Source organism: Ursus americanus, chromosome 21, assembly GCF_024610735.1.
Source record: "Ursus americanus isolate L20-20 chromosome 21, mUrsAme1.1.p, whole genome shotgun sequence".
NCBI lineage: Eukaryota > Metazoa > Chordata > Mammalia > Carnivora > Ursidae > Ursus > Ursus americanus.
The window spans coordinates 46,309,260-46,585,550 of NC_142147.1; the positions used below are offsets into that span (position 1 = coordinate 46,309,260).

Here is a 276,291-nt window from a genome sequence, read left to right on the forward strand (position 1 = left end):
GGGGTTACTTTTGTAGCAATTGACCAGATTGGAGTCCTCACACTCTAATTCCCTGCATCCTCCCTCCTGACAGGATCTATGGTGAGAGTGCTATTGTCCTGCGACAGCTTCATCCTCTCCATTAGCTTTAGACTCTGACCATTGAGAACCAGTGGATGGAGACACCAGGATTATGTGTGGAGCAGGTCAGGACCACAGAGTCCTTATGTTCTGTGACTATGGCATTGTTGGCCTGGACAAAGGGCTGAGCCACTGGCTCTGTGGAGAAACACAGGAGGTTATGGAATGAGAATCAGTTTGGAAATGGGGCCACATCCTTCCTCTGAGATGCAAGCCAATCTGAGGGCCCAGCGAGCTCTGTAATGGGGCCTGAAAGGATGGCCTTGCTGTCTGCAGAAGCCCGAGTATCTTTGTTCAGGTGAGATCTGTAAGGAGAGGGCAGTACCTTCCCCTCTGACGCTCAGTCATGTGTCTCTTCTGCCTGGACATCTCTGTAGTATCAGCACCAGGAACCTCTTAGCCCACATGGCTGGCAGCCTTTTTATTATGAGGAATTCTTTCCCATTGAGTTTTGTGTGACTTTCTTGAACTTCTGTGACTTTGAAAGATCAGGCCTCATTCCTTATATACCTTTCCAATATGTTGGGGGAGGAAAACTCACACCCCTTATACCTCCGTGTCCAAGGCAGCTTTATGTAAAGTAGGGAAGCCATTTACACTGTTACAATTAACTACGGAATGAGAGCTGACTGCCCCCTCTTCTTTAACTTAGGAATCAAAATGTTTTCAATCTACAGGATTTCTCACCTCGAAGAAGACTCTTACTTCCAAATCTGTGGATTGACTCTCATGGTGAAAACTCATGTAGAGAAGAGGTTACTGTATACAGAATACTGGCACTCTTACAAATAGAAGGAAACTACTGCAACATAATAAAGGCCCCATAAGAAACACCGAAGGCTACCATCATCTCCATGATGAAACACTGAAAACCTTTCTTTCAACATCAGGTAGAAGTTAAACATGCCACTCTCAACATCCGTATTCAACACAGTACAGAAGTCCAGTCCAAAATAATTAGGAGGAAAAAAACACAGAATATGATTAAATTGGAAAGAATAAGTACAATCATGTCTGCTCATAGACAACATGAAATTTTATGTAGAAAATACTGAAGATTCCACAAAAAACTGCTGAACTAATAAACAATTTCAACAACTTTGCAGGCTACAAAATCAACACAAAAATCACTGTGTTCCTGACACTAACAGTGACGTACCCGAAAAAGAAAATAGGAAAACAATTCTATTTGCAATAACATTAAAAAGAAGAAAATTCTTAGGAAAAAAGAATCAAATACTTAGGATTTAACTTAATTACTGAGTCAATAGACTGTTTATGGAAATCAATAAAACATTGATGAAAGAAATGATAGAGGATGCAAATAAATGGAAAGACATCCCATGTTCATGGATGATGAGACTTAATATTGTTAAGATGACAGTGCTATCCAAAGAGATCCGTGGATTCAATGTAATCTCTATCAAATACTTTTTAAAATGATTTTACTTTTAAGTAATCTCTATACGCAATGTGGGGCTGAAACCCACAACATCAAGATCAAGAGTTGCCATCCACTGACTGAGCCAGCCAGGTGTCTCCCTATGAAATTCAGAAGGAAATATTTTGCAGAAATAGGAATTTCCAAAAATTCACATGGAATCTCAGGGGCCTGAAATAGCCATACTTATTTCGAAAAAGTACAAAAAGAAGGACTCCCACTTCCTGACTGCAAAGCTACAGTAACCAAAATAACCGGGGTCCGGTATAAAGAGAGACATAGCGATGAATGGAATAGAATAGGCACCCCAGAAACAAACCCTGGCATATATGGTCCAACGATTTTCTAGAAGGTTGTCATGACCATTCAATGGAGAAAAAAATCTATTCAACCAATATTGTGGGGAATACTGGATATCCATGCAAATGAATGAAGTTGGACTCCAATTACACCATGTACAAATATTAATGTAAAGTAGATAAAAAATCTAAACATAAGAGTCAAATGTAAAAGTCTTAGAAGAAAACATAAAGCAAGAACTATTTGAAACTGAAGACCCCAATGATTTCATACTTATGACACTCAAAGCAAAGACAATAAAAGAAAAAGTAGATGGATTGGATTGCATCAAAATGGAAAACTTCTGTGCATCACAAGACACAATCCAGAGAATGGTAGCACTAGTTTTGGAATGAACAGGGTATAGGGATGAAATGCACAGCATAGGAAATACAGTCAATGGTATTTTGATGGGGCTGCATGGTGACGGATAGGAGCTATAATGTGTTGAGAAGAGCGTAACACATAGAGTTGTCCAATCACTATGCTGTACAAGTGAAACTATGTTACACTATGTATCAAGTAAAGTTCACTAAAGAAAAAAATAGTGTCGGCAACCCATGGTTTGGAAGGAAATATTTGCAATCATATCTGGTAAGAGGTTAATATCTGGATTATATAAAGGACATCTGCAATTCAACAATAGAAGCAACTTGACCCTGAGGATCCTTCTACTTCCCCATTTGCAAAACCTTCTTCTATACATGGGGCTCTCTGGAGCTGAGAAAACCCGTCCCCACCTTCCAGGCTGATCCAAGCTCTGCCATGACAAATCAGAAGGCAGGGAGGAAAGGTCTGCTGACATGTAATAGGTGCGTGCAGGCACAGATTAGGGATTTGCTTGTGGGAAAAAGCTCTTCTAGGCTCTATTCTGAAAGCCAGACAGACCTTCACCACAGCATCAGTGCAGAAGCTCCAGGGATCCACTTACCAGAGACTGTGATAGTCTTGACTGTGGTCTTACTGAGGCGAGTGCCTGAGTTAGAGGCGACGCAGGTATAGGCTCCACTATCATTCACAGTGACGTTGGGGATAAAGAGCTCCTGTGTGGATGTCTGGGGCCTCCCATTGACAAGCCAAGAGTACCGTGCGGGTGGGTTAGAGGCTGCGTGGCAGGAGAGCCTGAGGCTGGCCCCTGGACGGTAGTGAGAGTCTGAGGGGGAAATGGTGGGGGCGTCCGGGCCATCTGGAGCAAACAGAATAAAGCCACAGGTGATGTAATCTGAAGGAAGGGGAAGCTCCTGGTCTGTATTAGTGCCACACTGCCCCTCTGAGCTGAGTCCCAAACTTGTCTGAGAAAGTCCCAACCAGAAGCCCCCTGTGTTCACTGAGCCTGGGTCTGAGACAGTCACCTGTGTCCCCTCACAGGTTGGTGACCCTCTCAGGGAGGAGCAGCCTGTCCCCTCCTCATCTTGGCTTAGGCTGGGTCTGCCCACGTTTCCCTGGGACAAGAAGCCATGGCCAGGCTGGGGGTCCAGCTGAGAGTCATGGACTCGGACCCCAGAAGGATGGATGTGGCCTGGCCTCTGGCAGTGTGGATTTGGGCTGGCAGCGCGGGCCAGGTAGGAAGGGAAGTTACTCACAGAGAACATTCAGGGTGAATGGGTCACTACGACCGGCACTCACTGGGTTCTGAGTCCCACACTCATAAGGTCCTGTGTCATGTCTTGTGACACGGTGTATAGTGAGAGTCCTGTTGTCCAGGGACAGCTCCAGTGTGGCGCTGGCCGGGAGGCTCTTCCTGTTTACTGACCACAGGTAGCTTGTGCTCTGAGTCTGAGGTTCACACGTTAATACTACAGGATCCGCATTGTCCAAGGGGTCAGAGTTGTTGCTTGTGATGATGGGTTTGGGTAAATCTGCTGTGCAGACAACAGGAGAACATTGCCCTCGGTGGTACCTTTGATTCCCTCGCAAGCACCTTGAATCGAATTCCCAACTCTTAGCCCTCAGCCAACCTGAGTCCTTCAAGCATAAGGCAGGTCTGTGTATCTCAAGACAAATGCATGAGGATCTGAGCCTCAAAGAAAGTAAAGCCCCTGCTCTGTGTGTCTGATAGCACAGGCTTATGCAATGTCAATTACAGAGCAGCATTGGGTCATGGAGACATAAGACAGAGTCACAGACAGCCCCGGACCTCTCCTGGAGCTTCACTGACCTGACAGCCCAGCCTGGGGATGGGGTCTGAGCAGAAAGGACACCCGGGGACACCAGGAACAAGCCCGGAGATCAGTTCAGTACTCAGGCCAGGTCCTGCAGGGGGTGTTCTGCCCGCTGTTTGATAATGAGTGACATAGGCAGAGACCCCATCCATGGCAGACCTGAGTCCAATGACCAAGCAGAGAGCGAGGGGATGAGCAGGAAGCAGGGGTGGTGAGGGACGAATGACCCATCATCTCTTCAGAGAGGCGTCCTGGGTGCAGCGTCCTGGGACTTCTGGCCACACAGGCTCCCTGCCCACAGCTGGAGAGACACCCACACTGCTCACTCCTTCCCTCCTAAACAAAAGCAACTGAGTTTGTTACACGTGGACCCTGGGCTGGTTTCAGGTGCAGAGTCCGGAGGAGAAGGCAAGTGCTTTCCCTGACACCCAGTGGGACCCACAGCAACACATCAGCAATCAATCTGATCTCAAGTGCAGCCCATGGAGGTGAGTGTCCCCACCTGAGGGGCGGCCAGGTCATTCTGCCTCTGATTGTTCACGCAGGTCACATGGTTGTCGAGTAAACACAGAGTGAGCCTCCACTTGCCCTCACTGCCCACACCTGCATCCCTCCCTCTGATGGAGGAGAGGACGGGGCTGTGTCTGCACCCAGAACCCTGGGAACTCTGAAATGCTGTCACCGGTCTGAGTGGCCCTGATTCAGTGACTGTGTCTCCCCGTGCCTCAGTTTCCACTTAATGCGGTAGGAATAATGATAAATGATCTCTGCTTTCCATCCCTGTGAATTAACCCTTAAACGAACCCAAATCCCTGACCTCAATCTTGCTCTGTAGCAGCTGGCCAATCAAATGGCATCGTGTCTGCTCCTCTCCACAAGAGAAGGCCCCCTGGGGGGCCTCTTGCTCTGTTCCTCCCTGGGGGTGCTGACCTTCCTCTGCATTCCCCAAGTCCCCCACAGCACTTGGCTAATGGACTGGGGACTTTTTACGTGTGTGCTGTCCATGCTGAGTCTCAGGTGAAGGACCAGGCTCTGCCCTCCCCAGATGTGACCCTTGAGACTGAGCACTGGCTGCTGAGCAGCTCGGGCAGCCGGGAAATGGTTGCTCCCAGTCAGCTCTGCCCGGGATCCTAACCCCATCCTGGCACAGACCCCCAGGCTCACTAGGATCAGCAGCCCCAAGGCAGTGGTCTGGGCAGGGGCTTTATGGGCTGAGCTCTGGGGAGGAGCCCACGGAACCTCAGGCCTGGTCCTGACTGGGTCCTGTAGGGTCTTTCAGATGATCCCAGAGTCTGGATCCCGAGAAAGGAATTCTGACCTTAGGAAGTTTGTCTCCAGTGTGTGTGTCCTGCACTAATGCTCAAACCCCTACACAGGACATAATGCCGAGGGGGATGGAGGTCCCGTCCAGGCCTGTGAATCCCATGTGTGTGACGTAGAATTCACCCCACCCAACACCAGAGATGAGAGAGAATTACTCACAGAATACGAGGATTTCTCCTGTTCCTTGTTCCACTTGAGCATTTTTCATTACGATTTGTAGGGTGTAGTTTCCTGTGTCATTCAGGGTGACTCTCTGGAACAGCAGGGATCCATTGGGGTATATTGTCTCTCTGCCGCTGTGTGCAGGCCCTGGGGTAGTTACTTGTGTGTCTACTACATATGATAGAATTTGATGGCTGGTATTTGCAGTTTCCCCTCTGAACCAGTTACAGCCTAGAAGATCCCCAGGCAGATTGTGGACTCGCAAAAGAACGTCCTTCCCTTCGGCAGCATTGGGCGGCACCGATTCCACAGTGAGTTGGGCAGTGGTGGGCGGGTTCCAGAAGGTTAAGAGTGAGACTAAGAGGGACGGGAGGAGACATATCAGTGTTTGGAGCAAAGTGTTGGGAAAGAAAGCTGCGGCCCTGGACACGGAACAGGTCCTAATCCCCCATTCATGGTGTGTGTGTGAGTGTGCCCGTGTATCTTTGTCTGTGTGTGTGTGTGTATGTCTCCTGGGGGTCAAGGTCAGCGGCATGACCACACTACATCAGCACCTCTGAACTTAATTTCCTCACTTTCGAACACATTTCCCATCATGTCGTTGCTCATCACTCCCTCCCTGCCCTCGGATACCTGTTCACTCTCAGGGGGTCCTGGGGAGAGGCCTGCCCTGACCACCTCCTCTAAAGACCCTCTGTCTTCACGTTCTGACCTTTCCCTGCTCTGTTCCCTTCCTGGTGCTTGTCACTACCTGACATCACATTCTAGATGTCTCTGCATGTCTGTCTTCCTTCCCATAGAAGTGAGCTCGAGGAGGGCAGGGACTCCTCTAATCTATGCTGTACCCCAGTGGTGGGGCAGGCTGCAAACACCCGGGACTGAATGAATGTGTCCCCAGTATCCTTTGCGGCTAGCATTTATCTGTCAGGATCTCAGGTTGGTGGGAAGGGGCAGGGATTAGGGTCCCTGGTTGTTGTTACCATACATTTCCCAAATTCAGTCCTCAGTGATGAGTAACTTATGAAATAACCCTTCCCTCACCACTTGCAGATCACGGCATTTTCCTGTTGCTGAGCCGGCTCCCCAGTCCTGCCCTGCTCTCCCGTCCCCTCTCAGAGCCCTGTCCTCCACAGGATTCCCAGCCCACCTCTGTCTCCCATCCTCCTGCCCACTCCCAGGGGATCATCCCTCTCACCTGCCAGCAGGAGCTCCTGCCAGGGGACATGTCCTCCTCGGGGAGGGGCTGAGGGGGGCTCCATGGTGCCTGCTGCCCGCTCTGTCCCTCCCGCTGTGAGAAGAGCTTCTGCTCCAGAAATGCTCAGGAGCAGTGCTGTCCCAGTCCTGTCTACTCTGCTGTCCTTCCTCCCTCTGTGCTGAGAGGCCTCTGTGGGCAGGCTTTCTGGGCTGGGTCACGTGGGTCAGGGGGTGGGTCTCTGCCAGTTTCCCCTCCCCCCCTTCCTCACCTGTTCCTCCTGAATCCCTTGTCCTCTTCTTCCCCTTTCATTTCTGTCTACACTTCAGTTCCCTGGGAACTGCTGAGGCCTCTCCCTCTTCAGCTGTGATTTCCCACCATATGCGAGAGCGCGCACACACCCTTGTTTGGACAAGCGCAAGGCTGTGGTGTTGTGGTCCGGTGACCCCCACAGCTAGGGGGCACAGGGCAGGGTCAGTGCCCCCACAGCCCTCTCTCCTCCCCGTGTGGCTTTCCCTTCAGAGCAGGAGCCTGGAGGCTGCCTGAGGAACTCTCGTCACAGGGATGTCACCCCCACTGTGCACTGGAGTCACCTGTGGAACTTTATCAAGACTGTGAACGCCCAGGTGACACCTAGAAATGCTGCTTCAGCAGATGCCCAGCCAGGCTGAGACCCCATGATGTGGGGGTGGGGCCTCCTCTCAGTCTCCTTTGCCCACGGAGGGTCTATGGATCCTGTGAAAATGCAGATTCTGACTCAGCAGGTGTGGTGTGGACCCCAGAGTCAGCCTCTAACAAGCTCCCAGGTGATGCTGGCCATCCCGGCCCCGGGAGCACACTGCGAATAGCCAGACTGAGGGGACCCGGTTCCCTTAGAGGATGGCCCTTCCCCCTACTCCCAGTTGGCCTCTGCTGTGTCCTGGCCTTGAGTCTGTTAGCACCACACAGAATGCCCCAGGGTCCTCCACATCCAGGGGATTATTTCTGTTTGAAACAGAGAAGCCCAGCTGGGCACCAGTCTCCCCAGTGTTCTCACAGGATCTGGGGAGGTTGGATTGCCTCCTGGCAACAAGGTCCCAGAGATGACTCTGGGGTGAGGAAGGGGCCGGCTGAGTGATGACTGGTGAGGGACCCAGTGTCCATCCCTGTGTGTCCCCAGCCCGGCCTCTGGTTCCAGGGACAGAGACCCAACCAGGTGTGTCAAGGGCTCAGTTCCCAGGCGGGAAGGGGGTTTCCTGCATATCCTGGGAAGAGAAGAGATGGTGGGAGGCCAGGTGGCTGGGGCACCAGGAAGGTGTTGAGGAGACCCTCCATCTCCATGTTTGTTGACTGAACTGTGGCCCAGAGACTGTCCATGTGCTCCTGAGTGTCCTGGGCAGCCCGTGTCCTCTGCCTGGGGGACTTTCCTGTGGTCACCCTGCCTCCCCCGTAAGTGGTGCCAGGCAGGGAATGGGGAGCTGAAGAGGGATCCCTGACAGATCAGGATGGTTCTAGGGCCCCAGAAGGAGTGGGCAGGACAGAACAGGCATGTGTGAGGGACCCAGAAGGGTCTGTTAAAGAAAGGAATGGAAACCAGACTCCCCCTCCACCTCCTTAGCCAAAGCCAGCTTCAGGGTTTTATGTCCTGTGTGCTGTCTGTATGTCCCTATGTCCCCCCTGGAGGCGATGCTGAGGGGCTGCCAGGGATGCTGACCAGGCTCCAAAGGATGTGAGGGTCCCTGAAACCTGGGCAGAGGTGAGGGACTGGGCAGCCTGGGTCCTGGTCATTGCGGGACCCTGATCACCCGACTCCATCCTAGGGCAGCATGAGCCCAGGGAGAGGACAGGCCCTGTCCAGAGGATTCCTCATCCTGTGTCAGGAGAACTGTCTTACCAGAGGGATGTGCTCCCTCAGCAGGAGCTCTATGTCCTGGAGATTTCAAAGAATGACCTAGTAGAGGTCTCTTGAGCTTTGGGGAAAAACCCAGCCTGGGGGACTGAGCACCACAATGCCCTGTCTCCCCATCACAGCGGGTGGGGGGGAGGGGGGATGGGCGATTGCACCTAAGTCATCTGTGTCCTTGTCTCTCTTCTGCTCTAGGTCTCCTCACAGGAACCAGGAGCTGGATTGGCTCCACCCAGAGACACAACTGAGGGATCCCAGGGCTGCCTCTGTCAAAGGGAGGAGACCCTCAGCCCCGGGGAAACACAGGCCGATCTGGGTTCTCCTGTCCCATCTGCCGGGAAGTTCCCCTCATTCCCCAGGACTCCTTGGACTGCTTAGAAATCTTCAGGGGGACACTGCAGCTGTCCCCACAGACCAGGGGCCTTCAGGGAGTCACCCACTGATGTCTTTGGAGGTCAGGGTAGGACTCTGAAGTCCCCTGGTCGTAATTGCACCTGGGCTGGTGATCCAGAATTTGTGGCAGGTCAGATCTCTGAGAGAAGAGGAAGGACACAGCTGCCCACCCAGGCCCTCTGGGGACAGAAGATAGTCACAAGACAAAGATGGGAGGGGGTGTCTGTGTTTTGGGAATGAATGGGGGTCTCACCTCTAACTGTAGGAGTCCCTGTCCTCCCTCCTGAATCTAGGAGGTGTAAACGCCTGACAGCCTTACAGGGACAGCCTCGGGCACGTGCTGGCCTCCTCCCATGTTGATGCCAGTGCCCTGGGTCTGCAGGGAAGAGGCTCTGACCCCAGGTGACAGGGGGGTGACATGCTTCCATTGTGTGGTTGCCCTCATCTATTTAATGAGTATTTACTGGGCATCTGTGTTGTGTCAGGTCCTGGGCTGGATCCTGGGAATCCACAGAGAACAGGACAGATGTGGGCCCTGGACTCGTGGGGTTTACCCTGTAACAGGGCCACAGGCACTCAGGAAATCCTGGCACTGAGGAGTCATTATAATCGAGAGCAGGGCCAGGAAGAGAAATTGTCTGGTAGGTCTGGAGCATGTCAGGGGGTCTCAGCTGATGGGGGGTCACATGGAGCCCTTCTAAGAAATTGACCTTATGGTGAGTGGACCTTTGCCCCTCTAGGGACAGAGGATGTGGAGGGACAAACTGCCCACAGAGGGACCAGTCTCAGCGGGCAGATGCCTGTCTGGCCGGAGGGGTTGACGGGGTCCAGTGTGGGGAGCCTGGAGAGCCAGGAGGACTGTGACTGAGTGAGGCTGGGGAGGGTCAGACCCTGCTGGGCTGTGGGCTCCCTGAGGAAGCCTCCAGGGCACGAAGCAGCTCTGCCGCCCTCTGGTGGAAGGTGAAGGAAATGTGGAAGAAAAAGTCTTACCCACCTCGCGTTTTAAAAATTGTCTATTTTTTTTAAGGATTTTATTTATTTCTTTGAGAGAGAGAGAGAGACAGCCAGCGAGAGAGGGAACACAAGCAGGGGTAGTGGGAGGGGAAGAAGCAGGCTCCCAGCAGAGAAGCCTGATGTGGGGCTCGATCTCAGAACGCTGAGATCACGCCCTGAGCAGACACTTAACGACTGCGCCACCCAGGCGCCCCTAAAATTTTGTACTTTAAGTAATATTTCACATATGGACGTATAGTTTTTAACTACTTTATTGAGTTGTAGTTGATATATAAGAAATCCAACATATTGAAAGAATACAATTTAATAATTTTTGGCACACGCATGCAGAGAAGTCATTCATACCTGAAAATAATGAATGTGTCCCTTCTTCTCAAAAATCTCCTCTCATGTCCTCTTTATTCCTCCTGTTCTATGCTTTTTCTTGCCCAACTGCTCTGGCTAAGACTCTCAGTACTATGCTGAATAGAAGTGGTGAGGATGAGCACCCTTGTCTGTTTCTGATCCCAGTAGGGAAGCTTTCAGCCTTTCTCCACCGAGTATGGTGTTAGCTCTGGGCTTTTATTCTGTTGAGGAGCAGCAAGTGGATAGTTTCCTAGGCTTGTAATTTCTGTATATCTGTGTCTTTGCCCACTGCGGAGAAAGGGGAGCACTCCTGCAGTCGGTGGGCATGTAAACCCGTGCAGCCATTCTGGAACACAGTAGGAAGGTTCCTCTGAAAGATTAAAAGTAGATCTACCCTCTGATCCAGCAACTGCCCTCCTGGGTATTTACCCAAAGGATACAAAAATACTAATTCAAAGGGATACACACACCCCGGTGTTTTTAGCAGCATTATTTACAGTAAGCAAACTGTGGAAACAGCCCAAATGTCCATCAGTGGAGGAATGGATAAGGATGATGTAGTTTGGATGGAATATTACTAAGCCACAAAAAAGAATGAACTCTTGTCATTTGTAATGATATGGATGGAGCTCGAGTGTATTATACTAAGTGAAATAAGTCAGAGAAAGAGAAATACCATATGATTTCACTCGCGTGGAATTTAAGAAACAAAGCAAATTAGAATAGTGGAAAAAGAGAGAGAGAGAGGCAAACAAAGAAACAGAGTCTTCACTATAGAGAACACACTGGTGGTTGCCAGGGGAAGTGGGGGGATTTGTGAGATAGGTGATGAGGATTAAGGAAGGCACTTGTGATTAGAACCTGGTACTAAATGGAAGTGTTGAACCATGTGTTGTATACTTAAAACTAATAGTAGAGTGCATGTTAACTAACTGGAATTTATTTTATTTTATTATTCTATTTTTTTAAGGTTTTTTTTTTTTAATTTTGCACAGAGAGAGAGCAAGGAAGTACAAGCAGGATAGAGGGAGAGGGAGAAGCAGATTCACTGATGAGCAGGGAGCCCTTCCCTGGGCTCGATCTCAGGACTATGGAGCAGGACCTGAGTTAAAGGCAGACGCTTAACTGACTAGGCACCCAGGCACTATCTATATGATTTTTTGATTAATCGATTGAAAGTTATGGATATCCTAATGTTTCACCCTAACTACTTCAGCCTGAAACCTCATCAGAACCAGGATTTTCTCCTATATATCCCCAGTACGATGATCAAGCTCCCCCAATTTGATATTAGTACAACAATATAATCTAATACAAAGTCTGTATTCGCTTCCTATTACTGCTGTAACCAATTACCACAAAGACGGCGGCTTAGAAGCAACAGACATTTACCATCTTACAGTTCTGGAGGTCAGAAGTCCAACATGGGATTTACTGACTATAATAGAGATATTGGCGGGGCCACATTCCTTTCTGGAAGTTCTAGGGGTGGATCAATCTTCTTGCCTTCTCCAGTTTCTGGAGTCTGCCCACACTCCTTGATTGTGGTCTCTTGGTGCTCAGAGGGGCGTGTGATTGAGGATTCCATCCCTCCCTCCCCCTCTGCCCCTACCCCCAATTGCAAGTGTGCCCCTTCCCTCTCTCTCATATGAAAAAAACAAATCTTTTCAAAAGGAGGAATCTAACATTAATGCCACTGGATACCAGAAATAGGAAAAAAGTACTGAAGAAATAATGGTCCAAGAAGCTGAGTGAATCCCGAGCAAGATAAGCAGTCACGCTGAGACACATCACAAACTTCTGGAAACTAAAGAGAAGAGAAAAAAAAAAAATCAAGCATGAAGAGCAGCCAGAGAAACAACCCATTGCATATGAAGGAACACTGATTTAGTGTCGGTAGGTCTGTATCTGACAGCACGGAGGCAGAAGGAAGTGGCAGGTTTTTCAAGTCGACTACAAATCCTGTGTCTGGGAGAATGATCTTCAGGAGGAAAGGGGAACTAAGGACATTTTCTGATGAAGGAAGAACATGGAATTTGCTGCCAGCTGACCTACTATGAAAGAATAGCCAAGGGAAAGATGTCCCGTTCATCCTTCTCTGTTGCTTCTGGGTGCTGTCATATCTGAAAGCTAACTGAATTTATTTTTTTTTGAAGAAAACTCTGCCCCCAACATGGGGCTCAAACTCATGAGCCCGAGATCAAGAGTCACACGCTCCACCCACCAAGGCAGAGAGGCGCCCATGACCAAATTTGAAATAATTGAGATCAGGCTATGTTCTCTGAAAATAGTAATCAAACCAGAAATCATCAGTAGGAAGACACCAGAAAAATCTTTGAAACATTGGAAAGCAAGCTCCATATTTCTAAGTAATCTCTGGGTCAAAAAGAAAGTCTCAAGGGAAATTTTAAAAATACAGAGTTAATTTAAATACGCCAAAAAAATGCCTCCACCATTTGTGAGATGGGCTTATGCTGCCCTGAGAGGGGAATTGGTAGCACGAAGTGCTTATATTATAAGAGAGCAATGATCTCAAAGAAATAATGTAAGTTCCTACCACAAGAACTAGAAAAAGAAGAGCAAATAAACCCAACTAAAAGCAGAAAGAAAGACACAGTAAAGATAAGAGCACCCAGGTGACCCTTCTGTTGGCCACTGGGAGTGGACAGAATGGTCCTGAGCCCCCTGGAGAGGCAGGGCTGGTCGGTAGCATCAGAGTTGGCTGTGAGGGTGGATGGGAAAGTGGAAGATGGCGGTGACGGTGAGGTCCCTAGTGTGTTTTCAGGGCATGAATTCTGGGTCTTCCCTACTGGGGTTACTCTGGCAGCCTCTCTCTCTGTCACCCCAGAGGTAAGGACATCCTGAAGGCTGGCTGTGGACACAGAGGAGAAACCTCTGGACAGGTCTCAGTGAGCTGGATCCTGGATTTGGGGACAGGCAAGTTTACTGGTGAAGGCCACCAGTCAGCGCTACCAGGGCTGGGGAGGAGGGCGAAGGACTCAGGACACCGAAAGGGCGTGAAAGGGTCCCACACCGGGATGTGCGCCTGCCCACGGATGCTCCTCCTAGCTCATCTTCGGGTGGTCATCAGAGACCCCATGTTCTGTGCTCCTGACACCCAACCACATTTATAAACACTGGGAGTGTCTATTGCTTTGGTCCCTGAGGGGTGTGAGGACTGCTGAGTGCTCTCACGGTTTGGCCACAGCTCTGGTGTTCTAGTTAGCATGCTTCCAACACGTCCACATCCCTCACCACTTCCTCTATCCTGGGGGACTAGAGTTCAGGCCTTGGTCAACTCATAGGTCACATTTCCCTATGTGACCCAGGAGAGTAAAGATCCAGAGTTTCAGGTGAATTTCTTTTCTCTTTTTCATTTTTTACAATTAATTTTTATTTTTATTTTTAAATTTTTTTTAGTGTAAACTCTACACCACACCTGGGGCTCAAAGTCATGACCTCCAGATCAAGCATTGTGTGCTTGGGGCGCCTGGGTGGCTCAGACACTTAAGTGTCTGTCTGCTGCTCAGGTCGTGTTCCCTGGATCCTCAGATAGATTCCCATGTCCTGTTCCCTGTTCAGTGGGGAGTCAGTTTCCCCCTCTCCCTCTGCCCATCTTCCCCGCTTGTGTTCTCTCTCTCTCACTCTCTCTCTCTCTCTAGTAAATAAATAATATCCTTAAAAAAAACCAACAACAAACCACAAAACAGTTGCATGCTCTATTGACTGAACCAGCCAGGTGCCCCTGGGTGAATTTCTGCTAAGGGAAATGACCATTCACAAAAAAAGGGCCAAGGAGGGGATGAGTTCTCTTTATTCAGATCCTCTCAGATCCTCCCTGGTGGGTCAGGGGTCAGGACACTTCATCTGGGAACCCCCAATTCCTGGGAGATGGGGGCCTTTGTCTTGGGTTCAGGGCAGACTGTAGGGGGTCTCCAGAAATCAGGAGGGACCCGACGCTGGGTCCATGTCCTGAATATTCTCAGGGCTTAGACGCAGTCCTCTGGCTCATGCTGTGGCTCCTGACTCCACCTAGAGTCTGAGGAACAGGAGGGCCCCTTGGAAACTAAGAAGCCATTGCTGCTTTGTGGTTGATCTGGCCATAAATGTTCGTGTTGGGGTGTTGTAATTCCTGTAAAAGAAGAAGAGGACTCTGAGCCCCTGTAAACTTCGTGGAACATATCTGGGTGACTTTCCGGTTCTAGGGCTACCTGGACTGCTCTCTGGAGCCTGGCTGTGTCCCAGGTTTCTGTCTCAGGCCCCTCCTTCCTCAAACTACTCCCTGTTCCCCCTTTGCTCTGCTGTTTCCTGAACCTGAACGCACAGCCAGGGGCAGGCTGGGGGAGATCTTCAGTCCCCATGGGCTTCAGGGACCAGATCAGTCATTGCCCACACTCACCTGGTAGATAGGAACGGCTGTGGTGGGGCTGGGCAAGGAGTCCTAGACAGGAGAGAATGGGTGTTGGTAGACAGAGAGGGAGGGTCATTTGTCTACAGGAGTGACCAGTTCTGCCTCTTGAACTGCCCTCTCCAAGCCCATTGACCCATACCCCAGTCCCAGTCACTGCCCACTGCACCCCCTGCCCCACTCCTGTTAGCCAAGGACCCCTGGCTAATGCTCCCTGTGCCCACCCTGCCTCTGGCTGCACCCAGGGTTCCCCTCACAAGACCCTCTCAGGGAGAAGCAGCCCATCCCCTCCTCATCTTGGCTTAGTCTGGGTCTGCCCACATTTCCCTGGGACAAGAAGCCATGGCAGCCTGGGGACCCAGCTGAGAGTCTTGGACTCGGACCCCAGAAGGATGGATGTGGCCTGGCCTCTGGCAGTGTGGATTTGGGCTGGCAGCCTGGGCCAGGTAGGAAGGGAAGATACTCACAGAGAACATTCAGGGTGAATGGGTCACTACGACCGGCACTCACTGGGTTCCGAGTCTCACACTCATAGTTTCCTGTGTCATTCCTTGTGACACGGTGTATAGTGAGGGTCCTGTTGTCCAGGGACAGCTCCAGCCTGGTGCTGGCCGGGAGGCTCTTCCTGTTTACTGACCACAGGTAGCTTGTGCTCTGAGTCTGAGGTTCACACGTTAATACTACAGAATCCTCATTCTCCACGGGGTCGGAGTTGTTGCTTGTGACGTTGGGTTTGGGTAACTCCGCTGTGCAGACAACAGAAAGAACATTGCCCTGGATGGTACCTGTGATTCCTCTACAGATATCTTTTTGTTGTTGTTGTTAAAGATTCTGTTCCTTTATTTGAGAGTGAGAGAGAGAGAGAGCCCAGGAGCAGGGTAGGTGCAGAGAGAGGGGGAGGAGCAGACTTCCCCCTCAGTGGGGAGCCCCACGTGGAGCTCATCCCAAGACCCTGGGATTATGACCAGAGCCGAAGGCAGACGCTTAACCGACTGAGCCACCCAGGCACACTGTTCCATTGGCATCCTAATCAGAGTTGGCATCTGTCACCTCTCCCCCATGGCCGTTGGTTAATGGACTGGGGTCTTTTTACGTGTGTGCTGTCCATGCTGAGTCTCAGGTGAAGGACCAGGCTCTGCCCTCCCCAGATGTGGCCCTTGAGACTGAGCACTGGCTGCTAGGCAGCTCGGGCAGCTGGGAAATGGTTGCTCCCAGTCAGCTCTGCCCGGGAGCCTAACCCCATCCTGGCACAGACAGACCCCCAGGCTCACTAGGATCAGCAGCCCCACGGCAGTGGTCTGGGCAGGGGCTTTCTGGGCTGAGCTCTGGGGAGGATCCCAGGGCCCCTCAGGCCTGGTCCTGACTGGGTCCTGCAGGGTCTTCCTCAGAGGATCCCAGAGTCTGGATCCTGAGAAAGGAATTCCAACCCTAGGTTGTCTCCACTTTGTGTGTGTCACGCACGAAATGTCAAACCCCCTCTTGGGACATAATGCCGAGGTGGACGGAGGCCCAGTCCAGGCCTGTGAGTTCCATGTGTGTGACGTAGAATTCACCCCACCCAACACCAGAGGTGAGAGAGAGAATTACTCACGGAATACACGCAGCTGTCCAGTTACTTCTTCAACTTGAATGTTTCTCCTCACGGTTTGTAGGGTGTAGTATCCTGTGTGGTTCAGGGTGACTCTCTGGAACAGCAGGGATCCATTGGGGTATATTGTCTCTCTGCCGCTGTGTGCAGGCCCTGGGGTAGTTACTTGTGTGTCTACTACATATGATACAATACGATCAGTGGGTGCCACGCTTTCCCCCCTGAACCAGTGACAGCCTAGAAGATCCCCAGGCAGACTGTGGACTCGCAGAAGAACGTCCTTCCCTTCGGCAGCATTGGGCGGCACTGATTCCACAGTGACTTGGGCAGTGGTGGGCGGGTTCCAGAAGGTTAAAAGAGAGACTAGGAGGGAAGAGTAGAGATGGATCAGTGCTGGGATCAATGTGTTGGGAGGGAAAGCTGGGGCCCTGGAGACGGAGCAGGTGTTAATCCCCCAGGCTCGGGGCGTGTGTGTGTGTGTGTGTGTGTGCGCGGGCGCACACGTGGGTATCTGTGTGTGTGTGTGTGTGTGTGTGTGTGTGTGTGTGTCTCCTGATGGTCAAGGTCAGCAGCATGATCACACTACTTCAGTGCCTCTGAACTTAATTTTCCCTGTTTCGAACACTTTTCCTCACTCCCTCCCTGCCCTCGGATAACTGCTCCCACTCAGGTGGTGCTTGGGAGAGACCTGCCCTGTCCACCTCCTCTAAAGACCCTCTGTCTTCACGTTCTGACCTTTCCCTGCTCTGTTCCCTTCCTGGTGCTTGTCAGTACCTGACATCACATTCTAGATGCCTCTGCATGTCTGTCTTTCCCCCCATAGAATTGAGCTCGAGGAGGGCAGGGACTCTCTGATCTGTGCTGTACCCCAGTGGTGGGGCAGGCTGCAGACACCCGGGGCTGAATGAATGTGTCCCCAGTATCCTCCACGTCTGGCATTTATCTGTCAGAATATCAGGTCTATGGGAAGAGTCAGCAATTAGGGTCCCTGGTAGTTACCGTCAGATTTCCAAATTCAGTCCTACTCTTGAGTAACTTAGGAAACAGACTTTGGCTCACCACTTCCAGATCGTGGGATTTTCCTGTTGCTGAGCCGGCTCTCCTGTCCCCTCTCAGAGCCCTGTCCTCCCGGGAGACCCCAGCCTGCTGCTCTCCCCCATCCTTCCTCCCTCTCCCATGGATCATCCCTCTCACCTGCCAGCAGGAGCTCCTGCCCAGGGAGGCGTCCTCGTCGGGGCGGGGCTGAGGAGAGCTCCATGGTGCCTGCTGCCCACTGTGTCCCTCCCTCCGTGAGAAGAGCTTCTGCTCCAGAAATGCTCAGGAGCACTGCTGGCCGGGTCCTGTCAGCTCCGCTGCCCTTCCTCCCTCTATGCTGAGTGGCCTCTGGGAGCAGGCGTTCTGGGCGGGTCACGTGGGCCAGGGGGCGGGGTCTCTGCCAGCTCCCCTTCCCCCCCATCCCCACCTGTTCCTCCTGAATCCTTTGTCCTCTTCTTCCCCTTTCTTTTCATCTGCATTGCGGGTCCCTGGGACCTGCTGAGGCCTCTCTTCAGCTGTGATTTCCCACCATATGCGAGAGCTAACACGCCCTTGTTTGGACAAGCACAAGCCTGTGGCGTTGGAGTCCAGTGACCCCACAGCTCGGGCCGGCACAGTGCAAGGTCAGCGCCCCCACAGCCCTCTCTCCTCCCCATGTCGCTTTCCCTTCAGAGCAGGAGGCTGCCTCAGGAACTCTTGTCACAGGGATGTTACCCCACTGTGCGCTGGAGTCACCTGTGGAACTTTATCAAGACTGTGAACGCCCAGGTGACACCTAGAAATGCTGCTTCAGCAGATGCCCAGCCAGGCGGAGACCCCATGATGTGGGGGTGGGGCCGCATCTACCTCCCTGTGCCCATGGAGGATCTGCAGATCCTGTGAAAATGCAGATCCTGACTCAGCAGGTATGGTGTGGACCCCAGAACAGGCCTCTAACAAGTTCCCAGGAGGCCCCTACCCAAATTTAAAATAATTTGAATCAGAGTCTGTTCTCTGAAAACAGAAATCAAACTAGAAATCAGCAATGGAAAGACAACAGACATCTCCAAAACATTTTAAAGCAAGCTACATATTTGTAAATAATCTATGGTTCAAAAAGGATATCTTGAAGGATTTAAAAAAAAACAGTGATTTTTAAAAGATTTTTTCATTATTTATTTGAGAGAGATGGGGAGAGAGAGGGAGAGGGAGAGTCCGGGTGAGCCCCAGCAGGTGGAGCAGCGGAGGGAGAGGGAGAAGCAGCCTCCCCCTAGGCAGGGAGCCCAACACAGGGCTCCATCCCAGGACCCTGAGATCATGACCTGAGTTGAAGGCAGACGCTTAACTGACTGAGCCACTCAGGTGCCCCTAAAAATACACAGAATTACATTAAAAACTTTAAAAGAAATCTCCAGCATTGTGGGATGCAGCTTATGCTGTCCTGAGAGGGGAATTTGTAGCATGAAATACTTACACATTATAAAAGAGGAACTATCTCAAAGCAATAATCTAACTTCCTACCACAGAACTAGAAAAATAGGAGCAAAGTGAACCCAACTAAAAGGAGAAGGAAAGAAATAGTAAAGATAAGGGCACCCAGGTGACCCTTCTGTTGGCCACTGTGAGTGGAAGTCAGGGCTGGTCTGTAGCATCAGAGTTGGTTCTGTGGGTGGGTTGTGGATGGGAAAGAGGAAGATGGGGGTGACAGTGAGGGCCCTAATGTTTTCTCTTCCTCGGAGGGGTCACAGGCAGATGCAGGAACCCTCAGATGTTGGATTCTTCCCTGGAAGATCTTCAGGCCCCACTTGTCCCTTGGGTGGAAGGTCTGCTCTGCTGGGAAGGTCAGGCAGATGGCAAAGGACTCTGACTCCAGGCATAGGGCTCAGCAAGGAGGAGCTGGGAGAACTGCCCAGGGTTCTGCTAAACCCAGCTGCCTGGGGGGCTCAGTTGGGGCTTGGGAAACAGGAGGCTGTGCTCAGGGGTGCTCCAGGCTGGGTAATGGGTGTGTTTCCAAGGTCAGGCACCAAGGGTCAGAAGTTAATCATGAAACATGTCTTCCTTATTGTAGACAAGAGAGGGGCCTGACTCTCAGGGGCCAGGATGTTCCCCAGGATGCTGGAGCAGACTCCCAGCATCCTGAGACCACCCTCTGGGGGCAGCAATCAGCCGGGAACTGTAGTTGATGTGCCAAGAAGTAACATCCCGATGTGTGCAGGTTTACAATTGAAGGATTAGAGCAGAATCGGGTTCTCCCTGTGATCGCATTTTGCCTCACTGCATCTTTCTTCTGTAGAATAGAAATGGGCAGCCTCTCCAGCAGTCCCTCATTGCCTCCTCCCTGCTCAACATCTGGGAGGAGCATGCCTGAGACACTGTCCATGGTGCTGATGACCCCAACTATTCCCAGGGCTTGAGAGCTTTGATCTAGTTCTGTCCACATATTATCCATTCTTAACAAGGAGCATTACAAACAAGGAAGAGGTGGACAGGGCTGCAGGGAGTGTGGACTGGCCTCTGTCTCCATCGCTCAGGGCAGGGAGGGTGCTGTGGACATCGGTGCAGGCAGTGACTCCATCATCAGATGACCAAGTCCAGGCTGCCCACCAGCAGTTTGCAGAGAAGGATGATGAACCTGACCCTTGGTCCATGTCCCTGAATATCCTCAGAGTTTAGAGCTGGTTTCTGGCTCAGACTGTGGCTCCTCACCCAACTTAGGGTCCTGGAAATCAAAAGGGCCCCTGGAAGGAGCAGTTCCCAGGGGAAACTAAGAAGTCACTTCTGCTTTGTCGTTAATCTTGCAGTAAATGTTTGTGTCGGGGTGTTGTAATTCTTGTAAAAGAAGAAGAGGCCTCTGAGCCCCTGTCACTTTCTTAGAACATATCTGAGTGACTTTCAGGTTCTAGACTTACCTGGGCTGCTCTCTAGGAGCCTGGCCGTGTCACAGGTTTCTGTCCCAGGCCACTGCTTCCTCAAACTACCTTCTGTTCCCCCTTTGCTCTGCTGTTTTCTGAACCTGAAAGCACATTCTGGGTCAGGCTGGGGGAGATCTTCAGCCCCCATGGGCTTTGGGGACTAGAGCAGTCATTGCCCACAGTCACCTGGTAGATAGAAACAGCTGTTGTGGGGCTGGGCAGGGAGTCCTAAACAGGAGAGAATGGATGTTGGTAGAAGGAGAGGGAGGGTCATTTGTCTATAGGAGTGACCAGTTCTGCCTTTTGAGCAGCCTTTTCCAAGTCTGTTGGCCCATACTCCAGTCCCCAACCACTGCCCACTGCATCCCCTACCCCATTCCTGTTAGCTCAGGACTCCTGGCGATGCTCCCAGCAGCCACCCTGCCCCTGGTGGAGTCCAGGTTCTCCATTGGCCAGCTCAGGGGAGCAGGGACAACTCAGGACATCGTGCGGGGGTGGTCCTGCCTCTGAAGAGAGTCCAGTCCTGGTCAGAACAGGGTTTGCCTTGTCCTGGCTACTCTGGGGGAAGAAGGGTCTAGTCTGTGGGGCTGAATTGGTCTGTTGCCCTGTCTTGAGCTGAGCATCCTGGACCCCAGTGGAAAGAGTGGTGGAGGGGGAGGACTTACCAGAGATATGGAGCTGCTGGCTGGATCATGGCCTGGGAAAGAGATAGGTGTTAGCACCAGGGCTGTGAAGAAGATTGGGCCCATCCTCCCAGGAGGGAACAGGCCCACTGCTCTCAGAGAATCAGGGAAGAAGGAGCACCTCCCAGGGAGAGACTCACTGGCCATTTTTGGGCCAATGAGGTCAAGGTGCTGACCTATGACCTAGATTCCAGACTTCAGTGTGTATAGTCATTTGGGATGCCCTGTACTGAAGCTACAGAGAAAGGTTCAGAGTCTCCAGGGGGTTGACTGCAAGTTGTGGACAATGTGGGGCAGAACTACAGGGCTCCCAGTCCACCCAGGCTGAAAAGATACTCATGGGGGGTGGATGCCGGGTGCCAGAGTACTCTGAGATCACACCAGCCACTGGCCCTAGGAATGATCAGGCTTATGTGTGAGGGGTGCAGGGAGAGGTCACAGCTTTGGTATTAGCACAGGGGATAAGCAGGATCCCCATTCCAGGCAGGGGTTAGAGACCACCTGACTCCACCAGTGCTGTTTAGCAGAGGAAGGGCCCAGGAGAAGGGATAAGGAAAGGCCATTGGAGCCCAGAGGGGAAGACCCTCAGGCTGATGGGCGTCTAGGAGAAAGTGTTCTGAAAAGGGATGGAGGACCCAGGAAAGGAATCAAACATGAGGGGTTGACCGAGTGGAAGGGTCAAGGCTGCAGCTGTGTGTGCAGGACACTTGGGGAGCCCTGGGTATGTTGGATCCCTAAATGTGGTGCCCCTGCTGTGGCCAGACCCTTACCTACTCAGGAAATGCTGAAATGTGACAGTGGCCTGTCCTCTTCTCCATCTGCCTGGACAAGAGGCATAAAGGACATCCCAGAACCTCTACCTGGCCGAACCCAGGTCTCTGGTCTCACACATCAGAGACTGGTTCCTGCAGCTTCCATTTGGGGGATGATGCCACCTGGCCTGTCACGCATTTCCACTCTCCATTGTGTGACTCTGACCAGGACCCCCCTCAGATCCTGAGGCTGCAAATCCCCCTCACAGGGCGTGTGGACTTAAGTACACCATGGGAGGTACCATTTACTGAGTACTTAGTCCTGTTAGCATGGCTGTAGGGTTGCCAAGTGAACCAGGAAAACCTTGAGGAGCTGTTCCTTAATTGTCTCTAATTTATAACTGAGGAACATGTGAAAGAAGCACCTCAGTCAGCAATGGATGAGGAAAGAGCCAGGGGAACGAGAGGGAAAAATCCAGGGACTTTTGGGAGGGCTGAAAAAGCCAGCCCAGAATCCTAGGTCAGGGTCCCGTTCCTGGCTGGCAGGCAGCTGTGGGACAGGATCAGTGTGTACGAAATTCCATCATACCTTCCAGTCCTTATGAGGAGCAGGAGACAGCCCAGGGCCACTGTCAGTGCCTGTCCGACAAGGACCCTGACTGCAATGCCAATGATGGACAACAGAGGGAGACCTGTGGTGCTGCTTCCATCCAAACTAAGAAGAAAAAGGGCAGGGATTGAGTTCCAAGTCAAATCTGGGGAAGCCAGGAAGGGCCGTGGGGGAAGGAACTGGTTAGGGAGGAAGAAAGGCCTTGAGGTCTGCCTGGCATGTGTGTTGTCACCACAGTGACCCATCCCCTCCGCCACTGCACCATTTTATTCCTCACAGTGAAACTCTCCACTTCCTTTAATCTTTACATTGTCCCCTGATTCCCAGGGACAGCGCTGGCATCCTGTTTATTTCCTTTCACTTTATGCCTCTTCCCCTCTGTCTTCTGTTCCATCACCACTGATGGTCTTAGAGGGATGCCCATAACTGTCCACTCTTCACTGATTAAAGAGAATAACACTAGCTGACTGCTTTCAAGGTTGGCTCTGTGCCAGGCATGTGGGAAATACTTTACATCTTATCTGCTGCTTCCCTGCCCGTGAGGGGGCCAGGTGTCATCTCCACTGTGCAAAATGAGCATCCGAGTGTGGCTTCAGGAAATCAGTGAAGGCCACAGAGCTGGAATGTGATCAGATAACACTTCATCCCAATTCCCTGAGACATTACAGCTAGTAACAATAACGTTAATAACAAAAGAACAATAGCTGCTAAGTTTGATTGAGCCCGAATCTGTGTATGACGCTGTCTCAAGATTTCATCTCATGAATTCATAATAACAACTCTCACAACAGCCCTGAGATCCAGCTGTTCTTTCCAGTTTTAGAGATGAGGAAACCAAGGCTCAGGAGTTTGAGCATCTTGCCTGAGGTCCCTCAGCGGGTACATATCAGAACCACGATGCTAACAAGATTCATCTAATTCCAGGGAATATTATCCACACTGACCTAGAGGCTCTGAAGGAGGCTCCCACCTCCTCCAGGCTAGCATCCATTTCACACCCCCTGCCATGAAATATAAGGGAGGAAGCAGGAGAGGTCGAGGGTCACTCACAGCTCACATCCAGCCTGATGGGGTCATTTTTGCTGCAACTGATTGGGTTGGACACCTCACACTGGGATTTCCCTGCATCCTCCCTCCTGACAAGGTCTATGGTGAGGGTGCTGTTGTCCTGGGACAGCTTCATCCTCTCCACGACCTTTGGACTCTGACCATTGAAGAACCAGTGGATGGAGACCCCAGGATTATTTGTGGAGCAGGTAAGGACCACAGAGTCCTTATGTTCTGTGACTATAGTGTTGCTGGCCTGGACAAAGGTCTGAGCCACTGGGTCTGTGGAGAAACACAGGAAGTGATAGAATGAGAATGGGCTTGGGGACTGGGGTCACACCTCTTCCTCTGAGATGCAAGTCACTCCTAGGGCCCAGTGAGCTCTGTAAAGGGGCCTGAGAGGATGAGCTTGTTGTCTGCAGAAGGCTGAGTGTCTTTGTTCAGGTGACGCTCTGTAAGGAGAGGGCTGTACCTCCCCCTCTGACCCTCAGTCATATGTCTGCTCTGCCTGGACATCTCTGTAGTATCAGCACCAGGAACCTCTTAGCCCACGTGGCCAGCAGCCTCATTATCAGGAGGAATTCTTTCCCATGGACTTCTGTGTGATTTTCTTGAACTTTTGTGATTTTGAAAGATCAGGCCTCATTCCTTATATAGCTTTCCAATATGTTGGGGGAGGAAGATTCACAGCCCTTCTATCTCTGTGTCCAAGGCAGCTTCCTGTAAAGTAGGGAGGCCATTTACACTGTAAAAATTTACTAGGGAATGAGAGCCGCCTGTCCTGTCTTCACTACGTTAGGAATCAAAGAGCTTTCACTCTACAGGATTTCTCACTCTGAAGAAGACTCTTACTTCTAAGTCTGTGGATTGACTCTCATGGTGAAAACTCATGTAAAGAAGAGGTTACTGTATAGAGAATACTGACACCTTACAAATAAAAGGAAACTACTGCAAGATAATAAAGGCCCCATAAGAAACACCGAAAGCTACCATCATCTCCATGATGCAACAGTGAAACCTTCCTTCTCAGATCACGTAGAAGATAAACATGCCACTCTCACCAACCTTATTCAACACAGTACAGAAGTCCAGTCCAAAATAATTAGGAGGAAAAAACACAGAATACAATGAAATTGGAAAGAATAAGTACAATCATGTCTGCTTACAGACGACATGAAATTTTATGTACAAAATCCCGAAGATTCCACAAAAAAACTGCTGAACTACTAAACAAACAACTTTCAACAACGTTGCAGGCTACAAAATCAACATACAAAAATCACTGTGTTCCTGACACTAACAGTGAAGTACCCAAAAAAGAAAATAGGAAAACAATTTTATTTGCAATACCATTAAAAAGAAGAAAATACTTAGGAAAAAAGAATCAAATACTTAGGAATTAACTTAATTACTAAGTCAATAGACTGTATATGGAAATCATAAAACATTGATGAAATAAATTACAGAGGACACAAATAAATGGAAAGACATCCCATGTTCATGGATGATGAGACTTAATATTGTTTAGATGACAATGCTACCCATGGAGATCAGCGAATTCAATGTAATCCCTATCAAATACTTTTTTAAAAGATTTTATTTTTAAGTATTCTCTATACCCAATGTGGGTCTGAACCCACATCATTGAGATCAAGAGACGTTTCCCACTGACTGAGCCAGCCAGGTGCCTGCCTATTAAATTCTGAGAGAAATATTTTGCAGAAATTGGAATTCCAAAAATTCACATGGAATCTCAGGGGCCTCAAATAGCCATGCTTATTTTGAAAAAGTACAAAAGGGAGGACTCCCACTTCCTGACTGCAAAGCTACAGTAACCAAAATAACAGGGGTTTGGTATAAAGACATACATAGAGACCAATAGAATAGAATGGGCACCACAGAAACAAACCCTGGCATACAACGTCCAGTGATTTTCTAAAAGGGTGTTATGACCATTCAATGGAGAAAAGAATCTATTCAACCAATGGCGTTGGAAACACTGGATATCCATACAAATGAATGAAGTTGGACTCGAATTACACCATGTACAAATATTAATGTATAATACATAAAAAACCTAACATAAGAGTCAAATGTAAAAGTCTTAGAAGAAAACATAAAGCAAAAACTTTTTGAAACGGAAGATCCCAATGGAGTTTCATACATACGACACCCAAAGCAAAGATAATAAAAGAAAAAGTAGATGTATGGATTGTATGAAAATGGAAAACTTCTGTGCATCACAAGACACAATCCGGAGAGTGGTGGCACTGTTCATTTGGAATGACAGGATATAGGGATGAAATGCACAGCATAGGAAATATAGTCAATGGTATTTTGATGGGGCTGCATGGTGACGGATGGGAGCTATATTGTGTTGAGGAGGGCATAACGCATAGAGTTGTCCAATCATATGTTGTACATGTGAAACTATGTCACACTGTGTGTCAACTAAAGTTCACTAAAGGAAAAAAAAGTGCAGCAACCCATGGATTGGAAGGAAACATTTGCAAATCATATCTGGTAAGAGATTAATATCTGGATTATATAAAGGACATCTGCAATTCAACAACAAAAAGCAACTTGACCCAGATTATCCTTCTTCTTCCCCATTTGCAAAGCCCCCTTCTATGCATGGGGCTCTCTGGAGCTGAGAAAACCCCTCCCCACATTCCAGGCTGAAGCAAAGTTCTTCTTGTTTTTTTTTTTTTTAAGATTTTATTTATTTATTCGACAGAGATAGAGACAGCAGTGAGAGAGGGAACACAAGTAGGGAGAGTGGGAGAGGAAGAAGCAGGCTCATAGTGGAAGAGCCTGATGTGGGGCTCGATCCCAGAACGCCGGGATCACGCCCTGAGCCGAAGGCAGACGCGTAACCGCTGTGCCACCCAGGCGCCCCTGAAGCAAAGTTCTGCCATGACAAATCAGATAGCAAAGGGATGAGGGGTCTGCTGACATGTAATGGGCGCGTGCAGGCACAGATTAGGGATTTGCTTGTGGGTAATAACTTCCTCTAGGCTCTTTTCTGAAAGCCAGACAGACCTTCACCACAGCATCAGTGCAGACACTCCAGGGATCCACTTACCAGAGACTGTGATAGTTTTGACTGTGGTCTTATTGAGGTGAGTGCCAGAGTTAGGGGCGAGGCCGGTATAGGGTCCACTATCATTCGAGTGAGGTTGGAGATAAAGAGCTCCTGTGTGGATGGCTGGGGACTCCCATTGATAAGCCAAGAGTACTGTACGGGTGGGTTAGAGGCTGCGTGGCAGGAGAGCCTGAGGCTGGTCCCTAGAGGGTAATAGGAGTCTAAGGGGGAAATGGTGGGGGCGTCCGGGCCATCTGGAGCAAACAGAATAAAGCCACAGGTGATGTAATCCAAGGGAAGGGGAAGCTCCTGGTCTGTATTAGGGCCACAGTGTCCCTCCGAGCTGGGTCAGGAAAAGCTGGGGCCCTGGAGACAGATGTGGTGTTAATCCATCATTCGGGGTGTGTGTGTGAGTGTGCGTGTGTGTGTGTGTGTGTGTGTGTGTGTGTGTCTCCTGCTGGTCAAGGTCAGCGGCATGACCACACTACCTCAGCGCCTCTGAACTGAATTTCCTCTGTTTCAAACACTCTTCCTCACATGTCTGTCACTCCCTCCCTCCCTGCCCTCGGATACCTGCTCACACTCCGGGGGTCCTGGGGAGAGACCCACACTGACTGCCTCCTCTAAAGACCCTCTGTCTTCACGTTCTGACCTTTCCCTGCTCTGTCCCTTCCTGGTGCTTGTCAGTACCTGACATCACATTCTAGATGTCTCTGCGTGTCTGTCTTCCTCCCCATAGAAGTGAGCTCGGGGAGGACAGGGACTCTATGATCTGTGCTGTACCCCAGTGGTGGGGCAGGCTGCAGACACCTGGGGCTGAATGATTGTGTCCCCAGTATCCTCTGCATCTGGCATTTATCTGTCAGGATCTAAGGTGGGTGGGAAAGGGCAGCCATTAGGGTCCCTGGTTGTTGTTATCATCAGTTCTCGGTGATGAGTAACTTAGGAAACAGACTTTGCCTCACCACCTCCAGATCATTTCATTTTCCTGTTGCTGAGCCGGCTCCCCAGTCCTGCCCTGCTCTCCCGCCCCCTCTCAGAGCCCTGTCCTCCACGGGAGTCCCCAGCCAGCCTCTTTCTCCCATCCTCTGGCCCCCTCCCAGGGATCATCCCTCTCACCTGCCAGCAGGAGCTCCTGCCAGGGGACATGTCTTCCTCTGGGAGGGGCTGAGGGGGGCTCCATGGTGCCTGCTGCCCGCTCTGTCCCTCCCACTGTGAGAAGAGCTTCTGCTCCAGAAAAGCTCAGTGGCACTGCTGTCCTGTCAGCTCTGCTGCCCTTCCTCCCTCTGTGCTGAGTGGCCTCTGGAGGCAGGAGTTCTGGGCGGGGTCACATGGGCCAGGGGCATGGTTTCTGCCAGGTCCCCTCCCCTCCCTTCGCCACCTGTTCCTCCTGAATCCCTTGTCCTCTTCTTCCCCTTTTTTTTCTCTCTATATTTCGGGTCCCTGGGAACTGCTGAGGCCTCTTCCTCTTCAGCTGTGATTTCCCACCATATGGGAGAGCACACACGCCCTTGTTTGGACAAGCACAAGGCTGTGGTTGGGGTCCGGTGACCCTGCAGCTCAGGGGGCACACTGCTTGGTCAGCGCCCCTACAGCTCTCTCTCCTCCCCGTGTGGCTTTCCCTTCAGAGCAGGAGCATGGGGCTGCCTCAGGAACTGTCGTCACAGGGATGTCACCCCTACTGTGCACTGGAGTCACCTGTGGAACTTTATCAAGACTGTGAACGCCCAGGTGACACCTAGAAATGCTGCTTCAGCAGATGCCCGGCCAGGCTGAGACCCCATGATGTGGGGTGGGGCCGCCTCTCCCTCTCCTGTGCCCACGGAGGGTCTATGGATCCTGTGAAAATGCAGATTCTGACTCAGCAGGTGTGGTGTGGACCCCAGAGTCGGCCTCTAACAAGCTCCCAGGTGATGCTGGTCATCCTGGCCCGGGGAGCACACTGGGAATAGCCAGACTGAGGGGACCCGGTTCCCTTAGAGGATGGCCCTTCTCCCTGCTCCCAGTTGGCCTCTGCTGTGTCCTGGCCTTGAGTCTGTGGGCACCACACACAGAGCCCTAGGGTCCCCAAATCCAGGGGATTTGTAACAGAGAAGCCCCACTGGGCATCAGTCTCCCCCGTGTTCTCACAGGCTCTGGGGAGTTGGATGGACTCCTGGCAACAAGGTCCCAGACATGACTCTGGGGGTAAGAAAGGGGCAGGCCAGGTGAGGACTGGTGAGGGACCCACAATCCGTTCCTGGTGTCCCCAGCCTGCCTCTGGTTCCAGAGCCAGAGACCCAGGACCAGGTGACTCAGGAGCTAGTTCTCAGGTAGGAAGTGGTTCCTGTGTATCCTGGGAAGAGTGGAGGTGGTGGGAGGTCAGGAGGCTGGGCTCCCAGGAAGGTTTTGAGGAGACCCTCCGTCTCCGTGTCTTTTGGCTGAACTGTGGCCCAGAGACTGTCCATGTGCTCCTGAGCGTCCTGGGGTGCCCGTGTCCTCTGCCTGGGGGACTTTCCTGTGGTTACCCTGCCTCCCCCATGAGTGGTGCCAGGTAGCAATGGGGGGTACACAGGGACCGTTGACAGATCAGGATGCTGCTAGAGACCTAGAGAGAGAGGTGGGTGGGGGAATGTGTGAAATAGGAGATGGGGATTAAGGAGGACACCGGCTGTGATGAGCACCAGGTGTGTATGGCAGTGTCGAATCAGTATATTGTACTCCTAAAACTACTAATACACTGCATGTCAACTACTTGGAATTTATTTTATTTTTTGATTTTTAAAAAGGATTTTACTTATTTATTTGAGAGAGAAGGAGGGGGAGAGGGTGCAGAAGCAGGGGGAGAAGCAGAGGGAGAAGCAGACTTCCTGCTGAGGAGGGAGCCCGATGGGAGGCTGGATCCCAGGACCCTGGGATCATGACCTGAGCCAAAGCAGACCTTTAACTGATTGAGCCACCCAGGCGCCCCTGTTTCGTTGTATTTTTTGAATTTTAAAGATTTATTTTTTTGAGTGAGAGGGAAGGAGAGAGAGCGGGGGGAGGAGCAGAGGGAGAGGGTCTCCAGCAGATTGCCCCTTAAGCATGGAGCCCCTCGAGGGGCTCAAACCCACGATCCAACTGAAACCAATAATCGGATTAACAACCCACTGAGCCACCCAGGTGTCCCAAGGAACTGGAATTTAAATAAAAACCTAGGGGCACCTGGGTGGCTTAGTTGTTAAACGTCTGCCTTTGGCTCAGGGGTGATCCCGGTGTTCTGGGATCGAGCCCCACATCAGGCTCCTCCACTGGGAGTCTGCTTCTCCCTCTCCTACTCCCCCTACTTGTGTTCCCTCTCTCGCTGGCTGTCTCTCTCTTTGTCAAATAAATAGAGAAATAAAGAAATAAAGAAATAAAAACTTAAACAATTGTCCACTGATCAATTTTTATGTCACCAAAATAGTTACACTGGCATGAAGTCTAGACAACCAATTAGGGTGTTTCTCTTGATATGATGCATATACAACCCAGGAAGCGTTCTTGCCACAAAAAATATAACCTGAATCTATTTAAGCTTTGAGATTCATTTTCCAATCTGTAGGAAATACAGGGTTTAGAGAAGCAAGTGAAATGACAGCATAAGGAAACAAAGGAAGAATGTGGGTGTTCTACGAGACAACATGTCTGATCAAAGAGTGCATATCACGAAACAAATTGAGGGTGTAGGGGGACTGTTGCAGAATGAAGTGTTTTGCTTACTGAATTTTCAAAAATTGAACACACCCATGTATCTAGCAGCTAGATCAGGAAACAGAACATTGCTGGCACCCTAGAAGTGGCTGCCCTCTTCCATTTATACATTTCTTTTTGTTAAAGATTTATTTATTTATTTGACAGAGGGGAGGGGCAGTGGGAGAGGGAGAGAAATCCTCAGGCAGACTCCCCTGTGAGCTCGGGCCCGACATAGGGATCAATCCCAGGACCCTGAGATCATGACCTGATCCGAAAGCAAGAGCCGGCTGCTTAACCGACTGAGCCATCCAGGTGCCCCCCCATTTATAAATTTCTAACGTTGAATCACCTTTGCTTTGCTGGGACAATTAGAACTTAGTCACGGTGTACTGTCTGATTCTATATACTGTTGGATTTGGTTTAAGAATACCTTGTTTAGCACGTTTCCTGTCTTTCATGAGTATGATTTGCCTGTTGTTTTCCTCTTTTTGTACTTTTGTTGTTATTCTTATTTCAAAATTAAGGTTATACTAACCCTGGAATGAGTTGGGGGGATATTCCTTCTCTAATCTGTGGATGAATTTGTATAATTTTGAGATGGTCTGTCTTGAAAATTCTGTGGCACTCTGAAAAAACTTCTGTTTTGGGATTTTTTTCTCTTTCTTTAAAATCTTTTCATATGGAAAAATTTTCAAAGATTTGCAAAGAGAGTTTGCATTCAAACATATACACATGGCTTCTAGTTCGTTATACTAGAGAGAATGGTATTGTGAACCCCCGTGTACCCATCCCCAGCTGCAAAGCATCAACTCATGACGAACCTTGTTGTATCTATCTCCCTTCTATTCCTCCACCCACTGGATCACCGGTTTAAATATTACAAATCATATAATATTGTTTTTAAACACTTTTGTGTGTACTTCTAAAACATAAGGCCCCACCCCTCCAATTAAAAAATATCAAAGTTAGAGAAAAGTTACAAGAGTATGAGATGAACTCCCATTTACCTTTCATGCTTATTTACCGATGCCACATTTGTATTTTATCTGTATAGAGGTAAATATATGCATGTGCCTGCACACACATCTTTTTCATTACATATATATGATTTTTGATGTATCATTTGGATGTAACAGGTATCATAATACTTCACCCTAACTACTTCAGCCTGTATCTCATCAGAACCTGGATTTTTTCCTATATATCCACAGTATGATGATTACGCCTCCCCAGTTTGATATTAGTACAACAATATAATCTAATATGAAGTCTGTCTTCACTTCCTATTACTGCTGTAACCAATTACCACAAAGACGGCGGCTTAGAAGCAACAGACATTTACCATCTTACAGTTCTGAAGTTCAGAAGTCCAAGGCGGGATTTACTGGACTAAAATAAGATATTGGCGGGGCCACATTCCTTTCTGGAGGTTCTAGGGGTGGATCAATTTCTTGCCTTCTCCAGTTTCTGGAGTCTGCCCATACTTCTTGATTCTGGTCTCTTGGTGCTCAGCGGGTAGTCTCTCTCCCTCTCCCTCAGCCCCTCCCCTTGCTCCTGAGTGCTCTCTCTCTCTGGGCCTCCCTTAAATAAATAAATAAATAAATAAATCTTCTTAAAAGGAAGACTCTAACATTGGTGCCACTGGATACCAGAAATAGGATAAAAGAATGGACTGAAAAAAGTACCTGAAGAAATAATGGTCCAAAGAGCTGAGTGAACCCCAAACACAATAAGCAGTCACGCTAAGATACGTTGCAAACTTCTGGAAACTAAAGATAAGAGAAAAAAAGAATCTTTGAGAACAGCCAGAGAAACAACCCATTGCATATGAAGGAACACTGAGTTAGTGGCGGTAGGTCTGTATCTGACAGCACCGAGGCCAGAAGGAAGCGGCAGGTTTTTCAAGTCCACTACAAATCCTGTATCTGGCAGAACGATCTTCAGGAGGAAAGAGGAACTAAGGAAATTTTCCGATGAAGGAAGAACATGGAATTGGCTGCTCGCTGACTTACTATGAAAGAATAGCCAAGGGAAAGATGTCCCGTTTATCCTTCTCTGTGGCTAATGTTTCCTGTCATATCTGAAAGCTAACCGAATTTACTTTGTTTTGAAGAAAACTCTGCCGCCAAGATGGGGCTCAAACTCATGAGCCCGAGATCAAGAGACACACGCTCCACCCACCAAGCCAGAGAGGCGCCCATGACCAAATTTGAAATAACTGAAATCAGGCTATGTTCTCTGAAAATAGTAATCAAACTAGAAATCAGCAATAGAAAGACACCAGAAAAATCTTTGAAACATTGGAAAGCAAGGTACGTATTTGTCAATAATCTGTGGGTCAAAGAGAAAGTCTCAAGGGAAATTTTAAAAATACACAGAGTTAAATTATGTACATTAAAAACAAATCTCCACCATTTGTGGGATACAAATTATGCTGCGCTGAGAGGGGAATTTGTAGCATGAAATGCTTACGTTACAGAAGAGGAAATATCTCAATAATCTAAGCTCTTACCACAATACCTAGGAAAATAAGAGCAAAGTGAATTAAAAGCAGGAAGAAAGAAATTGTCACAGTAAGAGCACCCAGGTGACCCTTCTGTTGGCCACTATGAGTGGACAGAATGGACCCGAGCCCCATGGAAGGGCAGGGCTGGTCTGTAGCATCAGAGTTGGTTCTGTGGGTGGGATGGGAAAGAGAAAGATGGGGGTGACAGTGAGGGCCCAATGTGTTCTCTTCCTCTGAGGGGTCATAGGCAGATGTAGGAACCCTCAGATGTTGAATTCTCCCCAGGGAAATCTTCAAGCCCCACTTGTCCCTTGGGTGGAAGGTCTGCCCTGCTGGGAAGGGCAGGCAGATGGCAAAGGATTCTGACACCAGGCACAGAGCTCAGCAAGGAGGAGCTGGGAGAACAGCCCAGGGTTCTGCTGAGTCCTGCTGCCTAGGGGGTCAGCTGGGGCTTGGTAAACAGGAGGCTGTGCTCAGGGGTGCTCCAGGCTGGGTGATGGGTGTGTTTCCAAGGTCAGGCACCAAGGGTCAGAAGTTAATCATGAGGGGCGCCTGGGTGGCACAGCGGTTAAGCGTCTGCCTTTGGCTCAGGGCGTGATCCCAGCGTTCTGGGATCGAGCCCCACATCAGGCTCCTCCGCTATGAGCCTGCTTCTTTCTCTCCCACTCCCCTGCTTGTGTTCCCTCTCTTGCTGGCTGTCTCTATCTCTGTCAAATAAATAAATAAAATCTTTAAAAAAAAAAAGAAGTTAATCATGAAACATGCCGTCCTTATTGTACACAAGAGAGGGTTCAGACATTCAGGGCCCAGGAGGTTGCCCAAGAGGCTGGAGCACCTCCTAGCATCCTTGAGGCCACCCTCTGGGGCAGCAGTCAGCCACGCAGGAAGCTGTAATCGATGTGCCAAGAAGTAACATCCGGACGTGAGCAAAGGGTTTACGATTCACATGAGAGCAGAATCGGGTTGTCCCTGTGATAGCATTCTGCCTTGCTGCATCTTTCTTCTGTAGAATAGAAATGGGCAGCCTCTCCCCCAGTCCCTCACTGCCTCCTCCCTGCTCCACTCCTGGGGGGAGGGAGGCTGAGATACTGTCCATGGTGCTGACGAACTCCAGCTTTTCCCAGGGCTTTGAACCCTTAATCTCCTCTGTCCACAGACTTTCCATTCTTGACAAGGAGCATTAGGAACCAGGAAGAGGTGGAGAGGGTAGCAGGGAGTGTGGACTGGCCTCTGTCTCCATCACTCAGGGTAGGGAGGGTGTTGTGGCCATCACCTCAGGAAGTGACTCCACAGTCAGATGACCAAGTCCAGGCTGCCCACCAGCAGTTTGTAGAGAAGGCTGGTGATGAACCTGAACCTTGGTCCATGTGCCTGAATATCCTCAGGGCCTAGAGCTGGTTCTCTGGTTCCGACTGCGGCTTCTCACCCCCTTAGAGTCCTGGGTCTCAGGGGGCCCCAGGCATTTGGGAAACTAAGAAGCCACTTCTGCTTTGTGGTTAATCTGGCAGTAAATGTTTGTGTCGCGGTGTTGTAATTCCTATAAAAGAAGAAGAGGACTCTGAGCCACTGCCACCTCCTTAGAACATATCTGGTTTACTTTTCTGTTCTAGACTCATGTGGGCTGCTCTCTGAGAGCCTGGCTGTGTCACAGGTTTCTGACCCAGGCCCCTCCTTCCTCCCAGTACCCCACCATTTCCCATTCGTTCTGCTGTTTCTTGAACCTGAAATCACAGCCAGCATCAGGTTGGGGAAAGATCTTCAGCCCCCTTGGGTTCTGGGACCAGAACATTCATTGCCCACACTCACCTGATAGATAGGAACGCTTGTGGTGGGGCTGGGCAGGGAGTCCTAGACAGAAAAGAATGGGAGTTAGTAGGCAGAGAGGGAGGGTCATTTCTCTACAGCAGTACAGTTCTGCCTCCTGAACTGCCTTCTCCAAGCCTATTGACCATTACCCCTGCCCACTGCGCCCTATGCCCCTATCCTCTTAGCCCAGGACCCCTGGCTGTTGCTCCCATGGCCACCCTGCCCCTTGCTGGACTCCAGGTTCTCTTTTGGCCAATTCAGGGGAGCAGGGACAACTCAGGACATGGTAGGGGGTGGTCCTGCCCCTGAAAAGGGTCTAGTCCTGGCCAGAACAGGCAAGCCCTGTTATGGCTATTCTGTGGGAAGCAGGGTCTGCTCCATGTTGTTGAATTGGTCGGTTGCCCTGCCTTGAGGCTGCACAGCAAGGACCTCAGTGGAAAGAGTGATGGGGGGGGGGAACAGCTTACCGGGGATGTGGAGCTTCCGGGTGGACCATGGCCTGGGAACAGAGACAGGAGTTAGCACCCAGGGCTCTGAAGAAGCTTGGACCCACCTTCCCAGGAGGGGATATTCCACAGCTTTCAATGGACAGGGAAGCAGGAGTACCCTCAGGGAGAGACCATTTTAGGGTCCAGTGAAGGCCAGGTATTGACCTATGAGCCAAATTCCACACACCAGGGAGTATAGCCAGTTGAGATCCCCAGTGTTTCACCCTAGAGAAATGTTCAGAGACTCCAGAGCAATGACTGGCAGGAGTGGACATTGGGCATGACCTCAGGGCTTCCCTTCCCCCCGGGCTGAAGAGATACTCACGGGGGGTGGATGCCGGGCGCCAGAGCTCTCTGAGATCATGCCAGCCACTGACCCTAAAAAAGATCAGGCTTATATGTGAGGGGTGCAGGGAGAGGTCACAGCTTTGGTATTAAACAGGGGATAAGCAGGATCCTCATTCCAGGAAGGGTTAGAGACCTCTTGTCTCTACCAGTGCTGTTTAGCAGAGAAGGGCCCAGAAGAGGGAATAAGGAAAGGCCTTTGGAGAATATCCTCGAACCACAGGGGAAGACCCACAGGCTGATGAGTGACTAGGAGTAAGTGTCCTCAGGAGGGATGGAGGACCCAGGAAAGAAATCAAACATGATGGGTTGACTGAGTAGAAGCTTCAAGGCTATAGCTGCATATAGAGGACACGTGGGGAGCCCTGGGTATGTTGGACCCCTAAATGTGGTGCCCTGCTGTGGCCAGACCCTCCCCACTCAGGCCAGGAGATGCTGAAATGTGACAGTGCCTTGTCCTCTTCTCCATCTGCCTGGACAAGAGGCATAAAAGACATCCCAGGGCCTCAACCTGGCTAACCCAGGTCTCTGGTCTCACACATCAGAGTCTGTGGTTCCTACAGCTGCCATTTGAGGGATGACCCCATCTGGCCTGTCAGGCTCTTCCACTCTTCATTGCGTGACTCTGCCAAGTACCACCCTCAGATCCCGAGGCTGCAAATCCCCCTCACAGGGCATGTGGACTTAATGAAACCATGGGAAGTGCTGTTTACTGAGTACTTAGTCCTGTCAGCACTGCTGTAGCATTGCCAAGTGAACCAGGACAACCCTGAGAGGTTGTTCCTTAATGGTCCCTAATGTATAACTAGGGAACATGTGAAAGAAGCACCCAGGTCAACAGCTGCTGAGGAAGGAGCCAGAGGGAATGAGACGGGAAATTCCAGGGGGTAGTTGGGAGGTCTGGAGTAGCCAGTCCAGAATCCTAGGTCAGTATGGGGTCTCCTCCTGGCCAGGGGTCTGCTGCAGGACAGGATCAGTGTGTGGGAAATCCCATCATACCTTCCAGTCCTTGTGTGGAGCAGAAGACACCCCAGGGCCACTGTCAGTGCCAGTACGACCAGAACCCCCACAGCGATGCCAGTGATGGACCCCACAGGGAGACCTGTGGTATTTCTTCCATCTGAATGAAGAAGAAAAAGGGAGAGGAATGAGTCCCAAGTCAAATCTGGGGAAGCCAGCAGGGGCCATGGCTAAAGGGCCTGGTTAGGGCGGAAGAAAGGCCTTGAGTCTGACTGCTGTGTGTGTTATCACCAGAGGGTCTCATCCCTTTGGCCACTGCAACTTTTCTGTTCCTCAGAGTGAAACCCTGGACTTGCTTTAATCTTCACATTGTCCCCATTCTCCTAGGGACAGTGCTGGCATCCTGTTTATTTTCCTCTCTCATGATGCCTCTTCCCCTGTGTCTTCTGCTCCATCACCATTGATGGTCTTAGAGGGAGGCCCTTACCTGTCCACTCTTCACTGATTAAAGAGAATAACATTAGCTGACTGCTTTCGAGGTCAGCTCTGTGCCAGGTACGTGGGAAATGCATTGCATCTTATCTGATGCTTCCCTGTCCATGAGGGGGCCGTGTGTCATCTCCACTGTGCAAAATGAGCATCTGAGTGTGTAAAGGGCTTCAGCAAATCAGTGAAGGCCTCAGAGCTGGATCGTGATCAGACAACACTTAATTCCAATTCCCTGAGACATTACAGCCAGTAACAAAAACGTTAATAACCAAAGAGCAATACCTGCTAAGTTTGATTGAGCCTGAATCTGTGTATGACGCTGTCTCAATTTTCATCTCATGAATTCATATTAACAACCCTCACAACTGCCCTAAGATCCAGCTGTTCTTTCCAGTTTTAGAGATGAGGAAACTGAGGTTCAGGTGTTTGAGCATCTTGCCTGAGGTCCAACAGCTGGTACATATGAAAACCAAGATGCTAACAAGATTAGTCATTTCGGGGAATATTATCCACACTGACCTAGAGGCTCTGAAGGAGGCTCCCACCTCCTCCAGGCCTGCATACATTTCACACCCCTTACCAGTAAAATATACAGGGAGCATGGGGCAGAGGTCAAGGGTCATTCATAGCTCACATCCAGTCTGATGGGGTCTCTTTTGCTGCAACTGACCAGGTTGGAGTCCTCACACTCTAATTCCCTGCATCCTCCCTCCTCACAGGTCTATGGTGAGGGTGCTGTTTTCCTGTGACAGTTTCATCCTCTACATGAGCTTTAGACACTGGCCATTGAGAACCAGCGGATGGAGACCCCAGGATTATGTGTGGAGCAGGTCAGAACCACAGAACCCTTATGTTCTGTGACTATGGCATTGTTGGCCTGGACAAAGGGTTGAGCCACTGGTTCTTTGGAGAAACACAGGAGATGATGGAATGAGAATCAGTTTGGAACTGGGGCCACATCGTTCCTCTGAGATGCCAGCCAATCCGAGGGCCCAGTGAGCTCTGTAATGGGGCCTGAAAGGGTGGCCTTGCTGTATGCAGAAGGCTGAGTGTCTTTGTTCAGGTGAAGATCTGTAAGGAGAGGGCTGTACCTTCCCCTCTGACCCTCAGTCATTTGTCTCTTCTGGCTGGACATCTCTGTAGTATCAGCACCAGGACCTGTTAGCCCACGTGGCCAGCAGCCTCATTATTATGAGGAATTCTTTCCCATGGAGTTTTGTGTGATTTTCTTGAACTTCTATGACTTTGAAAAATCTGGCCTCATTCCTTATATAGCTTTCCAATATGTTGGGGGAGGAAGACTCACACCCCTTGTACCTCCATGTCCAAGGCAGCTTCATGTAAAATAGGGAAGCTATTTACAATGTTATAATTTACTACGGAATGAGAGCTGCCTGCTCCCTCTTCATTAATTTAGGAATCAAACAGTTTTCAATCTACAGGATTTATCACTTTGAAGAAGACTCTTACTTCCAAATCTGTGGATTGACTCTCATGGTGAAAACTCATGTAGAGAAGAGGTTACTGTATACAGAATACTGGCACTCTTACAAATAGAAGGAAACTACTGCAACATAATAAAGGCCCCATAAGAAACACCCAAAGCTACCATCATCTCCATGATGAAACACTGAAAACCTTTCTTCCAACATCGGGTAGAAGTTAAACATGCCACTCTCAACATCCGTATTCAACACAATACAGAAGTCCAGTCCAAAATAATTAGGAGGAAAAAACACAGAATACAATGAAATTGGAAAGAATAAGTACAATCATGTTTGCTTACAGATGACGTGAAATTATATGTACACAATCCAGAAGATTCCACAAAAGAACTGCTGAAGTAATAAACAATTTCAACAACTTTGCAGGCTACAAAATCAATATACAATAATCAAAGTGTTCCTGACACTAACAGTGAAGTACCCCAAAAAGAAATTAGGAAAACAATTCTATTTGCAATAACAATAAAAAGAAGAAAATACTTGGGAAAAAAGAATAAAATACTTAGGAATTAACTTAGTTACTGAGTCAATAGACTGTATAGGACATCTGTAAAACATTGCTGAAAGATATTACAGAGGACAGAAATAAATGGAAAGACATCCCATGTTCATGGATGATGAGACTTAATATTGTTAAGATGAGTATGCTACCAAAGAGATCCACAGATTCAATGTAATCCCTATGAAATATTTTTTAAAAGATTTTATTTTTAAGTACTCTCTATACCCAGTGTGGGCCTGAAGCCCACAACATCAAGAGTCGCTGCTCACTGACTGAGCCAGCCAGGTGCCTCCCTATGAAATCCTGAAGGAAATATTTTGCAGAAATAGGAATTTCCAAAAATTCACATGGAGTCTCAGGGGCCTCAAATAGCCATACTTATTTTGAAGAAGTACAAAAGGGAGGACTCCCACTTCCTTACTGCAAAGCTACAGTAACCAAGGTAACAGTCTGGTATAAAGACAGATACAGAGACCAATGGAATAGAATAGGCACCCCAGACACAAACCTGGCATATGTGGTCCAATGATTTTCTAGAAGGTTGGCATGACTATTCAATGGAGAAAAAAATCTATTCAACCACTGGTATTGGGAACAATGGATATTCATGCAAATGAATGAAGTTGGAATCGAATTACACCATGTAAAAATATTAATGTAAGATAGATAAAAAATCTAAACCTAGGAGTCAAATATAAAAGTCTTAGAAGAAAACATAAAGCAAAAACGTATTGAAACTGAACATCTCAATGGAGTTTCATACATATGACACCCAAAGCAAAGATAATAAAAGAAAAAGTAGATGTATGGATTGCATCAAAATGGAAAAATCCTGTGCATCACGAAACACAATCCAGAGAGTGGGGGCAGTAGTTTGGAATGAACAGGATATAGGGATGAAATGCACAGCAAAGGAAAAATAGTCAATGATATTTTGATGGGGCTGCATGGTGACGATGGGAGCTATATTGTGTTGAGGAGAGCATAACGCATAGACTTGTCCAATCCTTATGTTGTACATGTGAAACTATGTCACACTGTGTGTCAACTAAAGTTCACTAAAGGAAAAACAAGTGTCAGCAACCCATGCATTGGAAGGAAACATTTGCACTTCATATCTGGTAAGAGATTAATATCTGGATTATATAAAGGACATCTGCAATTCAACAACAAAAAGCAACTTGACCCAGAGGATCCGTCTTCCTCTCCATTTGCAAAGCCCCCTTCTATGCATGGGGCTTTCTGGAGCTGAGAAAACCCCTCCCCAAATTCCAGGCTGAACCCAAGGTCTGCCATGACAAATCAGAGAGCAAGGGGAGGAAAGGTCTGCTGACATGTAGTGGGGGAGTTCAGGCACAGATCAGGGATTTGCTTGTGGGAAATATCTTCTTCTAGGCTCCTTTCTGAAAGCCAGACAGACCTTCACCACAGCATCAGTGCAGATGCTCTAGGGAACCACTTACCAGAGACTGTGATAGTCTTGACTGTGGTCTTACTGAGGCGAGTGCCAGAGTTAGAGGCGATGCAGGTATAGGCTCCACGATGATTCAAAGTTAGGTTGGGGATAAAGAGCTCCTGTGTGAATGGCTGGGGCCTCCCATTGACAAGCCAAGAGTACCGTGCAGGTGGGTTAGAGGCTGCATGGCAGGAGAGCCTGAGGCTGGCCCCTGGACGGTAATAGGAGTCTGAGGGGGAAATGGTGGGGGCGTCCGGGCCATCTGGAGCAAACAGAATAAAACCACAGGTGATGTAATCCGAGGGAAGGGGAAGCTCCTGGTCTGTATTAGGGCCACAGTGTCCCTCTGAGCTGGGTCCCAACCTTGTATGAAAAAGTCCCAACCAGAAGCCTCCTGTGATCACTGAGCTTGGGTCTGAGATAGTCACCTGTGTCCCCTCACAGGCTGGTGACCCTCTCAGGGAGGAACAGCCGGTCCCCTCCTCATCTTGACTTAGGCTGAGTCTGCCCACGTTTGCCTGGGACAATAAGCCATGGCCAGCCTGGGGGTCCGACTGAGAGTCATGGACTCGGACCCCAGAAGGATGGATGTGGCCTGGCCTCTGGCAGTGTGGATTTGGGCTGGCAGCGTGGGCCAGGTAGGAAGGGAAGTTACTCACAGAGAACATTCAGGGTGAATGGGTCACTACGACCGGCACTCGCTGGGTTCCGGGTCTCACACTCATAGGGTCCTGTGTCATGTCTTGTGACACGGTGTATAGTGAGAGTCCTGTTGTCCAGGGACAGCTCCAGTCTGGCACTGGCCGGGAGGCTCTTCCTGTTTACTGACCACAGGTAGCTTGTGCTCTGAGTCTGAGGTTCACACGTTAATACTACAGAATTTGCATTCTCCACGGGGTCAGAGATTTTCCGTGTGATGATGGGTTTGGGTAAATCCTCTGTGCAGGCAAGATAGAGAACATTGCCCTGTAAGGTACCTGTGTTTCCTTCCAAGCATCTTGAACCTGATTTGGCATCTCTCAGCTCTCAGCCAACCTGAGTCCTTCAAAGCATAGGGCAGGTCTGTGTATCTCAAGACAAACGCATAAGGATCTGAGCCTCACAGAAAGTAAAGCCCCTGCTCTATGTGTCTTATGCCACAGACTTTCTCCAATGTCAATTACAGAGCAGCACTGGGTCGTGGAAGACACAGGACAGAGTCACAGAGGGCCCCGGACCTCTCCTGGCTCTTCACTGACCTGACAGTCCAGCCTGGGGATGGGGTCTGAGCAGAAAGGACACCCGGGGACACCAGGAACAAGGCTGGAGGTCAGTTCAGTACTCAGGCCCCAGGTCCTGCAGGGAGCAGCTCTGCCCCACTGTTTGATAATGAGTGCCATGAGGCAGGGACCCCATCCATGGCAGAGCTGAGTCCAGTGACCAAGCAGAGAGCGAGGGGATGAGCAGGAAGCAGGGGTGGTGAGGGACGAATGACCCATCATCTCTTCAGAGAGGCATCCCGGGTGCAGCATCCTGGGAGCTCTGGCCACACAGGCTCCCTGCTCACAGCTGGAGAGACACCCACACTGCTCACTCCTTCCCTCCTAAACAAAAGCAACTGAGTTTGTTACACGTGGACCCTGGGCTGGTTTCAGGTGCAGAGTTGGGAGGAGAAGGCAAGTCCTTTCGCTGACACCCAGTGGGACCGAGAGCAGCACATCAGGAATCGATCCGATCTCAAGTGCAGCCCACGGAGGTGAGGATCGCCACCTGAGGGGTGGCCGGGTCATTCTGCGTCTGATTACTCATGCGGGTCGCATGATTGTCGAGTAAACACGGAGTGAGCCTCCATTTGCCCTCACAGCCCACACCTGCATCCCTCCCTCTGATGGAGGAGAGGAGGGTGCTGTGTCTGCACACAGAATCCGGGGAACTCTGATCTGCTGTCATCAGTCTGTGTGACCCTGATTCAGTGACTGTGTCTCCCTGTGCCTCAGTTTCCACTTAAATCAGTAGGAATAACGATAAATGATCTCTACTTGCCATCCCTGTGAAATTAACCTTTAAATGAACCCAAATCCCTGACCTCAATCTGGTCTGTAGCAGCTGGCCAATCAAATGGCATCGTGTCTGCTCCTCTCCACAAGCGAAGTCCCCTGGGCCTGATTCTTGGTGGAAGAGGAGCCCCCAAGTGCGTCTGTCTGCTGTGTTCCTCTCTGGGGGTGCTGACCTTCCTCTGCAGTCCCCCAAGTCCCCCACAGCACTTGGCTAACGGACTGGGGGCTTTTTACGTGTGTGCTGTCCATGCTGAGTCTCAGGTGAAGGACCAGGCTCTGCCCTCCCCAGATGTGGCCCTTGAGACTGAGCACTGGCTGCTGAGCAGCTCGGGCAGCCGGGAAATGGTTGCTCCCAGTCAGCTCTGCCCAGGAGCCACCCCATCCTGGCACAGACCCCCAGGCTCACTAGGATCTGGAGCCCCAAGGCAGTGGTCTGGGCAGGGGCTTTCTGGGCTGAGCTCTGGGGAGGATCCCAGGGCCCCTCAGGCCTGGTCCTAACTGACCCCTGCAGGGTCTTTCTCAGATGATCCCAGAGTCTGGATCCCGAAAAAGGAATTCCGACCCTGGGAAGTTTGTCTCCAGTGCGTGTGTCCCACACTAATTGTCAAACCTCCTCTCGGGACATAATGCCGAGGGGGATGGAGGTCCCGTCTAGGCCTGTGAGTCCCGTGTGTGTGACGTAGAATTCACCCCACACAACACCAGAGGTGAGAGAGGGCTTACTCACGGAATACGCGGATTTGTCCTGTTCCTTGTTCCACTTGAGCATTTCTCGTCACAGTTTGTAGGGTGTAGTTTCCTGTGTCCTTCAGGGTGACTCTCTGGAACAGCAGGGACCCATTGGGGTATATTGTCTCTCTGCCGCTGTGTGCAGGCCCTGGGGTAGTTACTTGTGTGTCTACTACATATAATAGAATTTGATGGCTGGTGTTTGCAGTTTCCCCTCTGAACCAGTTACAGCCTAGAAGATCCCCAGGCAGACTGTGGGCTCGCAGAAGAACGTCCTTCCCTTCGGCAGCATCGGGCGGCACCGATTCCACAGTGAGTTGGGCAGTGGTGGGCGGGTTCCAGAAGGTTAAGAGTGAGACTAGGAGGGAAGAGGGGAGACGGATCAGTATTTGCACCGATGTGTCAGGAGGGAAAGCTGGAGCCCTGGACTCAGAGCAGGTTTAATCCCCCAGCCTCGGGGTGTGTGTGTTAGTGTGCACGTGTGTGTGTGTGTGTGTGTGTGTGTGTGTGTGTCTCCTGCTGGTCAAGGTCAGCGGCATGACCACACTACTTCAGCGCCTCTGAACTTACGTCTTCAGAGTCCAACACTCTTCCTCACATGTCTGTCGCTCACTCCCTCCCTGCCCTCGGATTCCTGCTCACACTCAGGGGGTCCTGGGGAGAGACCTGCCCTGACAGCATCCTCTAAAGACCCTCTGTCTTCACGTTCTGACCTTTCCCTGCTCTGTCCCTTCCTGGTGCTTGTCAGTACCTGACCTCACATTCTAGATGTCTCTGCATGTCTGTCTCCCCATAGAACTGAGCTCGGGGAGGACAAGGACTCCTCTGATCTGTGCTGTACCCCAGTGGTGGGGCAGGCTGCAAACACCTGGGGCTGCATGAATGTGCCCCAGTATCCTCTGCATCTGGCGTTTATCTGTCAGGATCTAAGGTTGGTGGGAAGGGGCAGCGATTAGGGTCCCTGGTTGTTGTTACCATAAGTTTTCCAAATTCAGTCCTCAGTGATGAGTAACTTAGGAAACAGTCCTTCCCTTACCACTTCCAGATCATGAGATTTTCCCGTTGCTGAGCCGGCTCCCCAGTCCTGCCCTGCTCCCCTGTCCTCTCTCAGAGCCCTGTCCTCTCCAGGAGACCCCAGCCCCCCTCTGTCTCCCATCCTCCTGCTCCCTCCCAGGGATCATCCCTCTCACCTGCCAGCAGGAGCTTCTGCCAGGGGACACGTGTTCCTCGGGAAGGGGCCGAGGGGGGCTCCATGGTGCCTGCTGCCCGCTCTGTCCCTCCCTCTGTGAGAAGAGCTTCTGCTCCAGAAACGCTTAGGAGCACTGCTGTCCTGTCCTGTCAGCTCTGCTGTCCTTCCTCCCTCTGTGCTGAGGGGCCTCTGGGAGCAGGAGTTCTGGGCGGGGTCACGTGGCCAGGGGGCGGGGTCTCTGCCAGGTCCCCTTCCCCCCATTAGCCACCCTTCCCCTGAATCCCTTGTCCCCTTCTTCCCCTTTCATTTCTGTCTACACTGCGGTTCCCTGGGAACTGCTGAGGCCTCTCCCTCTTCACCTGTGATTTCCCACCATATGTGAGAGCGCGCACACGCCCTTGTTTGGACAAACACAAGGCTGTGGCGTTCGGTCTAGTGACCCCCACAGCTCAGAGGCACAGTGCAGGGTCAGTGCCCCCACAGCCCTCTCTCCTCCCCGTGTGGCTTTCCCTTCAGAGCAGGAGCCTGGGGGCTGCCTCAGGAACTCTCGTCACAGGGATGTCACCCCCACTGTGGCGCTGGTCACCTGTGGAACTTTATCAAGACTGAATGCCCAGGTGAAACCTAGAAATGCTGCTTCAGCAGATGCCCAGCCAGGCAGAGACCCCATGATGTGGGGGTGGGGCCGCCTCTCCCTCTCCTGTGCCCACGGAGATTCTGCAGATCCTGTGAAAATACAGATTCTGACTCAGCGGGTGTGGTGTGGACCCCAGAGTGGCCCTCTAACAGGCTCCCAGGTGATGCTGGTCATCCCAGCCCGGGGAGCACACTGTGAATAGCCAGACTGAGGGGGGCCCGGTTCCCTTAGAGGATGGCCCTTCTCCCTACTCCCAGTTGGCCTCAGCTGTGTCCTGGCCTTGAGTCTTGGGCACCACACACAGCCCCAGGGTCCCCAAATCCAGGGGATTATTTCCATTTGTAACAGAGAAGCCCAGCTGGGTACCAGTCTCCCCAGTGTTCTCACAGGCTCTGGGGAGGTTGGATTGACTTCTGGCAGCAAGGTCCCAGAGATGACTCTGGGGGTGAGAAAGGGGCAGGCCGGGTGATGACTGGTGAGGGACCCACGGTCCATCCCTGTGTGTCCCCAGCCCGCCCTCTGGTTCCAGGGCCAGAGACCCAGGACCAGGTGTCTCAGGAGCTAGTTCTCAGGCGGGAAGGGGGTTTACCTGCGTGTCCTGGGAAGAGTGGAGGTGGTGGGAGGTCAGGTGGCTGGGACTCCTAGGAAGATTTTTAGAAGACCCTCTGTCTCCGTGTCTGTTGGCTGAACTGTGGCCTAGAGACTGTCCATGTGCTCCTGAGCGTCCTGGGAAGCCCATGTCCTCTGCCTGGGGGACTTTCCTGTGGTTACCCTGCCTCTCCCATGAGTGATGTCAGGCAGGGAATGGGGAGCTGCACAGGGCCTCTGACAGATCAGGATGGTTCTAGGGCCCTAGAAGGAGCGGGCAGGACAGAACAGACACTTGGGAGGGACCCAGAAGCGTCTCTTGGAGAAAAGGATGGAAACCAGGCTCCCCCTCCACCTTCTTAGCCAAAGCCAGCTTCAGGGTTTATTTTCCTGTGTGTTTGCATGTCCCTATGTCGCCCCCTGGAGGCGATGCTGAGGGGCTGCCCAGGAATGCTGACCAGATTCCAAAGGTCTGAGGGGCCCTGAGTCCTGGGCAGAGGTGAGGGACTGGTCAGCCCAGGCCCTGGTCCTTGTGGGTCCTAGACTGCCTGACTCCATCCCAGAGCAGCATGAGCCCAGGGAGAGGACAGGCACTGTTGAAGATTCCTGATCCTGTGTCAGGAGAACTGTCCACCTAGAAGGATGTGCTCCCTCAGCAGGACCTCTCTGTCCTCGAGATTTCAAGGAATGACCTAGCAGGGGTCTCTTGAGACTTTGGGGAAAAGGCACTGGCCTGGGGGAGTGAGCACCACAATGCCCTGTCTCCCCATCGCAGCGGGCAGGGGGGACACTTGATTACATCCAAGTCATCTCTGTCCCTGTCTCTCCTCTGCTCTAGGTCTCCCCACAGGATCCAGGAGCTGGAGCAGCTCCACCCAGAGACACAGCTGAGGGATCCCAGGGCTGCCTCTGTTAAAGGGAGGAGACCCTCAGCCCCAGGGAAACACAGGCAGATCTGGGTTCTCCTGTCCCGCCTGCCCGGGAAGTTCCCCTCATTCCCCAGGACTCCTTGGGCTGCTGAGAAATCTTCAGGGGGACATAGCAGCTGTCCCCACAGACCAGGGGCCTCAGGATGAAGACTTGCCTCCTGATGTCTTTGGAGGTCAGGGTAGGGCTCTGAGCTCCCCTGGTCATAACTGCACCTGGGCTGGTGATCCAGAATCTGTGCCAGGTTGGATCTCTGAGAGAAGAGGAAGGACACAGGCTGCCCATCCAGGCCCTCCAGGGAGAAAAGTAGGGCACAAGACAGAGATGGGAGGGGGTGTCTGTGTTTTGGGAATGAATGAGGATCTGATCTCTAACTGTAGGAGGCCCCTGTCTTCCCTCCTGAATCTAGGAGGGTGAAAGGCCAGACAGCCTTACAGGGACAGCCTCCGGCACATGCTGGCCTCCTCCCATGTTGATGCCAGTGCCCTGGGTCTGCAGGGAAGAGGCTATGACCCCAGGATCACATGGTGGGGGACATTGTGGGGATTCCCTCATGCATTTAAGGAGTATTTACTGGGAATCTGTTTTGTGTCAGGCCCTGGGCTGGATCCTGGGAATCCAGAGAGAACAGGACAGATGTGGCCCTGGACTCGTGGGGTTTACCCTGTAACAGGGCCACAGGCACTCAGGAAACCGTGGCACTGAGCAGTCATTATAATCGGGAGCAGGGCCAGGAAGGGAAAGTGTCCGGTGGGTCTGGAGCATGTCACGGGGTCTCAGCTGATGGGGGGGGTCACATGGAGCCCTCCTGAGAAAGGGACCTAATGGTGAGTGGACCGTCGCCCCTCGAATGACAGAGGGTGTGGAGGGATGAGCTGCCCACAGAGGGACCAGGGTAGATGCCTGGCTGGCCAGAGGGGCTGACGGGGTCCAGTGTGGGGAGCCTGGAGAGCCAGGAGGACTGTAACTGAGTGAGGCTGGGGAGGGTCAGACCCTGCTGGGCTGTGGGCAGGCGGAGGAAGCCTCCAGGCTGCGGAGCGCTCTGCCGCCCTCTGGTGGACTGTGTAGGATATGTGGAAGAAAAAGTCCTGTTACCCAGTTATTTTTTAAAATTTGTACATTAAGTAATATTTCATATATGTACGTACAATTTTAACAACTTTATTGAGTTATAGTTGACATATAAGAAATCCAACTTATTGAAAGTATACAATTTAATTTAATACGTTTTGCCATGTGCTTGTAGAGAAGTCATTCCTACGTGAATATCATGACTATGTCCCTTCCTCTGGAAATCTCCTCATGTCGTCTTTATTCTGTCCATTTTGCTACCTCTGACCCTCCTTCCCCATATTCCTATGAAACCTTACATTTGCTTTTGTTGTTATAGATTAGTGTACAGTTTTTAGAATTTTGAAAATTGGAATTAAGTACAGTTTGGGACCGGGTTGAATTCTTTACTCAGCATCCTTTTAAAAAATTTAACCCATTGCTACATGTTATTGTATGTAACCACAGTTTTTTCTTTTTTACGCCTTAGTTGTAATACATGGGAAGGATGCAGAAAGGTATTAATTTTTGTTTGTTTTCTCACTTGTTTATGGATATTTCTGTTGTTTTCAACTCTGGGCTGCTACAAGTAGACCTGCCAGGACCTTTTTTTTTTTTTTTAAGATTTAATTTATTTATTTGTCAGGGAAAGAAAGAAGGAGGGAGGGGCTGGCAGAGGGAGATGCCTCTGGACTCGATGCCAGGACCCTGGGATCATGACCCAAGCTGAAGGCAGACGCTTAACCAACTGAGCCACCCAGATGTTCCGAACTGCCAAGAACATTTGTGCGTGAGTCTTTGAAGTGGGCGTGTGCTTTCAATTCTCTGGGGTAGAGTTCCACCCAGGAGTGCAGTGAGGGGATCGCTGAAGAGGCACACCTTTCATCTTTTGAAGAACAGGCTACACTGTTTTCCAAAGGAGTTGCAATTTTACTTCCTCACTAGCGCTGTGGGAGGGTTCCACTTGCCCCCCATCTTCAACAACACGTAGATTGGAAAGTTTTTTTTTTTACTATTTTAGCTGGTCTACCATATGTGAAGTGGCATCTCAGTGTGGTGTTTGTTTTGGCTTTGACTGTGAAAACATTTTCCATTTTCTTTTATCATTCGTTTACTTTATTAAGAGCTCATATGAGATCTAGCCTCTCAATAGTGTCCCTTTATATGTATAGACTGCATGTTCCCCAGCCATTCATCTGTCGATGGACATTCAGGTTGTTTCCATATCTCGGCTACTGGGAATACTGCAATGAGCACAGGTGCTAAACTCCTCAGATCTTGATTTCAGTTCTTCTGGAGAAATACCCAGAAGTGGGGTTGCTGGGTCTTAGTGTAGTTGGATCTAATTATTTGAGGAACCTCCATACAATTTTCAGAGTGGCCGCACCAGTTTGCATTCTCTGCAAAAGGCTGCAAGGGTCTCACTTTCCCAACATCCTCACCAACACTTGTCTTTTTTTTTTCTTTCAATAATAGCACTTGCAACATGTGTGTGGTAATACCTCATGATGGTTTAGATTTGAATTTCCCTTTTTTCGTACATCTATTTGCTATAGAAATAATGTCCACTCAAGACTTCAACCCATTAAAATCAGGTTATTTGTTTGTTGTGTTTTACTATCTGGTTGAAGGAGTTCCTTACATATGTTGGATATTAACCCCTTATCTGATCCATGGTTTGAAAAGATTCTCTCCCATTAGGCTGGTTGCCTTTTCATTGTGTTGATGGTTTCCTTTGCTGTGCAGAAGCTTCTTAGTTTGATAGAGTCAAATTTTGGATTTGTTGATTTTCCTTTCTGTTGCCTGTGCTTTGATATCACATGCATGAAGTCATCGCCAAGACCAATGTCATCAAGCTTTTCCCCTATGTGTTCTTTGAGGAGTTTTATGGTTTGGGGTCTCATATCTAAGTCATACCTCTATTTTGAGTTGATTTGTGTGTATGTGTACAGTGAATGTGTAATTTCATTCTTTTGCATGTGGATATCCACTTTTCCCAACATCGTTTGTCGAAGAGACTATCCTTTCCCACTGTGTATTCTTGACACCTTTGTCAAAGATCCTATGGTCATATATGCAGGAATTTACTGAGGGCTCTCTGTTCTGTTCCATTGTTCTGTCTCTCTGTCAATACTGTTACCTGACTGAGACTGGTTCCAAACTCAGGTTGTTGCTTACACCTCAAAAGTCAACACATGAGGGACAAGTGATGGTAGGTGAGGAAAGGTTGCTTTATTCAGGAAGCCAGCATGCTGGGAAGACAGTGGACCAATGTGTCAAAGATCATGTTCCCCGTCCAGGGGTTTGAGGGTGGAAGCTGGTTAAAAGGGAAAGGCATGAGAAAAGGGAGTGCGGCTGCCTGCAGGAGAAGCAGGTGGGCTGGTAGTATGTGGACATGACCCTGAACAGACTTGCTGGCACCCGGGGCAGCTGTTTTCCAATATAGGCAGGCCTTATTTCCTGGGAAAACTTGGTCCTTCACTCCTCGAGGCCCGTGGTCTGCAAAATCAAAGGAAAGTAAGTTAGTTCTACTACAGAAGTCATGGGACTTAGGTCAGCAAGCAAGGGGTGCACACGCTTGAAGCAAGTGAACCCTTAAACCTGGTAGGGTGCTGTCACAATGCCATACCCCTCTGATTACTGCGGTTTTGAAATGTAATTTGAAATCAGGAAGAGTGATGCCTCCAGCTTCGTTCTTCTTGCCCAAGATTTCTTTGGCTATTTGACATATTTTGTGGTTCCATCCGAATTGTAGAATTGCCCTTTGTCTTTCTCTGAAAAATGCTGGCGGGATTTTGATGGGGATCACCTTGCATCCGTAGGTCATGTTGCGTAGTATGGGTATTTTAACAGTATTAATTCTTCCAACCCATGGACAGGGGAGATCTTTTCATTTATCTGTTTGTGCTTCAATTTCTTTCATCAATGTCTCATGCTCTTCAGTCTGAAGATCTTTCTCCTCCTGGGTTACATTTAGCCCAAATTATTTTATTATTTCTTTGTTTTCTTTCTTTTTTTCAGAGAAGACCGAATTTCTTTACTTAGCTATAAACAAGTTAGTTGCAACATAATTTCTTTTCCACGTGGAGAGCATCTCAATAGGTTCTTTTTTTTTAAGATTTTATTTATTTGAGAGAGAGAGAGAGATAGCAAGAGAGAGAACACAAGCGAGGGGAGTCTGAGAGGGAGAAGCAGGCTTCCTGCCGAGCAGGGAGCCCGATGCGGGGCTCGATCCCAGGACCCTGGGATCACGACCCGAGCCGAAAACAGACGCTTAACGGCTAGGCACCCAGGCGCCTCTCTCAACAGGTTCTTGAACAGTAGGAAAACATTTGCTGTTCAATTTCATTATCTCCCACTGAAAGCATCCCAACAGAGTGAGAGTATCACAATATTTCTGTCCCACTCTAAGTATATTAAAGTACACTTGAAATCTTAAGTGTGTACCAATTCAGAAGCACAAGAAACTTCAAAAGCCATAGATGCAGAGTTGAGGAAGGTGAAGGCTGTGAATCCCCTTTCATTTAATGCATCCTTTATTTTGCATTCTTCACACATAAGCAGCAGTTCCTGCTATTCTCTGGACCGAAAAAGAGCAGATGGTCCAAGGAATGGAGTTTCCTCTGGCATTCTCCTAGGTATGACACCTTTGCAAAGCTAAATGCCAAGAGACCAGCAAGTGCATCTTTGGGCAGGGCTCCAAAACACCATGCTTTGTGTTCTTGGTGGTGGCAAATGGGGACCTTGGTCTTGCTTCCCATGAGTAGACACTGAAGCCATGGTGTCTGTCTTTGCTTCTCTTCTGCTTATTCCTTTACCCATAGTCTGCGGGGGTGGGGGTTGCGTCCCAGGCGGCATCCCTGGTGCCCATGGAGCAGAGCTCCCCTGCCTCTTCCACTATAGTCTGGACCACTCCCTGCCTCCCCAGGTGCCTGCTTCCACCCCTCAGTGTCCCATCAGAACAAAGCATTTCATTATTTCTGATGCCATTGGAAATGGGATGCTTTTATTTACTTTCCAGGTAGTTTGCCAAAGGTTTCTTTGTTAGTGTATAGAAATGCATGATTTCTGTAGACTGATTCTGCATCCTGCAGCGTCCTTAAATTTATTAGTTCTGACAGTTTTTTCATGGAGCCTTTGGAGTTTTCTGTATATAAGATCATGTCATCTACAAACAAAGAGAATTCTGCTTCTTTTCTGGCTCGAATGCCTTTTATTTCTTTTTCTTGCCTAATTGCTCTGGCTAAGACTCTCAGTACTATGCTGAATAGAAGTGGTGAGGATGAGCACCCTTGCCATGTTTCTGATTCTAATAGAGACGCTTTCAGCCTTTCATCACTGAGTATGATGTTAGCTGTGGGCCTGCCATAGACAGCGTTCATTCTGTTGAAATCCCATTTCTGGGTATTTCTCCAGAAGAACAGCAGGCAGAGAGTTTTCTAATCTTGTGATTTCTGTATACAAATTTGTCTTTGCACTAAAATTTCCCCCTGATTAGAAAGGGGAGCACCCCTGCATGTTGGTGGGAATGTAAACTGGTGCAGCCACTCTGGGACACAGCAGAAAGTTCCTCAAAAAGTTAAAAGTAGATCTACCAGTGATCCAGCAAGTGCTCGCCTAGGTATTTACCCAAAGGATACAAAAGTACTGATTCAAAGGGATACACGCACCTGATGCTTATAGCAGCATTATTTACAATAGCCAAGCTATGGACACAGCCCAAATGTCCATCAGTTGATGAATGGATAAAGACAATGTGGTGTGTGTGTGTGTGTGTATAAATTTTATATTTGAATATATTTATATTTATATTATTTTTATAATGTATATTAAATATATTAAATGTTATTAAATATTTAGATATATTTGATAATTAATATATTTTAAATTAAATATTAATTTATATAATTTATATATAATTAAATATATATTATTATTTATAAATACACACACAATGGAATATATATGTATATATAATATCTATAATGGAATGCTACTCAGCCACAAAAAAGAGTGATCTTTCATTTGCAACAATGTGGGTGGAGCTACAGTGTATTATGCTAAGTGAAATAAGTCAGTCAGGGAAAGAGAAATACCATATGATTCAGCCATGTGGAATTTAAGAAACAGCAAATTAGAATAGGGGAAAAAGAGAGAGAGGGAGAGAGGCAGACCAAGAAACAGACAATTATGGAGAACAAGCTGATGGTTGCCAGAGGGAAGGTGGGTGGGGGAATGAGTGAAATAGGGGAGGGCGATTAAGGAGAGCACCGGCTGCGATGAGCACCAGGTGATGTATGGAAGTGTCGAATCAGTATATTGTACTCCTAAAAGTAATAATACACTGTATGTCAACTAACCGGAATTTATTTTATTTTATTTTATTGTATTTTATTGTATTTTATTGTATTTTATTGTATTTTATTTATTTTTTTAAAGATTTTATTTATTTATTTGAGAGAGAAAGGGGGGAGGGAGCAGAAGCAGGGGAGAGGCAGAGGGAGAAGCAGACATCCTCCTGAGGAGGGAGCCCGATAGGAGGCTGGATCCCAAGACCCTGGGATTGTGACCTGAGCCAAAGTAAACCCTTAATTGACTGAGCCACTCAGGCGCCCCTGTTTTGTTGTATTTTTTGAATTTTAAAGATTTATTTTTTTGAGAGAGGGAAAGAGAGAGTGGGGGGTGGGGCAGAGGGAGAGGATCTCCAGCAAATTGCCCCTTAAGCACGGAGCCCCTCAAGGGGCTCAATCCCATGACCCCGAGATCACAACCCAACTGAAACCAGTAATCAGACTGCCAACCCACTGAGCCACCCAGGTGTCCCAACGAACTGGAATTTAAATAAAAACCTAAAACAATTGCCCACTGATCAATTTTTATGTCACCAAAATAGTTACACTAGCATAAGGTCTAGACAACCAATTAGGGTGTTCCTCTTGAAATGATGCATATACAACCCAAGAAGCATTCTTGCCACAAAAAATATAACCTGAATTGATTTAAGCTTTGAGATTTGTTTTCCAATCTGTAGGAAATACAGGGTTTAGAGAAGCAAGTGAAATGACACCATAGGAAACAAAGGAAGAATGTGGGTGTTCTACGAGACAACATGTCTGATCTGGTCTTTTCGAAAAGTCCATATCATGAAAAAAATTGAGACGGTAGGGGGACTGTTACAGAATGAAGTGTTTTGCTTTGAATTTTCAAAAATTGAACACACCCATGTATCTAGCAGCTAGATCAGGAAACAGAACATTGCTGGCACCCTAGAAGTGGCTGCCCTCTTCCATTTATAAATTTCTTTTTGTTAAAGATTTATTTATTTATTTATTTGACAGAGGGAGGGGGCAGTGGGAGAGGGAGAGAAATCCTCAGGCAGACTCCCCTGTGAGCTCGGGCCCAAGATGGGGATCAATCCCAGGACCCTGAGATCATGACCTGAGCTGAAAGCAAGAGCCGGCTCCTTAACCGACTGAGCCATCCAGGTGCCCCCCATTTATAAATTTCTAACATTGAATCACCTTTGCTTTGCTGGGACAATTAGAACTTAGTCACGGTGTACTGTCTGATTCTATATACTGTTGGATTTGGTCTGAGAATACCTTGTTTAGCATTTTTGCCTCTCTGTTCATGAATATGATTGGCCTGATATTTCCTCTTTTAGTACTTTTGTTGTTATTCCTATTTCAATATAAAGGTTATACTAACCTTGGAATGAGTTGGGGGGATATTCCCTCTCTATTCTATGGATGAATTTGTATGTTTTTGTGATGAAAATTCTGTGGAACTCTGAAAAAACTGTGTGGAACAGGAGACATTCCAGGGTGGAATTATAGTGCCAGTCCGACCAGGACCATGACTGTGATGCCAATGATGGACCCCACAGGGAGACCTGTGGTGCTTCTTCCATCTGAAATAAGAAGAGAAAAGGAGGGGAATGAGTCCAAAGTCAAATATGGGGAAACCAGGAAGGGCCGTGGGGGAAGGGCCTGGTTAAGAAGGAAGGAAAAGGCCATTGAGGTCTACTAGTGTGTGTGTGTTGTCACCACAGTGTTCCCACTCCCTCTACCAATGCATTTCTGTTCCTCACAATGAAACTCTAGACTTGCTTTAATCTTCACATTATCTCCCCACTCCCCGGGCCTGCAGTGGCATCCTGTTTGTTGTCCTCTCACATGATGCCTCTTCCCCTGTGTCTTCTGTTCCATCACCACTGATGATCTTACAGGGATGCCCTTAACTGTCCACTCTTTACTGAAGAAAGAGAATAACATTAGCTGTCTGCCTTTGAGTTTGGCTCTGTGTCAGGCATGTGGGAAATACTTTATGTTTATCTCATCTGCTACTTCCCTGCCCATGAGGGGGCTGGGTGTCATCCCCCCTGTGCAAAGTGAGCATCCGAGTGTGTAAAGGGCTTCAGTAAATCAGTGAAGGTCAGAGAGCTGGAACGTGATCAGACAACAGTTAATACCAATTCCCCAAGACATTACAGCTAGTAACAAAAACGTTAATAACAAAAGAACAATAGTTGCTAAGTTTGATTGATCTGTGCATGACTCTGTCTCAAGATTTCATCTCATGAATTCATAATAACAACCCTCACAACAGCCCTGAGATCCAGCTGTTCTTTCCAGTTTTAGAGATGAGGAAACTGAGGCTCAGCAGGTTGAACATCTTGCCCGTGGTCCAACAACTGGTACATATCAAACCAAGATGCTAACAAGATTCGTCTGATATCTGGGAATTTTATCCACATTGCCCTAGAGGCTCTGAAGGAGGCTCCCACCTCCTCCAGGCCTGCATCCATTTCACACCCCCTGCCACAATATATACAGGGAGGAAGGGGGAGAGGTCGAGGGTCACTCACAGCTCCCATCCAGCCTGATGCGGTCACTTTTGCTGTAACTAACCAGGTTGGAGTCCTCACACTGGTAATTCTCAGCATCCTCCCTCCTGACAAGGTCTATGGTGAGGGTGCTGTTGTCTTGAGAGAGAACCATTCTTTCCATGAACTTTAGACTCTGGCCATTGAAGAACCAGTGGATGGAGACCCAAGATTATTTGTGGAGCAGGTCAGGACCACAGAGTCCTTATGTTCTGTGACTATGGCATTGTTGGCCTGGACAAAGGGCTGAACCACTGGCTCTGTGGAGAAACACAGGAGGTGATGGAAAGAGAATGGGCCTGGTGACTGGGGCCACACTACTTCCTCTGAGATGCCAACCACTCCGAGGGTCCCAGCGAGCTCTGTAAAGGTGCCCCAGAGGATATGGCCCTGCTGTCTGCAGAAGGATTAGTGTCTTTGTCAGGTGACAATCTGTAAGGAGAGGGCTGTACCTCCCCCTCTGACCCTCAGTCATGTTTCTGCTCTGCCTGGATGTCTCTGTAGTATCAGCACCAGGAACCTCTTAACTCATGTGGCCAGCAGCCTCATTATTATGAGGAATTATTTCCCATGGACTTCTGTGTGATTTTCTTGAACTTTTGTGACTTTGAAAGATCAGGACTCATTCCTTATATACCTTTCCAATATGTTGGGGGAGGAGGACTCACAGCCCTTTTATCTCCGTGTCCAAGGCAGCTTCATGTAAAGTAGGGAAGCCATTTACACTGTTAAAATTTACTAGGGAATGAGAGCCACCTGCCCCATCTTCATTACCTTAGAAATCAAAGAGTTTTCACTCTACGGGATTTCTCACTCTGAAGAAGACTCTTACTTCCATATCCGTGAATTGACTCTCTCATGGTGAAAAACTCATGTAGAGAAGAGGTTACTGTATACAGAATACTGGCACCCTTACAAATAGAAGGAAACTACTGCAACGTAATAAAGGCCCCATAAGAAACACCCACAGCTAGCATCATCTCCATGATGCAACAGTGAACCTTTCTTCTAAGATCACATAGAAGATAAACATGCCACTTTCACTAACCATATTCAACACAGTACAGAAGTCCAGTCCAAAATAATTAGGAGGAAAAAACACAGAATACAACAAAATTGGAATGAATAAGTACATGTCTGCTTACAGATGACATGAAATTTTATGTACAAAATTCTGAAGGTTCCATAAAAAAACTGCTGAAATAATAAACAATTTCAACAACTTTGCAGGCTACAAAGTTAACATACAAAAATTACTATGTTCCTGACACTAACAGTGAAGTGTCCAAAAAAAGAAATTAGGAAAACAATTCTATTTGCAATAACATTAAAAAGAAGAAAATACTTAGGAAAAATAAATCAAATACTTAGGAATTAACTTAATTACTGAGTCAATAGACTGTATAGGACATCTGTAAGACATTGCTGAAAGAAAATACAGAGGACACAAATAAATGGAAAGACATCCCATGTTCATGGATGGTGAGACTTAATATTGTTAAGATGACAGTGTTACCCAAAGAGATCCACAGATTCAATGTAATCCCTATCAAATACTTTTTAAAAAGATTTTATTTTTAAGTACTCTCTATACCCAAGTGGGGCTGAAACCCACAACATCAAGATGAGGAGTTGCATGCTCCACTGAGCCAGCCAGTTGCCTCCCTATCAAGTTCTGAAGGAAATATTTTGCAGAAACAGGGATTTCCAAAAATTCACACAGAATCTCAGGGGCCTCAAAAAGCCAAACTTATTTTGAAAAAGAACAAATTAGAGGACTCTTACCTCTCGACTGCAAAGCTATAGTAACCAAAATAACAGGGGTCTGGTATAAAGACAGACATACAGACCAATGGAATAGAATAGGCACCCCAGAAACAAACCCTGGCATATGTGGTCCAGTGATTTTCAAAAAGGTTCTCATGACCATTCAATGGAGAAAAAAAATCTATCCAACAAATGGTGTTGGGAACAGTGGATATCCATGCAAATGAATGAAGTTGGACTCGATTTACACCATATACAAATATTAATGTAAAATAGATTTAAAAAATCTAAACATAAGAGTCTTAGAAGAAAACATAAAGCAAAACTTATTGAAACTGGAGTTCCCAATGATTTCATAGAAATGACACCCAAAGCAAAGACAATAAAAGAAAAAGTAATGGATTGGATCACATCAAAATGGAAAACTTCTGTGCATCATAAGACACAATCGAGAGTGGTAGCACTAGTTTTGGAATGAACAGGATATAGGGATGAAATGCACAGCATAGGAAATACAGTCAATGGTATTTTGATGGGGCTACCTGGTGACAGATAGGAGCTATAATGTGTTGAGTGTATCATAACACACAGAGTTGTCCTATCACTAAGTGGTACAACTGAAACTAGTCACATTGTGTGTCAACTAAAGTTCACTAAAGAAAAAAAAGTGTCAGCAACCCAAGGATTGGAAGGAAACATTTGCAAATCATATGTGGTAAGACATTAATATCTGGATTATATAATGGACTTCTGCAATTCAACAACAAAAAGCAACTTGACCCTGAGGATGCTTCTTTCTTCCCCATTTGCAAAGCCTCCTTCTATGCATGGGACTTTCTGGAGCTGAGAAAACCCCGTCCCACATTCCAGGCTGAACCCAAGGTCTGCCTTGAAAAATCAGAGAGCAAGAAGGGGAAGCATCTACAGACATGTAATGGGAGAGTTCAGGGACAGATTAGGGATTTGCTGGTGGGAAATAACTTCTTCTAGGTTCTTTTCTGAAAGCCAGACAGACCTTCACCACAGCATCAGTACAGACACTCTAGGGATCCACCTACCAGAGACTGTGATAGTCTTGACTGTGGTCTTATTGAGGCCAGTGCCAGAGTTAGAGGCGATGCAGGTATAGGCTCCACTATCATTCCCAGTGATATTGGGGGATAAAGAGCTTTTGTGTGGATGGCTGGGGCCTCCCATTGATAAGCCAAGAATAAAGTGTGGGTGGGTTAGAGTCTGCGTGGCTGAGAGCCTGAGGCTGGCCCCTTGATGGTAGTGAGAGTCTGAGGGGGAAACTGTGGGGGAGTCAGGGTCATCTGGAGCAAATAGAATAAAGCCACATGTGATGTAAACTGAGGGAAGGGGAAGATCCTGGTCTGTATTAGGGCCACAGTGTCCCTCTGAACTGGGTCCCAACCTCAATTTAAAAAGTCCCAACGAAAAGCATGCTGTATTCACTGAGCCTGGGTCTGAGACAGTCACCTGTGTCCCCTCACAGGCTGGTGACCCTCTCAGGGAGGAGCAGCCTGTCCCCTCCCTGTCTTGGCTTAGGCTGGGGCGGCCCAGGTTTCCCTGGGGACAAGACTCCATGGCCAGCCTGGGGGTCCAGCTGAGAGGCATGGACTCGGACCCCAGAAGGATGGATGTGGCCTGGCCTCTGGCAGTGTGGATTTGGGCTGGCAGCCCAGGCCAGGTAGGAAGGGAAATTACTCACAGAGAACATTCAGGGTGAATGGGTCACTACGACCGGCACTCACTGGGTTCCGGGTCTCACACTCATAGGGTCCTGTGTCATTTCTTGTGACACGGTGTATAGTGAGAGTCCTGTTGTCCAGGGACAGCTCCAGTCTGGCGCTGGCTGGGAGGCTCTTCCTGTTCACTGACCACAGGTAGCTTGTGCTCTGAGTCTGAGGTTCACATGTTAAAACTACAGAATCCGCATTCTCCACAGGGTGGGAGTTGTTGCTTGTGATGTTGGGTTTGGGTAAATCCGCTGTGCAGAAAAGAGAGAGAACATTGCCCTGGATGGTACCTGTGATTCCTTCACAAGCATCTTGAATCAGAGTTGACATCTCTCAGCTCTCAGCCAACCTGAGTCCTTCAAAGCATAAGGCAGGTCTGTGTATCTCAAGACAAACGCATGAGGATCTGAGCCTCAAAGAATGTAAAGCCCCTGCTCTGTGTGTCTGATGCCACAGACTTTCTCCAATGTCAATTACAGAGCAGCACTGGGTCGTGGAAGACACAGGACACAGTTAGAGATAACCCTGGACCTGTCCTGGCTCTTCACTGACCTGACAGCCCAGGCTGGGGATGGGGTCTGAGCAGAAATGACACCCGGGGACACCAGGAACAAGCCTGGAGGTCAGTTCAGTACTCAGACCCCAGGCCCTGCAGGGGGCAGCTCTGCCTGCTGTTTGATAATGATGACATGAGGCAGGGGCCCCATCCATGGCAGGGCTGAGTTGAATGACCAAGCAGAGAGCGAGGGGATGAGCAGGAAGCAGGGGTGGTGAGGGACGAATGACCCATCATCTCTTCAGAGAGGCGTCCTGGGTGCAGCATCCTGGGACCTCTGGCCACACAGGCTCCCTGCCCACAGCTGGAGAGACACCCACACCGCTCACTCCTTCCCTCCTAAACAAAAGCAACTGAGTTTGTTACACGTGGACCCTGGGCTGGTTTCAGGTGCAGAGTCGGCAGGAGAAGGCAAGTCCTTTCCCTGACACCCAGTGGGACCAACAGCAACACATCAGGAATCAATCGGATCTCAAGTGCAGCCCAGGGAGGTGAGGATCGCCACCCGAGGGGCGGTCGGGTCATTCTGCGTCTGATTGTTCATGCAGGTCACATGGTTGTCGAGTAAACACGGAGTGAGCCTCCATTTGCCCTCACTGCCCACACCTGCATCCCTCCCTCTGATGGAGGAGAGGATGGGGCTGTGTCTGCACACAGAACCCGGGGAACTCTGATCTGTCATCAGTCTGTGTGACCCTGACTCAGTGACTGTGTCTCCCTGTGCCTCAGTTTCCCCTTAATGCAGTAGGAATAACGAATTATGATCTCTACTTGACATGCCTGTGAATTAACCTTTAAACGTACCCAAAACCCTGACCTCAATCTGCTCTGTAGCAGCTGGCCAATCAAATGGCATCGTGTCTGCTCCTCTCCACAAGAGAAGACCCCGGGGCCTGATTCTTGGTGGAGTAGGAGCCCCCAGGAGCGTTTCTCTGCTCTGTTCCTCCCTGGGGGCGCTGACCTTCCTCTGCATTCCCCCAAGTCCCCCACAGCACTTGGCTAACGGACTGAGAACTTCTTAAGTGCGTGCTGTCCATGCTGAATCTCAGGTGAAGGACCAGGCTCTGCCCTCCCCAGATGTGGCCCTTGAGACTGAGCACTGGCTGCTGAGCAGCTCAGGCAACCGGGAAATGGTTGCTCCCAGTCAGCTCTGCCCAGGAGCCTAACCCCATCCTGGCACAGACGCCCCCCCCCCCGCCCCGGCTCATGGATCAGCAGCCCCAAGGCAGTGGTCTGGGCAGGGGCTTTCTGGGCTGAGCTCTGGGGAGGATCCCAGGGCCCCTCAGGCCTGGTCCTGACTGGGTCCTGCAGGGTCTTTCTCAGATGATCCCAGAGTCTGGATCCCGAGAAAGGAATTCTGACCCTAGGAAGTTTGTTTCCACTGTGTGTTTCCCACACTAAATGCTCGAACCTCAACACGGGATATAATGCCAAGGGGGATGGATGCCCTTCCAGGCCTGTGAGTCCCATGTATATGACATAAAATTCACCCCACCCAACACCAGACGTGAGAGAGGAATTACTCACGGAATACGCGCAGCTGTCCAGTTACTTCTTCAATTCGAACATCTCTCCTCACGATTTGTAGGGTGTAGTATCCTGTGTCCTTCACGGTGACTCTCTGGAACAGCAGGGACCCATTGGGGTATATTGTCTCTCTGCCGCTGTATGCAGGCCCTGGGATAGTTACTTGTGTGTCTACTACATATGATAGAATTTGACGGCTGGGCGCTAGACTTGCCCCTCTAAACCAGCTAAGACCTACGAGATCCCCAGGCAGACTGTGGACTCGCAGGAGAACGTCCTTCCCTTCGGCAGCATCAGGCGGCACCGATTCCACAGTGAGTTGGGCAGTGGTGGGCGGGTTCCAGAAGGTTAAGAGTGAGACTAGGAAGGAAGGGAGGAGACAGATCAGTGCTTGGACCTATGTGTTGGGAGGGAAAGATGGGGCCCCGGAGACAGAGCAGGTCCTAATCCCCCAGCCTCGGGGCGTGCGTGTGAGTGTGCACGGGTATCTCTGTGTGTGTGTGTGTGTGTGTGTGTGTGTGTGTGTGTGTGTGTGTGTGTGTCTCCTGCTGGTCAAGGTCAGCGGCATGACCACAGTACTTCAGCGCCTCTGAACTTACTTCCTCTGTTTAGAACACTCGTCCTCACATGTCTGTCGCTCGCTCCCTTCCTGCCCTCAGATACCTGCTCACACTCAGGGGGTCCTGGGGAGAGACCTGCCCTGACCACCTTCTCTAAAGACCTTCTGTCTTCACGTTCTGACCTTTCCCTGCTCTGTTCCCTTCCTGGTGCTTGTCAGTACCTGACATCACATTCTAGATGTCTCGGCGTGTCTGTCTTTCTCCCCAGAGAAGTGAGCTTGGGGAGGGCAGGGACTCGTCTGATCTGTGCTGTACCCCAGTGGTGGGGCAGGCTGCAGACACCCAGGGCTGCATGAATGTGTCCCCGGTATCCTCTGCATCTGGTGTTTATCTGTCAGGATCTCAGGTTGGTGGGAAGGGGCAGAGATTAGGGTCCCTGGTTGTTCTTACCATAAGTTTCTCAAATTCAGTCCTCGGGGTGAGTAACTTGGGAAACAGCCCTTGGCTCACCACTTCCAGATCATGAGATTTTCCTGTTGCTGAGCCGGCTCCCCAGTCCTGCCCTGCTCTCCTGTCCCCTCTCAGAGTCCTGTTCTCCCAGGGAGACCCTACCCTGCCTTTCCTCCCATCCTCTGGCCCACTCCCAGGGATCATCCCTCTCACCTGCCAGCAGGAGCTCCTGCCGAGGGAGATGTCCTCGTCGGGGAGGGGCCGAGGGGGACTCCATAGTGCCTGCTGCCCGCTCTGTCCCTCCCTCTGTGAGAAGAGCTTCTGCTCCAGAAATGCTCAGGAGCACTGCTGTCTGGGTCCTGTCAGCTCTGCTGTCCTTCCTCCCTGTGTGCTGAGTGGCCCTTGGGGGCAGGATTTCTGGGCGGGGTCATGTGGGCCAGGGGGCGGGGTCTCTGCCAGGTCCCCTCCCCCTCTTCCCTACCTGTTTCCCCTGAATCCCTTGTCCTCTTCCTCCCCTTTCATTTCTGTCTACACTGTGGTTCCCTGGGAACTGCTGAGGCCTCTCCCTCTTCAGCTGTGATTTCCCACCATATGCGAGAGCGCGCACACGCCCTTGTTTGGACAAGCACAAGGCTGTGGTGTTGGGGTCCAGTGACCCCACAGCTCATGGGCAGAGTGCAGGGTCAGCGCCCCCACAGCCCTCTCTCCTCCCCCTGTGGCTTTCCCTTCAGAGCAGGAGCCTGGGGGCTGCCTCAGGAACTCTTGTCACAGGGATGTCACCCCCACTGTGCGCTGGAGTCACCTGTGGAACTTTATCAAGACTGTGAACGCCCAGGTGACACATAGAAATGCTGCTTCAGCAGATGCCCAGCCAGGCGGAGACCCCATGATGTGGGGGTGGAGCTGCATCTACCTCCCTGTGCCCACGGAGGGTCTGCAGATCCTGTGAAAATGCAGATTCTGACTCAGCAGGTGTGGTGTGGACCCCAGAGTCGGCCTCTAACAAGCTCCCAGGTGATGCTGGTCATCCCGGCCCGGGGAGGACACTGTGAATAGCCAGACTGAGGGGGACCCGGTTCCCTTAGAGGATGTCCCTTCTCCCTACTCCCAGTTGGCCTCTGCTGTGTCCTGGCCTTGAGTCTATGGGCACCACACACAGAGTCCTAGGGTCCCCAAATCCAGGGGTTATTTCTGTTGGAAACAGAGAAGCCCCGTTGGGCACTGGTCTCCCCAGTGTTCTCACAGGCAATGTTGCAATGAACACTGGTTTGCTAAACTCTCCTCAGATCTTGATTTCAGTTCTTCTGGAGAAATACCCAGAAGTGGGGTTGCTGGGTCTTAGTGTAGTTGGATCTAATTATTTGAGGAACCTCCATACAATTTTCAGAGTGGCCGCACCAGTTTGCATTCTCTGCAACAGGCTGCAAGGGTCCCAATTTCCCAACATCCTCACCAACACTTGTCTTTTTTTTTCTTTCAATAATAGCACTTGCAACATGTGTGTGGTAATACCTCATGGTGGTTTAGATTTGAATTTCCCTTTTTTCGTACATCTATTTGCTATAGAAATAATGTCCACTCAAGACTTCAACCCATTAAAATCAGGTTATTTGTTTGTTGTGTTTTACTATCTGGTTGAAGGAGTTCCTTACATATGTTGGATATTAACCCCTTATCTGATCCATGGTTTGAAAAGATTCTCTCCCATTAGGCTGGTTGCCTTTTCATTGTGTTGATGGTTTCCTTTGCTGTGCAGAAGCTTCTTAGTTTGATAGAGTCAAATTTTGGATTTGTTGATTTTCTTTTCTGTTGCCTGTGCTTTGATATCACATGCATGAAGTCATCGCCAAGACCAATGTCATCAAGCTTTTCCCCTATGTGTTCTTTGAGGAGTTTTATGGTTTGGGGTCTCATATCTAAGTCATACCTCTATTTTGAGTTGATTTGTGTGCATGTGTACAGTAAATGTGTAATTTCATTCTTTTGCATGTGGATATCCACTTTTCCCAACATCGTTTGTCGAAGAGACTATCCTTTCCCACTGTGTATTCTTGACACCTTTGTCAAAGATCCTATGGTCATATATGCAGGAATTTACTGAGGGCTCTCTGTTCTGTTCCATTGTTCTGTCTCTCTGTCAATACTGTTACCTGACTGAGACTGGTTCCAAACTCAGGTTGTTGCTTACACCTCAAAAGTCAACACATGAGGGACAAGTGATGGTAGGTGAGGAAAGGTTGCTTTATTCAGGAAGCCAGCATGCTGGGAAGACAGTGGACCAATGTGTCAAAGATCATGTTCCCCGTCCAGGGGTTTGAGGGTGGAGGCTGGTTAAAAGGGAAAGGCATGAGAAAAGGGAGTGCGGCTGCCTGCAGGTAAAGCAGGTGGGCTGGTAGTATGTGGACATGACCCTGAACAGACTTGCTGGCACCCGGGGCAGCTGTTTTCCAATGTAGGCAGGCCTTATTTCCTGGGAAAACTTGGTCCTTCACTCCTCGAGGCCCGTGGTCTGCAAAATCAAAGGAAAGTAAGTTAGTTCTACTACAGAAGTCATGGGACTTAGGTCAGCAAGCAAGGGGTGCACACGCTTGAAGCAAGTGAACCCTTAAACCTGGTGGGGTGCTGTCACAATGCCATACCCCTCTGATTACTGCGGTTTTGAAATGTAATTTGAAATCAGGAAGAGTGATGCCTCCAGCTTCGTTCTTCTTGCCCAAGATTTCTTTGGCTATTTGACATATTTTGTGGTTCCATCCGAATTGTAGAATTGCCCTTTGTCTTTCTCTGAAAAATGCTGGCGGGATTTTGATGGGGATCACCTTGCATCCATAGGTCATGTTGAGTAGTATGGGTATTTTAACAGTATTAATTCTTCCAACCCATGGACAGGGGAGATCTTTTCATTTATCTGTTTGTGCTTCAATTTCTTTCATCAATGTCTCGTGCTCTTCAGTCTGAAGATCTTTCTCCTCCTGGGTTACATTTAGCCCAAATTATTTTATTATTTCTTTGTTTTCTTTCTTTTTTTCAGAGAAGACAGAATTTCTTTACTTAGCTATAAACAAGTTAGTTGCAACATAATTTCTTTTCCATGTGGAGAGCATCTCAATAGGTTCTTTTTTTTTAAGATTTTATTTATTTGAGAGAGAGAGAGAGATAGCAAGAGAGAGAACACAAGCGAGGGGAGTCTGAGAGGGAGAAGCAGGCTTCCTGCCGAGCAGGGAGCCCGATGCGGGGCTCGATCCCAGGACCCTGGGATCACGACCCGAGCCGAAAACAGACGCTTAACGGCTAGGCACCCAGGCGCCTCTCTCAACAGGTTCTTAAACAGTAGGAAAACATTTGCTGTTCAATTTCATTATCTCCCACTGAAAGCATCCCAACAGAGTGAGAGTATCACAATATTTCTGTCCCACTCTAAGTATATTAAAGTACACTTGAAATCTTAAGTGTGTACCAATTCAGAAGCACAAGAAACTTCAAAAGCCATAGATGCAGAGTTGAGGAAGGTGAAGGCTGTGAATCCCCTTTCATTTAATGCATCCTTTATTTTGCATTCTTCACACATAAGCAGCAGTTCCTGCTATTCTCTGGACCGAAAAAGAGCAGATGGTCCAAGGAATGGAGTTTCCTCTGGCATTCTCCTAGGTATGACACCTTTGCAAAGCTAAATGCCAAGAGACCAGCAAGTGCATCTTTGGGCAGGGCTCCAAAACACCATGCTTTGTGTTCTTGGTGGTGGCAAATGGGGACCTTGGTCTTCCTTCCCGTGAGTAGACACTGAAGCCATGGTGTCTGTCTTTGCTTCTCTTCTGCTTATTCCTTTACCCATAGTCTGCGGGGGTGGGGGTTGCATCCCAGGCAGCATCCCTGGTGCCCATGGAGCAGAGCTCCCCTGCCTCTTCCACTATAGTCTGGACCACTCCCTGCCTCCCCAGGTGCCTGCTTCCACCCCTCAGTGTCCCATCAGAACAAAGCATTTCATTATTTCTGATGCCATTGGAAATGGGATGCTTTTATTTACTTTCCAGGTAGTTTGCCAAAGGTTTCTTTGTTAGTGTATAGAAATGCATGATTTCTGTAGATTGATTTTGCATCCTGCAGCGTCCTTAAATTTGTTTATTAGTTCTGACAGTTTTTTCATGGAGCCTTTGGAGTTTTCTCTATATAAGATCATGTCATCTACAAACAAAGAGAATTCTGCTTCTTTTCTGGCTCGAATGCCTTTTATTTCTTTTTCTTGCCTAATTGCTCTGGCTAAGACTCTCAGTACTATGCTGAATAGAAGTGGTGAGGATGAGCACCCTTGCCACGTTTCTGATTCTAATAGAGACGCTTTCAGCCTTTCATCACTGAGTATGATGTTAGCTGTGGGCCTGCCATAGACAGCGTTCATTCTGTTGAAATCCCATTTCTGGGTATTTCTCCAGAAGAACAGCAGGCAGAGAGTTTTCTAATCTTGTGATTTCTGTATACAAATTTGTCTTTGCACTAAAATTTCCCCCTGATTAGAAAGGGGAGCACTCCTCCATGTTGGTGGGAATGTAAACTGGTGCAGCCACTCTGGGACACAGCAGAAAGTTCCTCAAAATTTAAAAGTAGATCTACCAGTGATCCAGCAAGTGCTCGCCTAGGTATTTACCCAAAGGATACAAAAGTACTGATTCAAAGGATACACGCACCTGACGCTTATAGCAGCATTATTTACAATAGCCAAGCTATGGACACAGCCCAAATGCCTATCAGTTGATGAATGGATAAAGATGATGTGATAGATATATATAGATATCGATATAGATCTATAGATATAGATCTATCTAGATCTATCTAGATATATATAATGGAATATATATGTATATATAATATCTATAATGGAATACTACTCAGCCACTAAAAAGAGTGATCTTTCACTTGCAACAATGTGGGTGGAGCTACAGTGTATTATGCTAAGTGAAATAAGTCAGTCAGGGAAAGAGAAATACCATATGATTTCAGTCATGTGGAATTTAAGAAACAGCAAATTAGAATAGGAGAAAAAGAGAGAGAGGGAGAAAGGCAAACCAAGAAACAGACACTTAACTATCAAGAACAAACTGATGGTTGCCAGAGGGAAGGTAGGTGGGGGAATGAGTGAAATAGGGGAGGGGGATTAAGGAGAGCACCGTCTGTGATGAACACCAGGTGATGTATGGAAGTGTCGAATCAGTATATTGTACTCCTAAAAGTAATAATACACTGTATGTCAACTAACCGGAATTTATTTTATTTTATTTTATTTTATTTTATTTTATTTTATTTATTTTTTTAAAGATTTTATTTATTTATTTGAGAGAGAAAGGGGGGAGGGAGCAGAAGCAGAGGAGAGGCAGAGGGAGAAGCAGACTTCCTCCTGAGGAGGGAGCCTGATAGGAGGCTGGATCCCAAGACCCTGGGATCGTGACCTGAGCCAAAGTAAACCCTTAATTGACTGAGCCACTCAGGCGCCCCTCTTTTGTTGTATTTTTTGAATTTTAAAGATTTATTTTTTTTGAGAGAGAGGGAAAGAGAGAGTGGGGGTGGGGCAGAGGGAGAGGATCTCCAGCAAGTTGCCCCTCAAGCACGGAGCCCCTCAAGGGGCTCAATCCCATGACCCCGAGATCACAACCCAACTGAAACCAGTAATCAGACCGCCAACCCACTGAGCCACCCAGGTGTCCCAACGAACTGGAATTTAAATAAAAACCTAAAACAATTGCCCACTGATCAATTTTTATGTCACCAAAATAGTTACACTAGCATAAGGTCTAGACAACCAATTAGGGTGTTCCTCTTGAAATGATGCATATACAACCCAGGAAGCATTCTTGCCACAAAAAATATAACCTGAATTGATTTAAGCTTTGAGATTTGTTTTCCAATCTGTAGGAAATACAGGGTTTAGAGAAGCAAGTGAAATGACACCATAGGAAACAAAGGAAGAATGTGGGTGTTCTACGAGACAACATGTCTGATCTGGTCTTTTCGAAAAGTCCATATCACGAAAAAAATTGAGACGGTAGGGGGACTGTTACAGAATGAAGTGTTTTGCTTACTGAATTTTCAAAAATTGAACACACCCATGTATCTAGCAGCTAGATCAGGAAACAGAACATTGCTGGCACCCTAGAAGTGGCTGCCCTCTTCCATTTATACATTTCTTTTTGTTAAAGATTTATTTATTTATTTGAGAGAGGGGAGGGGCAGTGGGAGAGGGAGAGAAATCCTCAGGCAGACTCCCCTGTGAGCTCGGGCCCAAGATGGGGATCAATCCCAGGACCCTGAGATCATGACCTGAGCCGAAAGCAAGAGCCGGCTCCTTAACTGACTGAGCCATCCAGGTGCCCCCCATTTATAAATTTCTAACGTTGAATCACCTTTGCTTTGCTGGGACAATTAGAACTTAGTCACGGTGTACTGTCTGATTCTATATACTGTTGGATTTGGTTTGAGAATACCTTGTTTAGCATTTTTGCCTCTCTGTTCATGAATATGATTGGCCTGATATTTCCTCTTTTAGTACTTTTGTTGTTATTCCTATTTCAATATAAAGGTTATACTAACCTTGGAATGAGTTGGGGGGATATTCCCTCTCTATTCTACGGATGAATTTGTATGTTTTTGTGATGACCTATCTTGAAAATTCTGTGGGAACTCTGAAAAAACTGTGTGGAGCAGGAGACATTCCAGGGCGGAATTATAGTGCCTGTCCGACCAGGACCGCGACTGCAATGCCAATGATGGACCCCACAGGGAGACCTGTGGTGCTTCTTCCATCTGAAATAAGAAGAGAAAAGGAGGGGAATGAGTCCAAAGTCAAATATGGGGAAACCAGGAAGGGCCGTGGGGGAAGGGCCTGGTTAAGAAGGAAGGAAAAGGCCACTGAGGTCTACTGGTGTGTGTGTTGTCACCACAGTGTTCCCACTCCCTCTACCAATGCATTTCTGTTCCTCACACTGAAACCCTAGCCTTGCTTTAATCTTCACGTTATCTCCCCACTCCCCGAGCCTGCGGTGGCATCCTGTTTATTTTCCTCTCACATGATGCCTCTTCCCCTGTGTCTTCTGTTCCATCACCATTGGTGGTCTTGGAGGGATGCCCTTAACTGTCCACTCAACAATGATTAAAGAGAATAATATTAGCTGACTGCTTTCGAGGTTGGCTCTGTCTCAGGGATCTGGGAAATGCGTTACATCTTATCTGCTGCTTCCCTGCCCATGAGGGGGCCAGGTTCATCTCCACTGTGCAAAATGAGCATCTGAGTGTTTAAAGCCTCAGTAAACCAAAGAAGGTCAGAGAGCTGGATCGTGATCAGACAACACTTAATCTGAATTCCCTGAGACATTAGAGCTAGTAACAAAAACGTTAATAACAAAAGAACATAGCTGCTAAATTCGATTGAGCCCCAAGATTGTGTATGATGCTGACTCAAGATTTCATCTCATGAAATCATATTAACAACCCTCATAACTGCCCTAAGATTCAGCTGTTCTTTCCAGTTTTAGAGATGAGGAAACTGAGGTTCAAGGGTTTGTGCATCTTGCCCGAGGTCCAACAGCTGGTACATATCAGAACCAAGATGCTAATAAGATTCATCTAATATCTGGGAATTTTACCCACATTGCGCTAGAGGCTCTGAAGGAGGCTCCCACCTCGTCCAGGCCTGCATCCATCTCACCTTCCCTGCCATGAAATATACAGGGAGGAAGGGGGAGAGGTCAAGGGTCACTCACAGTTCACATCCAGCCTGATGGGATCACTTTTGCTGGAACTGACTGGGTTGGAGACCTCACACTCATAATTCCCGGCATCCTCCCTCCTGACAGGGCATATGATGAGGGTGCTGTTGTCCTGCAACAGCTTCAGCCTCTCTGTGAGCTTCAGACTCTGGCCATTGAAGAACCACTGGATGGAGACCCAAGGATTATTTGTGGAGCAGTTCAGGACCACAGAGTCCTTATCTTCTGTGACTGTGGTGTTGCTAGCATGGAGAAAGGGCTTGGATACTGGTTCTGTGGGGAAACACAGGAGGTGAAAGAATGAGAATGGGCCCGGGGCCTGGGCTTCGCTCCTTCCTTTGATATCTCGGCCACTCCAAGGGCTCCAGTGAGCCCTGTAAAGGTGCCCCAGAAGATGGCACTGCTGTCTGCAGAAGGATGACTCTTTGTTCAGGTGACGATCTGTAAGGAGAGGGCTATACATCCACCTCTGACCCTCAGTCATGTGTCTGCTCTGCCTGGAGATCTCTGTAGTATCAGCACCAGGAACATCTTTGCTCATGTGCCCTGCAACCTCATTATCTTTTTTTTTTTTTAAAGATTTTATTTATTTATTTGACAGAGAGAGACAGCCAGCAAGAGAGGGAACACAAGCAGGGGGAGTGGGAGGGGGAGAAGCAGGCTCACAGCAGAGCAGGGAGCCTGATGCAGGGCTTCATCCCACGACCCTGGGATCATGCCCTGAGCCGAAGGCAGACGCTTAATGACTGAGCCACCCAGGCGCCCCCGCAACCTTATTATCATGAGAAACTTTTCCCCATTGGCTTCTGCCTGACTTTCTTGACCTTTTGTCACGTTAAAAGATCAGGCCTTGTTCCTTATATACCTTTCCATGTATGTTGGAGGAGGAAGACTCGGAGCTCTTCTATCTGTGTCCAAGGCAGCTTCATGTAAAATAGGGAAGCCATTTACACTGTTATAATTTACTAGGGAATGAGAGCTGCCTGCCCTGTCTTCATTACCTTAGGAATAAAAGTTTTCAATCTACAGGATTTCTCACTCTGAAGAAGACTCTTACTTCCATATCTGTGTATTGACTCTCATGGTGAACAACCGTAGAGTGGTTACTGTATACAGAATACTAGCACCCTTATAAATAGAAGGAAATTACAGCCTCATAATAAAGCCTTTATATGAAATGCCCACAGTTAGCATCACCCTCCATGATGAAATGCTGAAAGCCTTTCCTCTAAGATCAGGTAGAAGATAAACATGTCACTTTCACCACCTGTATTCAACACAGTACAGAAGTCCAGTTCAAAATAATTAGGAGGAAAAAAACCACAATGCAATCAAACTGGAAAAAAAATAAGTACAATTATCTGTTTACAGGCGACATGAAATTTTATTTACAAAACCCTAAAGATTCCACAAAAAAACCTGTTGAACTAATAAACAATTTCAACAAATTTGCAGGCTACAAAGTGAAGATAGAAAAATCACTGTGTTCCTAACACTAACAGTGAAGTACCCCAAAAAAGAAATTAGGAAAACAATTCGATTTGCAATAACATTAAAAAGAATAAAACACTTAGGAAAAAAGAATCAAATACTTAGGAATTAACTTAATTAATCAGTCAATAGACTGTCTATGGAGATCAATAAAACATTGCTGAAAGAAATAACAGAGGACACAAATAAATGAAAAGACATCCCATGTTCATGGATGATGAGACTTAATATTGTTAAGATGACAGTGTTACCCAAAGAGATCCACAGATTCAATGTAACTCCTACCAAGTTCCTTTTTTAAGGTTTCATTTTTAAGTAATCTCTACACCCAATGTGGAGCTCAAACCTACAACCCCAAGATCAGAAGTCGCATGGTCAACCAGCTGAGCAGCCAGGTACCTCCCAATCAAGTACTTAAAGAAATACTTCACAGAAATAGGAATTTCCAAAAATTCACACAGAAATTCAGGGGCCTAAAATAGCCAAACTTATTTTGAAAAAGAACAAAGTTGGAGGACTCCTAACCTGACTGCAAAGCTACAGTAACTGAGGGGCACCTGGGTGGCGCAGTCCTTAAGCGTCTGCCTTCGGCTCAGGGTGTGATCCCAGTGTTCTGGGATTGAGCCCCACATCAGGCTCCTCTGCTGGAAGCCTGCTTCTTCCTCTCCCACTCCCCCTGCTTGTGTTCCCTCTCTCGCGGCCTGTCTCTATCTCTGTCAAATAAATAAATAAATCTTTAAAAAAAACTGATAATAATGGAGATCTGGCATAAAGAGAGACATATGACCAATGGAATAGAATAGGCACCCCAGAAACAAATACTGGCATACATGGTCCAATGATTTTCTAGAAGGTTGTCAAAACCATTCAACGAAGAAAAATATCTATTCAACCAATGGTGTTGGGAACACTGAATATCCATGCAAATGAATGAAGTTGGACCTGATTTTACATCATGTACAAAAATTAACTTAAATAGGTCAAACAGCTAAAGATAAGAGACAAAAAGTAAAAGTCTAAAAACAAATGTAACGCAAACACTTATTGAAACTGGATTTGCCAATGATTTCGTAGATATGACACCAAAAACAAGGACAATAAAAGAAAAAAAAATAGATGTATTGGATTGCATCAAAATGGAAAACTTCTGTGCATCACAAGACACAATCTGGAGAGTGGTAGCACTGGTTATGTAATGAACAGGTTATAGGGATGAAATATACAGCATAGGAAATATAGTCAATGGTATTGTAATGGGGCTGCATGGGGACAGATGGGAGCTCCATTGTGTTGAATGGAGCATAACATACAGAGTTGTCCAATCTCTATGTTGTACACCTGAAACTATGCCACATTGTGTGTCAACTAAAGTTCACTAATGAAGAAAATATGAGGGCAACCCATGGATTGGAAGGAAACATTTGCAAGCCATATCCGGTAAGAGGTTAATATCCGGATTATTTAAAGGACTTCTGCAATTTAACAACAAAAAGCAACTTGGCCCAGAGGATCCTTCTTCTTCCCCATTTGCAAAGCCCCCTTTTAGGCATGGGGCTTTCTGGAGCTGAGAAACACCCTCTCCACATTCCAGGCTGGATCCAAGCTCTGCCGTGAGAAATTAGAGAGCAAGGGGAGGAAGTGTCTGCAGACATGTAATGGGAGAGTTCAGGGACAGATTTGGGATTTGCTTGTAAGCACACGGGAAACAACTTCTTCTAGGCTCCTTTCTAAAAGTCAGACAGACCTTCACCACAGCATCAGCGCAGACGCTCCAGGAATCCACTTACCAGAGACAGTGATAGTCTTGACTGTGGTCTTATTGAGGCGAGTGCCAGAGTTAGAGGCGATGCAGGTATAGGCTCCACTATTATTCGAAGTGAGGTTGGGGATAAAGAGCTTCTGTGTGGATGGCTGGGGCCTCCCACTGCTAAGCCAAGAATATCGTGCGGGTGGGTTAGAGGCTGCGTGGCAGGAGAGCCTGAGGCTGGCCCCTGGACGGTAATAGGAGTCTGAGGGGGAAATGGTGGGGGCGTCCGGGCCATCTGGAGCAAACAGAATAAAGCCACAGGTGATGTAATCCGAGGGAAGGGGAAACTCCTGGTCTGTACTGGGGCCACAGTGTCCCTCTGAGCTGGGTCCCAACCTCAATTTAAAAAGTCCCAACCAGAAGACCCCTGTGTTCACTGAGCCTGAGTCTGAGACATTCACCTGTGTCCCCTCACAGGCTGGTGACCCTCTCAGCAAGGAGCAGCCTGTCCCCTCCCTGTCCTAGCTTAGGCTGGGTCTGCCCAGGTTTGCCGGGGAAGAGAAGCCATGGCCAGCCTGGGGGTCCAGCTGAGAGGCATGGACTTGGACCAAGAAGGATGGATGTGGCCTGGCCTCTGGCAGTGTGGATTTGGGCTGGCAGCGTGGGCCAGGTAGGAAGGGAAGTTACTCACAGAGAACATTCAGGGTGAATGGGTCACTACGACCGGCACTCACTGGGTTCCGGGTCTCACACTCATAGGGTCCTGTGTCATTTCTTGTGACATGATGTAAAGTGAGAGTCCTGTTGTCCAGGGACAGCTCCAGCCTGGTACTGGCCAGGAGGCTCTTCCTGTTTACTGACCACAGGAAGCTTGTACTCCGAGTCTGAGGTTCACACGTTAATACTACAGAATCCTCATTCTCCACGGGGTCAGAGTTGTTGCTTGTGATGTTGGGTTTGGGTAAATCCACTGTGCAGACAAGAGAGAGAACATTACCCTGGATGGTACCTGTGATTCCTTCACAAGGATCTTGAATCAGAATTGGCATCTCTCAGCTCTCAGCCAAACTGAGTCCTTCAAGCATAAGGCAGGTCTCTGTACCTCAAGACAAATGCATGAACATCTGAGCCTCAGAGAAAGTAAAGCCCCTGCTCTGTGTGTCTGATAGCACAGGCTTCTGCAATGTCAGTTACAGAGCAGCACTGGGTCGTGGAAGACACAGGACAGAGTCACAGAGGGCCCCGGACCTCTCCTGGCTCTTCACTGACCTGACAGTCCAGCCTGGGGATGAGGTCTGAGCAGAAAGGACACCCGGGGACACCAGGAACAAGGCTGGAGGTCAGTTCAGTACTCAGGCCCCAGGTCCTGCAGGGAACAGCTCTGCCCCACTGTTTGATAATGAGTACCATGAGGCAGGGACCCCATCCATGGCAGGGCTGAGTCCAGTGACCAAGCAGAGAGCGAGGGGATGAGCAGGAAGCAGGAGTGGTGAGGGACGAATGACCCATCATCTCTTCAAAGAGGCGTCCTGGGTGCAGCATCCTGGGAGCTCTGGCCACACAGGCTCCCTGCCCACAGCTAGAGAGATACCCACACCACTCACTCCTTCCCTCCTAAACAAAAGCAACTGAGTTTGTTATATGTGGACCCTGGGCTGGTTTCAGGTGCAGAGTCGGGAGGACAAGGCAAGTCCTTTCGCTGACACCCAGTGGGACCAACAGTAACACAGCAGGAATCAATCCGATCTCAAGTGCAGCCTAGGGAGGGGAGGATCGCCACGTGAGGGGTGGTCAGGTCATTCTGCCTCTGATTGCTCATGCAGGTCGCATGGTTGTCTAGTAAACACGGAGTGAGCCTCCATTTGCTCTCACTGCCCACACCTGCATCCCTCCCTCTGATGGAGGAGAGGAGGGTGCTGTGTCTGCACACAGAACCCGGGGAACTCTGATCTGCTGTCATCAGTCTGTGTGACCCTGACTCAGTGACTGTGTCTCCCTGTGCTTCAGTTTCCCCTTAATGCAGTAGGAATAACGACAAATGATCTCTACTTGCCATCCCCGTGAATTAACCTTTAAAGGAACTCAAATCCCTGACCTCAATCTGTCCTGTAGCAGCTGGCAAGCAAATGGCATCGTGACTGCTCCTCTCCACAAGAAAAGGCCCCCTGGGCCTGATTCTTGGTGGAGGAGGAGACCCCAGGAGCACTTCTCTGCTCTGTTCCTCCCTGGGGGCGCTGACCTTCCTGTGCAGTCCTCCAGGTCCCCCACAGCACTTGGCTAATGGACTGGGGACATTTTACATGCGTGCTGTCCATGCTGAGTCTCAGGTGAAGGACCAGGCTCTGCCCTCCCCAGATGTGGCCTTTGGGACTGAGCACTGGCTGCACAACAGCTCGGGCAGCCGGGAAATGGTTGTTCCCAGTCCGCTCTGCCCGGGAGCCTAACCCCATCCTGGCACAGACCCCCAGGCTCACTAGGATCCGGAGCCCCAAGGCAGTGGTCTGGGCAGGAGCTTTCTGGGCTGAGCTCTGGGGAGAATCCCAGGGCCCCTCAGGCCTGGTCCTGACTGCGTCCTGCAGGGTCTTCCTCAGATGATCCCAGAGTCTGGATCCCGAGAAAGGAATTCCGACCCTGGGAAGTTTGTCTCCACTGTGTGTGTTCCACACTAAATGATCGAACCTCAACATGGGACATAATGCCGAGGGGGACGGAGGCCCTGTCCAGGCCTGTGAATCCGTGTGTGTGACGTAGAATTCACCCCACCCAACACCAGAGGTGAGAGAGGAATTACTCACGGAATATGCGGATTTGTCCAGTTACTTCTTCAACTTGACCATCTCTCCTCACGATTAGTAGGGTGTAGTATCCTGTGTCCTTCAGGGTAATGTTCTGGAACAGCAGGGACCCATTGGGGTATATTGTCTCTCTGCCGCTGTGTGCAGGCCCTGGGGTAGCTACTTTTGTGTCTACTGCATATGATACAATTTGACGGCTGGGCGCTACCGTGTTCCCCCTGAACCAGTTATAGCCTAGAGGATCCCCAGGCCGGCTCTGGACTCGCAGAAGAACGTCCTTCCCCTCAGCAGCATTGGGCGGCACCGATTCCACAGTGACTTGGGCAGTGGTGGGCGGGTTCCAGAAGGTTAAGAGTGAGACTAAGAGGGAAGAGAGGAGACAGATCAGTGCCTGGAACTATGTGTTGGGAGGGAAAGATGGGGCCCTGGAGACAGATCGGTGTTAATCCCCCATTCGGGGCTTGTGTGTGAGTGTGCATGGGTGTGTGTGCGTGTGTGTGTGTGCGTGTGTGTGTGTGTGTCTCCTGCTGATCAAGGTCAGCGGCATGACCACACTACTTCAGTGCCTCTAAACTATATTTCCTCTGTTTTGAACACCGTTCCTCATATGTCTGTCGCTCACTCCCTCCCTGCCCTCAGATATCTGCTCACACTCAGGGGGTCCTGGGGAGAGGCCTGCCCTGACCCCCTCCTCTAAAGACCCTCTGTCTTCACCTTCTGACCTTTCACTGCTCTGTTCCCTTCCTGGTGCTTGTCAGTACCCGACCTCACATTCTAGATGTCTCTGCATGTCTGTCTTCCTCCCCATAGATGTGAGCTCAGGGAAGGCAGGGACTCCTCTGATCTGTGCTGTACCCCAGTGGTGGGGCAGGCTGCAGGCACCCGGGGCTGCATGAATGTGTCCCCAGTATCCTCTGCGTCTGGCGTTTGTCTGTCAGGATCTAAGACTGGTGGGAAGGCGCAGCGATTAGGGTCCTTGGTTGTTGGTATCATCAGTTTCACAAATTCAGTCCTCAGTGATGAATAACTTGGGAAACAGCCCTTGGCTCACCACTTCCAGATCATGAGATTTTCCTGTTGCTGAGCCGGCTCCCCAGTCCTGCCCTGCTCTCCTGTCCCCTCTCAGAGCCCTGTCCTCCACGGGAGACCACAGCCCACCTCTGTCTCCCATCCTCCCGTCCCCTCCCAGGAATCATCCCTCTCACCTGCCAGCAGGAGCTCCTGCCAGGGGATGAGTCCTCCTCGGGGAGGGGCCGAGGGGGGCTCCATGGTGCCTGCTGCCCGCTCTCCCTCCCTCTGTGAGAAGAGCTTCTCTTCCAGAAAAGCTCAGGAGCACTGCTGTCCTGTCCTCTCAGCTCTCCTGTCTTTTCTCCCTCTGTGCTGAGTGGCCTCTGGGGGCAGGATTTCTGGGCTGGGTCACGTGGGCCAGGGGGCGGGGTCTCTGCCAGGTCTCCTACCCTCCTTCCCCACCTGTTCCTCCTGAATCCCTTGTCCCCTTCTTCCCCTTTCATTTCTGTCTACATTTCGGTTCTGGGAACTGCTGAGGCCTCTCCCTCTTCAGCTGTGATTTCCCACCATATGCAAGAGCGCGCACACGCCCTTGTTTGGACAAGCACAAGCCTGTGGTGTTGGAGTCCGGTGACCCCCACAGCTCGGGGGCACAGTGCAGGGTCAGTGCCCCCACAGCCCTCTCTCCTCCCGTGTGGCTTTCTCTTCAGAGCAGGAGCCTGGGGGCTGCCTCAGGAACTCTCATCACAGGGATGTCACCCCCACTGTGCACTGGAGTCACCTGTGGAACTTTATGAAGACTGTGAACGCCCAGGTGACACCTAGAAATGCTGCTTCAGCAGATGCCCAGCCAGGCGGAGACCCCATGATGTGGGGGTGGGGCCACCTCTCCCTCTCCTGTGCCCACGGAGGGTCTGCAGATCCTGTGAAAATGCAGATTCTGACTCAGCAGGTGTAGTGTGGACCCCAGAGTCAGCCTCAAACAAGCTCCCAGGTGATTCTGTTCTGGCCCAGGGAGCACACTGTGAATAGCCAGACTGAGGGGGATCCGGTTCCCTCAGAGGATGACCCTTCTCCCTACTCCCAGTTGGCCTCTGCTGTGTCCTGGCCTTGAGTCTGTTAGCACCACACACAATGCCCCAGGGTCCCCAAATACAGGGGATTATTTCAGAGAAGCCCACTTGGGCACCGGCCTCCCCAGTGTTCTCACAGGCTCTGGGGAGTTGGATTGACTCCCCTCAGCAAGGTCTCAGAGATGACTCGGGGGGTGAGAAAGGGGCAGGCTGGGTGACTGGTGAGGGACCTAGTGTCCATCCCTGGGTGTCCCCAGCCGGCTCTCTGCTTCCAGGGACAGAGACCCAGGACCAGGTGTCTCAGGAGCTAGTTCTCAGGTGGGAAGGGGGTTTCCTGGGTGTCCTGGGAAGAGAGGAGGTGGTGGGAGGTCAGGTGGCTGGGGCTCCCAGGAAGGTTTTGAGGTAGACCCTCCCTCCATGTCTGTTGGCTGAACTGTAGCCCAGAGACTGTCCATGTGCTCCTGAGCATCCCGGGCACCCTGTGTCCTCTGCCTGGGGGACTTTCCTGTGGTCACCCTGCCTCCCCCACGGGTGGTGCCAGGCAAGGAATGGGGAGCTGTGCAGGGACCCCGACATATCAGTGTTCTCCTAGGGCCCTAGAAGGAGGGCAGGACAGAACAGACACGTGGGAGGGACCCAGAAGGATCTGTTGGAGAAGGGGATGGAAACCAGGCTTCCCCTCCACCTCCTTAGCCAAAGCCAGCTTCAGGGTTTAATTTCCTGTGTGTTGGCTGCATGTCCCTATGTCGCCCCCTGGAGGCGATGCTGAGGTGCTGTCCAGGGATGCTGACCAGGCTCCAAAGGATGAGTGTCCCTGAGCCCTGGGCAGAGGTGAGGGTCTAGTCAGCCTGGGTCCTGGTCCCTGTGGGTCCTAGACTACCTGACTCCATCCCAGGGCAGAATGAGCCCAGCGAGAGGACAGGCACTGCCGAGAAGATTTCTAATCCTGTGCAGGAAAATTGTCCTCCCAGAAGGATGTGCTCCCTCAGCAGGAGCTCTCTGTCCTCGAGATTTCAAGGAATGACCTAGTAGGGGTCTCTTGAGACTTTGGGGAAAAGGCACTGGCCTGGGAGGCTGGGCACCACAATGCCCTGTCTCCCCATCACAGCAGGGAGGGGAAGGGTGATTGCATCCAAGTCATCTGTGTCTCTGTCTCTCCTCTGCTCTAGGTCTCTCCACAGGAACCAGAAGCTGGAACACCTCCACCCAGAGACTCAGCTGAGGGATCCCAGGGCTGCCTCTGTTAAAGGGGAGGAGACCCTTAGCCCCAGGGAGACAAAGGCAGATCCTAGGTTCTCCTGTCTCATCTGCCCGGGGAAGTTCCCCTTGTTCCCCAGGACTCCTTGGGCTGCTGAGAAGTCTTCAGGGAGACATAGCAGATGTCCCCACAGACCAGGGACCCTCAGGATGTGGAGTCACCTCCTAATGTCTTTTGAGGTCAGGGTAGGGCTCTGAGCTCCTCTGGTCGTAACTGCACCTGGGTTGGTGATTCAGAATTTGTGCCAGGTCGGATCTCTGAGAGAAGAGGAAGGACACAGGCTGCCCACCCAGGCCTTCCAGGGAGAGAAGACAGTCACAAGACAGAGATGGGAGGGGGTGTCCATGTTCTGGGAGTGAATGGGTGTCTGGCCTCTAACTGTAGGAGGTCCCTGTCCTCCCTCCTGAATCTAGGAGTAAAGGCCCAACAGCCTTACAGGGACAGTCTCAGGCATGTGCTGGCCTTGTCCCATGTTGATGCCAGTGCCCTGGGTCTGCAGGGAAGAGGCTCTGACCCCAGGTATCACTTGGCGGGGGGGGGGGGGGAGAGACATCGTTTGGTTTCCCTCATGCATTTAAGCAGTATTTACTGGGCTTCTGTATTGTGTCAGGCCCTGGGCTGGGTCCTTGGACCTCCACAGAGAAGAGGACAGATGGGGTCCGTGGATTCATGGGATTTACCTTGTTACAAGCCCACAGGCACTCAGGAAATCATGGCACCGAGGAGTCAATTTTAATCGAGAGAAGGGCCAGGAAGGGAAAGTGTCTGGTGCGTCTGGAGCATGTCAGGGGGTCTCAGCTGATGGGGGGGTCACATGGAGCACCCCTGAGAAAGTGACCTTTTGGCTGAGGCTGGAAGCTTGTGTGAGTGGACCTTCGCCCCTGGAAGGACAGGGGGTATGGAGGGACGAGCTGCCCACAGAGGGACTAGTCTCAGTGGGCAGATGCCTGGCTAACCAGAGGGGCTGAGTGGGTCCAGTGTGGGGAGACTGGAGAGCCCGGAGGACTGTGACTGAGTGAGGCTGGGGCAGTCAGACCCTGCTGGGCTGGGGGCGCACTGAGGAAGGCTCCAGGCTCTGGATCAGCTCTCCAGCATTGTGGTGTACTAGGAGGGAAATGTGGAAGAAAAAGTCTTGCTATCCAGTTTTGTATTTTAAAAAAATTTGTACTTTAAATAATATTTCATATATGTATATATAATTTTTAACAACTTTTTTGAGTTATACTTGACATATAAAAAACTCAACAGGGGCACCTGTGTGGCTCAGTTGGTAAGAGTCTCCCTTTGGCTCAGATCATGATCTCATGATCCTGGGATGGAGTCCTGTGGTTGGCCCCTGCTCAGCAGGTGGTCAGCTTCTCTCTCTCCCTCTGTCCCACTCGTGTTCTCTCTCTAAAAATAAGTAAATAAATCTTAAAAAAATACTATTAGGAATATTTTGAAGTTTGATAATGGTATTATGGATATGTAGAAGAATTTCATTCTTAGGAGAGGCAGCCAAAGTACTTAAGGATATAGCATCTGGATGTCTGCAACTTACTTTGAAATGGTTAAAAAAAGAATCAGAAAAAAATGGAATAAAAGGAAAAAAAGAAATGGTTCAGAAAAAAACGTAACTGTGGTAAACCGTCGCACTTTGAAACTAAGGACAGGACACAGGTATTCTTTGTATTATTTCCCCAACTTTTCTGGATGTTTGAAAATCACCATAATAGAAAGTTGAAAACACAGGGAGATGTGTAAGAATGTGACTTGTTGCATCAGAGGTCATGGAAGATGGCATCTGGGCAAAGATGTGAAGGATGGCAAGAAGCCAGGCGTACAAAGACTAGAGACTACAGGCAGAGAGAGCAGTAAGTGCAAAGGCCCCAAGGTAGGAAATAGTGAAGCATGTTTAGGAAGCATTATGAAAGCTAGTCTGACTGGGACATATTTAACAAGGAGGAGACTGGTAGGAAATGAATCTGGATGAAGAGTCTGGTTGGAAGAGTTGGGGGAAGAGTCTGGAGTATGCAGGACCCTGTAAGGACTTTAGCCTTTATTCTCCAACTTATTCACTGGAGGGGTTAAAGCCTGACTTTGACATGGTATGTATTTTTAAAGGATCTTTCTGGATTCTGTGCCCAGAAGAGATACACCGCAGAGAGGCTAAAAGGACCAGTAAGGAGACTGTTGCAATTTAATCCAGGTGAGAGGCACAAGTATCTTGGACCAGAGTTGCACTGGTGGAGGTGGTGACAAGTGGTCTGATTCTGGGTATACGTTGAAGATGGAGTCAAATAGGATTTTCTGGCAGATTATATGTAAAATGCAAGAGAAACAGAGGAGTAGGGATGACTCCAAGGCTGTTGGACTGAGTAGCTAGAGGAAGTTGCCATTTATCTTGAAATGAAGAAGACGGCAAGAGGAACAGGCTTGGGGTGGAGGTAGGGGGAAGCGAGGATGAATATTAGGAGCTTAGCTTCGGGTATGTTAAATTTGAGCTTACTGGATATCCAAACAGTGATGACAAATAGGTATTTGGATATATGAAGTTGGAGAGGTCCTGGCTGGAGATAGAAATGTGGAAATCATCAGCATGTGGGTAGTATTGTATTTAAAGCCTTAAGCTGGGATGGCAGCATGAAGGGCAGGTGGGGATGGGTAGTAAAGAACAGAGAGCAGAGAACCGAGCCTCAGGGCACTCCAGGGTCTAGAGGGTGGGAAGATGACAAACATGACAAAACAGTGGAGACTTCAGGGAGCAACTGGAGAGGCAGGAGGAAAGTCAGGTGTGCTGGCAGGTAAACACCTGCAGGTGTAATTCAGGTAAGATGAACGTTGAGAATTAGACATTAGCTTTAGTAACATGGAGGCTACCTATCAAGGAGTTTTGCCAAAAAGGGGTGGAAGGTTTAGGAAGGAGTGGAATCAAGATAGGGTATTTTTTTTTTTAATAGGATGAGAGAATTGGTAGCAAGTTTGCATTCTGATGGGAATGAGTCAGTAGAAAGAAAAACTGAGCTCCAGCTGACAATATCAGTCTCAGTAGCAGGAATCCAAGAAGGAGAACGACCTCTAATGACCCACCCATGTGGGCATACCCTCCCCACCCTTGGGTGTAGGAGATACAGCCCCTGCCTCATCCCTTTCAGGAGCCATGGCATTACAGACTTTGGTCATGTCTGTGCTCCTAAATAATGCATGACAGATTGAATGGAGTCTCACCCAAATAAAGAATCATATTGAGAATGAGCCAAAACCACTATCACACTAGGCAGGAAAGTACTACAGGGACAAAATCCTGTGACAACTGTGATTCCTGAGTAGTCACCTCATCCGGTGTAAACTGGCCTCCAGACTGGTGATAAAAAGGGAAACTGGAACCCCTGAGCGTGAGAGGGAAGCCATCAGGATGGATGGGAGCCTGTGTCCGTTCCTGCTGCCTCCATCTTGGTGGTGTGGGTGTCCTACAGGTGAAGCGGGCGTCCTTTATCACAGAACTAAACACACACCTGGCTTAGGAGTCGGAGGAGCTGAAAGAAGGTGCAGGGCAAGGTGAGCAGGCAGAACAGCAACAACTAGGGAGAGCCGCAGCAGCGCTCACCTATATCTTCGAAGTGAAAATGCAAGATGGCGGCTATTTCCGGCAAAACTGTCTCCTGTGGCCCAGCCTCGCCGGAAACCTCTAGGGAAGGGAATTCTGGGAGATGTAGTTCAGCCCCGCCAAGTCGACCTGCTACCAAGTCACCCCAGCTTTCACAGGCTTGAGCACCCTGCCCTGTCTGTGCGTTCTTGGGACCAGGAGTTCCACGAGGGCAGGGTTGGATGGCTTTCATATTTGGGGCTTGGAACAGAGGAGGGGCCCGGGGGACAATGAGTGAATTAATCAGCGGTTCTTGAAGAGACGTGGAGTTCTAGATTCTACATTTAAATCAGAAACCCATCTAACAGTATCCTAGACTTTTATTACCTCCATGTGTGGGAAAAGATGGACCCCTCCATGGCCTGAAGGGGATCAGGATATGAGACACCCCCAAAAATGCCACTTCAGCACAAAGATTATTTTGAGCTGAGGCCAACTGAGAATCAGCAGATGTGGGAAGAGTTATCCACCCTCCCCTTACCTGCCTTAAAAGCAGGGCATCAGTTTCCCCTGAGAAGGTGTGTCCCCATCCCGTACCAGAAAGAGAAGAGCAACGCGCATTCCACATGAGAGGGGGAATCATGGCTGAGACAAGTCTGCCTAAACACACCTTCCTACAATAACCCCATTCTTTCCCCCCATTTGTTGGTTGCGTCTTCATGACTTATCATCCCTTAAAGCTGAAACCTCCTTTCCTTGGGTAAAATAGTACAGAAGCCCCGAGCCTAACTGCTTCAAATTTCACTTCTTTTCTGTCAACTCCTGTGCACATAAATACAATTGACTCTTACACTGTGCCGATCTACTTATATGTGGATTTTTTTCAATAAATACAGTACACTGCTACAAACGTATTTTCTCTTCCTTATGATTTTCTTAATATCATTTTCTTCTCGGGTCACCCGAGTGGCTCAGTTGCTTAAGTGGCTGGCTCTTAATTTCGGCTCAGGTCATGATCTGAGTGTCAAGGGATGGAGCCCCACAACGGGCGCCGCACTCAGGGAGGAGTCTGCTTGTCCCTCTCAATTAGCATTGGCTGTTTTAAGTAACAGCTCTCCTGATAATGAACAGCGAGTCATCAGAAGTCATGGTTACTGTTAGGATAATTGAGGGAGCACTAAGTGGGAGCACCCACCAAAGCCTCACTAGGACCCTTTGAGGTGAGTGGCTCTGTCCCAGAAGTACAGTGTGGAAACCAAGTCTCATCTGGTCACAAAGGCCAGGGAATGATAGATTGGGATCCAGGCTGTGAGCTCAGCCACTTTCTGCAGGGCAGCTCAGGGCCGTGGGGTGCATACCCTCATTCACAGTCAGACATTCTACCAATTTCTGTATTGTAAATGTTCTGGAATATTTACAATCCAGACCCACATGGCATGATACAGACCCACACAGAGTATATAAGTATATGGAAACCCAGACAAGGGGCAACCAGTCAAGGGTTAATCCAGTCTGGAAACATCTGAGGTGGCTTCCTGGACGAGGTGACATTGGAACTGAATCAGATGATGTTGGCAGAAAGAATTCCATGGGGAAGACCTGGAGGGGAGAGAATGCTTGATTCCTTGGAGGATAGATAAGAATAGGTAAATATGGAAATGCATAAGGAAGAAGGGAGTTCACAGAAAAGGAAATGCAAATGGCTCCTGATGCTTAGCCCCTTGGTTAGAGGCTAGAACTTAATTATTCCAACCACTAAAAAGAAAGGATGATTAATGTGATCAAGGTGCTAAATATCACTACAATGGCAATCATATTATCATTTAAATGAATAAGTTAATAACATTGTACATCTTAAATTTATACAATGTTATAGGTCAAATATAGTCAATAAAAAAGGGGGGAGAATAAACAAAGAAAAACAAAGTCTCCTTTCAACTCAGAAAACCTCTCTACAAGGTGGAAGAGAAAAAAGAAATAAGAGTTTTACTTTTGAATAAGGATTAAACCAGAATGTGATGTGCACCACAGGCAACCCGCTAAGAAATTGCACAGAGAGAAAGCTCACCCCCTTACATAGCCAGGCAGTTACAACTTATTACATACATCTCCATCTGAACACCAACTAGTCCTCAAGTGAGAGGACTTGACAGCACCATTTGTCACACACAGTTCGTCATAAATTAGCCTGGTAATTGGGGATGATCACCTATGTTAGTTAATCGGTTTTATCCAAAGGAAAAATAAACTTCTCATATCTTTTTAAAAAGACTTTATTTATTTATTTGAGAGAGACAGCATGAGCAGGGAGAAGGGCAGAGGGAGAGGGAGAAGCAGACTCCCCACTGAGCAGCGGGCTGATGTGGGACTCCATCCCAGGACCCTGAGATCATGATCTGACCCAAAGTCAGACGCTTAACTGACTGAGCCACCCAGGTGCCCCTAAACTTCTCATTTCTTATGACTAGAGGTAGTTCTGCAAAGTTGGAATGAGGTGCTGCCACCTAAGTTAGGCTCTTACCCTTCCCCAGAAACTGAGAGATAATCTGGGGGTACTATCTTTCTTGCTGATTCTGTTTCAAAGAGATGGACCCCATGTTCTTGAGAAAAACATCCCTGAGTTGTAAAGGGAGCAAGAGGCCTATTTAGATGTTTTCAAGATTTACATACATCTCGAAGGGACAGAGAAAGCATTTACCTACAACTACACATTTCCTAAAGAAAATGCTTCTAAAGAAAGGGGGGGGGGTCTCTTTCCCTTTTTGCATCAGGGAAAACTAATTTTTCTTTCTTTCTCGATTTGTATTTACCCTTTCAGGGGTGATTGCAGGAAAGAAGTGGTGTGTCCTGTCAAATGCTATAAAACTAGCCTGAGGAGCGTCTGGCAGGGTGTGGTGATCTTGGTAAAAGCAACTTTAGCAGAAGGGGAAGATGGAGAGATGGACGGGTGAGTGAAAGGTGAAAAAGTAGAAGAAAAGAAATGTATCCAGAGAGTGGAAGATGCTTGTCTGAGAACAGAACAGGCAGGACAAGGAATGCAAGACTAACGAAGTGATTTTTTTTCAGTGAGTGGCTTCAGAGGATGTGTAAGATGGGGACACAGCCAACACAGATGGGGGAGTGGAAGGCTGGCAGGGCACAGGCTGCTTCAGCCACTGTTACCCCAAGAAGCACCATCTTGGGGGAATCTCTTGGAGGAATGGCCATTTTAGATTCTATAAAGCTCAAGTCTATTGAAAAAATAACAGTGAAGGTTTAGGCTCGGGGTCAGGGCTCAGCCTGGTCAGGGTCAGGAATTAGTTGTGAGAAGATATTTCATGGTCAGAATGTGGGCTAGGGTGGGGTGGGAGCCTGTGATTCTGGGATCAGATTAGAGGTCAATGTCCAGAGGACAGAGGCCGATCTTCAGATACCATAAACCTGAACTTCACCCCGTCTCTTCCTACTATCTATTTCTCCTTCGCCATTCCGTAGCTAAGTTTCTTTTCCTCCTATATTTCATTTTTCTTTCTCCCTCTTCCTCTCTTTCCACCTCTCTCTTCTCCTTAAGGATGAGGGAGACAAGAAAGGGGTTAAGAAGAATGGTCTCCCTCACCCTTACGTTTGCAACTCATGCCCGCAGAATCTTAAACAGCTTCAAAACTTGGTTCTTTGTTGATTGAAAATGACTTCAGACCCAAACTGAATAATTTAGAAATCAAAGGAGCATAATCTGACTCAAATCTCTGCAAATGAGTAAAATCTAAATTCCAATTCCCTTGTCTTCTGGAGTGGCCCACAGTTGATTTTTTTTTTTTTTGCAATGGATCAGTCACTTGTATTCGACTTTTAAAATCTTGTGACACTGGTATTCGATTTTTAAAATCTTGTGACTGGTTTCATAAATACAATTGGGCAAAAAACCTTACTTCCTATAAGGGGAAATCAGGCTTGACTAATGCTCATGCTGGCGCTAAAAGAAGGAATATTGCATGTTTGTAAGTGCAGATATATTTGAATATCAAAATAGCAGGGACAATAAGTGATAGGCCATAGAGGAAATAGCCAAAACTTACAAAAAGGACAAACCATTAAAAACACAAAAGAATTATGCTAGAAATTAACCCTAGCCTTCTCTCACCAAAGTGTTCCAGTTGGAAATATCAAAATCTTCTAAAATCCTGGGTGATTATATTTAGAAATTAATGACAGTAAGAGTGTCTGTTTCAAACCCAGAACACTTTTTATGGAGTATCTTATAATCTCCAATAGGAGAATCACAGTGCAGAACTCCAGGTTTTGGAGAAAATCCATGTCTCCCTCTGCAGATACCAATTTGGAAAGGGGCTCCTGGCTTGTCACTGGGCCCAGGTGGAATCTGGATGCCTGCACTGGACTAAATGCATGTGTCCCACCCCACAATTCGTATGTTGAAACCCTAATCCCAGTGTGAAGGTGTTTGCTGCTTGGCCTTTGGGAGTAACTAGATCATAAGGGTGGAGTTCTCATGAATGGGATTAGTGCCTGTATTAGGGTTCTCCAGAAAAACAGAACCAATAGGATGTATATAGATATATAGAGAGAGATTATGAGGAATTGGTTTGTGCAATTATGGAGGCTAAGAACTCCCATGATCTGCTGTCTGCAAGCTGGAGGCCAGGGGAAAGTGGTTGGTATCATTCATTCATTCATTTATTTCTAGAGTGCATGAGTGAGTGGGGGGGAGGGGCAGAGGGAGAAGGAGAGAGAATCTCAAGCAGGCTCCATGCTCAGCACAGAACCTGACATGGGGCTCAATCTCACAACCCTGAGGTCATGCCCTGAGGTGAAATCAAGGTCAGATGCCTAACCAACTGATCCACCCACATGCCCCGTGGTGGTATCATTCTAAAGAAAACCTCAGGCCTAAAAATCAGGGAGCCAGGGGTATAAATCCCAGTCCAAATCCGAAGGCCAGAGAACGGGAGGGCTGATGTCCGAGGGCAGGAGAAGACAGAGATCCCAGCTCAAGCAGAGAGCAAATCCCTCCTTCCTCCACCTTTTTGTTCTATTTAGGCCCCCAGTGGATTGGAAGAGGCCCATTGATTGGTGTGGGCCATCTTTGCTCAGTCCACCAATTCAAATGCTATTCTCTTCTGGAAACAGCCTTGCAGAAACAACCAGAAATAATGTTTTACTAGCCATGTGGGCATCCCTGAAGATTAAATCAACCATCACAGCCACCTTATAGGAAGCAGCCAGAGCTGCTTAGCTTTCTCTTGGCCACGTGAAGACACAGTGAGAAGTCTGCAGCCCACAAGATGGCATCCTGATCTTGGACTCCCGGCCTCCAAAGCTGTGAGAAGTATACTTCAGCTATTGATAAGCCATGGTATTTTGTTGTAGAAGCCCAGACTAACAAAGTCACCCAGCCACGAACACCAAGGGCGTTGTGACCCAAACTGCAAATCACATACTGGGTGCAAACTACCAAACCTGACACTGGGTGTGCACAGCAGCATCCATCATGCCCGGAAAAGATGTGTGTGGGATCAGACTCAAGTGGGAATGGAAGGCACAGGCGTACACGCCTCAGCAGGTGGCTTGGATGCCCACGGCACCTGCTCCTGAAGCATCTCCCTCCACCTCCACCTACGGGCTCATGGATAGTCCCTGTGATCTGTTTACAGAGAAGGGAAACAACAGACCAGGCTTGTGGATGGATCTGTATGATGGGCTGGTGCCAGGCAGTAGGCAGATGCTGGGTTAGCACTGCACCCATGTGGCCCTGAGTGATGTAGGGAAATCCTTCAGGTGGTGAAACGTCAGGGGTCCACCTTGTGGGAGAGGGGGATGTCCTTAGGTGCACTTATGCATGGATCCATATGAGCCACCTAATCAAGGACTTGGAAAGAATGAAGATATAAAGAAAAAAAAAAGAATAAAAGTATAAGAGGTACTCAGTGCCCAAACCAACAGAGGCAGAGGCCAGTGCTAAGGACTGCACAAGACATGCCCCATCACGGAGAGGACTGAGCTTTATCCTCACAGGGACAGACACATACCATGGGTTCCCATTCGCCCTTCCTTGTACACCCAATGCTTCTGTCAACACTGCCATGTGGGAACTTAGAAAATGTCTTTTCTAGTGCTATGGTATCCCATGAGGTAGTGAGGTCATTAACTCCCAGCCATGGAGCTCACTGATCTTCCCAGGTGCCCCATTTACACAGACACGGTTGGCTTATCAGAGTGATAGAATGGCCCGCGAAGGCTTCCGAGGGCCCTGGGTGAGAGACGGTACCCTGGCATCCATCAGGAATGTACATCTCAGACCAGCGGTCAGTCTGCTGTGCCACGACCCCCACAGCGAGAATGCAGGCATCCATGAGACAAGAGGAGATTAAGGGAGAGCCCCCCCCCCATTATTGCACGCTCCCACCCACAACCCACTTAAAGAATTCTTGCTTCTGGTCTCCGTAGCCTTGGGATTGGTGTGGGTGAGGAACCCATTGCAGTTCTAATCAACTGGAAGCCATGCCCTCAGCCAAGCCATTTTGTGCTTCCCCACGCAGCAAAGAGAAGAGGCTTTCGTGACCGCCAGAGGGAGGCTGGGTCGCTGGGTCAGGGAGGACTGTGTTTGGAAGCCAGGTGACATGTGAGGGGTACATCTTCCTATTTCCGTGGCCAGTGGCCCTGCTCTGTGGAAAACTGCAGACACTCAATAAAGATCATCAAACACCTACACCATCTAAGGATGAAGATTTATGTCACATGACAATCGCTTAAACTAGGTGTCGGCAGGTAGTAAGCCCATATGGAACGGGTGGGGGAAGGAGCACCGTTCCGCACCCAGGACCTTTGCTTTTTACATTATTTCCTGCCCCCGTCTTCCTCTCACTGTGGCATATGAAGAACCGGCTGTCACCGTGGGCGTCCGACTCATTGTTATCAGCACACCATGTTGCTGTGATTACGTGATGGATGGGAATTGTGTGTCTTCTATACTGAGGACTCTGGTTTTCATCTGGACAAGGGGAACGGGTGGATGTGAGGAGGAAGACGGTGGACCGGGCCGGACACTTGGCTTCCTTCTCCCCCGTTCTGCACTCTGGGTAGCAGATCTATGGGACTGCCTGCCGTCCAGCTGGGTTCAGTCAAGAGGAGCCCCAACAGGAGACCAGAGGAAGGACACTGAGTAAAGCCAGGGTGCTAATTCCCCAGCTCCCTCCCTACGGTGTGGGCTGGGTGGCTTTTTCAGCCTGAGATCAGAGCGGGTAGCAGGCAGCCCTCTGAAAACCTCCCCCACGTACCCTTCCCCCTGCAGATTCCAGAATGGTAAAGACTTCTCCTCCCCCTCCTTGGGCCTAGGATGGTTACAGAGACCCAAGGAGATGAGCCTCGGGAAACTGTGCAAACCTTCTATGTCAAGTGTCTGGGGTAGGATGGGTCCCCCTTTGTGCTGGGGCCCCTTCCTAAGTGGGAAGCTTCATCACGTGGTGCAACACCATCTCCCGGGTCATGGTGGTGCCCACATACCTTTGGCCCGAGCACCCTCCAAGCTGGAATGGGGACATGCACCAGAACAGTGAAGGAAGGTCCTGAGATGGTGAATCCCTCCCCGGGCTCTTCCCCTCCCCACGCCAGATCTCTGCATGTCCTGCCCTCCCCCTCACACAGAGAAACCCCAGCATTCAGGGAAAGGACCATGTCTTTATTATCAGACACATGTGGCCACCCTTGACCTCTCCTAGAGGTCAAGTAAGCTTTCCCCAGCTGCTTCCATATGTTGTAATCAGGCCATGAAGTATGTGGGTGTGCCGGGGGATAATGATTCACGGAGAGGACAAGGAAATAATTCAGTGTCCAAGGCTGCTTGGTTATGAGGTCAGAAGGAAGGCTGGTTTAGGGGGTCAGCAAGGAGCTAAGAATCATAGGCATCCCACACCAGAGGGCTAGGGATAGGCCAAGCCCCACCACCCAAGGCAGCAAGGGCATGGGGGCTGCTCCAGCTTGGAGAATAAGGTCTGTCTCGTCCTTAGAGTTCTCAGTCACAGAGAAGACCCCGATTTTCCGGGCATGGTTCAACAAGGAGCTGGAAGCTTGGGTCACGCAGCCCTGAATGTACAATTTAGAGTATATTCCACCTAGAGAGTGAGCCAGAGAGGTTTCAAAGGACAGCACACTTAAAGTCCTAAGACCCAGGAATCCCAGATCCCCCGAACCCCTTTAGACCGGGAGACCCCGCTTAGTCCTCGCCTCCCTCAGACCTAGAAATCTGAGTTCCCAGACCCCCCACCCTCAAACTCTTGAGTCAGGGCCCCCAGTGCCCTCCCACCTCAGAACCAGTGAATCCAGGCCCCTGACCCTACATTCTTGGGACCTGGCCATCAGCACTCACCTTTCTGGATCTTAATGTAACCGCTGTAACAATGAGTCGTGCCACTGGGGCACATAACATTCTCTGGGTTTTCTGGGCAGGATCCAAAGATGTTCACACAGGCGGGACACTGCAAATTTCCTGGGGCAGGGGCAGCTGAAAAGTAGAGAGGAGGTTGGGGTGCACAACTCTGCTCCTAGCTGGAGCCACCCTCCTCGATCCCCGGAGTCTCTGTGTCTTCCTATCTCTCGGTGTCCCCGGTCCCACCCAACCCGCTGGGCTTCCATACCTGGAGGAGGGAGAGAGGTCAACAGGACACTGGTATTGCTGGCCCTGTTGCACCTGTTGGAGGAGCAGAAATGGGCATAGGAGGCCACCAGCACTCCAGGGGGTCCCGAGTGTATGGTGATAGTCGGGGCATCCTGCATCCTGCCCTCGCTGCAGCCTTTGCTCCCCACTACCATCGATTTGAGTCCTGTGGGGCGAGAGAGCAAAAGCTGGGCTGGGGGAGTGGGGCTCTGATGATCGGAGGCAGGAGGCAGAGCTGGGGGCTCCCTGACGCTCAGCGGGCCGGCGGAGGGTGAGTGCAGGCGCCTGACTTCCAGAGCACAGGGCACACGGAGGGTAGCAGGAGGCCTGGGGCCAGAGCCAGCTCTGCCGTCAATCAGTTCTTCCTCAAACGCCACTTGCCCAGGACAGCCTCCCTGGAGCTCCCGATTTCAAAACGGGAACCCTCACCTAACTCTCCCTACCTCCTTTCCCCATGGGGTTGCTCTTCCCTGCACATCTGTAGCTTACTCTGTTTGGTGTGTATTTTTTCTGCCCCCACTGGTGGGTAAAACTGGAGGAAGGTGGATGCAAGGGGTCCATGGTGCCGATGACAGAGCCTGGCCCACGGCAGGTGCTCAATTCATCGCAGATCAAGTCAGTGAGGTTACTCTGTTCCAGCTCTGTTCTTGGCCCCCTCGCAGGGACTATGACAACCGCCCAGCAAGGTAGGTACTATCCTGCTGTCATTACACCCCACTTCCAGAAGGGTGAGCTAAGGCACAGAAGGAGGAGGGCCTGAGCTTAGAACTTCAGGCACGAGGGGAACCCGGCAGGAAATTCAGGGGACAGGACCCAGGGTGGGGACACTCAGGACCCCAAGTGCAGCCCACGTACCTACATCGACGAGCAGAAGTGTCTCCTGACACACCTCCCCAATGTTACAAAGCTCGTAGTGACCTGTGGTCCACTCAATGGGCTTCTGAGACAGGTCTTGATTGCTGTATATCGTGACCCCCCGTTGACAGGTGAGGAAAGCTGGGGAGAAGGCATTGGTGTGTAAGGGTCTGTGTAAGCCAGGGAATCAGCCATGTCTGCCCTCCGGTCCCATGCTTGGGAAGGTGGCCACACTCTTGGGTCATTCTCCAGGTGACCTGGCCACAGAGTCCCTCAATCTCAGATTTAGAAGGGACCTGGAAGTTGGGGTCTCATCCCCATTCTTTACCCTGTTTTTGCCCGAACACCTGTGGGAGCCTTTCTCAGGGGTCCTTGAGGAAGGCCCCTCCTCCCTTTGGGTGTGACAGCCACAATGGCTCTTCCTTGGCCTAAGCCAATCTCTAAGTGCCCTCTCTAGCACTTGGGGCCCTCATCTGGATGGGGAGGGTAGCCTGCCATATATATTTTGTTTGTTTGTTTTAAGATGTATTTATTTGCTTGAGAGAGAGAAAGGGGGCAGGGGCAGAGGGAGAGGGAGAGACAGAAACCCAAGTAGACCCCACAGCTGAGCGTGGAGCCCGATGTGGGGCTGGATCCCACAACCCTGAGATCAGGACCTGAGCCGAAACCAAGAGCTAGATGTTCAACCCACTGCGCCACCCAGGCGCCCCCGCCATATATTTTCTTTTAACTGAGAAACCCTATGTTCCAGACCAAAATACTCAAATGAGCATCTACTATGTGCCAGGCCGTGGCGGCTGCTTTCCGTGGACCAGCTCACGTAAGCCTTCCAGCGGCGAGCTCCCCTCACCCGGATTACCTCAGTTCCTCACAGCAACCCCCAGTGTGGGTGGCTTAATCATCATCACCCCAACATCGAGTTGGGAAACAGAGGCAGAGGACTTGTGCAGGGGCTCGGCCCATGTCCCAACACAGGTGACTGGCAGAGCTGGGCTCAGAACGCAGGTGTTCCGGCTCCTTGTGGGGGTGGGGTGGAGGGGTTCCTGACCACCTTGGCTACCTCGGGCCCCTGAGCCCTCAGGAAAACCACAAGCTTAGACCTTCTCTTTAGCCCTCACGTGGCCCGCAGGCACAGGTCCCTCAATGCAGAAGCACCCGGGCTGGGAGGAGGCACCCACAAGCGTGCAGCCTTCACCACAGCCCCACGGGGGAGGCCTTCTCATCTCCCCGCTACGCAGAGAGATGACAAAACCGCCCTCTGCCGCCTGCTCCAAGCCTTGTCCACCCCCCCCCCAGCCCCGGTTCCCCATCTTGCTCAACGGCACCTCCTCTCTTGCAGCTGCTCCAGGAAAATATTGCTGTCGCTTTGGACAACTGCCTCTCCCTTAGGTTGCGCCCATCAGGAAATCCTGTGGCTTCAGCCGCAAAATAGCGCCAGGACCTTGCGGGCTTCTCACCACCTCCACTGCTTCTCCCCAGGGCCAAGACCACTGGCCCTCACCTGCTTCCCCTTGATTTCCCGGCCCCACGACCAGCGGCCAAGGGGGAATCCTCATAAGGGCTAAGTCCATTCGTGTCTCTCCTCTGCTCGCAAGACTCCAAAAGGTCCCCATCCCTCTCGGCCCAAAATTCCTAGTCCTTAAACTCTGCCGCCAAAGGCCCATGGATCTGGCCTTAACAAACGTTCAGATTGCTCGAAGCTCCTCGCCGCCCCCACCCCCTCGGGTGCTGACACTCACCGCTAGGGCTGCAGTCCTCGTTCATTTCGATGGCCCCGATTTTCCGAGTCCCGTTGAGGAGGTTGCAGCCTGCTTCAGACGCACATCCTTGGACTCTCAGAGTGCTGAAGATAACCCCTGTGGACAGGGCAGGGAGGGAGGGAGGGAGATGCTGCTGGGACCACCCCGCCCCCCAGGGGAAGCTACCCTCCTCAGGTCCCAGCTTCTGTCCCTCACCAGAGAACCAGATCTTGGTCCTCAGACCCCTCCTCCCACTGCTTCAGAGCCCCACGTCCCGTGGCCCATGGGGACCTCCTGTCCTGGCTCACCTCCTGTGAACTGGATTGCCCCACGGTAGCAGTGTGTGCTCCCGGCCGGGCAGGTCAGCTCTGCGGCAGAATCGCAGTCTTCTGTAGACAAGCAGACTGGACACCGCAGGGAGCCTGGGCCTGGGGAGGTGAGGAAAGGGCTCTGGATTTGGATGGGGGCCTGCTCTCCACCACCCCCACCTCCCACTTTGCTGGTCCCAAGAAGCAACCTCTTCAGTCTCCCACAAACGCGCCCTCCTTGGCTCCTCCCTCGCAGGCACACCAGGGAACCAGGGACAGGTGGCAAGGGAGAGCACAAGGAGCAGGGCAAGGAATGGGAGAACCCCGGAGGGACACCTGGGCCTGAGTACAGGAGGGGGTGCAGTGGGGAGGGGTGCCCTGGGTGGAATCAGTGGGTTCACCGGCCAGTTCCATGAAACAGTCCGAGAACACGAGACTCTCGTACAAACTATTCCAAAGAGCAGAGAAACACAGAACATTGTCCCCAACCTGATTTGGGGGCACCAGACAAGGACAGTATAGTCAATGATACTGTAACAGTGCTGTGTGGACAGATGGGAGCTACATGGGTGGGGAGCACAGCACAACACAGAGAGCTGTCCAATCACTTAGTACGCCTGAAACTAATGTCACACTATGTGTCAACTAGACTCAAATAAAAAAAATTTTTTTAAATTACAGGTTAATTTCACTTTGGAGGAGGAACCGCCAAAACCCTACATAAAACATGAGTGAATCAAATTCTAAATAGAAGAAGAAGGAGGAGAAGGAGAAGGAGCAGGAGAAAGGAGCATGCACTAGGTTAGGGCCCTCCCTTAGGTGGCTGAACACCAGGAAGTCAGTGTGGTTTGCTGCCCCAGGACCAACAGAAGAAGGGGTGCTAAGGGAGGGAGCCCCAGAGAGAGTGGACAGGGAGTCGGGAGGGAAGAGGGATCTAGACGGACGCTCCCTCTGTGCTCACTTCCACTCCTCAGCCCTGCTGCTCCCCTGCGCCGCCAGCCCCTTCTCTGCCCCACTGCCCCTCCCCCTCCCCAGCCCCCTCACACCTGTGGTGGAGGGCAGGGTCCAGAGCGGGAGGCTGGTGGACATGCTGTTGCAGTTATCTTTCTGCCGGCACACGTGGGTGTAAGAGACGATGGCGATGCCAGGGCCTGCCCTGTGCTCCCTGATGAGGACATCCTGATCCGCCATGGGGGTGCAGCCCTTGCTGATCAACACGTTCACTTGGGGTCCTGCACCAAAAGAGAATCCGGCCCTGGACTCCTGGGTCTGAGGGAGGAAGAGGGCTGGGGACTTGGACTCCAGGGTCTGAGGGAGAAGAGATGGGGAGGCCCGGGTTCCTGGGTCTGAGGGAGGAGGGGCTGGGGATCAGGACTCCAGGGTCCTCGCGGGAGGGTCTGCAAGGTGGTCTGGGGTGAGAGAGGTGAGTGGGCACCCCAGGGGCTGTTCCTGCTGGGGAGGGGGCAGCTCTTTGGCGGAGGGGGTAGGTCTTCGGAGTCCCTACACAGAGTACAGTAGGACAGGGCAGGGAAGGATGTCTCTCCCGGGAGAGGGTGGGAGTCAGGCTTGGGGCCCACAGGACCCTTCTCACCGTTCTCAATGAGGATCAGCGTGTCTTGGCAACCCCAGCCATCCTCACATGTCTGCTGGCCACTGCTCCACTCAAGGGGCAGTTCTGATACATTCCTCACAGATATATGTGTCCCCCACTGACAGATCAGGGCCTGCACTCCTGAGACAGGAAGAGAAATCCATCTGAGCCCATCCTCCAGGTAAACGCCCTCCCAGCTCGGGGTCCTCACTCACGGGACAGCATGAGGGTTGTGCCCAGGAGAGCTAGCTGCAGGGCAGGGCTCATGGTCAGGCTGGCTGGAACTCTCGCTCCTGCTCTTTCTCCCTGGTACCCTGCCCTTTTATATCTTGCCAGGAGAGGGCGGGAGGCAGAGCCCTGATACAGGAGGTCTGGGCCCACCCTCTGAGTCTCACTGGTAAGGAATCCGGGGCCTCCCCGCTTCCCTGGACCCAGGAGTCCAGGCTCCCTGACCCCCCAGCACCTAGAAACATCCCGGCCCCCCAGGCCCCACTGGTCCAGCTCCCCAGCCCCCTTTCCTCCTGAGCCCCTCTGGGCAGGTGCACACCCCCACGCTGTTTCACGGTAGTTTGGAAAGGGTGATTTCCTCAGGGCAGCCTGGCCACCTTCTGGCCCCAGGTGGGGATATTGGGGATATGGCCCAACCACCTGTGAGGACATTGTGCGGTGGGCACTGGGGGTATTCCCTGCTCCAGCCTCTGCCCACCATGGGTTCTTGCTTCTCACTTCTTTCTTACATTGCTTGCCTTTTTAGTCCCATTTTCCCCCATGTTCCCTCCTGCTTTCTCTTCCTCTGTTCTCCCCACGCCTAGCACAAGACCAGGGCCCAGGGTCTCCACCTCTTGGGTACCCACCAGGGAACTGGGGTTCCATCTGGGAAGGCGAGAAGGGAGGGAGATGGTCATGGAAAGTGAGTCTCTGTCAAAGACAGGATATTCCTTGACAAAGCAAAGTTTCTTCCCCAGGATGTGCTAGAAAACCAGGTATTCAGAAAAACAGCATCAGCCCACCGTGCCTTGTAACGGGGGCCTACTTCCGTGGTGTAAATCCTTCCGCCCCGTCGGACTTCGAGCTACCGATTGTTTAACAATTAGCTCGCAACATACTGAAATATTTAACCATTGGCTTTTGCAAGCCTGTACAAACCAGCTCCAGCATGCCGGGGAGGAGAGGGCCAGGGAGGAGTAAACACCTCGCCAGTGACCACGGAGCCGACAAGTGGGTGTATGAGGAAGAGGAAGGGGAGGGGTTGGGGGGGAGGGCGGGTAAGACAGCAAAGGAGAAAGAGACCAACATGGAACTTACAATTCGAAGTTTCTTCTTGACATCTTTATACATTCTGTTTTATGTTTGCAAGTGTAAATGTTGCCACACAGGCAGAGACACAATTCCCACCGCACCTACATTACTCATGGGGCACAGAACAACTACTCAGTATGTCTTGATTGATTGAACAAACGAATGAAAGATGGGGGAACATGGGAACAGAGCCATCACTAGTACTTCTGTAGGTCATGCACCATGGAAACACCACTTCCTCCCCAAGTCCCCTCGTTGCCTTGGAAATGGTGCCCTCTGGAGATGTGCGGGGCCTGAAGCAGTGTTTCTTTCTTCTCTTTTCTTTTAAGATTTTATTTATTTATTTGACAGAGAGAGACAGCCAGCGAGAGAGGGAACACAAGCAGGGGGAATGGGAGAGGAAGAAGCAGGCTCACAGCGCAGGAGCCTGATGTGGGGCTCGATCCCAGAACACCGGGATCACGCCCTGAGCCGAAGGCAGACGCTTAATGACTGAGCCACCCAGGCGCCCCTGAAGCAGTGTTTCTGGAAGAAGAGGAGAAGGAAGGGTAGGCAAAGACACACAGAGGGTCATAGGTGATCAATGAAACGTCTTGCTTTTAGTCCACGAATAGTCACTGAGGCTGGGCTTTGTGCCAGGCACCATCCCAGTTGCTGGGGGACTCAGGAATACCAACAAGAATGAGGCCCAGCTTTTGTTGAGCTCACACCCGAGTGAGAGAGAGAGACACTGAACAAACACGTGAGCACACACACAAAGCTGCTGGGTGCTGGGCAGGGTGAAGACCAGGTGATGTGAAAGTAAGTGAACTGGATCAGGGCAGGCCTCCCAGAGGAGGTGACCTGTGAGCTGAGAACAGAATGCAAAGAAAGAGCTTGTCACGGAAGGCATGTGGGAAAGGCATTTCAGGCAGAAGGAAGAGCAGGTGCAAAGGCCCTGAGGTGGGACCACTCCTGGCTTATGTGAAGATTAGAAAGAAAGCAGGTGGCTCAGCTGCAGAGAAGGAAGGGGGAAGCGATGGGTGTTGAGAGTGGAGAGGCTGGCAGGGGCTTGGCAATGCAGGGCTGAGTCAGGATATTAAGGCAACCTTCCTGGGAGTTCCGCGTATTTCAAGGGGCAAATGCAAGGCTGGGCGTGGAACTATTTAGCAAAAAGGCTTACAGTTGTAGGTATGTGAAACTCGGCTACCAGGCCGGATCTTGTTGCTCCCTGATTGTGTAGGCTTGGGTCATCCATTTCTCCTCTCCCAACTGCCTCATCGTCTTCTGTAAAGTAAGTGTGATGATTACCAGCCCCTCATGGCTTGCTCACGGACCCGGAAGCTCATGGAGGAGCGGGGAGGCTGCATCCATTTGAGAAGGACCCTGCAATGCAACCACAGGTGTAGACGGTGACTCTTCCCCTATACCAGAAAGACTGGGGGCCATTGATCCGGGGGAGTTGGGCACTGGCCAAAGGCATAAATGCTCAGGCCCTGCAGAGATTCTTCGGATGATGGCTCTGGACGGATGTGAATGGCTGCTGTGAAGGAGGTCAGTGCTCCTGCACTGCCCTATAATATAGTTCAGAGGGACCCGGATCATCTGAGTTTCTACATAACATCACTGCTCCACTTCATTGAGGGATTTACGTTATTTAATCAGACAGTGAACAAGAGGTAGCAAGACCCTTGATGATTCAGGGGTAAGACGTGTGGGTGCCAGAGGGTGGGTGATAAGCCCCCCATCATGTTGGTGTAAATCCTAGGGGCCCATAGGTCTAGGGCATGTCCCCAAACAGGAGCCCCCTATATCGGCGGAGGAGACTTTGCAAAGCCCCCAGTGGATGTCTGAAACAAGCTCCACATGTACTACGGGCCTTTCCTATCCATACATATGTATGATAAAGTTTAATTTATAAATTAGAGGCAGTAAGAGATTAATCACCACGACTGATAACAAAACAGACCAATTATAAGATATGACAGTAAAAGTTACATGCATGCAGTCTCTCTCTCAAAGTATCTTATTGTGCTGGACTCACCCTTCTTTGCATGATGACATGAGATGATAAAATGCCCAGGTGATGGGGTGAAGGGAGGGGAATGATGCAGGCCTGGTGACCAGTGTTCAGTGAGTCCTGACCTTCTGACCAGATGTCCGCAGGGGGATCATCTGCTTCCAGACCACGGCTTACTGCGGGGGGGGGGGGGGGCGCTGTACTCCTCTGAGACAATTTGCTATACCTTTAGGAAACAGGTCCCTTAAGATTTGGGGTGGGGGGGGGAGGATGTAGCACATTTTGACATGCTACTCCTACTCATTTCTGAGCAAACCCACAAGGCCACCAGTTTTGGTTTTTTTTAAGATTTTATTTATTTCACACACACACACACACAGAGAGAGAGAGAGAGAGCACAACAAGCAGGAGGAGTGGGAGAGGGAGAAGCAGGCTCCCTGCTGAGCAGGGAGCCCGATGCAGGGCTCAGTCCCAGGATCCCAGGATCATGACCTGAGCCGAAGGCAGACGCTTAACCGACCGAGCCACCCAGGCGCCCCAAGACTGCCAGTTTTGAGTAGATCCTAGAGTAGGGAGGGACTCAAATGCAAGGCGTGTGACCAACAGACCCAACATCGTCGAAAGCTTCTGTGACATAAAGAGATGATAGGATAATCATAGCGAGAAACACAGGATCTGGAAGCAAAGATCTGTCTCCTTCTGCAAAGAACTATCTTCCATTTAGAAAGCAGCTCCTGGGGCACCTAGGCACTCAGTGGGTTAAGCGTCTGCCTTCGGGTCAGTTCATGATCCCAGGGTCCTGGGATCGAGCCCTGCATTGGGCTCCCTGCTCAGTGTGGAACCTGCTTCTCCCTCTCCCTCCGCCTGCCCCATGCTCATGCTCTCTCTCTTTCTGTCAAATAAATAGATAGATAGATGATAGATAAAATCTTTAAAAAAAAATAAAAGCAAGCAAGCCGCTCTTGGCTTCTTACTGTGTCCCAGGGGAGTCTGCAAACTGGACTCTGGGTCACCAGGGGCATCCTGACCCGAACTGTGCGTCACATACCGGGTGCCGTCTGAGCTGCCCGACCATGACACTGGGCGTGCACAGCAACATCCATCGTCCACGGAAAGGTGTGTGCGGTGTGTATGGGATCAGGCTCTCACAGGTGCGAGGGCACAGCTGAATGCCTCGGTGGGTGGCTCGGGTGCCTCCTTTGCTGCCTCTTCCTCTGCCTGCACCTCTGGGTTCAGGCGGGTACCCTGCGATCTGTTTACAGAGCAGGGACAGAACAGGCCAGGTTCATGCCCAGATCTGTAGGGCGGGCTGGTGCCAGGAGTGAGTAGCTGCTGGGTTAGCACTGCACTGGCGTGGCCCTGAATGACGGACACAGGGAAATCCTTCAGGTGGCTAGACATAGTCACCTGAGGGCCTCACCAAGGGCCTCACTGTGGCGGTGGACTGGCCCGAACCGTGAGGCATGGGTGCAAGTAATCCTGCCGTTTTCAAGAAGGGTCTGCCTGAGAAGGGCTCATCAAGAGGCTGGGATGCAGCAGGGACTGGGCGTGATGACAAGTCTTCCAGGTAGACGGGGTGGGTGTGGGCAACCAAGGGAAGCCCATTCCAAGCAGAAGGAACAACGGTGCAAGGCCAAGGAGGCAGGAAACACCCGGGCATGTCTTGGGAATGGCTGCTGGTGGGGGAGTGGAAAGGTGGGGGTGGGGCTGGTCAAGGACCTGCAAAGCCAGACCCAGGGGTTGGCCTGTGTCCTGAGGGTGGGGAGCCACGGAGGGGAGAGGAGTAGGGAGGGACGCTCTGGCCAGGGAAGCCTTCTGACTGCCCATCCCTTTTCCACTTGGACATTCTCATCTTTCAGTGGCTCCTTCCCCCCATGTTCGCTCTCTGGGATCATCCGAAGGAACCGCCTGACTCCAGCATCAACATATTCACCTCAGCTGCCTCAGTGACCATGCCATCAGCACCTCAGCATCCAATATGGCACTCTCCACCCGCACTGTGGGCCCTGCCACCACCAGCAGTCACTTGGGCAACTATGAAATGATCACAGGACTCCAGCTTCCCCCACCCCCCAACCGCCGTCAAGTTCTCTCTGTGCTGCCCCCATGTGGTGGAAACCTAATCCCAGAATGCAGTTTTGTTTCCTGATCTGAGTTACTGCGTTGGTCATGGCCCCAACAGGAAATGAATGGTACACCCAAATGGGAGAATTTGAGTAGAATTTATGAAAGGAACTGCTGCTCACAAACATTAAGGTTGGATCCAGGGAAACACAAAGGGTGATGGAGGAGTTGGGAGTCGTCCTGTATTTTAAATATATCGTTTGTTGTGACAATATATAATGAAGAGTCAGGACCACTGGGAACCCAGGTCAGGTCGCGCACTGCACAAATGCTCTACACCTAGGGGGTGCCATGTACTTCGCAGATACATAATCTGTAGGAAAAGGCTCTCTACCGAAACAGGGAGAGAAAGCTCCCTTCTACAAAAACCCACGCCTGAACACAAGACGACACACACTTATGATGTGCTGCTAAATGTTTAACCGCTTCCCTGAGGGGAGAAATAAAAGCTCTGATTTGTAGGGTTTGCCAACTTCCATGGTGTAAATATTCCCACCACGGCTGATTTCAAGCTACCACGATGTCTCGGAACATGGAGTTGGCAAGAAACGCCCCACGGCAACTGTTCTAGGATATTGTTACCACACAGAGGCAACAGATATACATAAATAATTTCAAGAACACAGGTAATACTAAAATGCAGTAAGATCATGAGGAAGGGACGATTTTTAAGTTCGTTACCTTTGTCTTAACATGATTTGGCTATAACTTCATATAATTTAATTTTTAATAATGGTTTTATTTAGCCACTGGCTGGCAAACTTCTGGAAAATTTAAACATAGGTCTCGTAAGCCAGGCAGAGTCAGTTCCAGCACACCATGGCCCACACCCCACAGCCAGCCAGTGAGCGTGCAAATAGGGGCTGGGCTGTACCCTGCCCTGAGCACACTCAAGGATTCCCCGGGCTCTCAGTTCTTTTTTTTTTTTTTTAAGTGGGTTCCATGCTAGGCTTGAACTCAGGACTCGAGGAGACTCAAGAGTCGGATGCCTAACCAACAGAGCCACCCAGACACCCAGGCTCTCAATTCTTAAAGAACTGATTCTTGTCCTCCCTTCCGTCTCTGAACCTGTCAGTGTACCCTCACTTCTGGGGGGGGTGGGCAGGGGACCAGGTGTGGCCACCGCCAGAGGCAGGTGCACCCCAATATCCAAGGGGTGTGGTGTGTGAGCACTGGGACCATCAGCACTGTGGGTCTCCCTATTAGGGCTTGAGAAATCACCCAACATGACCAAGGGGCAGCCACGCACAATTCCCAAAATACAAGAAGGCCGGATTCCCCTGGCAGAAGAGCAGTGGGAAAAGGGAAAGCAATGGATACTGGTCCTCACAATGATTACAACAAACGAACAAAAAGAAACCGGAACCAGGTACACAAAAGACAAAATTCTTTCCACGATCTGCAACCAGCCTGTGACCAATCAGATGAGACAACTAGAAAACTCGGTGACCAGAGGCATCCATTTGTCTGACTTTTTGTAACTCTTTTTTTTTTTAAGTTTTATTTATTTAAGTCATTTCTACACCCAGTGTGGGGCTCAAACTCACCACCCCAAGATCAAGAGCTGCACATTCCACTGACTGAGCCAGCCAGGTGCCCCCGACTTCTTGTAACTTCTAAAAATTTTCCAGTTTAAATGATTAATTAGGTTACTCAAATTACAATTAGTAATTTTCAATCCCAAGTAAATTTAGGCTCAAACTAAAGATAAGTTCATATGTGTACTTCCTGTTAAAGTGTTCTATTTGGTTCTAGCCAACCTGTCCCATAGCTATCCCTCGCCGGCAAGAAAAACAGTGGTCACATCTCATATCTGAGATTTCTCTTTAACGCTACTTTCCCCAGGCCCAACAAGAAATAGTCACTTGGGTTTTGCAACAGTGTATTATGTCTGTTATCTATGGACACATACAAAACCATCCCAAATAGTCACCTAAAACAACAGACATTGGGTCCGTTCACAATCCCGTGGGCTACCCATTAGCCTGGGCTTAACTTGGGTTTCTTCCGCTGGTCTCACTGGGAGGTGCTCCCCTGGCTGCATTTGCCTGGTAATTTGATCGAGGCTGGATGGTCTAAGATAACATCACTCACGTGTCTGACAGTTGGTGCTTGGGAGCTGGGCCTCTCTGTCCGTGTGGTTTTTCATGCCCAAGGTTCAGCCAGATTTCTTCAGGTGAGGGCCCCACGCAGCAAAATAGAGGAAGCCCCAAAGTGTAAATGTTCACATTTGCTAAGTTTATTCTAAACGTACTGTCTCATTGGCCAAAACAAATCACACAGCCATGCCCAGCTTTATTTTATTTTTTTTTTAAGATGTTATTATTTTTTAATTGTTTAGGGGGGAATCAGTTTTTTTTAAGATTTTTATTTATTTATTTGACAGAGAGAGAGGGACTGAGAGAGGGAACATAAGCAGGGGGAGTGGGAGAGGGAGAAGCAGGCTTCCTGCTGAGCAGGGAGCCTGATGCGGGGCTTCATGACCTGAGCAGAAGGCTTACGACTGAGCCACCCAAGCTAAAGATGGTATTTTTAAGTAATCTCTTATACCCAATATGGGGCTCAAACTCACAACCTTGAGATCAAGAGTCATGCTGACCGAGCCAGCCAGGCGCCCCCCCCCCCCCCCATGCCTAGCTTTCAGGGATAGAGACACTTACCCGGGCTGTGGTCGGGAAAGGCAGCAAAGACACTGCAGAGGGGTGTGTGAACAGGGATGGGAAGAATCTGTAGCAATTTATCCTGACTATGTAAGAGTTTGAGTTGAAAAGGTGAATGTGTTTTCCTTAGCTGTCACCTGACACAGAGGGCTGGCCGTTTTGTAGAATTCTCTTTGGCAACTCGAGTTTCAGGGATTTGAGAACACTTCAGTCAAAGACTCTCATTGACCACTTTAGGATCTCAATTACCTGAGGGCAAAGGGGAATGAATTCATCAACCCTCCTACCTCTTTGTCGTCTTTACTCTTAAGAATTTCCACTGGGTTTTTTGATGGTTTTTTTAAAAAAAAACTGAACCTGGGGCGCCTGGGTGGCTCGGTCAATTAAGCATCTGACTTCGGCTCACGTCATGATCTTAGGGTCCTGGGATTGAGCCCCGCATCGGGCTCCCTGCCAAGCACAGACTCTGTTTCTCCCTCTCCTTCCCCCTCTACTCCTCCCCCCACCGATGTGCGTGCTCTCAAATAAATAAATAAAATCTTTAGGAAAAAAGCAGACAATCTTATAGATCTAAGGAAGGCTAAATCTAATGTTTTCGTTAGTCTTAAATTTTCTGAACCATGTCAGCTTGTCTCTGCTGGTTTAAAATCAGAGCAATGAGCATCCATTCCCTGTGTTTATCAACAATGATTTATACCTTGTTGTCGGTTTAAAAAATAAATAAGTGTTCTAATCTGGTACGGTGGCCTTTTTAACTTTAAAGACCAAGCGGCCCTCTGAATGTCTCCATAGCCTGTCCCAGGGACAGAATATCCAGCCCACTTCCCTGGAGCTGCACAGCCTCGGGGGGAGTCCTTAAGCCCCTCAAATGACCATGATGGGGGCAGCACACTGAAGCCCCAGAGACTGTCACCATTGGCAAGTCCTCGTGGGAAGGGAAAGGTCTGAGAGGTATGGACACAGGGCTAGAAGAGGTGAAGGCGCTGAAGGGGGACAGACCAAAGGATCCAGGGGAGCTGAAGGGAAAGTCAAGGGCCAAACAGGAGGAAGGGAGAACGGGGAAGGACGGCAGACGAGGAGGCTCAGATATGCCAGGTTGCTGAATTTGGTAATTAGCCACTAACATTCCCGATGGTATCTCAGAAATCCTGGCGATTTCTGAAGCTGCGGACCGAAAGGAGGGCAGTACAGTGAAGCGTGTGGTCGGCGGGGCCGGGGGCAGGACAACGGCAGTAGCCCCTGGGATGAGCAGACTGTGAGGGAATCTTGAAATGGGCCAGGGAAATTGTCCCACTGCAATTCTTCCTCCCATACACAATCCCCGGGTCCTAGAGCAGAGGGAGAACCACTGGCACGTGGGAGAACGGCAAGGTTCCTGTCTACACAACCAGAGCTACTCCTGTCCAGAAGATCGGAGCACCAAGAGCCAAATGGTCAACGTGGGCCCCTTGGGAGCACCTGGTGGCTTAGTTGATTAAGCATCTGCCTTCGGCTCCGGTCTTGATCCCAGCGTCCTGGGATCAAGCCCCACGTGGGGCTCCCTGCTTGGTGGGGAGTCTGCTTCTCCCTCTGCCTGCCGCTCCCGCCCATCTGAGCTCTCTCTCTCTCTCTCTCTCTCTCTCAAATCAATAAATAAAATCTTAAAAACAAACACAAAAAAACGTGGGCCTCTGGGTTACCCCACTGGTAAACAGACTGCAAGGTCACAAAACATGCCTTGTGTTGTGAGAAAGAAAACTATAGTTCTCCTATAGCGCTTCCAAGTCAATAGCTGCTGGGACGCGTGCAACAGCTCATTGGCCAGGACCCCTCCCTGCGTGTGAGAACGTGATGACGGAGAATGACTCATTGCCGGCTTATAACAGGCTGGCGGGAAACAGACAAGTGCACACTTGCTACGTCCAATAACGAGTCAGTCACGTTCCCTATCAAACTTTGGGTCATGGAGTTCATGGTGGAAGCTGTAGCTACCTTTATCCTGGATAAGGTAAGAATATATATCCCAGATTTGTTCATGACATTTCTAGAGAACGAATGGAAGGTCGTGGATTGGTTTAAAGAGATGTGCCAATTTCTGTTGAAGAGAACTCTTATTTATGTCATTCACAAACTTATTTCTGTTTTACACAGTATGATTGACAGAAAATTCTTGATAAATATGCTATATTGTTTTGGACACAAGACGTTTTCTAAGCCGAACGATTTAACTACTCATCTACCCGTGTAATCTGGGCCTTCTGCGAGAATTCTTGTCATCGGAAAACGTATTTCTGTTTACACAATATGATTGACGAAAAAAAATTTATTTAAAGGAAAATTCTTGATACATATGCCATATTATTTTGGACACGAGATATTTTCTAAACCGAACGATTTAACGATTACCCAGATGTGTAATCTGGACTTTCTGCGAGAATTCTTATCATTGGAAAATTTATTTCTGTTGTACACAATATGATTGACGGAAAAAATGGTTTTTTATGTAAAATTCTTGATAAATATGCCGTATTGTTTTGGACACGAGATATTTTCTAAACCGAACAATTTAACGATTACCCAGATGTGTAATCTGGACTTTCTGCGAGAATTCTTATCATCGGAAAACGTATTTCTGTTGTACACAATATGATTGATGGAAAAAAAAAATTTTAAGGAAAATTCTTGATAAATATGCCGTATTGTTTTGAACACGAGATGTTTCTTAAACTAATCACTGAATTCTACATCAAAAACTAATGATGTACTATATGTTGGCTAACTGAACATAATAACAAAACAAAACTGAACATAATAACAAAACAAAACCGAAAACTAAGGAAAGAATAAAGCAGCTTTCTAGCTCATGGGGGAGAATGTAGAGTGGTCCGGGACTAAATTTCTTGCTTTCTGATTCCTATGTGGTTGATGGACACAATGACTTTAATACTGTTAGACACAGTAAAACAGCACCTCTGTTTTGAAAAAAAAAAAAAAAAGTTGTTTTCTAAACCGAATGCTGTGATTGTGGTTTAACCACTCGTATACCTGTGTAATCTGGGCTTTCCGCGGGAATTCTCCAGATGATAATCTGAAGAACGAATTACTTCACTAGTTTATCTAGGGCCAGTGGAGGCCGGGTGTGTGCTCAGCTCTCTCTCCGAGACACCACCTGACATATTGTACCAAACTCACAAGCCTGGCTCACAACTGTGAACGGGAATTTTAAAATTGAATCACTCATGCAACGCAGCACTAACATGGAGCTCAAACCACTGCTGAATTGGTCCTAGGCACCATCACATCTGGGTAGAACATGAAATTCTAGCCTGTGCTGACCACAAACGGTTACATTCTGCCACAGTTCTCGGAAGGAAGTTTATCTGGCCGAGCTCCACCGAGCTACTGCCTCGGTGACCTCTCTCTATAGAATAAAGCTAGTTTTTCATAAAATAACAATCGTAATTCTTTCAGAATTTATATAAATCCACGGGTGTTACCTTCATCAACACTTTCTCCTCCCGCTCAGAGCACATTTCAGATTCCTCCTGAATCTCTGCCTCCCAGATTTCAATAAAGGTTCGGTTTGCTTTGCGGCCTCAGTTTTTTCTTGTTTCACACAACTGAGCAAATAAACTTCGTATCCACAAATGGAGTGTCTGCCGTCTTATTGCCCTATTCTAGCCTGACTTCTTCCTCCTGAATGGCTCCGGGTCTGTGGCCAGGACCCAAAAAAGAGGTAGGGAAAAACCATGATGATGAGAAAGAGAGCTCCATGGGGTGGGGTGGGGGTGGGGGTCTGCAGCCTGGGTGAGATTTGCTGAATGGATGATGGGGGTGGGGGGTGGCTTCCAAGGCTGATCCTCTGGGGCTCAGCATCCCAGGGGGCTTCGGGGATATCTCTTCTTCCCAGGAGAAGCTCAAGGTGAGAGAAGTACAAACCATGAACTGGTGGAAGGCATCTTTACCAGTTGCAGAATTTGGGCGGAGTAGAGCCAGCTGGGTTGAGGACTGAGCTGGGGGAAGGAATAGGGCCCCCAAAACTCATGTTCCAGGGGACCCACGTTGGGGGTGCAGGGGCTGGTGAAACTCAGAAGGCTGACAAGAACGCCCCCCTTGGGTCAGAAGAGACGCCGTGGAGGGGGAGAGGGTGTGGGTGGAACAACCCTCCCCAAGGAACCCCAGAGGTCCCTGGGGCTGACCTGGAAATATGGGGCCTGCACTGCCCTGAAGCTTCAATAGCCTCATTAGAAACTGAGCTTGGAAACGGCAGCCGCGAACTCAGCCTTCACAAGCCCCGGGCCCCCACCAACAAAGAGACTTGGGGGACCCATCTGTCCTCTTGAATCTATCTGCTCCCTGGGAGACCCCCACCCAGTGGTCTGTAAATATGCTTTGTAGCCTGGCGGGCAGCTATGAGAGCCAAAAGGCCAAAAGCCTTTCCCACCACCCCATCTGTGCAGGTGACTTCACACACAGTTGGGGATCCTGCGGCTGGTGTCACATCTGAGCCGCCCTTGGCGGCAAACGCGGGAACTCTGTGGGCCGTCGGCTTGACAGTCTCAAAAGCACCTACTAGTAGAAAGGCCCTTTTATTTAAGAAGAAATAAAACTCGCTGCCAAGTGCCCTGAACCCCACAGAGTTTCCCCCTCCCCTTTCAAGTTGACCCCCAGACACCCAGGGCTCAGCAGATTCTGCCCCTTTTCCTCATTGCACCCGGGCCCTGCCCGCTCGGAGCTCACCCGGCCTCAGTCCCCTTCCCAACGGCCTCCTGTCCTCCCTGTGCCCCGCAAACTAGTCTCCCTGTGCCTTCCAGTGACACCAAAACCCCCTGGAGGATCTTGATAATGAATCCATGAGCTGAAGGGTCCTTGGGGAAGAAATGAGACCTTTGCCTCCTAGAAGAATCCTGAGTGACGCTGAAACTGCCTGACATAGGCGCTGGTTTGGTCTGGACCCTGGGAAACCCTGGCCCTCCCTGCCCAAACCAGGATCCTGCGACCCTGTTGCCTTTCTTTCCCCTTGTGCCCTCCGCCTCCGTTCCTCCAGCCTGGCAACCACACTGCTCCTGACCTGAACGCCCTTCCTCCCCGGAACGGCCTCGGGCCTCTGCGTGATCCCCGCACCCTGCAATCCTTCCTGGCTCTCTGAACTCGGCTCTCCCACTGGACTCCAGCCTCCCCCACCTTCCTCGCCCTGTTCCCCCCATCATCTGGGCCCCTCTGCCAAACCTTAAGCTCCTGTGCCCCCGGAGTCTCTGTCTGCAGTTCTCTGGGCTCCTACCATATAACAACTCCCCACTCGACCAGGAGCTCTCCCAAATCCAGTGGTTTTTTGTTTGTTTGTTTTGTTTTGAAATAGTGACTTTTCTGGGGCACCTGGGTGGCTCAGTCGTTAAGCATCTGCCTTTGGCTCAGGGCGTGATCCCAGCATTCTGGGATTGAGCCCCGCATCAGGCTCCTCTGCTAGGAGCCTGTTTCTTCCTCTCCCACTCCCCCTGCTTGTGTTCCTTCTCTCGCTGGCTGTCTCTCTCCCTCTAATAAATAAATAAATAAATAAATAAATAAATAAATAAATAAATAAAATCTTTAAAAAAAACGTTTGAAATAGTGACTTTTCTGTTACTTTTTTTTTTTTTAAGATTTTATTTACTTATTTGACAGAGATAGTGAGAGAGGGAACACAAGCAAGGGGAGTGTGAGAGGGAGAAGCAGGCTTCCTGCCGAACAGGGAGCCCAATGTGGGGCTCGATCCCAGGACCCTGGGATCATGACCTGAGCCGAAGGCAGATGCTTAACAGCTGAGCCACCCAGGCGTTCCCCAAATCCAGTGTTTTGCCTTTAGTGCCAGGGCCCTCATCTCCATAACCATCTAACCTGTTTATAAACCTCTTCATGGTCCTGGAGCCCGCAATCCCCTGATGGATTTCACTGTGCCCGAACGGAAGTGTCTTGTATGTATGCCCACCCTTCTCAGACTCTGGAAAAATAGGTTTTCTTCTCCTTTCTAGCTTCTGGAAGCTATTCTCATTCTGGGTCCTGGTCCCCCAACACACCCACCTCCGCTCCTCTCACATCTTCTCTTTTCCTTCCTAGACCAACCCTCTTTCTGTCTCTTCTCTCTCTGTCTCTCTTCAGATTACATGGAGGGACCACCCAGACCATCCAGAGTCATCTTTCCATCTCACACACACGTGCAGTGTCTTTGCCAGGAAATGAAACATTCAGGATCCAAGGATAAAACTCAGGGTATCTTTGAGGGCAGTTTTCTGCTATGCCACAGTGCTAAAAAACTCCAGTAATTCTCTCCTCATTAAAAAAAAAAAAAAACTTTAAAAACTACCCAGTAGCAGTCCTGTGTCCATGATCGCGGTAAGACGCTGTCGCTCCCCCTTGTACGTCCTCATGCTCCCCAGGCCTCTAGAAGGGTCCCATTGCTTCCCATCATCAGAAACAACACCCTTGCTCCTTCTGATTTGCTCTTTGGCTGTTGGCAGATTATTGAGAAGAGGAGCACCTTTTCCTTTCACGCCCTCTTATTCAAAGCAGACCAAACATCCAACAAAGTTTTTGTCTTTGTAACAAAGAAAATACCTGGACATCACAACACCTGATACCAAAGGCTCTTGTCAAAAGTTCTTATACATAAGCCCAGGTAATCTCAGCCTGAGGGAACCAGGACGAATAAAATTGCCTGACCCTGAAGCTTCTGCAACTCTCTATGAATGTGCATTCGGGCTCTGTGCTAGGCTCTCAGCTGTCCTGCGCTGGAGCCCACGCCATTTCACACCGGGACAAACCAGTTCTCACCAAACTCGTGCACTATACCTTGCTCCCGAAGTCTTTTTTCTGCTCCCTGATTTCTCCTACCAGACGATCCTTCATGTAGAAGGATGCTTATCTTTCCCACAGAACTTTCTTTTCCTTTTTTTTTTTTTAAGATTTTATTTATTTATTTGAGAAAGAGAGAGAACGAGCACAGGAGCAGGGGAAGGAGGAGAGGCAGAGGGAGAAGCAGACTCCCCGCAGAGCAGGGAGCCCGACTCAGGGCTTGATCCCAGGACCCTGGACCACGACCTGAGCCGAAGGCAGACAATCAACCGACTGAGCCAGTCAGGTGCCCTCCTGTAGAAATTTCTGCTTTGCAGCGATCATTGTGGTGCAGATAACCGAGAACTGTCAAAACCAGGATGAGAGCAGACATTACAGAGAAGCCTCTCCCAACCTTCGATATCCTCGTACGCCCCTATGCTACAACTTCTCAATGTGGCAAACTGGTCCTGTTCAAAAGAGACACATCTTCATAGCAATGCGATTGTGCCTCGTGATGAATATAACAGTTTCATCTCACTTGGAAGTGATTTAGGTATTTATGAATATCTGCACCGACTTAATTTAGCATACAGATAATATTTTAAGTTACCTGAAGATCTTGGAAACTGTCTTCAGGCAAACATAGTACAAGACAAAATTAGCGAAGAAATTAAGTGTTTCAGTGTAAAAGCATTTTCCTTAGTTCATGGGCATTCGTTCCCCACCCTTCCGCCAGGCTGGAATCCCCGTTCTCCCCGGTCTGACAGCCCCCAGCTCACGTGCTTTTCCTCCTTTCAATCTTGTCATGCGCTCAAGTCCGGCCTCCGCCTCCCTGGTGTCCTGACGCTCTCCGATCCCTCCACACGCTCTAGACCCTGAGCCCCTCACTGGCTGGAATCTCTAGTGGCCCGACCCGAGTTCCCAGAGTCCTGTGCTAGCCCACAGGCTGCTATGCCCTCCGAGCTCTGCATGTGCACTCACAATGTCCAACTCCCTCGAGGGATAAAAACACCCCTCCCTCTAGCTTCTGGAGGTTTCTTTTCAACCTTATGACTGCCTACTCCAGGGACGCCTGGGTGGCTCAGTGGGTTAAGTGTCTGCCTTTGGCTCAGGTCATGATCTGGGGGTCCTGGGATAAAGTCCTGCATTGGGCTCCTTGCCCAGCAGGGAGCCTGCTTCTCCCTCTGCCTGCCGCTCCCCCTGCTTGTGCTCTCTCTCTCTCTGACAAATACATAAAATCTTTAAAAAAATAACCATCTACTCCAACATGGGCTCTCTGAATCCAGTGTTTTATCCCCAGTGTCAGGGCGCTTCTCTGAGTCTTTAAGAGTCTTCACAAATCCACCAACCCACTAACCCACCTCTCATGCCCCCCACCAAGTCTGCAAGAACGGCTCCCTCAGGCTCTAGGTGCTCTCCCCACAGCAGGTGGCTCAACCCTCACCTAGACTCCCTAGGCCCCTGGACCCTCCTGCCCTGACAACACCAGGTCTGCTTAATCCTAAATGATGCTTAACACACAGACTCCGTACCATGCTTTACACTTTCTCATTCCCAAATGCCCAAAGGTCAGGAGAAAGTGGAAGGGAAGGCAGATACGACCTAAAGCCGCAGTGACTATAGGGAGTGAGGGGTTCAGAAGGAATGCACGGGTGTGCCAGTTAGGGATAAAGGGGTGGAGGATGTAGGGGTATTAATGGGGGACAATCAAAGGATTCAAGAGAGCTGAAAAAACATCTAAGCTAAAAAAAAAAAAGGATGCATAAGGATCAGGGGATGATGAGAAGGGAGTAGTGTTAGATGAGCGAGGCTGGGGAGGGATTCCATGTTGCTAGAAATGCCCACTGAAGTCCCCCAGTGTCCTTAGCAGATGTTTGCCATTTCTGGAGATACTGAACTGAATTAGGGCCATAGCAGTGAACCACAGTCAGCAACAAAAGAAAAGATGACAAACTACAGAATAAGATACCCATGGATTAATAAATAAACCAGAGAGAAAAAAGCTCGAAAAGAGGGGCGCCTGGGTGGTTCATTCAGTTGAGCGCCTGGCTCTTGATTTCGGCTCAGGTCCTGGGATGGGGCCCCACATCAGGCTCCCTGCTCGGCCAGGACTCTGTTTGTCTCTCTCTCCCTATGCCTCTCACCCGGCTTGTGCTCTCTCTCTCTCTCTCAAATAAATAAAAAATCTTGAAAAGAAAAAAAAAAACTTGAAAAGAGCAGGGAAAGAGTCCAGCTTGCTCAATCCCCTCACACAATCTCCAGGTCTGAAGCTTTGGAATCCCTCTCCTCTCTTCAGCTAAGACAGTCCCTCAGTGTTGCAAGAGAGGTAAGCAAACCCCTTCAGAGCGTTGAGTTCGGGGAGATTGAAGGAAAGGGGACCAGAGGAACTCCTTCTTTGAAAATCCATCCTCTTTAGAACAGAACCACGTCTCGGAAGACTTCATAGTGTTAAAATGTCCAAACCCCCAGAGTGACGTACACGTTCAATGCACTCCACGTTAAAATCCCAATGGCATTTTTGGCGGGAAGGAGAAAAAAAAACCATCCTTTAATTCATAACCCCATGGAGCCAGAACTATCTAGAAAAAGAGGAAGTGGGGGGCTTATATATCCCAATTTCAAAACATATTACTGAGCTACAGGAAATAAAATACACACGCATAGACCCATGGAAGAGAACAGGACCCCCCCAAATAAAGCCTTCCACACTTGCCCAAATGATCTTCCACATGGTGCCATTCCCACTTGAATGAGAAAGGACAGTCTCTTCGATGAAAAGCCTTGGGAAGACAGGGTAGCCACATACAGAGAAGGAAATCAGACCCTTCCTTTCCACCACACACACAAACTAACTGAACACAGATACCGCATCTCAACAGAGAACCTAAGACCATGAAGCTGAGAGAGGAAAGGGGGAGAAAAGCTTCATGACATCGGATTTGGCAATGATGCCTAGCCCACAACGCCAAAAGCACAGGCAACAAAATTTCAAGCTTACAGACTGTTGGCCCTCAGGAGAAACAATCAACTGAGTGGAAAGGAAACCTACAGAGTGGGAAAAGCATTTGCAATTCATATGTCTATTAAGGGATTAATGTCTAGAAGATGTAAAGAAACTCTAAAATTCACAATAACAAGAAAAACAAACTACCCAACTACACGATGGACAAAAGTCTTGATGAGACTTTCTCCAAAGATACAACGGTAGGGGCGTCTGCCTTCGGCTCAGGGCGTGATCCCGGCGTTATGGGATCGAGCCCCACATCGGGCTCTTCCGCTATGAGCCTGCTTCTTCCTCTCCCACTCCCCCTGCTTGTGTTCCCTCTCTCGCTGGCTGTCTCTCTCTCTGTCAAATAAATAAATAAAATCTTTAAAAAAAAAAAAAAAGATACAACGGCCACCAAGCTTCCGAGAACATGTCGGCGCCACTAATCATGACAGGAAGCAAATCAAAGAACTAACACGTATCGTGTCACACCCGTTAGGATGGCCCCTATCGACAGCAATGACCAACAGAACCCAAGAACCCAATCCGTAAAACCAGTCGTGCTGGCGAGGATCTGGAGGAACTGCACCCTGGCACGACGTTGGTGAAAACGTAAAATGGCCCGTCTGCTGTGGAACACAGTGCAGATTCCTCCAAACCAAGAAAGAGACTTACCACGCGATGGAGCCATCTCCCTCCTGAGTTTCCCTCCATGGGAATTGGAAGCAACGTTGCGAAGGGTACTCGCACATCCCGTTCGTTGCGGGGTTATTCTCCAGAGTCAAGAGGTGGAAGCACGCACATGTCCACACACAGAGGAATGGAGAAAGAACGCGTGGCATCTTCACAACGGAACGTTGCTCAATCCTAGAAAAGAAGGTAATTCTGGACCTTCTGCCAAGTGAAATGGGCAAGTCACAGAAAGACAAGAACCCTACGAGTCCTCTTATACGTGGTATCTAAACTAGTCACATTTATAGAAACAGAAAGAACTGTGGGGCCGTGGGGGCAGAGGGGGGAAACACAGAGCTGTGGGTACAGATCTTCAGTCACAAATGAACAGGAGCTGGAGAAGCCTGCACGACAGTGAGAATACGTGCCCGCTGCAGAACTACACGCTGGCACATGCTTAATGGCAGCAAATGTAAGGTTACTGTGTTTTACTGACTATAATTTTTCACAGATTTCTTTAGGGGAGAAATTGGGGTGAAGAGTCCTGGGGCCTTTGAAACCTTCCTGCTTCAGAGAGGAAGCTCTGGGTGTGGCAAACACAAGGGGCTGGTGGGTGACGTTCATTTCCTGTTCCCGAGCAGCCTGTTTCACCCCAGATGGTTGCTTGTGGCGTCTCTGAGCCCCTCAAGAGCCCACCATGGGGAGGAGGCTCAAAGCTCCAGTGGTGATCGGGAGTCGAGGGGCCAAGGTGGGAGGGGAAGGGCCGGGCAGGGACGGAAACAGGGGTAGAGGAGGTAGCAGCATGGAAGGGGGACAGATGAAAGGATTCAAGAGAGCTGAAGAGTCCAAGATGTGACATTAAAAATAAAAAGAAAGAAAGAAAAAGACAGAAGGGGGCGCCTGGCTGGCTCGGTAGGTACAGCATGAGACTCTTGATCTTGGGGTCCTGGGCTCAAGCCCCATGTAGAACTTACCTAGAAAAAAAAATTAAATTAAGTTAAATTTAAAAAGGAAGAATGAAGACAGGGGATGGTGAGGAGGGAGACACCTTAGACGAGCAGGTTGGGAAGCTCCTGAGCCAGGTGCTGTGTGGCCTTTGAAGCTCCCTTGTGTTTAAGAAAACCTTTGCCCTTTCTGAAGATAGTAAACGGAATCAGCACCCTAAAGGGGAAGCGTCTGGCTGGCAGGGCAGAGGAGAGAGGAGGAGAGTGGCTCACGGCGTTAACAGGGGGTTAGGGCAAAGAGGACATTTTGCAAAGGGCACAAAACATGCCACTTGATGACGTTCCTCCCACTCCCGGGCTCCAGGACAGGCATCGAGGGAACCCCTCGGAGCGGGCAGAGCTTCAGCGTCACAGGAAAGGGACCAGAGCGACCGCCTCTTGGAATATCACCCATCCTCACTGAAGACAGCCAGATGTGCCCCGGGGCCGGTCCTCATTCTGGACTCAAGGGTACGTTGGGGTTCACATTAAGAGATGAGATTTCTTACCACATTTTTGACCCCACGCAGTCCTGGGCCATGATAGCCATGCTGGGCTCACCAGCCCTGGGCTTGTTGAACAGACCCTCCCTTTTTCTAGGAGTCTTTGCCACTTGGGTCCATGAAGCCCCAGCCTCCCCGCCTGCGGTGGCCTGAGAAACCTTCCGTGCAGGGGCTTCCCCCCGGGGACACGTGGGCAGGGATAAAGGCACATGATGAATCTGAAGACCCAGAGGAAGGAGCCTGGCTCAAGACAAACCATGGGGGGGAGAGGGTGTACGTGGAACCACCATCCAGTGGGGACATGTCCCCTGGGGCCACCTGGAAATGTGCAGCCTGCCGCATGCTGGCTCTCACACCTCATTATTCAAATGAGGCTAGAACCTCGTGTAAAGAGCTAGATGGAAGGACGTCTTCAGGGAGAAAACGATCCAGAAGTTTGACTCTTCATGACCCCACCACACAATTATAAGAAAAGGGATCTACCCCCAGGAATGAGAGGCCAGGGAGACCCACCCTCTCTACTCACACCCACTTCCCCTCAAACCTGGAGCAGCCAGTGCACCTCAAGCCTGGGGGCCCATCAGGCAGGGCTTTGGGGGCCATGTGAGGGACTCCAGGTCTTATTTGAAGTGCAGTCAGACGTGTCTAAAGGGACTGTTTATTGTTTGATTTGTTTTCCAGAAGTGACACGATCTATTTACATGATGTTATTCTAGTGGTTTTGCTCGGCTTGCCAGGTGGAGAAAGCTCCGGAGAGGAGACAGTGGAAGCTGAGAGTGGTTGGGAGAAGAGTGACCCCCAGGGGTGCTCACACCTTGCTCCCCAGAGCCTGTGAATACGGGGCTGGACAGGGCAACGGGAAATTAAGGTTGTTAACAGGCTGGCCTTTAAATGGGGGACTATCTTGGGCGAGCCGATGGCTCCATCTGTGTCAGGCTTCTGAGCTACAAAACTCTAGGGTTAACAAACCGTGTTGTGTGAAGCCACTGAGGTTGTGGTAACTTGGTACAGCCGCAGTAGGGACCGAACGCCCTGCAAGACTGGTTAGACCAGGTCTACGTAGGAAACCACAGTTTGGACTCGTGGTCATAGTGGAGAAGAAAGAGGGAGAGAAATGGGAGAAAGGTCAGGGCAGGTGGGGGACCTGGAGAGGGTGGGTGACAGATTGCACCTGGGGCAGGCGGGCACCAAAGATTCAATAGTGACTCATGATTCTTGCTGCAGCAACCACATGGCGGGAAAGAGCTTTAATAGAAGGAGATGTGTGCAGGCCGAGCCTGTGTGAGGACCGAAGTGAACGCTGGAGTTCTGTGTGCAGTTCAGGTGCGGAGAGGGGACGCTGGGACGGGTTCGGCTTGGTCCCGGCTTATGCGGGAGGCCAGAGAGGAGAGGTGGGGGCCGTCCATCCAGCGGGACAGGATCCTCACAGTGTCTACCGGGGCCTGGAGGTCCTCACACTCGTGGGGGTGGATGCGGGTGGGCGGTGGGACAGCTGACAGCGCACGGGCTGGAGTGAGGTCCCGCCTGGAGCAGCGCCTTCGTGTCCTGCAGCCCGCAGTGCTGTTCGCAGGCGGCCCTGCTGGTGGCAGGGCAATGCCAGCGCCTAAGGAGCATCGTCATGTGTCTCTCGTGACCAGCAAACCAGAAAACGTGTGGGGCTCACATTTCTAACACAACAGACCTCCAGGGCACCTACCGGACACTGTGAGTCCACGTGTGCAACGTGCTTTCAGATACATGGAATTCGGTAGAGGTTTCTGGGACCCCACTGGCTTGGGTCATACCCAGAGAGTCTGGAAGAGTCATCTGGACAAAAGGGTCACGTTGGCAGTGGGCCGTCAGCTGCTGCTTTCCGACGATGACGCTCAGCTTGTCGCTTCTGAAACAAAGTTTAAAGGTTCGGATTTTCCTGTCAACTAATTCATTTAAACACTGTAAGAGCGTACGAATTGTCCCGTTTCCCCCGTCACAGGTGACTATGAGGAATATCCACTATATGGCTTCACCCAGAACTCTCATTTTTTATCAGAATTATCACTACTCCTGTAGTTTCTTACAGCCCCTGCTATCCTTGAAAGTATCCCCACTGACGGGTTCCTGATAGTCCAGCAATCAGAACTCCCAGGACAAAGTTCACAGGCCACGGAGTGCTGGAAAGGCAGCCATCGAGCCCCACGTGTCCCCCCACACACTTGAAAAGTACATCCAGCGGGGCAGCTGGGGGCTCAGTCAGTTAAGCGTCTGACTCTTGATTTCGGCTCAGGCCATGATCTCAGGGTCCTGGGGATCGAGCCCCACATCAGGCTCCACGCAGTGCAGGAAGGCTGCTTCTCCCTCTCCATCTGCCCCTCCCCCGCCCCGCCAGCCCCCACTGGTACACACTCCGTCTCTCTCTCTCAAATAATAAATACAATCTTTTAAAAAATAAAAATAAAAGGGGCGCCTGGGTAGCGCAGTCGTTAAGCGTCTGCCTTCGGCTCAGGGCGTGATCCCAGCGTTCTGGGATCGAGCCCCACATCAGGCTCCTCTGCTGGGAGCCTGCTTCTTCCTCTCCCACTCCCCCTGCTTGTGTTCCCTCTCTCGCTGGCTGTCTCTCTGTCAAATAAACAAATAAAATCTTTAAAATAAATAAATAAATAAATAAAAATAAAAAATAAAAAACTGAACCTAAAGAAAAATTTATTATTACTTTGTTTACATCAGTGAATACAGTTTTAAACCCACAGGAACTCTGAATGCCTGCTTTTGTGTTACTTTATATAGAAGTGGGTTGGGGCCATCTTACAATGCCAAAAATGAATTAAAAACACACAAATAAAAATGCTATCCTCTCTTCCTGACTACGGTTAAGCAAGCAGATACATACAGGCAATTTACTTTAGAATAGAAGAGGAAAAAAAAAGTGCCTTATCTAAGCTTGTGAATTCTGGTACAAATTTAAAAAAACCTTCCAGGGAGCTATATGCGGAACACTGTCCAAAGCCCACTCAGAAAGGGAAAACATTCAAACTCCGAGAAACCAAGGCAGAGACACCTTGTTGAAGACACAGGACATTCAGCAGAGACCCCAGAAAAATCGTACCTTAGGAGTAGGGCTAAACCAGCCCTAGAGTGAAGTCTATACCCATGCTAATAAAATGTAAATATTCTATATTATTCTATACCGCATATTCTTTAATAATTCCAGATATTGGCAATGAACAACTAGAAAGTGAAATATTTTTTTAAAACACCATTTGAGAGGGGCACCTGGGTGGCTCAGTAGGTTAGGTGTCTGCCTTCAGCTCAAGTGATGATCCCAGGGTTCTGGGATCAAGTCCCGCATCGGTCTCCTTGCTCAGTGGGGAGCCTGCTTTTCCCTCTCCCTCTGCCCCTCCCCCACAGCTCTGCACACGCGCTCTCTCTCACTCTGTCAAATAAATAAATAAAATCTAAAATAAATAAATAAATAAAACCATTTGGGAGTGCTGCCCGGCTGGCTTGGTCAGTGGAGTGTGCAAGTACACTATTCTGTACTCACTACTTCAACTGCAACATGCATCTCTCTCAGTCCGTGATGGCTTGAATTGTGTCCCCCTCTTCCAAATCCACATGTTGAGGTCCTGACCCCCCAGTACCTCAGAAAGTCACCTTATTTAGAGATAAGGTCTCTGCAGAGGTAATCAAATGGAGACGAGGTCATTAGGGTGGGACCCAATCCAGTAGGACCGGTGTCCTTATTCAAAGGGAAAAATCTGCACACAGACATGCATAAAGGGCAGACGAAGTCAAGATGCAGGGAGAAGCCAGCCATCCAAAGCCAAGGAGAGAGAGGTCTGGGGCAGATCCTTCCCTCCCAGCCCTCAGAAGGAACCAACCCTGTCAACACCTTGACTTTGGGCTTCCAGCTTCCAGAATTGTGATGATATGATAATACCCTTCTCTTGCGTAAGCCTCGCCGGCTGTGGTACTTAGTTATGGCAGCCCCGGAAAACAAATCCACAGGCCAAGAGCCAATTTAGGATGGTCTTCACTACAGGAGCTAGAAGTCAGCTGTGGGGTCAGGCCCGGAGGCAGGGCAAGCACTAGTCAGAGAGATGGGAAGGGATGAGGGAGGGTCCCGGGGCCTAAAGGACAGGGTCCTTGGGACCAGAACTACCTCTTCATATTTATGCTAAACTGTCCCTAATGTTTTTGCTAATAATATATTAATAATAATACTTACTATTAATTGTCCCCAAATGAAAGTTTTAAACTATTTTTACATAAAATTAAGAGCTTTTACTAACACCATTCTGACTGAGGCATTTTCTCTATTAAAAATTAATATTCATTTATAGCTTAACTTCCAGGAATAGTACCAATTCTGAAAGTACACAAAGGGTACTTTATGTTTGGATGATGAGAGTTAAGGGGGGTAGTGACTTGGATTTTTGGGTCTAGATGACAGAGGCCTAGGACCTGGACTCCTGAGTCTGAAGGAGGAGGGGGCTGGGGGGGGCCTGGACTCCTGGGTCTGAGGGAGGAGGGGGCTGGGAACAGGGACCCACAGATTCCTGAGATATTAGAGAACTAGGGGCCAGGCATCAGGGACCCAGTATTTGAAGTGAATTTCTTACTATCCTTTCTCTTACTTTGCTCCTGGAGGCAGGATCAAAACTACAGTGAGCACTAAAAACTCCCTATCCCGTAAGTCTGTTCCTTGTTAAAGGGCATCAATCAAGACAGTCCCTTTGGTTATTCTAAGAACCGCCAAAGCTTCCAGAATACGCCAGCCAGACAGTGAGGACACAATCAGCCATGCTCACTACCATCATACACAGAGACCTCCTCCCCTGAAACCTGTGACCACTGCCCTGGTCAGGTTGCTGGGGCAAGGCTGGGATTGGCCATGGCCCTTTTGTAAGGTGCTTCATCCTTTCCTGCCTCCTATGATCCCAAGGCTAGAAATAACTCTGAAGTTTCTCTGTTTCTCTATTCAGCCTTCCAGAAGGCCATGGACGAGGCCAGTGCTGTGACTTGATCAGAGGAAGACGCCCGGGCTGGGCAGGCACTACTGTGGATGAAGGTGATGAGGCCAAGCTGCCTCCCAGTGACTATGGCCACCATGCGGGTGCTGGGGCGGGGCCCTGGCTGGGAACACGGGAGGCGATTTGGGCAGGGAGAGTATGGCCAAGAGTGTAGTCTCCTAGCACGGCTCGCCAAGCAGAGACTCCACTGCCCAATGAGAGAAAATGGTCAGAGAGGCCACTTGGGGATGCACCGCCCGCCTGGCTTTGCTCGCCCTGCGCTGCAAACACCAGCGACCCCCCTCCCCCAACCGCAGCAGGCTCACCACTCGCCATTCTGCGCATGCGTGCCTTCCAAGCCTGCCAGGAGTGGGCTTCTCGAGGGCCAATGGGGATGCGGCGTTCCTTCAGGTTCATCCAATGAGCGCATCAGATGTTTTCACATTGACCAATGGGGCTTCGAGTGACCTGTTTGGCGAAGCTGTCCCCGCCTTCCGCGTCTCTGAGAGACGAAGCCAAGGCCAAGTAGAACAGCAGGGGCGTTCCAGGCCGTTCCTTCAGCGCCGTGAGGTTCTTGTGAGGTTATCTGGAAGCCAGGTGGAATTTGGGTCCCTTAAAGAGAAGAGGAGGGCTCCCCGGATTCCTGGGTCCTGAGGAAAGGGGGTGTAGGACTTCTGGGTCTGAGAGGGGAGGAGGCCGGGGGCCCAGAATCCTGGGTCCTGCGGGAAATGGCGGCTGGAACGCAAAGCCCTGGATCCCTCGGTAGAACAGGACTGGGATCTGAGGATTCCGAGTTCTGCGGGGTCCAGGGCCTGGCGGGCCGAGAATCCCGGGGCGTGGGAGAGCAAAGGCTTGAACCCGGCCTCCTGAGTCTGAGGCCGAAGGGGCGTCTGGGCCGCACCCGGACCCCAAGGTTGGAGGGTCCCGGTCGTTGAACTCCTCTGTCTTTGGGGAATAGGGGTTTGGGTCGGAGGGTTGCAGCTGTGGAAACTGAGGCACAGCGAACGTGTTAATGTGCTCACACTCGCAGGCTAGGCAGGGCCACCGCGACTGGGGAGGTCGCAGTCTTCTGTGGCGCCGGCTGCGCCCCGCCGTGGCAGTACTTGCCAGAAGGTCGATGCAGCCTCGTCGTGTGAGGCCGAACAGCCCGCTCTTCTCTCTCAGATTGCAGGTCCTTAGCTGCTCTTCCAAGTGGCTCTGAGAGACGCCATGGGAGCCCGTCGTGTCCTGAGTTTGCTGTTCCTCCTCCTCCTGGGAACCCCCTCCTTGGCCTGTAAGAATGGGGGACTCCAGGGGGAGAGCTGGCTCACAGAGGATGCACCTCTGGCGTAGGAGGACTGGCCGGAGTCCCCGCAGAGGAGGACACGTGTGCTTACCTTGACCTCATTTCCTCCCCAGCGGAGCAAAATTTGTCCTGTCACAAGGGCATATGGATGAGTGTGGAAAAGGACCCAAGGAGGACGTTTAATTGGACCACAGAGAAAGTTGAGACTTGTGACAGTGGGTCATCCTGCCAGGAATCCCTTCTGATGATTAACGCGGGTAAAGCGAGAAAGGGCAGTTGGGTTGGGTGGGAGGAAGGGTATGTCCTCAGCAGGGCTGTTTCCCCTCCCCTGGGGCCAAGCCATAGGCCCTTTCTTTCCCTCTTGTCTCTGAACAGGGGCCGAGACAGCAGTTTTGGGCACTAAGGGCTGCGTCACGGATGGGACACAGGCGGTAACGTACGTCCAGCACTCCCCACCCCCAGGCATAATCACAGTCTCCTACAGCACCTACTGTGAGGAGTCCTTATGCAACAGCAGGGAGAACTTAATGGAGCTGTGGAGGGAGGAAGAGACCCAAGGTACGCAGGAAGGTGAGACATGGGGACTCAGAGAAACTAGGTAAACCCCTGAAAAGATGGCGGGTCTTCCTTCTCTGTGTTTAGTTGGCTCAGGCCCAATGGGGCCATACACAAAAGAACCTCAGAGCTTTGGCCTGTCTTTTTCTAAATTGTTACCTCGGGGTCTAAACACTGCTCAGAGCACCAGGACATCAATGAAGGCTGAGGTGTTAAGTGGGGTTTTGTGTTTATTAAGCAATAAGGGGTCAGTGGAGGTTTCCAAGTAGGATGGTGTGGTATAAACAGTCTGGCAGTTACTGCTTCCCTGACTTGGCCAGACCCTATGGCAATCTGGCCCTGCCTAACTTTTCAGCTCACTTCCTTCTCTTCTTTCCTTTTTTATTGTGTTCCAGCTGGGGCCATAGTCAAAATACTTAACAACAGATATGGTACTGGCCAATCAGAATGGATGCTGGCCATAAAAAAACCAGTCTAGCCCTATCAGTGCCTACCAACGGAATACCAACACTGCAGTGTCTCACAGTCCCCCAAATCCACCAAGCTGCTCACACCAGCAGGTCTTTGCCCTTGCTGTTTACATTGCTACCCCCCGACCCCCATTTTCACTCAGCTAACCTCTCTTCACCCTCCACCTCAACTCAGGTGTCTGCTCTGTGAAAATAGTTAGCAAATTCTTCCAGATAGTTAGATACCCCTCCATTCCTTTGCCATTATATCTTGGACACAGTGCCTACTGGGATGTACTATAATTACTGGCATGTCCTTCTTCTAGACGGTGATCTCAATGGCAGGAACTGTGTCCTTTTCACCTCTGTTTCCACACCTAAGCACACAGTTTGGAAGTCATGTTGGATGGGTTCTGACAGCAAAGATAATCAGTTGGAGAGGCATGGCAAGGTTGCAGTGATAGGCCTTGACTGTGGCCGTGTCAGTAACAAAGACTTGGGGAAGAGAGGGAAGCAAAAAGAGACAAGTCCAGAGGCAGGACATACACCAATTGCCCTCTGTTTTTCCCTCTAGCTCCCAGTATGACACCATACCTCCATTGCCCAACCTGTGTGGCTCTGGGGACCTGTCTGAATTCTCCTTCTCTTCCCTGTCCCAATGACACAGTTCAGTGCTATCAAGGAAGACTTCAGATCACTGGAGGTAAACTGAACATCTGGTGGGTTCAGAGGCTGGAAAACCAGACATCTGGGTGGACCCCGAGAGGTTCTGACACTCAGGGTTCTAGGAATGAGGAAAGACTGATTCCTTTCTGATTTCCTAAAACATCTGTGTGTCTCCCCATCCCTTCTTGTTCCGTAGGAGGCATCAACTCATTTTTGGAGGTCAAAGGCTGTACATCCATAACTGGTTGCAGGCTGATGTCTGGAATCTTTACAGTAGGGCCCATGTGGGTGGAGGAAATCTGTCCATATAAGTCTCTCCTTCAGCCCCGAAAGGCTGAAAGTGGTGCCGCCTGGCTTCCTGTTTCAGTTTGGCGGATAGAGCTAGTGCTGCTGCTGTTACTGCACTAACTTGTCCGTTGTTCCCGAGGAGGTGCTTTTCAACCTGGACCGCAGGACACCTCTTCTGACTGGGAGCCTTCTGACTGCTGGTCATCAACAAGTTGAGGAGCAAGTGGAGAGCTGAAGAACAGAGAGAGTTCTTGTGGATATATTTTATATTTCTAATAAAGTTTCTGTTGTGATTAGCGTATAACCCAAGACTAGAAGTGGAATTTTGGTGCCGAAAGGGCCCTTAAAATTCATCGTCTCCAACCTACACATTTTGCAGAAAGGGAAGCAGAGATCTGGAAAACTTGAATGTCTCACACTGACAAAGCTATGGGCAGAGCAAGACCAGAACTTTGATACTTGGACCTTAAATCTGGTTTTCCTTTCACTCTAATTGGTCACTTTCTCTTGCTAGCTGGGCAAGAGATTAGCATTAGCCTCCTTCAGAGAACTCCAAGCCCAACCTTAAGGTCACAGTGGCTGTTTTGTTCTAATATTTCCCTGGGAGGTATGGCAGAATTTGAAAAATCAGACTCCAAATTCTTCTGTTATAACAGACCCCATCTCCTATGTCCTGTCTCTTTCCCCTCTACATCATTCCTTCCCTTCTCTGCTGCCTAATTCATGCATCTTGTGTGGACACAGGGAACATCGGAGGCAGCTGGGGCTCAGCAGGGTATGAAAACTGGGGCCTGGGATTCCTGGGGGGAAGATTTGTTTTTGGCTTCTCCTCCTTACTTATTACTCAAGAATAGATAAAACTCATCTTATTATAAAAGACTCCAATGATATAGGAGCCACATAGGGAAAAGTAAAAGGTGGGGAGAGGATGGGGGGAACGGACATTATTTTACTTAAATAGTTTTATTGTGGTTTAAATCATATAGCCAACTGTACCAGGGGTGGAAGGAGACGTAATGCAAATAGTGACCCCTACAAAGGACAAAGGACAGGGGAGTTTGGCCATAGTATAGTTCATCCAAGTTCTTTCTAGAAAGTTCTCTGTTCTAAATAAACTCTTTGAGTTAAAGCCGCACCCCAGCTAACACTTTATCTTTGTCCCTAGGCATCCAGTTTCCCATCATATCAGTTTGCAGGAGAAAGTACAAACAAATCAAATTTGAACTTAATGAGGGGCATGTAAGTTTCTGAAATAAGCATTCAGAACCATGACTGGTAAATGCTATCTAGGGCAAAAACAAAAAAACCAAGTACATGTTTCCCATAGGACAATGGCTTTCTGAGGCACTGAAGAGTTACAGGAGAAATCCCTGAGTGAATAGAAGAATGACACAATTTTCCAAAATTTGGCCTGTGGATTGTTTTGGTATTTTAAAAATTATATGTATCATATGCCAAAGAACTTCAGGCAGCATGGGCAAACTTCTCAGGCCACAAACTCAACTATAATAATGTATTAACATAAATACATATAATATAAAAGTATTTTAATATATTGTTTATTCTTATGATACTTTGGTTATAGCAATCCCTCATCTGACCCAGTGGTAGGAAGAAACTTAACCAGTTTGAATAAACTCAGCCACCTCTGGGCTTTCTCCCTTTCCACTCTTCTTGCCCAGGCCTTGGCTACAGGACTGGTGGGAAGGAGGTGACTGTCTAGTTTTTGCCTCTGCTGCTCATGTCCAAGTTCCTGCTGATGCCTGGTACTTGGCTTCCATTCCTGCTGGCGTCCACTGGGAACCTCCAACCCTGTCTGGGCACTGATGGTCATCCACGTGGGCCCTCTCAGCTCTGCCATCCCTCTCCCAGCTACTTCGGGGCCTCTTCCAACAGCTGTCAAGTCCCACTGCAGTGCTTCAGGACTCGGGCTGTGGAGTCATCCCATATAGCTGATGAAATTCCCCCAAGATCTGGAGAAAAGATCATTGCACAGGGGATTGCTTCCTCCCTAGGTACTAGGAAAGAGATGGGGCCTAGGCTCAGGGATTTATCATCTACCTTACACAGACCATTACCACACATTCTTCTCAAATCTATTGTTTTGCAACAATCATGCCATAAGGCCTTTTAGGGAACTTGAAAATTCCAGGTCTATCAAGTCAAAAGTTGGGCCTTCAGAGTTATTGTCTCTGTCTCACTTTACATAAGTCTACTTTGAAACTTCAAGGCTGAACATTAAGATATTTCTGGCTCTTTGCATTTCTAGGTAATGGCCCTACTAACTGAGGGACAAGGAGCAAGAGAAGTGGTACAAAGAATTGGAGAGTGGGGAGACAACAGTAAAAATGAAATATAATCCTGCATATTCCTATTTGTTCATCTGTCTAGATTAAGCCTCTATCCTCACCCATATTGCTCTCTCCAGGACTCTGGTTTATGTTCTTCCCTCCCTGAAATTCCATCTCCACTTCCCACCTTCACAACAGCACCCATAGATGTGACCAGCAAACTGATGCTATAGTTTCTTCCAGAACTGCTTATTGAAGTGAACCAAATTTCAACACACATTCCTCTCCAACAACTAAACTGACCACCACCAACTACCTTCAGCTTGATGCTAATGTGGAGGGGAAAAAAGCAATGAGTTTCTAGAGGGTAGAGAAGAAGAGAGGCAGAAGTTTAGGAAGGACGGGCACTGAAAAAAGGTAAGAATTTGAAGATTCCTCTCCCTATTTCCTTAATATTGTTATATTGGCCATGTGAACACATCCTGGTTTGGGGCAGTGATGTCAGAATGGGAGGTCAGTTTTGATCAGGAGCTAGGAAACCAGTTGTTTCGGTTATTTTATTATTATTTAATGTTAATTAAAGTAATAATTTATTGGGCACTAAATCTCTTTCTTGCTTTATGTGCAGAACTTTAGGAATACAATTTATATAATCCCACTGTATGTTTCTGGTGAAGAGCTGGAGGAATTTAAATATCCATTACTAAGGGAATGGATAAGCAAAACAGCAGACCTATTCTTTGGATGTGCAACACTTACTAAACCACAGCACTCTGTTAAAAAAAAAATTTCTTTCACAACAAAATCACTTGTGTAAGTTAATACCACAATCAAAATAAAAAAGTTCATTCACCCCAAAACTCCCTCATTCTACTCCTTTGTAGCCCCATCCTCCCCTCATCCCAGCTGTGGACAATCACGGGTCTATTCTCTATCACTATACATTGGCCTTTCTGAAAATGGCATAGAAATGGAACCACACAGTATGGAATCTTTGAGACCAGCTTCTTTCACTCATGATTCGTGCCTCTGAGATTCAGCCATGTTATGTGTATTGATGGTTTACTCCTTTTTATGGACAAATATCATTCCATTGTATGGACATATTCCAGTTCATCCATTAATTTGCTGAAGATGTTTGGGTGGTTTCTAGTTTGGGGCAGTAACGAATTAAACTGCTATAAACATTTATGTACAGTTTTTTGATAAATGTATAATTTTATCTCCAGGATAAATACTTAGGAGTAGGATTGCTGGGTCATAAGGCAAGAGTTTGTTTAACTTTATAAGAAATGGAGAAACTGTTTTCCAGAGGGCTTGTGTCATTTTTTATTACCACCAGCAATGTATGAGAATCCTAGTTTCATAGTCTGCAGGATATAGATACTGTACATACATTATTAGATTCATATTCATTTCACTTTTTTGGAACTATTGTAAATAGTACTTTTAAATTTTCAGTTTTCAATTTTTCATTGCTAGTATATAGAAGAAATGCAATTGATTTTTGCATGTTGACCTATCTCCTACAATTTTATTAAATTCATTTATTAGTTCTAGCAGCTTTTTGGGTAGGTTCTACAGAAATTCCATGGAATTTTTCTAGACAATCATGTCATCTGCAAGTAGGGCCACTTTTATTTTTTCCTTTCCAATATGTAGGCCTTTTATTTATTTTTCTTTTGTTATTGCACCAGTTAGGATTTCTAGTGCAATGAATAAAAGTAGTGAGAGTGGACAGTTTGCTTTGTTCCCAATCTTAGGAAGTTTCTTTAAAACTTAAACATACACTTACCACAGGATTCAACCTTTCCTTTCCAAAGTACTACCACTCCCCACCCAAAAAAACCAAAAGCATATGTCCATACAATGATTTTTATACAAATGTTCATAACAGCTTTATTTATAAGAGCCCCAAACTGGAAACAACTCAAATGCCCATCAACAGTGAAAAAATTGATAATAATATATCTTTATAGTGGAATATTACTCAGCAAAGAAAAAAAGGAATGAATTATTGATACATACAGCAACCCTTGTCCCTCTCCCTACCCCCTGTCCCTCCCCTGACTCACGAGCACTTGCACTCTCTCTCTCTCTCAAATATATAAATAAATAAAATCTTAAAAAACAATAATTGCTCATGTATTTACCTTTATTGAGATCTTTATATCTTCATATGGCTTTGAGTTACTGTCTAGTGTCCTTTCATTTCACCTTGTAAAACTCCCTTGAGCATTTCTTGCGGGGCAAGTCTGGTGGTCACAAACCCCCTCAGCTTTTGTTTATCTGGGACTGTCTTAATTTCTCCCTCACTTTTGAAGAGCAGTTTTTCTGGATATAGGATTCTTGGTGGACAGTTTCTTTCTTTTTAACACTTTGAATATATTGACCCTCTGTCTTCTGGCCTCCGAAGTTTCCAGTGAGAAATCTGCCGATAATCTTATTGAGGCTCCTTTGTATGTGATGATTTGCTTTTGTTGCTGCTGTCAAGATTTTCTCTTTGTCTTTGGCTTCTGAAAGTTTGGTTATAATGTGTCTCAGTGTGGGTCTTTCTGAGTCCATTTTATTTGGAGTTTGTTGAGCTTCTTGGATGTTTATATTCATGTCTTCCATCAAATTTGGAAAGTTTTCAGCCACAACTTGGAAACAACCCAAATGTCCATCAATATTTCTTGAAGTATTCTCACTCTTCCTTTCTCTGTCTCTCCTCCTTTTGGGACTTCCACAACATGAGTATTGGTTCACTTCATGGTATCCCACAGGTCTCTTAGGTTCTGTTTGCTTTTCTTCAACCTTTATTTTCCCTGTCTCAGACTTGAAATTTTCCATTGCCCTATATTCAAGTTCTCTGATTCTTTCTTCTGCCTGCTCAAATCTGTATTTGAATCCCTCTACTGAATTTTTCATTTTGATTATTGTACTTTTCAGCTACAGAATTTCCTTTCGGTATCTTTTTAGGTTTTCTATCTCTTTATTGATATTTCCATTTTGTTCACACACTGTCTTCTTGACTTCCCCCACATCTTCCTTTAATTCCTTGAACATCTTTAAGATAGTTATTTTAAAATCTTTGTCTAACATATCTGTCACTAGGTCTTTTTTGAAGACAGTTTCTGTTGGGTTTTTTTTTTTTCTTCTTCTTCTTCTTTGAATGTCACATTTTCCTGTTTCTTTTTATGCCTTGTGATTCTTCTGTTCAACACTGGACAATTGACTCTAATAATGTAACTCTGGACATCAGATTCTCCTCTTTCTGATGGTTTGTTATTTTTATTGTTTTTATTTATCACTATTATTATTATAATTGTTATTATTTTTTTATTGTTGTACACTATCTCTGTGGTGAGGATCAGCCTGAGGTATAAACTTAAAGTCTTCCCCTTCCCCTTCTCCTTCTTTTTAAAATAGGCTCCACACTCAGCATGAAGTCCAATGAACTCATGATCCTGAGATCAAGACCTGAGCTGAGATCAAGAGTTGGACACTTGGGGCACCTGGGTGGCTCAGTCAGTTAAGCATCTACCTTCAGCTCAGGTCATGATCCCCGGGTCCTGGGATCGAGCCCCACATTGGGCTCCCTGCTCAATGGGGAGCCTGCTTCTCCCTCTCCCTCTGCCTGCTGCTCCCCCTGCCTATGCTCTCTCTCTGTCAAATAAAGAAATAAAATCTTAAAAAAAAAAAAAAGAGTTGGATACTTAACTGACTGAGCCACCCAGGTGCCCCAAACTTAAGGTCTCCTTAGGTCTTTTCTCAGGCTTTCTGTGGGCATGCACAGTCACTTTCTAATACTCCCCATATATGTAGTTAGTTCTTGAATATCCTAGTCTTTAATGTCTAGCTCCCAAAGGTGAAAAAGCAAAAGTGAAGGGAGGAGAAAAGATGCCAGCCCTTTACATCCCCTGGAAGCCACTTCAGCTGGAGAGAAAGGGGCTTGCAACAAAGGGGGAGGTGCAATAACCATGACTGTCCACCTCTTGGCTGCACCTCTGTGATCAGAAGCAGTAATCAGCAATCAGAGCACAGATCCCCAACATCTGGAGAATAGAGTCCTTATTGCCCATACTGGCTCCCACAGCTGCATGCAAGCTGCTCCAGGAATACAAGCATGACAGCCTATCACATGGCTGGGGTGGTGGATGGGTAGCTGCTACTATATCAAGAACCAAAATTAGGGGCACCTGGGTGGCTCAGTTGGCTAAGCGTCTGCCTTCAGCACAGGTCATGATCTCAGGGTCCTGGGATCAAGCACCACATCAGGTTCCCCGCTCAGGAGGGAGTCTGCTTCTCCCTCTCCATCTGCTTCTCCCCCTGTTTGTGTTCTCTCTTTCTCTTTCTCTCCCTCCCTCCCTCTCTCTCTCTCAAAGTAAATAAAATCTTAAAAAAAAAAAAAAAGAACCAAAATTAACTACAATCCACCATCCAAGCCTTCCCCTGGAAACTGAAAGTCTTCAACAGACTCCAGAGTTCCAAAATAGTTGTATCAGACAGATTCTGCCAAAGCAAGTGTAGTCTAGATGGAGGGACAGATTCTTGGTGCTTCTAATTCTTCCATCTTCCCACTGTTTGCCATGGTTTTTAAAGCTTTGATCAACAGTTCTTTTTTTTTTAAGATTTTATTTATTTTTTTGACAGAGAGAGACAGCAAGAGAGGGAACACAAGCAAGGGGAGTGTGAGAGGGAGAAGCAGGCTTCCCGCCGAGCAGGGAGCCCGATGCGGGGCTCGATCCCAGGACCCTGGGATCATGACCTGAGCCAAAGGCAGACGCTTAACAGCTGAGCCACCCAGGCGCCCCTGATCAACAGTTTTAACTACCAAATTAAAGGGAATTCATGGGCAAAGGAACATGTTAAATGACACCACATGTATACAGTCAGCAAAATTCAGGCCGTGGGAACACTGTAAGACAATGACCTGGCTTTGTCAAAAATTACGTTTGGAGAAAAAAGAAAAGAGACGAAGCTATAACTTAAAAGAGACTTAAACACACAAAACGAAGTGCAATGTATGGACCTTGGAAGCTGACTTGAAAAACCAGAAAAAATATTTTTATGAGACAAGAAAGGAAATCTATTAATCAAGTGGCTATTCAACTGTATTAGGTTTTTAAAATTCTATTTGAAGTAAGAACTGAAACCATGTATTTCAACATGGCGATGGTTTGTTCCAAGAAAGCCTTGCCTGGAAGGAAAAATCTGTAAAAGCTCACTTATCAGACAACAGCTTGCTTATCAAGACTGTTTCAAGACCCTCCTTCTCTCACGTTCACCAATCCTAAACTATTGTGTCACAATCCTGGCCTAGTCCTGGCCAGTTTCTTGCTACGAAGAGCCTGCCTCAAATAGCCTTCCTTGATTTTCCCTTTTGTGGTACCACTGAGATTCCGGTGGTCTCTGTTAGACAGTCCACTGTTAACAGGTAAATAATAAATCTTTTTGTGTCATACGTAGTAAGAAAAGGGGAGGCTTATCTCCTTGAAGAAATATACTGCAGGGATATACATAATTTTTTAAGATTTTATTTATTTATTTGAGAAAGAGAGCGCATGAGCAGGGGGGAGTGGGGGAGGGGTAGAGGGAGAGGGAGAAGCAGACTCTCTACTGCACAGGGAGCCCCACCCAGGTGGATCCCAGCACGCGGAGATCAGGACCTGAGCGGAAGGCAGACGCTGAACCAACTGAACCACCCAGGCGCCCCCTGAAGGATTTACATTTTAAATGCAAGTAAGACTGAGATTTGCTTCAATACAGTATGGGGCAGAGAATGGGTGGGGCATAGAAAAAATGAAATTGGCCATTAGGTGATAAGTACTGAAGCCTGTTGGTAGCTACTGGGGTTTCCTACACTATTTTTGTCTACTTATGTACATGTTTGAAATTGCCCATAATAAAGGGGTTTTTTTTTAGTGTGTTACTCAGACCACAACATTGGAGTTATGCTTGATCATCCTGTCTTCCTCTCTTGCGCTATATCCAATTCATTAGCATATCCTACAGATACTCAAAATTCCTCTAGAATCCGACCATTTCTCATTTAGCTCCACTGCCACTTTGTCCAAACACCACGTTTCCCACCTTGATTACTGCAGTAGCCAATGGTTCGATGTTTCAGCCTTTGCCCTCCCTGATCACCATCCTATTCTCAACACAGCAGTCAGCGTGATCCTTTTTTAAAATAAGTCTAAAAGCTCTTCTCAAAACCTTGCACTGGCTCTCCATCACACTCAGAGTCAAAGTGAAAGTTCTTACGATGGCCTACAAGGTCCTACACTCTCTGTCCCACTCTTTGATCTCTCTGACCCCATCTCCTAAAACACATTCTTTGGGTCACTCCAGTCACACGGGCCTCCTTCCTGTTTCACCAATGCATCAGGCACGCTCCCCACCTCAGGACATTTGCACTTACCGTTCCTTCTGCTCTAAGGTGCCCCCTCTTTCAGGTCTTTACACAAACACCCCCTTCTCAATGAAGCCTTCTCTGACTGCCCCATTACAACTGCAGCCATCCCCTCCCCACCCAGGCACTCCCTCTTCCCCACCTTTTTCCTCTCTTTTGTGCTTATCACCATCATATGTCATACTTGTTTATAGTCCTGTCTCCCTCCTTAGAAAATAAGCCCCACAAGAGCAGGGATTTCGGTCTGTTATTCCCTCCTGTAGCCCCAGTGACTTGAACAGTGCCTGGAACAGAACAGGTGCCCAGTAACTATTCATTCTATGACTTTGGTCACTACTGTTTTCCATACAGTGCCCTCAGCCACCGCACTATGCCTCCAGGGTTCAAACGTAGGTGTTAGGTCCAAATGGGACAATTAGGAAAGAAAGTCTTGATCTTTTAAAAATTATCCTAAGGGAAGAGAAGTAGGGTCCTAGCCCAGCAGTCTATGTAAATGACGCACCATGGGGCAGCATCTGCGAAGGGTGCCGCTGGGGTGAACGCCGCCAATGGATACAGGCCCTTGGACAATGTCATTACCCGGAAGTCATCCGGTGTGCTGGGAGACTGGAAATAATGTTCAATTTCTCTTCCTAGGAACCCAAAAATGCAAACTAAACAATAAGTTACTTTGGCAGCTTTACAAACAACGAAAGGAAATAGAAATGAGCAAACTTTGTTCACGACAAACTTTCAATGCAGTGCTTGATTTTCTGCACGTGTCTCAAGACAAATGACTCCAATTTCTGACTTTTTAAAAATACTGAAAATAATTATATCACGGAATCAAAAATACCAGTATGCACTTTGGAAAAAACGTCTGGCAGTACCTGCTAAGACCATACATATGTATCCCTTATGACCTACCACTTCCACATCTGCGTAATTACCCAAGAAAAGTGATTGCATATATCCACATACAAGAATGTTCCTGGCAGCTCTACTCATAAAAGATCAAAACTAGAAACAGCCCAAGTGTCCACCAACAATAGACTTGGGAAATAAATGTGGTATGCTCATAAAATGAAATCTTTACAGCGATTTTTAAAAGTAACGATCCTGCCACATGTAACACTGTGGTGGACTCTTATGACATAATGCCGAGTGAAAGAAGTCAATGACAGAAGAGTACGTAATTGTATGATTCCTTTTCTATAAATATCAGGAACGGGCAAACCTAACTCGTGGTGAGAGAAATCAGAAAGTGGTTAGCTCTGGATGGTAATGACTAGAAGGGGGGGGCAGGAGAGAACCTTCTAGAATGTTAGAATATTCTATATCTTGACCTAAGTGGTTGTTACATATACATACAAATATATAAGTACATATATATATGCACATACAAATTCATTGAGCTGTGCACCTAACTTTTGTGCTCTAAGTTATACCCCAATAAAAAGGTCAAAATTTTTTAAAATTTTAAATCAAATACAATCAATGACTGGTGTGTCAGCACTTTCAAGACCTGAAATACCAGAATGTGGGGCTGGCCCAGTGGAATGTACACATGGAGAATGGGGCCAGGTTTTCGCTCTCCCTCTCTCACCACAAGGTGGCTCTCTCCCCTCTCTCAAGTCTTCCCAGTCCTCTGGGAAAATTCTGGAATGTCCCAGGAAGAGAAGGGTTGTGTGCTCCTGGGCACGGACCGACTTGCCCCCCCCCCCCCCAGCCGACTAAAAATGCTGGGTAATGACGCTGGCCTCACTACAGAAGAGTGTAGCCCTTTTAAGGCAAAGACTTGAATCCCAGTTCTCCATTTCCTAGCTGTGTGACCTTGGGAATGTTCCTTAACTTCTCTATGCCTCAGTTTCCACATCTGTACAGTGGAAATAATAATAGTACACACCTTGTGGCGTGGTTGTTGGTGGTGGTGCTGTGGTTGTTCGTGCAAAATGAGTTCACTCTCAGGAAACTCTCAGAACATCACGTGGCCCAGAAGAAGAACTCAATGTCATTATCTGAGTTAATATTAAGAGAGGAAATGTCAGTGACCAAAAGGGGAACACCTGGCATCTCACTTCTTCGGGAAGCCAAGCAGGTATTGGAAGCCTGATAAGCTGGAGATGAAAAGAGCCTGTTCTGGCTTCTTTATTCTTTTCTAGAATCTTCTATGTTCTTTTCTAGAACCTGATGGCCCAGAGGGTTTCGCCAGTCTTTCTGTAGCTTTCAGAACGCTGTACCACAATGCTGGAGGCAGAATAACGGTCCCCTCTGTCAAAGATTTCTACAGCCTCATCCCCCGGACCCGTGAATATGTTACGTTACATGGCAAAAGTGACCTTGTAGTGACCTCTTAAGTACCTCGAGATGGGAAGATTATTATCCTGGATTACCAGGCAAGATCCAAGGTAATCACTTGGGTCCCTACAGCATGGACGCAGAGGATTAGTCACAGAAGGAGAAACGAGAATAGGAGCAGGTGTCAGAGTAACAAGGCTAAGAGCCAAGGAATGCGGGCAGCCTCTGGACAATAGAAAACTCAAGGAGGGGATTCTCCCCTAGAGCCTCTGTAAGAACCGTAAGGGGCCAACGGCGGGCTGCCCCAAGATGCACCACTTTGGCCTGAAGACTTTTTGAGTTAAAAAGCAATCGAGAGGCGCCTGGAGGGCTCAGTCCTTTGAGTGTCTGACCCTTGGTTTCGGCTCAGGTCATGATCTCAGGGTCGTGGGATCCAGCCCCTCTTCGGACTCCCAAGAGCGAAGAGTCTGCTTGAGATTCTCTCTCTCCTTCTCCCTCTGCCCTTCCCCACCACTTACGCGTGTACTCTCTCTCAAATAAATAAATAAAATCTAAAAAAAAAAAAAAAAAAGCAATAGAAACCCAGCAGATTCAGGAAAAGCTCTGTAACCACCCTCCCCCCCAATTCAATGGACTGAAAAGAACTTAGATAGGGGACCTGCCCCAGAAAGAGCCATTGTTAAGGGAACAGAAGGCAAGCCGAGGACAAAGCAGAAGCTGACACCCTGGGGCTCCTGGGTGGCTCAGCCATCAAGCATCTGCCTTTGGCTCAGATCATGATCCCAGGGTCCTGGGATTGAGTCCCGCATCAGGCTCCCTGCTCGGCCCTGCTTCTTCCTCTCCCACTCCCCTTGCTTGTGTTCCCTCTCTTGCTGTATCTCTCTGTCAAATAAATAAAACCTTTAACAAAAAAAAAAACCAAAAAAAAGAAGCAGCTGACACCCCATAACCCCCCCCCCATGGGATCTATGTGACATTCCTCAGGCACTCCTGGCTGCCCTAAAGCTAAGGAAAGGGAAAACAAACATTTAACTTATAGAGCTCACAATCCTGCAGGACCTGAGTCTCCCTCAGTTTACAAATGTCTTCACGATCTGCAAAAACAAAGCATTTCTATCAATAACCTAGCTTCCAGAAGGAAATGTAGATACGATTAAATGTCCTTATAACCTGCAGCCCATTGACAGATACTTGAACTGGGCAGAGTATAACGTTCCCCCAGGAAGTTCCCAACTATCTTCATGTTACTGTCTTGCTAGAGGGAAATACAACCTCAACTTGACAATGGCAAGGCCTCGGGTATACTTTCTTTAACATAAGAAAATCCTTTCAAAACCTCCCTTTTCCTTGGGGCGCCTGGGTGGCGCAGTGAGTGAAGCGTCTGCCTTCGGCTCAGGTCATGATCTCTGGGTCCTGGGATCAAGTTCCCCATCGGGCTCTCTGCTCAGTGGGGAGCCTGCTTCTCCCTCCGCCCCTCCCCATTGTTCATGCTCTCTCTCAAATAAATAATAAAATAAATGAACAAATAAACAGATAGGACCCCCAGTCTCATGGTTCAACATTCAGTAAGTACACACGACCACGTCAGCAGAACACACGCATACCCTCGGACCCCGCACTGCCACTTCTGCCTACATACTCGACGGAAATACACGGGTATGTCCACGACCTCGACAAGAATGTTCCTAGCAGCACTATCTGTCATTGCCAAACACTGGAAGTGACCCAAATGCCTGTCAGCAGCAGAATGAATAAGTAAGTACACTCATCGTTTCCTGCACAGCCACCTCGGGCGCTGAGTCTGCCCTTCTCAGTGCTCACAGCAGGCAGGAGCGTCTGGAAGACTCCGATCCTTCCCCCCACCCCCCGCCCCGCTGTAAGTACATATAATATAAACAGTCGGTATTTGGGGGTGTCTACGAGCACAGAGGGGTTGAAGCACTGTCCATGTGTCAACTGAGCTCATCCTCACAGCAACACTCTGAGTCAGTGCTTTAATTATCCCCATTGTACAGATGGGGAAACCGAGGCACAGGACATCTAAATAAGACTCCAAGGCATGCTTGCTAGTGCAGACGAGGATTTGAACCCAAGCAGTCTGGCTCTATGATAGGAGTAAGAGACATGGAAAGTCACAAGTGGACATAGCCTGGGAGCAGCAAGCTTGTCCCCCTCACAGCTGGGACATGTGGAACACTCGGGTTCCAAACTGCAAGGGGCCAGCGGCCTCAAGAGCCTGTCTGGAAGCACTTCCTAATCCTTGGGTTGGCCCGACAAAGGGGCAGCCTTCCCAGGAGGTTGATGGGCATAGGCTGAGGGTGTCCCTTCCAGCTCCAAGCTGGGTGGCAGGACACTTATTCCTCATCTTATGGTCAGTGCTGGGGAAGCCCTTAGGGGACACAGTGGAGGGCACGGCGGTGCAGGTGGGGGAGTCAGGAGCAACTTCGACATTGCAAAAGCCCAACACTTGAACCAGGACCTTAGCTGTGGGCCAGAGTATCATCCCTGAGTGGCCAGGATGTACTGGTTGTCTCCCTGTGTTCCCAGACCAAGGACCAGAGAAACTGAGTTCTGATTGGTAAAACACAGGGAAATTAATGAACACTCCAAATGCATCATGAGGAACAATAACATCTTCCAAAGGTGGTAGTCGGAGTTTGGGTTTGCTGGATCGGCTGCAAAAGCTTCGCTGTTATAACAGGCATGAGCCTCTCAAAGGCTGTGAGCCCTGAGGACGGGGAGGCCACTCCAGGAGACCAGGAACCAGGAGCCACCCACACCCAGGGTTACTGTAAGAATGACAGCTCCGGTCTGCGTGCTGCACAGACAGGCCCCCGCGCCAGGACAGCTGTCTCTAATCTGCTGCTGACAGCCCAGCTCGCCTCCCTTTGCCCCCGGAGGTTGTAGAACTATCTGGGTCCAATTATTTTTACAAGCAGCAGAAGTCCTGGGAAACTGGCTTGTGCAAACCACTAAGTTTCTCTTACTTGTAAACTGGAGATAATCGCCGTTCTGGCTGTGACAATTAAGTGGCCTCCTCTTGTCACGTGCAAGAACCAGGCAGGGATACAGGTCTGTGAGGCCTGAAGCTTACATAAGAACTAGGAGGAAATGTGTTGAAATGAACTCAGAAGATCTTGGGGGGGGGGGTGCCTGGCTGACTCAGTCGTGGAGCATGAAACTCTTGATCTTGGGGTTGTGGGTTCGAGCCCCACATTGTCTACACCCCACGATGGGTGTAGAGATGACTCCAAAAAAAAAAAAAACAAAAAAACAAAAAGAGATCTTGGGACGCACAAAACCCTCGCCTGTACCTTTATTTACAAATACTTCATTGAGCTAAAGACAACAATTAAGAAAAACCTAGACTGATGTACATTTGGCAGATCTAAATGAACTAATCTAGGTTAAAAACCCCTGGTGGGGGGGCACCTGGTGGGCTCAGTCAGAAGGGCATGTGACTCTTGATCTCAGGGTTGTGAGTTTGAGCCCCACGTTGGGTGTAGAGATGACTTTAAAAAAATAAAATAATATCTTTAAAAACAAAAAAACAGGTAATGCGGTGACTAATTACAATTAAATAATGTCAAGGCATTCACTCATCAACCAGCAAACATGGATGCTGTCAAAGCTTCCGGCCAGCCTCCTGCAGACAACCACACCCAAATGAGAAAGGCCAACACAAGAGCTTCTCTGCTGAGCCACCCTCTCCTGCTCCGTTCCCTTCCACCACACGAGCCCTGTGCACTCTGGGCCTGAGGGTTCCCTTCGAAGAAGCCCTGCATGGGAGATCCCCGGGGTCCTCTCTCAAAAGGCCCTCTGCCTCTCCTGCCCAGGAGCAGAAGCCAAGAACTGTGAGCTGATGGGAGCTCCAGAGATTGCCTTGTCCTTCCCCATGGAAGCCCTGGCCGTGTGCCTTGCTTTCACCGACAGAATGAGGTGCAGGTAAGAAAGCGTTGGTTTCAAGCCTGGGTCTCGTCTGAGGGTCCTTGCACGTTTCCACTTGTCCTTTTGCACCCGCAGAAGGACGAGCCCAGGCTAGCCTACTGGAAGGCGGCAGACGCTTGCAGAGAAACCAAAGTCTCCCAGCCACCCGGGGCCAACACTGAGCTGGATCGGTGCACAGCTGACCCCCAGACCTAGGAGCAAACACAGCCAAGCCCGGGAGAGCCAGCTGGCCAGCCCTGCTCAAACCGCCCACCGGCAAAATCATCAGCTCAAATAAAAGCCACTGCGTGTGGGGGCGGCTTGTTACACAGCACTTCTGTGGCGGAAGTGCCTGCCACGGGAAACCTGCAGACCCCTGGGCAAATCCAAGCCCGGCTGCTTGGATGCGAAGCCAATCCCCCGCAATTGTCAGCGGAGTTGACTTCAGATTCATCTGTAAAACGGGATGGTGGTGACTCGAACCCAACAGAACTGTCTCACCATTCAGGAGCCGAATGTTTATGGCATTCCTACGGCTCCATGTGAGGAGCAGGAGACAACACCCTCACGGAACCGACATGCAGGTGGGGCAGATGCTTCAAAACCGAGGAGATCTCGTACAGAATGTCAGGTGGAAAGAACAGCAGGGGAGAACAGCCCAGCAGAGTGAAGGGATGGAGGATGGGGGGTGAGGGAGAAGAGAGGATGCTTTTGATCAGGTGGTCAGAGAAGTCCACTGGGAGGAGGTGACCAGCAGATGCAGGAAGAAGAGGGAGAGGGAGCTCGGCACAGCTGCAGAGGGCACAGCCAGCGCAAAGGCCCGGACGCAGGCATGCAGTCGGTGTGCATGAAGAATGGAGGGAAGGAGGCAGGGAGGAGGGTGGCAGGAGGTGGCGTCTGAGCAGCGGGCAGAGATGGGATCACAAGAAACAAGGAGCACACGTGTCATTGTCGTGACAATTAAATGCACTAATATGTGGAAAGAGCTTAGGACAGTGCCCGGGTCATGGTGAGTAGCCAGGAAGTGTCGGCCTTTGCTTTACTGTTGGCACTTTTATCCACAAAATGCAGTGTCCCCTTGTTCGGGGGTCCTAAGAGGAAAATCCCCATGGGATGATTACTGCTTCCTGGAACTAAGGAGAAAGAGGCTCACAGTGGGGGATCTTGACAAGGGAAACTCACTTTTGACTCTACCTGAGTTGGTATTCTTTGAATTCCTACAGCAAGACTGAGTCTGTGTACTACTTATGATATTTAAAAAAAAAAGAACACCAAACAACCCAGATGCCCATCACCAGATGCCTTGATAAGCCAGGCATAGTATCGCTATACCGCGGAATATTATACAGTCATGAAAAAGGAACGCAGTACTGATCCGTGCCATGCTGTGGATGAAAACGTGGTGCTAAGTGAAAGAAACCAGACACAAAAGGTCACATGCTGCTCGATCCCATTTTCATGGAATGCCCAGAACAGATGACCCACACACAGATAGAAAGCAGACTGGTGGTTACCAGGCACTGTGGGAGGGAGAAATGGGTAGTCACTGCCTCAAGGATACGAGTGTGCTTTGGGGTGATGAAAATGTTCTGGAACAAGACAGAGATGGTGACTGCACAACACAGTGAATGTATGAAATGCTACTGAATTGTGCACTTTATTTTTTTTTTAAGATTTTATTTATTTTACTAGAGAGGGGGAGAACACGAGTGGGGGAGGGGCAGAGGCAGAGGAAGAAGCAGACTCCCCGCTGAACAGGGAGCCTGATGCGGGACTCAACCCCAGGACCCTGAGATCATGACCTGAGCTGAAGGCAGACACTTAACCAACTGAGCCACCCAGGCGCCCCTGAATTACACACTTTAAAATGGCTAGTTTTACACTATGAGAATTTCAGTTCAATTTTGTAAAAATACGAAAATAATTGAAAGTCAAGCCTCCTGGGAAGAACTGCTCCTATCCGTTGTATGCTGCCAAGAAATCTCAAACCCAATTTGTTCCCTAAAACCCTCATTTCGAGTTTCATGGTAATTCCTCCCAGAAACCATTGACAGTGAGCAAGGTGAATTTCAACCCACCTCGGAGAGGCTGGGTACTTCCGGGGCACCTGCCACGCGGCCCGCCCTGCCTGTGCATTTGTGGGTTCTGTCCCGTGGCTGAAATACCACCCCCTCCACTGTCCCCTCAACAAGAGCAGTAACATCTAGGTGGTTAAAAACCGTGTTGCTCCCAGAGCCAGATGGCCCCCTGCCACAAGCTGTGCATTCTCAGGAAAGTGACTTCACCTCTCAAAAGCTCCACTTCCCCATCTGTAAAATGGGTCCAATACTAAGACCTTCCACTTCACAGAATTAGACGTGAGGATGAAATGACATGATGCATGGACGGCACTCCAAACTCAAGAACTCCATACATCTGTTCCACAAATATTCACAGAGCGCCAACTGAATGCCCGTCATGGACCCCGGTACTCTGGACACAGCAGCGATCGAGACAGACACAATCTCTGCCCCCGACGAACTTACAAGTTAGTGGGGAGCGGGAGGTACAGGTGACAGACAGGGCAGAGCTAACTATAAGACACTGTAGCTGCACTGTCAAAACATGGTAGGGAAGTGTAAAAAAAACAAATGAAGTAGGGAAGGATAAAAGTGTCAAGGGGTGTGTTGTGCAGGGGTGAGGGGTGTCCAACCAGGATGGTCTGGGAAGACTTCATAGAGAAAGCGGTTCATGGAGTTAATGTGTATAAATTACTTATAATTGTCCTTAGTGCACAGCAAACACTGCAGAAATGCGGGTGACACTGGGAATAGCTGTGGGATGGGCATTCCAGGCAGAGAGAACAGCGAGTGTAAAGGTCCTGAGGAGGGAACGGGTCTCTGTTGGCGTGGATCGCTGAGGGGGCCGGCCTGGCTGGAGAGGAACGGGCAGAGGGCAGCGTGCAAGCAGGTGCAAGGCAGACAGGAAGCAGGAACTGGACCCCGCAGGGCCTGTGGGCCACGGTGAGGCCACGGTGAGGCCACGGGCCTTTCCCCTGAATGAGAAGGGAAGCCACTGCCGTGTTTCAAGAGCTCCCTGTTTTTAGTAATGGTCTCATTTCCGTCATTCACCCCCTTTGTGAAAAGACGTCTTTCTCTTTCTCCTTTTCTTCCACGGCTGAGTCCTCCTGGCCCACGGGGCTTACCCCTGCCCACCCTGCCCCCTCCTCCCACATCTGGGGGCATGACTTAAAGAACCTTCGATCACACAGTTCAGTGTAACACACATGACATTTCTAGGAAACGGGAGTCTTTGGGTCTGGGGACTACGTGACTGGGAGTTTACATTGTTCTGAATTTTTATAACTGTCAGATTGGAGACGAACCTCTGACACAAATATGTTATCAGACCAGGTATCCCAGTGTAAAAGAATGCCTACAGAGTCAATAACACCACGTGGGGGAATAAAAAGAAAAAGGAAAAGTACGGGCTTGGGAGAAACATGACATTCTAGGAAAAGGTAATTTGAACAACACAGAGAAAGGATTAAGAGCTTGAGTCTGCTCAGGATTCAAGTCAGGACTTTGTAACTCACCAACCACTGGGCCTCTGCTGCCGGGCTCAGCGGGGAGGAGGTGGCCAAGGGCTCTACCTGAGAAGGCACCAAAGGAGTGTCCCGACACGTACATGAACGACTGCATGGTCTATTCCAGAATCAGGTATTTCTGCTATGGGATCCCCATCCTAAAGCCCCAGAACATAAGAAATGACCATAAAAGTCAGATGCCTTATTTTTTAACCTAATGCTATAGAGAACGAAGGCTTCTCACTTCACTCCCCTCTGTCTCCAAGTTCACCTGTAACCCCAAGCACCTCGCCCTCGTTCCCAGCACCTCACTTCTACCTTGATCGTGCCCTAGCAAGTGTCTTTAGTTTTTCTGTTTTGTTTTTAAAGATTTTATTTATTTTTTAGCGTGTGCGCAAGACAGCACAAGCGGGCACAAGCAGAGGGTGGGGCAGAGGGAGAAGCAGACTCCCTGCTAAGCAGGGAGCCCTATTTGGGGCTCAATCTCAGGACCCCAGGATCATGACCTGAGCCTAAGGCAGATGTTTAACCGACTGGGCCACGCCAACAAATATCTTTAGTTTTCTTCATTCCTTCCATTAGGGGCTTTCCATGACTCTGGACTCTGAGGATACAACGGTGGACAACACAGACTCAGGCCCTGCCCCAGAACAGTCCTCTCCATAGAAGGTTCTCCATAAAAGCTTTTAAAATGAACAGATACCGTCTCGCTCTCTTTTTGAAAGTCTGTACTGGCAGAAAAAGAAAGTTGACAACCGTGTATGTATGACCCTCCGATTTTGTCTTTGAAATTTGCTGGCTCCCAAGCTCTGAACTGGGTTACAGAACAAAATCCCAAGGCCAAAGTTCTTTCCCAAATGGGCCACAACCTATTTCCCGCAGCATCATCTGTGACTCCCTCCCACGCGAAGCTGCATCCTCTTCCCATTACAAGGCGGGTCCTCTTGCACTTTTGCTACTTGCGGCTTAAAGCCCTGCTCCAACGTCACCTCCTCCAAGGAAACATGCTGACACCCCAGCAGAGTCCACCCATCAGTGTCTCCGCGGCAGGATTTAGCTAAATGCTGTCCCGTCCCCCCACCCCCACCAGCCAGAGAAGCCAGCCAGGAGCGGGCAATGCTCCCCGCAGCCGCCAGAGGGCGCTTTCAAAACACCAATCGGACTTCTTGATTTCAAATCCTCCCCTGTCTCCCAGGTGCTCTTAGAGTAACCAGGTAAGACGCTTGCTGGGTTCAAATCCTGGGCGGGACACTGGTCCTGCAACTCTGAGCTAGTGGCATCACCTGTACAGGCCTCTCCTTCTACACAGTGTCGTCAGGGGATGAAACAGATGGCTTCCTATAAAGCCCCCGGAACAGCGTCACACATGTAGGCCGTTCTCAGTCCACCCTCGCGGCCGCATCGCTAAGCTGCTGCTTCGCAGGAGATCAGCTCTCAGACTGAGTGACTGGGGAGAGTTTAATAAAGAGACTATCACAAGAGCAGAGGCGAGTGATGACACAGCACCCCAGGGCTGGAAAGGAGGACCGATGGACAGCCAGAGGGATGGAAAGATGGGTGGATGTGTTTCAGCAGGTGGAGTAAAAATGATAACCGCAGAATCTAAGTGATGGGTACACAAGTGTCCACTGTAAAATGATTCCAACTTCCCTATACGTTTGAAAATTTTCATTCAAAGTTTGGGAGGGGCCCTGGGGTGACTCAGTCAGTTAAGTGTCTGACTCTTGATCTCTGCTCAGGTCCTGATGTCAGGGTCGTGAGTTCAAGCCCTGCATTGGGCTCCAGGCTGGGCGCGAAGCCCACTTAAAAAAAAAAAAAAAAGAATGCTGGGGAGGGTGTTGAGTCAGCAAAGAAATTTGGATGGAATTGGTTAGAGAAGCCAAGAGAAGAAGAATTTCTCTGGGACTTTCCACAGAAACCACAGCCCCCTCCCTCGCCTTCAGGAATAAATTATGCCAACTATCAAGACTCGGCTCCTGAGGAAGCCTGAGAGCAGAAAAATGAAGAGAAGAAAGAAGCAAAGCCGGGGCTCCCACTTCTCAGGAATCCCGTCATCGCATCCTAAGATGTGCTTAACCTCTGAGCTCATTAATTACTCGATCAACAAACGTTGACTGAAAGCCTCCTCTGTGTCTGGCCCTGAGCTGGGCAGTGCCAAAAACACAGGCCGGCCCTGCCCTCAGGGGACTCAGAGGCCAGGGGCAGAGACACACTGGTTCATCCAACGGAGACCATCTAGAGTGATCAGAACACTTACGGGGGAAGCCCAGGGGCTGTGGGAGCCCCAAAGGAGGCACCTGATCCACATGGAGGCCAGAGGGGGCTTCCTGCTGGAGAGACATCTGAGCTGAGTCTTGAAGGAGTATGTGTCAGCCAGGTAGAGAGAGGGGAGGACAAGGGAAAGTGTTCTGGGCAGAAGGAACCGCATGCAGAAAGGCAGGAGGTGGGCAGAAGAGCATGCTCACAGGGAACCCCGAGTCCAGTGTAACTGGAGGACGAATGTGAAGAAGGGGAGAGGCTGAAGTAAGCGTGCAGCTGTCAGTATGATGCGAAAGGGCGGGTATGGCCTCCTAAGTCACAGTAAAGCATGCGGACCTTATCCTGACAGTGCCGGGGAGTCATGAAAGGGTTACAGACAGTGGGAGGACTTGAGCAGATGTGCAAACAGGTGAATCAGGAAGGGAACGTCAGTCAGGACTGGCTAAGTTATGCTGTGGTAACAAACAGCCCCCCCGAATTCAGCGGCTCAAAACAGACAAGGTTGATTTCCTAGCTCATGTGACATGTGTCATGAATCTGTAAGGACCCTGTTCCACGTCATCTTCATTCTACAGCCCTGGCTGACCAAAGGTCCGCCACTGGAAAGATTGGTGGGCACGTCGGCAGGAGCAGAGAACACGGAGAATCACACATGACCGCTCAAAGGCTTCCAGCTGGGAGCATCTCTCACTGCTTCTTTGGCCACCGCAAGTCACATGGCCACACATTTCTTAAGGCATGGAAAGCGTGGTCCTCCCACAGGCCCAGAAATAGAGGGAGACTGACCACTGAGGACCAGGAGTGATGGCCACCACAGGACGTGAGCGCGGAAGCAGCAAGGACAACAGGGAGCAGGCAAGAAATGAAGAAGGCGGGACTCAGGGGGTACAAATGGTTGGTTTTGCCAGATTTATATAGGTAAAATTGAGGACTAAAACTTGTATGCCTGAGCCAACCAGGCATGTGAAGATCTGAGGGACATTCGGGAATCACACAGGATTCTGTATCTGCTGGCAATCTGTCCCAATTTCTTTTTTTTTTTTTAAGTCACTCTTTTTTTTTTTTTTTTTGAAGATTTCATTTCTTTGACAGAGAGAGAGGGACCAAGTGAGCACAAGCAGGGGGAGCAGCAGAGGGAGAGGGAGAAGCAGGCTCCCCGCAGAGCAAGGAGCCTGATGTGGGGCTTGATCCCCGGACCCTGGGATCATGACCTGAGCCAAAGGCAGACACTTAACCAACTGAGCCACCCAGGTGCCCATGTCCCAATTTCTTATTCTATAAAACCAGCCAACACACAAAAACAATCAGACTAACAATCGGGTGAAATGGGGAGACGTTTGGTCAAAGGGTACAAACTTCCAGTTATAAGGTGAGTAAGTTCTGGGATCTAATGTGCAATATGGTGACTATAGTGAAACACGTCATACTGTATATGTGAAAGTTGCAAAGACAGCAAATCCCTTTTTTCTTTCCTTTTTTAAAGGTTTTATTTATTTAGGGGCGCCTGGGTGGCACAGTGGTTAAGCGTCTGCCTTTGGCTCAGGGCGTGATCCGCCGTTACGGGATTGAGCCCCACGTCAGGCTCCTCCACTATGAGCCTGCTTCTTCCTCTCCCACTCCCCCTGCTTGTGTTCCCTCTCTCGCTGGCTGTCTCTATCTCTGTCAAATAAATAAATAAAATCTTTAAAAAAAAAAAGTTTTATTTATTTAATCTCACCACCCAACGTGGGACTCGAATTCACAACCCTGACACCAAGAGTCACACGCTCTTCTGACTGAGCCAACCAGGCATCCCTTTTTTCTTTTTTTAATTGAAGTATAATTAACATAGACTGCTATATGAGTTTCAGGTGTACAATATAGTGATTCGACACTTCCACACACTTGGTGCTCATGGCCACAAGTGCCCTCCTTCATCCCTGGCTCCTATTTCACCCATCCCCCACCCACATCCCCTCTGGAAACCACCAGTTTGTTCTCTGCATTTAAGAGCCTGTTTTTTGTTTGTCAAAGAGAATAAATCTTTTCTTTTTTTTAGATTTATTTATTTATTTTACGGGGGGGGGGCATGAACATGAGGGAGGGGGAGGGGCCAGAGGGAGAGGGAGAGGAAGACTCTCCGCTGAGTGCAGAGCCCCACAGGGGGCTTAATCCAGTGACCCTGAGATCATGACCTGAGCTGAAATCAAAACTCAGATGCTTAACCAACTGAGCCAGCCAGGCAACCCAGGGACAGAGTAAATCCTAAATGTTCTCACCACACATACAAAAAATGGTTAACTATGTGAGGTGACAGATGTGTTAATTAGCTTGAATGTGCTACATTTCACAACATGCACGTGTGTCAAATCATCATTTTGTGCACCTTAAATACATACAAGTTTTAGTCCTCAATTTTACCTATATAAATCTGGCAAAACCAACCAGAGAGCTGTTGGAACAGAAATGGCTCTTTAGGGGGCGCCTGGGTGGCACAGCGGTTAAGCGTCTGCCTTCGGCTCAGGGCGTGATCCCGGCGATCTGGGATCGAGCCCCACATCAGGCTCTTCCGCTATGAGCCTGCTTCTTCCTCTCCCGCTCCCCCTGCTTGTGTTCCCTCTCTCGCTGGCTGTCTCTATCTCTGTCGAATAAATAAATAAAATCTTTAAAAAAAAATGGCTCTTTAGGACTGCATGTAACAGGAGTGAAAATTCGTGCACCCAGCACACGTCTACACCAGCACCATCCAAGAGAAAGAGCATGCAAGCCACGTGTGTCCTTCTAAACTTTCTAGTAGCCACGTTAGAAAAAGCAAAGAAACAGGTAAGATTAATCCCATCTTAAGGCAACATATCCAAAATATTATCATTGTAGGATGGGACCCATATAGACATTACTAACGAAGTATTTCACATTCTTTTACTTTTCCTGTTAAGTCTTCAAACGCAGCACGTCTCCCTTCAGACCAGCCACATTTTAGGGCTCAGTAGCCCCATCTGTACAGTACTGCACAGCCCAAATCTAGACAAACTAGCTAATTACTATGTGTTCACAACAGCCCTATAAAGCTGGTACTGCTTCTGTTTTACAGATGAAGAAACTGAGGCACAGGAAAATGAAGGGACTTGCCCCAAGTCACAAACTGGGGGAGGAGCTGGGCTGTGGACCCAGGCAATGGAGCTCCTTGCATGCAGAGCCGTGATGGACTCTTATACAGGCCCCATATGAGGCTGGGTGAGCGAGTGGCGGGGGGGGGGGCCTCCCACGCTCACTGGAGGTCTCTGCAGAGGATGGGGATGATTCTGGAGAATCCCGAAGAAACCACACTGGTTCCAGGCATGAGGGTGTGGGTGGACATGAAAAGGCGTGGGAAAGGATGGGATCACTGCCTCTCACTTGCCACAGACAGCCAAGGCCTTAGGAAAATCCCCTGCACAGCTGGCTGCAGGCCGCGGGCTGCGATGCTACTGACTCGGGTGGGATGGAGCAGAAAGTTGGGGGTGAGTCCCTGGGAAGGCCCAGACCCAGGAGGGTTGGGGTGGCCAGGCCTCTCTTCAATGGCCCAGCTGGTGTCCAGCTCTGCACCGAGAACCCCATTCTCGGGAAACCGAGGCTCAGAGAAGTCCTGTGATTTGTCCAAGATCGCATGGGAAGGATGGAAAGGATGCATCAGGCAGGACAAAAGAGTCTCCCCTCACCCGCATCCCGTGGCCACCCAATTCCCTTTCCAGAGGCAAGGGTACTGACTGCCTTGCAGTATTTCCTGAAATATTTTAGGCTATACAAGCATTCGCACCCGGATCTTTTCTTTTTTTTTTTTTTTAAGATTTTATTTATTTGAGAGAGAGAGAATCCGAAGCAGACTCCGAGCGGAACTTAGAGCCCAATGCAGGGCTCGATCCCACGACCCTGAGATCCCAACCTGAGCTGAAACCAAGAGTGGGGGACATTCTACTGACAGAGCCACCCAGGCGCCCCCCGATCTTTTTTTTTTTTTTTACACAGAAGCAACACACTGTCCTGCATCTTATTTTTGTTTTTCCCTTAACAATATTATCTTCATGACCTCTCCAGATTAATATATATGGATGTGCCTCGTTTGGTGTTTTTTCTTTTTTTAATACCAGAGACATCAAACTCTCTGAATGTAGCATAATGAGCTTAACCAGTCTCCCCTTAAGGAACCTCTGGGTTGGGCGCCTGGGTGGCTCAGTTGGTTGAGTGTGCCTTCGGCTCCGGTCACAATCTCAGGGTCCGGGAACGAGTCCCCATGGAGCCCCTGCTCAGCGGGGAGCTTGCTTCTGCCCCAAAATGCCTCCCCCAGAAAACATGTGAATACAAAGGGGAAAAAAAAAGTAACTTTACAGTAGAAAAGCCTGGAAGACACCACCCTACTGAAGTATCAAAGCAAACGTCTCGATGGGATGTAAGAAGACCCCAAAATCACCTCTGTGGGGCTCCTGCCAAAGACGCTTAGTCAGACTCTGGTTGTAAGAAGATACTGGACCAACACATCCACCCCCAGACCGGCCTGTCATGTTTGCAGGAGTCACGAAGCTCAAGAAAGAATGAAGAATGTTTCCAGGCTAAAGGAGGACATAGAGACATGCAAGGTCATGCAATGCAAGAGTCCAGACTGGAACCTTTACTAGGACAGGACAGAAGCCATTACTCGGACAGCCAGCGAAAACCGAGTGGAGTATAAGAACTGGGTGGCAGTAATTTATTGTTGCTAATGCTATTCATCTGTAAGGCTGCAGTTTGGTTCTACGGGAGAAGGTCCTTGTTCATCGGAAACACGCACCAAACATCCCACAGGTGATGGGGCATACTATTGGCAACTCGCTCTTGGACCGTTTCGGAAAAATAATTTCTTTATACCATACCTGCAACTTCTCTATAATCCTGAGATCCTGCCAGTTAAAAAAATATCCAAGCAGTGCTTTTAAAAGTTTGAGCACATGGGAGGGTGGGTGAGAAATATATCTGACATCAAGACCAGCACGAAACACAGTTGCAAAACTGAAATGAAAATGTCACCGGACGAAATATAACCGTGCTTCAAAAGAGATAAGCAAATATGGTTTTATACATTGTGAATATAACACAGGGAAATAACTTCCAAGAGCAACAGTAAAGAAACAAGCCCCAGAAACACTGCTGGAGACTCAGTGGACTCCATGACCTACAATTTTTGTCCAGTCCTTTTGCAAGTCCGTTATAGTAAGGACAAACACACGATTGTAGCACGCCCTGGGTGCTGTTCTAAGGACTGCAGATACTGCTTAATCCTGGCAACAGTCTAATGAGGAAGGTAATCTTAATTCCCAATTTAAAGTTGATGCGTCTGAGGCTGGAGAAAGCTGCAGTAACTTGCCCAAGGTCACCCAGCTAGGAAAAGGCAGAGCTGGCTTAGAACTTTAGCCTGACTTCAAGACATCCTGCAGAAGGGACATCGTGATCCCCCACTTGACAGACTGGGTAACCAAGTTTTAGAGAAACTAAAGGGCCAGCCCATGGCCAGGCTGATTTTGAAAAGCCCAGACTAGTCCCCAAGAACAGTGCAGCACAGTCAGGGAGACGTCATGTCAATGCAGAATCCTGAATTAGGAACCTCGGGGTGTCGACGTAGAGCTCTGCTCTCCAATATGGTAGCCCCTAGCCATATGTGGCTGTTTAATTCAAATTAATTAAAATTAAAACTTTGATGTCTCACCCTTACCACTTTTAGTTTTTTTAGGATTTTTTTTTTAAGTAATCTCTACCCCAACATGCGGCTCAAACTCACAGCCCCAAGATCAAGAGTCACACCCTCTATGTACCCGACCAAGCCAGCTGGGTGCCCCTCACCACTTTTCAGCATGTGCTCCTGGCTACCACACTGCACAGCACAGATTACAGGACATCTCCATCATCATCATCAGAAGTTCTATTAGGGTGGAAACTAGAGATTGCTTTGCAAGGGCTCAATGACCTTTCTTGCTTGCTTGCCTGCATTCCTTCCTTCTCTTTCTTTCTTTTCTTTTCTTTTCTTTTCTTTTCTTTTCTTTTCTTTTCTTTCTTTCTTTCCTTCTTTCTTCCCTTCCTCCCTTCCTCTTTCTTTCTTTCTTTCTTTCTTTCTTTCTTTCTTTCTTTCTTTGAGAGAGAGCAATGCAGGGGGAGCAGCAGAGGGAGAGGGAGAAGCGACTCCCCGCTGAGCAGGGAGCCCAATGAGGGACTCGATCCCAGGACTCTGCGATCACCACCTGAGCTGAAGGCAGACACTTAAATCAACTGAGCCACCCAGGTGGCCCGAATATTCTTTCTAAAGGGGGGACTGGAATATTCCAGATAGTCTTTAATTAAACAACAAATGCATGAGCACCTCCTATCAGACTGTTGGTTCACAAGCACATTTCATTGTTTTCACTGAAGTGGCACGGCCCGATTTTTCACATATACGAGTATATCAGGAAACTAAGCCCATCAGCCCTACAAACCCCAACTGGGTTTCAATCCATGGTCATGACACCTGAGGGTACCTGTACACTCTCACCTTGTAGATTTCTTTTTTTTTTTTTAAATATTTTATTTATTTATTTGACAGAAATAGAGACAGCCAGCGAGAGAGGGAACACAAGCAGGGGGAGTGGGAGAGGAAGAAGCGGGCTCATAGCAGAGGAGCCTGATGTGGGGCTCGATCCCATAACGCCGGGATCACGCCCTGAGCCGAAGGCAGACGCTTAACTGCTGTGCCACCCAGGCGCCCCACCTTGTAGATTTCTAATCCACTAGGTCGAGACCCCAGGTCCTGCATTCTGTATCACGCAAGGTACGTACGGCCTCGAAGAAAGACAAGTGGGAGAAGACAGAAAGCAAACAGAATGTCTGTCAGTAATAGGAGCTACCAACTAAACACTCTTCCCAGCCAGGGCTGCTTTCAGACCTCGTCTTCATCATGCTCCCCCAGCCCCACCCTGGGGGAAGCACACGTGATCACACCCATTTTTACAAATAAGCCACATCAGCTCACAGAAGTGAAGTCACTGACCAGATCCACACAGGTCACCAACACAGGAGTGTGAACGTGCATCTGTCCCACCAGGAACTCCACATCCAGCTTCTTCCCGTGAACGGATTTACCTAAAGCAAGCCCAGCCTCCGAGCAATTCTGACTCAGCCCCACGGGAAAGCTCGTCCACACAATTGTCAAAGCAAATAGGATTAGAGGACACTAACAGCTGAATCCATGCTAATGACAGACAGGTCCTAGGCAGGGTGGAGACAGGACAGAGGCACAGAGGAGAGGTTTAAAAAGATCACAGAGTGAGGGGAGGAAATGTCCAGCTGGCTACACTTCTCCCCCGTCTGCGGCTGTATTCTCTAACCAGGCCCCAACGCTCGCTGCCATCACCCCCCCCCCCACGTGGATTGCAATCATAGGTCTTTTCTATCTCAGCCCCTGGTGTCCAGTGCGATAAGAGAAATTTTGATATCCACACCATCCATCCAGCGGCCCCGTGTGGCTATTTGAGGGCTTGAAAGGGGACTGAGGAACTGAATTTGAAGTTTGATTTCATTTTAATGAACTTAGACTCAAACGCATGGCTAGTGGCTACCACATTGAACAGACCACACTACACGGTGAGCTGCAGAGGTGAGGGCAGGGCCTCCCCGGGTGTGTCCCCCAACGTCCAACAGGGGAACTGGTTGCTCTGGGGGCGACCTCTGGGGTCAGACTCCCTGGGTCCAAGTCCTGGCTCTTAACCTTGAGGAAGTGACGTAATCTTGTTTGTATCTCAGTGTTTGCGTCTGTAAAATGGAGCATTTTAGAGGGAGCGGCAGAGGGAGAGGGAGAAGCAGACTCCCCACTGAGCAGGGGATGCGGGACTCGATCTGGGCCTGAAAAAGGGTCAGAAGTTATTGAATCTAAGTGCACAGCCAATGAATGTGTATTGAGTGATCTTTCCAACTTGTCTGGGTGAGAAATAAAAGTCGGGAAAGCAAATGCTCCTTCTGTTCTACGAGACCGCTCTGGGCATTCAGTGGTACCTGTAAAGTGCTTACCTCAGTGCCTGGCACCTAGAAACAATGGAGGCCTTAAGAAGGTGAGCAAGCATTTACCTGGCAAACATCCCCTCTCTGTCAGTGCCAGAGACATAAAGACAGAAGAAATAATAACATAGAGGGAGCACCTTCCAGATGCCAGGTACCGTCCTAACCATCTACATGTATAAACCCATTTTAATCCCACAACCCTCTGAGGCAGGCACATTATTATTATTTACTTTAGGATAGTAATATTGTTGCCTCTTGATTTTTTATTTTTTAAGTGTTTGGCATTTCTTTGTTTGACACTGACTTTCTCTTCTATAAGCAGAATATATTTATCTAAATCAGGCAATTAACACTGGACATAAATTATCTAATTTGTGGGCTTTCTTGAGGGTTTTTTTTTTTTTTTCCCAGTTGCTTAAAGAAAATTCTGGCTCATGCACTGTATTCTGTGGTCAGGCCTCTTTATTCCCCTTTCATTTGGAACACGGTCTCTGTCATCCTTTGTTTCGTGACATGGATATTTCTGAGGAGCAGGTCAGCCGCTTTGTAGAAGGTCCCCAGTTTGGGCTTGTCAGATGTCCTCCCCCGGTTAGACTCAGAACATTTTGCCCAGTACCACAGAAGCCACACTGTCCTTTCTCGGGGCGTCGTATCAGGAGGCCCAAGATGTGTGGGTCCCATTGCTAGTGATGTTAAATTTGATCACTCGGTTAAAGTGGTGCTTCCAGGTTTTTTCTTTCTTTTCTTTTTTTTTTTATTTTTTTTTAAGGATTTTATTTTTAAGTAATCTCTATGCCCCGCATGGGGCTTGAACTCACTATCCTGAGATCAAGAGTCATATGCTCCTAGGACTGAGCTAGCCAGGCGCTCCGGAGGTTTTTTCTGTTTATGTCAATATTCCTTCCTATGAAATTAAGTACCTCTTGGGGAGATCATTTGTGACCATGTAAATATGTTATTCCTCAAACTTAAGCCCCCTAGTTTCAGCATCTACAGTATGTTTTTTTCAACACCACCCAGCAACTACCTCATTTCTGACACGGTCTACCTGGAGGGTGGCAGATCCCACAGGTGAAGGGCTCAGTGCCACGACCCCCCACATCCCCACTTGGGGGCTTCTCACCAACTGTAGATGGAGGCTCCCACAGGTCCCTCCTTGGGTTCAATTAATTTGCCAGGGCAGCTCACAGGACTCGGAGAAACATTTTACTTACAACATCACCAGTTTATTATAAAAAGTAGAACTCGGAACAGGCAGAAGGAAGAGACGCATAGGGCGAGGTATGGGGGACGCTCCATGCTCTCCGAAGGCACCACTCCCCCCACATCTCCAGGAGATCACTGACCCAGAAGCTCTCCAAACCCCATCCTTTTGGGTTTTTATGCAGGACTTCACTGCATAGGCAAGACTGATTAAATCACTGGCTCCTGGGGACTGATTTTGATCCCCAGCCCCTCTCCCCTCCCAGGAGCTCAGACCCAGTGGGAATGAAAGTTCCAACCCTCTAATCACCTGGTTGATTCCCCAGGCAACCAGCCCCCACCCTTCGGCACTTTCCAGAAGTCACCTTATTAACATGAACTCAAGGGTGAGGGAAAGGGGTTTGTTAGGAATATGAAGACACTTTTATTGCTCTTATTCAGGAAATTCCATAGGTTTTAGGAACTCTGTGCCAGAACCCGGGCCAAAGACCAAATATACATTTCTTATTATAAATCAAAATATCACAGCATCTATTATTGGCTCCTGCCTGAATCAGTCACTTTTTTGAAGGTTCCCAAATGTTCTGATTTTATCACTCCCTCTACATTGACTTGCTGACTTGTGCTTATAAGAAAGAGCTTTCACTTATTTATTTATTGACTTACACCATTTTTAAAAAAGATTTCATTTATTTATTTTGAGAGAGAGAGCGCGCGCGCACGCGCAGGGGGGTAGGGGTGGGTAGCAGAGGGAAAAGCAGACCCTGCACTGAGCACGGATCCTGACTGGGGGCTCGATCTCACGACCCTCAGATCATGACTTGAGCCAAAATCAAGAATCCGACACTTAACCAACTGAGCCACCCAGATGCCCCGACTTCAACTCACACCCTTAATATCACTATGTAGTTATGGATCCCTCTTTATTCAATGGGTTAGAACCCTTTATTATCATTTAACTTGGTGCTCAACTTGCCCCAGATTCGGTGATAGAGAATTTCGATGTGTCCTTTGGACACATTCTTTGACTAGTTTCTTACTTTGTAGGTCACCTCTGTTTTAAAGATGAAGAAACTGAGGCACAGAGGACTTGAATAACTTGCCACGTTATACTGATGGTAGCCACAGGACCAAGATTTGAAGGCAAGCATTGTGGGTCCAGAATCTAAGCTCTTAGCAACTCAACCACAGTGTGTCTTTACCGGGGCCAAAACCATGATTTCTTGTTCACAGCCATATCCCCACCACTCGTCACGATGCTTGACCATGGTACATGTTAAAAATGTATGAAGGGTCGTGTCTGCTTGTCTCCCTCTCCCTAGGCCCCTCCCCCGCCCGCATGGACTCCTGCGTGCGCGCATTCTCTCTCTCTCAAATAAATAAATAAATCTTTTTTAAAAGTGTATGAAATCTGGGGCACCTGGCTGGCTTAGCTGGGAAGAGCGTGCAACTCTTAATCTCAAGGTCATGAGTTCAAGCCCCATGTTGGGTGTAGAGCCTACTTAATTAAAAAAAAGGCATGAAATGAATAAATGAGTACGAAATGAATAAATGAATGAATGACCCATCTGTCATATCCCTCAGGTCCTAACTTCCCTCCTTCCCAACTTTAAATCCATTCTGAATCACGATAGTCTCTCTGTTGGCGTGCACGCTCAAGCCCCCAGCTTTGTCCTATTGACAAGGCAACTTGCCCATGTCCCCCTTTCCACCTGCTCAATGCCTGTACCCACGTAAGTGACAAAGCTGGAGAAAAGTCACACAACCCTGCTGGAAAGTCTTCCTTTAAATTCATGACTCATAACCTCCAGTGGGCCCTTAATTCTGCCTAGAAGTCAGCCTGCACAGTCGAGTCCATTTCCCTTGTCTGCACTCTGATTTCATACCTTCTCAGCTCCCCCACAAAGCGACTCCTGTTACCCCCTTGGACATCAAACAAGCGAGGAACAACTCAACATGATCCGTCTTCAGGGAGATGCACCCCAAAACCACCAGGAGATACTACAACATATCTACAGATGGGCTAACATTTAAAAGACCTCCAGACGGGGCGCCTGGGTGGCACAGCGGTTAGGTGTCTGCCTTCGACTCAGGGCGTGATCCCGGCATTGTGGGATCGAGCCCCACATCAGGCTCCTCCGCTAGGAGCCTGCTTCTTCCTCTCCCACTCCCCCTGCTTGTGTTCCCTCTCTCGCTGGCTGTCTTTATCTCTGTCAAATAAATAAATAAAATCTTTAAAAAATAAATAAATAAAATAAATAAATAAAAGACCTCCAGACGACACCGTATGTTGACGAGAATGTGGAGTTACAAGAATTCTTGTTCATTAGCAGGACTGGGGAACAGTCCAACCGGTTTTGAAGAGAGTCTGGTAGTTTCTTCCTGAGATGAACCCCCGCCAATCCTGACACAGCAGTTCTCCTGCTGAGAATTTTCACATGAGCAATGAAAGCTTATGTCCATAAAAGTAAATGTACAAGAACGTTCATAGCGGGCTTTATCCATAAGAGCCCCAAACTGGAAACAGCACAGGTGTCCACCAAGAAAAGAATAAACAAACCATGATATTCCACATTCTGTGGAGAGAACAAACGAGGACATGCTGTTATGTGTCTATTCATGCAAAGTTCTAAGGCTTTAGAGGTTGAGTACTTGAAACGTCTTAGCGCAAGTTGAAATGTGATATAAGCATAAAATACACAAGGGATTCCAGAGACTGGGTACAAAAACCCCATAAAATATCTCATTAATAATGGTTTTACATGGATTACTTATTTAAATGATAATATCTGTATATAGGAGGTTAACGTCCATTATTGAAATTAACCACACCCATGGGACGCCTGGCTGGCTCAGTTCGCAGAGCATGGAACTCTTGATCTAGGGTTCAAGCCCCATATTGGACATGGAGCCTACTTCATCAAAAAAAAAAAAATTTTTTTTTTTTTACTTTATAAATAAGGCTAAAGCAGAACCACGTATATTTCTAACATTTTACTGGAGCACTAACTTCTAGAACCACTCAAGGATTACCTGGTTCTCGGGGGGGGGGGGAGGGGATGTAGCTTTGTATGTCCTACTACTGATTAGGGCCCTGCCTCTTTAAGGTTTAGATTTAACTATGCAAATGATAAAAAGATTGATAAACTGCAAGCAATTTTGCCCGGTAAGATGCAAATGATTCCAGCTGTGAATGATTTCTGCCCAGTAGATAACGGAACCCCAACACCGCACCTGTCAGGGGTATGGCAGGAGAGGCTCTAGAGAGGCCAGCACTCCGTCTGAACTCAACTCAGCCGAAACAAAGAGCAGTTGAGTTTTTAAAAGGTGGGGTGATCGGAGATCTTAGGTCATCTGTGTTTGCTAATTGGCTTTCCAAAGGAAAAGGAAATTTGCTAGTATCTCCGTGACAGGAGGCAGTTTTACAACTTGGAGGAAGGTGCCCACAGAAGCGAGGCTCTCACCCCACAGGGGAAACTGGGAGGCAGGGGTGCTATCTCCTTTGATACTTATATTTCAAAGAGCTGGCTCCCAGGTCCTAGAGAAAGACATTTTCTGGGCTGTAAAGCTGGCAGGAGGCTTTTAAAGACATTTACATACATCTCAGAGGGCCAGAGAAGGAATTTATAATGACAAGTTTTCTAAAGTGAATGCTCTAAGAAAAGCGAGGTCTGGGGCTTCTGTGGTGAGGCCATCTGGATTCTGGAAGGGCCCGGGGTGAGAGGGAGGTCAGGGGCTTAAAAGCGGAGAGAAGCCTATTTCAAGTTTAGTCAAGCTGAGGGAAAAGTTACGGCCATGGCCACCGTGGTCACGCTCTGTAAAGCCGGTCTGCTTGGGTGCAAATCTGGGTTCCGGTACTTATTAGCTGGGTGACCTGGGGCGAGCTTCTCAACCTCTCTGGGTCTGGTTTCTTCCTCTTGTAAAATGCAGATGATTAATACTTACCTCACAGGGTGGCTGTGTAAATTATGTTAATCCAGGTACAGCACACAAAACAGTACCTGGTACACGGATTACTTGCTGTGGGTAAATTCCTTTACCGTTCTGAGCCTCAGTTTCCCCAATCAACCCATCTGAGAACGTATATGGACAATTAAACGAGACTCTGGATGCAAACACCCTTAGTTCAGGCCTGGCAGTGTGGTAAGACTATTAAAGGTGATTAACATTCCACAACTAGAGTTACTATTACTGTTGGTCATGCTCTTGTTAATTTCCTTTTTTGTTCCTATAATCGTCATTTAGTATTGTGTGGTCATACTCCTCCTCATTAATAGTGATACTGGAAATATGATTATTATTCTGCTGTTGCCCACATCTGGTCACCCTTCCATCAAGCAGTCCCAAAGCCTGCCAGGGCCTCCGTCCCAAGCCAGGCATTCCCTCCCAGGGGCCTCTACGCCTTCATCTGATTAAAAGAGATGGAGGTGGAGCTCAGGCCCCAAGTCCCCAACATGAAGCAGAGATTGACAGCAGCATCCTGGAGACCTCTGGACAAGTGGGATGCAGTGGCTAAGCCCACAGAATAATTTTTTTAAAAGATTTTATTTATTAATTTGACAGAGAGAGACAGCCAGCGAGAGAGGGAACACAAGCAGGGGGAGTGGGAGAGGAAGAGGCAGGCTCATAGCGGAGGAGCCTGATGTGGGGCTCGATCCCAGAACGCCAGGATCACACCCTGAGCCGAAGGCAGACGCTTAACCGCTGTGCCACCCAGGTGCCCCCCCACAGAATAATTCTTAAGAAGCCAAACAGATGGGGACGCCTGGGTGGCTCGGTTGGTTAAGCGTCTGCCTTCGGCTCAGGTCATGATCCCAGGGTCCTGGGATCAAGCCCCGCATCAGGCTCCCTGCTCAATGGGGAACCTGCTTCTCCCTCTCCTCCTCCCCCTGCTTGTGCACTCTCGTGCTCTCTCTGTCAAATAAATAAAACCCTTAAAAATAATAAGTAGCTTTCACAGATTAACCTAGGCCTGTAATGGTAGTCATACCATTAAAAAAAAAAAAAAAGTCAAGCAGATGACAAGGTGGGCGGGAGCTGGGGATGGTGTACCACCCATTAAACAAAGCTCCCCTCTGCTCCCAAACGTTGCTAAAAGCCCCATTCACCCTCGTCACCGCTTAATGGTTCCACGGGGCATCCCCCTCACCAGTGGGATCACCCGCAAGCTGGCTAAACCCCAGGAAATGAAAGTTTAAACCCCAACTCCCCCCTGGGTTGTGGTTCTAGACCTCAGCTTCTCTGTTAAAGGTCTTGGCATTCCCACCCTAGCTCAGCTAAGAGGTTACAATAAGAGGTTAGTGTAAGAAATGAGTCCTTCAAAACACTATACAAAGGAATTAAACTTTTATTGAGACCTTTCTGTGCCAGAAGCTGACAACACAGGGGCATAAGGCACGGTCCCTGCCCTTGAGGAGCTCACAGTCTACTAAGGAAGTCAGATGCCCAAACGATTGCCACAGAGATGGGGGACAGGGGCAGCAGCCAGCAGAGGAAGGCACGATTATCCCGCTCCACCCCCCATATTCCAGATTGGCTATAAGAAGGCGAATAGGAAGCTTATCATTGTTTCTCCCATCTTCCCTGTGACAGCCCTTACTTTTCTCGGTCCTTGGCCCCATGAGGCGAGGAGAGAGAGACAAAGATGAGGGAGATATTTGCTGCCTTCGAAAAGCTGCAACACCCTGGCAGGATATAGACAATAATAACTTTCTTTCCCAAAGCCGCAAACCAGTGCAGCAGAAGCCGGGGAGAGTCGGGGAGATTGGAAGAACAGGGGCTGGGCCAGCCCAGTCCAGTCCGGGAAAGGGAAGGAATGGGAAGAGAGGGTGCCCAGGGCCAGTGAATAGGGCAAGATGGAGGTTTCTAGATGGAAAAACTCATAGTAAGTTGCCAGCAGCCACAGCCAACAGAGGGGCCGCCAACCCAATGGAGAAAGTTGCAGCGCCTTTACTATAGGCCACATCTTTTGTAGAGTACTGCCCCATATTACTACGGTCCTGGTGGCCAGCAGCACCTCCAGCCAAGCTAGACTCCCCTTTCCCGGAGGTCTCAGGATGTACTTCCTGTGGAGAAGTCTGGCTGGCTGGGGCTGAAGTGGGTTTGGTGGTAGAGACAAGAGTGGTTGGGGTGGGGGTAGAAGTAGTAACGGAGGTGGTTGGGGCCACAGTGGTGGGCTTAGGAGCGGGCAGCAGGACAAGGGGTGGGATCCGAGGGGAGAAAAAGGTCTTGTTGTGAAGGTCCGAGTTACAGCGGGACCCCTGGCAGCAGGAGCCACTGAGTGTGAACCCTGGGCCTGTCACCACATCCCGGGTGCAGAACTCGTCCTGAACACAGCCCCGAACAGGCAAGGATACAGTCACATTCGCTGCAGGAGGGAGACACAGGTAGGCCAGTGGTGGGAAGGTTGCAGAGCCAGAATGAAACTTTGGGGCAAGACAAGGGCAAGAACCCCCAAAACGGGGGACAGAAGGGCTCTGCATCCATGAATCCAAAGTCTCAATTCAGGCCCCCCTTTGAGAAACTCTGTCCCACTGTCTCTGACACATGGTGAACCACATTTCCCACTTTTGAGAGGAAAAGTGTGTAGGATGAACTACAAGTCCCACAATGCCTTGGGAGAAAAGTTGGGAAAGTCTGGACAGGGATACACCTCTCACAAGACCAAAGAGCCCCACAAACTATCCCTACATCCCTCTCTTCGTTTTTTCCAACTCTATCCCTTCCACCCCCACCCCTGCCAAAATTTAGTCTTAAGAGTTCAGAACTACAACTCCCGTAATACACCTGGAAAAAGAGGCTTTTGAAGCACTTCCCCCAGGGTTCCCTGAGGCAGAGGCCAGGAGGATGAACTACCTCTCTCCTAAGTGGTTAGGTGGGGGGCCCTAACCCCTTGAGTTTTAAGGGGTCGGAACTAGAGCCCCTGCAATTTAGAAGCTTGGAGGCTTCCATTTCCCATAGCATATCGTCCCATTCTGCACCTGGCAGGCCTCTACGGAATGTATTAAAAAAAAAAAAAATTAGGACGAAAGCACCCGTAGTCCCATGCTACGTTTGGGATAGAGCTGCATTTCCCATGACGTTCTCGGGCAAGACAAGAATATAGGCCTACAGCTTCCAGAACGTGTTGGAGATAGGGGAACTCTTTGGGTAAAGGGCTACCCAACGCCCATGAGGCTCAGAGAGGCTACCACAACTCCTGTCGACCCCCGTGCTCCCGACTCGCTCACCTGCCGTCAGGGTGACGTTACCGTCGAAGCAGCCCTTGTAGACGCGGTCGCTTGCGTTGTAGCAGCTCACGACGGGCGGCGCCGTGCCCTGGCACGCCTCGCGGCTCAGCCCCACGCAGCTGTAGCACTCGGCACCATTGGGCTGGTACGCACTCTCATTGCCTGCGAGCGGAGCGGGTTGGAGGGAAGGGGTCCAGAAGGTTCCGAAAGCACAGCTCCGCCAGACGGTCCCTCCAACCTAGGTCTCCGCCCCTCGACGTACTCCTGGCTCGGCCCCTAGCCCCGCCCAGAGTGTGGCCCGCCCCCACCCAGTGCCCCAATCCCTCCCTATAGCCCCGCCCCAAGCGTCTCGCCGCACAAGGCCTCCAGCGACGAAGCCCCGCCTGCCGTCGCGTGGCCCCGCCCCCAGCCCGTGCCGCGTTCTCCCGCCTCCGGGTTGGGATCACCCTAGTGGCTCAGCCTCGGTGTGGCTCCGCCCCCGAGCCTAGGGCCCCGCCCCCACCGACCTGCGGGGTTGAGCGCTCGCGACGTGAGGTTGAGTTTGGTGTTGCAGCGGTCCTGGGAGCACTGCTGCAGCTGAATGAAGGCCAGAAGCCCGTAAAGGTCCAGGCCGCGGTCATTCTTGCCCGGAAGTCCCGAACCGCAGCCCCGCACTGCCACTGAGAACTGCCCGTGGACTGCGAAGAAGAGGGGCGGGGTCAGGGGCGGAGCCTCGAGTGGACCCCCCCCCTCCGTCCCCCCCCCCCCCCCGGTCCCCAACACAGCCGGGCCAGGGTCGAAGGCAGGGGCCTCAGAAAGCCGATCGGAGGGGAAGGAACGACAGACGGAGGCGCAGAACTTCAAAGAGCTGAGTGCGAGGGAACAGGCAGGCTGACAGACTGGCCACAACCGAAGGGGTAGCGTCAAGAGTGGAGTAGGATGGGGCCGGGCGATAGAGGGACGGAACCGCCGAAAGCATCCTAACAAGGAACTGGGAGCCTGACAGAAAGGGCACAGGAGCAGAGACAGGTGGGGCCTCCCAGGAGCTGTAGCCTTAGATAGGGGCGGGATTCCCCCCGGGGTGGGCCAGCGGGGCGGAACCTCAGTCTAGGGAACCGAGGAGGAGACCTCGAGAGGGGTATGCAGCACCAGGAGCCTACCTGGATAGAGGATTCTGGCAGGGACAGGGTGAGTAGGGAGGTCTCAGGGGTGGGGCGGAAATGGATAGGGTGTGCCCTTGAAGGGGAGCAGGTCCCAAATCCGGGCTCTCCCAGGTCACCCCAGTCAGGTAGCACCTCTCAGCCCCACGCCCTAACGGCGCGGTTGTGTTGAAGGGCTCCAGCCAGGCTGAAAGGGACGCAGGGAGGGCGTTGATTGGATGTGGACAAATTCAGAAGAAGGGGTGGGACAAAAGGAGGCGGGGCCCGGCTGGGGAAGCTTTGTAGGGGGACGAATGGATCAGAAGGTCCCACTCACTGGTCTCCACCGCTCCCACGGCCTCTGTGCAGACGTCCACGCCCGGCGCGCACTTCACCGTCTTGGTCTTCTGCGGAGAGCATCCGTCATCTGCTTTCTGCACGCAGCTGTAGCACTCCAGGGCCTGCGCTCCTGGGGAGGCAGGGCCGAGTAGAACTAAGGGATCCCTACTGAAGCCTCCTCCCGGAAAGGAGAAATACTCCTTCCCATGCCCTCTGTCCCCGGGACGGGACAATGCTGTTGCCCACCGTTTTCCAGGACAGGAGTAAGGAAAACCTCCCCAGAAATCTGGTGCCCCTCTCCTTCAAGCCCCCTATGCCTGCAGTGGGAGCATTCTTCCCACAGCCCCTTATGTTCAAGATGGGGGATCCCTGCTATGGATGGGAGGGACACCTTCCCACAGTTCTCCGTCCGTGATGGCAGAACCCTTCCCACAGTCCAGGCAGCTCAGTGAGAAATCCCTTCCCACTGCCCCTTCTGACCAGGGCAGGGGCTCCTTCCCACAGCCCCCACCTTCTCAGGATGGAAGAACTTGTCCCACAGTCTCCCAGGGCAGGAATCCTCCCCACATTTCATCTGCCCAAAGTGGGGGATCTCTCCCACAGCCCCCTTGACAAGAGCAGATGATCTTTCCCACAGCCCCCTCTGCTCAGGTTGGGAGATTGTCCCCACAGCTCTCCCTGTAGGAGACAGCTCCTTCCTTGGACCCCTTCTGTACCCCCTCCATCCCCTCCTGGCAGCAGACCCACCTCCTCCAAGAAGGAGCAGCAGCAGCAGCCGCCAGCCTGTAGTCCAGATCACTGCCTGGGCACCTGCTTTCCTGGCAGGGTCCATGGCTCCGTCCTGCTCCCTCCGCGTCCCCCCTGGGTGTGCCGCCTCCCAACCTGGGCCCTCTTACCTGAGCCCAGGATGAGTAACCTCCCCCCAGGCAACCCTGGCCTTGCCCAACCAGGCCAAATCAGCGTCCGCCGAGGGGCGGGGCACCCGCCCATGGGTGCGTCACCCACAGCTGCAGAGGAGGGAAAGGGCGGGAGTCAAGTTTCCCTGACTATTCCCAGGAGAAAGTCTGTGTGTTTGGGGGGTAGAGGGAAAAGTACTGAGGCTCAGGTTGGGAAAAGGGTCTGCTTGACACCTGGCACTCCTGAAGTATTTAATGAGTACTTAACCACGTGCAAGCTTTGGTTTGGGCAACTGTTGGAGGTTAAGACAGAACCAGTGCCCATCCTCACGGAGCTCACTGTCTGATGGGGGAGACAGATATTAATTAAGTAATCACACAAACTGTTATATACAACCGAAACAAAGAAGGGAGAAGTGTAGGGAGTTCAAGGAGGTATGGAGTCTAGGGGTGGGAGCTGGTTGGTCAGTGAAGATTGCTGGAAGGTGTCTTGCAAGCTGTGGTTCAATGACGGGGGACAGAGCGCATTACAAAGCAGAGGGAGCTCAGAGGACAAAGAGGAGGAAGGTAGATATTGAGGCTGAAGAGCCAATCCGGGGCTAGACTGACCAGGGCATTACAGGCCCTGTGAAGAGATTGCAGTGAATTCTGGGAAAGGTGGATAAATGTTAAGAGGGTCTAAATCAGCGGCGGCGGGGGGGAAGGGGGGCGGATACAATCAGACTTGCTTTTTAATATGATCAAAATCTGGGAACGAATGCAAATATCCATCAAGAAGGGAACAGAAAAAGAATGAGTGGGTCCCAAACCCCATGGGATATTACACAGCAGTGAAAACAAGCCAACTACTGGTGTCTGCAGCCCCGTGGATGAATCTCGAAAACTTTACATAGAGCTCAGAAGCCTTTCACAAATAAAACATACCGTGTAACTCCATTTACATGAAGTTGTACAACACAACAGGGATTCCATCGTCCCAAAGGAGCGATGGTGATAAGCCCCCACTATCTTCCTCCAGGCAGTAGTTACACATGTGTACGAATCTGTACACATCCCCAGCTGGGGACATCTGGGTGGCTCAGTCAGTTAGGCATCTGCCTTCGGCTCAGGTCTTGATCCCAGGGTCCTGGGATCGAGCCTGGCATCCATCGGGCTTCCGGCTCAGTGGGGATCCCGCTTCTCCCTCTGCCTGCCCCTCCCCCTGCTTGTGCTTTCTCTCTCTCTCTTTGTGTCAAATGAATAAAATCTTAAAAAAAAATAACCCAGCTGTATACTTGCTAAATGTATATTTTATTTTAAAGAAGGAAAGAGAGAGAGAGAGAAACAGGAAGGATGTCACTGTGGCCTCTGTGTAAAAAAGGAAAAGATTTCTGGAAGGAGAGAGAAAGCCAGGAGACCAGTGAGGGAGCTGGGCAGTCTCCCAGGTAGGGAAGAAAGGCAGCCTCTGACATCAGGGAGTTGGCCAGGCACCCACCCTGAGGCCGTGGTGTTCTGTTACACACCAACACCGACGCAGAACACCAACCCCAGACAGGGCCACCCCGTGGCGTGCTGGAGGGGGCCACACTCGACCACTGCTTGACTGAGTTTGAATTCAGAAACAAGAACAGCGTGCAAACCACAAAATGACTAAGCATCCCCATATCCAGGCTCATAGAAGTGACCGCTTATGTTGTGTTATGTTATGTTATATTATAGTATTTATATAGATTGTTTATTATATAATAACATTTATATTATTATACTATATTATATCATTATATAAGCTACATCTCTAACCTTCCTTTGTTTCTCCCGGCTCATAGATAAGATTTATCTATGCCGGGGGAAAAGAGCGACTGTGTTCATAAAGATATTATCTATTCTCCAGACCCCGTTGGGCACCCCTATTCCCAATAATGACTAGCACCTCAGTTAGATAGGTGACGTCACTTGGCATCACGCTGAAGCTCACAGAGAGAAAGTGAATGACTGCTTGTGAAATCATCCAGCACCGGCCCCTGCCTCCCTGCCTTCCAGCCTTCCAGCCTTGAAATCCCAGCCCTGCTTAGGGGTTGCTGTGTGACCCCGAGGAAGGGTCTTCACCTCTCTGAGCCTCCGAGAGATCTGTTTTACAATAAAGGAAGGAGTGGCTGTCATGGTGGAGTGAGCCAGTGGGATTGGACAGACTGAACTCTGGGATTGGACAGACTGAAATTTCAATCTTGCCTGTGCCATCCACTTGCTGTGTGACCTCAAGCAACTGGGATTCCCTCTCTGAACTTCAGCTGCCTCCTTTGCCAAAAGGACCTGAAAACCCCTATCTCCTGAGGAATGGAGTGAGGCAGGGCGATAATACTGTAACTATTGTTACAGGAGCAGAGGCCCTGTTCAGGAGCAGAGGCCCTGCAGGCCCCAGCTGCGTGGGAGAGTTTCAGGGAGGAACCCCAACTAGCCAGACCAGAAGAACTAGCATCTTGGGAGGGAGTGGTACCCAGGGTGGGGAGTCTCCTCTTGCTCAGGCCTGCCTGGATTCTGGGTGCTGACCCCCACCTGGCCCAGGCCCAGAGAGCAGAGGGAGGGTGGAATGTGGGGCCTCTCCTCACACCTGCTCTGTGATTCTTCCCTTCTTCTATTCCCAGAGGTCACTGCGAAGTGATTTCAAACCTGGTTCCCCAGATAGGTGAACAGAGAGGTCAGTGTGGAGGCAGTCCTCAGCTCTGGAGGTCATGCCAGGGCCCCAGACAATCTTGGGGCCATATCCACTATGGTTTCCTGTCCCTTGGGCCAAGACAGGCCTTGAGCCCAGTGACATTCCCGGCTTATCTCAGACCCACTCCCTCTGGGACATGTAATCTGGGATGTGTCAGGGAAAGGGTGGGGTTAGGGGCAGTCCCGGCTACGTAATTTGCGGGGCTCCATGTAAAAGGTAAATATGGGGACCTGGTTCAAAAGGCAGGAAAGAGTGCCATTAAAGATATTAAGATAGAAATACATTTTTCCTTAATTCTGCCATCTTTCTCCAGCACTCCTGGTGTTTAATGTCATATTCCCAAAGGCAAACACCCTGGACGCTTGAGAGCACAGACCTTAGCAGGTATCTACAGACCTTGCCCCACAACCAGAGCAACTGGGTTGCTGGGCTCCCCTTCCGGTGGGCAGCTGCCCACTGCCATGCCCTACTCGAGATGCCATGAGGCACGAGTGCATGACCCTGCTCTTCCCAGCTGCGCCCAGGCCCTGCCAAAGCTGGAAGGTGGCAGTGGTCATGGGGCAGGGGCAGGGAGAGAAAGGCAGACAGAGCCTGTCCCGGGGATGCAGGAGGTGGCGGGAGGCGGTGCCTTGCGTGAACCAAGGCTCCAATCCCCTCCAGCGCATGCTTGACATCCCTTCAGACCTTATGAAATCCAAATTCAAAAAGAAAATGAAGAATTTCCAGATGGCAACCACAGAGCATCATACCTGGAAGGGCTATTGGCACAGGGAGGGACCTGTCAACTACACTGATCACGTGTCTGAGAGGCTGGCCCTCCCCCATGAGCTCTTAGTTTGCTGAGGGGCTGTGGGATGAATTGATCCAAGAATCCAGATGTCTGGCACCAGGAGGTGGAGGCCAAGGGACACAGGGGTCCCCCGGGGGCCCAGGGATGGAGGTGTTTGTATTCCCAGGACTCAGGAGCACGGCATCTGGACCCTTAAGAAATCCTGCAATGGGACATCCCGGCTCTGAGCCAATCGGAACCAGAGGGACTGAGTGCCTCATTCCAGAGAGGTCTTTCCAGTGGGCGAAGACCCGTCTCTACACAGTGAGGGCCTAGAGTGGTCAGGGCAGTAGTGAGCAATCCCAGGGGCCTGAGGAAGCCCAGAATAGGCACCTGATCCAGCCTAGGGATTGAGGAGAGCTTCCTGAAGGAGGGGACACCTTGAGTAAGACTAAAAGAATGAAGAGCCCTTTGTCTGCCTTGTTCTCTGCTGTCCTCGATCCTTAACAGCTCTTTCTCATCAGTTTTTTCAGCCAGCAGACGTTCCTTCAACACCTAATTTGCACTTAGGCCTTTTGCTGTGTGCCAAGGACTCAGTAGTGACCCGAACAGCCCCAATCCCTGCCTCCCGGGGCTCCCATCCAGCACAGGAGACACACTCATCCACAGTGATGACCCAGAGTTGTCAAGGCTGTGACGGGGGAGGCACAGTCTGGTTCAGGGAGGATCGGGGCTGGCTGACACAGAAAGCCTAGAGGAAGCACCTGATGCAGCCAGGAGAATCAGGGAAGGCTTCCTGGAGAAGGAAACATCTGAGCTTTGACCTAAATGATGAGTAGTAGGGTGGAGCGAGGAAAGGTGTCTAAGCAAAAGGAACATTATGTACGAGGACCAAGAGGTGAAAGGGAAGCATTTTTTCCATTTTCATGAAATGTGCCCTATGGTGCTGAGGACATGGCAGTAACCAGGACACCACTGGGTCTGAACTCATGGGACTCCCAGTCCATATGGGACACAGATCCATTACCAGTGATGACCTAGGGTGTTCAGGGAGGAGACAGGGGAGCTCAAAGTGGGGTACTTGAAACAGCTCTGGGGGCAGGAAGGGCTTCCCGAAGGAGGGGACATCCCAAGACCTGAGGAATGAGGAGCTAGCTGCTGAAAGCCAGGGCAGAGGGAAAAATTATGTGCTAAGGCCCCGAGGACAGAAGCCTAGAAGGTCTTAGAAACTGCCAATACTCCAGTCAAGTCAAAAAGGGTGGAAGCAGGGGGGCCCAGAAACTAAAAAAACAAAATTGCCAGAGATGAAGGACGCATGCCTCCCCCCACTCCCTCTCCAAGCCTTGACCTTAATGTTGAAGGCCTCCATTCCTAAAGTGAGGAGAACGGGCTGTGGGACGCTTGGCTCTCGGAGATACCTAGAACTCGGATGTCCTGCCTAGGGGCTAAGGGGCCCCGGACGCCTGTGCTAGAAACACACTGCAGCAACAACTGTCTTCCTCCGTGTTTAATTCGGTATCACAGGAGCACCAATAAATAGTTCCTTCCCGCCCCTGCAATCTTCCTCCTGCCCGGCGCAGGGCCCCAAGGGCTGGCTTCCTGTCGGGGGAAGGCACCTGCAGCCCAAAACACTACAGCTCAGGCCCGCCGAGCCTAGGCACCTGCAGGCTTCCCAGAAGTTCCAAAGGGGCGGGCCCTGGCCCTCCGACATTGGGCGGGGCGGAGAGGTGGGGGCGGAGCCTCGTCGGGACGTCCCCTCAGGGGGCGGGCCCCTCAGGGGGCGTGATTCTCATCAGCAGCGGTCACAATGACGTCCATCCAAATCCGCATGGCCTCCGGGCTGGGCGCCACCATGTAGAATAGACGTTCGTAGGTTTTCACGCAGAACGTCAGGCGAGGGTTGGGGCTCTGGGTTAAGCAGCAGAGTGAAGGTGGTTAAGAGAACCTATAGGTTCGAATCCCTGCCTTGTTACTTCCACGCTGTGTGGCATTGGACAGTTAGACTCTCTGAATCGATTTCCCCATCTGCCTTCCGAAATAATGCTACCTACCTCACTGGGTTATGAAGATTAAATGAATTAACAATTTGGGGCTTAGGATTTGGGAAGCAGGAAGAATTTAGAAGGAAGACTCGTGTCCCCTTTCTGGACTACCTTCTATATTAGAAATATAAGCATTCACATTCGCCCCCCACAAAAATCTAGGTCCCCCTGGTTTGTAACTGAAGCTATTATCTACACCCCATTTATTAAGTAGCTACTTGCCAACCCTGAATTGAGTAAATCCTTTACACCCATTCATTACCCGCTGTTAACTTTCTCAAGTCTGAGGAAATGGGTTCCACCGTGCCCATTTTGCAGGTGAGAAAATGAAGGTTGACTAAGGGAAGTCACTTTCCTGATGTCCCACAGCTGGGATTCCAACCTAAGCTCTAAGAGGCCATAGTCGGTTGCTCCCCAGAGCTTTCTAAATACCGTCCCAGTTGCCAACATTTAGATTTCTGGCACTGCGTTTGTACAAATTTCGAATTTCTGAGTTCCCGAGGGCAAAGGAATATGAAGTGACACCATGTGGCCCATTCCCATTTGGCAACTATGGGCAGAGGCTGAGAAATCATCGCCTCTTCTAGATGCTCCCAGGCTGCCTCCGTCCTCACGCTGACGTCTTCGTCCATTTATTCCCAGCTTGGCATCAGAGCTTGCCAAATTTTTGCTCTAGATCTTTTGCTCCGAGAAAAGTAACAGTGGCTGAGAGCCAGAGACTGAGCTCTTAATTTGTGGTCGCTGCAGTGAAATGACCTGGTGGGCTCCTCCTGGGCTGGATGGAGGACCCTGACGGTGCGGTCTACCCGGGGGCCAAGCTAAGGTCTGACTGCAGGGGCTCTGACCGGGAGGGAAGGGGGGCAACCAAGCGGGGACTTCACCTTGAAGGCACAGCGTAAGTGGTCATAATAGACTTCCTCGATGGCCTGGAAGTAGATGACGCCTTTGAGCTTGGTCTCTTCCTTGTCTGACGGAGGGAAGCGAGGGAGAGACAGCCAGTGAGAGCTGTGTGTCTGTGTATCTGGGCAGGGGTCGCTAGACCAAGTCCTGAGACTGGTGTCGGGGTGAGGGAATGGTGGCAGAGTCTGGAGGTCCCTAAGTACCCTGGTTGAGAGGTGAGTGAATACTGAGGTTGGAAGGGAGACTGGACAAGGCTGGAGAATAGGGTTTGGGGAGCTGGAATCCTAGGTCCCCGAGTGCCTTGGTCCTGGAGAAGAAAAGAGACTCAGGAGAGGTTCAGAATCCCTGACTGCCCCAGAGAAGAGGCGTGAGGGGCCTGGAGCCCTGGGTGTTGAGGGTGGGGGGAGGGCGAGGACAATGCTGGCTCTGACTCCTCCTGGGTATCTCAGGAAAAATATCTCAGGGGTTTGGGGAGCCAGAATTGTACGAAACTGTTACCCATGCTCCAGAGGAGGGCTCAGGATTTGGATTCTGGGTCGCTAACAGGGCTGGGGATCCAGACTCGTGGGCCTAAGCGGAAGGGGGCAGGGGGCCGGGTCTCTTAGGTATCTGGTGGGGAAGGCCTCCGGAGTGGCCACTTCCAGAGTCCAGGGGCCCAAGGTCCCAGACGGCCGAGCCGGGCTTACCGGCGTAGTAGGCCAGACGGCGGGCCTGGCGGTCAAAGCAGAACCACCGCTTCTTCCAGGTCTTAATGCGGCCGCCCATCTTCACCAGGGATCCACGGCAGCAGCCTCCGGACACCCTTAGGTGTGGGCAGCTTTCGGGATTGTGGCCCCAGCGTTCCAGGTGCTGCCGGAGATCCAAGACCCGAGGGCCCGGGGGGCGGGGTGGGGGTGTGGGCGGGGCCTGGGAAGGGAAGAGAGGGGGGCAGCTGACATCAAAGGGTCAGGGAGAGGGTGGTCTGGCAGCCGGGGGTCCTGCTCCCCTGCTCACCTGTAAGGGTGGCCGCAGCCTTTAACCAGCCATATCAACAATGCCCATCATAACAATGATTCTGGCAGCTGCACCCAGTGACTAGGACACCCTGACCGGGGCTTACTAGGCGCAACAACTGGACTCCCCATGATTGTCCTTGGGACTGGGGTACTGGGAGCCCCATTTTACAGATGGGCAAACTGAGGTACAAGAAGATAAAATGATCCACCCGAGGTCACACAGAGCTTCTAGAGGGTAGAGCTGAAACACAAACCCAGGTCTTCCTGCCCCCAGAGCTCACCCGGAAACACAAGAGGTATGGCAGAGAAGTGAGGGAGCCCAGGGGGGCCCTCATATCCTGCAAAACAGGGATCAAGTAAGTGATGGATACAGGAGAGCAGTTTCCACTACCGTTATTGTTATTGTGATGAAATCAGTGGTTATTTCCTGTGCTGAGCACTTTATAGGTATAATCCCTCTGCCCTCTCAAACTCTCTTGGGAGGTAAGTGGAAAAAAAAAATTGGGCGGAAGGGAGGTAAGTACATCATTACCCCCATTTTACAGATGTGGAAACCAAGACTCAGAGAGGTTAAGTCATTAGGCCCAAGTCACACAGCTAGAGCTGACGGAGCTGGGCCTCACCAGGCATAGTGGTCATCTCAGGTGGCCAGAAAGGGGAGAAGCAAGGCAATGAAAGTGTCTAGTGTGTACGAGGCCCAGCCTGATCGCACCTGTTCTTCCCAAAGGATCCCTGCAAAGAATGGTAATGACCCCCACGGTCACACTGAGGCTCGGAGCAGTGTGAGTCAGACTTGAGCGGGCAGGCAGACCCCCTAGGGATGTTGATAAAATGCAGTTTGGGGTTCAGCCAGGGGTGGGGGTGAGGTTCTGCGTATCCAACAAGTTCCCTGGGCACCGATGCTGCTGGTCCACAGACCACACCTCAGGTATTAAGGGCTGAGAAAATGAGGTGAGAAGACAGAGGCGAGGCCAGAGCAAGGAGGATGAGAAACAGATGAGACTCACTGGATGGAGATGGGGAGAGGCAGGTGAAGGGTAGATGCAGAGAAAGGGAAGGAGCAGTTAACAGTTAAAAGGGCACCCACTGGGGCCTGGAATCTTCTCTGGGTCCTGTGGCCAAATCCAGAAAGTTACACTAAGGATCACCAATGTCTGTGAAAGGTCCCACTCCCTGTCGGGCACTGTGCCAAGTAACCACAGTGATCACCTCGTTTTCTCTCCAAAAAAAAAACAAAACAAAAAAACAAAACACCACCAAAAACTGGGGTGCCTGGGTGGCGCAGTCGTTAAGCATCTGCCTTTGGCTCAGGGCGTGATCCCATGTTCTGGGATCGAGCCCCACATCAGGCTCCTCTGCTGGAAGCCTGCTTCTTCCTCTCCCACTCCCCCTGCTTGTGTTCCCTCTCTCGCTGGCTGTCTCTCTCTGTCAAATAATAAATAAAACAAACAAACAAACAAACAAAACCCAAAAAACAAAACCACCAAAACCTAAAATCTATTGTCCCCATTTGCCAGATGAAGCAACAGAGACTTCTGGAGAGGAAGTGACAAACCAGGGTCACCCAGGTAGGAAGTGGCAGAAAGGGGGCCCCAATCCAGAGAGCCGATGGGCTCCAGACTCTCAACTCCACCGCTCCCACCTGCCCCTCTCGGAGCCTCAGTTTCCCCGTGCTGTAATTCGAGGGCTATCACAGTGCCCTCCTCACAGGACTGTTGCAAGGACGAGCTCGAGGTCAGTCTCTCCAGTCCCGCGACTGCGCTTCTAGGTGCGAATCCCCGAGAAACACTTGCGCGCTCGTACAAGAAGGTGGGGCGAACGGGGGCGGGGGCGGGGCGCGACAATGCACGGAGCAGGGGGCTGTTTAATAAATGATGACCCTCCAAGCAGGAGTGCTTCATTTTTAATGAGGCAGAGCTTCCGCCTGGCAGCCCGGAAGGCTCCACTGCCCTGCCTGCTTTATTTCACTCCCTGCCTCTTATCAGCACCTGACAGCTACTTAAAATTTCACTTACTGAAGCTGCTTTTTCTGTCCATCTGCCTCTAAACGCCAGCTTCCACCAGGGCAGGGATGGCCATCTGGGTCACTGCTGTGACCCTGGGCCTGCCCCACAGCAGGCACTCAATAAATAGAAAGGAAATATTTAAAATAACAATAATAGTAATAATAATAAGGAAAGGACAGATGGTTGAGAAAACAAAAGGCAGATTGGGAACAGTGTGCTGGCTTATGGGAAAAATAAATTCACAAAATAGGGTTTCATCAGTGTATGTGGAAAAGTATTCAAAAAGATTCGAAGGGGGTGCCTGGGTGGCTGAGTCCGTTAACCATCTGCCTTCGGCTCAGGTCCTGATCTCAGGGTCTTGGGATCGAGTCGTCCCCACCCCCCCCACCCCCCCCCACCCCCCGCCTTGGGCTCCCTGCTCAGCAGGCAGTCTGCTTCTCCCTCTCCCTCTGCCACTCCCCCTTCTCATGCTCTCTCTCTCATGCTCTGTCTCAAATAAGTAGATAAAATCTTAAAAAAAAAAAAAAGACTCGAAGGCTTCTCGACGAGGAAAACACTTGTGCCTCCGGAGGTACAATGGGGAGACCCTCACTTCCTCAAATTCAATAGCATTCGTTTGTAAGAAAAATGTATTCATGCTATTAGCATGGGTAAAAATAAAATTTTAATAAGGAGCAGTCAGCTAAATCCAGAATGTGCAAAACACTGCAGGATAAATGACTCAATTTTTTCCCACAGATAAATGGCATTTTTTTAAAAAGTAGGGAGGGAGGACTCTTTATCTCGGAGATTTCAGAGACATTTTAAGTGCATTAGGTGTACTTTGTTTGGGTCCAGATTCAAATGACCGACCATAAAAAGACATTTCGGAGACCGTTAGGGAGAGGTGAATGTGGATCAGATATTAGGATGTTACAGAATTGTTAACCATCTCCTAGAGTATGGCAAGGGCATTACACAGTGAGGCGTAGACGAAATGATGCGGTATCTGGAATTTGCTTTAAAATATTCCAGGGCAGCGTGGGAAGTAGGTGAGGGATCAGTGAAACGAAGTTAGCAGGTAGGACAAGACGCAAGACTGATAATCACTGGGGAGCCCAGCTGCTTCGGCTGGTAGAGTGTGGGACTCTGCGGCTCTTGATAATGGGGTCGTGAGTTCGAGCCCCGCAGTGTAGAGATTACTAAAAATAAATAAAAATCTTAGAAAAATAAAAAAAGACTGACAATCACTGAAGCTACACGGTGGGCACACGGGGACTTACCGATCTATTCTACCCCTACGTATGCTTGAATGTTTGTATAATAAAGATTTTTAAAAGAATCAAACAAAATTTTAAACGTTTTAAGTGGTTTTGAAAAGCCCCAGCATATATCGTTGCCCTCATTCTACAGTAAGTGCTGACATTGTCACCCATTTATAGAAGAGGAAACTGAGGCACAGAGAAGTAGAGCACGTTACCCAAGGACATGATGGATACAGAGAACCATAACGGAAACAGAAACCAGGCCTTTTCAGTTCCCTCCCCTTGCCAACCCCCGGACACTTTTGTTTTGGAGAAGAGGAGAAGCTGAGAGAGGAAAAAGGAGAGGCCGGGCAGAAACAGAGCAAGGAGGTAGGGCTGAGGGCAGGGGTGGACTGACCATGATGGCAGGTACAGCAGGGCCTGAGGAACCTTCTTTGCTTCTTTTCATCCCTTCCTGTGGGGTGAGGATGGAGGAGTCAATGAGGTTGCCAACCAATTAGAAGTGGGGGGAAAAACATACTGGGTTCCTGGGTCTGAGGAAGGAGGGGCTGAGGGCAGGATTCCTGGGTCTGAGGGAGGAGGGGCTGGGGGCCTGGACCCCTGGGTCTGAGGGAGGAGGGGCTGGGGGCCTGGACTCCTGGGTCTGAGGGAAGATGGGGCTGGGGATCCAGACTCCTTCCTGGGTCTGAGGGAAGAGGGACTGGGAGTCTGGACTCCTGGGTCTGAGGGAGGAGGGGCTGGGGGCCCGGACCCCTGAGGGGGCTAGAATAGGGTCTCCTGACGCTACAGAGGAGGGCCTGGGGTCTCACCCTGGCCTTGAGCAGCCGCTCCCTCTCTGCCACAGCCTGCTGCAGGAGCAGCTCCATGCGGGCGATGTCTGGGTGGAGGGCCCCACAGCTGGGAGGAGGGAACAGAGAGCGGGGCAGGTTACAGTGGCCCAGCCTCTTCCCATCTCCCCACCTTCTGCCTCCCTGACGTCTCACCTGTTCCCAGGGCCACAGTTCAGCAGCTGATAGAGCGGGTGTCTTCCAGAGTCTCCAGATGCTGGGGGGAGGGCCGAGGCCTCGAGGGGTCCTGGGAAAGAAGGGCTGGGGCTAAGGGCCAGGGTTCTCCCTTGTCCAAGCCCCTCCACTTCCACCCACAGGCATCTAGAGTCCTCCATCCTTGCTGCAGGAAGGGCGGTGATGGGGGAGGAGGGGCCCTCACCAGAATAGTGGAGGGACAGAGGCCGCGGGGATCCCCTCTGGCTCGTTCTCTCTCCCCTCTTCCGCGGCAGGCTTCCAGTCCTCTGGAGGCCGATGGAGCCCTGAAAGCACACAAGGCCCATGCATCACTGGAGAAGGGGCTCAATGTCAACTCCCAGCCAGAGGGCCACCAAGGAATCCAGTAGCTCCTTGGCTCCGGTCAGAAAGCGACTGTGAACGCGATGCTGGGGGGAAGCAGCTAGGCCCACGGGGCGCACAGGGCAATGCGCAGCCTGGGAGATCTAGAGACAGGAAGTAGAGGAGTGGTTGTCAGGGCTTGGGGGCGGGGGGTGAGGGGCGACAGCTGGAGGATGCAGGGTTTCTTCTGGGCATGATAAACATGCTCCAACATGGAGTGCGGGGACGGCTGCGCCACTCTGCGAATGTACGACAAACCCCCGAACCGTATACCTCTGACGGGTGAACTGCAGCGCAGGCGAATTGTATCTCAATAAAACTGTAAAAAAAATGCCTATCACGTGGGTGTGGATGTGGGAAACCCCCACGCTCTCGCACAGTCCTGCGGGGTGGGGGGGTTTCTACTGGAATAACCTTTATAGAGGCCACTTCGGCTGCTTTTATTTTTAAAATGGCAAATGCCTACATGTTTGAGCCCCAAATCCACTTCCAGGGCCATACCCTGTGGACACACTCATCCACGTGCAAAATGACCTGAGTTTGAGATGATTCCCTGCAAAGGCCGGGGAACGACCCAACGCCCATCAGAACGAGGCGGAGCGTATAAACCAGCCACCATCCACACCCCCAGAGAACTCTCCAGCGTATAATCTCCAAGATACAAGAGCAGAGCAGCACGAGGAATATACCAGCTCTGCATAAAAATATGACAAAAGTATATTCACGACAGATTGTATAAACGTTGAATATCTCCGGGAAGACTCGAGAAACCGGTAACCTGGGGCTGCCTCCAGTGGATGGAGACCACGGGGGGAGTCAACTCTCCGAATAGCCCGCCATACCCTCCAATGTTGAACCAGGGGAATGTTGGCTTTAAAAAAATAATAAACGTGACAACCAAATGTAGCCTGTGCTTCCGGGGCCAGAAAAAAACTGGGGGCTTTGTTTTGGTTTTGCTAGAAAAAACAACAGTGGGACAGCTGACAAAATATGAATAAGATCTGGTTATTTCAATAATATTATCCCAACATTAGTTTCCTGAATTTGATCCCTGCGCTGTGGTTATGTAAGAGAGTGGCCTTGACCTTGGGTAATAAATGTAGAAGTATTTAGGAGTAAGGGGAAATCACGGTTCAGAAAAAGAATAATGAAGTGTTTGTGTACATGCGTGTGTGTGCGCGTCTGTGTGTGCGCGTCTGTGTGTGTGTGGGGTGTGTGTACAGAGAGAGAGAATAATAAAGCACATGTCCAATGTGGTAAAATGTTAATTACAGAATCTGAAAGCCAAGTACACATATATTCTTTCTACTGTCTTTGCAGTTTTTCTGTAAGTCTTACACCACTTTAAAATAAAAAGTTACCAAAAGATGAAAATTTGAGAGTAATTTATAATTTATAGTAATACTCTCTTATTTGAGAGGAATAAAGAAAGAAATAAAACTGAATTTTAAAAAGAAAAAAAAACCCCATCTCCGCATGGATAACGAAGAATAATAATAGAAGAGGGGCGCTTGGCCGGCTCACTAGGAAGAGCGTGCAACTCTTTTTTTTTTTTTAAACATTTTATTTATTTATTCGACAGAGATAGAGACAGCCAGCGAGAGAGGGAACACAAGCAGGGGGAGTAGGAGAGGAAGAAGCAGGCACATAGCAGAGGAGCCTGATGTGGGGCTCGATCCCAGAAAGCCGGGATCACGCCCTGAGCCGAAGGCAGACGCTTAACGACTGAGCCACCCAGGCGCCCCAAGTGTGCAACTCTTGATCTTGGGGTTGTGAGTTCAAGTCCCACGCTGGGTGCAGAGATGACTTAAAAATAAAATTTTAAAAAAGAATAATAAAAATAATACGTCGCATAATTTGAGCACCAGTAAGGATACTCACTGCTATAGATCAGAACTCATCAATATATTTAATCCATGAGTTAATAACAGGAGAGGAAAAGCTGAATTGGCCACCTTGGGAAGGATGTAACTAAAGCAACTCTTTATTTTGAAGACACATGAATAAAGCGAAGCCAGCAAGCATGTGTCCTGCATTTTCTACAAAAACCATACCCCTGGGTAACCAAATGTACAGGAAGGCAAGTCTCTCTCTACGGAAGTATTCCAACGAATAGATGAGGAAGAATAATGGAATTTTACTTATTTATTTGAGAGGGAGAGAGCATGAATGGGGTAGAGGGTTAGAGGGACAAGCAGACTCCCTGCAGAGCAGTGAGACCGATGTGGGACTCGATCCCGGAACCCTGGGATCATGCCCTGAGCCGAAGGCACATGCCCAACCAACTGAGCCCCCCAGGTGTCCCAAGAGAAATAACAGATTGGAATTTTACCACTGGAGACCTCTCCTAGACCAAGAGATGAAGGCACCCACGCCAGACAAAGAGAAACAGGCACACACCACCCCCGAGAGACTTGCAAAATGCTGACCCTGCCTCTGCTCAGGCTCCCCGCAGCCCACTTCCTGGGAAATACGAAGAGGCGGAGAGGTGACAATGACCTCCACGACACAATCAGCAAACCCTGCCTGGGAAACTACAGGAACGGCCATCTGGTTTCTTCGGCAAATAAATTGCAAGGGGGACAAAAAAAGTAAAGAGAGGGGAAGTCTATAAAGACTTAAAATATATAGCCACGAAAAAAAAAGTAAGAGTAAACTATTATGTTTCGGGACAGACACTTAATTGACCAAACTTCAAAGAAATGTGAGGAAGAGATTGCTAGAAACGCCAGGCCAGTGGTCCTCCTCTGGGAGGCGGATGGGGTCATCATTCAGGGGCATGTGCTGTGTTTCCGGAGTGGCTGCCAGTGCTGCCTCCTGACACAGCTGGCAGCTCCAGAATGTTCCCATGTAATAATTAAGCTGGGCGTGTGTTCCACGTGATTTTCTATACTCGTGTTATCTTTAATAAAAAAAAAAAAAGTTGGACAAAATAGTAACAGCCAGGATTTGTCAAGTGCTCGTGCCTGCCTAACAGTGTACCTGGTGCCCTGCAGAGCCACAGAAGCTTCTAGAAGCGCAGGGGAGTCAGGAAAGTTTCACTTCCCTCCACAAGGAGGACATCGAGTCCCGAGCCCCTGGGCCTCTTCACTCTTCCCTTGCTTCAACCGCTATCCCCACCATGTCCTAGCTGAGACCTGAGATGCCTGGTAGAGGAAACGAGAGGGTGAGGGGGACCCAAGCCTCATCTGTATGGTGCTCATGTTGTAGGAACTGAATAATCCATCCTACAAATAACCGTATCATCAGAAACAGCTGTGAGCAAAGAGATGAAGGTGTCATAACAGAGGATCAGCTTCCGACTGGAAGACCGGGGACAGCCTTCAGGACACTGACCCTAAGGCCCAAAGAATGAGCGTGGGCCAGGGAAGACTGAGGGGAACAGTGTTGCAGGTAGAAGGATCAGCAAATGCAAAGGCCATGAGGCAGGAGCCAGCAGGGAATGTTGGCAGAGCAGGGCTCCTGCAGCTAAAGCACAGTGTATGTGGGGGGTAGTGGTGAGAGGTGGCCAGGGGCCTGATCATGCAGGGACCGGTCGGCCGAGGTGAGGAGGCTCAGGGGACCACTGACAGCGTTAGGTAGGGGAAGACTCAAGTGGGAGTGGTCGAGATCACTCTGGCTATTGTGTGGGGAAGAGATTGCTGGGAGATAAGAAGTGAGATGGAGACATTCGGTGAAGAGGCTGGTCTAGGGTCACAAGATCAGAGATGAGGATGGAAGTGGGTAGCAGAAAGGCACTAATAACGATAATAATACTAATAATCGTAATGATAATCAGAGTAAGAACGGCACGTTCACTAAACGCCTCCTACGTGCCAGGCACATGCTAAGCACCATAGCCATCAACCAGTGGGTGCTGTTAAGTAAACTGAGGCAAAGAGACGTGTCTGAGTTCAGCCAGCTAGGAAGCAGCAGAACAGGTATTTGAACCCAAGCAGGGTCCCTAATGCCTGGGCAACATGTGATCCTGGAAAGAAGGGGTGGAGTCCGAGACGTAACGGGACTAGGAGGGACAGAGAGGAAGGAGCAAGGAGGAGTCATTTGTTAACTCACACACTCGTCATCCACTTGCGTGTGTTCTCCTGGCTGAGTAAGTAAATACCCCCTGGGCTCTTGGCGGCCCCGCGGTCCCCAGCCGCGCCCTCTGAGCTGGGGCCAGCCACGGTGCCCACAGGGAGTCTGAAGGATTCCCGTGACCCGCCTTGCCTCCTGAAAGGCACCGGTAGTGGAAAACAGGTAGACTTGGCCCAAACCTAGCTCTGCCACTTCCTGGGGCTGTGACTTCAGCAATTCCTGTCTTCTGAGGCTCGAGTTCCCCTCTGTAGAGTGAGTGAGTAGTCCCGCCACCCTGCGTGGCTGGTGCAAAAATTAAATGAGCGACCTGGTGCAAAGCACACAGGAGAGTGTCTGGAGCGGCCCCCCAGGTGGCCCCCCAGGTGGCACCCCGGTGCCAGGTGGGTATGGGCTCCCCGGCCGTGGGCACAGGTCCGTGGGACAGGAGCCAATAACTCAGGTAACAACCCCATAGGAATGGACGCGGCTTGCTAGCAAGGGTGTATAGGTAGGCAAGTCACTTCTAAGGGTCATATTTACGGTAAGTCATGTTGCCTGGCAACGCGGCTGACCCGCCACCTTTATCAGGCTGCCAGGGCAACCGGCTGGAAAGTGAATTTCCCAGGCGGGAAGTCTGCAAACCCTTTACCCAGATAATAATGGGACCTACTTTTGGGGGTTCTTCTGAGCAAAGTGAAATATTTTCATTTTATAGATGGATAGATTTCATGATACGGATAAGAGGCTGAACCATGTCACACTGCCAACATATGGCTGCTTCTCACGTCCAAGTAGTAGCAACTCCGTGCTTCAAATGATCAAATGGGGGGCTCCCGGGTGGCTCAGTCAGTTAAACATCTGCCTTCAGCTCTGGTCATGTTCCCAGGGCCCTGGGATTGAGTCCCACATTGGGCTCCTTGCTCAGCAGGAAGCCTCCTTCTCCTTCTGCCTGCGGCTCCCCCTGCTTGTGCCCTCTGTCTCTCTCTCTCTCTCTGACAAATAAATAAATAGTATCTTAAAAAAAAAAAAAAGATAAAATGGCTTAGAGCCGACCCTGGCCTACCTTAAGCTCTCGAAAATCAAGATCGTTATTAATACTAACGTTAATTAATAAATAAGAAATAATATATAGTACATATTATAGTAATATACATGGTAGATAATGACATCAGACAATAGAATAACATTAATAATAATTCATATTAACTAATGTTATTATTGGGTATATGAAAAAGGACACATGCACACACACGGGTGTTCATAACAGCATTGCTTAAACTACAAAAGCCTCGAATCCCCTTCGGCAGAGGGAGGGCTGGGTCAGTGCCCCCGTGGAGACTTCTATGCCCTTCCCCCAACCCAGAGCCCGGAGAGATTATATACCGAAACCAGTGCCTGGTTCAAACCCCAGCCCCGCTGCATTCCAGCTACTTAAAGACCTTCACCTCTCTGCCTCTTCTTTCTTTACCTAGAAAATGTTCGCAAGAACCTAGCTGGTAGTATCGTTTAAAGACCAAATGAGCGAATCGGGTGAGGCACTTAACACAGTGCCCGGCACACTCTAAGGACTCCACAAATGTCAGCTGTCATTATTCCTCCTGTTGACAGTGTTATCATGAGAGTCATTGAAAATGACGATGCGGCTCTAAATGGATCAATAGGAAACAGTCTCCACGATACAGAGTTAATTAGAAAATCAAAGCCAATGAGTAGCATATATACACATTTTTGGAAAAAAGTTTACATCAGAGCTACCGATTTCGGGGTGGTTAAGCGTCTGCCTTCGGCTCAGGTCATGATCCTAGGGTCCTGGGATCGAGCCCCAAGTCAGGCTCCCTGCTCAGTGGGGAACCTGCTTCTCCCTCTCTTCCCTGCTCCTGTTCTCTCTTACTATCTGTTTCTCTCTCTCAAATAAATAAATAAAATCTTAAAAAAAAAAAACAAACAGCAACCAATTTCTAAGAGCTTACCACACATCCACACAACTGAAACAAAACTTTTCACCTCCTATTCACCCCCTGCCTCCTGCACCGTGTTCTGACACTCTCTACTCTGTTTCAGTTTGAAGAGTGAGTAACAAGGAATGTTGTAACCCATTAATGAGTGGGGACCCCTGGTTTCAAGGAGATCTGGAAGGAGGGTACCCAAGAAACAAGAGGCATACTGGGGATGGGGGCTGTGGACCAGTGGGGTGGAGAGAGGGGGCCCTCTTATCAATAAGCCCTGTTTGGCTGCTTTTAAAATTTACTGCTGGGGGGCGCCTGGGTGGCACAACGGTTAAGCGTCTGCCTTCGGCTCAGGGCGTGATCCCGGCGTTATGGGATCGAGCCCCACGTCAGGCTCCTCCGCTATGAGCCTGCTTCTTCCTCTCCCACTCCCCCTGCTTGTGTTCCCTCTCTCGCTGGCTGTCTCTATCTCTGTCAAATAAATAAACAAAATCTTTAAAAAAAAAAAATTTTTACTGCTGGGTGCACCCGGTCCCGTTCTGCCGCGGGAGCAGTGAGATGTTAGGCAGGAGAAAGAAAATCATTAAGTAAAGTGTGAGCCTAATAAAAATCAAAATACCCCCCGTTCATCCTTCCCTCTCCCCCGGGCCCCCATGGTGGAGAAAGTCACAGGGAAAGTTCTGGAGATGGAAGTGACGGCGAGACAGTGGCGTGGGGAGCCGAGGCAGTGGGGGACGTACCTGCAGGGAGCTGTGAACGGAGAAGAGGCAGGAGGAAGTGGTGGAGGCAGTGCGGGCGGTGGGGTCCTGGAGCACCAGCAGCTGGCGGTCTGTCTTCTGGGTGAACAGGAGCTTCAGGAGAGGGGTTGAAGGTTAACGGCAGCTGGAAGGATCACAGAGGGCCCACCAGGTCCCGGAAGCTCTGGCCCTTGTCTCCAGGGTCAGCCCATTTCTCAGATAGAAAAACAAAGGCTGCAGGTCACAAGAAAGCTGGACTGTGGTCTTAGGGGAGCAAGGACTGTAGGCGAGACCACAGGTTCCCTGAGGAGGAGGGGCTGGGGGCCTGAATTCCTGGGTCCCAAAGGTAAAAGGCTTTAGGGGCTGAGAACAGTGGATCCCAAGGGAGAAGGGGTCTGGGGCCGGGGCGGGGGGGGGGGTTGTCTGGACTCCCAAGGGAGGAGGAAGAGGTTGGGGGATGGACTCCTGGGTCCGAGGCCAGAAGGGCTGACAGGTGCATGAAATCTCCATACCTTAGTGAGGGCCTGGTTGGACTCAGAGAAGTCCCCACCCGGGGTTCCCTGGAGGCAATTAAGCTTGAGCAGTCGGCTCCGTTCCTAAGGGAGAGCAAGTTATCACCGGCTAGCACATCGCAGACTCGGAATGGGCCGCCCAGGCAGCCTTGCCTGGGGCGGGGAGACATCTTGGGGTGCAGAGCGGCAATGGGATGCCTCAGAGGGAAGTGAGGACGGTCGGACAGGTCTCCCAGGAGAACTCACCTGCGTCAGGGCCTGAAGGGCCTCCTCCTTCTTCCGGCTCAGTCCCCTGCTCTCAGCTGCCATTTGCTCCCCCAGTGACTTGAGCTGCTCCTCTAAGACCTGGATCCGGCGCTGCAGGGCACGGCCCAGGGCCCCGGTTACTCAGCTGCCCCAGGCTTCCCAGCTGGCTCCCACAGAGCCAAGTCCTCCTCGAGAGCCTGGGGTTTGCTGCTGCACCCCGTAACAGAGACCCTGGGACCTGGGTACCCAGGAAAGGGGTGGGGGTTGGGGGCTCAGAGTTAAGTTCCCTGGTGCCCTCTTCCCTTTTGGGGGTCCAGAAGAGACCTGGAGTGGGCTGGGGGGGATGGAGGATCTGATGTACAGACAGAGACGGAGAGAGACAGAGACCCAGACAGAGTTGTCGAGAACAGAGAGAGAAAGGGCCAGAGAGACCAACCAGAACAGATACAAAAAAAGAAGGACCAAGACAGTCCCCAAGAGGAAGATGCGAGAAAGGAGGCAAGGCGCAGGCAGAACAGAGACAGCAGGGAAAAGAGAGAGTGACAGGGAGAAGATCCAGAAACGGAGGTGGGGAAAGGAGCCCCGCAGCCGAACTAGGAGGTTCAGATCCCAGCTCCACCCTCTACAAACTGAGCACCCTGACCTTCAGTTTCTTCATTTGTAAAGATGGAAACAAAAGTCAGATTGGCCTCCGCAGATTCTTGTAAAGACCTGATGAGTAAGGACTCATGAAACGTTTAGGACTGTGACTGGCACACAGTAAATGCTCAATAAACATCAATCATGGTTGTTACTCTTCTGAAGACGGTGAGGCAGGTGGGAAATGACAACGGAGGAAGGGCCAGACATGGAAAGGAGGAGTCAGAGGGCAGCGGTGAGGGAGGGAGGGCTAGCCCTGCCCGACTCACCCTGTGCTGCGCCACACTGGCCTGGAGTTCCCGGACCTTGGGGTCCACTGCCCGGGCCCCAGGGCTGTCCCGGTCCTCCTCCTCCCGCCGGCTCTCCTGCTCCAGCTGCTGGAACTCTAGGTCCTCGTACGCACGCTGGGCCACATCCAGCTGTTCCCTCATCTGCGGGTGGGAGCGCAAAAACTGGAGGCCTGGACCCGATCAGGCCCAGGGTGGGTAAGAGGGCTGGGGCCAGGAGTCCTGGGCAAGGAGGGAAGAGGGGCTTGAGGACCTAGATTCCCAAGTCCTGGGGGTTATAATGCTGGGGCCTGAACTCCTAGGTGAGGGAGCAGGGAACTGAGGGCCTAGACCTCCGGGCCCTGAGGAAAGAGCAGCCTGGATAGCAGGTCCCCGAGAGCATCTGGAGGACCCTCACCTCCTGTACTCCCTGCAGGAGCCGCTCGCGCTGGTCCTCTGGCTGGGAGTCGAGCTGTCCCTGGGCCTCCTGCAGTCTCTGGCGAAGACCCTCCACTCGATCCCGCTCCTGGCTCAGCTGCCTCTGCTCCTGTAAGAACATCCAGGCTCTCAGCCTCAGTCTGGACACAGGAAGAGAAACAGAGGCCAGCATGGGCCAGGCTAGCCGGATCTCAGAACTCTGCCTGGGTGCTGGCTCCAAGAGTGCAGGGACCCTGTCTGTTCAGTTCACTTTTTTTTTTTTTTAAGATTTTATTTATTAGAGAAAGAGCATGAGCATGCATGAGTGCATGTGGGGGGGTGGGGTGGCAGAGGGAGAGGGAGCAGCAGGCTCCCCACTGAGCAGGGTGCCCAACGTGGGGCTCCATCCCAGGACCCTGAGATCATGACCTGAGCCAAAGGCAGACGCTTAACCGACGGAGCCACCCAGGCGCCCCCTGTCTAGGTCACTCTTGTGAAGGCTGGGACGATCAGGACAGGAAAACACAGAGACTACGGGAACCAAGAATGGGGAGCACCTTCCTGAATGTGAGGATTTTAAGATAAGCCTCAAAAATCAGGGAACTTTTAGACCCGGGGGGCTACACGGAGCCGGAAGGGCACTTCGGGCTGAGGGAACAACACAGCACAAATGCACAGTAGTTGAAAAACACAGGAAGTTTCAGGGGTAAACTCTGGTCAGAGGGTAGAGATGAGGAGCACAGAGGGAGGTGACAGTGGAAAGTCAGGCTTGGTGCGGCTCCTGTCTGGTTTGGCCAACCAGGTTGAGGAGCCCTTATCCTGGGGCACTGGAAGGACTACAGCGAGAGGTTCAGGAAGCAGAAAGAAAGGGGCATGTTGACTGACCACAGGCTTGGGGGTGAGAGAGAGGGAGGTGTGCAGAGCTCGGCCTCTTTTTAAAAAACACCATCCCTGTATCATTATCACACCTGAAGAATGAATAGGTTCTTAAAGAATTTGCAGACAATATCATGTCTGGGATTGGCTTTTAAAACGGGGGACAGGAAAGCAAACTAGGGGATATGAAACAAGAATGGAAGATTAATTAGTGCTGAAACTGGGGAGCACACCACAGCGCCACCCGTCTGACGGTCGGTTTGACTTTTTTCACAAGATGACATTTTTTTTTAAGTTTTTTTTATTATATTATGTTAGTCACCATACAGTACATCCCTGGTTTCTGATGTAAAGTTCGATGATTCATTAGTTGTGTATAACACCCAGTGCACCATGCAATACATGCCCTCCTTACTACCCATCACCAGTCTAGATGACATTTAAAGAGCGAAGGCCAAGGGAAGAGGCCCCAAAATCGTTGGTCAGGGAGGGAGGAGGAAAACAAGAAGCATCTGCCCACCCCCACACCCCCAGCCCAAGTATCCCCATTTGGGGAACGGGGATAACTCTGGGGCTCAGGTCCCAGGAGCACCATCAGGAATATCGGTGAAGCTCGCGCAGGAGAAACTGACCTGTTCCCGCTGCTCCCGGGAGCCCTGCTCCGTGTCCCCTTGCTGTCCAAGCAGCTCCCGGAGCTGCTCCTCCTCGCGCCGGGCAGCCACCCGCTCCCCAGCCAGCTCGCCCCGCAGAAGGGCCACTTCCACCTCCATCTGTAGGGAGAATGTACGGGCTGGGGCCCAGAGGTCGGGATCTGAGGAAGGAGGAGGCTGGGGACTCGGACGCCTGGGTCCGAGTGGGGTGCGTGGGAGTCTGAGCTCCTGGATTCGGAGGGAGGAGAGGGCTGGAGGCCTAAGAGTGGGATCCCGCTGGAGGAAAGGCCCGGGAGCCTGGCCTGGAGGGCTCTCCTTGAGCTGGGGCCAGACTGCCCACGAGGCCCGCAGCCTCACCTCGATCCTGAGCTCCTTCCTCTGGCGCTGTAGCTCTTTCACTCGCTGCTCCATCAGGGCCACGCGGGTCAGTGCCTCCAGCTGCTGCTCTCGAAGCCGCCGCGCCGCCCCTCGCACCCCCTCCCCAGGCTGGGTGGATGCGGGAGGCGCGGCCGGGGTCTGTGCCGGGGGCGAAGGCTCCCCCTGAGGTTGGAGGCGGCGTGGTCAAGAGGAGAGGTCTCGCCACTGCAGTCACCGGGCAGGTCACCCCCCACCGCAATCCCGGGTCTGCGGCTCTGATCAGCCCCAGTCAGTCGCCATGCACGTTTATTCAAGTGGGGGAGGGTGCAGGTGCGGGAGCCCCCCGGCCCGGGAAGAGGCCCAGGGGCTCGCAGTCGGGGACGGAGGTACGCAGCGGACTCAAGGAAGGTCCCTTTTTCACTACCCAAGTCCCATTCTCTTGGCATCGCGTCCTGGTAGACCTGGATCTCTCTCCCTCTCTCCCCGGGTCGCTCTGAGTCTTTCCCCCGTTTCTCTGGGTTTTGTCTCTCCGGCTCAGTAACCGTCTCTATCTCTGAATCGCTACGTGTCTCTCCCTTTCAGAGTATTTCCCTTCTAAGCGTCCCCGTCCTTTGTTTCTGGGTTTCTGTCTGTGTCTCTATCCCCATCTCCCTGAGTCTCTGCCTCTTTTGGGACCTTGTCTCTCGGTCTCCCTGTGTCCAGGTCTGTATCCGGTCTCTCTGTACCTGTCCCTCTGTGTCTCTGTCACCGGCTAGCGCCTGTCCGTCTCTCTGGACCCCCCCCCCGTGACCCCTCCTTCGCCCTCCAGGTCCCTCACCGCGTCGAGGCTGCTCTCCGTGCTGCTGCCTTCTTCCACTTCTTCCTCTTCCTCAGCCTGCTGCTCAGCTCCTCGGCCGCTCGGAAGCTCCTTCACTCTCTGGGGCTCCTCCGGGACCTCGGGCGCCTCCGGCTCGTGGGGGTCCTCGGGGTGCACCTGGGGCTGCGCAGCCCCTTGGGGCAGGACCTCCGCGTCGCCCTCCGGGCCCGGGGGCGGCTGGCACCCCTCGTCCGGGCCGCTCGGCGTCCCCATGGCCGCTTGGTGCTCCAGCGGAGTGGGCGGGCCCGAGTTCCGGGGGCGTGGCCTGGCAGCGTGGGGCTGCGGCCCAGGAGGCTCCCGACCGCTCCGGCGCTGGGAAAGAGCTCCAGGAGGCGGGGCCTAAGAGATCAAAGACTGGAACTGAGCGCTCCGGGGGCGCGGCCTGGAGTTTCTAGGGGCGGGGCTCGATGGCTCCCAGGGTGCCACACCCCCAAGGCTCGACCCGAATTTGAGTTGGGGGTCTTAGCACGCCCCCTACTGGCCTCTCCTACCCAGGTGTCGAGCCTTGTAACCTCCCAGCAACCCCCGCAATCCCTTGGAGCACCTTAGAGCGACCTCATCTCCTTCTCCCTCCCGGACTCCGGCGTCCGAGATCCCGCACCCTCTTTTTCCGAGCCTGGTAGACTTGGCTACTGTACGGGGGAGCAGCGCCCACGTCATCTCACTCAGAGATCCAGGAGTCGGGGCTCCTACTTTCCCTCCCTGAACAAGCCAAGAGTCTGCGTCCTTGCTCCTCCCAGGGGCTAGATTCCCAAACTCCAGCCTCCCTCCACCCCCGGGAGCCCAGAAGACCGTCTCCAGCTCCCTCCTCCCCCGCGGCCTCGGCCCCCTCACCGTCTCAGGCTTTGGCGTGCTTCCCTGTGCGCTCTGGGCGCTGCCTTTTCTGTCTGCGGGACAGGTGGCTGGGGAAGAGGGAGGAGAGAGAAGCTGCTCTGTCCCCCTCCCCAGCAGCCCGGAAGTGGGGGGGGGGACAACAGGTCCAACAGCTCCCGAGGGAGGAGGGAGAGACCAGTTTGCCCCGCCCGCTGCCGCGGCATCCGGCCATCCCGGCCCCACCGGCCCCACCCTCGCAAAAGCCAGCATCGCGACCCCCCCACTCTGCTTCCAGCGCCCCCCGCCTGCTCCTGCCCCCTGGAGGTCTAGTCGTCTTTGTCACCTATGTATAACCGCCTCCCTAATGCCCAGACCCCGGGAATCCTGAAAGGAAGGGGGGAATGGAGATAGGGGCCTCTCCCCTCTAATGAGCCCTTTAGAAGGGCTCCGACCGGTTTGGGAAGCTGGGCAAGGGGAGGGGGTGCCCTGAGCTGAGTCAGAGACCCGCCCAGAGACAGGGGAAGTATGCCCCCCCCCCCACTCTGCTATGGGGTGGAGGGCAGAGGTTAAAGGTCTCAGCCAGACCCTTTCCTCTCTGGACAAAAACAGGAAAAAACTGGCATGTGAGAAAGGATTATTGGATGTTAGGAGCTGTGCTAAACACTTGATACACGTTAATTTCATCCTTACAGTAGCCTAAAGAGAAAGGGATTGCCATCTCCTTTTTATAGTTGGGGAAACTGAGGCTGAGCCCTATAAATGTGCCTTGAAGTCTAGACTTGTTGTTAACCTCAAGGCTAGACTTGTTCTCTGGAAAGTCCACATTCTTAACCATCGGGCATACGGTCACTCTGGTGCGGCTGGGAAGTGCCTGGAAGATCATTCCAAATGATAGTAACAATAATAGTCACCAGAGTGTGCCAGGCACCTCATACATGTGGACTCATTGGATCATCACAACACCCTATTATTAGTATTATTTCCTTTGCACAGATGAGGAAACTGAGGCGTGGAGAAGTAAACCACCTTATCCTGGGTCTTATGGGTACAACTGGCTCAAACTCAAGATGGTGTTCTAATCCAAGGAGGTGAGAAGCCCTGCCCCAGGTGGGTTTGTTTCTGGTCTTGTGAGTTAGAAAATTTCCTCCTTCCCGGCACCCTGCCAACTTCACCCTGCTCTCTTCTCCCTGGCCTCTTCAGACATCTCAGACCAGAAAACCAACAGCTTTGCGCAGCCCCCACCCCCGCCCAAAATGGACAGAAATAAGATGCAGAGCAAAAAAAAAAAAAAAATTTTTTTTTAATTTATTTAAGAAGCTCAGGGGCTGGTGAGGGAGGGGAAGAAGAGAGGCCTGGCGATGGCACCTCTCTCTGTACCCCACCTAGTGCATTCTTAACGGAAATGAGTGCCTGACAAAGCCGGGTCAGGAAGGGGGAGTCTGGATCCCACAGCGCATGTTAGCTGGAACAGCAAAGTCTGAAAGGCAAAAATCAGGGTTGAAATTAAGGGGCCCCAGCGGACCCCCTCATGCTCCACTGGGGACCCAGAAATCCGAGGAGCCCTTCTTCTTTGGGAAACTTTAATTCTGGCCCTGAGCCCCCTCCTCCCTCAGACCCAGGAGTCCCCGCCCCCAACTGCTCACCTATCTGCTGAGGCTTGGGCAAGTTCAGGTTGTCCATGACCTTGACAAACTCCTCACAGCTGAGGGTAAGCCGTGGGTTCAAAGTCCGCTCCTCCTCCACGGTGGACACTGTGAGCCCTAGTGGCCAAGGGAGGAGAGGAACATCAACCCGGTAAGTGCCTGCGGCCTCCTAGGACTACATTTCCCAGGAGGCTTAGGGTGCATCTCCGGCCTGGGACTAACAGGCTCTTCCCAGAATGTTACCGAGACAGCGCGCTCTCTTCGACTGGCACTATGGGAAATGTAGTTTCCCACATTCCCTAAGCTCTAGAAGGAAGTCCCAGGAAAACGCATGCCCTCCGGAATCCTAGGAGTCTTGTTTCTACATCCACACTCAGCACACCTAAGCACTTGATCTTTTTGGCCAGAGAAATTTCTGGGAATTGTAGTCTCCATGCCCCACAAGGACTACAGCAGCTTGGCACTCCCTCTCAAATGGACAGTAATATTAAGTCCCACACCTCCAGGAAGACCTCACCGTGGTAATCATGAGCAGGGTAGATCAGACAGTCTCCTGGAAGCGTGAAGATCTTTTCGTGGACTGAGTGGTACAAGGTCTTAGCACAGCCTGGGGAAGGAAAGCTCAGAGGTGATTAAATCAACAGGAGAGAAGCCTTCTAGCCCCTTCCCTCAAGAAAGGGTGGGAGGATAAAACCACAGTAGCTAAACCCTCTCCCTCATTTCCTGCCAGTACCCTTTTGCCTAGGCACAGAAAGAGAGGGAAGGGCATTGTAGGCAGATGGAACAACATATGCAAAGAATTGAGGACTGGTGAGAAATTCACCATGGTGGTAAATAAGGTTGGGATGAGATCCTGAAGCACCAGGGAGTTGTGCCCTCAGCCTGGGGATGCCAAGAAAGGGTTCTGGGCAGGGAGGCTGGACTAGAAGGTAAGAAACTGAAGACATGAGGCCAAAGATGAAACCAGGATCATGGTTCCAACAACAAGCTCTGAGTCCTAAATTGGGGCAGGGGAAAACCTCTCTGGACCCTCCTTCTACCTTTCATTTCAGCCCAAATCCTTCAATTGCATAACTGTGTCAGGAGTGGATAAATGGGAGGATTAGGAGCATTGGAGAGAAAAAGATAGAGACTAAGATGGAGAGATAAGGAGAGAGGAAGAGGAAACAAGAGGCGGCCTGGGAATCTGGTCACACACTGCCAGCTCAGGGCTGTTCTGTCTTTCCTCTCATTCAGCCTTGCCCTCTGCCTGCAAGACAGATAAATCCTCCCAATCTAGTGTCAACCCCACATTCACACACACGCTCAAAGGAGAGCTAAACCCCAAGATTCTAAAACTGAACTCCGTTCCCACAGTGAAACTCCTGAATCTAACTGCCCCGTCGCAGCTGAACTCCTGAATCAAACTCCACACCCCTCCCCCCGCCACATCTCCAGCACCTAAACTCCTTATATGTCCACAGTGGGGACGCCTGGGGGGGCTCAGTCAGTTAAGCATCCGACTCTTGATTTTGTCGCAGGTCACAATGTCAGGTCATCGATTGAGCCCCCGCCCCCTAACTCAGGCTCCCTGCTCAGGGCAGTCTGCTTGTCCCTCTCCCTTTGCTCCTGTCCCCACTTGCACGCACGCACACTTTCTCTCCTTCTCTCAAATAATTAAATAAAATATTTTTTTAAAAAAGTGTCCACAGGGCGCCTGGCTGGCTCAGTTAGTAGACCATGCGCCTCTTGATCTCAGGGTTGTAAGTTCGAGCCCCACAATGGGTGCAGAGATTACTTAAAAAAAAAAAAAATATATATATATATATATATATATATATATATATATATAATCTTTTTAAAAAATAATAAAAAGTGCCCGCTTCAGCAGCACATATACTAAAATTAGAACCATACAGAGAACATTAGCATGGCCCCTGCACAAGGATGACCAGCAAATTCGTGAAGCATTCCACATTAAAAATAAATAAATCAAAAATTTTTTAAACTTTTAAAAAATATATATGTCTGCAAACTCACTGACACTTTTCTGTTCAAAATGTGACAAATCTCCTCACCTTGACTTAGTGGTCTGGACTAAGTGACTTGCAACTAATAAATGGGATATTGCAGAAATGACAGTTTAACTTCTAAGACGAGGTCATTCAAAAAAAAAAAAATTAGGGGCACTTGGGAGGCTTAGTCGGTTAAGCATCTGGCTTTAGCTCAGATCATGAACCCCAGGGTCCTGGGATCAAGTTCCTGCTGATCAGGGAGCCTGTTTCCGTCTTTCCCTCTGCCTGCCACTCCCCCTGCTCGTCCTTTCTCTCTCTCAAATAAATAAAAATCTTTAATAAAAAAAAAATTAGGTCTTCTGTCTGCTTGTCTGTGCCTTTCTCATCATTCCCTTTGGGAGAACCCAGCTGCTGTGTTATGAAGACAAAGTAGCCCCATACAGAGGTCCACGTGGTGAGGAACTGAGGCCTCCCGCCAACAATCAGAGCCAGCTTGCCAGCCATGTGAGTGAGGCACCTTGGCAGCAGACCCTCCAGCCCCGGTCAAGCCTTCAGATGACTGCAGCCCAGGATCTAGCTTGACTGCACCCCCATGACAGACGCTGAGCCAGAACCACCTGCCGAAGCTGCTCCCACAGTCCTGACTCTCAGAAACTATGTGAGATAATGTCAATCATTGCTTTAAGTCATTAAGTTCTGGGGTAATTTGTTTCACAGCAATGGATAATGAATACACCCTTGCATGAAACTGCCCCCTAACAAGGTAAACTGCTGAAACTGCCCCCCAATAGCTAACTCATGAATCTAACCCTCCCTCACTCTAGCAGCTAAACTTCTTCAATCCAATCCTGACCCCCTAAAGGTCTACACCTGTTCATTCATTCTGGCAACAGGTACTTAAAACCCTGGTGCACACATAACCGTACTAAGATCTCAGGTTAGGGAAAGGGGTCTGTGACCTTGCTGGAAGTCCGTCCGCCCACACCCTCGGATGAGCAGGGCATCTCCAGTGAAGGCCATGCTGTGGTCATTCAGAACAAAGGTGACACAGCCTGGGGTGTGGCCAGGGCTCGCCCGGGTCTCCAAGGCCTGGTGGGGAAGGAGAATACAGACAGTTACCAATAAGCCAAGGGCTCTGGCCTCATGATGAAACTGGCCCTGGAAGCCCCCATCCCACCCCAGGATCACATCTAGCTAGCAAGGGTTTTTTTTTGTTGTTGTTAAAAAATTAAGTTTGGGGTGCCAGGGTGGCTCAGTTGGTTAAGCATCTGCCTTCGGCTTAGGTCGTGATCCCAGGGTCCCGGGATCCCAGGGAGCCTGCTTCTCCCTCTACCATCTCCCCCTGCTTCTGCTCTCTCTCTGTCAAATAAATAAATAAAATTTAAATTAAAAAATTGAGTTAGATTCCTAGATTCAAACCTCATACCAGGGTAAACTCCCAATGAACTGAACACTTAAAGCAAGAAAATAAAACCATAAAACTGTGACAACAACAAAAATACAAATGAATATATGTGATCTCTGGTTAGGGAAGAACATTCAAATGTGATCCCAAAAGTCATAAATCATTACAAAAAAGATCGATGGTTTGATTCTAAATAAGTCTGAAGTTTCTGAACAGAACAACACCATAAACGAAACTGAAAGGGAACCAACAAGCTGGCAAAATATAGTTATGACATATGTGCACCACACGGTGGTCAGTATACTCCATATACAAACAGATCTGCGAATCAATAAGAAAAACATAAGCACGTTAATATAAATATGGGATACCAAATAGTCATTTAAAAGTATGCTACTGGGCCGCCTGGGTGGCACAGCAGTTAAGCGTCTGCCTTCGGCTCAGGGCGTGATCCCAGCGATCCAGGATCGAGCCCCGCATCAGGCTCTTCCGCTATGAGCCTGCTTCTTCCTCTCCCACTCCCCCTGCCTGTGTTCCCTCTCTCGCTGGCTGTCTCTATCTCTGTCAAATGAATAAATAAAATCTTTAAAAAAATAAAAAATAAAAAAATAAAAGTATGCTACTGAAATGAAACTTTATGAAGCTGTAGACAAATATTTAATGACATGAAAAGATGTTTAATATCTGGTAAGTGCTAAAAGCAGATTACAAAGCAACTTGTGTAGTGTCACCTTTTAAAAAAGTTTCTTCATTCACTAAAATATATTTTTTTCTTCAGGCTTCTTCCCACATTACCCTTTTTTTTAAACAGAAAGCATGTCATCTTATAATTAAAAATAAAACACAAGATTCAGGATAAACTGAAGATCTAAACATTCAAAAACCAGAAGAATTCTAAAAGGAAATCTATAAGGATATATACAATCTTATATAAGGAGGTGTGTGTGTGTGTGTGTGTGTGTGTGTGTGTGTACACATATATATAAAATCTTGAGGTAGGAAAGGTTTTTCCAAACATGATATTAAATTCAGAGGACGTAAGGAAAAACAGTGACAGGGATGACCACCTAGTTTAACTTCATTACAGAAAAGAACAAAATAAGAGTCAAAAGACAAAAAACGGAGAGACAGTATTAGCAGCGTGTATAAGAAAGTACTATAAAGTATGAATAGCCATCACATATAAACATCTCCTAAGCATCAATAAGAACCCCCCCCCAAAAAAACAGGCAATTCATGGAAGAGGAAACAAATACTCAAAAAAACATCTGAAACGATGTTTGATCTCCCTTTTAGGGAGAGAGATTTAAATTTAAAAACCCTATTTTTCACCTACCAGACTGCCAACTGTCAGAGTTGCTCAGGGTGTTTGAGGCAAGCCCTTACCTTTTCTGGGATGTGGGTACAACTCAGTGTAGCCTTTTTAGAGGGCAAGTTTGCAGTATCTACCAACATCTCAAATGTGGACTCTTTCTGACCCTTCAAAGCTACTGCTACGACTCTGCCGAAGGAGGGGGGGTAAACAGAAGGGGGAATGAACCATGAGAGACTGTGGACTCTGAGAAACAAACTGAGGGCTTCAGAGGGGAGAGGGTGGGGGATCGGGATAGACCGGTGATGGGTAGTAAGGAGGGCACGTATTGCATGGAGCACTGGGTGTTATACACAACTAATGAATCATGGAACTTTACATCAAAAACTTGGGATGTACTGTATGGTGACTAACATAACATAATAAAAAATTTTTATAAAAAAAAAAAAAACCAACTTCTGACACATGGGCAAAAATGCCCATCCAGGAAATCCTCATTATGAAATCCCCACACCCAGTTCAGGGAAGCAATTGTCAGCAAGAAAAAAAAAAAAATTGTTACCTTCGTGATCTAACAAGCACTTGTAGGATTAGTCCCCACTCACACAGCGCTCCTCCCACCAATTAGCGTCCTGGTCCAGGTCAGTCATCCGCTGATAACAGAAGGCCAGCATGTGCAGATCCTGTGTCCACACCTAGCATCCATTCTGCCCTTCCCCACTCACGGGTCTCTGGTTTGGTTCAGGACATCAGTGTGCCCAGCCAAGCACTTCCTTACCCTCCATGGTAGCTTGAGTAGCTACTGACGATTCTCTGGCCACTGAGATCTCAGTAGGTCTCCTGAAAATGTCTGGGAAAGATGTTTCCCTTCCCGATAAGAGTTTGGCACCTCCCCTTCCCACTTTATCTGCTTCTGGACAAAGGTGTGATGGCCGCAGCTGCAGCAACCACCTTGCAACCATGAAAAAGAATCCCCCACATGGGGCGCCTGGGTGGCTCAGTCGGTTAAGCATCTGCCTTCTGCTCAGGTCACGATCTCAGTGTCCTGCCATCAAGCCCCACATCCCGGCTCCCTGCTCTGCGGGGTGTCTGCTTCTCCCTCTCCCTCTGCCCCTCTCTCTGCTGCTTCTCTCCCTCTCTCTCTCAAATAAATCAATAAAATATTTTTTAAAAAAGAATCCCCCAAGTGACAGTGCTACTAAATCAAAGAGAATGCCTTCTTCCAGACTCCCTGCTACGGCAGAAAACTGAACGCCCAAATTTTTAAGCCACTGTATGGTTTTTTAGTTACTTCCAGCCTTCCAAACTCATATATCAGGACATACGTGCAATGCAAACCAAATGCAAAGCAAATCACAACCCTCCCCCCTAAAATTAACATAACCTTTTGGTGGTTGAGGGATGATCTTTCACTCTTTATTTTGTCTGTTTCCATACTCTCCGAATTTTTTTTTTTAAACAAAAAGCATGGGTGTCTTTTGAACTAAATATTGTAGATGCATACTCAGGAGTAATGTTCAAAAGGGTTCATCATAGTTGTAGCAATGGGTATTGACCTGTCAGAAGGACATCGGCTACAAACAGCCAGTACAGTTAGACAGTATATATATATATATGGAATACATGGTACGGTTGAAGTATATATATGATACATGTAATTGTGTATGTGTATAAATTGGACAAAATTTTAATATCAATTGAACAAAATCCTGCTTGCCACATGGGCCAAGATTCCCTAGGCTCTTGATGACTGAGTCTGTGTGGCACGTGGCTTTGCTGAAGATCAGCAACCCTGTTTATCCGACCTTTCCCCTCTCTGGAATACCTAGAATCCACCCCCGCTATGTACCTCCCCCAGTCCCGCCCATCTTGGGCCTCAGCCTCTCCTGCTTGGACCAACCACCAGCCTCCTCCTTGGTCTACCAGCCTTCACCCATCTCCCACATGACCCTGAGGAGGGTTTCTACAGCCCAGATTCAAACCTGCTCCTCTCTGGTCAAGACCCTTCCTTGGCTCCCAGAATCCCCAGGGCAGAGTTCTGGCTTCTCAGCCTGACTTTTGAAATGCCCCCGTTTCGGTGCCTACCCATCTTTCCAGCTCAATGTCCAATAACACACCGAGCTACTCTGAAACGCAGGGTCACTTCCAGAAAGCACCAGGTTTTTCCACACCTCTTTGCCCATGCAATTCTCTCGGCTAGGTACACCCTTCCCTCTCCCATCAGTCAGGTCTACTCATTCCCAAGAGCCCTGACATTGACTGACCCCTTCTCCTGTGCCATGCTCTCTTCTAAGTGCTCAAAATGACTGAACTCATCCAGTCCACATTCATCCTTATGAGGCAGGTACCACTCCTGTTCCCATTCTACAGATGAGAAAACTGAGGCACAGAATAAGAATAAGCAAACTATAACTATGTGTGGAAATATGGATGGATGTCACAGATAAAACAGAAGCAAAAAAAAAAAAAGGACGCTAGACACTGAAGAGCAGAGAGGTGTGGAATGGAATAGAATGGAGTGGTGTGGAGAGGAATGGAGGAAGTGGGAAAGCTCAGGGTGCCTGGTACACAGTAAGGGGAAGCAGTATTTCATGTGTGGAGGTTTCGGTTATGAATCCAGATGTGAAATATCTATCTCCTGGAGAGGGCGCGTGGACTGGGAGTTAAGAACAGCCTCTGGAGCCAGGAGACATGGGTTCTAAATTTGGCTCTGCTATTTATCACTGGCTGTGCAGCCTTGGACAAGTCACTTCACCTCTCTGTCTCTGAGTTTCTCTGCTCATGTGTAAAATGGAGATAATAATTGTCCCCAACTCATAGGGCTATTATAAATATTAAGCTCCTGGGACACCTGGGTGGCTCAGTCAGTGAAGCGTCTGCCTTAGGCTCAGGTCATGATCCCAGGGTCCCGGGATCGAGCCCCTCAACGGGCTCCCTTCTCCCTCTCCCTCTGCCCCTCTCCCCTGCTTGTGCTCTCTCTCTCTCATAAATAAAATCTTTAACAAAAACATATGAAGTTACACTGAGTATGTAAAGCACTTAGAAAAATGCCCAGCACACAATAATTACTATATAATCAAAGTAACATAATAATAATAATGTCTTAAAATTTGGGGTTTTTTAAAAGATTTTATTTATTTATTTGACAGAGAGAGAGAGCACAAGCAGGGGGAGCTGTAGAAGGAGAAGCAGGCTCCCCGCTGAGCAGGGAGCCCGGACACAGGGCTCAATCCCAGGACCTGAGATCATGACCCCGAGATCATGACCCCAGGCGAAGGCAGACGCTTAACCGACTGAGTCACCCAGGCGCCCCATTAATGTTCTAAAATTTGTAAAACCACTGATCTAGTGGAACCACAAGACCTCCTGGGTTCAAATCCTGACTTGGTGGGGCACCTGAGTGGCTCAGTAGGTTAAGTGTCTGACTCTTGGTTTTGGCTCAGGTCATGATCTCATGGGTCGTGGGATCAAGCCCTATGTTGGGCACCATGCAGAGTCCGCTCAGGACTTTCTCTCTCTCTCCCTCTCCCTCTGCCCTTCCCCACCCCCAGTCTCTCTCTCTCTCAAATAAATAATTAATTTTTTTAAAAAAAACTCCCAACTTGGCCACTTTCTCAGTGTAACTTTTGGGCAAGTCACTTTTCCTCTCTGTACATCTTTCTTTGTAAAATGAGAAAAATATTTCTGATCTGTGTGGTTATGAAGGTTTAATGAGATCTGTGTGTCAGAAAAGACACAGTGGAGGCCCAAGGGCCAGACTCAGCCAGAGAAATGTTTTGTTTGGCCCACTCAGGAGTTATGAGAAGTCTGCGTTTGTAGTCTGCCCTTAAAAAGTAGAAGATTTCTCAAAAAGATATATTGGAACCTTCTATTTAAAAAAAAAAAAAAAGGCTCGGCAGTAGACAGATTACATTCCTTTTTTTTTTATATATAAAGCTTATTTATTTAAGTAATCTCTACACCCACCATGGGGCTCAAACCAGGACCCCAAGGTCAAGAGTCCCATGCTGCTCCAATTGAGCCAGCCAGGCACCCCAACAGACTACATTCCTAAACATGAATAATCAATTTGAATTGTGCAGTGGGTGTCCTCCGTACACAAACATGCACCCTAACATTCGCCACAGGCCCCACCACTCCCTGCTGCCTGCAGCAATTTTTTTTAAAAAAGATTTTATTTATTTATTCGACAGAGATAGAGGCAGCCAGCGAGAGAGGGAACACAAGCAGGGGGAGTGGGAGAGGAAGAAGCAGGCTCATAGCGGAGGAGCCTGATGTGGGGCTCGATCCCATAACCCCGGGATCACGCCCTGAGCCGAAGGCAGACGCTTAACCACTGTGCCACCCAGGCGTCCCTGCCTGCAGCAATTTTTGATTATGAAAATCCTTCTAGACAAACACTGATAAAAAAAAAAACAACAACAACACAGAGCTCAGCACAATGCCTGGCAAGAAGCAAACCCTCAAAGCATTAACTATTGTTAGATTATCATTATTATTAACCAATTCAAAATACAGACAGTCTACTTCAGTTGATAACAAAGGGAAGAGTAAGTTGAATGACACCACGAGGAAACAACCAGACACTCCCAGAAGTGGGAGGTTCTCTAAGACAATAGACTAGAAACTTCAAAAGTCAATGTCATGGTACAGAAAGAGGATGAAACTGTTCTAGGTTCAGAGACTAAATAGACCTAAGAGTCAAATGGCACACATGAAACTTGATTGGGTCCTGGTTCCTAAAAACCGCCATAAAAAAATGATTCCTGGGCACCTGGGACAATTGGAACTTGGTCTGGATTTAAGAATTATTTCAGAATTATCGTACATATTTTCTGTGATGAAGATTTTGTAGAAGACTTATTCCTCCAAGTGCAGTTGAGGGAAAACCCTGAGGGTCTGCGAGACGAAAACTATTTTCATGATGGTAGGAAGAGCTCCTCTGCCCTTCTTATCAGTGGCGTTTTCCAGAAAGATCCATGACTGGTGATGATGTCATTGCTCTGCCAGCAGATGGAGTACTTGGTTGGATATTCTTGTGTTTCAAAAAGAAAGTCTGGGTTTTTGTTTGTTTTTTAAAGATTTTATTTATTTATTTGACAGAGAGAGAGACAGCCAGCGAGAGAGGGAATACAAGCAGGGGGAGCGGGAGAGGAAGAAGCAGGCTTCCCGCGGAGGAGCCTGATGCGGGGCTCGATCCCAGAGCACCAGGATCACGCCCTGAGCCGAAGGCAGACACTTAATGACTGAGCCACCCAGGCGCCCCAAGAAAGTCTGGGTTTTAACTTCTAATGCAGTAAAATTTTTTGGCATCTCCGAACAGATAGGTTTTATTTCTTTATTTTCATTGAGCTGTAATAGACATACAACTAATAAGTAAATATTGATAGCTGGAACCCACATAAATAAAAGCTTTGAGGGCCCTCCTGTAACTTTTTTTTTTAAGATTTTTAAAATTTATTTATTTGACAGAGAGAGAGACAGCCAGCGAGAGAGGGAACACAAGCAGGGGGAGTGGGAGAGGAAGAAGCAGGCTCATAGCGGAGGAGCCTGATGTGGGGCTCGATCCCGGAACGCCGGGATCACGCCCTGAGCCGAAGGCAGACGCTTAACCGCTGTGCCACCCAGGCGCCCCTCTCCTGTAACTTTTCAGAGGGCAAGGAGTTCTGAGACCAAAAGGTTTGAGTTTGAGAACCCCTGATACAGGAGAACATCCTTACTCTCAGAAGAAGTCATTAGGGTTGACAGTTCTGCAATTTAGCTTTTGAATGGTAAGAGAGGATCATGATATATACACACAGAGAAATAAAGCAAATGTAGCAGAAATGTCAGCAACTGGGGGCGCTTAGTCAGTGAAGCATCTGCCTTCAGCTCCGGTCATGATCCCAGGGTCCTGGGTTAGAGCCGCCACATTTCACGCAGCTCCCTGCTCAGCGGGGAGCCTGCACCTCCCTCTGCCCCTCCCCCCTATTGCCCGCATGCACACACTCTCACTCTCTCTTTCTCTCTCTCTCAAATAAATAAATAAATAAAATCTTTTTAAAAAATATCAGCGGGGCGCCTGGGTGGCTTAGTCGGTTAAACATCTGCCTTTGGCTCAGGTCATGATCCCAGAGTCCTGGGATCGAGTCTGGCACCCGGCATCCATCTCCTTGCTCAGTGGGGAGCCTGCCTCTCCCTCTGCCTGCCACTCCCCCTGCTTGTGCTCTCTCTCTCTCTCTGACAAATAAATAAAATCTTTAATTAATCAACTGATTAATTAATTTAAAAAGGTCAGCAACTGGTGAACTTTAGGTGAAGGGTATGAGGGTGTTCACTGTACTATTATTTCAATTTACTATAGATATTAGAATATCAATAAAAGGTTATGGGGGAGCGCCTAATATCCGGACCTCACGCAGCCACTGGTCCTGAAACTGGCTGAATCATCTCAGCGGCAGAATAGTCGGCAGGGATTCTGCGGAGCCTGGCTAACCTCACATTCTTCCAACAAATTCCTTCCTCCCTTCCAAGGTGCTTCAAATACGTGACACAGCTCAGCAGCTGTCCCTTCACCTGTTTCCAGGGGCCCCAGCACCTTCTCCCACTACTTCCCACCAGCTACAGGCAACTTGAAAGGGATCCCCGCCAGCTCACGCGCCTTTTGGGTCCCTGGGCCCACGCTGCCCCCTGGTGGCAAGCAGACTCTGGCCTTCTATTCCATTTGGTCCCAAGTTCGTTCCTTCACTCCATTATTCAAAAGCACCTAATCTTGGTATAACCAGCCACTGTTTCTATGCACTCTAAATTCAAAACCCGAAGTGTCTTTTTCCATTGTGGCTAAATACTCTGAACCCCCATCAGCTAAACTTTCCTTTCTTTTGTGAAAGAAAACGACATAGTTGTTCTAAGGTTTAGGGGACAGTGTACTAATGTCTATAACTTGAAGATACAAAAAATAAGACAGGTGATGGGTGGGTATGTGTATGCTGTCAAATCTTTTCAACTTTTCTTCATGCTTGTAATTTTTTATAAAATGTTGCGAGGGGGGAAGATCTGTTCCATAATTCAAATAATTAGTTCCAGGGGTGCCTGGGTGACTCAGTCCGTTAAGCATCTGCCTTCGGCTCAGGTCATGGTCCCAGGGTCCTGGGATCGAACCCCACATGGGGCTCCTTGCTCAGTAGGGAGTCCGCTTCTCCCTCTGCCTGCCGCTCCCCCCGCTTGTGCTCTCTCTCTCTCTCTCTCTCTCTCTGACAAATTAAATTAATTAACTAATAATAATTAGTTCCAAATGGAAGGAAACCCTGAAATTCTCACCTGGACCACATGAGAATCACCTATGAACTTTTATTTTATTTTATTTTTTTAAGATTTTATTTTTAAGCTACACCCAAGGTGGGGCTTGAACTTACAACCTCAAGATTGAAGAGTCCCATGCTCCACTGACTGAGCCAGCCAGGTGCCCCACCTGTGAGCTTTTAAAATAGACCAATTCCCTGTGTCTGCCTCAAACAATGAAATCAGAATCTCTAAAGTGGGATCTGGGGACTGAGTATCTGGCAGTGCTCTAAATTAACATATTTAACAAGCAAGACTAACTTTCTGAATCTGCCACCCCTCCTTGGAGCTGAAATGTTCAAATCTCATTGCTCATTAAAACAAAATTCATTCTACAATGAAACCGTCCAAATCCGGCCCACTGTGAGTGTAAAATACAACCAGCTCAAAAAAACTGGCAAGTCCTACTAAAGTTAAGCATAGGTCAGTCTTCTGACCCAGAAAGTCCGTTCCTTGGAATTGAGAGTAATGTCCACCAAGAGACTTGCCTAAGAGCCTTCACAGCAGCCTTGTTCATAACATCCCAAACTGGAACCACCCATCAAAAGGAAAAATGGATAACTTTGTACAAATTCACACAAACAAATGCTCCACAGCTGCATGATTCATAAATAGCCCCAAACTGGCATCAACTATCAAGAGGAAAATAGACAAATTATCATAAATTCACGCAATAAAATGCTCTACATCAGGGGTTGCCGAAACCACGGCTGGTGCACCAAATGTGGCCTGTCGCCTGCTTTTGTAGGGCCCGAGGGCCACGAGTGCTTTTTATGCTTCTTCCCGGTTGGAAAAAAAAAAAAAAGAAAATCAAAATGAGAATGGTATTTCATAACACATGAGAATTATTGAAATTAACATTCCAGAGGCCGGAATTCAAGTTCTGTTGGCGTACAGCCGTGCTTATTCGTTTATGCATTGTCTCTGACTGCTTTCACACCAACAGGGACCCTATGGCCTGCAAAAGCGAAAATATTTACTGTCTGGTCCTTTCCAGAACAAGTTTGCCAATCCCTGCGATAGAGCAACAGAAGGAAAGAAATGCAACTATACCCAACATGATGTGGAACGGAAGAAGCCAGAACACAAAAGAGCCCACATGGTATGAGTCCCATTTATGAGGTCCAGAACACGTAGAACTAATCAATGATTAAATGAGTTGGAAGAGGGGCACCTGGTTGGCTCAGGCAGTAGAGCGTGTGACTCTTGATCTCAGGGTCGTGGGTTCAAGCCCCATGTTGGGCATGGAAGAGGAGAGGAGAGGAGAGGAGAGGAGAGGAAGTAAGTTGCTAAGATTGCCAATCTTAAAGTCCTTATCATAAGGAAAAAGAAAAATTAGGAGAAAAAAAAAAAAGTAAGTCGGAAGCTGGTTTCTTGTTGGGGGTGTCAACGGCCAGAAAGAGGGACAAGGTGATGAGTGTACTCCCGTATCTGGATCTCGGAGGTGGATACTCAAGTGTAAACACATGTAAAAATGTACCGACCTGCACACATTTGATATGCACGCTTTCTACTATATAACACGCATGTTACAAGTCAATTTTCTTAAAGTGGAAGGAAGAAAATGAGGGAGAAGAAACGTGACCACCTCTAAAGGTCTCTAAAGAACTCAGATGAAAACCACATGAAACACCGAACAATCATAAAGACAGATGCTAACAAGTGTTGGCAAAGATGTGGAGAAACTGGGGCTTTCTTTTCTTTTTAAGATGTATTTATTTGAGAGAGAGGGGTGGGGAGGGGCAGAGGGAGAGAGAGAGAATCCTGAAGCAGACTCCCCGCTGAACACAGAGCCTGATGCAGGGCTTGATCCCAGGACCCTGAGATCACAATCTGAGCCTAAATCAAGAGTCCGCTGCTTAACTGACTGAGTCACTCAGGTGCCCGGAAACTAGGACTTTCATACGCTGCCCGTGGGAACATAAAATGGTACAGCCGCTTTGGATAATAGTTGGTCAGTTCCTCCAACTGTTTTTTTTTTTTTTTTTAAGATTTTATTTATTTATTTGAGAGAGAGAGAGAGCATGAGCAGGAGGAGGGGCAGAGGGAGAAGCAGACTCCCCGCTGAGCAGGGAGCCCCACGAAGGGCTCGATCCCAGGACCCCGGGATCATGACCGACTGAGTCACCCAGGCACCCCTTTCCAACTGTTTTTTAAGTAGGCCCCACACCCACCATGGAGCCCAACACGGCGCTTGAAATTACGACTCTGAGATCAAGACCAGAGCTGAAATCAAGAGTTGGACACTTAACCGACTGAGTCACCCAGGCGCCCCAGTTCCTCTAACTGTTGTTTTAAACATAGAGTTATTATTGATCCAGCAACCCCATCCTATATATATATCCAAGAGAAGTGAAAACAGCCACACAAAAACTTGTACGTGAATATTTATACCAGCATTATTCATAATAGCCAAAAAATGGAAGCAACGTAAATGTCTATGGGCTGCTGGATGAATGAATGAATGAGGTGTATTCACACAGTGGGATATTACTCAGTCATAGGAAGGCATGAGGCACTGATACACGCTTCAACAAGGATGAACCTTGAACACTTATGGTCAGTGACAGAAGCCAGTCACAAAAGATCACTTAATACAGGATTCCATTTCTATGAAACACCCGGAATAGGCAAAACCGGTAGAGACAGGAAGTAGATTTGTGGTTGCCTAAGACTGTCGGAGGGAGAAGGGAGGGGGCTGGGGTGACAGCTAGGGAGCGTGGGGTTTCTTTTGGAAGTGACGAAGATATTCTCCGATTACCTGTGGTGATGGAGGGACTCAACTCCAAATATACTAAGCCACTGAATTGTACCCTTCAAATGGATGAACTGGACGGTTTGTGAATGACATCAATTAAGTCGCTTGAAAAAACCCAGACACTGAAGCCGTATCTGCCCCAGCTAAACCCTTCAACATTCATTCATTCAAAACATCGCGCATCCAATCTCACATAGGGCTCATCTTGACACGAAACCCCAACCATTTTTCACTCTTCTAAGCCTGCTCAACTCAAGAAATGCTTGTTAGCACCACACGCTTACCAACAGTGTATACAAGGGTACAATGCACTTTACCTGCTTCCAGAAAACCACTATTGTAGCTCAGCCCTCTGATCCCACATGCAGCTCTCGTTTCCTCTAAATGCTCTGACTCATATAAACTGTCCCCATTCAGCAAAATCCTCTAACCTGGAGGTCAAGTCCCCCCTCTATCACTTGCCCATTCTGTCCCCAAAGTCAGCCAGACTATCTGTAGCTTTAGCAAGTCTGATCAGAGAAAAGCCTGGCCAGCTGTTTCTCCTCCCTCTGAGGGCAACTCCCCCCAGCGCCCTCTCCACCCCAATCTATTGCGCTGGGATTTCAACCCAGCGGAAGTCCCAGCTGGAAATCCGCTGACCTTGGCCTGTGACAAAGACAGGAGAGGAGGTAGGAACCTTCAGACCCTTCCTGTGTGAGGCAACCTGCCCCGCCAAGGGTGAGGCAAGCAGGCACACAAGTGTGAACACTTAAGGAAGCGCTGGCTCCAAGATGCCTAACCTGCCCTTGCTTGACCCTGGGAGTGAGCGCCTCCTTAAATGTTACGCCCTAGGTGCCTTGCTCGCCTCACCCAAGCCCTGGCCCTAGGCGACGGGATGCTTCTTCCTCTAACAGAGGCTCTAGAAGACTGAGCTGGGTCTCTCCCTGGCCTCAGAATTGCAGTCTTCAATCAACTTTTATGGACATGCCAGCCCAAAGGAGCTGCCCCAAGGCTATAGAAAACTCCACAAATGCTGTTGACTTAAGGCGCTTGGCCAGAGACACACCTGCCCGGAGCCTCTTGCCCCAGTGCCCCACCTGGGTTTATGGTGCCCTCCTCCCAGAGACAAACTCAGGGATCAGGAGCTCAGACCAGAGTTCCATCCAACCCCGGGGGCTCAGAAGCCCAAGCCCTCAGCCCCCTCTTCCCTTGAGTCCAAGAAGTCCAGGCCACCACCCTCTCCGGACCCAGCATCCAACTCACGAAGCGCCCGAAGTGGATGGAGTCTCCATCCTCAATGTGCAAGTCAGCCTGGGCCCCACTAAGGCGGGAGATGACAGACTGGCAGCCGGGGAGTAGGGACCGGAGCACCCCTGAGCCGGTAATGTGGTCCGCGTGGCAGTGGGTATTCACTGGGAGAGAAAGGAGGGCCAGGTCCAGGAAGGCACAGAGAGGACGCAGGATTCCCAGCCCCCTCCTCCCTCAGATCTAGGGGTTCGGCCTCCACACTGACCAGCATACAGCAGCCGCAGCCCCAGTTCCTTGACCAGCTGGGCATCCCGAGGCGCTGTCTCCAGAACCGGATCGATCAGAATGGCCTCACGGGACTCTCTGTCACCCAGAAGGTACGTGTAGGTGCAGCTCTTGGGCTCAAACATCTGCGAGGGGGGCGTGGGACAGGTGAGAGCGCAGAACCAGGCTCCCATTCAGTGGGGACCCAAGAGTCCAAGACTCAACTCGATTCTCTTCCTAAGATCCAGAAACAGAAAACCCAGCCCCTTCTTTCCCCTCGGTTCCATCCGAAACAATGAGTCCCAACTTCCAAATACCCCCCTCAAATCAGGGTCTCCAGTAGCCTCTTCCGTAAAGGACTCAGGAGTCCTGCCCCAAGCCCAGGGGATCCTAGATCTCTCTGCTTTCAAGGACCCCGGAGTCCCGCCCCTGCCGCCGCCCAGCGCCCAGGAGTCCCGCTGCGGTCCCGGCCTCCTCGCACCTGCCGTAGGAGGATGGGGACTCCAGAGCCGCTGCGCTGGCTGAGCTGCCGCCCGGCGACCCTCAGTGCGGCCCCCGCCATCGCGCTGGCGGCCCGGTGGGGACTGAGCGGACGCCGAGCGCCGGCGGAAGCCGGGTGCCCCCGGGCTGACCTGGGCGGGGCGGGGGCGGGGCGGGGGCGGGGCCCGCCTTAAAGGGGCCGCGGGCGCTGGGGGCTCAAGGCGGTCTGGAGGAGAGAACAGAGACCGACCGAGTAGACAGTGAGACCCAGAGAAACGGCGAACAGGGAGACACTGAAAAGGCTCAAAAGGCAAGGGAGAGACGCTGGGAGAAGCACAGACAGGGAGAGAAATAAAAAACCAACAAGAGGCCCCAGTACACTGATAGCGGGACTCCTAGTGATTTCTAATGGTTTTTATCAGGAGAAAGACCCAGAGAGCCGCTCAGAGACAAGGGAGATACCAAGAAGAGAGACCTGGAAAGACTTTCAGAGATTCATGGAGAGATACAGAGTTGAAATGAGATGTCCATCGAAGAAATGTGGTCAGAAAGATACACTTGGAAATTCTAGATGATTATGAAAGATGGGAAGAGATGCAAGGAGAAATGAGCAGAAAGAAGGAGAGAATCTCTCAGGGGAGAGACAGGCAGAAAGGGAAGTTCAAAGTCAAACAGAGAATATTGCTCATTTATTCCTCACTTGAGGGCTCCCGTGTGCCTGGCCCAAGCTGGGCGAAGCTGGGGACCCAAAGGTGAGTCCTGTCCAGTTTGGTGGGGGAGAATGGTACAGGCACTGGGGCTGAAATAAGGAAGATTCAGGGATTGCCAGGAGCTCCGGGGAAGAAGGAAACAGGAAAACAGGGATTCTCAGGCACTCTTTACTGTGAGGGTCCCCCAGATAAGACCTCCTCACGCCTGGGGCCCATTCCTATGGTTTTGGCAGGATTGCTAGACCCCTGAAGGCATGCACACCTTCTGGGTCAGCTGTGAGATCTCCTAAGAGGTAGAAACCTGAGCATCACCCTTCCCAGCTGCGTGACCTTGGGCTCAAAACTTATCCTCTTCTGGGCTTCAGTTTACTCCTCTGTAAAATGAGGTTGAAAATAGCTCCTCCCTCATTGGGAAGATCTAATAAGTGCAGACATGTAAAGAGTCCGGGAGAGCAGGTGGCACAGAACAAGCTCTCAGTAGGGGCTGGCTATCATTCTGTCCTCACCAGCCTTGACTCCCTCCTCTGCCATCTCCTCCCCATTCATCACTAGGCCTTGTTAAGTTAACCTCTCCCATTAGGCCACTTCTCCGCCATCACGCCCTCAGCCCCAGTCAAGAGGCTGCAAAGCATACATGCAAATTGCATGGACTCCAGGGCCTGGCTGCAGGAGTTCAAATCCTGACCCTGCTACCTCCAGGCTGTGTGACTCCCCCCTTGTGCCTCATTTTTCTCTTCTGTATAGTGGATAATGGTAGCGCCTCCTCTTAAAAAGTTGCTGTCAGGATGAAATGAAAGAATGTACACAGGGGCGCCTGGGTGGCACAGCGGTTGAGCGTCTGCCTTCGGCTCAGGGCGTGATCCCGGCGTTACGGGATCGAGCCCCACGTCAGGCTCCTCCACTATGAGCCTGCTTCTTCCTCTCCCACTCCCCCTGCTTGTGTTCCCTCTCTCGCTGACTGTCTCTATCTCTGTCAAATAAATAAATAAAATCTTAAAAAAAAAAAAAAAAAAGAAAGAAAGAATGTACACAAAGCACCCAGGACAGTTTCAGGTATATAAAAAGTGCTAAAAAATGCTGGTAATTAATAGTGTAATTATGATACAGCAGCCACTTCACTGGGCTTCTGGCTTCCGCTCTGCCTCCCTATAATCTATTTTATGCAGCAACCAGAGTGAGCCTTTTAAAATGTCAATGACAAAGAGACTTAAGAATCACAGAAAACAAACACAGCGTGTAGATCTTGTTTAGATCCCGAAGCAGATACACCAAGTGTAATAAAAAGATATTTATGGGATGTGATGTCTGGCATAGAGCTTCAAAATCATCTGGGAGGCGTGGGTGGGAGAAATGAAACAACATCAGCCAGGAGTAGAAAATTGTTGATGCTGGCGCCACTTGTATTATTAACGCAGAGAACAATTCTGTTCTCTCACACTTTCTGTATGTTTGAAAGAAAACATTGTTCTGGAAAGGAAAAACAAGATATACATGGGACCATGGGAGAAATGTGATAATGTAAAGAAATGACTCTAAAGTTTAAAAGTTTGGTACTGATACTTTGGGTTGTGTTTAAAAGACTGAAAGAGAGTCCTTATTTTTTAGAGACATACACTGAAGTGTTTCTGGATGAAATGTGTGCAGTTTGCTTCAAGGACCTTAAGGGGCAGGGGGTGGTGGAAGAAGATTGGTCATGATGAACCTGGGTGATGGGCTGGTGAGGGGCTGATTATACTCTTCCTCTCCTTTTGGTTATGTTTGAAATTTTCCATAACCTAAAAAAAGTAAAAAAAGAAAAAAAAAGAGTACATGAAAACCTAAAGTAGTTCATGTCACTTCCCATATTTAAAACCCTCCCTTGGTTTCCCACTCAGCTAGGGCTCTTTCTAACTCATTGACCTCAAGTTCTCCATTGTCCACATAATTCTATCTTCCCATCACAGGGAGTTTCTGGCTGTTAACTCTTTCCAGCATTTATTTGATACAGAGTTATTGGACACCTACTATGTGCTAAGCTCTGTTCTGGACAGAGTGATAAGACAGGTTGTTCATCTTAACAGAGCATATAGTCTAGAGGACAGGTATACTGTGTTACATGCACAAGGGAGATGTGACAACAGAGGGAGGGAAAGGGGCTCCATGAGCTAGGGTGGACAAGGGAGGCCCTCTGCAGTGCTAGCATTTAAAATGAGATCAGACAGGGGAGTCAGACAGCAATTTGATGGAGGAATGACCTTGGGGGACAGAGGGAATCGCTAGTGCAAAGGCCCTGAAGTAGGATGGACCATGGAATATACCAGCACTGGAAGGAAGGTAAGTTTGGACCATTGAGGGTAGGAAAGATCCCCCGAACACAGCATACTCCTTCCCACCTTGAGCTCTCTGCGCTTGCTGTTCTGGGATGACCTTGATCCCATCATGGCCTAGTTCAGTGCACAATAAAAACAAGAAGTAACATTGATAACGTGTACTACTGACCACTGTAGGCACTGTTCTAAACTTTCCATTGATTACTGAATTTCATCCAAACAACCCAGAAAGGTGGAGAGACTTGGCCAAGATTACACAGCTAGAAAGTGGCCTAGCCAATCAGTTACCCAGGCAATCTGGCTCCAGAGCTCGAATAACCCCACCGTCTAACTCCCATCGCTCCCAGTACTCGCCAGACCTTGTGGGTTATCAGACTGAAGACATACCCATGCAGGGCCTTTTTATGGGCACTTCACGGTCACTCCCGTGCTGGGCGGAAAAGTGCACCATCACAGCCCCGGGGAAAGGTGCCAAGCGTGCCACCCTGGGCCTAGCACTAGAAGCTCCCGCCCTCCCAAGAACTCCCGCAGTGATGCTACGGAACTGCCGCCCCATCCCCTCGCGACATCAGAACGGCGGCGTCGAGGTGGGAGGGGCTGAGATTCTTGAATCACCCAATGGCGAAGGGAGCCGGGGCGCTATGCAAATAACATGTTTTTTATTGGGCGTCAGCTTGCTCAAAGCCTGGCGTTCCGCCCCGCCCTCTCACGAATTGGCCTGATTTCTTTGCAAACGCTTTGAGGGCAGAAATGGGCACCCGGCTCTTGAAACTCCTTCCGGAGAGGGAACTCAAGCTCCCAACGGAATTCTCGAAAGGGAGGGGGACATAGAAAAGGAAGGCGCATATGTTGGGCCCTGTCTCAGTGATCTCTAAGCTCAGTTTCCCCGAGTTCGGTCCTGCACGTGCTTGACTCCAGTCAGCCACCGTAGGCCCTGCAACCCGCAGTATACTTTCTTATGGCCCTTCTACCGGTAGCTCCGCGCTTGCTCACCAACTTGCCTGCCTTGCGCATCCACCCCTCCTTCCATTTCTTCTCCCCCGCAGCAGCCTCTGCTGGCCGCGACTGCGCGTGCGTACTGACGCCCCCACCGGCCCCGCGTGGGAGGAGGGGATGGAAATGAGGCTGGGCCGGGCAGCTCACGCGCGCTCCCTCCCCTCCCGTCGCTGGGCACGCGCCGGACCGTGCAGCTTTGCCGCGTCCGAGGGCAGCGCAGCGGCTGCGGCTGCCGCTGCGGGAGGGGCCCGGAGCCCCGCCCCCGGGGAGGGGCCTTCCGCAGGTGAGGCGGGCACGGGTCCGGGCCTGGACGCCTGGGTCTTCGGGAAGTGGACTGGGGGCTAGACGCCAAGATCTCCCGGAAAGGAATCGATTGGCGTCCTGATGCATAGGTTCTGGAGGGACTGCATTGGTGCCTGAGCCTTGGTAAGGTGCATTGGTGCCCGAATGCCAAGATTCCGAGGCGTGCATTGAAGCCCGGACGCTTGGGGCACTGAGGGGAAAATCCGTTAGGGGTCTCTGGATCGCAAGACATACCACTTCTTTCTGCATCTTCCTCTAGGTCTCCCCTACCCTCCACGCTGGGGATGAAATTTAGCAACAAGAAGGAAGCAGTTCACGCTGCGTCAATGGACTGAGACTAAACCAAGACTCGGGTAAAACTACCTATTGGAGGTGAAATCCCGCCCACTGAGCTCAGGCTCCTCCCCTGGGACAGAGTTGTAAAAGACCCGCCCTCTCCTCTCGAAGGCCCCTCCCCTGGGTCTGAGTAGGTCTGGGTCCTGTCTATATAGCCCCGCCCATTCCCGTCTCTGCTTCCACGGCTGGGAGGTTCTGGGGAGGGGGGGAGGTCCCGCCCACTCTGTGTAGAGGCCTAGCCAGCTCTGCGCGCAGGGAAGCCCCTGCGTTTAAGTAGTAGAGGCCCCGCCAACTCTGCTCGCGGGCTCCAACCCTGGGTCCAAGTCGCGAAGGGTCAGGTTTGCATAAACCCCGCCCGTTGTGCTCTTAGGCTCCGCCTTCGCGTAACGCCCGCCTTTGGATTCAAGGCTTAAAAAGACCCTGCTCCTAAACAGTCTGGTCCCTGATTTTAGGCCATACAGCCCTATCCCCGTCAGCCTGGTAATCACCGGCATCGCCTACCTCCCTCTGGGTTCCTGGGCCAGCAAGATGCTGGAACGAGATGCAGAGTCCGCGGCCGGGGACACCGATCCTAGTCCTACTGGCAAGGAACCAGTAACCAAGGGAGGAGGTGAGAGCGGTCCCGCCTGTGGGTAGGGGGGCATTCTACAGGAATTGGGGCTAAGAAAATCATATTTTGAGGGAATCTCAGGGTGCAAGTTTGAAGGCCTAGAGTGATGACCATTTGGGATACTCCACAAATACGTTCTGGGGAATCCTACTATTGGCTTTGGGGAACTTAAGTGATTTTTAGGGCTCAGAAAATTAAGGGTCAGGGAGCTTGATATGCGGAATTTCAGGGTGATCACTTGGGAATATACTAGAAACGGACATCTTAGCTTTGGGTTTCCAGCCAGGTAACCCTTTGGAGCCCCTTAAGACGATGCATGGCAGCAGGTGGGGAATAGAGACATGTCATTTGAGGAATCCCAGATGACTCTTGAGGTGTCAAATTTGGGGAGGGGGAAGGGAAGCCTGGCCTAGATTGAGGGTGTTGGCTGATGCCTGGAGCCCACCAGCCCTCCTGTCCTGTAGCTCCCCACCAGGGCTCGCCGCAGAAGCCCAGCCAGTCGGTTCCAGGGCCTGCCACGTCCGCGGGGGCGCCTTCCCGACCCCGCCGGCGGCCCCCGCCGCAGCGCCCGCACCGCTGCCCTGACTGTGACAAGGCCTTCTCGTACCCGTCCAAGCTGGCCACGCACCGGCTGGCACACGGCGGCGCCCGCCCCCACCCATGCCCTGATTGCCCCAAGGCCTTCTCCTACCCCTCCAAGCTGGCAGCCCACCGCCTCACACACAGTGGTGCCCGCCCACACCCGTGCCCGCACTGCCCAAAGGCCTTTGGCCACCGCTCCAAACTGGCAGCCCACCTCTGGACCCACGCGCCCGCCCGCCCCTACCCGTGCCCCGATTGCCCCAAGTCCTTCTGCTACCCCTCCAAGCTTGCAGCCCACCGCCACACGCACCATGCCACGGATGCCCGCCCCTATCCTTGCCCGCACTGCCCCAAGGCTTTTTCATTCCCCTCCAAACTGGCCGCCCATCGCCTCTGTCATGATCCCCCAACGGCACCAGGCAGCCAGGCCACAGTCCGGCATCGCTGCTCCAGCTGTGACCAGGCCTTTGGCCAAAGACGCCTCCTGCTCCTTCACCAGCGCAGCCACCACCAGTCTGAGAGCCAGGGGGAGCGCGAGTGAATCCTCCGCTTGGCTCACAGCCCCCTCTGCTACCAGCCTGGCTCAGTAAAGAGGTGGCATTTTTAAGCTGGGCTGTATGGACTTGCCTCGACCAGACAGCTGGCAGGGAGACTGGCTCCACACTGGGCTCCAACTTATAAGGCTGAGGAATTCTTTGCTCACCTGTTGGGGGAAGAGAAGGTGTCTCCCACAGAGAGTTAGCGCTAGGCCCCAAACCATGGGCTTGGAGCTGTGGTTTGAAAGCAAGCCCTGGTTCTCGTTTTTCCCTCCTATCCATAGGGCAAAAATAAAAAGTCAGCTAGCATCGTTGGTTGATGAGGAATGTGGGGAAACAGGGTCTCTCCTTATTGTAAGTTAAATTGGTGCCTCCATTTTGGCCATTTGACTGTCCATAAAAAATTTAAAATGCTCACATGCTCGTGTCAACTATTCCACTTCTAGGAACTTATAGATAAACTCAAGCGCTGAAAAAGGCATAAGGATGTTCATATGTTCAAAAAGGCATAAGGATGTTGGGAAACCACCCAAGTGCCCATCAAGAGGGGGCCAGCTAATGAATTACCGTACAGCCATAGAATGGACTATGTTGCTACAGGAAAAAAAAGCTCTATTTGTACAGATGTGGAATGAGTCCCTAAATATACGAAATGATAAAAGCAAGAACAAAGGGCACACTGCTAATAGTATAAACATTTTCCAAAGCTCAAGCTTTGGAGCCAGCCCTGATCCACTACTTATGAGCCAGGAGACCCTGGACAAGCTGTGTCACTTCTCTGGACTCAGATGACTTATCCATAACGTGGGAGTGCTAGGAGGCCTTGTAAGGGCACAAGCACCATCTCTGGCAGTGAGTTTCCTTCTTGGAGCCTGTTTCTCCTGCTGTAAAATAAGAATGAGCTCACAGTAGACTGTGCTTCATTCTTCAGATGTGTATTAAGGCCTATCACGTGCTGGACCCTGCCCAGGGTGGTAGGCACAGACCAGTGAACAAGGTGGGCCTGGTCTAGTGAGGGAAGTGGGCACTAATCAAGTAGTGGCCAAAAAAAGAAAAAAAGAAAAAAGTAAAGCAGCCATCTTCAAGTCTATCTTGAAGAACAAAGTAGGGGAGGGAGCCTTGCCCTCCACCCCCACCCCCAGCCCAGGTACCAGGAATGATTTCAGAATCCTAAGAGTGACATCTGTGGTGTTGGCCTGGGAACAAGCGAGTGGAAGGGAACCGAGGGCTCAGAAACGGCCCTGTGCTCACAGGAGGTCCTGACAAGTGACAATCCCCATGAGTAGATCAGGGGTTGGCACACTTCTTCTAGAAAGGGCCCAATAGTATATATTTTTAGGTTTTGCCGGCCACACTGTCTGCCACAACTACCCAGCTCTGCCCCTGGAGTACAAAAGCAGCCGTACGCATGATGATACACAAATGAATGAGTGTGGCTCTGGTCCAGTAAAACTTTACCAAAATGATAGTGAGCTGGATTTTGCCTATGGGATGTAGTTTGCAGATCTCTGCTGTAGGTGAATGGGGCAAGGACAGGCTCATCTGTGAATGAGCTGAGAGATCTGGAAGAAAATTAAGTGGGATCCTGTGGAGGCAGAATAATGGTCCCCCAAGAAGTCCACATCCTAATCCCCGGAACCTGAGTGTGTTAGTTCACATATGGAAGAAGGGACTTTGCAGATTCATGATTAAGGATCTTGAGATGGGGAGATTATCCTGATTATTCCAGGGGGCCTGATGTAATCACAAGGGTCCTGATATGGGAAAGAGGGAAGCAGGAGAGTCAGAGGGGATATGACAATGAAAACGGACACCAGAGGGACACAGGGCCATGATTCAAGAGATTCAGGCAGCCTCTAGAGACTGGAAGAGGTAAGGAAATGGATCGTCCCCGGAAGGGGCACAGCTTTGCAGACACCATGATTTTAGTGCACTGAGACAGAAGTTGGGACTACTGACCTACAGAACTATAAGCAAATAAATCTGTGTTGTTTAAGGCTACGAAGCTTGGGATAGTGTTACAGCAGCAACAGGAAACGCACAGATCCTGATCTCATACCATACACAAAAATAAGTTCCCAGTGACTTAAGATCTAAATTTGAAAAACAAAATAGATGGAAATGATAAAGGAGTCTATCTTGGCAACCTCAGAGGTACAGAAAGAATCCTTAATATACAAGAAATGTACATCACAGAGGAAGAGACTGGTAGATCTGACCGTGAACAAATCAAGTTACAATTATGACAAGAGATACAACACTGTAAGACTGTACACCAGGCACATACTATTACATAGAGGGTTAGAGAAGAGCTTTTTGAGGAGGTCGAGTTTTACTTGCGATCTGAAATGTGTGGATGCAATGAGAGATGGTTTGTGGAAGTATCCAGCATCAGGGGTGGCAAATGCAAATTAGCAGGCCGCTGGATCAGCCACTAACTAGACCCAGTCCCCTGGGCAGGGCCTTGGGGAAGGGGTGAACGAGGGGGAGGATTAAGTGCCCCCGACACCTGGATTTTGCCTGGAATAGTGCGGTTCCCATCAAGGTTTATATACAGAGCTGTCCTGGAAGATTTCCTCCACAGCAACCATACCACCATCAAAGTTTCAGGGACACAAATGCATTTGAGAGGTGTTGGTCTGGTCCAACTGTTGTCATACAGACGGGGAAACAGGCCAGGAGAGACAGCATTTGCCTGCACCCACACAGTGGGCCAGTGCTGAGCCAGGGTGGATCCTGAGTCTCTGACACCCTGACCGCCCGCTACTCCTTATACAGGTCAAGCCAGTTACTGCCTGGGGGCCTTTGCACCTGCTTCCTTGGCCTGGAATGGTTCTCCCAGACTCTCCCTTACGTCTCCCAAGTCACTGCAGAGGGGTCAGTCCTCTGACACACCTTCCCCGCTGACAACTCTCTGAAGCACGCCACCCTGTCCCATCGCTCTATAACACTGCCCTGCATTCGCGCTCAACGCTGCACAACACACTCACGGTCTCTCCCCCGGCAGAATGTCAGCCCCATGAGAGTGGGGCCTTGTGTCTGCTTCTCACGCCGCGGTCCGTCCCACCATCTCACATACGGTGGGCATGGTAGACAGAATAACAGCCTCCCAAAGATGTCCACGTGCTGATCCCCAGAACCCAGAATCTGCTTTGTGGCAAAGGAGAATTAGGGTGGAAGGAATCAAAGTTGCTAATCAGCTGGCTTTAAAACAGGGAGATTATCCCAGATTATCCAGGTGGGCTTGGTTGTAAACACAAGGATCTTTGAAGGTGGAAGGAGACCGAAGAGTCAGTGTCAGAGTGATGTGGCATGAGGAAGACTCCACTGGCCACTGCTAGCCTTGAATACAGAAGGGGAACTGGGGAAAAGACAAGGAAGCAGATTTCCTCCCAGAGCCTCCAGGAGCACAGCCCTGCCTACACCCTGATTTTTAACCCAGTGAGACCCATTTTGGACTTCAGTCCTCCTGACCTGGAAGGTTATGAATTTCTGTAGGTTTAAGACATAAAGTTGGTGGTAATTTGTTACTGAGCTCTGACTGCCCTTCACTCTGCTCCAACCCCTTCCTGCCCTCCCCGGCTCCAGGATAATGTCCGAGCTTCTCAACCCGGCATTCGCAGCCCTTCGGGACAGCCCTGTTCTTTGCTTCTGCAGTGACGTGAATGTTCCTTATCCGCGCGCTATTACAGCACCCACTGAGCACTTGGAATGTGGCCAGTGTGACCGACACAGTGAACTTTTCCCTTCATGTCACTGTGGTTCATTTAAATAGCAGCCGGGTCCAGGGGCTACTGTCAGCACAGCTGCAAGGACTATGTCCATCCTTCCAGACAGATCTGCCCCTAAAGCCTCTTAAACAACTGACCCTGACAAGCCAGGCTAGTTCCCACTTCCTGGCCTCTGCCCTCGCCACGGCCCCTGCCTAGAACCCCATCCTAGCTTCCGCCCAATTCTCTAACACCCCGCTCAGTTCTCAACTTAAATGTGGTGGAAGCTCGAAGGGGGGTAATTAAAATACCCCTTCACCCTGTTCTGCCACTGCTGCTGACAGTTCTATAGCCACTTCTGAAAGCCCTGGAGAAAGGGAGGTACACGTGGCCCAGGCGAACGGACATGGACTTCATGAGCATCCAGGCCTCCAGCCCAGGACCCACAGAGGGATAAACACCACCCAGCAATGGGCTCAGAGGGCTAGAACCCCAATTCCCTGCCACCTGCCACCACAGGGGTAAGTGGCCAGGAAAAAGTAACAAAGAGCTCTTTCCCTACCAAACCCTTGATGGAGAGCCCCTCATCCTTCCCAGGACCCCATGACAGGGGTCTTGAGGCAGCCAAGACACCTGACCCTCAGAAGGGAAGCAAAAACCAAACATATGACAGAAAGCTGGGAGCCTCGAGGAGGATCAGGAGATTTCCGAGTAAGAGGGGCAGCTGCTCCAAACCAGGTCACCTTTATTAAGCTCATCTTGTGTGTGTGTGTGTGCGTGTGCGTGTGTATGCGTGTGCGTGTGTGTGCGCACGCATGCATACGCGTGCAAGCACATACTTTAGGCCTGGGGCACCACCCCATAAAGCTGGTGGGGAAGTAACTTCTGCTTCTCGTTGCAACTGTAGATCCATCGGGGGCGGACGAACACCAAGGAGGGGTTGTCCATCAGGGCCTGCAAGGCAGAGCAGGGTGCATATGGGAACATGTGAGTGAGGAGAGGATGGAGGTGACGCAAGGGTGGGTTGGGTGTCCCTTTCCCTGCCCTTCTGGAACTCACCTCCTCAAAACTGGGGTCCCACTCCTGTGCTGTGATCACAAACTGGACCCGGTCGCTCATGTAGTCCTCAAGCTCCCTGGCAGGAGAGGAGAGAAGCAGAGAATCGGTGTCCCCTCTCTGGACATCCTGGTCCCCAACCATTCTCCAAAGCTACCTGTGGGCCCCCGTTATTCTCCCCTATGCCAGCCTGGCCATAGCCACAATACCGAGGGCTCCCACTGCTGCTACTCCTTTCAGAGCCTCTTTTAGAGAAGATGAAGAGAGGAAAAGCTACACGTCCAGGGAGGCCGAGCAGAGCGAGCAGGGCCTGTGCCCATCCTGCAGGGCGTGCCCCACCTCCGTCTCCAGATCGCTTTCCTTCCCACAAGCTAGCACCACCCCCTCCTACCCTCGCCCCCACCCCTGCACACTGACCCATTGAAGGCTGTGACATAGCGGCTGAGCTTCCGCCGCTCGTCTCCGGGGAACTCTCCGTACAGGAAGAAGTGTTTGCCCTGGAAGAAGTCTGCAGGGGAGATGGTGGAGGAGCCAAGTGTGAGGCCCCCAGAGTTTCGAAGCCCCAGCCAGGAGCCACAGAACACTTGGAGGCAAGACAGGAAAGAGGCCAGTGCAGCGGCTGGGGAGGGGTGTTCATGCAACCCTGACAGAGACGTCCAGGACAAACGGTGCTTCTCAGCCAGGTCCATCAGAACCTTTCTGGGAGCTAGGTGTCTTGGGCTCTGACCTTCAGGACAGCTCTTTTCTTTGGTCCATTTTAACATGGTTCTCCAAACCATCAAGTTGCTGATGCCACTGCTGATGCCACTTTTGGGGCTTTGGAGGATCAAAGTACTTTCCTGCCCATTACCCACAAGGAACCAGATAGAAACGGCCTCTTCTAATCGCCACTGACCCTCAACTCTGTTCAGACCTCGCTGCCCAGCTTCTCTCTCCATGCTCTTCTGGCCAAGACTCTGACCCGTGCCCCCATCCCATGCCCCCTGCATTCATGTTGGGGTGACAAATAGCAATGCCATCACCAACTAGGTCCCAACAGAGATCAGTGCCCACGTCATCTGGGTGCCTGGGTGACCTCCCACCCCGACAAAACCGAACCTGGGGGGCAGGTGAGGGAGGTGCCTTTCGCACTTGAGTGGAAGGCCAAAGGGGGTCACGCTCAGCACTGCGCTGTGATGGAGGTGGTCACAGTACGAAGTCAGGAGGGGGAACAGAGAGAAGGCATGAGAGGATGCCTGTTTTCTAAGGCAACAAGAAGGCAGCAGAGGCAGGGAGTACGGGGGAAGGTGGTGGGGAGACAAGTCACAAGTCATGGAGAGCAGCCTCGATCCGAGGGCTGCCTGGGGGGGAGTCATGGCTGAGAAGTGACAAATCCCACTTCAGGAGGCAGGGAAGGATTTCCTACCTGGGAGCTCGGGAACTGGCAGGTCAGGAGACTCTGGGGGACCCTCGTTGTCTGTGTTCTCATCTGTGGATCCTGCATACGGGTCCTCGCCATTCTCCCCCTGGTCAGGGGGCTGCTTTTGCTCCCTCTGCTCGGCCACCCTGAGAGAGCCAACAGGGGTGGGGGAAGAACATGCAGACCAGATCCCCCTCCACCCAAGCCTGGGGCCACCTCGACCCCCGAGCCCCACCTTACCTTCTCAGCTCATCCTCGGTATCCCCAGAGTCTTCTGCCCCATTGCCCTGTTCTTCTGCAAGTGGAAGCTTGGTCAATGCAAGGCACATGCTTGGTAACCCTCCCTCCCAGTCTTTCACCCAAGCACAGATGCAGGCATGCCAACCCCCAACCTCAGCTGCCCTCCAGATCCAGTTATCTGGGACCCTCCGCCTTCCCTCCCCCAGATCCACTGTCTGGGATCCAGCCCCACCTCCCTTAGATGCAGCAGTCTGGGTTTCCAGCCTTCTTCTCCCTCAGACCCAGGAGTCCAGGCCCAGACCCTCAGGCTCTGACCTGAATGCTCCCCGTCAGTGTCGGTATCTTCCTGGGGCCCTGGTGAGGCTGGTTTGGTCTCTTCTGGCATTTTGGGTCTCTGAGGTGAGCTGGGTCCTGCTGCCTGAGGGGGCTTGGTTTTGGTCTGGGGGCGCTGAGGAGCCAGGGAGCAGCATGGGTGTGAGCGTGTGTTCTTACAGAAGGCAGGAATGGAGAGTCTGGGGGCCACGACGGACCCATGTCCTCCTCCCGCTGCACCCTCCCCCACACCAGGGCAGGGGGCACAGGACCTTTTGGGGAAGCTTGGGGGCTTCATCCCCGCTGCCGCCGCTATGAGAGCTGCCTTCATCCTCACTGCTGGAGCCTGGCCCTGCCATGAGGTACCTAGGGGAGGAATCCAGCCTCAGACGAACAGCACAGCGTGTCCTCCAGGGGAGATGGGGCAGGGGTTGGGTGCTCAGGAAGCCACAGCAACTGGCATTTACTAATCCCTCAGGATGCCCTGGCTTCCAGCTCTGGAAGGGCCCCACCGAAGCCGTCAGGCATGGCAGCCACGCACAACAGAGACCTGGGCACTCCCTGGTTTCCCCGCCCTCTTGGGAAAGAAATGCCCCATTTCAGAAAGGAAAAAAAAAAAATCAGAAATAATGTTGCCCTTCGAGAATCAAAGGCAGTTTCTCACTAGGAGAATACCTACCAGTTAAGGGAAAATTCTCAGAAGCAAATACATTGTTAAAGACCTTGCCAGTACATTCGTGATTCCATAAGTGGCTGACACGCCAGGAGAAGGGGTCCCCTAGCTCTATCATAACAAGAACGTCGCACACGTACATGGGATTTCGCATATGCCGGGCACATGTGCCTCGTGCGTGCAGTTTCTCCAGCCTGCCATGCTTCTCGTTCTCCCCAAGCAGACTTCACGGAGCCCCGACACCCGGGCCAAGTCCTCCCTCCTCCTCAGCAGCCCTGCAGCCCCTGCTCCTCCTCCCAGGAGCCTGCTGACGCTGGGGAGCCCTCGGCAGGCCCCAGTCTGATTTCTCTCCCAGTCCCTGGCACTGCCCAGCATGGGGACACGGGGCAGGGTCGCACGCATGCGTGTGTGCAGCCCATGAATGCAGGTGGCCTCACCTCCGTGAGGGCAGCCGACGCCGCATTCGGTGACAGTCCAGCACCCACTCTTTCCGCACAATGCGGCCTCCGAGACCTAGGACCTGACTGTACTTGGGGGTGTTGGCAAAGGCACAGCTGGTGAGGGAGCAGAAGGAAGGGTGTGGTCAGTCAGGTGTGGTCTGAGCGGGGAAAGGGAAAGAGAGATGGGGAGGGGGAAGAAAGGGAGATGAGTCAGAGAGAAAGAGATGGATATGAGAGAAACAGAAAAGACATTAGGAGACCAAGGGAAAGATGTAGGAATCAGAAAAAGAGGCAAAGGATACAGAGAACTGAAGAGACAGAGACAGAGGAGTAGACAGGGAGAGAGAGGAAGCAAGATAGAGGAGGCAAAGGGAGACAGAGAAGCAGCGGGGAGCAAGGTAGGGAGGAGGGTACAGGCCTACATGAGGTGGGTGCTGTCTGGAGTCCAGTCTGGCCGATATTTGGCCCCCAGCTCCAGGGCCTTGTCTCGGAGCTCTGAGCGGAAGGGGTTCTGGAAGCCACTCAGCACCACCACCACACCTTGAAGGATCTTCCCCAGCTCCTGCGGGCCAGCTCGGGGTCCCCTGGGTTCAGTGCCTTCTCGGGTCTTTCCTGGCACTGTGCCTCGTGCTGGGGCAGAGACTGGGGTGGTGGCTGGGATGCGGGTGGGAGCTGGCACTGGGAAGCCAAAGGTGGATTCACTCAGTACTACGGGGACTAAACCCAGCTCCTCCTTCCTCAGACCCAGGAGTCCAGGCCCCCAGCCCCTTCTCCCTCATACCCAGGAAGGAGTCCAGCCCCCCAGCCCCTCCTCCCTCAGACCCAGGAAGGAGTCCAGCCCCCCAGTCCCTCCTCCCTCAGACCCAGGAAGGAGTCCAGGCCTCCAGCCCCTCCTCCCTCAGACCCAGGGTCCAGGCCCCCAGCCCCTCCTCTCCCAGGACAGAAAAGCACAGGCCCCTACGAGAACAAGGAAGTCAGCACTCACATTTGGGTCTCTTGATGGCAGGTGGTGAGGACTGGGCTGATGGTTTGCTGGGCGTCTTCCTTTCTTCTTGGTTCAAATCCAACTTTCTCTTCCCTTTGGGGGACTCTTGAGGCTGAGGGATTGGGACGAGTTGAGGCCTCTAGCCTCTCTCTGCCCTCTCCACCCCACCAGGGCCTGACAATCTCACCTTGGAGCTGCCGCCTACTGCCCTGGAGACCGGAGAGGCTGAAGAGGCGGCACTAGAGGCCTGCAGGGTAGCAGCTGCATAGCTGGGTCCTGCCGGATCACTGGCTGCGGCTACCAAGGGAGAAAGTAGAGCCGGGGTGAGAGGGCTGGGCCCTGAGACCCTTCTGCTCCTACCCAGGGGACAGAGTGTTGGTCCCAAAGCCCAGTAATGATCCAGGAGTTCAGGCCCCCAGCCGCCTCCTCCCTCCAACCCAGGAGTCCCTAGGCTCCTCCTCCCTCACACCCACTTTCAGGTTCCAACCCTGGACTCACTGAGGACTCAAGCTTCCATGCTCACCTGGGGGGGTCTTATTAATCCGGCTGAAGAAGAGGGCCCCAGGTCTCAGGGAGCTGGCACCCTCATCCTCCTCCTTCACGCGGAACTGGCCAAGCTTCGTCACCTTCTAAGGTCTCACAAGGTCAGCACAGTGAGTGGCTGTTGGCAGGTGGGGGCGAAGTGGGAGGGAGAAGGCTCGGGGGGTGGGGGTTGGCGGGCAGTGCTTACCTGGGGTGAAGCCTCTGCCTCCTCTTTGTCTGGGGGGCTGTGAAACCGTATAAAACTCAGGCCATAGGGGGAGTCCTGGGAACGGAGGGTGGGGTCAGGAAGTCTGGCCAAGGACAGAGGCCTGGCCCCAAGCCCCTTTCACTTGGGGAGACCACCTTCTGGCTCTTTCCCTCTTATGGACACACATGTCTAGGGAGGTGCCCAGAGGACAATGATGACGATAATAACATCAACCTGCTAGCGAGCCCTAACTCTGGGCTGGGCTCAACTGAAGCCCTCTCTTCATGTGCATCAGTTCCGTTAGCTTTACGGCAAGTGGCAGAGGCTGCTGCGGGTCCGAGCAAATCCTCTCCCGCATGCCCGAATTCCTGACCACAGAATGGGAGGGAGCACTGTGTGCCACTTCTGAAACACAGAAATGCTCCAGGCTCTTTCCCACTCTGCCAGCTGGACACAGAGCCATAAGCTCAAGGAGCGTGGGTCCCTGGATGACCAGCCAAACACCCCCCCAAGACAGGTCCCCGGGTAAGAAGTCTACTTCCACTGGGTGGTGTCATGACACACTTGAGTCTCACTGTCACTACAGTTTAGCATCCCTACCTCACAGCAACCCTATGAGGATCGGGAAACTGAGGCCGGAAAGGTTAAGTCACTTGCCCAAGGTCACACAGCTAAGTGGTGGACCTAGCGTCTGACTCCAGATTCCACGATGGTAACTGCTGGACTACTCCTTTGCCAAGTCAGCTGCCCCTTTCTCCCATTCCCCTCTGAGATCCTGTAGTTTGCCCTTCCCAGACATCCTCTAGGGAATCACCTACGGGAAGGATGACAAACCCACTTCAGAGACCTCTGGCAACCAGCCTCCTCCTAATCCCCTGGGGAGACCAGCTGCCCCATCTTCCCAGCCCTCTGGGACTGAACGCTGGCCCCTCACCTCTCTCCTTGCCCAGGACTGAGGACCCAGCTCCCACCCCAGGTACCTTGCTGTAGGGCTGGCTGCAAACAATTTTGACGCGGTCCCAGCGCTTCTCTGCCGCTGCCCGGACCAACTTGTCAGGCCCAAAAATGCGAACACGATTGGGGTTTGAGCCACTGCGGCTCTCGGAAGGGGACATAAAAGATGAAGTGACCAGCAGGACCTGGGAGAAGGAACATCAAAGGAGAACCAGGGCTGGCTGACTTAAATGACACCTCCCACAGGCTGGGAAGAAAGCAGGGGCCTGAGTAGGACATAGGGAGTGGCCAGATCCAGCCTGCACCTCCAGATGCCTCAACTCCTCTCTCTTCCCTTGCTTCTGGGCTTCCGGTGAGTTCCTCCCTGACACAGGCCCCAAAGGCATCCCTTCACTTCCAGGTCTAAAGGAACCTCCCCCAAATTCTTTCACAGGGTCTTCTCTGTCTAGCCCCAGAGCCCGCCATACAGCTTTAAAGAACCCTCCCAGCGGAGAATAATCACAATGACTGGCATAATGTTCAAAAACCTTTTGGAAATATGCGGCTGAGTTCATGGAAAGCGGAGGAAGTATTGTGGAGGCCAGACATGAGAGCGGAATCCAGAGGGAATCCAGAGGGCTGGGAGAGCTGCACCAGTCATAAGTGATTCTCTTGGGGCTCAGGGCTGGGACACTGGTGGTGGGGGGGGGGGGCATGGCTGCCTCTCCAGCTGCTCATTCTCGGGCCCTGCCAGTAGGGGGCGCTACAGAGAGGCTGAGAGGCAAGAGCAGGGAGGACCACCGTGCTCCCCACTTCTTGCAGCTCCTGTGAGCATCACCCTGGGGAGCTCCTGCTTCTGCACACCTGCACCCGAGGGCAGCAGGGGAATGTGGCTGCAGCGTTTTAACACCTGCAGAGCTGGCGTCATCCGGCCCCTCTCTGGGATTCCGGCGCCTGCTTCCCTCGGGGTCTGAGTTTCAGCTCTGTGGAACCCCACTTCCAAGCTTCTAAACATCAACATTTCAGTAATTCCGACCATGTCCTTTTGTTCCCCCAACCCTGGGGGTGGCGGCTGCTCCCCTCATTACTTCTTTACCACACCTTAGTCTTCTTGCCTCCTGGGTTCAATACGTAGTTGCTAATTCTTTATGTTAAACTCTGTTACAATAACTGGTGTGGTTTCAGTCTCTGGGCGAGACCCTGACTGATAGGGCGGGTGGCACGGAGCTTGGTGTTTGCCTAAGGGGCTGAGAACGTAATTTTAATGGGGGGCAGGGGCGGGGTGGAGGGGACAGAAGACAAAGCCTGGGCTCCAGGCAAGTAAAAAGAGTAGCTCCTCAGAGACCATCACCAACTCACATGGAGCTGAGCCTCCTCACAGGGCAAAACCCTCCGTGAGTAAATTAGGGGAAACCGTGCCTTGTGGAGTCAGTAGGAGGCCTTCGCTCTGGAGCACAACAGAGAAAAAATGAAAACTGCTCTCTGGAGGAATCCTAAACACAAGTGTGTACCCTCAAGGATTTGGAGCAAAAAATTCGTATGAGCTGTTTGCATAGAAAAACCCAAGCTGAGACATTAAGTGGTCCTGATGTCACAAAGGCGAAGAAAAATTATTAAATTTCCTTACTACCTGCAGCCCACTGACAAGTCCTTGAGACAGGCAGAGGGACCTTCCTGTAGGAGCTGCCTCGATGTTAATACTTTGCTAAGGGCAAAAGGCAATCTTAGCCTGACCCCCAGGATCCAATAAGTCTACTTTACATAAAAAATCCCTTGGAAACTTCCTTTGTCTCTACCCACCCCAAGACACATGTTGGCAGTCATCCTCCAAGCATATGACCGACCTACATCCAAAGAGTCTCATGACTGCGTTTTTCTAAACAGTAATAAATGACTTTTTCTTAACAATAGCTAGCCCCCTCAGGGTCCTGGAAACCTTGTTTCCAAAATACCTGGGAAGCTTACGCTATCCCTAACCCCTTCCCAACTTGAAAGTATATAATGGGCCACTCCTCAGGACCTGAGTGCAGCTCTTTCTGCCCACGGGTCCTGTTCCCCATGCTTTAATAAAACCACCATTTTGCACCAAAGACGTCTCAAGAATCCTTTCTTGGCTGTCGGCTTTAAACCCTAACGTCTTTCCTACAGCAGACCCAGGTACACAAGATCACCTGACACTGGCAGATCCTCTTTGGAGGAATGTACTTCAAACCAAGTCCTCAGAGATCTCCCACAGACACATTCCCAAAGAACAGAAGTTAACACACACACACACACACACACACACACACACACACAACCATGAGGCATATGGAAACAAGCAACAGAAACCACAAATGGCAGACTCACACTCACAAAGGCTGCAGGCATTGAAATTCCCAAACACACAATATAAAAGTAAGTATATTTAATAGTTTAAAGAAATAAATGGAGATCCTGACAGTATGATAAGGAGATAAATGAGAATCAAATGGACCTGGCAGTTTTGAAAAAGAGTAGAAGGGCTGTGTGCCCAACACGAAGGGATTAACCATGATTGGTTCAAGCAGTCCAACTCCCTCTGCCAGTGGCTGGTCCAGGTCGGGCACATGACCCAGTTGGCCAATGTGATGGTAAGAGGAAGGCTGCTGGGGGCTTCTGGGAAAGATCTTCCTTCCTCATTACCAAGAAATAGGATGGAAGAGAGCCACTGAACTCCTGCCATTCCACTTCCTCCAAGCCCTGTTTTGGGCGCTACTCAGTGATGGATGGAGCAGCAGCAATGATCTTGTAACCGTGCGGACAAGTCCAAAGAATCAAGAGGTGCCAACCAAGCACCCCAACTGTCAGATCAACTCTGGGTCTGCCTAATGCTAGACTTCCCTCCCAAGGAAACAATAAACATTCCTAGGCAGTGAGCCAATTTGAGTTGGTTATAGTCTGTTTTACTTAGTGTCTTCTCATAGACATGCTGAGAACTTTGGTGAAATCAGAAAACAAAGCCTTTTGCTGAGAAAAACATTGAATCTAACTATCGGCCTCTTTGTACTCAGCTCTGATTAAGAAGAGGAAACAACAAAGACAAAGACAGTTCTACAGAAGGAAAGCCGTTTCCCTGGCCTTGTTTATAAAAGGCCTGATTTTGAGCTGACAGGGGAGCTAAATTGATCATCCAACGATGACAATGAAGGGGCAACACGAACTGTGGGAACTGTGGCTGGCAGCTGCTACCCATACCGCCAGGTAGATGTCCTTGCTCTTCCCACTCGTTGTAAAGAGAAAACAACTCTAGTTATCAGACTTCTATTATCTGACGCTGTATTTAAGGTTCTAGGGCTAAACCTTTATTCTCTAGACCATGTTAACCTCGAAAGTGTATGTATCTCCCTTGTAGAATTTGGAGGGGGAAGAAAAGAACAGGTTGATTTTGTAGGAAATGGTATTAGTTATTACACGAGGTGCCTTACGATTGATTTGTACAGGCAACAGCAATGTGGACCAGCCCTGCTCTGCCCTTCAATTTCTTTTTCTTTCTGGACTCTTATAGCCCTATCTGCTCTCTGGGTGGAAGCCAAATATCACAAGTCCTAGAGGCTTTTTTTTTTTTTTAAGGTTTTATGTATTTATCTGAGAGAAAGAGAGAGAGAGAGCATGAGCAGGAGAGGGAGAAGCAGACTCCCTGCCTGTGCAGGGCTCAATGCCAGGACCCTGGGATCATGACCTGAGCCGAAGGCAGATGCTTAACTGACTGAGCCACCGAGGTGCCCCCCCCCAGAGTCTTTAATTCAGTCTTGGTTAGAAGTTATAATAAAAATGCAGGACTCTAGCAGAAGTTTAATTAAAATTCTTGGAAGAGTAGGAGACTTCTGGACATCGGCGTTTTCAAAATTTGAAAAGATAAAGCCCAACTACCCATTCCACCTTGCTAGACAGATAAAAGGGCAAATAATAAACATTCACCTATAAAGATATGATAAAACTTTAACTAAAAATGTACTTACTCAGTTTTCATCGTTATAAATAGAATTTTGATCCAAATCTGCCAAAACCAAAGAACTTTTTTTAATAGTCCCCAAAACTGCTGACTTTGTTAAAACAGTTAACAAGTAGGGTTTCAGGGACTGGGTGACTCTAAAGACTGGGTGACTCAAGTGCTTGGGGAGCCTCTGTAAACAGACCTAAGTCTAAGCCAGAGTCAGAAAATGAAATGCAAACACAACGAATCAGAAACAGCCAACTAAATTTCTCAAGTCTGAGAAAATGAAATTCAAGAACCACTATTCTAACAGCCAAATAACTAGACTTTCCCAAACGAGGCAACTGTTTAAACTCTAGCCAATCAAATCATGTCTTTGGTTTGCTTCGGCATCTCCTCTATAAAAACCTCTGCCCTAGCCTGCCCACAGAGCACCCCTAATCATTTTCAGTTCGGGCTCCTGATTTGAATTGTTTGCCCAAATAAACCCTTCAAGATTTCATGTACTTCAGTTTACCTTTTCACAACTTATATAACCTTGAGAATGAGAATGTTTGCCAAAGGAAAACCTATTTGTGAAAATGCACCTCACAGATCAGAAAAAGCACTTAAAATTCCACACACGTTCATGAAAAAAGCTCTCAATGAAGTAGTCTAGAGAAGAACGTCCTCAACCTGACAACACACATCTATAAACAAGTCTCCAGCTGACATTGGATTTCATGGTGAAGACTCACTACTTTGCCAGTAAGATCAGGAACAAGACAAGGATGTCTGCCCTCACCACCTCTATTCGACACTGTATTAGAGATACTAATCAGTGTGATAAAATGAGAAAAAGAAAAAAAGAAGCATAAAGATTAGAAAGAAAGAAAACTGTCTTTATTCACATACAGTGTGATTGTCTATGTAAAAAAAAAAAAAATCCCAAGGGAATAACTAAATTTAGCAAGATCACGAGATACAAGGTCGATATATAAATATCAATTTTATTTTTATTATGCTATCAACAACTGGGTAATGAAATTTTTTAAAAAAATATCATTCAGGAGCGCCTGGGTGGGGCAGCTGGTTCAGCCGTCTGACGCTTGGTTTTCAGCTTAGGTTGTGATCTCAGGGTCGGGAGATTGAGCCCCGCGTCTAGCTCCCTGCCCAGTGTGGAGTCTACTTGAGATACTCTCTCCCTCTTCCTCACCACCCCAAATAAATAAATAAATAAATATTTTAAAAAATATGTCACTCAAATAGCACCAACAACTTAGGCAAGAATCAGTAACGGATGCTAAAACTAGTGCATACAGGTTTGTGGAGTAACGAGATTTATAGAGCCTCAAAGTATTTCCCCGCCATACTTACTCATTACAAAGGACAAAACAGTAATTTTACAGTGAACGAGCCCGGCCCTCACCACCTTCACAAAACGACCCCAGTTAGCACCATCAGTAATACAGCAAGCCAGGAGCATGTGCTCCGTGATCTGACGCACCGAGAGGAACACAGCGCCACTTCTGTGGTGTTCCGGCCAAACGTACGTAGAGCCTAAATGAAATCACCGGGAAACATCAGACATTTTGTACAACGAGTTATATTTTACAAAGTCACTGACCTCTACTCTTCCAAAACGTCAATGGCATAGAATACCGAGAAAGTCACAAGAACTGTTCCCAGGGAAAGGAAACCAAGCAGACATGACAAATCAATGCAATGCATGATTCTGAATTTTCTTTTGCTATTAAGAACATTATTGGGATAGGGGCGCCTGGGTGGCACAGCGGTTAAAGCGTCTGCCTTCGGCTCAGGGCGTGATCCCGGCGTTCCGGGGTCGAGCCCCACATCAGGCTCCTCCGCTATGAGCCTGCTTCTTCCTCTCCCACTCCCCCTGCTTGTGTTCCCTCTCTCGCTGGCTGTCTATCTCTGTCAAATAAATAAATAAAATCTTTAAAAAAAAAAAAAAAAGAACATTATTGGGATAATGCAGAAAAGCTGAATAAGGTCTGACATCAGATGACATAGGACCACATCAAGGTCAGTTTCCTATTTTTGATTGACTGTCCTGAGGTTAAGTAGGAGAATGTCTCTCTTTTTAGGAAATAGCCGCTGTAGCGAACAGGGATAAGGCAAAATCACATATGCAACTTACTTTTAGTTCAGTAAAAAATACGTCCCCATGTGTTAACATTTGGGGAATCTGAGTGAAGATTATAAGGGAATCCTTTGTACTACTTTTGCAACTTTTCTGTAAGTCTGGAATAAATGAAGTTATTGACAAGCTTGTTGTATAATTCACATGGAAATAAAAGAGTCAAGAGACTCTTGAAGACCAAAGCTGGAAGTCCAACACAATCTGATTTCAATGTTTACTATTAAGACAGTGTGGTATTGGCACAAAAATAAACATACATATCAATGAAACAGAATAGAGAGTACAGAAATAAACCTACACGTATATGATCAATTAATTTGCAATAAAAGAGCCAAAACAATTCAGTGGAAAAAGGAAAATCTTTTTTTTTTTAGATTTTATTTTTAAGTAATCTCTACCCAACATGGGGCTTGAACCTACAACCCTGAGATCAAGAGCTGCATGCTCCACCGACTGAACCAGCCAGAACCCCAGGAAAATCTTTTTTTAGAGTATTTTCAACAAACATTTAAAAAAAAAAAAAAACAGGAAAAAAAGGACCTTGTCCTCTACTTCACACAATATACAAAAATTCATTTGAGATGTATCAGAGATCTAAATGTAAAATCTAAAATTATAAACCTTCTAGAAGAAAACACAGAAGATGGCGGTAGGCAGAATCACGGCACCCCAAAGAGCTCCATGTGCTACTCCATGACACCTGTGAATATAGCGAAAGGGACTTGGCAGATGTGATTAAGTATCTTGAGAAGGGGAGATAAGCCTGGGTAATCCAGGTGGGCCCAGTATCATCACAAGGGTCTTTATAAGAGCGAGGCTAGAGAGTCAGAGAAGTGAGGATGGAAGCAAATGTTAGAATATTGTCATCGCTGCCTCTGAAGATGGAAGGGACCACAGGCCAAGAAATGCAGTGGCCTCTAGAAGTTGTGGTAGGTAAGGATATGGATCCTCCCCTAGGGCCTCCAGAAGAAACCGAGCCCTGCCAACGCTAAGATTTTAGCCCCCTTGACTGATTTTGGACTTCTGACCTCTAGAACTGTAAGACAATAAGTTTGTGTTACAGTTTTAGGCCACTGAGTTTGTGGTCATTTGTTAGCAGAAATAAGAAATTAATACAGGGAGTGTCATTATGACTTCAAGACAGGAAAATATTCCTTATAGAACACAAGAGGCACTCAGCAGTAAGAAAGAAAAGAGAAAGAAAGAAGAAGAAAAGAAAAGAAAAGAAAAGAAAAGAAAAGAAAAGAAAAAAGAAAAGAGAGAAGAAAAGAAGAAAGGAAGAGAAAGAGAGAGGGAGGGAGGGACTTAAAAAAAAAAAAACCCTTGATTGATCGGACTTCATCAGCTCCATCAAAAGGCACTGTTAAGATAATGAAAAGGTTAAGTACACGGACCATGATGAGCACTGAGGGAGGTAAGAAGTGTTGAATCATTACATTGCACACCTGTAATTAGTATAACACTGTATGGTAATTATGCTTTAATTTAAAAAAATTTTTTTAAGGTAATGAAAAGGCAAGTCACAGACTGGGGAGAAAATCTGAAACACATGTATCTGAAAAAAAAAAGAAACAAACAAACAAACCCATGATTAACATCCAGGACCAAAAAACAAACAACCCAATAAAAAACGAGCAAAAGACCTGAATAGACTCTTAATAAAATAAGATAAATGAATGGCTAGTAAGTACGTGAAAGGTTACCCAATGTCATTACTTGTCAGGAAAATGTAACTTAAAGCCATAATAAAATACCACCACGTGCCATCCGAATGGCTGAAATTTAATGACTGGCAACACCACGGCCAGGTGAGGACACGGAGCAACTAGAACGCTCAGCTTCTGCTGAAGGGAACGTATAGTGGTACAATCACTTTGGAAAACTCAATGTCTGATAAGGTTAAGACATACATCTACCCTAAAACAACGCAACTGCACTCTTAGGTATTTACCCCAAAGAGATCTCCGTGCAGAGGCTCGTACAAAAATGTTCACAGCAGCTGTCTTCATAATTGTCAAAGAGTGGCAAGAGCCCAGGTGCCCATCCACAAGAGAATGAAGAAACAAACTGCAGTCTCTGCCTGAGATGAGCATCTGCCTTCAGCTCAGGTCATGATCCCAGGGTCCTAAGATCGAGCCTGTGTCAGGCTCCCTGCTCAGCGGGAAGTCAGCTTCTCCCTCTCCCTCTGCCCTTCCCCCTACCCCGCTATCTCTCTCTCTCTCAAATAAATAAAACCTTTTAAAAAAACAAATATCTGTAATAGAGCAAAAGGCATTCCTTCTTGTAAACGTTTGTGGCATATAAAGTGACTAACAGAGGCATCCCAAACAATGCGGAATCTCAATTTGCCAGGACATCTGTGAGAACCTCTGGGACCAGAGAAAAGCAGTTTTGCTCTCAAGCAGTGGCTGCCTCTTAGACCAAACGAGTGCGTCTGGTTACTCGTGCTCCCCACCCCGATGCAAACATGGGTCTCTGCCCTGGCGTGCGGTTTATCCCCTGTGCCTCCTCCTCCAGAGGGCAGAGATCAGTGTCACTCAACTCCACCCCAGCCTGGCACCCAGTAGACCCCGGGGGGAAGGGGTGATGGGGGCACCTGGGGCAGGGATCAGCATAGGGCCCATCTTAACGCCCTGCTTACCTCGTAGTCTTGCTCCCCAGCCCCTCCGGCCGAGTTGCCCACCAGCACCTCCACAAAGGCCGAGCCGTCATTGCCGATGTCCACGCTGTGTATCTGTTCCTCCTTCTCCAACTATGGGAGGGGAAAAGCCCACTGTCAGTGCCTGCTCTACCCCTGGGCTCACTGTGCCACCTCGGGAGAGGGATGACCCCCATCTGGGCTGCCGCATCTCCTCGCAGTGTCAGCTCTGTGACAGTAGGCACCAGAGTGAGGGGTGTCACCGTGTCCCCCGCATGTAGCACAAGGCATGGCCCAGAGGTCGGAGCTCTGGGTGAATACATAAGCCCCCACCCTTGTCTTCCGAATGCCTCCAGACGCTGCCAGATCAGGGTGGAACCTGCCACCACGGAGCTCTCCTTGGTAGTACCTGCCAGGGTTCTAACTTCAAATCATCATGCAACACAAATGGCACATCTGTCCCCTCTCCCCCCCCCCCCCCCCGTCACACAGGACTCCAAAGAAGCTCCCTCAGGGTAGGGGGCCTGGTGTGGTTTTGCTCACCACGGATTCCTGGGTTTGAATCCCAGCCTAGCAAAATGGCCTTGTGAGCCGATCTCTTGGAGCCTTGGTAACCTCATCTGTAAAATGGGGATAATCACCAAATCCAGGAGTATGCACATGAATACTATGGCCACACTGACAGCCTTTAGTAGGCACTCTGCCTCAGTCAGTCAGGAGGCACTGTTAGTCAACGCTCCATAATTACTTTTTTTTTAAAAACATTTTATTTATTTATTCGACAGAGATAGAGACAGCCAGCGAGAGAGGGAACACAAGCAGGGGGAGTGGGAGAGGAAGAAGCAGGCTCCCAGAAGAGGAGCCTGATGTGGGGCTCGATCCCATAATGCCGGGATCACGCCCTGAGCCGAAGGCTGTGCCACCCAGGCTTTTCCACCCAGGCGCCCCCATAATTACTTTTTGAAGAAACAAAAGAGCTATCGATGTGGAGGGAGGCTCCCTGCGAAGCTTCTGCCATTCTGGTCTTGACAGTTAAAGGCACAGAAAGCCATGTGGGGGTGGAAGCAGTAGGAATGGCTAATGCAAGTCTGCTCTCCAGTTCGGGGCTCTTCTCTTTGGCTCCCAGAATGACAAGTTATTACAGCACTCAAAGGTCCACCGGCCCCAGGAGCACCCAGCGCCCCCGATAACCCTATCACCAGCCGTCAAGAGGTTGCCCAGACTTCACCTACACGCTGCCACAAACAGGGACAGCCCTACATGGGAGGAAGGAGCCTGGACTTGGGGTGAGGTGAGCCTGGGTTCAAATCCAACCCTGCCATTTGCAAGCTGTGCAAGCCTGGGTGCCGTGCAACCTCTGAGCAATGGTTTCCTTTTGTGTGGAATGGCCAGGCTGTGCTAATAACCCTCCGCCTGGAAGGAGCTCAGATGACTCACAAAAATAATAGCCACCAGAGCACTTGCAGCAAACGTCAAAGCGCTCACGTTGCCCTAGACACCTAATATGTGCATCTCCTCTCCTCACAACGGCTCTGCCAGGCGGGGGCTATTATTACCTCCACTTAACACATGAACAAGCGAACGGAGGCAGGAAGTGGTTATGTAACTTCCCCAAGGTCGCACAGCTGGTGAGTGGCAGAGCTGGGCCTGGAGCCCAGGCAGGCTGGCTTGAGTCCACACGTGCTCCTCCTCCACATCACAGGCACGCTGGAGAAAGAGGCGGTGCTGAGGAAGGGGCTCCCCCTTGCCTCCACAGCTCCAAACCCTGGGACGGTGTGTGGTGCTGCCCGGGTACACAAGTCCTAGTCTGACTTCTCAGCTTCCTGCCACACTTGATGTCTCTCCTCCAGTCATGCCAGCCTTTTGCCCCAAGAACAGAATGGCTCCTTGCCACCACAGGGCCTTTGCACCTGCCATTCCCCCTGCCTAAACCACTCTTATTTTTCTTCAGTTATCACTACTTAATATTATGTAACTACCCTTTTTATTTGCATTTGTCTAGCATCTGTTTCCCCCACCAGACTTTTAAGCTCCAAGAGGGCAGAGATAATATCTAAGTCATTCCCCACTGTATCCTGAATGCTGAGCACAGTGTCTAGTCCTTCCCAGCTCTGCATACTTAGTCTGTGTGACCCTGGAGCAGAGTCTCATTGCACCCCTGTGCCTCAGTTTCCTAACCTGTAAAATGGACACTGACAACTTCTAACTCAGAGAGTCGTTGTGAAGATTCAAATGAGGGATACGTATGAAGCCCCTTGAATAGTGCCTGCCACAGAGTAAACGCTCCATAAATGTCAGCTGATACTATGTCCATAGAAGGCCTTCAGTACGTTCCTGACGGACAGATGGACAGATGGATGGGAAGCACCTAGTAGCCATTTGCTGAAGGAACAAATGCCCCCTGAGCTGTAACTCGGGCTCTGCCCTTCCTGACCAAGTGGCTTTGGTGAGGCACTGGCCTCAGTGTCCCCTTCTGTCATAAAGGAATCATCGTGGCCAACACTTTCAGATTCTCACCGTGTGCCAGGGGCCTGGGGTATTCGTATCCTGCTGCTGCTGTAACAGGTGACCGCAAATTCCCTGGCTAACGACAAACCTCTTACAGATCTGGGGGTCGGAAGCCTGACATTTAGTCTCACCGGGCTTCAATCGAGGTGTCAGCAGGGCTGCATTCCTTCTGGAGGTTCTAGTGGAGAATCTGTTTCCTTGCCTTATTTCCAGCTTCTAGAAGCCACATGCATTCCTCAGCTGGTGGCCCGTTCCTCCACCTCCAAAGCCAGCGACAGCATCACTCTGGCCTCTGTTTCCCTCTTCACGTCTCCTTCTCTGGTTCTTCTGCCTCCCCCTCTTTCCCTTATAAGGACCCCTGTGAGGACGCTATCCCCAGATAACCCAAACTAATCTCACTACCTCAAGATCCTTTACTTCATCACATCCATAGGGTCCCCTCTGCCGTGTAAAGTGACATATTCCCAGGTTCTAGGGATCAGGACATGGACATCTTTTAGAGGCTATGACTCTGTCTACCATGATTGGCCAAGCTCTTTGTGGGTCGGGCATCACTGAATCCTCACCTCACAACTACCTTAGAAGGAAGGGTCTGTTACTCTCCCAGTGTTACAGATGGGCAAACAGGCTCAGGCAGGTTCAAGAAATAGCTCACATGTCACACGCGGCTAGTGACGGAGAGAAATTTGATCCACCTGCCTGCCTACAGCTCCACACTCCTTCTCAACACCCCTATTTCAACCCTCGAGGTAAAAGGTCAACATCTTTACCTCTCCCACATGACAAAGCACAAGGCTCAATCTGTATTTTGAGTGAATGACCTTTTTTGCATATATTAACTACTTCTAGTTTAAACATGTACTCCCTTGTATTTCTTCTTTGTGATAATGTATTTCCGACCACAGTGTTCACACATGGAGACAACCCAAATGTCCATTAATTTATGAGTGGACATATATACATCATACGGTGTATCCAGTGATGGACAGAAAAGGCTGACACACGTGACAACACATAGGAACCTCGAGTGTGTGCTCGGTGAGAGAAACCAGACACCAAGGTCATAGCGTATGATCTTGTTTACGTGAAAGGTCCAGAATAGACAAATCTACAGAGACGAAAAGTGGATCAGTGGTTGCGGGGGCAGCTTAGGGAGCAAGGGAATATGGAGTGACTGTTGAATGGTGATGGGGTCTCTTTGGGCTATGAAAATGTTCCGATTAGTGGCAGCGACCGCAGAACACTGTCAAGATGCCAAAACCCACTGAATTGTATGTTTTAAATGGGTGAGATGGTGAATTTCATGTTCTGTGAATTTTATCTCAAAAAAAAAAAAAAGGTGGGGCGACTGGCCTCAGTTGGTTAAGCATCTGACTCTTGATCTCAGCTCAGGTCTTGATCTTAGGGTTGTGACTTCAAGCCCCACATTGGGCTCCATGCCTAATTAGAAAAAAAAGTGAGCGTTCAGCATCCGCAGTTAGGAGCGGGTTCAGGCATAAGATGCCAGTCATTGGGGCCAGGCTCACGTGCACCTTTCCCAGGAAGACATAACTCACAACAGGAAAACAAATGGGGCTGGGAAGGCTCGCAAAATTCCTGAGAGACATTGTGTTAAAAAACTGTTCCACGTCCAGGAAAGGCAGGGTTATGCACCATTTAAAGGAATAAGGTAGAACTTTACCCAGTGCCAGTGGATCTCCAAGATCTATTGTTATTTGAAAGAAAGCAAGGCGGGGGGGGAGAACGGTGTACTTGGTGGAAGAGGGGGGAGAAACGTGTTTATGGGTGTTCAGCGACCCAGGAGTTCAGTGACCCATGTGAGAAACTGCCAACAGTGGCTGCCTATGGAGGGAGCAGGAGGGGGTGGAAGCCAGTGGGGAGAGGGGGGTGTAAACCCTTTTGTGCCTTTTAAATTTGCACCATATACATACAATACTCATTCAAAAAGTTAACAGAACTGGGGCATCTGGGTGGCTCAGTCGGTTAAGTGTCTGCCTTTGGCTCAGGTCATGATCCCAGGGTCCTGGGATCGAGCCCCGAGTCAGGCTCCCCGCTCAGCGAAGAGTCTGTTTCCCCCTCTCTTTCTGCCCCTCCCCCTGCTCCTTCTCTCTCTCTCTAATAAATAAAAAAATCTTTTTTTTTAAAGTGTATAAAACTGCAATGGTATTCTCCAGCTATGGAGTATATACAGAAATGAGAACAAGCCATCCACAGCTACACCCACCAATGTGGATGAAAATAACAAACAACACGCTGAGTGACAGCAGCCACAGACGTCTATACTGCATGCTTCCATCGATATAAAATTCAAAACGAGGCAAAACGAATTGATGCTACTAAAAATCAGGATGGTGGCTACCCTGCGGGGGGGCAGTGAGAGGAAGGAGCGCAGGGGGCCTGGGGGCCTGGGCCTGTTCTGTGACACGGATGTGGGTGGGGAGTACATAGACTGTGAGGATTCACTGAACCGTGCGCTTCGATGTACACCTGTTACATACTCAATAAGTGAAAAACAATTTAAAACGCCACGAGGGCAAACTGAGTGGTTAGAAAGCCAGTGAAAGACAACCACAAAACGTGCGGCACCTTGCTGTTAAGCATTTCTTCTAAAGAGCGCACGTCAGCGGGGCACCAGAGCTACCTGGACCTCCTCCCAGCCATGCCCTCTGGCCCAGAAGCGGTTACCCAAGAGGCTGGAACTCCCCTCCTGGGAGCAGCTGATGGGTTATCCGTGGAGCCTCCGTCAGCTACCGCAAACAAAAAAAGGTGTGTGTGGCCGTCACGAGCAGAGGGTTGAACCCTGTGTGGCAATCCAGATGTTGCGTAACATAGTTGGGAGGAAAACAATACAGGGCAGAACACGCCACAGATTAGTCCGCATGCATCGGTGTCCGGAAATGTCTGCCCTTCCACTCGCTTGACAAGAACCAGAATTAGCATTAGGTGAATTTGGAGTTACCCTGCATATTGGCAATGGCCAAATGCAATCAGATTGCCCGAAGTGTCTCTCACAGGGGATAAACTAACAGCTGCCTTGATGCCGCTTGCCCCCTGTGCTTTATTCTTAACACAGAAAGCAGGATTCTGTGAGAAGCTAAGGCTGCTTCTGGTCCTCCTTCGCTCAGAGCCCTTCTGTGGCTCCCGACTCATCCAGAATAAAAGCTCAAGTGCTTACAGTGACTTTCAGGCCTTCAGCGTGTTGGGGGCCCTCCACCCCTGTCCCATTAGCTCATCTCCCGCCTCCCCCTCCCCTGGCTAAGTCCACTGCACCCACACTGGCCTCCTTACTGTTCCTCCAGCACGCCAGGAGCCAGGCCGCCTCAGAGTCTGCGTTTCCTCCCCAGATCTTTACAGAGGTCACTGTGCTTAATGTCACCTGCTCAGGGAGGCCTCCCAGGATCCCTATTAAAAGATAAACCTCTTGGGATGCCTGGATGGCTCAGTTGAAGCGTCTGCCTTTGACTCAGGTTGTGATCCCAGGGTCCTGGGATTGAGCCCCAAGTTGGGCTCCCTGCTCAGCGGAGAGTCTGCTTGTCCTTCTCCCCCTGCCTCTCTCCCCACTTGTGCACACTCGCTCTCTCTCAAATAAATAAATAAAATCTTTTAGGGGCGCCTGTGTGGCACAGCAGTTAAGCGTCTGCCTTCGGCTCAGGGCGTGATCCTGGCGTTGTGGGATCGAGCCCCACATCAGGCTCCTCCACTATGAGCCTGCTTCTTCCTCTCCCACTCCCCCTGCTTGTGTTCCCTCTCTCGCTGGCTGTCTCTATCTCTGTCGAATAAATAAAAATAAAATCTTAAAATAAATAAATAAAATCTTTTAAAAAAATAAAGAAAAACCTCTTGCCAGTGCCTCCTCCCCTAGCTGCAGCATTCCCCTTTCCTCTTAAGGGTTTAATTTTCCTCCACAGCACTCATCATCCCTCGACATGCTTTACATATTACTTTGTCAGTCCTTCCCTCCTAACATGAAAGCTCCACAGGACTGACATATTTTGGTCTCGTGCTCTCTGCTGCTGTATAGCCCCAGGACCTAAAACAGTGCTTGACCTATAGAAGGTGCTTCATAAATAATTACTCAGTGAACGAATGAACATAAGAATCCATTCACTCCTGAGTCTACAGGTCCTGCCCCCGTGCTGACAACTTCCACACCTCTGACTCCATCCAGGTTCGGTTCCGATTGTTAACTGCCGCCTGGACTTCAGATGTCCCAAAGTCACGGCCCACCTGGACATCCCAACTGAAGGTATCACCTTCTCAAGCTGTCCCTTCTCTGGGTTTCCCATTTCAGTGACAGCTGCAATATCTCCCTCAGTCGCCCAGGCCAGAGAACCCTGTGCTTTGCTCTGGCCCCTCAGGTTCCCACATCTCCGTGTCGTGTCTCTCCTGCCTCCAGTCTCTCTGCTCCCACTGCAACTGGGGTACAGAATGGATGTGATTCTCCCGGGGTCACCTGATCCTAAGAGAGCCCAACAGAATCATCACCCAGTAATAAAAACATGAATCCCTCCCTTTATATAAACACCTGCCTATTGACAGCACTTTTGCAGACATTATGTCACCACATTTTCACAATGACGCTAGGCTTAGATTTCATTATTCCCAATGGACAGGTGAGAAAACAGGTTCAGAGAAATGAAAAAATGTGCCTGAGGTCACAGAACGAGTAAGAGGGAGAGATGGGGACTTGAACCCAGGTCCCAAGACTAAATCGTGAACAACCTGTACCTCCCTCAGTTTACATATTTATTTATTTGTTTGTACCTCCCTCCGTTTAAAACACTGGCTCTTAGACAAGCGGCATAACCTCCCTGGTACTCAGTTTCCTCATCTCTCAAATGGAGATAATACTAGACTCTAGGTCATGGGGTTTTTACAGATTCAATGAGTTGATCAATGTGAGGTGTTCAAAACCATAACTGGCAGCTGCAACGTTGAATCAATGTCAGCTCTCATTATTATTACTCTGTTAGGGACTGAGGAGATATTTAAACTTCTAAAATCAGAAAGTCTTATAGGTCTGCATATTTTTCCTGGGGAGAGAATCCTCAGCTTCTCTCTAATTCTAAAAAGGCTCCGTGAGCCCAAACTATTTCGGAACCACTGGGTGAGAGACTGAGAAAACGTTTGACACAATCATGTAAGCCTTGCTCCGCACATCCCTCCCCAAACACCCTTCCGCTCAGAAGGAGTAGGGCCAAGCTCAAGAAAGCCAGTGTGTGAACACAAAGCTGTGACAAAGTGTTCAGAGCACCAATGTGGGTTTGCGTCTTAGCATGCCTTGACTGATGGTGGTAACGGCCCCTGCGTCACACCACGTTTGTGAAAAGCAAGATCATCCAGGCCAGTACCCAGCACAGAGCAGATGCTTCAAACACGCTTAGCTCTCTCCTCCCACCAGTTTCTTATCCGTGACAGGAACATTTGGAATTCTGTAACCATCTGGGGTCAAACCACGCTTTCCTGCGTGCCTCTCCCCAACTTCACAGCCCTGGGGTGAGGAGTGGGTGAGAGCACGCAGAAGAACCTGGCAAGCATTCCAGAATGGCACTTAGCCTGGCCACGTCACACCTCCCCCCCTCCTGCTTCAGTTTCCCCATCTTTAAAATGGGGTTGATTGGTTTCCGTGATCTTCCAAGACACCTTCCAGCCCTGAGCCCACTGACTTCAGAAGGCAGGAGAGTGAAAATGATTCACTCTGGTCCAGCTGAGGAAACTGAGGCCCAGAAAGTAAAAGCAACCTACCCGGGCCACACATTGATTCCTATGGTCATCCTGGCCTAGTCCTTGGACCACCTTTGTCCTCTGCTAAGGGGCACAGCAATCACACTGCCCATTTTCCAGGTAAGGAAGCTGAAGTCCAGAAGGGAAAGTGTCTTAACCCACTGCCAGTTGGCTCAAGAGCAGTGTCTGGACCCTGAGTCTCCAGACTCCTATTAGGAAGGAGACAGGGGGAGGGCAGGATCACCTGGAGCACCACAGAGATGGTCTTCTCGCCTGCCTTGGCTGCTCGCCATTTTCGGTAAGTGTCCGCCTTGAGAAGGTTTTCTGCACAGTGGGTCTGGAGATAAGCGTGGAAAAGGGAAAATAAGGGTACAGGGAAGAGAGCTCGGTCCCCGGCTCTCACATTATTCGCTGGAGTCCTCCCGAGCCCTCTGCGCTCCCCCAGATTTAAAATTCCCCGTTAATCCCACCACACCCTGCCTCGAGTCCCCTATAACATTTTCCCTGGATGCTCCCCAGGTCCTCCTTTCCTGACCGGAAGTTCCCCTATTCCACATCTCTCCCAGAATTCCCTCATAGCCTCCTGGAATTACCCCCTGACCCGCCACAGACTTCCGTGAAGTTCCCTTTCACGCTCCCAAAGTTCCTGTAGTGCCCCCGCATGGATTCCCTGACGTCTTCCAACCTCCCCCCACGCCAGCTCCTCACCGAGTCCTGGCTACTGCAGGACACCACATGGCGGAGCCGGATCTCCGGCATGTCAACGTCCCGGGCTTCGCCTGGCGCGAAGGATGAAAGAAGGTCCGAGTTGGGGGGGGGGGGGTCGTTGAGGGGGGGGATGGTGCGCCCTGCGCGGGCTGAAGTGCGCAAGCGCACAGGCCTCGGGCCTTTCAAACCGCGGCGCGCCGGCTCTCGCGTCGACGCCGCGCAAGCCCAGTCGCGCCACTCCGGAGCTAGGCGCTTAGTTCCCTAGCAACGGGCTTTCCTCTAAGCCCCGCCTCCCGGTGACGTTGACACCCTTCTTTCTCGGCGCCTGGCAACAGGAGCAGCCTCCGGGATTGGCCCCTAGAAAAAATTCGCCATTCTCATTGGACGGCGCAGTCACCGCCCAAACTGAAGCCTTAGAAAATAGGAGGACGCGGACCTGAGCGGTTTTTCCCAGGGAACCCGGAGCGTACCGCTACGGGATCCTCTCCACGGGTTCCTGCGGTTACCCCACCTTCCCCGCTACCCCCTCACCATGCACACACGAGCAGAATCTCCGATCTCTCTAGGGTTATGCCTGAAGCCAAAGAGAGAGTGGATCAGGGACCTAAATAAGTTCTAAAGCATGCATCCAGGGTGCCTGGGTGGCGCAGTTGTTAAGCATCTGCCTTCAGCTCAGGGCGTGATCCCGGCGTTCCGGGATCGAGTCCCACATCAGGCTCCTCCGCTGGGAACCTGCTTCTTCCTCTCTCATTCCCCCTGCTGTGTTCCCTCTCTCGCTGGCTGTCTCTCTGTCACATAAATAAATAAAATCTTTAAAAAAAAATAAAAAAAAAATAAAGCATGCATCCAAATCAGATACACACACACAACCTAAAATGCTTCCACTGATGCCTCAGTTTCCCAATATGTGACCTATGGGCATCTGTCTCCTACCACGCCCGCCCCTGCCTGTTCACAGGCATACCTCTGTTCGTCCCCGTGAGACCCAGAGGTGCAGCCCCAGGCGGGGTCGGAGCTGGGGACAGCCCAAACACAGAACAGGGAATATGAGCCAAGTGCATGAAGAAGGAAGAGAGACAGGGCGCCTAGTCCCCCGCAGAACGAGCCTGGACATGCTGCGCGCTCCCAAGTAGGGCCCCACCCACGCTGGGCGCCTCCTTGGAAAGAGAGAGAAGAGAGAGGGGATCTTAGTTCCAGCAGCCACCCTACACCTACAGGGAATCAAGTGACCCGACTCTGACCTTGGGCTTCAGGCCAGAATAAAGGGGGAGAGGAGGCCAGTGGGAATGTGAGAAAACAGGAAACTGACCTTCTGGGTCTTGATGGATGAGGGGGCTAGAAATCGAGAGTCCTAGGGTCCCTGTGGAGCAGATGGCTGAGCATGAGATGCCCATGTCCCTTTTGGATTCTGGCTCCATATCCCCAACCCAGAGCCACAAAGGCCTGCCCTGAGATCTTACCTCAGCTATTTCTCACCCCAGGGTAAAGGTGGATCCAGACCCGCCCCTCCTCAGCTTCCTATAAGGGCTGGGGACCTGGGACTACAGGTTCACTCACCATGAGGACTCCCATGAAACCGGGGCCCTTCCTGCTGGCCTTCACGCTGCTCTGCACCCTCCTGGGTCTGGGTGAGTGAGAAGGGGTCTGGACCATGAAGACCATGAGAGAGCACTCAGCAAGGTCCTTGAGGGGGAAAGAGGTGGTGTCCCAGGAATTCAGATTCATGGTGAAGGCAGAGGCAGCCTGGGGCCCCAAGGGAAGAAAAGCTCGAAAGCTCATGTGACTGGATCCCTGAGAAAGGAGGGAGCTTGGTGGGCTCGGAATCCTCTGTCACCCCAGGCAAGGTCTTAAAATGAGACATCGGAAATTGGATAAGAGCATGACTAGAAGGGGGGGAGCTGGGGGGGTGCGGCATGGGGGAGAAGAGATTTCCTTTCTCTCTGGATTCTACAGAGTTCAGACCCCAGCCTCCCTTCCTTTAGATGTGGGAATTCAGACAAGCTCCACCTTCCCCAGGACCCAGGTGTCTGGGCCCCCAGTTGCCTCCTCTCTCAGGACCAAGGAGTCCATGAACTCAGCCCTCCTGGGCTGAACTCTCCCTTCTTGATCTGGGATGAAGACCCCAACCTCAGGTTCCCCTGCCTCAGTTCCTACCATCCCCAAGACCTACACCTGGTCTTGAGTCCAAGAAACAGCTGGACCTGAAGCTTCACAAAAGCCCATGGAAACCTTCGCCAGGACCCCTCCCTTTCCCCGAGCTTTCTCAGAGGACCCTAGCGTCCCCAAGTCCCCAGCCTTGTAATTAGGTAAACAGGCTCCCTGGTGGAGTCGCTTCCCGCCCCTGGAAGCAGCTTTGCTGGCTTCACCACCGCGTCCCAGTCAGAGCACTGGACAGTTTCCTGGACAGCGGTCAGAGCTCCACCCATGAACACTAAGGGAGACATCTGTCCCTCCTTCCTCAGGACTCCAAATCCGGCCCCCTTTGCCCCATCTCCCTCTGGACTCTGAAGTCTCACTGGTGGTCCGCTGACTACACCCCTCATGACGACAGCCTGGCTCTCTACACTGCAGGGTGCCCGCTGAGCTGTGAAGTGTGCAGGGGCTCCGGGCCCACTTGCAGCGGGAAAATGAAGGCTTGTGAGGCCGGCAAGGACGCATGCGTGGTCATCGTCGGGGAGTCGAGCACAAGTACGAGCAGGGCCTGGCGTCACACCTGGGGAGGTGGTTGTGCCTTCAAGGGTAGAAGACGGCTCCACGCCAGGGGAGGGGTCATCACGGTGCTCATGTGGGAGGTCAGGGAAGAGGGAAAGACTATCTTGGGGTGGTAGGCGGAAGGAAGCGAATTCAATGGGACAATAGAAACCATTGTTCTCAGGGATTTCTGAAAATGAAACTCTCCAAAATATTAGACGGGGGGGGGGGCAGATATAGAGACTGTCTTAGGCAGGAGGAGGTGAGGAAAGGAAAGGACATGGGGAACAGGACAGGTGAGAGGGATAGAATCTAATAGGAAGGAGGTGGCATGGGGGCGGGGCAGGAATAGAAGAGAAGGAAGAGGCTGGGGTGGGTTGGGAAGACAGTGATCAGGTTGACCATTTGGGGTGAGAGGGAGGAATCGTCCAAAATAGGAGGAAGAGAAAACCACATCCCCCCCCCCCCATGGTGGGGGATGGTGCGGGCTGGAAGGGACCATTCCTGACAGGAGGAGGAGATACGACACCGAGGTCGAGGGAGAGACAAAAAAAGGACCATACCAGGCAGGAGAGGAAAGATAACCCTGAGTATGAAGCAAACCGTCGTGAAGAGAAGTAGATGGAGATGGGGAGGCAGGTGGGTGAAATGGGAGAGGTGGGCGTGACTTCAATGGAAAGGACGGCCCCAGACCTGAGAAAGGATGGGGGAGAAGGGGAGCGATAGGGAGACTGCGGGAGGGGCGGACCCAGGGTTTTTCATTCAAAATTGAAAAAGACCGTTCATTAAGCACAGGAGAGATGATGGGGCCGGGGCGGCTGTGAAGGTGGTGGCAGGAGATGAGGGCCGCCTGGATTGTAGGAACCACGCCTACCTGAGGGGGTGTGTAGGAGGGTGGGATAGAGGGTTGCGCGCTGCCCTACCCACAGAGCATGCGTTGGCAGGTGGGCGAAAGGACCCGAAGGGCTTGAAGAGACCACCGCAGGCTTATAGGCGGGAGATTCGAACCCTGGGAGTGAGGGAGAGGAAGGTGGGAAAAAGCACCTTTTGGGGGGTGATGAGAAAAATCCTTAGATTGGGTTGGAAGAGACCACCACTTGGGGGGGAGGGGGATGGCCACGGGGACTGGAAGAGACCACTGCAGCCAAGACGTGGGGGCAGCAAGAGACCACTTTAGAGGATATGGGTGTTGCAGAGTGGGGTTGGGATGGCCTCCCAGGGTTTGTTGGAAGGGATTTGGAAGGTGCAGGGGAGGGCGAAAGTGGAGAAGGCTGGGAGAGACCATTTCACACAAGCATGGGGGTAGCCATAGGCAGGACCTTTGGAAGAGGGCAGTGGGGTGGGGCGGGCAGAAGAGACCGTGTCAGGCAGGCACCTGGGCTCGGCCAAGGGGAGCTTCAAGAGACCATCGAGGCAGACTGGGGGCTACGGTAATGGGGCAGGTGGGGGGGGGGGCGCGACCTTATAAACTACTCCAGACCATACCCCAGGCAGATAAAGAGGCATGGTTTTGGGGCGCTGGAAAAGACCACCCTAGGCAGTCGCGGGGTGTGGGAAGTGCAGGGTTGGGACAGCACCCCTCCCACCCCTCTGAAGCCGAGGCCGGGTCCGCGCTGGAGTGGGATCAACAGGCGCTGCTGGAGGCCTCCCTTCCTGTCCCGCCTCTTTCAGAGGGCCACCAGTCACTGAACACCTACAAGGCCTGTATGAAGTACAGCGACTGCTACACGGGCTTCGTGTCCACCACGATGGGCCCCAAGGACTACATGGTGTCCAACACGCGCTGCTGCCAGAGCGACGGCTGCAACCATGGCTCCGTGCCCCGTGAGTGTCAGCTCAGCCCCGCATCAGGCCTCGTTTCCAGCCGGCCCGCAGGGCCCGCTGTGTGTACCCGGCTCCTGCCTCTGACCCGCGCTGCAGCACGGGGCAACTGGCTTGCCGTGCCCCTCAGTTTCCTTACCTGTAAATGCAGTGTCCATTTGCAGCCCATATTCCCCCCAGGGTTGTTGTGAGGTGAGGGAAGGCTTTCATCAACCCTGTGCACCTTATACTCCGCCCTCCTCCCCAGCTCCCCAGAACAATCGTACTGAGAACGGCCTCCAGTGCCCAGCCTGCATTGCACCCTTTCAGGAGACATGCCCTGGGACCCAGGCAGCCCGCTGTGTCGGCCAGGAAACCCACTGCGTCTACTTCGCTGGCAACGTGCAGGCGGGTGAGGGGAACCTGGATCTCTAGAGGGGGGGAGGGGGCCTACAGGTTCCAGGGGAGATGGTGGCTCTGGGGAACTGGGTGAGGACATGCAGAGTGGGGCAGTGGGGGGGGAGGGGAAGACCCCTGGGTGGTGAGGAAGGAGGGGTTAGGGGCCAGCTGCATTCTGGAATCCCCTTCCCAGGTCTCATCAACCCCAAATTTGCCACTCGGGGCTGTGCTACCGAGAGTGCCTGCTACGCCAAGGCCGGGGCCCAGGTGCCATCAGCCTCTTATCTCTACTTCCTCCGCCGAGCAGACTGCCTTCCAGCGCCCCAGACCCCTGGCAGAGTGGAGTGAAGAACTGAGGAATATGTTTCTTGAGGTTTTCCTTTGTCCTCAGCCTACACCTCCCCATGTGCCTAGATATTAAACAGGTTAACAAAGCAAGCCTGAGTCCTTGTGATATGATGCATCTCAGGAAGGTAGGGTACAGAAAGCAGGGGTATTAACCCTTGAGAACCCCCTCTTTGCAAGGGAGGGAGAGAAGACTCTATCATTTATTAAAGGATTACTCCCTGCTGGGCTGCTGGGCTGTGTTCTCCATGCTGTACCTCATTTCAGAATCCCAACAACTCTGTGAAGTTGATATTATCATCCCCATTTTACAGAAGAACAAACAGGCACAGATTGTGGTCACTTCCCTTGGGTTCAAACCACTAGGGAGAGGCAGACCCCAAGTCCCATGATCACCTCTCTTGACTCACCTCTTCCACTTTTTGCCTGCTTTTCATATCAGCAATTGTGGATGGTGATAGTTATAACCTCATTGGGTTGTTGTGTGAAATGGAAGAAAACTCAAAAAGCACTTAGCGTGGTGCCCAGCACCTGTAAGACAATGTTGCTTCTATAGACAATATGTCTGTAAATGGTAATCATCATGATAGCTGCTACTTAATGAGTGGCCATTACCTGGAAGGTGCTAAACCCCGCCCTCAATCAGATCATGCTACAGTAACAAGCAAGTCTCTACTCTCAGTGGTTTAAAGCAACAGCGTTGTATTAGTCGACTAATGGTGCAGTAATGCTGTGTAACAAAGGATCCCCACACCGAGCCATTACCGCAAGCATTCTTCTTTCTGAGGGTTTGTGGGTGGCTGGCTCTTCATTCGCTGCTTTGGCTCCAGTCTGGGAGGAGGATTCAAGTTCTGGGATCAGGAGCTCCCCGGCTAATGTTCTTACAGCAGATCGCGGGAGCCCAGAGCCCAAGTGCATTAAATGCTCCTGCTGAGGTCAGGTGTGCGAACATTCCACTGAGTCAAGTAAATCATATGGTCAAAGCCAACATCATCTGAGCAAGGAAGTGTAGTCGCCTTCCAGTGGGAGGGAGAAGAGGGGTGTTTGCTGAACAAGTCTCCCTTAGTCCCCCAGTATTTGATTCTTCCTTCACCCTACGTGTCTAGCACTGTTCATGGGTGCTCTGCTCATCAGAATTGCAGAGCAGGCCACTCGAACATTGCTGTGTACAGCAAAGTGCAGGGAAGTCTCACGTGGGTGATTAAATGCTGTGACCCAGAGGTGACTTGACATAACTCATGGGATGGAGCCAGTCGCATGGACCACCAAACCCCACGGGGTTGGGGGGGTGGCTAGGAAGTGCGGACCTGCTCCATGACATTGACCATGGACGTGTTTCGTAAACAGCACATGAATGGCTGCCAGGGCCTCCGAGCAGAGAGTTCTCATTTTATCTTCACAACAACTCCCTGTGATAGGCACTGTTATTCTCAGCCCTGTTTTCAGAAGAACCTGAGGCTCAGAGGCGGGATGTGACATTGGAGTTCACACTACTACAAAGTGGCAGAGCTTAGGATTTTAATCATTGCATCACGTGGAGGGGGAAAAGGACCACAGCTCAGAGAGAGGAAATAAGCGTATTATCCATTATCTTTGGCTGTATCTTTCTGTAACCACACCAAAACTTAGTCACTTAGAACGATCAGTCACCTTTTATTCAGCTCAGGATTCTGCCAGTCCGCAGTCTGGTCTGGGATCAGCTGGGTGGCTCTTCTGCTGGGTTCAGCTAGTCAGTGAGGCAGCTTTTTAGAAGGTTGGCTGGCTGTAGCTTGGGGTGTCAAGACTGACTGGGCCACATGCCTCTACTCACCCAGCAGGTTAGCCTGGACTTCTTGGCGTGGCGGGGGGGGGGGTTCCAAGGGCACCGAGAGAGGAAGCCCTAATACGTGAGCATTTTTCAAGTGTCTACTTGTATGGTGTTTGCTGTTGTTTCTGTGGCCAGGCAAATCACATGGCCACGTCTAGCGTCAGGAGAAGGGACTCTCCAAGAGCACAGCTACAGAGAGGCATTAAGGGGCCAAGCTGCTACCAGAGCGGGGATGCTTTACTGTCACAAGCCCCTGAGGTCTAAATGTCACTTTTCCACTTGCATTTCCGCGCCTCCCCCCTCCCTGCCACCCACTCCCGGAGTTTCTGGATTCCAGCTCAAGGGGTTCTTCACCATCTAGCCCGCCTCTCCCGAGACCCAGGAGTCCCCACCCTTGGTCTCTTACTCCTTCAGACCCAGCACTATCCCCAGCCCCTTCCTTCCCCAGACTTAAGCAAAATCCCAAGCATCTCCCTTCCCCTTTAAACCCCCAAAGAAGAGACACATAGAGGGATTTCTACTCGTTTTTATTCACTCCTTCAAAAAGCACCGCAGGCCAACCACACCCTTGATTAGCCCTCCCAGGTTCCCCACCCCAATGGATACAAGTCTCTTCATCATTTTCCAGAAATGTATGAAACTCAGCTACGGTGATGAGATTGTCTCTTCCGCTTCTGCCAACAGCAGGGCCAAGACAGCATCCATGTCCTTGAATTCTTGCCTTCGAGGGTCTTCCAGCCTGGAAGTATGATGACAACATACCCTGAGGGCAGCCAGCAATCAGTTCTCAAGGGAGTCTTAGTCCTTTTGCTTGGATGCTCCCAGCGACGGATGCCTCACTAGCAATGTGATGCCTCCCATCAAAAGTCATCATTTAAAAGACAAGACCCCAAATTAGTCACGACTCCCAAAAGTGTTGATACACACCGACAGAAACACAATCAGCACCCCCCAACAGAGACACAAACAGAACTGGGTCTTGCTTTCTCAGATACGACCTCTGGCACAATCCCCATTGGCATGAGGGCAGAGGGAATTTGGAGCAGGGGGGCACGGGGCAGAGTTGTCAGGCACGACCAAATCAGAGATGGTGTGAAAGTGGCCGAAAGAGAGGAGGGCACTCTGTGAGCAAAGGCATGGGCGGGAGATAGAGGTGCCCAGACTAGAGTTGTCTGGGTGCCGCCGGGGGCCCAGGGCATAGGCAACAAGACTTATGGTTGAGCTCCCTAGGGGCCAGGCTCCTCTGGAGGGCTGCACTGTGATCTGACATGTGTGCGTGCGTGTGTGTGAGAGAGAATATGCATGTACATATGTACATACATACACTATTCTTCAGTTGCCCCATGAGGTAGATGCCATTTGCTGAGCGACTTGCCTAATGCTCCAATGTCAGGAGGACTGTCTGACCCTAGAGCTCCGCCAATAGGATTTCCTGTGATAACGGAAATGTTCTAGGTCTGTTTTGTCCAACGCTCAAGCCATACATCACAGGTGGCTACTGAGCCCTTGAAACGTGGTTAATGTTAACTGGGAAATGGGAGTTTTAAACTTTATTCACTTTTAATTAAAAACGGATACACACCTCAGTTATTGGGAAACTGGTCAATTTAATCAGGACAACTTGGGTAGAGGAATCAATTTCTCTGCCGATGAATTTTCCAGAAAGTTAAACAGAGGTCCTTCTGATGAAAACGTATCATCTGAATGAGATGTAAGCTAAGTGTAAAATATCTCATTCTTTTCTGGACTGATTACATGTTGAAATAATATTTTGGATATAATGGCTTAAGTAAAACGTAACTAGTTTCACCATTTCCTTTTCCCTTTTAAATAGTGGCTGCTGGGATATTTCAAGGTACAGGTGCGGCTCATATTCCGTTTCTGTCGGCTTGCACTGCTAGGTGCCTCGCCTGTTTCCCCACGGCTGGCATGCCGGACTGAGAGGCAGACAGTATTGTATGGGATATTACAGATATGGGCAAATACCTTTCCTGAAGCCCAAGAGGCCTTTGAGGACAACGCCTGAAGACATTCAGTATCGAACTAAATGCTTTTTCCCACCTCAGCTATCTCAAACTCTGATGGGACAAATTGTGCCAGTGGTCGGGGTTCAAGCTGGACACGGGGGTACCATCTGGCGGCTATCTGCCTCTCAGATGGGTCACCCTTGACTCCCGCTGTCCAAGAAAATAGGATCTTGGGAGTGTTTACGGTTCTCGTCCAGCCCTTTCATTTAGCAGATGGGAAAATAAGGCACTGGTCCAAGTCACCGAGAACGCCAGTGGCAAAGCCTTACTTGCTTCCCAGACCCCCTGACCTCCAACAGGAGCTTCTCTCCCATCAGATGCTTGTTCCTCCCCACCTTGCTCATTTCCCGTCTTGTGGCAAGAGGCCGATTATCTAAGTTCCAGTCTGCCACTGACTCACGAATTCAATATTTACTAAGCACCTACTGTGTGTCACGTACTCTTCTAGGTGCTGGGGGTACAGCAGAGAACAAGACAGGTAAGAGGATCATCGCTATTAAATAGGTAAATAAATAAATAAGGTAACTGTTTACAATAATAATTGCTACAAGGAAAACACTGACGGGCCGAGATGAATAATGGGGACGTGCGAGCTACTTCAGTTACACTGGTCAGGGGACAGTGTAAGTCCTCTCTGAGAGGACATGAGAGCTGAGACCTAGTTGACAAGGAGGAACCAGTCATGGGAAGATCTGGGGGCAGAGCATTCCAGGCAGAAAGAACAGCAAATGCAAAGGTCCTGGGGTAGGATCCAAGGTGGCCCTCGCCTCCCCAGGCATCAGAAGGAAGATCAGGCTGGTTGGGGGGGGGGGGCGGGTGGAGTGGCAGCAGGGAATGCGAATAGTCAGGGGCCAGACCATGCAGGACCTTGCTGGGTGCTGTTTGGCCTAGAGCCTGCCCTCCCTGGGGTTTGCTCTCCCCATCTCTCATAAAAGAGATTCTACTTAATGGCCTTTTGGGGCCCCCCTTTCTGTTTCTTGACACTGAAGAATTCTGTCATCTGTGGCGTCTTTTCTCCCTATAGTTGGCAGCCTAGAACATTCCAGGCACTGTGGTTTCTGCCTTTGCTTCACTCACGGAATGCTCCCACGGTCTGGAGCACTCCTGAGCTGTTCTGTGGGTCTCTTGCCCTCTGCAGCACAGTGTATACACCAGAACGCAGAGCCTCTTGGCGACACCTGAGGTAGCCAACACAGAAACGTCTGGATTAGTGCAGCATGACAGCTGCTTTTCCAGAAAAGGCAGGAGTATAAAATACCAAGGCCAGAAAGGGTTAGGCTTAATGACAGAAGAAATCAAGACCAAAAAGAGATAGAAACCACTAAGGGAGCGAGGGACAAAGGAACAGACTCACCAAGATCCCCTGAATCACTCAGCACCTGTAAAATAGGGGCAGTTACATCCCTTCCCAAACTCAGAGAGAGAGAGGCAAGTGCCAGGGTCCAAATCCATAAGGAATTTGTGGGAGATACCTCTGAGGTATGGGTTCCTGCCCTCCCACACCCAGAAGGCCTCATTCCCGGTCTCTGGTTACCCACAGGGCCCACCATGCCCAGACCTCTTGCCTCCTCCCCTCATTTTTGTGGGACCATCCTCCCTACAACAGCTGGGGAGGGAATCTAGGTCACCAGGCCCCTGGAGCAGCGAATATTAGACATCTCTCTACTCCCCAAGGGGGACCAAAGGTTCTCCAGCTATTCTGCACAGCCCCCCCCCCCCCCCGTTCCCTCCTGTAGATGGAGACCTCCCACCACCCAGGAATTAGAAACCAAGGTCCACCCCAATGAAGATTCAAAGTTACCGCCTCTTGAGGAACTGGAAGGCTGGATGCAGGCCCACTCCCTCTGGGAAGCCTAGATCCTACATCCCTGCGTGGCTCAGCAGTTCCAAGGATTCCAGCTCCCTGGGGTACCCAGACTCCTTCCTCCCTACTGGACTCTCTAGGACGATGGGGACGGCCCTCATCAGGAATCAGTGCTTTCACTTCTTCTCCCCCCTCCCAGGGCTAGAGGACCAACGGATCCAGTTTCTACTCTGCTGGAGACTAGGCTATAACCCCTTCTAGGAGTCCAACTCCTCAGTTTCCTTCAGCACTGTCTGGTGTCCTGCTCTGTGGTCCCCAGGGAAATCAGTTCTCTCCCCAACTCCGTTCCCCCTCAGGACCCAGGAATCCGGGGGACTACAAGTCACACATCCCAATCAGTGGTTCTAGACCCCTCCTCCCCTTCAAGCACCCAGGATTCTGAGTGGTGGCCCCCAGCTCCGTTACCTCAGAGGCCCAGACATCCCATGCCAGATTCTGGCCTCCCAACCCCCCTCCCTCTAACCGGGACTTGGAGTCCTCAGCCCCTGGAGGAGCCAAGCAGCAGGGACGCTGAGCACCCCGGAAGCCCCGACCCTCATCCCACCCCTCACTGCGCGGGCCCACGGGGTGCCAGCACCGCCTCCGCATCGGCCTGCATCTCGTCGAGGGCCTCCAGCAGGACACCATGCGCCGCGCGGTAACCCAGGCCGCCGGTGGCCGCCGCCCCGCCCGCCGGCCACAGGAAGGAAAGGGCGCCCAGCGCCGCGCCCCCTGCGGTGCCCTCGCCCGCCCACGCGCCCAGCCTCGCCTCCACCTCCGCGCGCGTCACCGGGCCCGGGAAGCGCGTCCGCTCTGCCAGCTCCCCTGGAGCCAAGCCTAGCGCGCGCTCGCGTCGAGCCAGCGCCGCAGGTTCGAGCCCCAGAGCCCGCCGCCACTCCGCCAGCTGGCCCCGCAGAAGCGCCACGTCGCACGCCCAGCCTAGGCCCGGCACGGGTGCCGCCGCCGCCGCCAGGCTAGCCAGCAGAGCCGGCCGCCACGCCCCGGCCCGCAGGGCCGCAGCCTTCATTCGGGCCCCATGGGGAGACGCGGGTGGCAGCGCCAGCAGCAGCGCCCCCGCCTGGGCGGGGGGGAGCGCGCGCCGCAGCCACTCGCAGAGCCCCGGGAGGCCGCCAGGCCGCAGGGGGAACACGGGCGGCGGTGCCTCCTCCAGCACCTCCCACGTCTCATCCTCCGGGCTCAGTGCGGCCGCACGCTCTGAGTCCCCACTGCCCGATTTCTTCCCGCCGCCGCCAACACGCGGCAAACTCTCACTGCCTGCTTTCTCTGAACCTTCCCCGCTGCCTGCTTTCTCGGACTCTTCCCCTCTACCTTTCTGCAATCCAGTGCCACGTTTCTCCCTTCCCTCACTGCGTGCATTCTTCAACCCCTCTGTGCCTGCGTTCTCTAAGCTCTCGGAGCTGGGCTTCTCTGACTTTTCCTCTTCCTCCAGGCACTCTGGATCCTCGCCCTCGCCGTCTGTTCGCACGCAGACCAGCGGCGCATCTGGCAGCACGAAGGGCCGAACCTGAGCCCAGTCCTTCTCAGTGGGGGCCCCCGGGGTGACGAGGATGAGGGCGTCGTAGTGGGTCGGATGGGGGGTGGCAGCAGTGCCCGCGGAGCCCAGAGGCACGTTCCAGAGCACCACGTTGGGACGCTCTGGGGCCGGGTAGGGCGTGGGCCCCGCGGACGTGAAAACAGGCTCGTCATCTGGGTCACTGGGATCCAACCCGAGCAGCAAGTTCAGCACAAGGCTCACATCAGCCTTGCCGGCCACGGCCAGGTCCAGCCGCGCGCTGCCCAGCCGCTCCAGGCTAGCGCGAACCCACGACAGCGCCGCCTCCAGGCCACCGGTCTCAAAGGCCTCACGCACAGCCTCCAGCTCCGCCGCACCCAGCACCTCGAAGCCATCCTGAGCGGGTGGAAGGAGCCTGAGCGGACAGAAGAGGGAGGGTAAAGGGCAGAAGAGGGTTTCAACGCTAGAGGACTGTGCTATGCGGACAAGATTAGGCTAGGGTGATAAGGGTGGAATTTTCTGAACGATCCCTCAAAGAAGAGGGAGCAGGAAAGGGAGGGGCCAGACGAATGGTACAGCCTATAGACACTAGGGCTTAAAACAGGGACGGGGCAGGTTCGTTGAGGTCAGGTTTCCAGCAAAGCCTAAAAGGGGGAACCTGCTAAATCTCTGGGATTCAGTCTTTGGGGGATGGGGCTTTCTAAGGGACCTGCAGGGTTAAGAAAGGCCATATAAAATTCACCGAAGGTCGCGCTCAGCAAAGACAGGCTTGCAACTGGATTGTGGACTAAAGGAAAGCCGAGCACCTACCGACTGGAGCAAGGTCACCCGGGGCGATCTTTGCTGAGACTAGGCGTAAAGAGGGGAATAAGGACCAATGAGGCGACAAGCCTCACCTACGAGTGCTTACCAAGGAAGGAAATGTGGCTAAGGGAAAAAGATGCACACTGAGCCCCATTCGACTTCTATGAAACAGGTGGCCAGGGGTTGGGAGAAAAATGAGCATAGAAACGAGACGGGATTAGAGAAAGGAAGTGGGGGAGTGGACCCAGAAATAAGGCTCACTGAGGGTGTGGCTTTACAAGGACTGGCGTAGCTGGAGAACAAAGCTGATGATGGGGAGGGTGAGGAGGGCTCACAAGTGTGAATCCTAGGGTAAAATCTTCGGCAGCATCACAAGTTTGTGTGCTGAGTGAGCCCTCCTTCAAACTTTTGCCGGGGGGTAATTTTGGCCTTTAGATCCTGGCCTCTCCTAAAATTCTCACTGGGGCGGGGCTTGTGACCTCAGAACGCTGGTAGGAGGCTGAACCTGGAGGACAGGTCCGAACCTATAGCTGACCCTTGGCTGGGGAGGGACCTAGAAGTGGGGAAAGGGTCCAGCACTGAGCTTGGGCTTGGGGTGGGGCCTCGCTGACTCAAAACCTGCGCTGAGGGGTGGGACCTGGACAAGAGAACAGGGACCCCAGCAGCTACCCTGTTAAGGCCTGCCCCAAGCTTGCTGGGGGTGGGGTCTCACGGATCTCAAAGAACTTTTTCTGCGAAGTCTAAAGGACCAGGCCTTCAACCCACCCCAACTCCTCTCTCACCTTTGCAGCACCTCCGCTTGGCTCCGCAGCGTCGCCCGCAGGCGCTCCAATTCCTTGCAGCCATCTCTGCTGCCGCAGTCGGCCGGCAGCACGAAGAGAGCGGCGGCCCCCAGCCCTGCGCTGTTCAGTAGGGCCTCTGTCTGATCCCGGGCCTGGGCTTCATTTTCCAAATTTCCAGGACGGAGGTTCCGCACAGCCAGCAGCGGGGTCCCTCGGGCCAGGGCGGCCCGCGCTGCCTCTCCCAGCGCTGGGGCCAAGGGTTCCCCGTTCCCCTCGGGGCCGGGCAGCACCAATACCAGCACATTGGCCTCCGCGGCCCAGGGCCCGGGCTCTGCGGGTGGACAGCTCAGCTCGCCCAGGAAGAGGCCAGGGCCCGCAGCTCGCAGGCTGGGGATCCCGGAGTCCGGCCGTCCCTCGGGAATCTCTATCGTCTCCACATTCCCGTCGCACAGCGCTGCGATCAGCGCGGACTTGCCACAGCCCGGAGGCCCCAGGAACAAGGCGGTCACGTCACCCCGTGGCGGTGGCATACCTGGAAAGCAAGGGGATGGGACAAACCCGGGTCAGGGAGTGCTCAGGCTTTTTCTTTCCTAGTCATCCCCTCTGGTCTCAGACTTCAGTCCTTCACCCTGTCCCCTTCCCTTCTTTGACGTCACTCCCAGGGAAAAATCTGGCACTCACGCCCTATTCCCCAGGGATGCGGGCATCTTGTCCGCCCTCTTTCTGGATACATTTTTCTCTGTTTCAAAATCTCAGAAATCCGGCCTCCAGCCCCCTCCTCCCTCAGGGACATCGATGTTTTTATCCCCCACACCTGCTTGCCAAATCACTAACCGAGCAAACCGCCGGCACAACCGGAGAGCGCAGTTGGCGGCGACTGATCAGCCGCTGAGAAGCCCCGCCCCTCGGGTCGGGCGGACGGAGGCCGAAGAGGTTAGAGGGCCGGGATTTGGGGACGTCGGAACACGTTCCGGGGGCTCTAACCTGACGTCAGTCTTTTAAGGAGGGGGTGTGTCTAGGAAGCTCGACCTCGGGGCTACAGCCCTTCAGAGCGCCTGCGCAGAGCAATCAAGGCGCGCCCGCTCCCCAGCTCCGGCTGCCGCAGGGCACGGAACAATGAGGGAGTCGAAGCGCCTGCGCGCCTGGAGCGCCTAGCCACAGTTGCGCAAGCAGCTGAGGTCTGTAAGGCACGGGTGGCACGCAACGTCATCATAACGCACCCCAGTGCAGAGAAGGACCCCTCCCGTTACTCTGAGGACCCGGTTGGCGCGACCGCATCGCTGCCGGATGGCATCCCGGGCCTGGGCTTCGAGAAGCTCATCAGGCGAAAGGGCGTGGAAGCCGCTGGGGCCTTGAGACTCGGCGGGCCCTACCCCGCTTCCCTCCGGGTGGCGGCGCTGTGACGAGCGGCTGACAGGCGCAACGAAAGGCAGCCCTCTGCTGTCTGGAGAAAAGCGGAGGCCTGGGCTACCCGCCTCGGGAGGAGGGAACCTAGGGCAGTGCTGGGGGCAGCGGGCCAGCAAGCCTGAAGGCGCGCGTGGGAGGCGGGGGCCCTGGGTGGAACGAGGGTTCCAGGATGTCAGAGAAAGATGCCTCCCGGGAAGAGGCGGGCTAAAGCCTGGATACCACCAGGGCCTCAAGACACGTGGGAGACGGGGGTGAGGCTGGTGTCAAGGCTCCAGGGTTCCATGCCCCGAGTTCAGGGAGGTAGTTTGATGTAGGAGGCCATAGGTCTCATGCAGGTGAGAAGGCCCTCAGGGGTGTCACAAACCTAGGGAGTCGAATCTTTTGGGAGTGGCGAAGCTTCCCTAGGGAAGAACTCCATCAGGTTAGGGGTCAAGAGGATGGCATCTTACGGGGCAAGGAGAGCCTGTCAGAGGTCACGGGATTAGCGGACCCTTTAATGCTGTCGATAGATGAGCGATTTCACTTGATTTACTATTCTGTCATGCGTGCTCCTCTCTTGACCAGAGGGATCCCGGTCACTATGGAGGACCCGCATCCTGAAGAGACCATGGAGCAGCAGGATTCGTCCAAGGAGAGGAGTCCCCGCAGTCCAGGAGGCGACATCTGTGAGTGCTGCTGGCCAGAGGAGGGTGGGCTGCTGGAGCTGACGCTAGCAAGAAGGATTTCTATAGCATTTCAGTGTCCCAGGTCCTATGCTGGGAAGGGGCTCTTCTAAGCTGCCCTCCCAGGAACTAACACTCTCTACCCTTACCCTTATTCTGCTCGGATGTACCCACCCCACTCTGTCCGTGTAAGTTCGAGTGGGGTGCAGTTCAGAGGGATAGAGTGGCATGAAGAGAGGCCTGGGGTGGGAGATGTGGCTGGGAAAGGTTGGACACTGTGAGAGGAGCCCCAAGGTTCCAGTCCCACCTCTGCCCCAGACTTCCGGTGTGACCAGGGCTTGGGTTTCCCTGTCTGTCAAAAGAGGTTGCCACTACTCGGGTGACCTGGCTGTAATGGGGATTAGTGGCAGAGAAGGGGAAGGTCTGATGTTAACAAAGGTAGCCAGTTGGACATATCCTGATAGCAACAGCTTCTGCTGAATGCTTAGAGAGTTAGGGGTGCTTTCTAGTACGAGTTTAACCTTCGTTATCTCAGTCCTCCTGACAGACCCTATGAAATCCCTCGGATGAGGGAACTGAGGCAAAGAGGGGTTATCTGTGACCGTGAGAGCTCTAGTGTCAAGGTCCTCCAGCCAAAGACCACCAGGAACACACCTACAGCTGAACAAGCTGGGTTTATTGCTCTTCCGCATTGAGGAAGCATGCACGCCCTGGGGTGCTGGGGGGCATCTCAGTGTTAGAAAGGATTTATCTTAGGTGGTTTGGGGAGGAGTTCAAGGAGGGGTTTTGCTCTGAATTAGATGCCGCAGGTAAGCAGGGCAAAAGATTGGTTGGTCAAATCTTATCTAGGAGGGAGGTACAAAGGCTCAAGCTGTGACCGATAAAGCAGCAGCAGCCACTCCGAGCAGCCAGGATAGCAGGGTGTTTGGTCTTTTTGCGGCTTGGACAACGTTCGTGTTTTGTGTGTGTTCAGATGCTATTCTGGCATGGTCTTGACTTGATTTATCTCAGTCACAGCAGGGCCTTGTCTGACAAGGTTCTGTGACTGCTTATGTTCAACAGGAGAACACCAAGGCCTAGCTGGGAGTGCCAGGCCAGCCTCCGGCTGTCAAGCTGCTTCTGTCTTTCTCAATACTAATAATTGCAAACCACTGTGTAGCACTGTTCTAAGCACTTTCTATGAATTAATTCATTTACTCCTTCCACCAACCCAGTGAGGTAGTTGTAACCGTACTGATCAGTTATAACCGTACTGATATGGTTATGACCCCATTTTTCAGATGAGGAAACTGTTGTACGTGCCTAGGAAGTGGTAGATCTGGGATTCAGTGCCGGGCAGTCTGGCTTCAGAGGCTGTGCTCCAATCACGTGGCTCTGTTGGAAAGTCAGATTCCCTGGGTTCCAGGCCTGACTCCACCATTTCATTTCCCGGCCTCATGACTGTAGGCAAGTTGCCTAGCCTTTCTGAGCCTCAGCCTGCTCATCCATAAAACAGGTCCAGTAACATAGTAAGCCTGGCACATAGTAAGCACTGAATGTGAATTGTTGGCATGACTCTGGGGCTTGGGAGAGGTCCTGGTGACTCTTGCTGGCTTCCCCCCGACCTCTCCCCACGTCCCTCAGGCCACCTGGGGGCCCCGCAGTGCACCCGCTGCCTCATCACCTTCGCCGATTCCAAGTTCCAGGAGCGTCACATGAAGCGGGAGCACCCAGCGGATTTCATGGCCCAGAAGCTGCAGGGGGCCCTCTTCATCTGCTTCACCTGCGCCCGCTCCTTCCCCTCCTCCAAGGCCTTGATCGCTCATCAGCGCACCCATGGTCCAGGCGCCAGGCCCTCCACGCCAGTGGCACCCCCTGCTGCCCAGCCTACATTCCCCTGCCCTGACTGTGGCAAGACCTTTGGGCAGGCTGCTTCTCTGAGGCGCCACCGCCAGGCGCATGAGACCCGCACCTCTCCGGGCCCCTTTGCCTGCACGGAGTGTGGTCAGGACTTTGCCCAGGAAGCCGGGCTGCATCAACACTACATCCGGCATGCTCGGGGGGAGCTCTGAGTAAGGGTTAAGCCCTCCCTAGGACAGTGGGTGGGGGTGGGTTCTTTGGCTGCTAGAACCCACCTCTGATACGGGATGGGGGCCTTGGAAGGATTTGCTTCCCTCCCTGGACAGGCAAAGGACTCCGGATAAATAGGACCCAGCAGACGCTCATCTACAGTTTCAGTCTTTGGAGGACGCAAAGGCCTTCAGGGATATAGTGAAACTAGTGAGATCTTTTGTTGGGAAAAAAAAAAAGGGAGAGCAAGCAAAAGGGAAAACTGTTATTTGTATCTCCCTCATTCCCAATTAAATAGTTTGAAATCACAACTAGCTGCAGATTGTGTAATCACCTTTAATTCTTCCCAGGTGGATGCCATGAGCTGTAGGAGCAAATCCCCCTGGATGTGTGCCTGAATGGGGGCAGGGAAGGTGAGGTGTTGCAGGGCTATAATGTCACTGGAAGGGTCCCAGACCTGGAGCAACTTGGGCCTTTGGGGATGGGATAGCAAAGTTGGGGGCCATATTCTGAGTCATGTGGGGGTTGCAGTTAAAGTCGTTGTCTTCTCCCACCCTGTCAGTCTTTCCCACTCACGGAGGGGCTATGGTATTGGATGGGTTTGGGTCCCCCCCCCAGTAATCTATTGTCCACTTAAATAATTTTATGTACCATTCCGGTCATGGAATATTTTCTATGTGTGTAGGTGAGATGACATGAATAAAATAACAAATAGTATCTAAAAACAGAAAAGATCTACATTAAAATGTCTAAACAAGGAACTCTGGCTTTTGAGCAGGAATTCCCAGAAAATATAAGAAGGGCACAGGGAGGGGACGCCTGGGTGGCTCAGTTGGTTAAGGGTCTGACTCTTGATTCTGGCTCAGGTCATGATCTCAGGGTCGTGAGATCCAGCCCAATTTCAGGCTCTGTGCTGAGACTGGCGCCTGTTTAAGATTCTCAATCTCCCTCTCCCCCTGCCCCACCCGCCTCTGTGCATGTGCGTGCTCTCTCTCTTTCAAAATAAATAAAATAAAAAGAAGGGCACAGGGAGGGGGAAGCTCAGGTCAGAGCTGGCCTGGCCCTGCAGGGAATCTGGTTTGAAATCAAACAGAGATACCTTCTGTTTCCTGTTGTATTTGGCCAACATTCCGAGAGCTCCCATTAAGATCCTATTTTCAGCTCTTGAAAAGCCTAACCCTGGGCCGAGTCCCACCGGGCCAGTGCTGAGTGTGGTCAGGGCTTTGGATTACCTGCCCTGCCCCCTTAGAGACAATGGTTGATGCCCTGCATACAATAATCATAGACTCCATCTGAACCAAGGGGTGTTTTTAAAGCCCATAGCTGAGATAGATATGGTAGAGACTGATAGCAGTCTCCCACTTTTTAGCTAGGTACATGGTGTCTACAAACATTCCCATTTCCCAGGGTCCCTTGCAGCTAGGTGTGGCCCTGTGACCGAGTTCTGGCTAAATTCTGGGTAGAGGTCTCAAGCTTCAGAGAGAGACATGCCTTTTCCTCTCCCTGCCTGCCTGGAGCGTGGACGTGGTTACGCAGCCATCTCGGACCATGAGAACAATGTATGGACTGGCAGAGCAGCAAGAGCGCAGAAGCCTGGGTCCCTTGACCATGGGTCCCTGGGACCACGATGACTTCATGGAGTGGAGTCATCATACCAGCCCTAGAATATCTACTTCCGTACTATCATGTAAGAGAGAAATAAGCCTTTATCTTGCTTAAATCACCCTTATTTTGGGTCTCTGTCACATGCAGCATCATTTAAAGCCTGTCTGCAGCGCAGAACTGCAGATCTGAGTAGTCGCAACAGAGACCGTACGGCCCACCAAGCCTAAAATAGGCAAGGGCCATCTGGCCCTTTACAGTAAAAGTTTGCCGACCTCGTCTGATTGGTAGACAGACAACCTACTCTGAGCCTGGCAGCCGGGATTCCCACCCTGGGAAATGCTACCTCCAGTGGGGGCCCGTGCGTCCACGTGTTTGTTTGTGTGGCATTTGGGCAGGGCTGGCTAGCCCGGATCTCTTTGTGGGGGTGACTTACGGGGAAATTGGTTTGGAGTCGGTTGGCCATCACTTTTTCCTAAAATACCGACTTCACCAAAGCCAAATATTTCCTCTGCACCTGGCGATAGCTCAGAAGTTTCCAACCCAGATGTTTTACACCTCCCCCACAGCGGTTCCCTCCAACCCAAAGCTAAGGCTCGAATCACACATGCTCCCCTGAGATAGACAGCAGCCTGCCTGTGTTCTTCCTGTTCTCTCCACTCTCCAGATGTCATACAGATTCCCAAGACTTTAAATAGCATCACTGGTGACTTCCAAATCCTTATCTTCAGCTCAAACCCCAGACTTCTCCCCATGAGAAAGTCACTTGGATGATGAATAGGAGTCTCAAAAACTTGGGGGCGCCTGGGAGGCGCAGCGGTTAAGCGTCTGCCTTCGGCTCAGGGTGTGATCCCGGCGTTATGGGATCGAGCCCCACATCAGGCTCCTCCGCTGGGAGCCTGCTTCTTCCTCTCCCAGTCCCCCTGCTTGTGGAAGTTCCCTCTCTCGCTGGCTGTGTCTCTCTGTCAAATAAATAAAAATCTTAAAAAAAAAAAAAACTTAAAAAGGGTCAACGTGACTCCTGCAGCCCCCATCTACACACCACTACCATCAGATTGGTCGACTCTACTTCTGAATTCCCAAGTCTGACCGGCCCTCCTCACAGCTGCTCTCCTAACTGCTCCCCCGACCCCACCCCCAGACCTGCCACCATTGCTACCCTCTCCGGTCCACTACAAAGACCTTACTCAGGCCCAGAAAACCCAAAAGTGATGGAGCCCCCGCCCACTAAGCAATCTCAACTCCCTCCCTGCTCTATCTTCACTATACTCCAGTCACACATGCCAGGCTGGCTTCTGCCTCAGGGCCTTTGCACTTGCTGTTCCCTCTGCCTCGAGTGCTCTTACCCAGAACTTTGCAACACTGTCCTTACGTTATTCAGCACTCAATACAGGCTACCTCTTCAGAGAGGTCCTCCTTGACCTTCCTGGCTAAAGGAACAACAGCAACCCTTACCCTGACTTAATTTCTTCCTAGCACTCTTCAATACCTGGGATTATCATGCTTTTGTTTGTCATTATCCATGTCCTTACTCTGGAATCCACACTCTCAAGGACCAATGTTGTGTTGTACTCGCTTCCCCGGCACCTAGGACGGTGTTGATCTCAGGCGCTCAAAAAATGCTCAGCTGTGCCCACTGTTTACCTAGTGTCTCTCAGCCTGCTGCCTTCCCTGTGATGCTGGGCTTTCTGCAATTAGGTTTCCCGGACTCCCTCCAGAGCTGGCTTCCTCAAGTTCTGTCCATGAGAGGCATAAGGTAGGTAGGAAGAGGGGGAATGGACTCCCCTTGCTTTGGACTCCCTCCAGCACAGCTACGGCTCCACTGTCCTTCTATACTGGGCACCAGGTAATGTGCCAAAGCTCGAGGTTTAACCCTCTGCACGTGGCCTGTCCTCTAAGCTCCTGCTGGGCCCTGGACCCCAGTCCTAGAGGTGGGAGCTCTGTGCACACACGAACTGCTCAGTTGCCTCACTGTTCCACATTTGTGCTCCCAGACCTCTCACAGCTGCATAAACATCCCCTGTGTTAAGTCCTCTCTTTGGAATTCCTGCTTTGTGTCTCATCCTGCCTGGCCCCCAAGGAACTGAATGACCCCACTGGCAACAGACTAGGTCTCTGCATCCCCAGTCTCTCATATCCTTAGGAATTTGGGGGGATGAACGGATGGTTCCCTACATCCATGCTAAGAATGCCCCGTCTTAGGGCAGAAGAGCGCTTAAGCGTGCTGCTCCAGGAAATAAATCCATCTGTGGTGTTTTAATGAGCTGTGAATTTCTGCTTTGACGATTCTAAGAGTCACTGATGTTAAGCTATTAGTGGTTAGGAAAGTCTCAACTTGAAGAGTGGCTAAATGTCAGGTTCTCAGATTCTGAGCTTCTAGGATGAGAAGTGTGGGTTTTGACAGATGCTTTGGTATAAGATCCTGTAACAGGCATCAAAATGCAAGTGTTCTTTGTGGCCAAGCAGGTGCCATCATCAGGGAAGCAAGCAGAGAGGGGTCCAGATGCCAGATGGTGGGGGATGGGCACGTGGGTGGTAGAAATGCCCATTAGCAGGACATAACCCTTACTCAGCTCCAGCAATCTACTGCCCCATGGGACTGTGGGTTTGGCAGTATAGATCTCACAATTTTCAAAAGAAACCCCAAACCTCCATTTTGATGTGAAATCTGCCCATTTGTAAATGTTGGTAAACAACATGATTGAAAAACCTCTGTAACTCTGTGGATTCCAAACACACTCCTGCCAGTCAGATGGTGGCTGTGGACAGCCAGGCTGCCATTTCTGGTATGTGGCTTAACGGTGAAGAACATACTCTCTGCATCCCTCTTCTGGAGTCAAACCCGGGCTCTGCTGCTTATTAGCTGTGTGACCGACCTGTAGCAGGTAAGTCAACTTCCCTGGGCCCGAGTTGGAACCCCTATAAAATGGTTGTGATAATAGCCCCTATGCCTCTAAGGGTTATAACAATGACTCAGACATGGAGACATTGCCCAAATTGGTAGAATGGCCTACAAGGCCTGGCCCTCTGCCCCTCCCTGACTTTGCCTTCCCACCAGTCTTCCCTTGCCTTCCTCAGCAACAGCCTCACGCCCTAAGTGTTCTTCCATAAATATCCCAAGTAGGGCCCCACCTCAGGGCCTTTGCACTCACTGCCCCTGCAGACAACACACACACACACACACACACACACACACACACACACACACACACACACACAAGCTTCCCCACCCCGTTTTCCTCCACAGCACTTACTACCTTCTAACGTTCTCTCCGTCGTATGTATTTTACCGAACTATCTAAGTATCTGTCTTCTCCATTATAATAGGGGTTTCCACAAAGGCAGGGATTCTTGTTCGTCATGCTCAAAGCTCTACGCTCAGCTCCCAGAATAGTGCCAGTATCTCACAGGTGCTCAATACATCACTGTTGAATGAATGAATGAATGAATGAATAAATAACAGCCCCTACCTCATAAGGATCCGATGCAACTGTCCATACAAACTGCTTTAGCCTAGGGCCTGGTCCACTGTGAGTGCTGATTTAATGATGGCCATTATGGTAATTCAGGTTCTATTCTTGAAGTTTCTTAGTTGCCAAGCTTCTATGAGTTAACACATGTAAAGCGCCTTAGAACAGGGCTTGGCACACAGTAAATGCTCAGTAAATGGTAGCTATCATTATAATTAGGCTTCTATTTTCAAAGGAGCTTTGGTGCCAAACTTCTATGAATTAGTACTTCCCATCTCCGAGCAAGAGCCAAGTTCTAACAAAGCTCTAACAAGCTGGCCCTCTGCTCCTCTCTGCCCTCATCCCTCCAGCTCTGCCCTCTCTGACACCGGGCAGGCTCCTGCCTCCTCCCGCCTGGACCATGCCTGGACCACTCTTTCAGACGAACAGCATGGCTCCAGCTCCCTCCCTCCCTCTGTCGCTGCTTAGGTCTCGGTCACCTCCTCAGGGAGGGCTATTTAAAATGGCAACCCCCTTCCAGCACTGTTCTCCCTCTGCTGTATTCTTCTCCGCAGCATCTACCCCCATCCAGCATATGCTACATCTTCCTTGTTTACTGTCTGTCCTACCCACCCCCCCTGCAAGCCCCATGAGGCCAAGGGTTTTATTTTGTGCACTGGTATATTCCCAATGCGCAGCATACAGCAGGGACTCAGAAGATCAGTCCTAAATGAATTAACGGATCACAGTCCCTACCTCACAGAGTTATTCTAAGGACCTGATGATCTCATGCAAATAAAATGCAGCATTCTGTAAGTGCTGGGGAAATGGCAGCTGTAATTATAATTAAGGTTCTATTTTTGTAAGTTCCTAGATACACAAGTTCTATGAGTCAATATATATAAAGCTCTTGGACCAGCACTTGGCACCCAGAAAGCACAGCTCTGATTATAATTAACGTCCTCTTTGTGAAGGTTTTTAGGCAGGGGCAGAGAACATTAGCTGTCCTCCACCATCCTCCACGGACCGTTCTCTGCTTCCCGGGCATTGGCTAGACCCTTTCCCAGATACCCTTACAGAGAGCTGTGGCCATGTGACTCATTTCTCAGCAAAGGGACGTTAATGGGAGCAGTATGTGCCCCCTTGGGGTTGGGGCTGGTAAGACATCACCATATCTCGCCAGGCTCACCTTCCTCTTCCACCAGCAGAACCCAGGCCACGGCCATTCAGCCATGACCGTGTGGATGACAGTCGGCTAAGGGATGGCCTGGGTCCTCGAATCACTGCATGGAGAAGGGCTGCCCCCCAACCTGAAATACCCACTCTGGACTATGACGTGAGCACGAAACTTCGTAGTGTTGAGTCAAGCCTGTACATCATGGGGTCTGTGAGTTAATACATGGAAACCACACTGAACATAAGCACTCAGGAAATGTGGAAAGTCTCGGTGACGAGGATGTTGAGGTTCCCCCAGGGAGGAGCCCCAGGGGATGGGGGGATAAACGCCCAGGCCCATGCCTCACACGCTCAAGTGTCTACACACACGCACGCATGCACACACACACCAAACACGCTGGAGTGACACGCACAGAATTTGGCTTTTATTCTGGCTTTCACACATCTACTGCTAAGACGACACAGATCGGCGGTACCCCCCATCCCCCATGACCACGGTGACCACTCCGGTTTCCTCAGCCCCCTCCTCCCACCCCACCCCTTTTGCCAAGCTCCCTGGGTGGGGTCTCTGCCTACACCTCACCCCGGGCATGCAGCATGAAGTGCCCATGCAGCTCCCCGAGGTTGTCGAAGGAATCCTCACACTCTGTACAGTGGTAGGTGCCCTCCTCCTCCTCGTCCTCGTCCTCCTCCCTCCCAGCTGGCCGGCCCTCCCCAGCCCGAGGCAGCTCCTCCTCTTCCTCCCCCAGGGCCCTGCCTTCAGGGGCTGGAGCTTCCTGGGGGGCTGTAGCAGGGCAGCAGAGCCGGCAAGGCGGGGTGCCTGGTGGGGCCTCCCCAAGGGGTGAGCGGCCACAGAGCTGGCAGGGCTGGGCTGGGGGGCCTGGGGGCTGGGCTGCACGGGGGGCCCGGCGGGATGGGCCCCCCCGGCCCCCCCCCAGGCGCTGCTTCACCTTGTAGCCGGGGTCATATTCGGGATCATCGGTGGCCTCCTCCTCCTCCTCCTCCTCATCTTCTTCCTCTTCGGAGTCTGGCTCGGAGAGAGTGTATTCAGAGTCAGAGGAATGCTCAGGGCCTGTAGGGGGATGGACCGGGAGAGACAGAGGCATCTGAGGACAGACGGCTCTGCCCCCTCCCTGAGCCTCGTTCAGACTCGCCACAGCATGGAGGGGGCAGCCTGGACACAACCCTGCTGCTCCCCACAGACGGGTCCCGGTCGCATCGAACACGGCCTGGCACGCAGTTGGTGCTCAGCGCTAAGCAAATGGACGTCTTGCAAGAACCGCATGTTAGGGGTTTAATAGGGACAAAGCAGCCGTAATAAAAACAGTAACAATAACAGTGTTCTCTGCTATGTTAAGAACCCTGTTCTTGGGGCACCTGGGTGGCTCAGCCGGTTAAGTGTCGGGCTTTTGATCTTGGCTCAGGTCTTGATCTCAGGGTCATGAATTGAGCCCCGCACCGGGGTCTGCACTCCGTGGGGAGTCCGCTTGATATTCTCTCTCCTTCTGCCCCTCCCCCCCCACTATGCACACATGTGTGCTCTCTCTCACATAAACACATCTAAAAAAAAGGAAAAGAAAAAAGAACCCTGCTCTTATATATTAACCTACCGAAGGCTTATAACAACCCTTGGAGGGAAGCACTATTATTAACCCTAAGTGACAAATGGGAAACTGAGGTACAGAGCAGTTAGATGACTCACTCGCCTCCAGTCACACAGCTCTACCAGGGAAAGCTAAATATGGGTGATGACCTACACTGGGTCATTTAGGGAGACAAACAGGTCTTCAAGCAAATGAAAACACATATATGTGCTTCGTGTACGTGGTGTATATATACCTATACAGTTAAGTGAATTAAAGTATTTATTTGTAAAGATTTATTTACTTTTAGAGAGAGAGAGAGGGATCTCGTGACCCTGAGATCACGACCCGAGCTGAAACCAAGAGTTGGGCGCTCAGCTGACTGCACCACCCAGGCACCCCTAAAAATTTTTTTTAATTTAATTTTATTTGAGAGAGAGAGTGCAGGAGCAGGGGAAAGGGGCAGAGGGAGAAGCAGACTCCCCGCTGAGCAGGGAGCCCCACGTGGGGCTAGATCCCAGGACCCCGGGATCATGACCTGAGCCAAAGGCAGACGTTTAACTGAATGAGCCACCCAGGCGCCCCCACTAAAATATTTGTAAGGACAGATATAGTACTGTGATTTCATGGGCATGCAGGACATGTTTAGGGCAAGTGTAGGTTAAAAAAGGAAAACAATTTGCAGTAGACGACGGAAGAGGGTGTCATCAGCAGTCATTATGGGGGGTGCACACAGAGCACTGGTCGGGGAGGAGGGAGGTGCCTACTGCAGGCGCCTGTCAGAAGCATCCCCTAGGATTGCCACAGCCTTGCCCAGCATCCGTCCCGGCCCCTCTTCCTCAAGTTCCTCCAGCAGCCCAGAGGGCTCCTGTGACAACTGAGCCAACCACACTGGGCTCCTCGTGGCTCCTCAACCCCTCAGGCATGCATCTGCCATAGGGCCTTTGCTACCCTTTTTACAGATGGACTAAGGCTTGCTCCCTCCCCTCACCAAGTCTCTACTCAAGGGTCACCTTCTCAGGGACATCCTCGCTACTCTGATCGGCAACCCTTCCCCAACACTCCCTATGCCCCTGACTCTGCTCTGTTTTTTCTCAACTTCCCGTATCCAACATCGACTTGTGTATTTATTGCCTGTCCCCCAGAGCAGGGACTTTGTCTGGTTCACTGCAGCGTCTCTAACATCTAAACACCTTCTTTGTGCCTGGCATTCAAAGCAAACCTTTTCTGAGGCTTTCACATGTGCTGTTCCCTCTGCTGGGAATGTCTCACCCTGGTTTTCCCCATCATTCTTTAGGACCCAGTAGGAAGCCTCCCTCCTTGGTGAGGCTGTCCCAGATCTCCTCGTCCTAGGCAGCCACTCACTGTCTTTTGCCCTCCGGTTGTCCTCACCCTGAGCCCTGAGGGCTGTGCCTGTACAAAGCCCTTTCCTACCAGACCAGGGGGCAGACCTGCTCTGACTCACTGCTGGCTCCCTGGCATCACCCAGCTCAGAACAGTAGGTGCTAAATGTTGGGTGAACGTTTCCGCCTGTGGTTCTCTCTCTCTCCTTGTTCCTGCCCCTGTCCTACTGTCTTTCTGCCATTTAACATGTTTCCTGAGGCCTTGCTGTAGGCTGCCCCCTCTCCGCCTGGTGACCTCCTACTCATCCTTCAGGCCCCAGCACAGGCTCTGTCCTCTATGACGGTGGCTTCCTCCACCCCGGCTCCCGCTGGCCCGGCCTCTCCCCTGGTGACTGACCTAGAGGCTGCAGCCATCTAGGCCCCAGTATGTCTCCCCCGTCACACTAGGAACCCCTTGAGGGCAGATCTGACTCATCTTGGGGTCCCCAACACTGCCTAGTCCAGGATGTGTGAGTCGAGTGCACAAGGGTGCCCCGAGACCCTGATCTCCCTCCTTCCTCCAGGCCTTCGCCTCTGCCCTTCCCCCACCTGGCGACCTTTTCTTCTCCACTAGCAAACTCCTGCTCCTCTTTAAGGTCCCAGCTCACACGTCACCTTCTCTGTGAGGTCCTCCCTGACTCCTCAGATGGTTAGTGTCTCTCTCTGGTCTGGGAACCCTCTGCCCCTACCCACCCCCCCAAACCCCAATACATCCTGACCACCTGGGTAGTGACCTGGAGGCAGGGGACTCCTGGAGGGCAGGACCTGGGTCTGACCCATCTCCATGTCCCCAGCAATGCTGAGTCCCCAGTCAGCCTCAGCAGATATTTGCTGAATGGCTGCAAAACACAGAGGAAACCCCTCTGGCCTTGGGCCGGGGCCCCACCCCTCTTTCTCCTCCCACCTGACTTCACACCAGCTGCCTCCAGGGCCTTCAAGGCCCACTATGACTTCATGCGGTTGGCTTGGGAAAGGCCATCAGGTCATTGTCCACGGCAACCAGGTCTTTTATATCCACTGGGATTTTAAGGACCACAAGCCCTTTTGCACCTACCATGCCTTCTCCGCCTACGAGATCCTCAAAGCCTGGCATGTCTCCAGCATCGATGTCCACAGTGCCTCCCAAGCCTCCTGCCTCCTTGAAGCCCTCGAAGTCCACAGTGCCTCCCAAGCCTCCTGCCTCCTTGAAGCCCACCAAATCGGCAATGCCCAACAGCTCCTCAGTGCCCACCAAGCCATCAATGGCCCCCAACTCGGTCACAAGCCCAAGTAGTTCCAAGTCTACCAAGGGGGCAAGTACAAAGACAGCCCCTTCTAAACAGCCCAGCAGCAAGTCCAGAGTCCAAAGCAGGGCAAGAACGCCCAGCAAGGCCAGTACTGACACTAGGGCCAGCAAAGTCAGCAAGGCCAGTGGGGTAAGACGCCACCAGCGGAGGGGCACACACAGCCGGGGCCGAACTCCTGACAGAAGGGGAAGCCGCAGCTCCAAGAGGTCACCCAGCAGGGCCAGCACTATGACCAGGATGAGAACTCATGGTGCCACACCAGGTGTGCCCAACAGGGTGAGAACTCCTACTTCCCAGAAAAAACAGAGTAGGGGCAAGAGTTCCAGCCGGCCTAGAAACAACACCCGGGAAAGAAGTAAGAGCCAGCCTAGAAATATGAGCAGGGAGAAGAGTTACAGCCCACCAGGAGCCTCAGGCATGGGGAAGAGCTCTGGGCTGGCTATAACCCTAAGTAGGGCAAAGAGTTACAGCCCCACTAGAACGCCCTTCAGGGAGAAAGGTTACAGCCAGTCTCCATTAGCAGCAAGGAGGGTGAGGAGTTATAGTCAGATGATCACCCCTAGCAGGGAATGGAGTTACAGCCCAACTGAAGCAGCTAGCAGGGTCAAGAGTTACAACCAGGACAGTGCACCCAGCAGGACCCGGAGTCATAGCCGGTCTAGCTCCCCTAGCAGGACCCAAAGTCACAGCTGGTCTAGCACCCCCAGCAGGACCCAAAGTCACAGCCAGTCTAGAATGTCCAGAAGAGCAAGAAGTCGCAGTCAGAAGAGAGCCTACAGTAGGATGAGAAGTCACAGTTCGAAGAGAAATCACAGTAGGGCAAGAAGTCGCACCCGGAAAAGAACTCCCAGTCAGACAAGAAGACATAGCCAATCCAGAACCCACAGCAAGGGAAAAAATTATCACCCATCTAGAACCCCCAGAAGGGAAAGAAGTCACAGCCAGTCTAGAAGCCCCAGCAAGGAGCGAGATCACAGACGATCTAGAACACCCAGCAAGGAGAGAGGTCACAGACCATCTAGAACACCCAGCAAGGACAGAGATCACAGACCATCCAGAAGCCCCAGCAAGGAGAGAGATCACAGACCATCTAGAACACCCAGCAAGGAGAGAGGTCACAGACGATCTAGAACACCCAGGAAGGACAGAGATCACAGACCATCCAGAAGCCCCAGCAAGGAGAGAGATCACAGACGATCTAGAACACCCAGCAAGGAGAGAGATCATAGACAATCTAGAAGCCCTAGCCAACAGAGAGGTGGCAGACGATCTAGAACCCCCAGTGAGGAGAGAGAGCACAGCCGATCTGGAACCTCCAGCAAAGAAAGAGATCACAGCCAATCTAGAACCTCTAGCAAGGAAAGAGATCACAGCCAAACCAGAACCCCCAGAAAAGAGAAAGATCGCAGCCGATCCAGAACCCCTAGAAAAGAGAGAGGTCATAATCGATGCAGAACCTTCAGAAAAGAGAGAGATCACAACCAATCCAGAACCTTCAGAAAAGAAAGAGATCGGAGCCGATCCAGTACCCCCCAAGAGGAGAGAGATCACAACCTATCTAGAACCTCCAAGAGAGGTCACAGCCGATCCCGAACTCCCAGTGAGGACAGAGAGCACAGCCGATCTCAAACCCCCAACAAGGAGAGAGACCACAGCCGATCTAGAACATCTAGCAAGGAGAAAGACCACAGCCGATCTAGAACCCCCAAGAAGGAGAGCAATCCTCGCCAATCTACAGCCCCCAGAAGTCTCAGCCGGAAGGATTCCACCAGCAGGGCGCACAGTCCCAGTCAGAATGGAACACCTAGTGAGACAAGGGGCCACTCCCCCTCTAGATTTCTCAGTAGAGCCCCAGTTCCAAGCCAGGATGATATTCAAGGCAATGTAACCATCTCTAAGGCTGCCTCACCTGGAGAGAGGTCCTCATCGTCTTCTTCCAAGCTGGCATAGCCCCCAGTCTCAGCTGGCTCACGGGTCTCTGTCATGGCCAGGGGAGGGGACAGGAGACAGGAGCAGAGCAGCAGCTAGGCGGTGTCCCTCCCCGGCCAGCTCTTCACAGCCACACCTGGGTCACAAGTTCTCCAATGCAGTATGTCGGCAGGTAGAGCGGGATGCTGGGCAGGGGAAGGAAAGGCCTGTGGTGACTCAATAAATTTTTACATAGCATCTGCCTCCCCAGGCCCAACTGTGTGCTCAGTGCTAGGAGAAAGGAAAAGATAGCCCCAGCTCTTCTCTAGATCTTAATTTCCCCATCTGGGCAACAAAGCTGTCAGTGGCATGGGGAAGGGGAATATCCCAAATATTTAGCAGCAGGTATCAGCACGGGCACCAACCAGAACTGAGTGGAACATGGTCCTATGCCAGGAATTAACCCTTTAGTTGCTGGTTTGTGAGAAAGTCTGGGGCTGGGGGAGGGTCCAAAGTGGCAACTGGGGGTAGGGAATTCCTTGATGTAATGGTGATATATCAACGAGTCTAGAAAGACTTCGATATTTAAATGAGTGGTATGACAGCACTAGTTTGTGTCAGCCCCAGTTCTATAACCTTGGCAAGGCGGTGTCTCGGTCTGAACCTTAAATCTGCCATATTCTAGCTGTGTAGCTTCAAGCAAAGGACTTAACTTCTCTAGCCTCTTTCCTTCTCAGTACAAAAGGGCTCCCAGGGCTTAACCCATGTAGTCCTGATAACTATGTTGAGAGATTATCACCTCCTTTGTACACGAGGAAACGAGGAAACGGAGGCAGAGAGGATTAACAGATAGTTCAAGGTCACACCAACTAGGTGGTGGGTGAACCAGGATCTGATGTTACCCTACCTCTCATAAAATGATCCCTTGGCTGAAAAAACTCTTTGAAGATTCAATGGGCTCATTCAATATAAACTGCTGGTATGTGGCGGGTATGCCATTAATAGTGGCTGTTAATACTCCCACCCACAACCCTTACTATAAACCCCAGCCATTCCAGACTTCTCACCTCTCCCCGTGCACACCAGGACTTTTCACATCTGTGGGTCTTAGCAAATCCTACTATTGCCGTCTAAAATGTCCTCCTTTCCCCTTGTCTGTCTGGAGAACTCCTACTCACTCTCCAAAGCTCACCTCAAACACAAGAACCTCTGTACTTCTTCGAGCCCAAATACCATCTCTACTTCTTCCAAGAAGCCTTCTCTGACTCCTTTCTTTCCTATCCCTCTTCACCAATACCTTCCCGTGCATGTGTGTGCACACGCACATGGCAATTCTTTTGTCTTCCATTGCACTCCCTAGCAGTAAAGAGCCAGGAAGAGCAAGTTAGTGAAAGGGTTGGCAGCCTCAGTTACACTTCTTTATGCCAAGACTTGTGCTGGGTCCTGGGTATACAATGGTTGGGAAATATACAATCCCTTCAAAGCCTGGAAGTCAAGTTTAATGCTGGGAACTAAAGAAAAAAAAATTAGAAGTGAAGCCTGGAGGAGACTGGGCCGTGGGGGTGCTGGTAGGAATGGCAGGGGAGCTTTCTAAAGACACCCAGGGATGCCTGGGTGGCTTAGTAGGTTGGGCGTCTACCTTCGGCTCGGGTTGTGGCCCCAAGGTCCTGGGATCGAGCCCTGCGTTGGGCTCCCTGCTCAGTGGGCAGATCTGCTTCTCCCTCTCCCTTTGCCCCTCTCCCCCGCCTGTGCTCTCTCTCTCAAATAAATAAATTAAATCTTAAAAAAAAAAAATAAAGACACCTGAATCTGGGTTTTAAGGACAGGAGATTCATTACTGGCAGAGGAGAGTTGTCATAATACCCTATTGCTTGTAGGGTTCCATTTAATTTGGGAATTCTACTTTATGCTAGGATAAGTTTGCCAAATTTAGTAAATAAAAACAGACCATGCCTGGTTAAATTTTAATTTCAGATAAATAGAAAATCATTTAACATACATAGGTTCCATGCACTATTTTGGATAAACATTTCTAAAAGGTTATTTATCTGAAACTCAAATCTAACTGGACATCCTCTATGTTACTTGGCAACTACAGACTAGAAACAATCAGTACTTCCCATGAGATTACCCGGAGACATTGTTCACCAGTCCAGCCTATCTTCCCCCAAACCCACATCACACAAGGACCTTCCAGAGTATTCCAGATGTCAAGTGGAGACAAGTCCCTTTCCTACAACGACTATGGTGGCCATACTGGCTTCCACAATTTTAAAGGGACACAAATGAGGGTCCCTCACTACCACAAGACGAACACTGTGCCAAGACCCCACCAAATCCTGAACCTACAGCAATCAACTCCCAAGATGCCTCGCGTGAACATAAGAGACACCCGTTCCCACAATGCTCCGGCAGGGAGGCCAGAGCAAAACCTTACACCGGACAATAAGGACCAGTCCCCACGATGCCCTAAGGGCAATTCTTCCCAGGATGCCTCGGGCCTATAACGACCACCTTCCAAGGTGTTCTGCGTCGAAGCACTCCAAGCTTCCAGGATGCTCAGCGCTAGGTGTGTGACAAAAGGGACCGGTTCCCCACAAGGAGCTAGGATAATGCTTCCCAGAATGCACTAGGCCCGTAACGACTAGCGGACCCACTCCCACAATGCCTCAGGGCTGAGCGTCCCGTTTCCCCAGGATGCCCCAGGGCGGCACGGAGCCGCGCTGGGGGAGAAAAGGGAGCCTGGGTCTCGCCCTCCGGCCATCACGGGCCAAGACGCCTGCCTGCTCGCCCCGGTGACGGGAGCCGTCACTCCCATCATGCAGCGGTGCCGTAGCGCCCGCTTCCCAGCATGCCCCGCGCACCCCTATCCCGGACACTCACCGGCGCTAGCTGCCCCCGCTCTGGCTCGGCGGCGGCGGCTGCACGCCTGGGGTCTGCGCCTGCGCTGCAAGACGGGCAGGAGGGAGTGCAAAGCGGCGTGAAGAGCCTAGGGCGCTTGCGCGGCGAGATGGACCATTTCCGTCGCACGGTGGGAAGAGGGGCTCTTCGAGTCGGGCCGTCGACGAGGCCCGCGCAGGGGGTTCCGGGCTTTGCCCCTCGCTGTCCGGGTTTACTTGGTACAGTCCGCAGCTAAACGGAACATGAAACTGCAAGGCTTGCGCGTGCGTGAGCGAGCAGGAACGCGCGTTATAGAAAATGGGATGAGCTAGGGGATGGGAGCGCCAACTAGTCCAGGATCCTGGACCTGAGGCTTGCTTATTTGCATAATCTTAGTGAGGGACAATAGGAGCCCTACGGCGCTGAAAGGGTCATTTGCATATTCCCCGGAGAGGCCGGACTTCAGAACGCCGTGATTAGCATATGAGAGGGGCGGTGGCTGGGGGGCGCTCCTGAACAAAGCGCATGCGCTGACGGATTGCGGACTAGCGCGGAGCGGGTGGCCTTGTTTTAGATGGCATCAGTTTGCATCCGGAGAGGGAGCACAAGGGCCAAGACGCTTACCAACCTTCACAAGCCCTACCCCCCCAGCATAACTATTTACTGCTCTCTTCTGTGCCAAGCCCTGTGCTGGTGGGCACTGTGGTTTCCGCAGTAGGCAAGACACACCTGGCCCCTGTCCTCATGGCACCGCAATCAAAGGAAGGAGAGCCACAAAAGTCAGAACCACAACCGAGCGGTCAGACTTGGAATAAGTGGACTATAGGAAACTGTGGGAGCCAGAGGAGGTGCCCGCCCCAGCCTGGAAAGTCTTCCAAAAGGTGGTGATCTTTAAGCCAAGGATGAATAGAAGCCAACTACAATAGTTTTTTTTCTGGCAGAGGGAAGAGCAAGGATAGAAGTCTATAGGCAAAAAGTAGTGCATGGTTTGATTGAGAAAGTGATAGCAGCTAAATTATGCCTGAAACACAGAACTGAGAGGGGAAAGGCTCCCACAGGTGAAGAGCTCAGACTATGCTGACGGTATAGGAAGCTATTGCGGCATCCTGGGCTTCCCGGAATTGTCTCAGATTCCAGCTCAGAACCCTCCAATGCGCTCCCATTACGCGTAGAAAAAATCCAAACTCTATCATGGCCCAGGGGCTAGACACATAGTCTGCCCCTACTTGTCTCTGATTTCACTCGCCTCTCTTTAGCCACTCTACAGTCTAGCTCCACTTCCCCTCAAACACTGCAGTCTCTTTACCACCTCGGGCCTTTGCCCTTGCTATTCCCTTTGCCTGAAAATGCTTTTCCCTCTGATCTTTGAATAGCTGGTCTCATGCTCATCATTCATTTCTTGGCACAGGTGTCAGACAGACTCTCCTTGATCTTTCAAAGATGACACCTCCAGATTTGCTTTAGAGACGTGAGTGGGGCTGTGGATAAAACAGGATTGGCCACAAGGCGATTGTGGAAGGTGGGGTGAAGGGTGCATGGGACTTCACTGTCCTGTTCTACTTCTGTGTTTGAAGTTTTCCATAATAAGTTAATCATATCCCACACCCCCTTCTCTGCATTCTATCTTAAGGTACTTATGGCAGCCTGAAATTTAAGTTTTTTTGCTTCCTTGCTGCAGTCTTGTTTTCCTCATGGAAGCTTCGTGAGGGTAAGAATGGAGTCACCCTTTTTCTTTGAGTCCTCAGTGCCTAGAATAGGATTAAGTTTCAGATTAGTACTAAGGCGTCTAGAACACCTAACATTTGCCTGTTTTATTCACCATGGCATCTCCACATCTTTGAGCAGCACCTGGCACAGTGTAAGAGGTCAATATATTTTTTAGTCTTAAATTAGAAGCACTCATCTAAAATTTAGTTGAATGAATGAGGGGTCAGGAATGCCAGGCTAAAGGGGTTGACTGGACCTCGAGGTGAGGAGGAGCTAGGGAAAGGTTTTGAGCAGAGCAGAGACAGGTGTCGCCAGGGCAAGATGTGAGTCATTGAAAGGTCCTTTGGAAATTGATGTCAAGGGTGGGGGAAAGCCAAGGGAAGGATCCGGGCC

The 276,291-nt window shown here is 50.4% G+C and overlaps 15 protein-coding genes, 1 long non-coding RNA gene, 1 other non-coding gene and 1 pseudogene across 35 annotated transcripts in view; 7 read left to right on the top strand and 11 right to left on the bottom strand.

The window, feature by feature from the left end:
- LOC123784836 (cell adhesion molecule CEACAM6-like) overlaps window positions 1-17,734 on the bottom strand; it is a 22,606-nt gene extending 4,872 nt beyond the window's left edge. The window contains 7 exon segments of the mRNA XM_087870837.1: window positions 1-47; window positions 50-145; window positions 148-258; window positions 2,832-3,086; window positions 15,252-15,530; window positions 16,376-16,735; window positions 17,567-17,734. The exon segment at window positions 1-47 is cut by the window's left edge and continues 19 nt beyond it. Of these exon segments, the coding sequence (XP_087726963.1) occupies window positions 1-47; window positions 50-145; window positions 148-258; window positions 2,832-3,086; window positions 15,252-15,530; window positions 16,376-16,735; window positions 17,567-17,630 (1,212 nt within the window). The 5' untranslated portion in view covers window positions 17,631-17,734.
- On the bottom strand, window positions 3,343-6,904 carry LOC148108278 (cell adhesion molecule CEACAM8-like). Its single transcript, XM_087870836.1, has 3 exons — window positions 6,743-6,904; window positions 5,545-5,904; window positions 3,343-3,759 (listed from the first exon to the last, which is right to left on the bottom strand). The coding sequence occupies exons 1-3, from the start codon at window positions 6,804-6,806 to the stop codon at window positions 3,476-3,478; spliced, it is 708 nt and encodes a 235-aa protein (XP_087726962.1). The 5' UTR covers window positions 6,807-6,904; the 3' UTR covers window positions 3,343-3,475.
- Window positions 17,735-29,201: 11,467 nt separating the features above from the next.
- LOC123778318 (cell adhesion molecule CEACAM5-like) lies at window positions 29,202-77,040 on the bottom strand. Its single transcript, XM_087870838.1, is given in 15 exon segments — window positions 29,202-34,211; window positions 34,481-34,522; window positions 34,948-34,979; window positions 35,294-35,346; window positions 36,313-36,433; window positions 40,233-40,487; window positions 40,885-41,163; window positions 58,092-58,191; window positions 58,193-58,275; window positions 58,278-58,346; window positions 58,745-59,023; window positions 72,898-73,152; window positions 73,549-73,827; window positions 75,653-76,012; window positions 76,858-77,040. Coding segments are annotated over 15 exon segments (2,337 nt in total). The 5' UTR covers window positions 76,922-77,040; the 3' UTR covers window positions 29,202-34,145.
- On the bottom strand, window positions 49,607-54,087 carry LOC148108279 (OCIA domain-containing protein 2-like; annotated as a pseudogene).
- A 382-nt stretch (window positions 77,041-77,422) lies between the features above and the next one.
- CD177 (CD177 molecule) lies at window positions 77,423-117,542 on the bottom strand. Of its 5 annotated transcripts, XM_087870834.1 has the most exons (11): window positions 117,408-117,542; window positions 114,229-114,420; window positions 96,551-98,360; window positions 95,697-95,837; window positions 95,152-95,337; window positions 94,106-94,225; window positions 93,798-93,914; window positions 92,059-92,199; window positions 91,184-91,369; window positions 90,916-91,050; window positions 90,208-90,661 (listed from the first exon to the last, which is right to left on the bottom strand). In XM_087870834.1, exons 3-11 carry the CDS (start codon window positions 96,567-96,569, stop codon window positions 90,420-90,422), a joined length of 1,287 nt encoding a protein of 428 aa, XP_087726960.1. In that variant the 5' UTR covers window positions 96,570-98,360; window positions 114,229-114,420; window positions 117,408-117,542; the 3' UTR covers window positions 90,208-90,419. The 5 variants fall into 5 exon arrangements, with proteins under 5 accessions (XP_045631189.2, XP_087726959.1, XP_087726960.1 ...); XM_045775313.2 differs by lacking the exons at window positions 114,229-114,420; window positions 117,408-117,542 and adding an exon at window positions 103,779-103,856; XM_045775233.2 differs by lacking the exons at window positions 90,208-90,661; window positions 96,551-98,360; window positions 114,229-114,420; window positions 117,408-117,542 and adding exons at window positions 77,423-77,583; window positions 95,912-96,159.
- On the top strand, window positions 114,860-121,009 carry LOC123778676 (uncharacterized). The gene is made up of 4 exons (XR_015728117.1): window positions 114,860-114,973; window positions 115,534-115,679; window positions 116,936-117,608; window positions 120,673-121,009. It is a non-coding gene; the product is annotated as an uncharacterized LOC123778676 (long non-coding RNA).
- LYPD3 (LY6/PLAUR domain containing 3) lies at window positions 117,456-163,445 on the bottom strand. 3 transcript variants are annotated; one of them, XM_087870835.1, is made up of 5 exons: window positions 163,311-163,445; window positions 162,562-162,690; window positions 161,613-161,783; window positions 161,107-161,268; window positions 159,251-160,244 (listed from the first exon to the last, which is right to left on the bottom strand). In XM_087870835.1, the coding sequence occupies exons 1-5, from the start codon at window positions 163,393-163,395 to the stop codon at window positions 159,757-159,759; spliced, it is 1,035 nt and encodes a 344-aa protein (XP_087726961.1). In that variant the 5' UTR covers window positions 163,396-163,445; the 3' UTR covers window positions 159,251-159,756. The 3 variants fall into 3 exon arrangements, 2 of the variants coding, with proteins under 2 accessions (XP_087726961.1, XP_045661974.1); XM_045806018.2 differs by having other exon boundaries at window positions 162,562-162,693; XR_015728116.1 differs by lacking the exons at window positions 159,251-160,244; window positions 161,613-161,783; window positions 162,562-162,690; window positions 163,311-163,445 and adding exons at window positions 117,456-117,590; window positions 121,026-124,173 and having other exon boundaries at window positions 161,107-161,352.
- Window positions 121,859-124,062, top strand: TEX101 (testis expressed 101). Its single transcript, XM_045776136.2, has 5 exons — window positions 121,859-121,972; window positions 122,098-122,241; window positions 122,360-122,554; window positions 123,563-123,691; window positions 123,851-124,062. Exons 1-5 carry the CDS (start codon window positions 121,909-121,911, stop codon window positions 124,060-124,062), a joined length of 744 nt encoding a protein of 247 aa, XP_045632092.2. The 5' UTR covers window positions 121,859-121,908.
- A 4,967-nt stretch (window positions 163,446-168,412) lies between the features above and the next one.
- Window positions 168,413-188,003, bottom strand: PHLDB3 (pleckstrin homology like domain family B member 3). Its single transcript, XM_045775030.2, has 16 exons — window positions 187,879-188,003; window positions 187,006-187,383; window positions 186,189-186,371; window positions 185,814-185,951; window positions 184,307-184,435; window positions 183,892-184,053; window positions 182,984-183,094; window positions 182,738-182,821; window positions 182,229-182,339; window positions 175,314-175,413; window positions 175,091-175,181; window positions 174,917-175,004; window positions 174,505-174,561; window positions 170,549-170,768; window positions 169,844-169,929; window positions 168,413-168,828 (listed from the first exon to the last, which is right to left on the bottom strand). The coding sequence occupies exons 2-16, from the start codon at window positions 187,255-187,257 to the stop codon at window positions 168,694-168,696; spliced, it is 1,947 nt and encodes a 648-aa protein (XP_045630986.2). The 5' UTR covers window positions 187,258-187,383; window positions 187,879-188,003; the 3' UTR covers window positions 168,413-168,693.
- Window positions 188,004-189,137: 1,134 nt separating this feature from the next.
- Window positions 189,138-206,413, bottom strand: ETHE1 (ETHE1 persulfide dioxygenase). 2 transcript variants are annotated; one of them, XM_045774818.2, is made up of 7 exons: window positions 206,262-206,413; window positions 205,782-205,926; window positions 205,532-205,680; window positions 192,454-192,583; window positions 190,018-190,107; window positions 189,501-189,617; window positions 189,138-189,334 (listed from the first exon to the last, which is right to left on the bottom strand). In XM_045774818.2, exons 1-7 carry the CDS (start codon window positions 206,340-206,342, stop codon window positions 189,282-189,284), a joined length of 765 nt encoding a protein of 254 aa, XP_045630774.1. In that variant the 5' UTR covers window positions 206,343-206,413; the 3' UTR covers window positions 189,138-189,281. The 2 variants fall into 2 exon arrangements, with proteins under 2 accessions (XP_045630774.1, XP_045630856.1); XM_045774900.2 differs by lacking the exon at window positions 205,532-205,680 and having other exon boundaries at window positions 206,262-206,402.
- Window positions 191,355-191,461, top strand: LOC123785018 (U6 spliceosomal RNA). The gene has a single exon (XR_006777587.1). It is a non-coding gene; the product is annotated as a U6 spliceosomal RNA (small nuclear RNA).
- A 3,589-nt stretch (window positions 206,414-210,002) lies between the features above and the next one.
- ZNF575 (zinc finger protein 575) lies at window positions 210,003-213,059 on the top strand. 4 transcript variants are annotated; one of them, XM_045774608.2, is made up of 4 exons: window positions 210,003-210,350; window positions 210,838-210,931; window positions 211,367-211,524; window positions 211,989-213,059. In XM_045774608.2, exons 3-4 carry the CDS (start codon window positions 211,443-211,445, stop codon window positions 212,645-212,647), a joined length of 741 nt encoding a protein of 246 aa, XP_045630564.1. In that variant the 5' UTR covers window positions 210,003-210,350; window positions 210,838-210,931; window positions 211,367-211,442; the 3' UTR covers window positions 212,648-213,059. The 4 variants fall into 4 exon arrangements, with proteins under 4 accessions (XP_045630564.1, XP_087726966.1, XP_045630480.1 ...); XM_087870840.1 differs by lacking the exon at window positions 210,003-210,350 and adding an exon at window positions 210,370-210,558 and having other exon boundaries at window positions 210,838-210,950; XM_045774524.2 differs by lacking the exon at window positions 210,003-210,350 and adding an exon at window positions 210,372-210,558.
- Window positions 213,060-217,080: 4,021 nt separating this feature from the next.
- Window positions 217,081-240,929, bottom strand: XRCC1 (X-ray repair cross complementing 1). Of its 3 annotated transcripts, none has more exons than XM_045774252.2 (17): window positions 240,797-240,929; window positions 240,333-240,425; window positions 231,860-231,970; window positions 223,168-223,326; window positions 222,188-222,262; window positions 221,981-222,086; window positions 221,645-221,754; window positions 221,458-221,569; window positions 220,895-221,150; window positions 220,470-220,586; window positions 219,632-219,725; window positions 219,363-219,465; window positions 219,048-219,102; window positions 218,814-218,953; window positions 217,826-217,916; window positions 217,412-217,487; window positions 217,081-217,306 (listed from the first exon to the last, which is right to left on the bottom strand). In XM_045774252.2, exons 1-17 carry the CDS (start codon window positions 240,845-240,847, stop codon window positions 217,193-217,195), a joined length of 1,863 nt encoding a protein of 620 aa, XP_045630208.1. In that variant the 5' UTR covers window positions 240,848-240,929; the 3' UTR covers window positions 217,081-217,192. The 3 variants fall into 3 exon arrangements, with proteins under 3 accessions (XP_045630208.1, XP_045630137.1, XP_045630284.1); XM_045774181.2 differs by having other exon boundaries at window positions 219,363-219,495; XM_045774328.2 differs by lacking the exon at window positions 223,168-223,326 and having other exon boundaries at window positions 219,363-219,495.
- Window positions 240,930-242,284: 1,355 nt separating this feature from the next.
- On the top strand, window positions 242,285-246,116 carry PINLYP (phospholipase A2 inhibitor and LY6/PLAUR domain containing). Its single transcript, XM_045786440.2, has 5 exons — window positions 242,285-242,424; window positions 243,368-243,484; window positions 245,159-245,311; window positions 245,556-245,699; window positions 245,880-246,116. The coding sequence occupies exons 1-5, from the start codon at window positions 242,355-242,357 to the stop codon at window positions 246,032-246,034; spliced, it is 639 nt and encodes a 212-aa protein (XP_045642396.1). The 5' UTR covers window positions 242,285-242,354; the 3' UTR covers window positions 246,035-246,116.
- A 2,232-nt stretch (window positions 246,117-248,348) lies between these two features.
- IRGQ (immunity related GTPase Q) lies at window positions 248,349-255,928 on the bottom strand. 2 transcript variants are annotated; one of them, XM_045773571.2, is made up of 3 exons: window positions 255,792-255,928; window positions 254,808-255,339; window positions 248,349-253,636 (listed from the first exon to the last, which is right to left on the bottom strand). In XM_045773571.2, exons 2-3 carry the CDS (start codon window positions 255,335-255,337, stop codon window positions 252,277-252,279), a joined length of 1,890 nt encoding a protein of 629 aa, XP_045629527.2. In that variant the 5' UTR covers window positions 255,338-255,339; window positions 255,792-255,928; the 3' UTR covers window positions 248,349-252,276. The 2 variants fall into 2 exon arrangements, with proteins under 2 accessions (XP_045629527.2, XP_045629453.2); XM_045773497.2 differs by lacking the exon at window positions 255,792-255,928 and adding an exon at window positions 255,642-255,781.
- Window positions 255,864-262,242, top strand: ZNF576 (zinc finger protein 576). 5 transcript variants are annotated; one of them, XM_045773903.2, is made up of 3 exons: window positions 255,864-255,985; window positions 256,779-256,879; window positions 258,500-259,236. In XM_045773903.2, exons 2-3 carry the CDS (start codon window positions 256,795-256,797, stop codon window positions 258,925-258,927), a joined length of 513 nt encoding a protein of 170 aa, XP_045629859.2. In that variant the 5' UTR covers window positions 255,864-255,985; window positions 256,779-256,794; the 3' UTR covers window positions 258,928-259,236. The 5 variants fall into 5 exon arrangements, with proteins under 5 accessions (XP_045629859.2, XP_045629630.2, XP_045629777.2 ...); XM_045773674.2 differs by lacking the exon at window positions 255,864-255,985 and adding an exon at window positions 259,276-262,242 and having other exon boundaries at window positions 256,000-256,879; window positions 258,500-258,927; XM_045773821.2 differs by lacking the exon at window positions 255,864-255,985 and adding an exon at window positions 256,002-256,549.
- Window positions 262,243-265,542: 3,300 nt separating this feature from the next.
- On the bottom strand, window positions 265,543-271,453 carry ZNF428 (zinc finger protein 428). 2 transcript variants are annotated; one of them, XM_045773373.2, is made up of 2 exons: window positions 271,313-271,453; window positions 265,543-266,179 (listed from the first exon to the last, which is right to left on the bottom strand). In XM_045773373.2, exons 1-2 carry the CDS (start codon window positions 271,386-271,388, stop codon window positions 265,725-265,727), a joined length of 531 nt encoding a protein of 176 aa, XP_045629329.1. In that variant the 5' UTR covers window positions 271,389-271,453; the 3' UTR covers window positions 265,543-265,724. The 2 variants fall into 2 exon arrangements, with proteins under 2 accessions (XP_045629329.1, XP_045629095.1); XM_045773139.2 differs by having other exon boundaries at window positions 265,548-266,224; window positions 271,313-271,452.
- On the top strand, window positions 269,194-271,353 carry SRRM5 (serine/arginine repetitive matrix 5). Its single transcript, XM_087870843.1, has 2 exons — window positions 269,194-270,059; window positions 270,129-271,353. The coding sequence occupies exons 1-2, from the start codon at window positions 269,209-269,211 to the stop codon at window positions 271,351-271,353; spliced, it is 2,076 nt and encodes a 691-aa protein (XP_087726969.1). The 5' UTR covers window positions 269,194-269,208.
- Window positions 271,454-276,291: the final 4,838 nt, after the last annotated feature.

What these genes read in the sequence shown, in the direction of transcription:
- LOC148108278 (XM_087870836.1), bottom strand. Translation starts at nt 6,806, where the DNA reads ATGGAGCCCCCCTCAGCCCCTCCCCGAGGAGGACATGTCCCCTGGCAG. An exon ending in GCAGGAGCTCCTGCTGGCAG is followed by an intron (nt 5,905 to 6,742) that starts GTGAGAGGGATG and finishes CGTCCCTCTTAG; the next exon opens with TCTCACTCTTAACCTTCTGG. An exon ending in AGGAGAAATCCTCGTATTCT is followed by an intron (nt 3,760 to 5,544) that starts GTGAGTAATTCT and finishes TCTGCACAGCAG; the next exon opens with ATTTACCCAAACCCATCATC.
- CD177 (XM_045775156.2), bottom strand. Translation starts at nt 95,963, where the DNA reads ATGAGCCCTGCCCTGCAGCTAGCTCTCCTGGGCACAACCCTCATGCTG. An exon ending in GCTGATCCTCATTGAGAACG is followed by an intron (nt 95,338 to 95,696) that starts GTGAGAAGGGTC and finishes CTTTTGGTGCAG; the next exon opens with GACCCCAAGTGAACGTGTTG. An exon ending in GACCCTGCCCTCCACCACAG is followed by an intron (nt 94,226 to 95,151) that starts GTGTGAGGGGGC and finishes TCACCTCCCCAG; the next exon opens with GCCCAGGCTCCCTGCGGTGT.
- TEX101 (XM_045776136.2), top strand. Translation starts at nt 121,909, where the DNA reads ATGGGAGCCCGTCGTGTCCTGAGTTTGCTGTTCCTCCTCCTCCTGGGA. An exon ending in GACCCAAGGTACGCAGGAAG is followed by an intron (nt 122,555 to 123,562) that starts GTGAGACATGGG and finishes TTTTCCCTCTAG; the next exon opens with CTCCCAGTATGACACCATAC. An exon ending in AAGACTTCAGATCACTGGAG is followed by an intron (nt 123,692 to 123,850) that starts GTAAACTGAACA and finishes CTTGTTCCGTAG; the next exon opens with GAGGCATCAACTCATTTTTG.
- LYPD3 (XM_045806018.2), bottom strand. Translation starts at nt 163,395, where the DNA reads ATGGACCCTGCCAGGAAAGCAGGTGCCCAGGCAGTGATCTGGACTACA. An exon ending in CGTGGGAGCGGTGGAGACCA is followed by an intron (nt 161,784 to 162,561) that starts GTGAGTGGGACC and finishes TCTTCTTCGCAG; the next exon opens with TCCACGGGCAGTTCTCAGTG. An exon ending in TAACGTCACCCTGACGGCAG is followed by an intron (nt 160,245 to 161,106) that starts GTGAGCGAGTCG and finishes TCCCTCCTGCAG; the next exon opens with CGAATGTGACTGTATCCTTG.
- PHLDB3 (XM_045775030.2), bottom strand. Translation starts at nt 187,257, where the DNA reads ATGGGGACGCCGAGCGGCCCGGACGAGGGGTGCCAGCCGCCCCCGGGC. An exon ending in CCCTTCAGGCCCTGACGCAG is followed by an intron (nt 182,822 to 182,983) that starts GTGAGTTCTCCT and finishes GCTCTCCCTTAG; the next exon opens with GAACGGAGCCGACTGCTCAA. An exon ending in TCTGTCCCTCCACTATTCTG is followed by an intron (nt 175,182 to 175,313) that starts GTGAGGGCCCCT and finishes CTTCTTTCCCAG; the next exon opens with GACCCCTCGAGGCCTCGGCC.
- ETHE1 (XM_045774818.2), bottom strand. Translation starts at nt 206,342, where the DNA reads ATGGCGGGGGCCGCACTGAGGGTCGCCGGGCGGCAGCTCAGCCAGCGC. An exon ending in GCGGACGGACTTCCAGCAAG is followed by an intron (nt 190,108 to 192,453) that starts GTCACAGACCCC and finishes TTCCTTCCCCAG; the next exon opens with GCTGTGCTAAGACCTTGTAC. An exon ending in GCCCAAGCCTCAGCAGATAG is followed by an intron (nt 189,335 to 189,500) that starts GTGAGCAGTTGG and finishes TTTGCCTTTCAG; the next exon opens with ACTTTGCTGTTCCAGCTAAC.
- ZNF575 (XM_045774608.2), top strand. Translation starts at nt 211,443, where the DNA reads ATGCTGGAACGAGATGCAGAGTCCGCGGCCGGGGACACCGATCCTAGT. An exon ending in ACCAGTAACCAAGGGAGGAG is followed by an intron (nt 211,525 to 211,988) that starts GTGAGAGCGGTC and finishes CCTGTCCTGTAG; the next exon opens with CTCCCCACCAGGGCTCGCCG.
- XRCC1 (XM_045774181.2), bottom strand. Translation starts at nt 240,847, where the DNA reads ATGCCGGAGATCCGGCTCCGCCATGTGGTGTCCTGCAGTAGCCAGGAC. An exon ending in CGTCGGCTGCCCTCACGGAG is followed by an intron (nt 219,726 to 220,469) that starts GTGAGGCCACCT and finishes TTCCTCCCCTAG; the next exon opens with GTACCTCATGGCAGGGCCAG. An exon ending in TATGTCACAGCCTTCAATGG is followed by an intron (nt 217,488 to 217,825) that starts GTCAGTGTGCAG and finishes CTCTCCTGCCAG; the next exon opens with GGAGCTTGAGGACTACATGA.
- PINLYP (XM_045786440.2), top strand. Translation starts at nt 242,355, where the DNA reads ATGAGGACTCCCATGAAACCGGGGCCCTTCCTGCTGGCCTTCACGCTG. An exon ending in CTGCACCCTCCTGGGTCTGG is followed by an intron (nt 242,425 to 243,367) that starts GTGAGTGAGAAG and finishes TCTACACTGCAG; the next exon opens with GGTGCCCGCTGAGCTGTGAA. An exon ending in CAACCATGGCTCCGTGCCCC is followed by an intron (nt 245,312 to 245,555) that starts GTGAGTGTCAGC and finishes CCTCCTCCCCAG; the next exon opens with CTCCCCAGAACAATCGTACT.
- IRGQ (XM_045773571.2), bottom strand. Translation starts at nt 255,337, where the DNA reads ATGCCACCGCCACGGGGTGACGTGACCGCCTTGTTCCTGGGGCCTCCG. An exon ending in CAAGCGGAGGTGCTGCAAAG is followed by an intron (nt 253,637 to 254,807) that starts GTGAGAGAGGAG and finishes CTGTCCGCTCAG; the next exon opens with GCTCCTTCCACCCGCTCAGG.
- ZNF576 (XM_045773674.2), top strand. Translation starts at nt 256,711, where the DNA reads ATGCTGTCGATAGATGAGCGATTTCACTTGATTTACTATTCTGTCATG. An exon ending in CAGTCCAGGAGGCGACATCT is followed by an intron (nt 256,880 to 258,499) that starts GTGAGTGCTGCT and finishes CACGTCCCTCAG; the next exon opens with GCCACCTGGGGGCCCCGCAG.
- SRRM5 (XM_087870843.1), top strand. Translation starts at nt 269,209, where the DNA reads ATGTCTCCAGCATCGATGTCCACAGTGCCTCCCAAGCCTCCTGCCTCC. An exon ending in AGGACCCGGAGTCATAGCCG is followed by an intron (nt 270,060 to 270,128) that starts GTCTAGCTCCCC and finishes CCAAAGTCACAG; the next exon opens with CCAGTCTAGAATGTCCAGAA.
- ZNF428 (XM_045773139.2), bottom strand. Translation starts at nt 271,388, where the DNA reads ATGACAGAGACCCGTGAGCCAGCTGAGACTGGGGGCTATGCCAGCTTG. An exon ending in CGATGAGGACCTCTCTCCAG is followed by an intron (nt 266,225 to 271,312) that starts GTGAGGCAGCCT and finishes ATCCCCCTACAG; the next exon opens with GCCCTGAGCATTCCTCTGAC.